Source organism: Apostichopus japonicus, chromosome 15 (genome assembly GCF_037975245.1).
Source record: "Apostichopus japonicus isolate 1M-3 chromosome 15, ASM3797524v1, whole genome shotgun sequence".
NCBI lineage: Eukaryota > Metazoa > Echinodermata > Holothuroidea > Aspidochirotida > Stichopodidae > Apostichopus > Apostichopus japonicus.
In genome coordinates this window covers 2,705,438-2,930,349 of record NC_092575.1, presented here as the reverse complement: position 1 = coordinate 2,930,349, position 224,912 = coordinate 2,705,438, and the positions used below count along the sequence as shown (strand labels likewise).

Below are 224,912 nucleotides of genomic sequence, written 5' to 3'. Positions count from 1 at the left end.
TTTTCATTTTAAAAAATACACTTAAAGATCTGCTTTATTGGCTCAAATTATAGCACGCTAATGCTAGGAAAGTTTTGTGATTACGTAATCGACCTGCCACGGTCGTAAATCGACCTCAGGCTCTATACAAATAGCCTGCATAGCGTATCTTTGTGTAAACACTGTGTGGAAATATGTTAATATCTACAGTGTAGTTAATGAAACACGCGTTCACACAAAGACCCTCATACAAGAAAAAATATGTGGCAGGCGTTGCAGACTAATTGGTAAAAAGAGGTCATCTTACGACCAAGGCAGGTCGATTACGTAATCTCGAGAAACTTTTCCATGATAGCGTGCTATAGTTGGGTCTATAAGGCATAGAGGTGATGATAATTGTCCTCGGGACCCGACCTGCATAGTTATCGACACCAATGGCTGTGAGTCTTTCATGGTCATTCGTGCGGTCACCAAAACCGGTGTCCATGATGTCCCTGGCTCTCGTTAGGGTATACGGTATTGAGTACCTTGTTGCAATATATTGTACTATATCGTGTGTGTAAACGGGAAACTCCAGTGACGTATAAGGATTTAAAAGGTTGGAGGGGGGGGGGTGGGTGACAAGTTCCAAATGTTCCCGGCACGATGTTGTAGGCGAATCAAAATTCTTTCGATGAGGGGTGGGGTTGTAGAATGCGGTTCTCTTGTAGGGGTGGGGGTGGGGGACGATATACAGGGGATATATTTAGAACTATATGTTAGGTTATATATTAAGGTCTAACGCAAGGTGTGCTAATAAATACTTTGAATTCTGAAAGAGGAATTCCTCCGACTTACAATGGAGGTGGAGGGTCATGGCCCATTCCCCCTATCGCACGCCACTAAACAACATCATGCTTGAATTCCGTACAACCGAAGTTTACATATATAAGCTTTAATGAGGCCATCTGCATCTTGTACAAGTTTGTCATCAACTTAAGGAGAAGTCTTTTCTTGTTAACGATAATTCATCATTTTGAATCTGCTGGTAGTATCTGCACTACAGCGGAGTAAGTGGCGTAGCCACGGAGATGGGCTAATCCCAGAAATATTTGTCTCTCCCTCCGCCCCTCCCAAAAAATTGGGAGGAAAATTGTTTTTGTTTTTAAAAAATTGTGTTCTGCCTTCCCACACTGGAAAAGCGTTGGGCCATAAAACAAAACACCGATGTACTTACTTAGTTCCAATATAATTTCAACTCTTATTCACGCTCCCAGGTTGTCCTATTCTCACGCTTCCCCCTCACCCCGCTCCCCCTTCACAAGACCATCCCACCACCCAGCCTCTCCCCACTTAGTCGTCAGCTTTAAAGATCCACACAAGTCCTTCGGTACATCGGAAATAAAACAACAAACCCCGCCAAGAGGAGAGGCAGTCAAATACTTCGTCAAAATAAAGTTCGTTCACCCTATAGTGTGACGATTTAGACGTACACTTGCATTTGTCCAAATTGTTGCTACATATATATATTTACCGGAAGTGTTTGCCCTTGCTGTATTTTAGTAAATCTGTGATAATAATCACCATCATGCTGATGTCATTCTTTGAGTCGCATTCTGCTTGACTCATTATCTCTCTCTCTCTTTCAATCTCTCTCTTTATATATCTATGTCCTTCCTCCTTGCTTTTCCACCCCCCTCCCCCTCTCCCCGCCCTGTCATCTCTTTTTTTTGTCTTTAAATTTAAGGGAGAAAAGTTCTTTTTTTCAATTTCACCTCAGGCAAACGATCTTATCTCTGTATAGACCTCCCCGAACTTGACGTGGGAGTCTCCACAACTCCTCAAAAACCGTTGTTATAAACGCGATGATGCAGATTTCCGTCACAGAATGCTGGAGGTATATGCATTACGTCATAATTGTATACATCTTTGATAAGAAAAAATCGAGGGGAATTTAACCTAATTTAAATTTTGTTTAAAAAAAATAGAAACTGTAGTCATATTTTTGGTTCTAATCAGACTGCTTTTCTGAGCCTCGGTTTATTATAGTCATGAGGGAGCCTTGGTACCGAGTGCCTTTGATACAACTTGCATGCTAACTTCAACTATATCAACGCATTGATATCACAGGAAGAACTATAGTTTGAGTGCATGTACTTAGTGTGTCTGTGAGTTATTCGGATACATTACAGAATATTTCGTAATCGGATTTATGTCTTCAATCATTTTAAATTGTTGATATACCGTACCGTATACAGTGTCGTACCGTTCAATGAAAAAAAACCCGGTTCTGCGGACGAGTGGATAAAGGCGGTGGCATTTGGAGCAATGGGGCTTAGCAATCGGGAGGTTCCGGGTTCCATACCCGGCCGGGTCATTTTTTCATCCAAGTTATATATATATATATATATATATATATATATATATATATATATATATATATATATATATATATACATATATATATACATATATATATATATATATATATATATATATATATATATATGTGTGTGTGTGTGTATTTATGAATCTACATATTTTATTCCGTAGTGCGGGAGTTTTTTTTTTGTATAGTATAATGATATGTAAACAAACACACCGAGTGTGGTCTAAGTGACTTGATGCTTGTAAGACACCATGCTGTCAGAATTACCATAACATGGAATGCCATTAAAGTAAATATCTTAGAAGTGGTCACAGTTTTCATTCACTACTTCTATCGGTAAAACATTTAACTAAACGGAAATATTGCTTTGCTGGAGGTAAAGGGATTTTCTACTGTGTGACGTCATTGTTTATCATGAAAGCACACTGTAGGTCTTCTAATTTCCGGTAAATATTTTGTAAAATCTGTGAAACATCTTGCGGCAGCTTGTTTTTGTTTTGTGTTTGGCTGTTTTGGGGTTGCATTTATCCAAACTTGAAACTACAAACACGGTACTCCAGTCGTTTCAAGCCTTACAACACTGGATATAACTTTTTACACTGAGCATGGTTTTTTCTTCATATCCCGCCGGTGTACTCTGGATGTAGTCTTGACTGAAAAACGTCGTGCTAAAAGTGTACCGTTGTCCAAGTCACTTTATTTCTTTGTCTTGATTTGTAAATATCGGTTTTGATATAGTATTAACGACTGTATGTAGGATTTCTTCAGTCTAGTCAAAATGTATTAGTTATGCTCTTTACAATCTTCATTAACATCACTAATCGTTTAGTGTGGGTAGGTATTATGTCCGTCTGGGTGTGCGAATGTGAGTGTATTTGTTTTGTGTGGTGAATAACATGAGTCATTGATTATAAGGTGCCGCGAATTGCTATACTACGCCTACTTACTTGGCTACAAAAAAAAATCATATATCATACAAACTATGTATGTATATATAAATAAGATGAAATTACTTAACATCGTGGATGAATTGATGCGGCTTCATTTATCAATTCATCCGCAGAGACACACCGACACCGGCAGGGCGTAACCATGATGGCAGACAGAATATCACAAAAAAAGTCTTAAAGTACGGTTCATAAATATGTAACATTTACAAGCTAAACAGTCGAAAATTCTTCAGCATTGTTTCAAACGTTGCATTTATTTTTGCACTTAGGCACTCTCGATTTTACCTACATTTTTCAATGGGGGGGACACCCCTCCTCTTACATCCCTCCCCTGAACGGCTTTATTTCTAAGCTCCCCGCCCCTACCCCAGTGCAAATAGAGCAAAGAGGTGCGTGCCCCCTGGCCACCAGTAAACATCTAAAGACACTAGAAATCTTACAGTTCGCGTTGAACTCAACGTGTGTCTCCAGTATTCCTGTTTAGCATCAGTGGGCGGGTGGAACGCGAAACATGAAAAAAAAATACATGAAAAATAACATGAAACTAATACATACACATGCTTCATGTGAACACAGGCTTATGTTTCAGGTTTAGATTTGTACATCTATCGACCCAGCTTCTCGGCACTATTACGAAACAATGTACGATGAGTTAATATATGCCACAGTGGCGTTCCATAGAATACTGGGCTACCAAGGCATTATCAAAAACATCGTCCAAAAAATATTACGGGCCAAGAACAAAGTCAAGTTTGCTCGTTGATATCATCATTTTAACTGTTATTATCATTTTAACTTAAGTGATGTCTTCTGCTTCCACACGAAGTTTTAATTTTAAAGTACAGAAGGTGGCAAGCCAAATAATGTTCGTACTCTAAAAACAGTGATAACCGTACATTCGTTTTTGTGTGTCAAACTCATTTGGACGCTATAATTTAATTCATCTCCATGATTGTCGCTAGGTAGGCATGACGTCAACGCAACCAGAATGGCCGTGTCTATGTACCGTGGTCTATACAAGCCATGTACGCACACGCTTGATTTGCAGTCGGGCACAAACAAAAACGGGGTTTCCCTTTGGTTACTACTAACCTTAGCTGATATTTCTTTAAAAATGGTTACGTTAAATGTATGGCTTTGATTTAAGTTGTAAGGCAGGTGGTTATAAGTATGGCCAGCAAATATCATGTTTTCATAGGAGATGCATTACTGTATTAAGGCAATATGCTGGTGGCAGTGACGATATGAGCTGACAATTTTAATGGGAAAGAAAATATAATTTGGCACTGTTAGTTGAAAACCCTTGCTCTGGCTACCTGAAGATTAGTTGCTTGATTGTAATTTATTTCGACCCGCTAAAGTCTCGAATCATCCCTGGGCTGGATCACAATAGGTGGTCTGTGATGTCATATGTCATATGTGATGTCATAATGTTCTTCAAAGCTTTACCTTTCTATTATAATCTTCTTCTTGATTTGTAATTTAAACTTGATACATTTGGAATGTTTGCTTAGCTGTTCCATTTATTTATTTCATCACAATCCAAATTTTGGGTTAAAATAGTATTTGTGGAAAAAAAAGAGTTAAATATGACAAAAAAATAAAAACATTTTTAGCTGAATTGTCGTCATGACGTCATTTCACTCTGTTGTTGTCAAATGCATTGACATCAAAGCCTATACCGCCAATTTGTTTTTTCCATAAAAATGATCAATAATAATGATGCGATAACCGGTTGCCGATTTCAATCATATTTTATTTTGCACTTAACTTAAGCTACTGGAATATCCCGTTAAATGGGTTAACTTACTTCATACTTAGTTGTGGCTGCAAAACAGACTAACACGTTCGTGACAATGGGGTAAATTTTGAGATCCAAAATCCTATAACATGGGAACATGCAAATTAATACCATATAAGTTATTCTGCAGTTAGATATTATGAAAAAGACAAGAGGTTACCCCCCCCCCCACTCCCATCCCACTGTGGACGGACTTGGCAATCTTGAATACCCTGAGGAACGTGACGGGGGAAATCATTAAGGTGTGTAATGTCAACTTTATGGAATAAACTCAAGACTTATGGCCTATACACATACTTAATGTGTGCATGTACATCTATACCATAGCCACTATATCTGTGTTCGGTAACGTCGTATTAACGACCCGACCCACTTTTAGCTAGCCTATATCAGAAAGGGTTTGCTTATATGCCAACTCTGAACACAGACCTGTTTTATTCTTGTACTGATCTCCGATCTTACCTCCTTGAAACCAGTTCCCTATGTAATAAATATACTAATAGGAAACAGACCGATTTGGAGCTGCAAGATTCTAATGCACTAACAAATCAAAACCAATTAGTTCACAATAGTTGTAAAGGGGGGAGATTTCAGACATAACATTGAGAAAGACTTAGCATGCAGTCGAGTTTTATAATACCATTTCGGTCATGCGCAGGATGTTAGCCACATATGTGGTCGATACTGAATGTTCCTCTCCTACGTCATTCATGCAGCGGTAATGTCATATGATCATGATGTGTCTACAGTTTGGTTACATTGACTCCATGTGCATTAGCATGACTGTAGATTGAATCGACTACTATGCAATGACTCACACATTGCTAGATATGCTATTAATAGTCACAAAGTTTCAAAGAGAGATTTACTCCGTTTGAGGTTTCCAATTGTACATAAACATGGTGATAATGTCTTGTGATCACATGTTTCCATGGTGACATGGCAGGCTGAGCGTAAAGGCGTTATACGGACACATGATACCATTGGGATATGACGTACCATGCATACTTTCACTACATTATTTTGTGCAACGTATCTGATTTGGCACGCACAACAATCACATTTCCCAGGCTATTTATTGTAACAATATATGAACATATACAATAGTGTGTGACGATATGATATCACAAGGAAATCATATGACATCATATGAAAGGATATGACGTCATGTGAGGCAACGATACCTGGCACCAAACCTTTGTTTCGTGGTTCGATTCAGACAGCAATGTCAATAAAGCATTGCTTGGGGTAGCTTGCGCATAAACTGTGTGATGTCTACAAACAAGGTTAAGTCCACAATTACAAAATTCTAATGACGCAGAAATTCAGATAGAGTTGAGGTAATTGAAGCCTCTTGAGCAACTATGTTTTTTTTATTGTATTTTCATTCATTCTATACTTGCTAACTGTAGATATATTTCACTTTTCAAACAACACCGTGCGCCTATTTTTTTTCCCCAGGACGAACGTGGGTTTCAGGTTTTTCTGGAATTTACAAATTCGTTTGAAATCAGGGTTAGGGTTTAATAAGTGGGTTAGGGATCCAGTTTCTATGAAAATGAAGGATTGTCGTTCATAATCTGGGATCAAAACTAGGACAAAAGATTCACAACATGTTTTTTGAAAAAGCGTCACATGTTTGGAATCCAGGGATTTGATTGGCCGATGCCCACGTTCGTCCTGGAAAAAAAAATACGCACACCGTGCTGTACCATCATGCAAATGCAACCAGATCACAATGTGTATAATTCAGAAGCCGAAATTTACGATAACTTTCCACGTGAAAGTGGCCATAAATTTTTATGATTAACCGCAAATATTTCTACAATACGTAAGTATATCATCATAGCTCCATGTGACAATGATGCTTAATTGTTATAGACAACTTTTAGAAAGTAGCTTTAAGAAAACAATATATTATATCCTATAGGGAGCTATCGCAGTTTTGATGTTCCTTCAGAAAAAAATTCAATCTTCAGCAAGTCTAAAACATCATCGAACCATATATGTTTGAATATTTTTCTTTCTTTACCTATTACAATATTTACTTTCTGTCAGAGAGATGGGTTTGTAAGTGCTGAATCTAAATACTGAAATTTGTTTTACAAACTTGAACAAAATTTGCATTCTTTTAAAATGTCAACACGGTCATCTTGGACAACAAGAGGAAAAGTATATCTCACCACATAGTGGCACTATGACATCACGCAATAACAAAGTGGTATCTACACCTGCCCCCCCCCTCTTCCCCCTCTTGCCCCACTTCAACACTACTTTCAAAGCCTAATATATCTCCCAAACGGTGACACCAATCCTTTGTGCATCACATCAAGGGATTTTGGTCTTTTAAGTAAAGAATAAATCCCAAAACCAAACACGAACAGAACAACCCCCATTGTGACGGCTAAGAAACAGTTTGTTCTCTCCTGGAGATATCATAGTTTAGAGAAACAAACAGTAATGTCATAGAGCTGCCATTTTGTTCACGTATGACGTCATGATGTCACAATTAGATGAAATCCTTTGATCTCATCTACATATTTTAATGTTAAAATGTAAGCAGTATTGCTTATATATGAAAACGACGACAGCTTTAGGTATGTTAAAATCGCTTAACAACAACATATTTTCAAAATACCACAAGATATAATAGAAGGCAAACATTGCGGCCATTACACTATGTTTGAGTCTCCATATAATGTCATATTTAAACTGGCTCAATTCCTCAATCTAGGGTATAAAGGAGCGATACAAAACATACGTTTTACCGAGAACGAGATGCCTAGTTGTTTCGAGCAGGTATTAGATTAATAAATTGTGGTTTTCGTAACCTTATCTTTACATGCAGCAGCAGTTTGTGTACCACCTTCAAAAACAATATACATCGGTGGCGGTATTCCACTACAAACTATACATCTACAGTCCTATAGTTACTACTAGCATTACCCCCATGCTACTAGTAAATGTTCAGATATTGTTATTTTCTTCTATAGCTAAAATAATGTGGTAATAAATACCTACGACAACAGGCTAGGCTGCCCGATTCTTATCTAGAACTTACATATTAGGATAGGTATTCTAAAAACTGGACTGGGAGTTGAGACGAGGCGTTACAAGGACAACTATAGATGCCTTCATGCGGACAGAATCATAATAGGAACATGGCTGAATTTACTACCTGGTCAGATTTTTCCGTGCCCAGGGCCCCGGATGTGGGCCCGAAAAAATTGGATGAAAATAAAAGGAAAGATAGAAATGTGGAACGAGTAACCTACTAGAGAAAAATTCACCGAATTGCTTCACAAATGACAAGCTTACTGGTAAAGCAAATGATAAATCAATTGAAGTATGATTAACACATATAAAGAGCATCACACTGAAGATACACACATCAACTGCACACCTGGATATAAATACAAGTGCTAACGTGGCTGCCTTAGTGCCAACGTGGGAAGCCCCAAATGTTACGCCTGAGTCAGGGTCCCCAAAAGGTAAATTGGCTCTGTATAGGCGTCACAGTCCTTGGCAGGCTTGATCCGTGGGCATACCAAGTGAATTTAATCATTTTATAAAATATACACTATAGTAGAAACACTTTTGAGACTGATGGCAGTGATTATCTGATTTTAAATATAAGTTACGTAACTTAAACATTTTAAGCATCCCGTCTTTTGATATGTACAAAGTCTGAATAATTACGTAACTTAAATATAAAAAAATAACTCTACCTGTTTCATAATGCATAATTACATCATCATATACAAAGCATACCATATACGTGCGCAATAACATATGGTATAGACTGAAATAATATAAACGTAATTTTCATCGTCTCAGACGCGAAGTCGATTTCCTACAGTGTTAACAGTGAAAATGATGGCGCGCTTCAACTTTAGGATCCACGGTCATGTAGAAAAACATGCTGAACAATCCTAGTCGATCCTAAAATCGATCCACGAAAGTTAGCAATTGTTTGATTCCCAGTGGCGCAAGCACATATACTTCAAAAATACAGAATATAACAAATATTCCTTAAATACAGTAACCAAGTACGGTAACTTAAAATGTTCGGTAGGCCTACAACCTGAGCATAGTTTCAGAACTTGCAAAATCGTCTAGGCACTGTGCAATGTAGCAACAATTACCCCCCACCCCACCCCACCGCCTGAACCCCTCCCAACGACTTAACTCTTTTGCTGCCAAGACTTCATGGTATTCTATAACGCCGCTCTTCCCGGGCCCCTCTCTTTTATACTCTCTAGCCCTGTTATGATGAGCTCAGCTATATATTCGAATGAATTTTTGAGATATACTAAGTCAATCAACAATGACAAAACCTTTAAAAAGAGCAAAGAAAAATCTGATTAGCCACAATCTCTGCTCTGTTTCATATTTGTATTTTTAGTAGTGATGTTTCTTTTTTTTTCTTGTCTAGAGCATGTATTATGTTTGGGGTGATTGGTGTCATTGTACCACTCGGAAATCCTACACTAAGGTACACGGGGAGAAAACATAATACTGAAAAGTTGCATTTGTCTCAATCCTAATATATGACCGCCACTGACGGAGTAAGTTACGGTTTCCAACATTTCCAAGAAAATCATGATAATTTACCTGTTTCAAGTTTTCCTTAGCATTCTAAATGGTAGATCTCTTAAGACTGGTTCTTCCCAGTAAGGCTTCATGATGTCATTTCAGTAATCAGAAGTATATAAACGTTGGAAAAATAATTAAACGAAATTACTGTGGATGGATACATACATGCTGCCAAAAGATACTCGGTGTCCAAATTTCAGGGTGCTCGACCATTTCTGTTTCTTTCAGGCATGTCACACTTCCCATGAATTAAGCAGGGAAAACTATTCCTGCACACCATTCTTTTACAACTAATACATGTCATGGTTACAAGACGTAGTATTCGGGTGCTGTCTGGTTTCGTCATGAAAAACCCCAAAAGTTCGTGTCGAAGTTACACGCGAGAATTGGTTTCTAACTCCGACGTGCAATAAATGTATTCAGAGAGGTAACCTAACTTCAACCTCGCCTCTCGCTACTGTGCCATGTACAGACTAGGCCTTACGGTGTAGATGTTACATATAAACTGTACATGCACATAAAACTTAGGCTGTCACTCGAGAGCTACCATAAGGTCCTGCTACTCAGTAAACTTACTTTCGTATACGAACGAATTGGTTGCAGAATTAAAATGACTGACGTCGAGGAATCCTCCCCGAAAGTAGCTGAAGAAGAAGTTGTTGAAGACGAGGATGGTGACTCAAAGCCTGAAAGAAAGCAAATTCAGTGTCCTGTCGAAGTTCTGTATTGTGGAGGTAAGCTGGGCTACTCGCACAATAAAATAAAAGTAGGCTAGTATGGAACTTCAGTTCAGGGTCACAAATTTGTATCCTTTAGCAGTTCGATGTAAGAAAGATAATACTTGGATCGTAAAATATCACGTTTTACCCATAAAATTATAATGAACTGTCGGTAAATTGTTTCATACCGAAGAATTGTATGACTAAAGAACATGTACCTCAATAATTTAATTCTGATTTGCATCTTTTTCTGGCAAATGATCTCAATTGTGTGCACCATGTGAGCCATATTCGTTTTGAGATTATAACGTGAACGAACTGACCTCAGAGACTAGCTGAAAATCCTCCCATGGGCCCCACAAAGGGGAGTAATTAACTGCTTTATGCTACACCACATTTCCTCATATGGAAGGTTTATACTAGTCTTACAAAATACTTGACGCTTACATGACTTGTAGCACATTCTCAGTGTGTGCATGTGCATGTGCATGTTTTGAATAGTATGCTTGGTATTTGATGTCGTGTGATTATACAAGACGAACAAAACTGGGACCACTTACCATATATATTGAATATTTGTGAATTGGTTTTCAGCTTCTGTTAATTTCATTTTTGAAATACAATTTCTCTCTCTCTCCTAAGAGTGTTCGTTACCTGTGGAGTACTGTGAATATCATCCCAATTATGACAAATGCAAAGCTTGGCTTGAAAAGAACTTTCCAGCTTTATTTAAAAATTTGTCCATTTCTGGTGGAAAAGGTGCAGAGCAAGAAGAAGACACTAAAAAGAGACAGAAAAGAGGTGAGGTCCAATCATTTCAGGCTTGTAAAGGAGACACAAACCCAACCATCATTAAAGGCCTCTGAGCTGAGATAGAGATAATTACAGTAATGAACAACTTTGCCAAACAGCTACGGAATCTCTTATTCCATAAAAGTAAATATCACAAGATTAAAAATCCTTCACAAAAATTCTTAAGACCTTATCAAGTATAAGTTATATTACAAAATCTTACCACATGTTTTTCCATTACATATGCTTGTCATTATATAAATACAATGTTTATTTCTGTAATGGAGATGGGCTTTACAAATGCTGAATCTACAATCGTGAAGCTCTTAAGTCTTAACATGAGCTTATGACCTGTATTATGGCAGTGGTTTCAATGTCAACACTGTTAGCAATTAATCTTGAAAAAAGAAAACAAAGTAAAACTAAAAGATTCCCAGATCCTAGTGGCAATATTATAGCAAAGATTTACATAATGACAGCTCCCAGTCATAACTAATTATACAAGGATATCTCCCAAACGAAGTAAGATTTTACTTGGCTATTTGGGGGAGTGGGGGGGGGGGTGGGGGAAGGGTCACCACAAACAGCAAAGGGAGGGGCAGGGTGGGATAGCATCTGAGTATTTTGCTAGAAATAGAAAAACAAAAGATTACATATGCCTCTTTTATCAAAAGGTTGGCAATCAAGGGTTTGCTTACAAAGCAACTAAGAAAAGTTTCACTATATATTGCCATATATGGTATAACCACTAAAGGAGGGTCATTCTATTCTTTGAACAAGTCCCAGTCATCATATGAGCACTTGACCTCTCCTTTTTACAGGTGGAAAAGGTGTTGTGAAGACTAAGAAAAAAACTGAACCACAAATGGTCGCTGTTTCCAGAGTCACAAGAAACAAAAAGAAATTTGTCACTGTGATACGAGGATTAGCAACACATGGTGAGTAGTACCGAATACTTTTTCTTTACTCTACAGAACAATAGTGTATGATAAGCAGACAAAATTCAGTCTTCAAAAACTGCTACACAAAATTTGGAGTTGAACTTATTACGTTTGATTGTTTTGAGTGAATTTTGACAGGCTGTAAAAATGTGGTTATGATTGTTGTATTAGAGAAACAGCCGATTTCTTAAAGGCCTTGAAGACTCGCCCCAAACCGCCTGCCACGCTCTGAAAAGGTTAACTTTCCCTTGCTTGCAAGTGAAGTTTTCTTCTTGTCGCTACAAAATGCAGACAGTAATGAAACGTGATACCTTGTTATCTTTTATATAGACCTGAGATGTCCACGCTGCTATGTACATGGTGTTGTGGGTATTGACCGTAGCTGTATGTATTGACTGTACACTAGTGTTTAATTACCGACGGTAGCAAGCTGTGTGTGTATTTTCTGGGATCGATGGTGGTGTCTAACACTTGTTACACCTCATTCGAAACTAGGTCAGATTACCGGCATGAGACGTTTCTTTGTGCACGAGTCTTCACACCCTTTAAGCAATGAATACTAATCTGCTCAGTGTGTTTCTGACTTTCTGTGCATATGTCCTCAGTACTCACAACTTTCTTGTGTATGTTTCCTGTCCTCGCAGATATCGATCTAAAGAAAGCCTCCAAACAGTTTGCCAACCATTTCTCGTGTGGATCGGCAGTGACAGGTGAAGACGAAATCGTCATCCAAGGCGATGTCACTGACGAGGTCATAGAATTGATTCAAAAGAAATTTCCACAGGTACGATGATTTAACAGAACTGCATTTAAACTCATTCCACTATTTTGTTCAAGAACTTTTGCATGTCCAGCCATGAACAACTGGTAAAGGCTCTTCTGTGATATTTAATCTCTGCCACACTATTACCCCTAAACCGGTTGTGTGAGATGATTAAATTTCTTGTCAGAGAGAGGGAGTGAGTGAGAATCGAAAACTATCTTTGGCATTTTTCTCAGTAAAAGTAAACCTTTCAAAATACATTAATCTTGTTGAACAGCAAACCATTAACTTACTTTGACAGACCACCCCGGAACAAAGTTCTATGTCATATTTTGAGTGAATAATTTAGTAGTCCTTTCTGTTGGTATTTTTTTCAATTTTTATTCCATCTAGATCGATGAAGATTCTATAGATGACGTTGGAGAGCAAAAGAGATGAACAAATCTGTTGAACATGTGGAACAGAGGTCTGCTTTGGACCCTTCGCTGGGAATCTTCAGAACTCCCCAAAAATGAGTGTCTTCTCGGAATTACAAGACTCGATGGAAAAAATGCACACTCTGATCGCGTTCCATCCAAGCTGGATTACGTAAATTGTAATCACTATATTTACATCTGTCTTTTCTTTGTGTCTCTTGGCAAAACAAATTGGAGATGTAGCCAGGTTAAATTAAATAAGTCAGAACACTATTTGTGGCCTGTCAGTCTCTTTTGCTGAGGGGGGGGGGGAGGGGGTGGGAAGGAGGAACAGCTAATGGTATAAGATATATTTGAAGGCCTTTGCAAATGGAAGGGGAGTGGCCAAAGACCTGAGCTTACATCTGATGTTTTTTGTGCCATCAAATTAAACATATTGGCCTGGAAGTACAACTCTATCATTATACAACTTTCTGGGCTGTTATTGAAGTGTGTACTATGTTCCTGGCAGTAATGTTATGTCATTCCAATTTCCAATTCTCTGTTTCTAACATTTCAAATAGCTCAGAGAAAGTTGTGGAAGATCATATAACATCATTTCTTGAGTATTAACAAAAAAAATTAAGACCATTAGTCAGTCTTCTCAGAGAGGATAAATACTCCCGGTGAGGTGATATAAATTGGTTTTAATAACCCATCAAAGTTTATTGCTACTCATGTTTCTAGCATATCATAGAAGTCTTTATTTTTCATTTAATGTTAATTTAAAAAATAACTTTTGTTTACTAAGATAACATTATTGACTAAATAGAAATTGGTCATTTACTTAATACCTGGCTGCTAAGTTATCAAGCAATCCAGTCAGCTGGTCCAGTTTGAAAGGAACCACTCAGAAGGTCCAATGTCCAAACCTTTCCTCTTTTGAGGTTCGAACAATCCTGTGAAATTTGCGACTATTTAATATGTTGCTTAATCATTGAATTATTTCATAGCTGTGCATAAAATGCACTATAATATTTGGGGGTGTGGGGGGGGGGGGAGCTCAGCTTATAGATGTAATAAAGTTTCATTCACATCAAAAGATTCCATGTCCTTATGTTTGCATAGTTTGTTAACTGTTTTTATTTTATTTCCCCAGTCATGGTTTAACATGATCCATCACCTACATGTGCCATTAACTTCTCACTTGATATATACATGCACATGTTCAATTCTCAATTTCCGCACTGGTGGAATCTCTCATGAACCATGTTGTTAAAGCACAAGATGAAGTTTGATATGTGGTAAACGGTTGAAGAAACAAAACCCCACTGCAATTAGTCCAGGTTGTATGTCTTTCCCTCTTTCAAACCGTGTGAAGTGGCTGAAGTACTCGGTCTAAACACACAGACAATCTGGTCAGTTTCTCAGATGCAACATAAGACTTCACAGGAACATATAGGACAATTAAAGCCTCAAATAACATATTTAAAATACATTACAAAGTTTTCAAGGACAAATGACATTGAATGGTATCCAATAGCGTTCATGTAAAGGAAATTGTTTTGGTTTACTTATTAGCATGTACATGTACAGATTAACATCAACATTTAGGTCTGCCCATAGGAGCTAATATCATCAATTTAACCTTAAATTAGAGATTTTAGCGTATCTTTAAACTGAATATCTTGAAACAATGGAATAGCTGTAGAAACATGAATGATGAACCATGCCATATCGAGACTAAAATTCTGCCTAAAGTCATGCCTTAACAAAATGGAACAGAGGGATGTCTGTTTCCATGGGAACAATGAAATTATGAAGATACAAAGCAAGATCTCATTGCATTCAAATTATCATCAAATACAATATATTTACATCATAACTCTTGTACTAACATCAAACACCCAGTGATGGGGGAAAGCAATTACTTAAAAGTCCATATTAAAGAGAAATGAATAAGTTCATTTCTGCTCTCTCTCTCTGGGTGCATTCCTGATTCACAGGATAACAACCAAGTATATTTTAGTTGACGAAGTGAAAATGTGAAAAGAGTCACCCATCTTAAAAAACTTAAAATTTATTACTCCAGCGATAAAATAACCATAGTCGGCAGCATGCAGAGGTTCACGACTAAAGCGGCCAAGTTTTAATAAATGGAACAAATCACAAGGTGATAAATATGCATGTGACCTCAAAAAGCTCTGGTCGTCGACAGCCAGCAGTTTTGTGCGCTACTCAGTCATTCGGTGTGCGGGGGGGGGGGGGGTCACTTGTAAGACCATGGGTCTTCACGACAATCTTAAGAACTTGGCCACGACAGTTGAGTCGAGTCCACCGAAGGTTGATAGAACAAATCAGTCTCAACAATGCACTGGCTTTATATGTTGCTTTTGTTATAAAGTTTTCCTGTAAATAAGAAAACAACATCACACTTTCAAGGTACTGTCGACAATAATGACCCGGCAAGCTTTAACGAGTACATCTTAGTAACAGAACTGCTGGGTGAGATAAGCACTCTGCTTCTCCTGACTAAATCACTACCTGAAGGTCACTTCCTGTCTGTTGCATGAATATGCATTAGCTGTGATCCTCCACCAATGAGAATAGACTGCCGTCCTCCATTTTGTCCGTCGTCTTTTGAAGATGAGCGGTCTACAGTCATCTTGACATGTACTACAGATCATCGAGAGCTTCCTCTAATCCTGAAAGAAACGAACAAATGACGACTTTGGATTTTGGAACAGAAACTATTTTATTTTGCTTGATTTTCATTTCTGACTGCAAATCGTCAATCATACATGTGACATCCTCGTCGTGGCAACGAGCTCCTCTGATATTTTATGAATTTGATAGGATTTAGGCGACATTATCAGAATGAAGATATTTGGCAACTTCCAAGTTCTTTGTGAGTGTTCCAATCAATCATACATTTAGGAGAGAAAGATAATATCGACAGAGGCTTTCAAAGGTTGAGAAGGGGGGGGGGGGGGGGGGTGATGGGCAAATTATAAATTCTGCAACTGATTTAAGTAGGAGATGAACCTTAATGGAAGGGCCAGAGGTGAATGATAGTTTTAATGAAGAGGAATATGGTCATATTCCTATGTCAGACGATGCAACAATTACCGTGAAGACTAGAACTGTTAGTTTAAAAACCCCTCGCAATATCTTGTCCCTTACTCAAGATATAGTTGATTGAATGTAGGAAACTGTTTTGTCCGGCTTAACCCTCCCATACTCCAAGTACAAATGGATCACAGTAGGTGGTAGGTGCTGTTATCATCGAATGTTCTACAAAACTTTTCTACATTCTAATAATCATGTTTACTTCTTGTACGTGTCCTTTAAATTATGCTATATTTGGAATGCTTTCTTAGCTATTAAAGTTCCCCGCACTTAAGAATTCCACCAAAATACAACTTTGGTTCAAAATATTTTTTTCTCTGGTGAAATAAATGATATGAATATTATAAAGAAAACTTCTCAGTTCAATTGCCATGATGACATCACTCAATCTGTGTTGCCGGATGCATTCACCAAACTATCACCAGATTTTAACAAAATTGTAAGCGTTGCCAAACAAAATGTTTTGAGGGCTTGGTTTCCACAAAAGATGCAGAAAATTTCCAGCAACTTTGTTATGCAATCAACTTCAGCCACTTGCAAAAAATCCCCCTTTAAATTATGGAGCCCCTAAGTTAATACCATGGTTACTGCTAAGATGGTTCTCTCTCGTTGCGATGATCCCAGTGTGAGGGCTACCAGGCGCTGAAGTCAGACAAGGCCATCGAAGACTTAACCTTCTTCCTCGGAACAGATGTCTTCTGGGTAACTGCTGTCTCCGCTGGTCTTTTGCTGGTAATTAAGAATAAGAGTGAAACCAAATAGACCTAACTGTTTAGCTATGATATACCTTGGTTGGACAGTAGATTTGTCAGAAATACAAATGCAACATCTTTTATCCATCTGGAAGTCAGTTACTGTTAGTGTACCATCGTTAGTGTAGCATTCCGATTTTGAGTACTGATTTGAATGCTGGATTTGCTTACATTAGAGAGAACTTGAAATATTACCACAAGCAAACTAGGTTAAGTGTATGGCATCAGAATAATCCTTTCAAAACCAAAAATTGACACTCATCCAGGACCTATCACACTGTCATAGTAGATGTATCTAGCCTAGCCTAGCCTACTTTGCATATATATATATATATTTATATGAATCACGGTTGTTGTTAAGAATGTCATTACCTCTTGAGGCTAACTGTGCAATGTTTGGATGAAAAGAGACCACACGTGCCATTGTGGGCCAATAGGAATACAACTCAAACCCTGTTAAAAAACATTGCTCACTTAACCTGAGGGAGGGAGGGAGAGGTGCAACATGGTTATGAAAGGATACCCTGCTAATTTTAAACTTTTGTCTCTATACCTGGAAGACTCTGTGGACTTCTTTCCTGAGATATATTTGCCTATTCCGGACCTGAAGACTGCCGGTGTCTCCTCCATGTTGGCCGACACCAGGGATGAGGATGGACCGGCCCGAGACGTCGAAGGACCGGCTCTGGCCAGCTCTTCCTCTACCTTCAGTTTCTCTCTCTCTTCGGCTAGCTGATGAAGCAATGACAACATGTCAAAGGTCAAAATTGTGAACACTTATTGGTATGTATGAAAGCACAACACAAGTCTAGACACCCAGTATAGCATGGTAACAATTAGGACACACTTTTGTAAATTTCCTGATTTTGCTTTCCAAAGAGGTTAAGCACAACTTGAAGTGTGTTGACAAGTCCCACAATATTATTTTCACAAAGTGACATCAAGCAGTGACATAAACTTGCATAGTTAGGTTCAAATCATTTCTACCCAGTAACTTTCTGTTGTTTTGGCTTCACTTATCAGCTCAAGTGGGCCCAGTGACCCTTCTCATTCAACGTGGTATATTTTGCATTTGAACAAAGAAAAGTGATTACAGATTAATGGAGGTAATCCAAGTGAATTCCTCAACAAAAAGGCGTTTAACCCCTGATTGACCTCGCGAGAGATCCTACGGGGGATAATACATAATAGTATTGTTTTTATAGAGTAGACACTTTTTGTTTTATTTTTTCTTGGGAAAGTTGTCTATTGTTCAGACAGGGTGTTGATGGTAAGTGAAGTCTTATGCAATAACATTGTATAGAAGCCATAAATAAACACAAGGTCGGAACTAAAGAGTCAATTAGGTAGGGATCTCTAAAGGGGAGGAATTTCTTAGTAAATAGGATTTTGGAGACGGAGTAGTTAATTCCAGATGTATTCACCTCTTTTTAAGTAGACTGCACCATCGATATCAAAACTTATACAAACAGCTGCCCAGAGCTGCAATTTCTTTTGTCAAAATTCATGTAATAAAGATTTCAGCAAACAAAGCTAGATATATAGAAATTAGAGATATTTATTCCACACCGAGTGAACTTTAATAGTTCAGTCCTTTTAAGTGCCGTAACGAGACAACCTGGAGAGATGATATCTCAGTAGTGGGATTGAGTAAAGACAACTGCATCTTTATGTCAGCTATGGTTTTACCTTGAGCGCTCAACTGACTCCCCCACACTGTCAGACTCATCAGCCCAGACAAAGACTGTTTGTTGTTAAATGAACGGAACTTGCTTAGGTCACATGCAAACTGATTAACCAGTGATTGTTTTACATTTGTTAGAAATATGAGGAAATCTCCATTTCTGTAGCTTTTCTTATCTTTTACATGATACATATACAAACCAAAAGCTTTCACAAAACTAACCAAAGAATTAAAATAGAAAAGCAACAAATTTCTGAATGGTCTTTATTCCTGTTACCCCTAGGATATGCTTAATATGATCCACTATGAACACCAATTCAGCTATATAGATAGTCAGACTGTATGGCATCATTTCACACCAGGTTTATTGGCAAATTTTACTGAGAGAGAATGAGGCATTTGGGTGAGAGAAAAACGCTTGGATGTTTCGTTGAAGTAGATTCATTCCCATATATAGAACAGATGAGTGAATATACACAAGTGTTTATGTTTCAATTACAGTCTCAACACTTGACTGTGTTTTTTCAATTACAGTCTCAACACTTGACTGTGTTTTTTCAATTACAGTCTCAACACTTGACTGTGTTTTAGATGCAGGTTGACGATTATATACAACAGCTCATTGCCTCAATACTGTACGTTACTGAGTTATGCAACTTTCACTTCCAATAACATAACATAACACAGCACATAACATAACATTCAGTCCACCAGACATTTCGATAAAAAAAAAAATCAGATTTTTTTGGCAGGAGTATGTTTAATTTCCTCCATCACCTTGGCACTGCAGGATCAAACAGCTGGAAATTTTGAATCAGCAAAAGCATTTCAGGCGAAGGAATGATCCCTTTTCAGCTTCAAGTGCCTTTAAATATCCTTGAAATATCTTGTTGAGAATGTAAACACAAACGATACACACGAAATAGACTGACTAGAAATGTCACAAGCTTGCTAAACTTGCCTCCTTAACTCATCTATTGGGCACATTGCGAAAATAAGCTTCTTCAGGGGAAGGGTCCACAACCCAACACCATGCACCCTCAACCTACTTCTTGGAAGTTTTCCTACCCCTCTGATTTGAGAAGACAAATTCTGCATCTAATCCAACTGAAATTTGGCTTTATGTCATTCACCATTTTGACATATTTTGCTTGATTTTAATTACTGTACTGGCAACACAAGCATGCTGTATACATAGGGTTTACGTTACAGTGTATTAGTTCACATGGAACACACACACTGTATACATAGGGTTTACGTTAGTGTATTAGTTCATATGGAACACACACACACATTGCATACAAAGGGTTTATGTGACAGTGTAATAGTTCACATGGAACACACACACTGTATACATAGGGTTTACGTTAGTGTATTAGTTCACATGGTACACACACTGTATACACAAGGTTTACGTGACAGTGTATTACTTAACATGGAACACACACGCTGTATACAAAGGGTTTACGTTACAGTGTATTAGTTCACATGGAACACACACACTGTATACATAAGGTTTACGTGACAGTGTATTACTTAACATGGAACACACACGCTGTTCGTTAGTGTATTAGTTCACATGGAACACGCACACTGTATACATAGGGTTTATGTTACAGTGTATTAGTTCACATGGCACACACACTGTATACATAAGGTTTACGTGACAGTGTATTACTTAACATGGAACACACACACACTGCATACATAGGGTTTAGGTTACAGTGCATTAGCTCACATGGAGCACGCACACGCTGTACACATATGGTTTACGTAACAGTGTATTACTTAACATGGAATCATTTTTCATTTCTCTACGTAAGCTCACCTCTTCATCTACCTCCTCGAAGGGATTCACAAACACCATACAATCTTTGATCTGAATCTCCTCCTTTGGTCGGTCCTTCTTGTCGGTCTCAACTTTCTCCATGGCTGAGAGGGTATCGATACCTCCGACCACTCTGAAATGACAAGAAAAAGGGGCGGGGGAGGGGGGCGGATAAATACTCATTAAATACTAAATACAAGTTAGTATACCATAAAGCTGCATTCTGCATCGGGTTGTATTATTGTGCAGGTTTGGCCAAGTTACGTAATATCTGTTCATTATTATAATAACAATAATAATCAGCAGTTATTTCACAGAGCTTAGGTGACCTCAAATGTGGGAGAAACCTACAAGGGCTTATGGATTACAACTTACACGTCGGGTGGCTTCCAATTCAACATCTGTAACTCAAATTTAGGATCTATTCAATGTAGAAAGTCATTTCAGATGGGAAAACCGTAGATTGCTCTTGGGATGAAAAACCCACCTAACTATGACCCGGCCGGATATGGAACCCGGAACCACCCGATTGCTAAGCCTCATTTGCTTCAAATGCCACCGCCTTTATCCACTCGGCAGCCACAGCACCGGTTCATTCATATATCACTCAATATCACATATCACTCAATGACAGGAAGGGAAGTAGTTAACTGTCAGATTCCAACAGAAAAATTGTTGAATGAACGAGTTTTTTTCCCTTTTATACTTTTCCGTCCACCCAGATGGGAACCCATTGTAAAAGCTTTTACAAACACTATCTTGGGTTAGGGATCCATATTTCAGGATTCCTGGTTACAACAAAGAGACAGATTTACCTGCCAAATACTGTGTGCTTGCCATCCAAATGTGTACAGGACCTGTAGGTTATGAAGCTGTTGAGATCAAAAAAAAAAAAGAAAGATGGAAAATTGATTTCTAAAAATGACTAAATTCAACAAAATACTCAAAAAATCTTCTGAATTCAGATTTCCGTATTTTTATCCACGTTTGATATACAACAAATCAAATGCATTATAAACAAACAAAGGAATCATCAGTAGTAACAAGTGTATTCCATTAAAGGTCAAGGTTTATTCTTTACCAGTAATTGTTTGAGTCGGGAACAAGAGTCACTGTCTATAAATTTTCTCTCGGAGAAAAACTCTGTGAACTTACTTTGGAAACGTTCACTTTATAAATTTAGTGATTAGAGTCAAAACTCATTACATCACCCCAGATGACTAGAAGCAATGCTGAAACTTTCCTATATTGTGGAACTATTGCATAATCTACCGAGAAAAAACCAAAAAAAACACATTAAAAGTAAGCTCAACTATCTTCATGATCTTTTATGAGAGGTCATCGTGATGGCCAATTTCCTCTTGATTGAGTACCAATCGCCCCAAGTGTTTTCCCCTCAGGGAAAAAATGCCGACAAGCGACAGGAAGTACATCCTTTTTGGTATCTTATCAGACGGGATCTGGTCAACTGTGGCTTGGATGTTAGGGTACACATGTTGCAGTACATATGATGCAACTATTGGGTCAATTTGAGACCAATCTAGGCCTCTGTGTGATGACATGGTGCCTTCAGGAGGTAAAATCTCCTAATAAATTTTTTTTTTTTACTTTTGATAATATCATGGTCATTATTCATTTGGAAAGAAGGGTTGTTTCTGAATAAACTATTCCAGTCTTGATAGTGCTAACTTTCTTTTCGGCAACAACTTTCACAAATACCACCTCGATCGAAGAAGACACGCAACCAAGTAATAGATAAGGACAGATGTTTAAAACTTAAAAGTTCTGATGGAAGTGTGATGTCGTTAAATAGGCTTGGTCAAGTCTTCAGCTGAGTATATGGAATGGAGGGAGTATTTTAAATCATTCAAAATCTTCAAAATATAATCATTTCGGTCGTTGCTCAATTTTTAGGGCAGACCGAAAAGTTACATTTCTGTTACATATTTAAGTTGTGTAAGAATAAGTTGGCCTGACGTTTCGATCCTAACAGGATCTTCTTCAGAGGCTAAATGACAAAGAGGCTAAATGACTAAATGACAAATTCAGAGGAGAAATGACATATTTAATTTAACGATGATAGTAAGAGTTACTTATTTCCCCTTACGATAACTTACAATTGTGATTTATTAGTGTCAGGCCCTGAATTAGCCATGCTCAGTATTCCCCGTCCAGAATGCGTCAAATTCGGTTTGAATTCGTCTTGGAAGGTACCTCCCCAAGAAGAATCGCCTCCTATAGTATTATAAAAAAAGAAAAAAGAAGAAAAAAGAAGAAAAAAGAAGAAAAAAGAAGAAAAAAGAAGAAAAAAGAAGAAAAAAGAAGAAAAAAGAAGAAAAAAGAAGAAAGATGCATTGTTGTTTTTCTCGCCATTTCTCGCCATTTGGTCTATCCTCGTTTTGAGCATTCACTAGGCTCTGTCAAATATGGCAGGCTTGGAAATTTCACAATTTATACCCCCCCAAAAAAAAAATTAAATTGCATTAACTTAATTATGCATATTCATGAATACTTTGTTTAAGAACCGAACAGCTTCTTTGTTTATAGCAGTGTTTCAGGAATGATTCCCAATGTAATAGCAATATATATGTATTAATACATATAACCTGATATGGTAAACGAAACCATTGTCTTTTGTTTGCTAGATATCTTACAAAGTAAACGAACGTTTTGCTAATAAACAAAATTAGAAATAGGGACCGTAACGGCTATCGATTGCCGCTCAATCTTGCAAAACATGTTTGATCACTAGCATGTTAAATACGTCCTTCGTTGACACAGTAAATGTCGTGCAAACCTCTTATTCTGATATGAGAAGCTAGATGGAACCGGGCAGAGTGAAAACAGTCTAATATCTCATTGTGGGCATTCACTGTTATTAGAGTATAGAGACTACATGTTTACTTCTGTAGTGAAACAGAAATATGGAGCTGACTTTTCAAGCACATAAATTTCTCCCGACATATCTCCCCCCGCCCCATACCTCTCTCCCCTCCCAGAAAGAATAGAGAGTAAAGAAGAAGGTACTGCATTTACCTTTGCCAGTTGCGGTGGGATCCCCTCCCTGAATCTGTTTACAAAATGTGTAAAAATGACAACGTTAAAAAGTTTACAAACTAGAAGACCCCAGTCGGTTGCCTTGGTGACTCCTCGCCACATTTTTGTACGAAAAACTTTAAGCAGTAACACACTACACACAAGAATCTTACGTGTTGACCTTTACCGTGCTGCAAAGAGTCTTGCACAAACGCAGACCTATATATCAAGTTAGAAATTCATATCCAAGCCTTCACTTTTGCTGTTGTCATGGCTACACGGTTTTCAGACTTATATTAAACGTAGTATGAACATGAGTAAGATGCACCATTAGAGTTATTGGGTCCTAACTTGCTGTAAGCTATTTAAACAATGCATAATTTGAACATACATAAAACATATATATTGCATTCTCGGTGGACTCCAAATTTGTACCCGAGTAGAGAATTTTAGATTTGAATGTATGATTTAAAAAAATTTGAAATGTAAATTCCCCAACCCCTTTTCCTTCTGCAATTGGGAAATGTACGGATAAAAGGGAACAAAGAATATAGGAGTTTACATGACCCCTGCACGGTTCAGACAGAGCAAGAGAAAAGACTCACCATGAAGTTTTTGATGGATCTGTGAAATTTTGTTCCTTTGTAGTAACCACTGATACAAAGTTTGATAAAATTCTCACAAGTCTTCGCCACCTTGAATGAAACAAGAGAAATGAGACTTCAACCGGTTGCTTCTCCCAGACATTATGTTCACTTAAATAATTAGCACGATAACTGTCTGTCATTGCCAGGATTATTGTAAGGGTGGGGTGGGAGGGGGAAAGATGGGTGGTGGTGGAGAGGGGTGTGTTTGTCAAGAACAGACGTACTAATGTCCCATGCACACTTTCTTAGATATTGTATAATGGAGTGTTGACTATAAAACAGAAGGTTATATATAGAAGAATTGAAAGGACCTTTCCGCTACTACAACTCTGCTCCTCATCCCTCATCTTTGGTATCTCTCTAACTCCCTCCCTCCCTCCCTCCTTTCCTACCCCACCTCCCCCCCTGCCCAGGAAATTAATATTACAACAAGGCAGGGTGTCTGCATAGATGGCCCACAGGCCAAACACAGCAAGCAAATGGTCAGAATCTGGCCCGTGAAAAACCAGCCCACTTATTGGCGAAGCTGATAATTAAGGCCTCGGGCCTAAAGTACAGGCAATCTAGGGTACATATTGACACTCTGATTCTTTAACCCAACGTTTTTCTCTGGCCCCGGTAGATGACCCCTTGCTATCAGAGGTCATCTACCATCTCAAAATACCAAGACAAGACCAGCAGTTTCCAACCTTCTCCAGTTAGTCTACAAAAGTCACTCGTACCTTGTCACAGTGTAGTTCCATGTTTAATATCCCTTTACTGGTCACCAGTCTTACGTAACCCTTTTTCTTGATCCTCTTATACCTGATGATATCCTCATCAACAATAGCTGAAAGAAACAATAGCTAAAACGATTGCAAATCAATCAAAGCTCTTCAGGAATACAACACTATAAATCGGGGAGGAGGAGGAGGGAGTTTGGAATTTTGACAAAATGGTACAAACAGAAAGCAAAAGGGTGGTGGGGAGGGGTGGGGTTAAGTGTGAGGTGCTGGCCTCTTCAGGGTGTCAAAAAAAGAAAGGAAACTCCATCAAACATAAAAACAGAGAGCAGTGTTGTCATTTACATTAACTTCATCAGGTGAAAATATGGCATGATATGGTACCCCACGGTGTGGTACGGTAAAGTATGGTGGTAATGTATGGCAACATATGACACCGTATGGTATGGTGAGGGTATGGCATCACCTTGTTCGTGTTCCGTTGTTGGGTCCATGGCAGTCGAAGTGAAGCTAGCAGATACACGACCGGTACTATAATGAGCCTGGAGAATAAAACAAGGAATAAAAATCAAACACAACCATAGCAAAATCAAAATTTAATTTTGAGAATACTTCAAAGAACCATTTTAAGAAGATTTCAGGCTGGACCGGAATTCATTGCCTTCCTCCATCAGATAATACCTCTAGCGGGACGCATATATACTTCCAGCTTTTCTTAATTTTAATTCTTCTAAGGAGTTGAAACAAACCTAAACATAGACGTTAGATATGTGCAGAATAGCACAGCTATAAACTTTGAAAAAACTCCCTCATACATGTACTGTGCTGGATTCTGCAAACCAATGTATGTAATGGGATCATGAGTATTCGCCACCATGGAAATATGGTGGGGGGGGGGGGGCTCTAGGAAATATGGGATAAATGTAGGGTAATCTTGTTTTCACACATTACTTAAGAAAAGTCGAAAAAGTATGAAAAACGGGGGTCTAGTGATGCTGTCCTCCGACCCTTACCTGAATCTCTATTGTCCTCGGGTGTGCCCTCCATTTTGATGTCATATTAGTGCCCACCCTAAGATCAACAAACCTTTACTTATGTACGTATTAGTTATCATATTCATAAAGTTTTCCACAGACTTTGACATGTGTTGACCTCAACTGACCTCCACAGAAAAGTGGCAGATTTTAAACTTATTGATTCCATTATTTTAGGAGAGAAACCAGCGTACCGTGGCCTTATTCTACCAAAGGCTTCGGGGCTTAGTTTAATTCTGTTGTCGCCAAAGATAATTTCACCCCAGCCCACCCCCCCCATCCCCACCCCTTGAAAGGAAAATAAAGTCCTGATAGTTGAGCGATATAAATCTTCTTTCATCTCCAAGCAGATTCACAAATTTTTAACAGTCATTGTGTTGTAAAGTGCCTAAGAGCGATTTTATATTGGATATTAGATGCGCTATATATATACTGTAAAACTAAATGACCATAAATAAATTTTAATCATTAGTCTTTGAATGGTTTTGACCTGTCTTCATCTTATATGGTCTTCATATTTCTATTGTATATATACTTACCGCTCTTCACTTTTATTGCCAGCTTTTCAGGGATATATTGAAGTATGAAAGATCAAACAATAAATCAATTAAAAGGCAATCAGTCATGAATAAAATATTGCAAAATCAAATAACAAAGGAAAAACTCACAGCATTGATTTTGTCTGCTTTCTTACGGTTGTCTTCCTTCTTTGGCTGTTAAAGACAAAAAAGGTCTCGGGGAGGTGACAATCATGATGAAGGTTTTGTTTGATTAAATTCGAGGAAAGTTATACCAAAGATGATTATTCTGTTACTAAGCAACCAAAAAGACTCTTAAAAAAAAAAAAAAAAAAAAAAAAAGACTCTTAGAAAGTTGTCATATAGAGAGAGGGACTCTAACACAACATTCGACATTGGTTTGTATGACAGAGATATCAGTTATGAAGAACTTTCAGCAGCAGCTTCGAAAAGATCAGATTCCATTTGAATGATATCACAGGTTTACTCTCGCACCACAAACACAAGCACATACAAGTTCGAAGACTTGGGCAAGTCTAAAGATCCCGTCATCATGTGCTTAATCTTTTTAAATTATTATTATTTTTTTTTTTATGTTTTTATTCCAACGTATATTTTCTGTAAAGGATTTTACAAATAAGGAAACTAAAATCTTGCTTACTCTTAACATGCCCTAACTGATGGCATTGTTTTTTCCAGTGTTTTTTATGATTATTTTAACATTTCTACCTTGTAAAATATGAAAACAACAACGACAACAGAGAGATAAGTGAAACGTTTCGGATCCAGGTGGCAAACTATGACATCACAGAATTACGACATGGCTTAGCACAAATTTTAAAGTAGGATGTCTCCAAAACACAGAGCAATTTTTTTCTTAGTTGTGTCGATGGTATTGTTTATCACAAGGATCCCTGTCATATGCGGTAAAGATGGTTGTTTAATCTTTAAGCATTTGAGAGGGGGAGGAAGGGGGGGGGGGATTACCTCTGGTTTGTATTCTTTGTAAAGGGTGCTTAGGATGTCATCTGTAACCGAGTTTGTCGTGTTCAAGGTGTACTTGGGGTCTTTCCTGGCCCTCTTATCAGCTGCGATTAAAAGTTTAGAAAATATACGTCTAAATATGAAGCATGCTTCTTTTTTTATGATATAATCGAATGTGTGCCCAAAGGAAGGTGATGGGATTGGGAAGAGGGAGGAGGGGGATAGAAGGAAGGGGAGGGGGCTTGATAACTCTTGCACTTCTTTCATTATATTGAAAGATCCATTTGTAATGTGACACTCATGAAACTTCTCCTTTTTTTCCCTTGGTCAACACATTCAGCGATTATTTTATTGCTAAGACCACTCTAATACTGTCCTCCCCATATATCATGCTTCAAAACACTCATACTGACAGTATGAACAGTTTCTAATCTTTAGCTAATTTTGATGCTAATATCACTCTATACTGTCCTCCCATGTCATGCTTCGAAGCACTCGTACTGACAGTGTGAACAGTTCCTAATCATCTAATTCTAATGCAAGTACCACTCTATACTGTCCTCCCATGTCATGCTTGAAAGCACTTGTACTGACAGTGTGAACAGTTCCTAATCATGTTCTAATTCTAATGCTAATACCACTCTATACTGTCTTCCCATGTCATGCTTCAAAGCACTCATACCGACAGTATGAACAGTTCCTAACCTTTATGAGACTAGACTGCAGATCATAACGGTGCCATGAGTTGATCACTAGTAGTACGTACAATTGTCGTTCATAATTACTTAAGAAGAGATCTTTGTTCTGAAACTGAACAAGTAGAACCATGAAATTAGTCAATCACCCAGCGGATGTGTGTCAAGTTCGTCCAGTGTGTTCACACCTGGGCACATGCGAGCACTTTCAAGGATCATGGCTTCGCTTTAATGCAGATATCTGTTAACTGTAAAGATCACGCACATTAGGACCGATGGACAGCACCCTCTGTTGAAACGCTGCAGAACCCCATTATGTAATTATGTAATAATTGTAATGCAAAATGAACAAGTTTCTAGCTCATTGCAAAAAAATGTGGACGATGAATAAACTGAAACGTACCTTCGGTGGTCACTTTGACATTTTTCTGAATGTGATAAAAGTTACTGATGTTGAACTTGTCCAACTTGGCCGGATCTTGTAACACGATGATATCTTTTCTCACAAAGGGCTTGCCGGTGGTAAGATCTGTCCAGTTTTTAGCCTTGATGTTCAGTTCTTCAACTGCCTGTTGAAAAGAGAGGGGAAAAAATATAGATCATATATATAGTATATAACATATCACATATGTGAATATAGTCATGTATGTGAATATATACATACATGATATATAACACATGTGAATATATGCATGTATGTGAATATACACATACATGATATATAACACATGTGAATATATGCATGTATGTGAATATAAACATACATAAAATATAACACATAACACATGAATATCCATGTATGTGGATACATATACTGTATGATGTATACCAAATAACATATGAGAATATAGCCATGTATGTGAATATATACATATATAATATATAACACATAACACATTTAAATATATCCATGAATGTGAATATATATACATATATATGATATATTTAACAGGTAACATATGTGAATATAACTGTGTATGTGCATATATAAATATATGGTACATAACATATAACACATGTGAAAATAGTGATGTATGTGAATATATATACATATATGTATAACACATGTGAATATTGTCATGTATGTGAATATAAACATATATGATATATGACACATAACACATGCGAATACATCCATGCATGTGAATATATACATATATGTGAATATATACATATATGATATATTTGACAGGTAACATATGTGAATATAACCGTGTATGTGAAATATATACATATATGATACATAACATATAACACATGTGGATATATCCATATATGTGAATGAAGACATATATGATATATAACATTGTAAACATTTGAGATTTATGCCTAATTCCATATGCTTCCTTCTAATGTTGAGCATGGTACCACCATATTGGAGACACGTCCCTCCATATTAGGTTGGTTGGATCCATTAACAGTGAGTCGAGTCTAAGATTCCAGCCACTCTACCCTCTCTATGGGGGGGGGGGGGAACAACTGGACAAATTTGTTCCATTTGTGAACCTCACTATTTGAAATCTAGTGAATCATGACTGGTTTACAACACACTGGGTATCACTTGACCGATAAAAATCAAGAAATGTTAACTTTGAGGTAATGAATAAAGCGATGATGAAATAATGATATACTTACGTCATAAGCATACACATTCCCTGATTGTCTGACAGTCACAAGGTGGCTGTTATTAGTAAAGACCTTGAATGTTACTGGACAGTGATATTTCCCTAGAAATGAAATCAGATAAAAACCAAAACGTATAGTGGTTTCGATGCCCAAACATATTCTTAGTGTGGGTATAAGCCATACCTGTTAATATTCATGAATTTGGGCAAAGCAAAAATGAACAGGGATTATGTACTGACTAAAGGAAGGTACCAGGAATCAGTTATCATGTTGACAATGTCTATTTAGTGACATAGTATGAAAACAGATACATGCATGAATATTAATGAGGTCAAATATTATGATCTCATAAGCATGTAGTGTATCTATATAGATATAAGTACAATTGTATGAATGTAGTGTGACAAACCTAATATTCCAAGGATGAAAATCAAGGAACATTTGGTTCTTGTCTTGTGTTTTAAAGCCGTTTCTTGCAATTTGATGAATATTAATGACATCATGTTGGAGACATCATGAATATGTGCTTATTATGTACCAACATCACCATACCAGCATGAACCAAATTTTACATTAAGGCTGGAACATTTATTAATATTCATGTTGGGAATCTTAAACAATCTTCTCATCACGGGGCATGTACCTACTAAGTATGACATTGTTTCATCTTGTGGTTGTTGTGGTAGTAACATCACCATATCAAGTATGAATTAACGTAGGAATTACGATTTATGAAATAGATATTGACATTTTTAAGAATTTTTAAGTAAGCCCGCAAACTCATTAATATTTATGAGGTGGGAACCAAAACCAATAGGGCACATCTACACATCACTGGGCATCTAACTACCAAGTATAACATTGATTCAGCTAGTGGTTGTTGAGATATTGTGTTTACAAGCTGTTTTTGATGATTTTCCAATAAGCCCCACATATGAATGTGACACACTAGGCTGTAGGTTATAGCCAGGATGAACAGCATACTTCTATGTATGAAGTACAGCAAATAGCATTGAGATATGACAAACAATATTGGCAGGTGATGACCGAGAAGGAAATTTTTTCTTGTATTCAGCATACTGTATAGATTGATCTCTAGCAAAGACAACAGGTTTCTTCTACTCACTGTGGTACCCCTACAAGCCATACATTAAGCAGGCACTGGGCGATTTTTACCCCCTGGTCCCAAAGATTCTGCATCTGGTTTGCCTCTAGAACATCAAACTAGGCGACAATTAACTTTTGTAAATGGTGCCTGGTCATTTCCCCCAAACACTTGACTACATCCAAACCTGAAGTTTTTCTTGGCACTGAATCTCGACAATTGCGAAATACGACGGAAAACTTCAATAACGTAGCAAAGATATAATACCTATAGTCCATCAGGGCAGGCTTCAAAAAGTGCTTAAAAAATAAGTTTTGTTGCACATATTAAATACCAAGGTTTGTTGGTTGGAAGTTGTAGAGGGATGTCATGGGAACATTTTTCGCGATGTTGGATGATGGAGAGGTGTTATATTTCGAGTAAACAACAAACAAATGACGTCACTCTTATACGGTGTACGACAATTACAACAAAGCAGTTCTTTATCACAGCAACATTAAAAATGGCATTTAAATGTTCTTGCACTTATTAGAACCTAGATGCTTCTGTTGACAGTTATAGAGGGATGTCCAGAGATTATCTTATGAGTTGTTGGATGCTTGGCGAGATGTTATCTTACGTGTAAACAACAAATTACCTCACTATGAAGTGTGGGCTGAATTGAAAATCGGCAACGACTATTCACAGCAGCATAATAATAGTTTTTAAATGTTACTAAACCTATTTAGAACCAAGGTTTGTTGGTTGGATGTTGTTAAGAAATGTCCAAAGAATACTTGAAGACTTGTTGGATGCTAAAAGAGGTAATACTTTACGAATTACGAGTAAGCAATAAATATATGACGTGACTGTTGTAGGTTGGACAATTAAAACTCAGTCACACAATTAAAACTCAATTAAAACAAAATCCCTTGTACTTTTTTCAACAAGGAAACGACAAATGTTCTTTCACTTATTAAGAAACAGGATGTGTTGGTTGGATGTAATCGAGGGATATCAACATAATATTTAAAGAGTTGCTAGAAGAGATTATTTTACGAGTAAACAATATACATATCTTATACGTTGTACGATAATGAAAATAGAGCAGTTTCTTGTTACAGCACTTGCACTAACAGTATTTAGGACCAGGGTAATGTTGGTTGAAAGCTATATAGGAACGTCTGAAGAATATTTTAACAGCTGTAGGGTGCTAAGAGAGGTGTTATGTAAAGAGTAAACAATAAACAAATAACGTCTTTCTGATACGTTGTACTGTACGACAATTAAAACAGCAGTTCCTTGTCACAGCAAGATGATAAAATAATAAAACACAGTATTAAGAACCAGGATGTGTTGGCTGAAGTAATAGAGGAATGTCTGAAGAATATTCTAAGAGTTTTTGGATTCTTATAGAGGTGATATTTTTTGAATAAAACAACAAATCTATGTTTGTGATAAACATAATTTGAATAAATGCATTTTTAAACACTGTCCATCTCCTGAAGTCTGCCTCGAGACTCACCTTAAACGCAAATGTAGCTGGTCGAAAACGCAGTGACCAGGCAAAAATATATTTCATGACTGGAAATTTAGTTTCACAGACAAAATAAATCTCTGTTAATTGATGCACAAGTTATGTAATCTAAACAGAGGACATCTTTCTTACCGTTTGCATTTTTGTGGAATGTCAATTTGACCAAAGATTTGGTGTCCATAGGCTGAAAGAGATAAAAGTAAAAGTAAACTTCAAATGGTTACATGATTAAATGATTAATCCCACTGACAAATCCTGCTAGGGAGAGGGGGGGGATGGGGAGAGGAGAGGAGAGGAGGAAGAAGGGTTAAGGGGATACAGCCCCAAGGAGATATGAGATAAAAAATAAAGTATTCTCATATTCATGAAACAAACTGGCTCTCAACACCCTCCAGCCAATGGGTTCCAAGTTGCATGCTGTCCTCGTGGCAATAGTACCGTGACTGAAATCAGGCAAGACACCCCAAAATGATCTGACTTTCATGTTAACCACACATCAGAGTGACTTCTGAAAACTTGCTCTAATTGCAAATGAAAATGCTTTCCAGGTAATCAGTTCTCTTTCTCTTGTCATCTAATTTGTTCGATAGTTTATAAACCGATTCTACGAGTGATGGGAACAACGCGCCCGGGTTACCCGTTACAATTATTGAAAAAACCTGGATCTATCTTCATCTGAACCTTTGGTCCACCTTTTTTGGAGACTGGAAAATATCGATGCATCATCAAATGCAAATTTTCCCCAGAGACTTACCTCTCCTGTCGCTGGATTGACACCATACCTCTTGAGAAACGGGATAATGCTCGTCAGCTCAAAGATGACACCGTCTCTACTGCAATATGGATGCTCAAAAGGTTGCAACGATAAACTGTCGATAAAAAAAGGAGCAAACATGGAAAGAAAAAAACAGACAAACAAATAACTGCTAAAACATTCATTTACTTACAGTACTACAAGCACTTTTAATTTAAATGACATATGATGCACTTTTGTGCAAAGACCAAATACTAAATTTCTTCCCCTTCCCTCACCCTAGGCTGACTAAGATCGGGTCCTCCCCCCACTGACTAAAATGACAAAAAAAATATGCCACTACCCCTATCATCAACCCCATCCACCCTCTTCCCCCTCCCAAAATTTTGCACAAGCCACCAACATGATGAAAAATAAAAATATTGATACTTTTGTACATAATAACTGTAGCAATAACTGTAACATGATACTAGTACCTAATAACTATCTCAGAAAACTCTGTCTTCTTTTTATGGCACTCTGAATGTATCATACTTCCTGAATAGTATTGACAAAATTTTGTGTGCGCCAACATACTAATTGATCAAAATATGACTGTTTCTCACTAAGATTTAGACAACCTCTCACTAAGATTCAGACACCTGTTTGCTACTTGATGCTCAAAATAATCACTAATTTAGCAGTGATCAATCATTGTAACTAAAGTGTAAATAGCAATTGCTGTGAATACTCGAATGTTGAAGACCAACTCCATGGTACATGAAAGAAGCTTATCTTTTTACGTTGGCTACCTGCAGTGGTCAAAGGGCAATCTCTTAAACTGTATCTTGTTTCTGTCATCTGTAGGTACAAGGACAAGCAAACAATATATCAGAATCTTTTAATACATCATTATGTAATATGACATGTTTTTGTTTGTTTTTACTACCTCAACTGCTGAAGTTACAAGTATACTTAAAGGCATTGAAGACTCGCCCCAAACCGCGTGCTGCGCTCAGAAAAAGTAAACTTTCCGTTGCTTGCAAGTGAAGTTTTCTCTGGTCGCTACAAAATGCAGACAGTAATGAAACGTGATACCTTGTTATCATTTATCTAGACCTGAGATGTCCATCGCTGCTATTTACACTGTGTTGTGGGCATTGACTGTAGCTGTATGTACTGACTGTACACTAGTGTCTTATTACCGACGGTAGCAAGCTGTGTGTGTGTATTTTTGGGATCGATGGTGGTCTCAACACTTCTGTTACACCTCATTCGAAACTAGGTCAGATTACCGGCATGAGCCGTTTCTTTGTGCACGAGTCTTCACAACCTTTAAATGCCTTCAAAATCTCATCCTGGAAAGAATAATTTTACACACTGAAACAAATCTTAACAATAACCACTCTTTTTTTTGGGGGGGGGAACAAAGGGGGGAGGGGTGTGCTTATTGATGTCAACTACAATTATAAATGATGCCACCTTTAAACCCAACCAGACTTTTTAATAGCAATATTCACGATCTTGAAAATTCTTGAAATTCTTGTTAAAAAAATCGACCACGAAAATCTTTATGTCGTCTCTTTCTACAGGCCTCACCAAGACCAGGTAGGACCAATCTTAAAAGAATAATCCAGGTCAAAATTTCTTTTTGATATTTTAAAGGAGAACATAATTTAAGCATTCTGGTGAAAATTGCATTCAATTCCTACTGTATCTACCGTTTTTGAGATATTGACAGTTGTAGTTGCCACCTTTCATACCAAAGGTGAACTTGGAGCAAACAGGTGTGACATCGTTGTTGCACACTGATAAATAATGTTTTGTTTTCCTTTAAGATTTATGTCTAATTTGATAATATGAATGCACCATAGGTATTGGTATTTTATAAACTTCACATCCCCTTTAGACAAACTAGTAACTCTATCCAACCCAAGGTCAAATCAATAGACTGAAAAATAAACTATGACATCACACCTGTTTGCTTCAGTTCACTTTTGGTAGAATAAAGATAACTTCAACAACTGTCAATATCTCAAAAACGTTACATAGGAATTGAATGCAAATTTCACCAGAGTGCTTAGATTATGTTCCTCTGTAACATATCAAAGAGTAATTTTGACCTGGACTATCCTTTTTTTTATATAAAGATTTTCAAATAAAACCACTCTCCTATATAATACGACTGCAATAAATCACAAGGAAATCTTTGGCTGGTAATAAAAGTATCCCAAAGGGAGGAAAGTCCTCCTCAACAATATCTGCTAGACAAAAGTCTTGTGATTCTATGGTTAAATACTAAAATCGGGAGAAACCTACTAGGTAGGGATGCACCGGATATCCGGCCGGATAGTGAGCAATTATCCGGTTCCGGTCGGATATTTTTCAAAATCCGGCCGGATCTTTTTCAAAATCTGGCCGGATCTTTTTCAAAATCTGGCCTGAATTATTCCTTAAAAAGGTGTTGGTATTAACTTAAATCAATGTAAACTATTTCTAAAAATTAATAAAAACATTCAAAGTAAGGAAAAATTAGGTTTAACATGTTTAACTTAATTTTCTCAATGGTCTGATGGTTTGCGTATACTGTATAATACCTCACCTAAGATTTGCTCCTTGTTTCATACTTCTACTTCTTATTAATGATTTTCTTTTGTGTAATGAAAAAAATCTGGTTCCGGCCGGATTTTATCTGGCCGGATTTCATGTACTATCCGGCAAAATCCGGTCCCGACCGGATCCAAAAATTTGGATCCGGTGCATCCCTAAACAACACTGAAGAACTCCTTCAATATGTCAACTATTCCAGAATTCCATACACATGAAGGATCCCCCTCCTCTCCTTGGCACATGAATTCACATATGATGAACACAAGAATGATTCTGGATACGACTTGTCACAAAACAGGCCTCAAAATTCAGGCTATTTACTGGCGAACTACTAGTAGTACATTTTGCCAAATTGCCATGAGACATATTTCCTTCCAGTAGAAGTTAAGAATTTAATGGAGAAATAAAGCCTAGCCTTTTCTGCAAGGCTACCATTTTGCTCTTTTAGACAGGAGCGGCATGAATGCTTGAAAACATTTCTTTGAACCTTAAAAATTGATTTAACCTGTCACCCATGGCATTCGCCAGTTTCGTTTGAATTTCCGACTTTTCGTGACATAAGCAAGCCACATATCGCATTTCAACAGAAAAAGTGTTGCCAATTCCAATTATAATGAAAATTGCAAAAGCGAAAAGAAAATATCTTGTGTCAGGCTGTAATAACACAACATTGAAATATATCTAAACATATCCAATGCACGTTCACGATATCTAAGGCAATATCTAGTCAAATTTTTCGTCCGAAATACTTTTCGGACTCTGGATTAAAAAGAAAGAAAAAAAAAGAGAAAACATGGACGCATTTGGACTTAAGTGCTATCGAATCGAGCCTGAATACACAGTGGAGGAACTGAGACAGCGAGACCTAGAGCTTGCTAAACAGACCATATCCTTGGCCCACACTTCCAACACTAGTAACTGTTCTGCGACAGAGGGGCAAGCCTGATGCTTTTCTTTCCTCTGGAGACCTTTGCACGTCAGGAATAACATAATATTGTTCTCCCTTCCATGCTCCTTCCTCCCCTTCTCCTGTTTACACTACTGTACCAAATGCTTGACACTCCAGCGTTCTGCATCAACTTCCAAACAATTTCAGAGAGCAAGTGTCAATTCATATGCAGAGAGGGGAATTATTTATCTTACGATGTGGCTGGCTGACGACATGTTTTAAGCGCTCTCGATATTTAAAATTAAACATAATGGCCGCCAACACAGTAGGTGTGAAAAAATAATTGGTAAAATTCTTGGAAATTCAGGGAAAGGTAGTTTTGACTAGTTATTTTTACAGAGGGTGTAAGAATATTAGTCTCTACTTTGAGGTTACTGCAAAAACCCCAGAATTGATTTCTCCCTTAAATAAGATTCCACCAGTCAAATAATCAGCATGATTTATGAACATTCATGCCTAACATAAGCCCTGTATGACTGCTTATTATCAGCAAATATTATTGGGCTGCTCTCAAAAGTCTGTACGTTGTCACGAGTATGCTTGACGCAAGTCTAACGACTATCGTGCAGCTGGATAAATTTACTGATGAATATTCATTTGTTATCTGTTTTGCTCACGAAGTTCAAATTAGTAACATACGACATTCTAGTATATGCTTTGTTTAATTCACTGATTGCTCGACGGGCATCAATGGAATTTGTGCAAGTCTTTGTTTAGATTAATTTGCATAAAATGCAGGGAAAGGGTTGGTATGAATAGGCCGGGTAAGCAGGTCAGGGCGTGGTATTCGTGTTTGGTATAATATACTTGGTGCAAGGGTGCTGGGTGTACCACAGCAGTTACTTGTTGCAGTTGGACACGATGTCCGTTGGGCGACGTTAGCCCGCAGTACTTTGCTATTCTAATATAGTATATGTAGGGGCAACTTCAGTTCCCCGCTGAATTCGTGGCAATATATCTTGTCATATATCGTAAAGGACGTACCGATACGTGTAAAAAGCCGGAAACTGACCGAATTCCGTAAGTGTCTCATTTTCTTATGTATACTAAGTCAAACCTTACTTTGCAGTAGAGGGAACGCAACTAGTTAGTCGTATTCTTGTTTCTTATTTGAGTGTAGGGAGGCCGGAATATGTTAGAGATTGGAAAGCACATATAAAATATATTTATGAGAAGTTTGTTAGTATCGAATGTCTGTATAGGGAGGGCATATTGTAAATAGGTGATAAGTGTTAATAAGGTGTAAAATCATGTGATCATACAGCGAGATCAATGCATGTTTGATATGTTTCATATTGCCGATGTAACGTCTTATTTGTGTGAAATATTTGTTTATACAATGCGTACATTTTACGTTGTGTTTCAGAGTTTTTGCCCCTGGTTACGAGGACTAAATAAAACTCATAGAAAAGAAACAAGCCATCCGAGTATTTACGTTGTCCAGCAAATAGTTTTACCTTACCCGTGACAACGTACAGTAACTGATGTGCTGTGAATTCAAGAAAATGCCAGTGAAAACTTTAGTTTAGCCAGTGAAATCTTTTAAGCGGTGGCATATCTTAGCATGCGGCACTCTAGGCCTGCAATAATATGGGCAATGAATGCAAACCTACTGTACCCACCTGACTTTTTGCCTCCAAAAAACTGTGACCACTCTTTGGAAGTCAGGTACCTATGGTAAGATGATGAATTAAAATTAGTCAATATACATTAAACTGCGAGTTTCATTTCTCAAGTTTTTGTTGCACACATACAGTACAATCAAGTTTGTTTCCACATAGCAATAGATCGAGTCAACTGAGTTGACCGCATAAGTATAATTGCTATTAGGCTAGTACTTACTCTGTTAAGTCCTGTACAGCAACCCTGCATTAAAAATCTGAAAGTTTGTTTTATTTATCAGTTACACATATATACTTTAAGATAATTTAAGAAATCCTATTCTGTAATTAATGTAACATTTCTAGACATTGAAATGATAAAAAACAGTTGTGCTTTCCTTGATGATGCACCTTCAGGGGGAGCTAAATATGTAAAGTTCTCCCGTTCACTTGCAATTGGCTCTTTGGAACAACTCAATAATGGTACTGTTCCATTGGGTGTGCTTTTGTTGAAGTCAGCCAACAGTGACATTGTAAACAGCTTCCGATGTTACATTAAATTGTGATTCTAAGTGACCTGAGATTAAATCAACTCACCTTTTTAATTGCCATTTGTTTTGGTATGCTTGAGGAAGCTAATCCTCCTTCTTCCCCCCCCCCCCATCGCCCGACCTGGACGAGATTTCTATCCTGTACCCTCTAATGATTTCATTCCGATAACTCATTGCAGTACTGGTGCCCCACAGGGTACAGTTCTAGCACCATTTCTGTTTACTGTCTACACATCTATTCCTTAGTGAAATTTGCTGATGACACTGCCCTTATTGGTTTGGTTTCTGATGGCAACCATAACATGTACCTTGAACAGATTAGCAGATTCGTAGATTATTGTGATGGAAACTATTTGGAATTAAATGTAACTAAAACCACAGAAATGGTTATTGATTTTAGAACTAGACATAAGGTATTAGCAAATGATGTGATAATTAAAGGTAGTACTATTGAAAGGGTTAGTAGTTACAAATATTTAGGGGTTATAATTGATGATATAAATTAAATTGGGGTGAACACATAGATTATGTTGAAAAACAGCTAAAACCAAGATTATACTGCTTACGTAAGCTGAATTCTTTTGATATAAGTCCAGATATTCTTGCCATCTTCTATAACTCCATTATCTGTAGTGTTTGGACATATTGTATTACTTGCGCTGGGAGGTTATGCCGGAAGAACCAGCATAAAGGTTCTGGATGTTGTTATTAAACGTGCTGTTAAAATTATTAGGAACGAGACAAGCCGCTGTCCGTGTGGAAAGAATATTATGAATTTTATGTTAAGATAGCATCAAAATGGGAATGGGAAGTAGCGGTGACAAAAAGTATTTCTCACAACTATGTTTTTGTCTCCCTGTGTTTTTATTAGGATTTGAAAGAGTTTCATTCCACTGCCCAGTTTAAACTTGATACCAATACTACGAAGTCATGGAATTAGGTATATTAGTTATCCAGCAACTTTCCAGTGACTAACCCAAATGGAGTCTTTAAGTTTAACTAAGTGAATAAGGCCTAGGCTTAAACCTATTTATTTATTTGGCCCAAGTACTAAGAAGTAAGATCTACCTTTGACCAACTTAGGCACCTAACCTAGCCTAAGTTACATTTTACTTGACAAATACATCCTAGATTCAGGTGCTAAAGCTACAAGAACAAATAAGCCTTCTGCAAGATACTGCAGGCCTTATGAAATGTTTCTTTTGTAGAGGTCCATGCTGCAGATAAATGCAAAATTAAACCAGCAAAGGTATTACACTAGGCCTCATAGACTGCTTATTTTACGTTGGTACTAGATCCACGACGTATTTCGGAATCTTTCCCCCAAAACAGTCATAAAGAAGGCAAATAACAAGAAAAAATATGTTTCTCACATTTTGTCTGACTGATGTTGTCGTTTTCCCATCTTGATGTTTCGTTGCGGCGGCAAAAAAGTAACTAATAACTTATCTTTTCGGTAACACTTCCTGTGCAATCACATTAGTTTGCTGTAATGGTAAAAGTGACGTCGTTGTACATTCAACCATAGAAATTGAACTACTTCAATAGAAATTGAGCTACTTCACATGTTCAATTGCGCCATTCACAACACGCATAGTATAATGCGACCATAGAAATTGAAATAAAATAAAACTGTTAGCAAACTGCTTATCCACTAGAGAGCCTGTGTAATAGAATGTGTAAAAGTAAGTTGGCCTGACGTTTCGATCCTAGCAGGATCTTCTTCAGAGGCTAAATGCCCATAGAAAATTAGAAAACCATAGAAATTGATTAGAATACATAGGAGGTGGCATACTCCTATTAGAGTCTATATCAGGAAAGTGCCAAAAAGCAGCAGGAGAACATCTTTTGTGACCTGTTATCAATCATAATCTAGTTTTTTAAGCTTGCATGGCAGTACATGTGGTGAGAAAATTGGGTCAATTGAGGCAATTTTAGACCCCTTTAGGCCTCCCAGGAGCAGCGTCGGAAATTTGTTTACCACTGAGTGAAGAGGTTTGTTTACAAGTGACGAAAACTTCCGGCTCGGATAGCAAAATATGTACATGGTCATGATGCAAAAAATTGGTGGTGCCATGAAAGGCCAACTTGCCAGCTATCCGTTGATGGGTAACGTTTAGCTAGTGAAAACTTCTATCTAGACTTAGAGACCATATTACTTTTGTGATTTAGTGTGTAAGTCAATGGGGCTTTTTAATGGGCGTATGCTACCATGAATGCGACCGATCCAGTCTATTCCGCGGCGGTAGTATGGCAAGCCGTTTAAACATTGACCTCCTTATGCATTGAAGACTCGTGAACAAAGAAACGTATAATGCCGGTAATCTAAAACGCGATACCATGTTATCTTTTATCTAGACCTGAGATGTCCATCGTTGCTATATACAATGTGTTGTGGGTATTGACCGTAGCTGTATGTTTTGACTGTATACTAGTGCCTAATTACAGACGGTAGCAAGCTGTGTGTGTGTATTATCTGGGATCGATGGTGGTGTCTAACACTTCTGTTACATCTCATTCGAGACTAGGTCAGCTTACCGGCATGAGACGTTTCTTTGTACGCGAGTCTTCACACCCTTTAAGCCAAATTGAATTTTCTGAATATCTAAATATAGACAAAAACCGTTTGAAGTTGAGATTATATGAATTCCCTTAAGTGGATTACAGTGAAGCTTAAGTAAAATACAATTCTACTTAAGTGCAATTTAGTTTACTTAGTTTACTTAAGCTTAATTATATTCTACTTAAGTGGAATTAATTCTACTTGAGTAGAATAGTGAGGTAAATGTTAAAACGGCTTGCCACACGGTAGCAGTATATTTCGTCCCATGTGCAAAGTGTCCGACCAGATAATTTTTACCAGGACTTTCTGTTCGGCCGGACAGAATATCCAAAATTTCATGCCCCCCTCAGTATAAAGTGTCCGACCGGACGAAATAATATCGGAAATCTTGTCCGCATCAATATCATAGGATATTTGGTATCCTTCAAAGAATCTTGTAAATGTGTCTTGTTAGAAGAATAGTATATCTTAGTATCTTAGCATAGTTTATGTAAAGATGTTCAGGGCAGCTTGTTACCAGCGTAGGGACTCGAAAAATAAGTAAACTAACGCGAGGGTTAATTGCTTGTTACAATTGAAGAACTCGCAAGAATGATACAAATATCCTCCACTATAACAATCAAGAGTAGACCTATACAAAATGAAAGTATTGTGATAAAGTGGAATTTTGCCCTTTTGGCATTCCAAGGTTTCAGCACTCTGCACAGGTACAGGAAGTTCTCTGCTCTTCCCTGATACCCTTTGCATATTCATTAGGAGAGCACTGCTGCCAAGGAGTTGTTCCATCTTCCTGTTGCTACCCATCATGTTACACAGGTCTTCATTGTTCTCTGCTCCATAGTACCTAACCACATACTCTCTACAAAGAAATAGGGCTTATAGTTTTAGTGATTGTGGAAAGGTTATTCCCAATGGAGTCTTTATTTCTGTTGTATGTTGTTAAACTAAGATGACATGTTCATGTGTATAAGTTAACCAACATGTTAGTTGCTTGTGTAATAATTTTAAGTTGGTATCCTTTCACTTTGTCAGGAGGTTGGCTACTGAACTACTTTACTGTCAGAGCCATGTGCTTCATTCCTCCACTTATCCTTTGTTAGAGAGACATGGTATTGATTGTTTTGTGAGAGGAAATTCAACCATTCATGTGAAGAAAAAGAGCCTATTTCAGTGTATCTTGGTTCTTTTGAGCTGAGTCGTGATCTGGTGATGTGAGGTTTACTGATCATTGTTGTTAGATGACTGGCCTGAGGCTGTTTTGTTTGTCTGTTTGTTTTGTTTGAATAAATTGGATAAACCAAGTGCAGTACTGCTCTTCATCATTGTCGTTTGCGTGGCATGACTCACCGCTAGCTCCCCATTCAACTAGATTCCCAAATCGCTTCAGTATGATGGGTATAACTATAAATAGTGTCATTAGTTGGGAACAGTGACGCTGATATTTGACTAGCATCAGACTCAAAGCATAACGTTATAGCTAAGTACCCCATTGTTTTTATTCAAGAAGAGTAAATGTGTGATGGGTTCCTTGTAAACCCCGCCCGGCATATTTTGTCCCTTGCTGCACTCTAAACACAACCTAGTGAATGTTCACCAGGAACTGGTGAAATTTCACCAGGAGCTGCGCGTATATGCCACCCTCCATATCCTGGTTGTTTTCACCCGGTTTCTAGGTGAATGAGACTTTAACAAAATCCTGGTAGAAATAACCAGGATATCCTGGTTAAATTTCCTAGTTAGATTTTATCACTATTCTGGTTAATATCAATGGGTATTTCACTTCATTCCTGGTTAAATTAACCAATATTTCCTGGTGATGTGACTACTATCCTGGTTAATATCAAACGTATTCCACCTCTTTCCTGGTTACATTAAACATTTCCTGATTGATGTTACTACTACCCTGGTTAATATCAAAGAATTTGCCACCTCATTCCTGGTTAAATCACCACTTTCCTTGTTAATACTATTGGGTATACCACCATATCCTCGATTAAAGTTGCAATGCATCAAATTATGGAAAGGCACAACACATATTATAAAACAACATAATTAATGTTACTGAAAGTTTATTTGTGTCTCCTTTCTTTTGAATTTTGAGTAAATGAAGATTCGCAAAATAGTTATATTAATTCCTCAAATATTTATACCATGAATTTCTATAAGAATTGCAGTACTGAAGTCAAAGTTTTGAGGACATATGTTTCACATCACCATTGTCACATGCGGAAGCTCTGATTGCTTGACTTCAACTGTAGTTATAACAGGGAACACCAAGACCTTGTTCAGCACTTTTGCACAAGGAAACAAAATCGCATGAACAATTTTTACTACGGAACAAAATTGAACAAAAGTTAACTTAATTATGGGTCACGTGCTATGATTTTACTAAGGCAAATGGACCCTTTACCTGTCTCCTAAAAAACTTGATCAAAGCCTCTCTCGCAATAACCTTTATGTTACGACAAAAGCCAGCCCTGTAGCAGAAGCTACATTTCTTTGAACTAGATATGAAGGTCTTAAAAGATCTATGTTCACATTGTTGTTGATAAGGATAATCTATTACCAAATTTATTTTTTAGTTTAATTATTTAATTTATTGGTAATTAATTTATATTCTGAATTTAATTACCAATATGTTTTACCACTTCGCATTTGCAAACCGAACATCTTTAACCATTAAATCCAAGCAAGGCTCTGCAGGACAATAATGAGGTTACCAACGATACCATTAATGGTATATTCATTAGCTCCTCCTTTGACATCACATTCTTGTGCAAACTATTTTAACTCAAATACAAATTGGTAATTGTGGCTTATAATAATCTCAAGAAAGATAAATTTGAAAAGATTTTGAACTAACAGTTAAAGAATAGACCGAAGTGTAGTTTAACATGAAACTTCTGAAACTCCGACCCCGAATGACCATCTTCATACTTGACAATAATTATGATCACGTTTGCATACGTGCACATGTCTGTCCGTGGGCGAAGAAGCATTTCCAAAGAATCAACTAAACTGACCCCTAAATGACCTTGCACATAGAATTCCTGAACACCTCTATATGTCTCTTCATCACAGGTCATCTTTGTCCAAGTTTCATTGAAGTTGTACAAGCAGGGTTTTTTCAATTGTGGACAGAGAAATGGATTGAAATGAATCTTTTTTTCATAAACAGCTACAATCACATTCCTGATGTGCATTGTCCAAGCCAGAGATATGCTTCTACTACTGCAAAGCTGCATTACTTAGCAGCCTCTCTCAATTTTTCACCTTCCAGGTATTTTGGCATGTTTTTACCAATCTAGGAAAGGAATGAAACAATTAAAGTATTAAATGGTGTGTTAACGATTTAGGATGAAAAAGAGGATTAATCGTTTGGGACTCACAGCCTGTGTTCATGAACTTTCATAAAAGGCGAAGGTCAAATGTGTAAAAGTGCAGTAAACGATAGAGGCTTGGAGCAAAACGAGTCAATAGTGATTGTTAATTAAACCACTTCAAAACCAACGAGTATGGTATCGGTTCAAGATTGTTTTTGTTCTTGTCATTTTACAGTACATGAAGGTTGGAGCACTGAAAGATCTCTGTCAAAGCGGTTTCCTTTCATTTTAGACAAGTTTGTTTTTGCTTTGAAAGTCTTGTCACTTCTGGCGGACACCCCAGTAAATTAATTGTTCAATTTCCTAACATATCCAAACTGGTCCCACTTTACCAATAATCAGTGGGCTATCAGCTAATGCAATTCCATATGAATTAAACATTAAGCTAAACAATAAAACTTACTTGATTTACATATATAAATGATTGCAAGGAGGTTGCAATAGTGCATGCAGTGTTATGCACCCTTTGATGTTGAACTTCCCCAAAACAACAGAGTGACAAGAGAAAATGCCAAGTACTTCATTTCATCTGCAAGAAAAGGTTTGTGAAATTAGTGTAAATTTGATACAGGAAAATAACATTCACTGAAGTTTCTTCCCCAACCCCCAACCCCCACCCCCCCTCTTCTTAGATCACCAATGTATCTCACTGCTCTATGACTACAATTTTAACAAAGACTTGGTTTAGGTTTAGTTTTTGTTGTTGTAACAAGCAATATTTTGGATATTGTATCAGAAGGTAAAAACAATGAGTGAAGAGTTATAGACATTTTATGTGTATGACACTGTTCATGATTAATCATATAGGGTTGCGGGAATTCTCTGGTATTGAAAAATGATTTATGAAATTGTTTCCGAACCTTTCCAGAAACAGAGGGTCAGCCCAGGGTATACAGCATGAACATTGCAGCAATATAAACGGACATGTGTTTTTTTTTTTATGAAAATGGTATGTAAATTTGAATGGCAAATCTTCTGTAGTAAAGCATGTCAGAATTTTGGTATGGAAATATTTTACTTCTGCTTGACAGTATTCAGTTGCATTACATTGAACAGTGCTTACCATCCCAGGGTTAAGTAAACTGCAGCCAGAAGTTTTCTTCATGTAGTTTGCGATGGTATGGAAGGCTCAGGGTCAGGGGCGTAGCGAGCGGGGGGGGGGGGTGTGGGGGGTGTCAAACCCCCCAACAATTTGGTCGCTGTCGGCAAATTTTGGGTCTGTCGGCAAAAGGAGAAAAGGTGAAGAGAGCGGAAGGGGAAGAAAGAAGGAAAGCTGAATAGAGAAAAGGAGAACGGGAGCTTCTTCCGTGCCAAATTTGACTTAAAATATGCACCAGATTGCATCTAAGGACGTTTCAAAACTAAACATTTTCCAAAGGGGAGGGGTAGACCCCCTACCCTTAGACCCCTCCCCCATTTCAGTCACCACTTCCAGATCCGTCGGCAAATCAAATTTGACTTAAAATATGCACCAGATTGCATCTAAGGACGTTTCAAAACTAAAAATTTTCCAAAAGGGACACCCACTCCCCTTAGACCCCTCCCCCATTTCAGTCACCACTTCCAGATCCGTCGGCAAATCAAATTTGACTGAAAATATGCACCAGATTGCATCTAAGGACGTTTCAAAACTAAAAGTTTTCCAAAAGGGTAGGGGACATCCACTCCCCTTAGACCCCTCCCCCATTTCAGTCACCACTTCCAGATCCGTCGGCAAATCAAATTCTCCACACCCTCCCCAACAAAAACCCCTTCGCTACGTCCCTGCTCAGGGTTGTGTTTCATGTACTGTACTCTGTCATGGCTGTTAGCTCCTCTTGGGACAAATCTTCTATTTCTGCCAAAACAAAATGACACATAACAGTAGAAAAGACTTATTTATTTCTGCACCTAACAGAAGCTGGTCACATTTGTTAGAAAATATTTTAAAAGTATAACAAAATTAATTCCAAAGGTTTTTATTTGAGTTTTGTACCATGTATGTATAAGTACTTACCAGTTTATATCTGGGTCAATCCATGCCAAATCAACAGAGGCCTCCACGTCGACCCTCTCAGAATCGCCTGAAATTGACATAGTGTCTTGCCATATGTCTTAAAGGATGAAATTGGGCAAAAAATATGTTGAAACGTTTTGGTTGCTAGGATATGGCCACGCCTAGCAACCAAATCCAGATTTGCATTTCAAGAGCCCTAAATTTGTGTCAAAGTTTGGAGGCATCTTTTGCATAAATATAAAGTATTTTATGTCTGATATTGCAGATATTGCGGAAGACATGTGACCAGTCTTCGAATTTAGCTAATTTTGAGGAAAATTTACGTCTCAATTTGGTAACAATAATTAAAATGGCAGAAAATGAGATAGTGGCCTTTTCTTGCCCTACTTTGAGTGTGCTCCATATTCACAAGCAAAGACATGTTTGAGATTTAATGTGCATAGGATCCTTGTCCAGTGGTAGTTGTACAGGAAAAGTGCCAAAAAAAATCAAGCGGGTCGTATGTTTTACGAACAGCACCCTATAAAACTTAAGAAATCTAACTTCTGGCCCTAATTGGGGGTGCAATTTGAGCCTGTGGGTAAATTTCAAATTGTCTTTAAGCACTAATTTTTAGGAGTGTATTAACCCTCTCTTTTTAAAACTAAAGTCTCAGCTTGAGGCTTTGATAAGCCAATGATGGCTTCTTCGCAAGTTCCTGCTTGGCAGGAGGATCTAAAATACATACATACATGTATATTAAGTAGATTAGCAGGTTAAGATTAGATTACGTACACAACCAATATTGACCTGACTAATTTACAAATAGAGAACTTTTGAACACTGCAGCTTGAAATGTTGATACTACTGATATTGTAAACGCATATCTACCATCATCAATTAATGTTAGATAAGTTTGATATTTTATATAATTCTCGTCAAAAGGAGCCTCTCTGCTTGTTGTGATATAGTTCACGGGTTACATAGATAGTTATATAATCCCTGCGAGATGTTAATCAGTCTGTTCAGAGATGCGCTCGTCTGGCTTTATTTACTTCCTGGCGTTAATTACTTCCCGGGTCCTCTCTGACTGTTATGTAATCAATAGGCAGAGATGGCCTAATGTTTACCTCTGGTCAATATGTTCTTTGTAGAAGCAAGGAGTCCTTATGGAACAACTCCCTGGTTGAAGCAGGGCAGTTTACTTCTATTGGGAGATACACTGAGGTTTCACTCCAATATCCCTGTACCATATATATGGACATTGGTCAATAGATAGAAAAGTATCTAATATCAGTATTCATTTTAATTATTACTGTACGTAAGTATTGGAGGATGTTAATATGTAGTATCAATTGGAATTTTAATATTGTCTGTTTGAAATTTTGATTGCACTTTACCGACAAGTACTGTTACATTTCTAGCCAAGTATAACTTGGCTTCCAGTTAGTAGTTGTATTTATGTGTTGTCAATTACTACTGTTGACTTCAGCATCCTGATAACACTGACAGAAACAGCAGAATCATTATACTGTAATCATTCTTTATCTCTGTCAGTTTTCAGTACAGTCATCATGTGAAATGGATTTACACCAGGTCAACGTATACATTTCATATCAATAAATTTCTTATCGATATATTCCATATCAAATCGTCAGATTTAGGAGTATTCGTTGAAGTTCCACCTCTTCTAAAACTTACCAAATTCAGTCGTATGTTTTGTAACACAGTGCATGCACGATACAAGCATGTTCTGAAAATATCAGTTGAATTCCTTCAAAATTGGCTGATTAAATTCCGCAGTTTGTCGACGACCGTGACATTTTCTTGATTTTTTGAGGTCTGATTTCTCAGCAACTAAACATGCTATTAAAGAATCCTATAGTTTATATCCCATTGAAATGGAAACAAAGGATATGCAAAAATTGTCTTCTGGCGGTACTGATACAGTTTACAAAATGTAGAAATTTGGAAATATATATAATAGTCGACATGCTTAATGAATAAAACTGACTACACTTATAATAGGTTACGATTATCATCGAATACCATAAATGGCAACCCTGATTTGGGTGGTTGATATTCTGTTATGTAAGAATTAGACACTGATGTTGATACATATTTCTTTGATATATCACATTCGCTATCAATCTGTACATTTATGAAACAGATTGATCTCCGTATGAAAAGTGTTAATTTTATATTGCCACCAGGTAAATATATATATATATATATAAATATAAATATATATATAAATATAAATATATAAATATATATATATATATATATATATATATATATATATATATATATATATATATTTATTTATATATATATATATATATATATATATATACAATGAAAACTCCTTTCCTGCCTAAATTGCTAATTCCAACAGGAAAACGTTACACCATATACTTAGCACAACACAGCATGTTGTTCATGGGCCGGAACGATATTCATGTTTTCATAGACAACAAATTAGTTATCTTTGATAAAATTAATATATGACTGTGCAGACTTGATGAGGAGGAAGCTCTAGAAATGCGGCACAGTAACTAGATATAGGCTATGGACGCAGTGCCTATAGTGGAATTGCGACCAATAACTCAACTATAACTCGTTAGTTAATAGTTAATAAATGAACTATAACTCGTTCATTTGTAACGATAAATCAAATTGAATTTTATTACTTCGTTACGGAAAGAGATGCGGGTGTACATTTTATCCATAATTATATATATATATATATATATATATATGTATATATATGTATGTATATATACATATACGTATATACATATTCATACATACATATATTCTTTGCCTTTGTCGTTTACCGCCATTTCATTAACATAAAGTCTGTTCAAAGTATCTCTTTCGAGATCCGGCTTTAGGAATCACATATGACTTTCGAGTTGGTTAGCATCATCTTTGATCTCTAGAGTAAGGCAAAATATTTCACCAAAAACAGAACTAGTATTGTTCGATACAGGTGTCAAACCCCTACAGTGAAATTACGACCTTCCTTACCGGTTTCGAACGCCTGGACATACAATCAGCGTCCATGTATATATTTGTGTGATTCAGTAGTTCACTTCCTGCTGCAAAAGTGCTCAATACATAGTCGTACATATACCTAAACGGTAACTTACAGCATGTTGTGACCTAAACGGTAACTTACCTAAACGGTAACTTACAGCATGTTGTGACCTAAACGGTAACTTACCTAAACGGTAACTTACAGCATGTTGTGACGATCATCGCCGCAGTTTCCGTTTCAATTTCAATTGTACAACTGATTTCAAACTTATATTTTAGGATCAACTTCAAACTTGATTGTTACAAGTGCTGTTGTAAAAACATAATGAACAAGTTAGGACATGGTGCATCTTGCATGTGATGATATACAAGCACACACTGGCAAGATGGTTTTTGATGATAAATTGTCACAAATCTCACGTGGTATTCACCACAGCTGTATTTTCACTGACTGTTCGTTTGAAACCTATATAGCCGTATACTCCCACCAGGCATATTGACTACGAATTACTCCTGCATGATAGCAAAATGCCAGGTCCCATTATTGATGAGCTGGCAGGTAGCCCTGCATCGAAGGAAGGTGTGAATTAATTTTTGGAGTGTCACCAGGTAATGCATAGGTTAACCAGACACTTTATAATGAAAGAAACTATGGTGTTGTGTGTAGCCTAATCACTCTTAACATTGTTCTCGTGGAACTGCTCAAACCTGACCAAAATGGATGTCTTCCTTGCAGTTTTTGATCTGCCATGAGCAAAGAGGTAGGAACATTGCTGCTTCTTTAGTTGCAAAATTTACAAAAAGTTAACGCACACAAGTACTCAAACCCAAATGTCATTTGTCAGTCCACAAGAGAAGACCCACACACACACACGTCGCACACACACACACACACACAATCATAAGAAAAAAGGCACTGTGCTAATCAGTTATATTGGGTAGTTATCTCCTCATAGATCAAGAATGATGTTTGCGTTTCGCGTCTCCTTTCATCTATTTTCTATTTTGTGTAATCCGGTTCTGTTTCTATAGTGTTTGTCTCATGTGTATACTGTTGTGTACATACTGTATACCTGTACAACATCCAACTACTGTCAGGTTGCAATCATGATCAACAAGATATTTTTCGAGTTTACAATTTTCTTTAAGAATTGTAAAACCAAAGACAAGTCGTAAAACATAAGCATAATCTTCCTTAAGTAAGTATATGACACAGTTTGATACAATGTGTGTTGACTGGTCCCGTTTGAATAACTTATATTTTCACTCGCATTATATGCAAGTAACAGTTACATATTTACCATAGTCTTAACAAAAATATGTACAAATGGGCTTTACAAAGACCTCACAATGTTGGAAAAAAACAAGAAAAAAGGGTACTTGAAATGTTGACCATGAATAATTAAAAAAAATTAATTATACAGTGAAAGATAAGAAATAACATAATGGAGATAGGCTACAGTAAATATATCCTATATACCCAATTCCACTTAAAATAACTCACATATATTAGCTGTGTTAAACCTTGCTACCATGAACTGAAATAGATAAATAAAAACAAACCTTGTTCCCCCGTTCAATAACTGATAGTCGAAATAGGTTAGCGGTATTTTATGTTATTCGCAGGTTTTGCTGCTAAGCGAATGATAAAACATCAATATTTTGATATTAAACGTTGTTTTATCTCAATATGTTGACGTTTTAATCCATTGCCCAGTAACATTTTATTAATGTTATTTTCGTTTTAACTATAGTGCCACCCGAATGAGCCAACGACTAACATCTACCAAAAGTACATTTTGTTGGGAGTTCCTAAACCCCGACGGTTTTCTATCTCTGCCACTCCCCCCCCCCCCCCCTCCCACTCTTTGGCAGCTTCCAACTCCAACTCCAGGACTGGATAAGACTTGATAAAAGAGGTTAAAACAATGTTAAGCTGGCAACTGTGATTTCACATAGCAGACAGTTTAAGGGATGTTTAGATTTTAATTAATACATTAACAGATAAACCAAATTTCCAGTTTTCATTTTCAAAGTGGCACTGCAAGATACAGTGCTACCACAGGATTATCAATGTAATTAAATGTTTTCCCTTATCAGCATGGGTGACCTCGAAACTTTTTACTCAGCAGTAAACAATTTTCGTACGCTGCTCATGGGGGGCCTTAAGGGTCTAAAATTGCCTCAATTGACACAATTTTTGCACCACATATACCTCCATTCATGCAAGCCACAACAAAACTGAATCCTGATGGATAACATATGAAAATTCCGATATTTTGTCTAAAACAGTCATATCCAACTCACTACGATCTCAATAATATATATATATATATATATATATATATGTATATGTATATATATATATATATATATATAAATATATCTATATATATATATATATATATATATAAACAGATAAACCAAATTTCCAGTTTTCATTTTCAAAGTGGCACTGCAAAATACACCACAGGATTATCAATGTTAATATATATATATATATATATATATATATATATATATATATATATATATATATATATGTATATATATATATATATATATATATATATATATAAATATATATATATATATATATATATATATATATATATATATATATATATATATATATATATATATATAAACAGATAAACCAAATTTCCAGTTTTCATTTTCAAAGTGGCACTGCAAGATACAGTGCTACCAAAGGATTATCAATGTAATTAAATGTTTTCCCCTCCATTGCATTAACATAAAGTCTGTTCAAAGTATCGCGGACACCCTAACCACTAGGCTATGGACATACAATCAACGTCCATAGCCTAGTGGTTAGGGTGTTCGCGTACAGAGCGGAAGGCCCGTGGTTCGAATCCCGGTGGAGGCTGAAAGTTTTTTTTCACTGTTTCTTGATTTTCCAACTCATTACGATTTTCATTTATATATATATATATATATATATATATGTATATATATATGTATGTATATATATATATGTATGTATGTATATGTATATATATATATGTATGTATATATATATATGTATATATATATATATGTATATATATATATATATATATATATATTAATATTAATATTTATATATATATATATATATTTATCTATATATTAATATTTATATATATATATATATATATATATTTATGTTTTTATATATTTATATACATGGACGCTGATTGTATGTCCAGGCGTTCGAAACCGGTAAGGAAGGTCGTAATTTCACTGAAGGCGTTTGACACCTGTGTCGAACAATACTAGTTCTGTTTTTGGTGACATATTTTGCCTTACTCTAGAGATCAAAGATGATGCTAACCAACTCGAAAATCATTTGTGATTCCTAAAGCCGGATCTCGAAAGATATTCTTGGAACAGACTTTATGTTAATGAAACGGAGGTAAACGACAAAGGCATATGTATGATCCAATTGTTCACTTCCTGCTGCAAAAGTGCTCAATACATAGTCGTACATATACATATACGGTAACTTACAGCATGTTGTGACGATTATCGCCGCAGTTTCCGTTTCAATCTCTCTCCTCGTCTCCTTTCATCTATTTTCTACTTTGTGTAATCCGGTTCTGTTTCTATAGTGTTTGTCTCATGTGTATACTGTTGTGTACATACTGTATACCTGTACAACATCCAACTACTGTCAGGTTGCAATAATGATCAACACGATATTTTTCGAGTTTACAATTTTCTTTAAGAATTTTAAAACCAAGACAAGTCGTAAAACATAAGCATAATCTTCCTTAAGTAAGTATATGACACAGTTTGATACAATGTGTGTTGACTGGTCCCGTTTGAATAACTTATATTTTCACTCGCATTATATGCAAGTAACAGATACGTATTTACCATAGTCTTAACAAAAATATGTACAAATGGGCTTTACAAAGACCTCACAATGTTGGAAAAAACAAGAAAAAAGGGTACTTAAAATGTTGACCATGAATAATTAAAAAAATTGATTATACAGTGAAAGATGAAAAATAACATAATGGAGATAGACTACAGTAAATATATCCTATATCTCCAATTCCACTTAAAATAACTCACATATTAGCTGTGTTAAACCTTGCTACCATGAACTGAAATAGATAAATAAAAACAAACCTTGTTCCCCCGTTCAATAACTGATAGTCGAAATACGTTAGCGGTATTTTATGTTATTCGCAGTTTTTGCTGCTAAGCAAATGATGAAACATCAACATTTTGATATTAAACGTTGTTTTATCTCAATATGTTGACGTTTTAATCCATTGCCCAGTAACATTTTATTAATGTTATTTTCGTTTAACTATAGTGCCACCCGAATGAGCCAACGACTAACATCTACAAAAAGTACATTTTGTTGGGACTTCCTAAACCCCGACGGTTTTCTATCTCTGCCACTCCCCCCCCCCCTCCCACTCTTTGGCAGCTTCCAACTCCAACTCCAGGACTGGATAAGACTTGATAAAAGAGGTTAAAACAATGTTAAGCTGGCAACTGTGATTTCACATAGCAGACAGTTTAAGGGATGTTTAGATTTTAATTAATACATTAACAGATAAACCAAATTTCCAGTTTTCATTTTCAAAGTGGCACTGCAAGATACAGTGCTACCACAGGATTATCAATGTAATTAAATGTTTTCCCTTATCAGCATGGGTGACCTCGAAACTTTTTACTCAGCAGTAAACAATTTTCTTACGCTGCTCATGGGGGGCCTTAAGGGTCTAAAATTGCCTCAATTGACACAATTTTTGCACCACATATACCTCCATTCATGCAAGCCACAACAAAACTGAATCCTGATGGATAACATATGAAAATTCCGATATTTTGTCTAAAACAGTCATATCCAACTCACTACGATCTCAATAATATATATATATATATATATATATATATATATATATATATATATATATATATGTATATATATGTATATATATATATATATATATATATATATATATATATATATATATATATATATATATATATATATATATATAAACAGATAAACCAAATTTCCAGTTTTCATTTTCAAAGTGGCACTGCAAAATACACCACAGGATTATCAATGTTAATATATATATATATATATATATATATATATATATATATATATATATATATATATATATATATGGATATGTATATATATATATATATGGATATGTATATATATATATATATATATATATATATATATTTATAAACAGATAAACCAAATTTCCAGTTTTCATTTTCAAAGTGGCACTGCAAGATACAGTGCTACCACAGGATTATCAATGTAATTAAATGTTTTCCCCTCCATTGCATTAACATAAAGTCTGTTCAAAGTATCGCGGACACCCTAACCACTAGGCTATGGACATACAATCAGCGTCCATAGCCTAGTGGTTAGGGTGTCCGCGTACAGAGCGGAAGGCCCGTGGTTCGAATCCCGGTGGAGGCTGAAATTTTTTTTTCACTGTTTCTTGATTTTCCAACTCATTACGATTTTCATTTATATATATTATATATATATATATATATATATATATATATATATATATATATATATATATATATATATATATATATATATATATATATATTAATATTTATCTATATATTAATATTTATATATATATATATATATTTATGTTTTTATATATTTATATACATGGACGCTGATTGTATGTCCAGGCGTTCGAAACCGGTAAGGAAGGTCGTAATTTCACTAAAGGCGTTTGACACCTGTGTCGAACAATACTAGTTCTGTTTTTGGTGACATATTTTGCCTTACTCTAGAGATCAAAGATGATGCTAACCAACTTGAAAATCATTTGTGATTCTTAAAGCCGGATCTCGAAAGATATTCTTGGAACAGACTTTATGTTAATGAAATGGAGGTAAACGACAAAGGCATATGTATGATCCAATTGTTCACTTCCTGCTGCAAAAGTGCTCAACACATAGTCGTACATATATACCTATACGGTAACTTACCTAAACGGTAACTTACAGCATGTTGTTACGATCATCGCCGCAGTTTCCGTTTCAATTTCAATTGTGCAACTGATTTCAAACTTATATTTTAGGATCAACTTAAAACTTGAATGATACAAGTGTTGTTGTAAAAACATATTGAACAAGTTAGGACATGATGCAACTTGCATATGATGATATACAAGCACACACTGGCAAGGTGGTTTTTGATGATAAATCGTCACAAATCTCATGTGGTATTCACCACAGCTGTATTTTCACTGAGTGTTTGTTTGAAACCTATAGCCGTATAAACCCACCAGGCATATTGTCTACGAATTATTCCTGATAGCAAAATGTCAGGTCCCATTATTGATGAGCTGGCAGGTAGCCCTGCATCTAAGGAAGGTGTGAATTAATTTTTGGAGTGTCACCAGGTAATGCATAGGTTAACCAGACACTTTATAATGAAAGAAACTATGGTGTTGTGTGTAGCCTAATCACTCTTAACATTGTTCTCGTGGAACTGCTCAAACCTGACCAAAATGGATGTCTTCCTTTGCAGTTTTTGATCTGCCATGAGCAAAGAGGTAGGAACATTGCTGCTTCTTTAGTTGCAAAATTTACAAAAAGTTAACGCACACAAGTACTCAAACCCAAATGTCATTTGTCAGTCCACACGAGAAGACCCACACACACACACGTCGCGCACACACATACACAAAATCGTAAGAGGCACTGTGTTAATCTGTTATTGGGTAGTTATCTCCTCATAGATCAAGAATGATGTTTGCGTTTCTCGTCTCCTTTCATCTATTTTCTACTTTGTGTAATCCGGTTCTGTTTCTATAGTGTTTGTCTCATGTGTATACTGTTGTGTACATACTGTATACCTGTACAACATCCAACTACTGTCAGGTTGCAATAATGATCAACACGATATTTTTCGAGTTTACAATTTTCTTTAAGAATTTTAAAACCAAGACAAGTCGTAAAACATAAGCATAATCTTCCTTAAGTAAGTATATGACACAGTTTAATACAATGTGTGTTGACTGGTCCCGTTTGAATAACTTATATTTTCACTCGCATTATATGCAAGTAACAGATACATATTTACCATAGTCTTAACAAAAATATGTACAAATGGGCTTTACAAAGACCTCACAATGTTGGAAAAAAAACAAGAAAAAAGGGTACTTAAAATGTTGACCATGAAAAATTAAAAAAATTAATTATACAGTGAAAGATGAAAAATAACATAATGGAGATAGGCTACAGTAAATATATCCTATATCCCCAATATCACTTAAAATAACTCACATATTAGCTGTGTTAAACCTTGCTACCATGAACTGAAATAGATAAATAAAAACAAACCTTGTTCCCCCGTTCAATAACTGATAGTCGAAATAGGTTAGCGGTATTTTATGTTATTCGCAGGTTTTGCTGCTAAGCAAATGATAAAACATCAATATTTTGATATTAAACGTTGTTTTATCTCAATATGTTGACGTTTCAATCCATTGCCCAGTAACATTTTATTAATGTTATTTTCGTTTTAACTATAGTGCCACCCGAATGAGCCAACGACTAACATCTACCAAAAGTACATTTTGTTAGTTCCTAAACCCCGAGTTCCCCCCCCCCCCGAGTTCCCCCCCCCGAAAAAGTTCCTAAACCCCGAGTTCCTAAACCCCGACGGTTTTCTATCTCTGCTCCTCCCCCTCCCCCCTCCCACTCTTTGGCAGCTTCCAACTCCAACTCCAAGATTGGATAAGACTTGATAAAAGAGGCTAAAACAAGGTTAAGCTGCATGGCAACTGTGATTTCACATAGAAGACAGTTTAGGTGGTGTTTAGATTTAATGCATTGACAGATAGACCACTTGAAATATCCAGTTTAAATTTTCAAAGAGGCACTGCAAGATACAGTGCTACTACACTCCACAGGAATATCTATGTAATTAAATGTATTTCCTTATCAGCATGGGTGACCTCGAACCTTTTACTCAGTAGTAAAACATTTCGTACGATGTTCATGGGAGGCCTAAAGGGGTCTAAAATTGCCTCTATTGACACAATTTTTGCACCACGTATACCTCCATTCATGCAAGCCACAACAAAACTAAACCCTGATGGATAACATATGAAAATTCCAATATTTTGTCTAAAACAGTCACACACACACACCTGCACACACGCATATATATATATAAATATATATATGTATATATATATATATATATATATATATATATACATATATACATATATATGTATATATATATATATATATATATATATATATATATATATGTATATATATATATATATATATATATATATATATATATATATATATATATATCAGACTCAACCAAACCAGTTTTCCAGTGGCTGAACATCATTTTAATCTTCCACTTCACAATATCGACTGTCTTAAGTTTGCCATAATCCTGGGTAATTTGTCTGACCATAATAAAAGAAACTTGAAGGAAGTCGAATTGATCCTTAAAATACGTTCAAACTGTCATGGTCTCAATAGGGATATGGCTTTTCTTTCCGGGTTCAAGCACTTTGAGCAGTCTGAGGCTTGCGATAGACTATCGTGATTTCAATCACTCTTTTTACGCCTGACGAAAGAACAGGGTGTCCGAAAATTTGTGTAGCGTGTAGTTATTTCTTTTCTATTCTAAATATTATGTTGGATTTAAAGGCATTACATGTTGTCCTCATCTTTTCTACTATATATATATATATATATATATATATATATATATATATATATATATATATATATATATATATATATATATATATATATATATATATATATTATATATAAATTAAATTAGGTAAGTGATTGGAAGTAAAACAGCCAATGTTTGGTTTTTGCAGAGCTTTTGAGCAAAACTAGCTCTTCTTCAGTGCATGGTCACATACGAAAGTGACAAGGAATAGCAGGAATTGAAACTGTTTACTGTTTCAAAAACTTTTTTTTCTTCCAATCACTTACCTAATTTAATAAAAAATAAATATATATATATATATATATATATATATATATGTGAATATATATATATATATGTGAATATATATATATATATATATATATATATATATATAATATATATATGTGTGTGTGTGTGTGTGTGTGTGTGTGTGTGAATAGTGGAACATTGTAGTTGTTACTGTTTCAATTCATTTATTTTTGCAGTTTTCCTTTCTGGTTATATATTGCTGGTATACGTTTGCTGGTATACGTTTTGTGTGCTTTGTTTTCTATAACGTAAGCAGACAGAATACCACAGTTCCTATACAGAGTGGAACAACATACATACATATATGAAACACAAACACACACACACATACACGCACACATATATATATATAAAGGAAATATGGCTGAAAGGCTGAAATTTTTTCACTGCTCTTGATTTTCCAACTCATTACGATTTTCATTTATATATATATATATATATATATATATATATATATATATATATATATATATATATATATATATATATATATATATATATATACATATATATATATATATATATATATATATATATATATATATTAAAAAACCACTATGTTATGCCCACAAGCTGCTCGATTTTCGCATGTGGTCCGGTGAATATTCGTAGTCCTTAAGCCAACGATGGCGTCCGCAAGAAACACAAGTGTCTTCCCATGAGGATGAATACACGTTAAATGGAGTACTAGGAATACCCTTTTTCGATGACATTGAGTCTTCTTGTAGCCTCGTTATTAGCTGACATATAGTTCCATCGCTCACTGCACGTTTGTAATGGTCCGGCGTTGTGTCTTGTTGTATTTGACCTTTTCTTTTCCATGTGAAATACTCCTTGTAAGCTGTGTCATTTCCATCGAGGTATAACAGATACTCCGCCATCTCATCCATTGATTCGAACTGATCAGCATGGACGAAAGAGTTCGGTGGCGCTAATTTCACCAAGTCCTCCAAAGGTGGACCAATTACCACAGGAACTGTTCCGAGTGTTAACATATTCCAGAACTTCTCGGTGATATATTCATTACAACAACTGTTTTCTAACGCTAAACCAAATTTATAAGTTTTCATGAGATTATCAAATTCCAAAGAACAATCTGCTTTCCAAGTGGCTGAACAGATTGATAATTTCCCACATTTTCCATAGGTATCTACTGATAAGAAACTTTCCAGATCATTAACAAATCTTTTCCTGTTCCATTGTAAAGTTTCACAATGACTTGCTGTCCACGATATAAGTCTCTTCTTACCTGCGAGATGGTCTGTACCATTCCAAAATCCCTTTGGTTTTCCTATCTGGAATGGTTGATAACTTCCATAAACAGTCGTTACATCGGTATGACTCAGGAAGGTATCCGCAAAGTCATAAGTTTCATTTCGTAAATTCCAAGGAGGCAGTAAACCCCGAACATAGATGGCACTCTCAATGGTACTGAATACCCAACGTTGATTTTCATGTTTGTATCGTAATAAATCCCTCCAGAGATTCAGTGACATGTAACCACCAATATGTGTAAAGACTACAAGATCGGCCGATGCGATAGCCATTGGAAAATCGACGTGATCAACTACCACAGTACATGTATTTACATTAGATTTAGCTGGCCTCTCCTTGACCTTCATTAGATTTGGACATTTAACGATGAACGGAAACTTTCGAAGGATAGTCGCAAATTTACCACCGAGTCCAACAAACATGACTCTCTTACAACACTGAGGAGACGCTTTGCTTACGTTAGAAACGACGGTATTATTGCAAGTTTGTATTATCTTTGGATCATGTTTGGAGGAAGACTTGGAAAGTGTAGCAGCTCCGGGGAAGACATCAAATTTTGGAACAGAAAAGCCTCGTTTATGCGCTACGAAAAGGTCATCTTTCGATAAATTGTGACCATATCGAGTGTCCAGTAGTTCGTCCAGGAAATACTCGTGCAAAGTATCCTCTGGATCCGATACGTTGAAGCTACTCCAAACTGAATCATATGTTCGAAAAGACTGATCATTATCGTAGCAAGTATAGAGCATCCCACTGTAGTATTGGTTGCCGACATGAAGACCAAAAATGACTACAACACATACAGTAAAACAAACGAAGAAAGTACGACTACTTTGACCCATATTTTGAGAACTTCTAATTATACTAACGAATGTATAATGATCCTTTCTCATATAGGACACAATCAGGACAAGGCAAAATAAAGTCAAAGCCTATGAAACACCAGCAACAGAAAGCACTGTGGTTCGGCCACATTCCCGTTTGCAATTCACAAGGAAACATCCAATTATTGTCTTTCTCTACTTAAAGAGACACCTCCAAAACTCTGTTACTGGTTAAAATGTTGTTCATAGCTCTCGATGACCCTCACCGAAACGAAGTTTGCACGGAATAGAAATGAACAGCCTGCAGACTGTTGTCCATGGTTGTTGCTGTTATGTAACTGTGCAGATCGATAACGCTTTTTTTGTCCAACCGTATATAGTGTGTAGCCCAATGCACATACAGGAATAAAAAGATTAGTCGATGCACTGAGGCAATTCTATTGTACACGCAATTCTGTTGTAGACGCTGAACAAAAAATTTGTAAAGATCGGATAAGTACGGCTTTGTAATAATATCTGCAAGGCCTGAAGCAGGCTACACCGGCAGTTGTTACGTCAGCTGAATGAGGGTATAGCAATCGTGCGACGCAGACATTGAAGTTTGGAACGTCGAGAGGGAAATGTATTATGTTGCTTAACTTTTATGCTGTCTGTTATCATGTAATTGTCTCTTTTGATTATGTTGTCTCCTTTAATGTTGTTATCTCCTTCAATGTTGTTGTCTCCTTCGATGTTGTTGTCTCCTTTGATGAAGTTGTGTGCTTCAACGTTGTTGTATACTTTGATGCTGTTGTCTTCAGTGGCGGAGAGTCCATACAGTCAGGGGGGCGGATGCCCCCCCCCACCGACGGACTCAAATGGACTGCTAGCGCCCTTTTCAGCTTTGTACCAGTTACTTATTCGCGATTATTGACTTTTTTTATTGCGCTCTCATCTACCTATTGACATTTGTCACATTTTGTTGGTGTAATTTTCTGACAAAATGCTCTAACGGCGGTCTTTATGGTAATTTATCAAAGTTTTTATCAAATTAGCAAGGCCCGGAAAGGCTCATTTCCGGCGATCTTGACTAAAAAAAAAATCTGTACGCTCCGCGCCAACCTGTGGTGGCGCTCCGCTTAGATAGTGTCGAAAGCGCCCCTACAGACCATTCTTGCCCCCCCCCCCCTCTGACCAAGACCCCTAGCTCCGCCACTGGTTGTCTCATTTGATGTTGTCGTCTCCTTTGGTTTGGGGGCGCTGTTCACTTTATGGCGTCGGAATACGTGTACAAATTCAAAGAATTTAGTGCTTCAGAAGTCGGAACTAGCCAAAATGTCCGAGAGAGACCGACTAACCCATCCTGTAGGGCTAGGTTATACGAATAAAATGAAAGCAGAAATGATGGAAATCTCTGTAAAGTCGGTGCAGAACATACGAAAGTCTTTCAATCTAAGAAAAAGAGATATATGAGGTTCTGAAGCACTAATTTTGAAGGTGTTTGATTGACTGCCATTTCGTCATTTTGCATTCGATTTGTCTGAAGTGGTTAGTGGAGTTATGAAGGTCGTTTGAGTTCACGAGAGGTCATTTTCTGAAAACGTTAAACATGCTAGACCTAGAGTGTTTCTCCAAATTTGCTGAAATGTTGTGGAAATAACGTTTGAATGGTGGTGAACCAAAGTTGTTCGAGGAAAACTATTTTTGTCGTCAAGTGCATGAGGGCATGGGCTGCGATCATGCATAGGGGGACGGGGTGGGGACATCTCCCCCAAATATTTTAGGTGGGGGGATATAGTATCTAATATCCCACCCAATATTTGATGGCATAGTTTTTTGTGGCTATAAATATAAATAATGCGTGAGATTATTTATCCAAATCATATTTGGCGGTGGCTAAAACTTCATCCAATACATGCCGCATGAGGTAAATGACTCTTCGTGGTCGTTTCTGTGACCTGTGACCGTATAGCAGGTTGTCACTCCTGATAATTATCATAATATATGTACATCTCTTGTGAATGAGTGTAAGCTCGTCGATCATGTGTGATCCACATGCATCGATATGGGTCAACTGGGTTTCCATTTGGCCTGTTTTCTACCAGATTTCTAACTGCAGGCGCGAAGCCAAGGGGGGGGGGGGGGGAGAGACCACCCCCTTTTGCATATTTTTTTTTATGATATCGCTAGTAATTTCAAAATAGAAAAGCTTAGATGCAATTTATAAACAAGGCCTCGGAAGTGCCATTTCCAGCGATCTGGGAGGTACTTTCGGCCAAAATATGGTTTACGCTTCGCGCCAACTCATTGTGGCGGCACGCTTAGTTAGTTTGCCTACAAGCTTTGCCCCTCCCTTGGCAAATTACTCGCAACGCGCATATCTAACCGTGACACATTTTGTTACTAAATATCACCAAAAAACGACACAGGCTTTCACCGAGAGAAGTTTTTACTTTTTTTTCCGAAATGAATTAGCTAGACGGACCATGGGCGCAGATCCTGGTGGGGACAGCGGGACGCGTCCCCACCAACTTTTTCAGCTCTGGGGACATGATATACCGTGTCTCCACCAATTTGTCTTGACCAATCGCTGCATTGCAAATTTCCCTGTATTTTGGCGCAGTTTGATCCAACATTGTGAAAATGACATGCAGCAGTTCTCATATCATTACATTTATCCACAGTTGTGAAATATTGAAAGGAAATCGCATTTGCGGCAGTCTATAATCGTGTTCTAGGAGAGGAGCCAAGACCCATTGTATATAAAAGTCTACTTGGATTATTTGTCCCCTGGTTTTTTTTCTTCTGCAGACGCCCATGTATTTCCCCAAACTAAATTTCTTAGCCATAAGATCTCAAATTTAAAGAGGTTTGGGAGCATCATTGGGTCTGAGAATTGTTAGTTCCGGCGATCTGGGAGGTACGTTTGCCAAAAAAAATTCTTCTACGCTACGTGCGAACCAATGGTCGCGCTCCGCTTAGATAGTATCAGAGAACAGATACGCGTCCCCATCATTATCCAAGACTGATCTGGGACAAACTAAAACGAATGACAGCGAATGACCGAATGACAATTGACTTTGTGCAGGGTTAATTATCATTTGCGAATGACAGCGAATGACAGCGAATGACAGCGAATGACAGCGAATGACAACGAATGACAACTACACACAGTGTTGAGTGTGGAGCCTGAGGTGGAGAGAGAGGTGGGTGGAGAGGGAGGCGTGGAGATAGAATGATTCAGGGCCGTCTTAAGAGATCACCGGGCCCTGGGCCCGGCAATAGAGCGGGGCCCCTCAATCAAGTGAGTTCGAAAAAGTTGTGTGAAAAATTGACATCCTTGACAATCGCTCAAGCATAGACATGCCTGCATTTACCACCCCTCCCTATGTCGCGCAGAAAGCATAAAACTTTAGCTGAATAACATACGTGATATATCTAAAAAAAGAAGAAATACATTATAGAAGAGTAATCTTCCAGTTGCCCTCCATCCCTTCCCTACCAATACTGGACTCACCATTTGTAACACCCTTGTGTTGAGTCTTTCAACTGAAAGGGGGTGTAGGCGGCTTTACACTATCTAACGCAACGTAGTCGCCAAGAACATGAAGTATTTTCTAGGGAGGGCCCGAGGAACATGGACTTATAGCATGCTCCTCATGGTGAAACATAATTGCACCTATTAGGTGAATTGATTGTACTGTTAAAAGTAGGAGAGACTAGCGTAGGTTCTTATGACCAACTAGACCGGTTTCTGCTCTCAAACTTTATAGGAGGAGCTTCATCAGTAGTAGCCTTTGAATATTTTACATTCGGCCTGGGCGTCTCGTTCTCAAAATGCATATATTTTCTGTGCACGAGTTTCTATGGACTCATAGTGCAGATATAAGAGCATCTAAAAGAGCTTCGTGTGAACCTTGAGAGTCAGCTTTTTCTTCGTTAGTACGAAACCTTAAGTTAACAAAGTAAATCTTTGAGATTTTTGGCCCTTTTGTAGGCTAGAATCGGTTCTTTTGGAAACAGTTTGGATAATTCCGCGTGTTGCGAGATTAAGTGCCAATGTTTCAAAAGTGTTTTTTTTTTTCAAATGCGTGGTTTTGACATGGGGTGTATAGGTGAGCTTGGACACAAGTGGTGGCTCCTTTTGTTTAGGTTTGGTAGTGAGGTATTGCCCACGGTTTTCAAATTTTATGCCTTACGTGGCCTTATGCCTTACGTGGCCTTTATGCCTTACGTGGCTGAGGCAATTTTCTCTTTCTTATAGTTACGGAGTAACAGTTTCTCTGTGCCAAGCCTTCTGTGTAAGCCCCATTGTATATTCCAGGGTTGCCAACTCAAATTCGAATATTTAATGTCAAACTCTCAAGTGTTTGACCAACTCTCGTCACAAGTTGTCAAGTATCGAATTCAATCAGGCATAATGGCCTATTCAATAAGTTTTCCTCCCAGATTAAGACATGGGGTTATTACGATTGCGGGGCCCCTGACATCGCGGGGCCCTGGGCCAGGGCCCAGTGGGCCCATGCGTTAAGACGGCCCTGGAATGATTAACGGAGTGGAGTAAATGCGGTTATTGGTTTTTTGCGCAAAATTAATTTGAGGAAAATCGCATGTTACGTGGTTGCAGGGTTTTGGTGTAATTTACGGATAGAAATCACAGGGAAAGTTTTTGTGTGAGATTGCGCTTGAGTGCTGTGCTTTTTACCTCTGTAGATTTATATAGAAAGATAACTGAAGCCTTTTCAAGATTATATAGTATTGTTAGTTTCTAACAATTAATATCGGAAAAATGACGTTAAATTTACTTTTAAAATCAGACTTACAATTTCGCTTACTATAAGGTGCGTTTTTATCTTGTCCGTACTTTACTAGATCTAGATACCTACTGTCATTCGTTTTAGTCAACGCATTTTTTTAGTGTGTACAACATATTGTCATTCGTTATGTGTAACGCAATTGTCATTCGTTTTAGTAACACCCGACTGATCTGCGCCCATGATACGGACCGCATCCGTAATGATACTCATGTTTAGTATGTAGTTGTGACACATTCAGTACAACTAGGCTACTAGCCTACTCTCCCACCGGAATTGAATAATCTCAGACCGGTGAGTAACCTCCAATTTATCTCCAAGCTTGTGGAGACAGTTGTAGCGAATCAAGTTTTGCAACATTGTAATCGTCATTGCCCTTTACCTGCATTTCAGTCCGCATATAGACAGCACTATTCCACTGAGACTGCCTTGCTCAAGATTCATTCAGAAATCATGCAGTCTATTGATAAACAAAACGTTGTGCTTATGATACTTCTAGACCTCAGTTCCGCCGTTGATACGGTAGATCATTCTGTTTTGGTGAACATTTTGGAACATGAGTTTGGTATTAAGAACACTGCTCTCAACTGGTTCATCAATTACCTTGGGACCAGGTCACAGTTTGTCTCGCTAGATGGTGTATATTCCGAGGAAATCCCTGCCGAGCATGGAGTTCCACAAGGCTCGTGTCTAGGTCCGCTGTGTTTCACGCTGTACACTGCATCTCAGTTCCGAGTCATTTCTACACATCTGGACACAGGTTTTGCTTATGCTGATGATACTCAGTTGATTCACAGCTTTAAACCGCTGCATAACACCACAGAAATCGATGCTTTCAATCTTATGCAAAATTGTATCTCTGATATTAGGGATTGGATGGCTGCTCATAAATTGAAGCTGAACGATAGTAAAACTGAGTTCATTATTCTCGGCACTCCAGTCCAGCTCACAAAGGTCGTCAATAAGTCTATCAAAGTTCGTGGTGCTTCCATTGCTTCTTGTGATCAGGTCCGCAACCTCGGGGTTATTTTCGACAGACACATGAAAATGGATAAACATATCAGTAAAGTTTGCAAGACTGGTTTCTATTATATTTTTAATCTAAAGAAGATTAGGAAACATATGTCTTCTAGAACTATGAGCACCTTGGTTCATTCATTTATTCATAGCCATTTGGATTATTGCAATAGTTTGCTCCAGGGTATTCCAGGGTATCTGATTCAGAGACTGCAAACGTCTGCAGAACAGCGCAGCCAGGCTTGTTGTAGACTGCTATGACTTCAACACACCATCGTTGAGTATCCTCCATTCTTTGCACTGGTTGCCTGTTGAATTCAGAATTAAGTTCAAAGTAGCCTACTGCTCCTGGTGTATAAGTGCATTCATGGAATGGCACCCGCCTATTTGTCAAGAAGATCTGTCCTTCCAGGTCAATACTCTTTATACCTTGCGTTCTAGCAATACAATCACTCTCACTGTTCCCAGAACTAAACTGAAAACCTATGGCGACCGTGCCTTTCCATCAGCCGGGCCCAAGCTCTGCCCATATCTGTGCGGAGTTCTCCCACTCTCAGTCAGTTCAAGTCTTGTTTGAAGACTCATTTTTTCAAGTTGGCGTTCTATTAGGGTTGTACAGCGCTATTGAATACTTCGTAGATTTTAGCGCTTTATAAGTTCATTTATTATTATTATTATTAACTAGTCCTAGTCCGACTGTTTGCTGTTAACGACAGGAGCTCGTTAAGGTCACATACAAATGTATAAATACGCGATTGTTATATCTTAAAACTGTAGTTTCAATCGTGAACATCCTGTACGACTGCCAGTCGGGATTTTACCGAGTAAAGCCGACGCAAAATCATGATGAAACACACGCACACTACCCGACTACTCACGATTTTCCCCAAAACGACAGTCGAGTTGAGTCGGGGGTCGTGATCAGTGGAATAGTGTGCGGTGGGCTTTGGATACCTCTCATTGCTTGGAAAATGTAGTGTGTAAACACTCGCGCAAAAAGAAACGTCTAATGCCGGTAATCTGACCTAGTTTCGAATGAGGTGTAACAGAAGTGTTAGACACAACCATCGATCCCAGAAAATACACACACAGCTTGCTACCGTCGGTAATTAGACACTAGTGTACAGTGCGTATATACAGCTGCGGTCAATACCCACAGCAGTGTATAAACGATACAGCGATGAACATCTAGGGTCTAGCTAAAGATAACAAGGTAACAAGGTATCACATTTCATTACTGTCTGCATTTTGTAGCGACACGAACAAAACGTCACTTGCAAGCAACAGAAAGTTAATTTTTTTCAGATGGCCGCACGCGGTTTGGGGCGAGTCTTCAATGCCTTTAAGTCGATTGGGGAAATTATATGGAGTATGTTATGCGAAACTCCCAAGAACAAAACAAAGACGAAATATCCTTTAAATGTACATAAAAGTGTATTTGAGTAGTATGTACATCATATACAAAGATACAAAAAAATAGAAAGGGGCAAAAAAGAAAATGGAGAAGGAAGAATCAAGATAAATCCTCCCTTCCTGAAGAAGTAAGCCTCTTTAGAAAAGACTGGTGAGGATTCGTAGCATTCAGCAAGTCATTTTACGTAAACGGTAAGTACAAGCTTACTGGCACCACACGAGGATTGAATCACTGTATTTACGTTTCAATATTGTAGACAACACGTCATAAATTTTTCACTTCCAAAGTAACTTGGACAATTCAAATTGCGATAACTGTATAGTACGGAAGCGTATTGGTGCCACACGAAAAAATAAATAAAATAAAAATAAAAGATAAAAAGTTTCGGAAATAAGGATAAAACTTTTCGAAATTTCGATTTTGTGTGTGTGTGTGTCAGTGTACGGCAGGATAACGCTTCCGTAGTTAAAGGAAAAATTTGTATCATATTTTGAGGCAGAGCCAACTTGTTTCAAGACTAAGTTCAAACTACCTTCTTTAACCTCCATCGGCTTCTTTATAAGAAGTATCCCATCATCACAAAATCTGGCAGCATGTATATACAGGTCATACAATCTTTGAGGGAGTAGAAAGGACTAGGGGTTGGGGGGGGGATTATAAAGGGGGAAGGGCTGATAGGTACAGAGAGCTGTAGGCAAGAAAGATCAAAATGCTAAAGATTACGCTCATTTCAATTTTACCTTCTGGAAGTGGAAATGAGGAAATGTTGCGCGCACGAATCAAACTTACAACCCCTACACACCCCCCCTCCAAATTTATACCACAACATGAGTTGCACGACTCATCACTACAATATGGTTTCCATCGTTAGCTCTAACGAGGACAAAAATGCACATGAAAGAAATTGGAGCAAAAAGTAAAACAATATTTACACAAGAAAAATAAATAATGCCCACTGATATCAGATGGTGGTTTCTAGCGACATATTGGATATAAAGCACCAATAAATAAACAGATATAAAAATTCTTCTCTCATCACCTACTCGATTCCTCTACCTCCAACCCTTGTCTCACCCCCTAGCCCCCTCCCCCTGATATCTTCCCTTCTTTCATTCACTCCTAAACCTGTCCAGTTATATACCTCGTTTTTCTTTCAAGAGACACCCTCATACATAAAGGAAACTCCAAGCAGCCATCAAATTTTAATTAATTTACATTAAACTAGGCTTTTTCTTCTTCCTCTATTTTGTTGTGAAGAATAAATTATGGCCATCTTACCCCCTCTAAATTTACATTCCAAATCGCGCAGTTTTGTGGAATACAGTTTAATATCTGGCAGACTAAAAAAAGTTACCTCCTAGACTCATTTACCTCTATAGCTCCCACATTCACATAAAATCGACTAATCTCTGACTCAAAGAAGGAATTTTATGTCAATTATGAAATGAATATATCTGCATACAATGATATGTAGCTTTTGACCCTGTTATCACCAATTTTCTTCAAAAGTCCCAAATGTTTACTCCTGCTGATTTTTTTCTTTTTTATATCATTTTTTTAATTTGCCTGTTGCTCTCATTAGAAACAGCATATAATCCTAATAGCACTAATCCAATTTTAATCCCAACTAACCCATTTATTATTCTCGTGGAGCCAGGATTAACGGTTCGGTTTTCTGGTTTCATTTTTTTTCTTTTCTGCGTTTAATATAGGATGTCTATACCTTACATCTGGTTTACTTCAATGAGATGAGAAAATATTTAGAAATAACTCATTTGTCGAGGCTTCACTTGTTGTTGCCAAATTTCTGTCATAAGAATACAAAATGCCTTCCCTTTTTTATTTTCGCCGACCAATCTTCTTCGACCGAATTAGGAATATCCAAGACGGATGGTATGATTACCCCCAACTGCTGAAGGAGAAGGGGAGCCATTCCACATGCAACTGCCTCAGACGTGTTATGAGTCACTTTGTCCAACAGTGATAGTTTTAAGAAAACAAAATCAGAACTGGACACAAGTAGCATGCAATTTACATCGTAGAGCTAGTTAGGCTAACAGAGACAGTGCAAAGGCTCGGTGACACTTCTGTAACACACACAACGTCGCAATTTGATCAGAACATGAAAAAATAGTTGCGTACGAACTTGCTTATTGATGAGGCAAATGAGACATTTCTTAAAAATTCTTTAAAACCACCCAAAAGACCAAAATATGATGCAGGGAGAAAGGAGAGGACATGATCCGCGAGCTCCCTATATATGGTTTAGATGCCCATCTTGTCCGTTTTATGAACTGGAATTTTGGTCTCACTGTGAGCTTTGGGTCGCTTCTTTCAGACAAACGGCAAGAATTTCATCCACTTCGTCTCCTTCCTGGTTCTCTGGCAAGAGATCGTCCTGAAAGAAAGAACACAAGACAAATTGAAGGCTTCCCACACAAAATTAAAACTTTCACCTTTCCATAAATTCCAACGACGTGGAATCCTGAAACTAGAAAGCCTTTCACAGACTATTTTGTTAGGCCTGGAGGACCGGGGGGGGTGGCTCTTATTGGGGATAGGGTTGTCAGATTAATCCAATGACTGCAATCCACATCTGGTTCCTATATCAATATAGGTACACTGTCATGCTCCTACCTCACTCTCCCCACCCCCCCTCCTCCTCATGCCCACTCTTTCTCTCAAGTTTAAGAATGGGTACCATAGATGTAGCCAACCTCTCAAATATGGATGGAAAGAGGACATAAATGCAGTTCCCCTCCCCCCTCCTCCTCCACCCCTCCTCCTCCCCCCTCCTCCACCCTTCAACATAGCATCTGCCCGACATTATTTGAGTGTCAGTCATCGTCCTTAGGAGTTGAGCTACTATCCGTCTGACGTTTTTGATCAGGTCAATGGTGGAGCTAGGCGTGAATTTATCAGACTAAGCAGGAATATTCAAAGAGAAGAAAATCACCCGCTTCATGCAGAACTGAAATCACTGTGTCGACACACTAGCTATAATCTCAGGAATCGTGCATTGACACCAACATATAGAGTGCAAGTTTTCAGAAACTCGTTTTTTTACAGAGCATCTATTTTTATTCAACATGACACTTTAAATGACTTGATTTGATGTAATTTGTATAGTTTCCACAATTTTTATTCCCTAATTGGGTTACTGTTTCCTAACTTTTATACATTTTATGAATGCACATAACATTTTATTTATTATACTCACCATTTTCCTATTTATGAACTGTATTTTATGCAATTTATACTGGAATAAACGAAACGAAACGTTGTGCAGTTTCTCTTCCATCTCCTTGGCCTCCTCCTCCCCCCCTCCTCCAACCCCTTCCTTCTCCACCCCTCCTCCTCCACCCTTCAACATAGCATCTGCCTGACAATACCTGAGTGTCAGTCATCGTCCTCAGGAGTTGGGCTACCATCCGTCTGACATTGTGCAGTTTTTCTTCCATCTCCTTGGCCTCCTCCTCCTCCCCATCCTCCTACCCCCCCTCCTCCAACCCCTTCCTTCTCCACCCCTCCTCCTCCACCCTTCAACATAGCATCTGCCTGACATTACCTGAGTGTCAGTCATCGTCCTTAGGAGTTGAGCTACCATCCGTCTGACATTGTGCAGTTTCTCTTCCATCTCCTTGGCCTCCTCCTCCTCCTCCCCCTCCTCCCCCCTCCTACCCCCCACTCCTCGACCCTTCAACATAGCATCTCCCTGACATTACCTGAGTGTCAGTCATGGTCCTCAGGAGTTGGGCTACCATCCGTCTGACGTTGTGCAGTTTCTCTTCCATTTCTTTGGCCTCCTGTTCTTTATTCTCCGCTCTGGTATGATAACCACCGACGAGCTAGCAAAACGAGAATTCAAATTTCAAACCTGATCGTTCACTGTATCACTCAACTGCTCAGACAGCATAAAAATAGATACAATCATTTTTTGGCAATCCTGTGCCCGACCCCTCGGTTCATAACCATGAAAAATGATTGTAACTTTGCACAAAGACATGGTATTAATCTAAACAACATCAGTTCTGTTTGCACAGAGACTTCTTGAGCACAAAGGTTTATCATACAGTTCAATGCACCAATATGAATTTGGTTTCTGACCCCTGAATAGCAACTCTTTGCATATGGACACAAAGGCTATCTGTTCACAATAGACAAAGTAAACTCATAACTGCCGACACTGAAAGGCCGGCACATGACTACTGTGGTTGCACTACTACTTCTTAACTGGTATAGGAATTATTACAGTCTGGCAATAGCATTACGTACACACTGAAGAAAGCCTTAAACTGAAGAGAGAACTTGTGGGTAGTATTGGACTGACGCGTGCTACGCAATCTCGATACAACCACCATGCTGGTATACTTTCATCATGCACCAGCGTACCAGTCAAAATGTACTGTGAGCTTGTCAAGGTTTCCCAGCTCCCGTTGCCATCACTACATGATAAGGTCACTTGATTAAATCCAGAATAAAGCTGCCTCTTCACCCGGTAAAACAGATGTGCTGAATTCCAGCTTTCAAGTCTCTGATTATTTACATAAACAAAAAACAACATTTTCTGATAGATTTGATAATTTTTTTTTAAGTGCTACAGAAATGACAGACAGTATGAAAAGGAAAAAAAATCCCTCACCTCTCTCAAATTTTTCTCGTAATGTTCAAAGACTCCGTTCAGGTCAAAGGTCACTAGCTCTTCAGGGGTTAACTTCCCAACTTGCGTCTTGGTCATATGCCAAGATGGAGGGAGGAAGTACCTCAGACATTTCCTGAAGAGAAAATGAAAAAAGTTAAGTGGTTACGAAGTTACGATGCCTTAAACATATTCATAGTGTGCAGGGAACAAGAAATTCCGTGAACTCTCAATGCATGCCTTATCCTTCTTCTCTATCCCTCTCAGTAATGCCGTCGTGGAACATCTATTCAGCACCTCTCTTTCTCGAAATAGATTGAGTCTGAACACATCAGAGACTATAAAAAGAATCAGAACCACACTTAACTTCCAGTTTAAAAGGCTGCAAAGTCTTTTGTTGTAGTGGAAAAGCTGTTTAACACCATGAAAATGTATCAGACACAGGTAGTGTTATGAACTCAAAGAGAATAATTAAAAGCACTGCTGCCTATTTATTTGCCTTTCATGCAGTGGCTAAAGTTTTTAGCCACCTGACAGGTCTGTTCTTTGTACTTAATTTGACAAACCACTCTTATCTGTAATAGACAGAGGAGCTCAGTAATGTATTTCTGTAAGTTGTTTACGGTAACTTTCCGTAGAGATAATTGGAGACACCTTTAGCAGTTCTCAATGCAAGTAGCTTTTTATGTATCATTTATATACCCTCTACACCAGGGGTGGGCAATTTACGGCCCGCGGGCCACTTGCGGCCCGTCAGTAATTTTTTGTTGCGGCCCTTGCGATGTCTCAAGAAAAAGAACAAAAATCTATCTATTTTACATCATCACACAAAACGAGCTTGCTGCTTAGAATTTATCGGCACTAATGATGCTCTCAGGTAGGCCTATTATCCCCATTAATTATCAACTGTACTGTGTTGACATTATGTTTTTGTGAATACAGATTAAGTATTGCTTGAAAGTCCTCGGAATCAAAGGTTTGAAATCAACAGCAGGTCGTTGGTTAGGTGCGGCCCAGTCAATTTTTCTCCCCTTATATCTGGCCCATTCATTCAAAAAGTTTGCTCACCCCTGCTCTACACTATAGGCTATACACAACTCGCATGCATTACGACTATGGTGTAGCCTGTGGAAAATGGTAGATCCATACTGTGAGATTACAGGGCAGGCATTACCTGGTGCAGACAGGAATTAGTTAGATGGTTTGATCCATTGAAATAGAGGGTGACCAAAGTTTGCTATTGGTGTGGATATAGGGAGAGACCACTAGAGAATTTTGGCTGCACATGATTGGTTGTTTCATGTAGGTTGTCATAGTAACTTGTACCAGACAGACTTGTTATTATTAGTGGTGCATACTTTCACTTTGCTCGTGAGTTTTGTCCAATTCTACCCCTCCGGTGCCTTTTCTAAGCCCACGACGGACGAGATCATCACATGAGCTCTATACATTGAATTGATTGATTGAATTGAATTTATTGATCTCAATCGGAAATTCGGCTTACACAGGTCATAAACGACAAAAGACAAAAACAGTAGTATTAGTATCAATAGACTGCAATACACATACAGTAATACAAATATATGTACAGCAAGTCCTACAAATAAGAAACTTATCTTCCCCACATGATATATATATCTATATTTGTTTCATTACCGTATCCAACTCTTACCTGTATCCGTCGCAGAGGCTGTTTAAGGTCAGCTTCTTTTTCTCATCCTCCTTCTTACTCTTCTCCAACGTCTCCTTGTTTCTTCCTTGCTCTTCCAGCAGATCCTTGTTCTCCTTTTCTAATGCCTCTATCCTGGCTTTCATCTCCTTCTGTTCCTCCCGCAATCTCTCCTCATCCTTGCTGTCCTTCGATTGATCCGTCTCTGCTTTCTTCTGCTCCTCCTCCTCCTCCTTGTTCTCCTGTTTCGGTGCTTCGTCGATCGCAAGGCTCGATTCACCATCTCCATCTTTGGTTGGTATCGTGGCCGGAGTCTCCCTCTGCATGGGCTTGATACTCTCTGTAGGCTTGGCTTTGTTGGTCTTAGGCTCGGAGGTATTCGTCGGGAGAGAAGCTAATGCCCCATCAGTGGATGCCGAGGATGGAGCATCAATGTTTGATGTCTCCTGCGGTATCAATGCTTCTTTAGTTGCTTTAATCTTTCGAACACCGTCTTCTAAGATATCAATCGGTAGACCCTCCACCTCTGGATCCTAAAGTACATCATAAAATAACCATAAAACGTTTAGTGGTTTTCAGTGCCCGATCATATTCATAGTCTGGGTAAGCAATACATGTTAATATCCATGAACATTTGCACACCAAAATGAAAGCCATTTCTTGCAATTTGATGAATATTAATGACATCAAGTTGGAGACGTCATGCAAATGTGGTTATTATTGTAAGGCTTTCCTACCAATGGATAAAACAGTCTGTTGAATAAAACTGGTCACGTCATAGGTGATGCAACTGCTAACCATTGCTGGAGTTCTTTGTCACCAAATACAAAACGTATATATAATTTGATTCTGATGCTTTAATAAAACAAAACGTAAGAGCTACTATGATCAAATCATTTAGCAATGACTCACCTTAGGTGGTAACCTAAGCTCTTTGCTATCGTTGTCGTACCTGTTGATATTGAGAAATGCAAAATAAATATTTTTCATTTTGCCAAATGACATATTAAAATGATGATCAATCAACTAAAAGTACTGATATATATAATTTTCATTAGGTCAAAATCAATGGTTCTCTTCATTTAATGTTGTTATCTGAAGTTATTTAAAACAAATTTGACAATGTAATGTAATACACAGACAATATAATGAAATGTATGCATGACAGTGTAATACAGGACAATATGACAATGTAATGCAACACAATGACAAGACAAGGTAATGTCTGCATGACAGTGCAATACAGGACAATATGACAATCCAATGCAACACAATGACAGGACAAGGTAATGACACTGCAATACAGGACAATATGACAATTTAATGCAACACAATGACAAGACAAGGTAATGTCTGCATGACAGTGCAATACAGGACAATATGACAATCCAATGCAACACAATGACAGGACAAGGTAATGACACTGCAATACAGGACAATATGACAATTTAATGCAACACAATGACAAGACAAGGTAATGTCTGTATGACAGTGCAATACAGGACAATATGACAATCCAATGCAACACAATGACAGGACAAGGTAATGACACTGCAATACAGGACAATATGACAATTTAATGCAACACAATGACAAGACAAGGTAATGTCTGCATGACAGTGCAATACAGGACAATATGACAATCCAATGCAACACAATGACAGGACAAGGTAATGACACTGTAATACAGGACAATATGACAATTTAATGCAACACAATGACAAGACAAGGTAATGTCTGTATGACAGTGCAATACAGGACAATATGACAATCCAATGCAACACAATGACAGGACAAGGTAATGACACTGCAATACAGGACAATATGACAATTTAATGCAACACAATGACAAGACAAGGTAATGTCATGACAGTGCAATACAGGACAATATGACAATCCAATGCAACACAATGACAGGACAAGGTAATGTCTGTATGACAGTGCATACAGGACAATATGACAATCCAATGCAACACAATGACAAGACAAGGTAATGTCTGTATGACAGTGCAATACAGGACTATATAACAATCCAATGCAACACAATGAAAAGACAAGGTAATGTCTGTATGAGAGTGTAATACAGGACAATGTGACAATGTAATGCAACACAATGACAAGACAAGGTCTGTATGACAGTGTAATACAGGACAATGTGACAACGTAATGCAACACAATGGCAATAGAAAGCTGATATGACAATATAAGTTAACACAATGACAATGTGATAATCCAAAGCCAATGCAATATCCGTCTGCTAGCTCAACACAAGCTTACCATTTATCAAACCTGTCTTGTCTATTTCTGTCAAATTTCACCCTCCACCTCTCTCCTGAAGACATAGTCTTCTTCTTCACTTTGACTACTACTCCCGGATTCCACCTTCCGTTGATGTAAGCCTCCACTTTTTCACCAAACACTGCAAAGAAACATCAAAACGAGATCAAATAGTTATCAACAAACACCTCCATTTGAGCCCCCCTTCCCTCCCCCTCCACATCTTCTCAGAGTTAGTAATATCAATTCCCTCAACACTTATTCAATTTTTTTTACTGACACAACCAGCATATCAATGTGTAAGTGAGAAAGCTCAGAAGAATTGATAGACAGTTTTTAAGGTAAATTAGACTATACCTTATACAACTATTATACATTAAGTATTTTCCTTCTTAAAATCAATTCACAGGGATCAAATCGAATTTGGCAGTGTTTGTAACAAGAAGCAGCAAAAGAAGAAGAAAAAGAAGAATGAGGAGGAAGAGAAGGAGGAGGAGGAGAAGAAGGAAAAGAAGATGAAGGAGAAGACCAAGACCATCTCCTACACAAATTACTATGCTACCAAAATTAATTAAGTAAGTTAATTTTAATGGTATTCTTCCTCGACAAAATCTTTTCATGTTGCTCTTTTTTCCCCTTCTGTCACCAATAATTTCACACCGACAATTTCCGGTCAGCTGTCCCTAAGTTGACACTTACTATCAATGCCGACTTCCGGCGGCTGGTCGGACTGTTCCATCTCCGAGGTCGAATCTCCCGCCTCTGCTGCAGTGGTTTTATCATCCAATGAGGAATCAACATCTTTGGACACTGCCCCTTCTGGTTCAACATCTTTTTCGGCATCTAGAGTTGTCCTTTTCTTCTTCTCTTCTCCAAATGGTTTCTCTGTCTCCGTCTGTCAAAAGAGGCACGGAAGAAGCGGCCAATATAAATGCGAAACAGACCCACCCCGTGGGTAGGTTCCAACCTCAGGCCTAGAAATTTCACAAACTTTGCTAGAAAATGACACTGCCTAAAGTAATATCTACTTGCTAAAGTAAACTTACCCCACTGGCATATTTTCTTTGAATACAATTCGGCAACATCTCTAGATTAGCAGAAAAATGCCACTGCCTTTTTTATATTTTCATTTGTCCTTTTGGCAAACAGTGACAGCCAATGGCATTTAGCCTGAATTGTGAGACCAGAATGTGTGTGTATATACACAGACAAACATAATGCAGTGGAAATATGGTTATCCCCACCCCCTCCCCCTCCCCTCCTACCTTTCACTGATATGACTCTGGTCCCTCTTTTCACATTCTGTCTTAAAATTTACCCAAATATTCCACACTTCACCATCGATCAACAGTTATGATTTCTTTCCTTATTGTGACAGTACACAAAAGTGTGATTTTGATATTTAAGCTACTGAAAGCACAAAATATCATGTGCCACTATTGTTTGTTTATCTTGCAATTTCCACCCCTCCCCCTTCCCCCCTCCTCCCACGGAGCCTGCAGAATCCCCACAATACCTGACAGGAGGTTATGGTGATTACTCACCTCACTGATTTCTTCGGTTTCCATGGAAGCGGACAATTTCTGTTTCTTTGCAGCCTTCGATACTTGGGCTGTGGCTCGAACAGCAGCAGCTCTCTGTAAAAGAAGGAAAGGGCCAAAAAACAAATACAAAATCCAGAAGAAAACACAATACGCTACTCCTTGTATACCATTCTAATAATGGAGACACCTTAATATATTATCAACTTCCCTGACAGATAAGGGCTGTGGAACCTTGCCTTAGAAGGAACTGAAATGGGATATCTGCTGCATACTTGGTAGTTTGAATACTGATATTAACACTTACTGGAACGGGACCCCCCCGATCAAATGTTTCAAAGAAGGAAATGGACTTGTGGCTGATTGATACTATGCAATACTGCAGACAAATTCAAAGTGTATGGTAAAGATAACAAAATTTATCCAGTACTGATAATATTGTACTGCACAAGTATGCACAGTATGGCAATATGTGATACTGAGTTCGATGGCTCTCCACAAAAATTGAGAAATTCATCAAAGAAAGCTACATCATTATGAAAACAACCAGGCTGCTATTGCTTCTAATCAAACTTCACAGGAGTGAAGATAGTATTATTCTCATACCCATCCAAACTTTTGTACTTTCATACCTCTGTATGTCTATTACCAGTTTTTACAGCAATTTTGTTAGCATAATTTGTCGCCGAAACAAAGATAGAAACCTTTGCAGATGTGGTTATTGCTTGTACCATCTATCCATTTTAAACCTGTATCGGCAGAGCAGAAGGGGGGGGGGGGAGGGGGGGTGAATGAAAGGAGTTTCTCTCACCTTCATTGGTGGCGATGGAGCAGCTGGTCTCTTGGGAGCAGGTGATGGTGGTACAGCCTTCTGGACGACGGGAGACGCTTTACCCACTGGCTTGGACTGTTGGTGAACCCAAAGTTAACAAGATTACAATATATTCAAGACCATATGAGTCTTGATCTCCACAGCAGTTAGGGACCAGCGATTAGTTAAGTACAGAAATTATATCAAAACAAAACAAGAAATTAAGAATACAGTATGTTGTTTCCAACCCTCCCTCCGCCCAACCACAAATTCGATGAATGTGATGGTCAGCACTATCTTGGCCTTCTCCTTCAAATGTCCAACTTGAGCAACTACAGACTTGACAAAACAGAATCAGTCAATTTTCATACTTTCACCAACTTTCATACTTTGGGGTCATGAAGGTAGTATTGGGGGGGGGGGGGGGGGGTAGTCCTCCAGAAAAAATTCTGATGTCAATTGCTGCATTCTGAGGCCTATTGGAGGCTATAGATTAGATCTTTAATTAGGTATACATAAATGATTGTGCTGATAACTACTTTTAAGTTTAAGTGTGTGTAAAGGGAGGGTGGTTTCACCCTCTATCCCTCCCTCCCTATCAATCTATCATTTCTTTACTAAATCTTACTTCTAACAAATATTCTCAGAGTTTTACTCCCCCCCCCCTCCCCCCCAAAAAACAATTCAAGAAATAAATCTTTTTACTTACAGCTTTCACCACTGGTTTGGCCTTTCCGACTGGTTTTGTCTTTGCAATAGGTTTTGGTGGAGGTGACCTCTGAACCTATCAACAGAGAATCATAGACAACCATTGTGCAATTTGTTTTAGACTGCGGAACAATTTCCATATAATTCCTCAGTGGGAAAAATTCATACTGAAGTTTGCCACTACATGACAGAATCGATCTACCTATAACCTTAAAAATTGTCTCCTTCAAACTTTATTTTATAAGCTTTTATAAAATTTATTTTATAATCTTTTATAGATCAGTCTAGTTTCTCTATAGCTTCAGCCAGGACTGACCCAGAGATCCAAATTTGCAGTTGTTTTGATCATTTTTCATTCATTTTTGTTCATTCATCAGTGGAAATGAAACTTTGAAAAATGAACTCATGCTGATACGGAAGGGGGAGCAATCCTGATGGTACCTTGTTTATCCTTGTCACCATGACAACATTCTGAACCATAGCCAAGAATACCACAAAAAAAATATATCATATTCAAAAGCTGTCAGAGACTACTTGAAGATACAAAAACAAACAGTTCCCCTATTAAAGTCTTCTCACAGGCACCCACCTCCCACTATCCCCCATCTGCTCATGGTACTCAATAGGGACCATAGGGTACTCACCTTGGCTGGAGCGCTCTTCACATGTTTCCTGACCTTTGATGACCTCCTCGGTGGTTCTGGGGAAGATGGCGGTGATGGACTTGGAGAACGTCTCTTTTTGTGTTTCTTATCTCTCCTAGACTGAATATTTTAAGCAGTAAGGGGAAAAAAATATATATAAATATAAATAAATGTTGCTTGAGAAAGCTTTAACAATCGTTCCTTACGGTCATTAAAGTTAATGAGTCTATTAGGCTAGGAATACAAGTAAACAGAAACCTAGTGTTTACAGTGAATATTGTTTAATATCGTATTTACTAATCACTTGTAACCTCTCAATGATCCTGTGGTATACCTGCTGTTTGGAATGGAAAGCACTAAATCTATCCACTTTTTTGGAGCATCTTAACTTATTTATTATTAATTATAAATGCATCATCATTTGAAACAATTTATACTCACAGATTCTGGCTGCATCTTACTCAACATTTCTTGCTTTCTTCGTATCTCCTGTTAATGAAAAAAAGGAGAAGGAAAAAAGAGATAAATAAAGAAAGATGAAAATTGTATTCACTTAGGGCACCATGTCAAATACAGGACACCCGGGGGGGGGGGGGAGGTGTTGCAGCACCCTACAGCCAGGCTTTGTGGGACAAAATTGGTTGTGTTTCTACAGTTCACACAATATGTACTGCAGGATTTGCAGCAGCTTCTTATTTTCTTTATCATGCAGTGTCTTATAGGAGTGTGTTAGGTAGCATATTTGTATTAAAGGCATTGAAGACCCGCCCCAAACAGCGTGCCGAAAAAGTTAAGTTTTCTTCTTGTCGCTACAAAATGCAGACAGTAATGAAACGTGATACCTTGTTATCTATTATCTAGACCTGAGATGTCCATCGCTGCTATGTACACTGTGTTGTGGGTATTGACAGTAGCTGTAGGTATTGACTGTACACTAGTGTCTAATTACCAACGGTAGCAAGCTGTGTGTGTATTTTCTGGGATCGATGGTGGTGTCTGACACTTCTGTTACACCTCATTCGAAACTAGTTCAGATTACCGGCATGAGATGTTTCTTTGTGCGCAAGTCTTCACACCCTTTAAAGTGACCCAGCTTTGTAAAACAGTAATACATAGTTGGCTGCATCTAAGTGTAAGAAATCAATCAATGTGGTTTTACAACAAATTGTCTGTTCCTAAGAGGCATCCCTATCAACAGTTTATCCAACACTGGAAGGTTTCTGTCCCAAAACCTTTGATGTGAAAACTTCCTGTGTCAGTCGAGTTCAGGGTCCTTTAATACCAAATTTCAAAGTTTTCCTGGACTCAATTTGGTGAGGTGAAGATTTGTGCATGCTGGAATGGGTACTGTCCAGTAATAAAAGATCCCTACTAATTCTTTGATAAAATACCGGGGACATATATTAATACCAATGATTCATGGAGGGAGAGATTGGTGCTTGATTGGGATATGCACTCTCCCCAAAAAACTGATTTTTTTCGTTCTGCACTCTGATAGATACCAGGAATGGTATAACATCGGCGGTTTATTGAAGGAATGATGGCGGAACTTACAGCTTCCAACTTCTGTTTCTTCAGCTCGTCAGACTTGGTTTCTTTCTTAAGTACTTTGCATGGAATGTTCATCTTCTGCTCTGGGACATTACAACTGTCGATACAAAGGACACATTAAGATGAAGCTCGGAGAAACACATTCGATAGAGGCAACAAAAACTGATGATATCATCCACGTGGGGATTCTTTTCAAACGTTTAGCCCACTGCCTTCTAACCTTCACCTACTACCCCCCCCCCTTCTCCTCATCCCCTCCCACCAATGACCTGGGAGTTTCAATTCAGCTCATATCAACAGTAACCGGAAAGGTATATTGTCCGATCCCCTTTTGACAAATAATAACGCATCTGACCTATTGTTTATCCTTCATGAAATCACAGGCTTTGGTCGTCCGACATTGGCATTGGGTCATCTCAGACCATCGCACAGTGTTTGCAAAGAGGTCCCCGCTTTAACAGTAACGTCCCAGTTGATAACTTGATATATATAGACAAGGTTTAAATGCATCAACAAAGAGAGGAATGGATCTATCAGGAAGGTTACTATTCTTGTGAAATGTTAGCAATACAATGCACACAGCTTCTTCAAACCATGATTCGGGACTCATGATTCAAACCACAGCTTTCTGGATTTCTCATGAAAGACGATCATTCGTGTCTATCTTTCTAATCCAGGTAGCTTTTTTTCTTATTCATGATTTTTTTTATTGTGGTTCTACAAATTTAACTCTATGGTAACATAATGCAATGTCTTCAACTCAACAATCTTTACTCTGTTCTCCTGTCAGTTGCAAACAACTCTGACATCGAAAAGACAAAAGATACTAATTTCTTTGATACTGTCACTATCGTGTATGCTTCTTGCGAAGCCCCCATTCCCTCGGGAAATGTATGTAAAATAGTTATTTAACCTTTTGTGACTTGCAACGGTGTTCATACTGCACTCCCAATAATCAAAGTGATGCCCAACATGGCTGTTTGAGAACGGAAGAATCCGCCACTTCAGGCAGTTATCTAAGAGAGAAGAGAGAAAAATATCTTGCTAGATTTTGTTTCCAAACAAAACATATATTAATCAGATATTTTATACATAATCTAAATATATGTATGATCTTCACTTTTGTAAGACAAATTTTATTGATCGATCAAAGGATCTCCACAGGGACCAATCAATGAATTGTGTCATGACTCAAGCTTTTAACGCAGTGACCCGTGACCTCTCCTCTAGCCATATACAGCCGCCACTTACACAATCTATCATAATTGTTTGCTGGATCTGTCTCACGGCATATGTTGAGTTGCGATTCAATGCATCGTTTCATTTCACAGACTGTTTAACAATGGTTAGCCTGCGTCTATGATGCAGCATTCATAGCTGATTTTCCATTGTCTTGTTTTAGTATACTCTGCGTATAAAACTCTGACCAGCAGATGTCATTGTTATCGAGTACTACCACTCATTAGGCCAATGACTAGATGTTAGCAGACTTTGTGACTCTAATGGACCTGACTGTTGAAGTATTATCTTTTATCTTCTTACAAAAGATGTTTAATACAGTGTGTAATTCTGCTTTCTATCTCGTGTTATTGTTATGTCAATATAATATGGTAGAAGTTAGCAGTCACTAGCAGCACACCCAAACAAACATACTGTTCTTAAGGATAGAGGGCAGCAATCCTAAATAACAACTACTTAATAATCAAAGGTAATATGTCATAATACAACAACTGTCAGAACACTTCAGCTGTGTTTATTTCTGGTAACACGAAACGCGAAACGTTTTGACTGAAACAACCGAGGGACAGACACAATTTGTTATTCTCTCATTAAACCATGTCGCAAATGGTTAGGTGTTATGATATAAGAGATGATGAGAAACTTGATTTCTTTTAAAGCTAGGTTGCACAAATGAGAACCTACCACACTGTACCACAATGGGAACATCCATGATCCTTTTCCGAATGTACTTAGCATCTGTTGATGGATGGTAGTGGAAGTGAGGGCTTATGTAGCCGTAACTTTCCCAAAACTTCTTAACGCCTTGTTTCTCTGAAGGAGAGAAAAGATGAACTCCTCTTAAATTTTAATCTTAATGTAATAATGTGGATGAGAGAGCATCATGGATGGTGGCATCCGTGCTCTAAATTTTAAAATGAGAGCTTACATGAAGGATGAATTATTTGAATCAGTGATATCACAATTATAACCCGCGGGGGGTGGGCAAAGGTGGATTTACTCAAAACCAAACTATCAGACACATACGGCAGATATTTCAAAATAACAAGAAATCACAAATTTACAGAGTCCATTTCGGAGGAGGGGAGGCCAACTTGCATTGCCCGACATTTCTACGGTACATTCTGATAAAGAATGCGGAAGTCATTCTCCATCATGATTTGAAAGAACAAGGCTTTTTTTTAAAACGTGAACAGAGATCCAATTATATTTACATATTATCTAGTACTGATGCAAAGAAGTACATTCTGCAAAATCTCTCTCAATGAAAAGAGAACAAAGCATTAAATCTTAATTGCTGGGGTTGAGGGTCAATTCATACTACAAAATACTTGACCATTCTGTTTCATGCCTCGATTTTCTTTTTTTTTAAATGTAAAACTGCAAGCAACAGAGGAATATGAAAATCTCACCGATGTTGATGTCTTTCCAGTACTGCATCATGTGATCTTTCATGATCTTTCGTAGGAACCGGTACTCCATTCGGTCGGCAAAATCTTGCTTGTTGCTGGTCGGCTCCAGAACGATTGAGGGAACCTCAACCATACCGACGATACCACGATACAGTCTGCAGTGAAGAGAATATAGCGGATATAGAGAATATAGCAGTGAATATAGAGAATATAGCAGTGAATATAGAGAATATAGCAGTGAAGAGAATTGCGGAGTATATAGCCTAGTGGTTAACGCCGGCGTCTCCCAGTCATGAGATCCCCGGTTCGATTCCCCGCCGACAGCAATGTGTGTCGTCTGGCAAGGGTGTTGTTCAATAACAACTTCCCGACATCGACGTTAAATGGATGTGTGCCGAGAGATTGGCTTCGGTCAGCTTGCGAGTCTATAAGCCTCCATGGCTTCTTTCGCGAGTTCCTGCTTGCGGGAAGATCACATATACATACATACATACATACAATATGGAGGGAACACGTTGAAACGTGAAAGCCTGATTGACGTTCGTCTGAATGTGGGCTAATTCTTTTTTCTTCCCTTAAAATAAGAGTCTTCTCCCATGCAAAGCCAACACAGTAAAATGTATACAATATACAACATTAAAAGCAAAGCTTAAAGGTATAAGTGGTAAGGTGGGGGGGGGGAAGGGGGGTAGGGAATAAGTTAGCATTGAAATTGTGTGTAGCGGTTTTGAAGGCAGTTACATTGTCTCTTACAAAATGCTATGTTTCCTGTGTATATAAACTGCTAAACAACTTTGTACCTGTATAGCATCTTGCCAGTTTTGCGTTATAGCATTTTGCATGCCATACTGGATAAATTATTCCCTGGGTGGGGGGGGGGTTCGGTTGAAGGAAGAGCAAACAGTGTGACAACAATTGAAGAACACTAACATAAGTTTGTTGTTTGTACTCCCATACTTTTAATAGTGAATGTCTACAATTCCCATAAAATTATCCCAAGATTGTGTGCTTGATGGAACATTACCGGCACTGGCGGAGAATGTGTTAATTTTGTTCTTTCGTTTCATACTTAAAAGTAAACCAACAACACTCACAGACTATCTTCCCTCTGTAGGTCCAGTGCCTCATACATTTTAATCAATCTACTCCTATTGAAGATAAAAACTCCCTCTTGGCTTCTGTTCTCCAGGTTCATGCCAAAGTAGAATTGTACCGTCTTGGGGCCTTTCAGAGCCTTCTTTTTTCCTTCTGCAAGTTCTTTCTTCATGTTTGCCTCTGCCTGGAGATGCTCAGCCTTTATCTGTGCTTGGCGAACAGCAACCTACCGGAAAAAACAAAAACGAACCAGTGATGTCGACAAGCCCCTTGATCTACAGTTACCACAGTGGGGTTCAAATAAAGTGTTTCATGATACCAGCAGAACTTGCCTATAGTAAAATCACAGGTGAGACTGGCGACAAAACTTACATTTAGTACCCTCTAAATGTCAGGATGTGGACACAGTTTCTCCCATTTTATGGGAGCCAGCAATTTGGAAGTTAATATGATGCACATTGGAGATTAATTCCAGCAAACCACTCACAGAAATCTAGTAAAAGTGCAAATGTTCCATGTTATTGACCACTTAAGTACCCAACATGGCAGGTACACATGTCTTGTGTTAATATCATTTAGTTTAGTTTAGTAGAAAACAAGGATAAGGAGGGTCACTCAAGTCCCCATCAAGGACCCTATAAGAGAGAAAAAAACTGAAGACACAGACGCTCAGGCACGATTACAATGCTTATAGTGCTTGTCCAAAGCATTCTTAAACCCCAGTCACACTAATAGCAAGTACAATAATCCCTGGCAAACTGTTCCACTCATTCACTACCCTATTTGGAAAAAGTTATGCTGAATATTAATCCTACTTTGTGACTTTGAAGGTTTAGACAATGACCTCTGGTACAACTACTATTAGCAAACATGAAAAAGTCAGTGCAGGATAAATTGTCAAAACCATACACAATCTTGAAAATCTGAATCAAGTCACCACGTAACCTCCTAAGCTCCAGTGTGGTGAGATTAACAGTTGTAACCGCCTATAATAAGGAACACCCTTTAAGGAACTAATCATCCTAGTAGCCGTCCTCTGGACCTTTTCGAGTACTTCCTTATCCTTAGCAAAATATGGGTTCCTAGTCTGACCCTGACCTTTGACACAGATACAATGAATTGTGCAATGAGTTATATAGTGTAAGAATCAACAATCACAGAAGACTAGAAGCTCACCCTTGCTTCCTTTGATTTAGCATCCTTTCTCTTAATTTCAAGCTCTCTGGCAGTGCTTTGTGCTTCTCTGGCAATGTTCTCAGCTGTAGAAACAGAACAAAAACGCAGTTTATGATTTGATTCACTTCATAAAAAATGCACAAAACTTCACAGAATGGTATGATATTCCATTGTAAGCCAGGATTGTTCCACGGCAAGCTGCTGATGCATTACGCTTCACGTCAAAACAGACGAGGGCTACAGTTCCCCCCTGAGATGGATGTGAGATAGAAAGAGGATAGGAGGGGAGAGGATGAAAGGAGAGATGGGATTGTAGGGGTAGGGAATGTAGGTGGAGGTAATGCATGAGGAGGGTAGTGTAGGGGAGAGGAGAGAATAGGGGAGACAAGGGCAGCATAGGGGAGAGGAGGGGAGAGGAGGGGATAGCAGGGGAGTGCAAGGGTGATGGGAGAGTGCAGGGGAGTGCAAGGGAGAGGAGGGGACTGCAGGGGGACGAAGGAAGTGTAGTGGAGAGGAGGGGATTGATAGGGAGAGGAGGGGAGTGCAAGGGTGAGAGGGGAGTGCAGGGGAGAGGAGAGGCGAGGAGAGGGTATCCATGCATGGCAGAGCATGCTTCCCTGGGTTATTTTCTTGTCTAGGGTCAGAAGATCAAGAGACTATTACCTTTCTTTGCATCTTCTATGGCTTTGGCGGCAGCTTCTTCAGACCTCTTCTTAAAGCGATACGACGTAAACTCGTACATTCTACACAAAAGAGAAGATCCACATTCGGGTTGATACGCCGACTAGAAATAAACCTCCCCCACACCCCCTTTCCTCACCCATTTTGTCCTTGTGTTCGTTTGTAGCATGAATGTGGAGTATTCACAGAGGTATTCCTACATTGCAGGCCCAGGTTTGGAGTCATGTGCTAGGAGTATGGTTCAAAATTACATCTTCTATCTCTTAAAACATGGATTCATCCAGTTTTCGCTATTCTGGTTTTCCTTTCTATGTGATACATGACACCATTACTTACTTTGGTTTATACATCAAGTGTGTGAGTATCCTGGACTGCACCCTCTGACCCTGTATAAAGACTTTCATCCTCGGTTCAGAGTACAAGATGGATGCATAGCTGCATAACGATTTCCTCTCCGGTGCAACACTAAATGAAATAGAAACAGACATCGATGAACTGAATTAAAACAAAGAAATAAAAGGTGGTACATTGTTCAAGAGAGTACCTCAAACTGGATATATGACGGAACTACTTCTGGCTCTATGGCATCAGCCTCTGACGGAGGGGGAGGGAGGGGCGGGAGGTGGGCAGGAGTAGAGGTAGGCCCTCGTAGGTAAGCATCATTCATATATCATAACTAGACCACTCAGACCTGTCTACGTGAATTCTTATTTAGCTTTGAAATGGTGTGTTATATTTGTCCCAATTTTTAAATTTTTACTTTGCTAAAATTTTCTGTCAATAATATATTCCTGTCTGCTTCTGTGGTCGTCATGGGTGCTGCGTAGCACGATTCTCAAACCTAAATCAAACCCCATTATGGTTTAAAGAGGGAAAGTTAAGTTTCAGTTTGTAGATCCCTTTAGTGATGTTGCCATGACACCCTTTAAACCTATTTTATTTGACCTTTTTTAAATCTGATCCCATTCTTGAAGTTTCTTCGGCTCTCACAACTTACTAATCGTCTGCATCTTCAGACACCGGAGTACCGGCCGTGAGGATGTCATTCTGGTTCGAGACGATGTCCAATTCCGGTTGACCGTTGTCGCGGAGTTTGACGTGATAAATGATGACCAAAGTCCCTGGAGGAAATAGATTGGAAGAAGATATTACAAAATGTGAGGCAGAGGTCAGTGAGGCAGAGGTCAGATGTCACCTGGTCTCAGCTAACGGCTTAGAATTATCTTTAACATAATGGTACAAGTCAAGTAACCTTTGAGGTGACAAGACTATCATGCAAACGTTGACATTCATGTCCAATTCAACGACTAGTATGACTGACAAATTGTGATAAGTGAAATAATGTGAATCCAAACAACCATAACCTCTGCGATTTTGAAGGAAAATTTCTTTTATGCACAGACTGAATGCTGATATGTTACAAAAAACATCAAGAATAATATCTTAAAGAGAAACTTTCTGCACCATTGTTAGTTTACCAGAAAATCCTCTTATATTCAAGTGAATGCTCACCACTCCAATTGGCAGACCTACCAATTCTAGCCAATATACATGTATTATATCAGCTCCTCAAAAGATACTTTCACATCAAAACGAAAAAGAATTAGGTCTTGTTTCGTTAAAAAAAAAAAAAAAGTTCACATCTATGCATTCAAATTTTGTCATGAACAGATAACCCTGGATTTTTATCCTTTGGTGTTCTGTTGCTAATATAAATGTCAAAGAACAATTTTGATAGAATGATTCTGAATTTCGTACAGTAATTCATAAAGTTTTTAGCAATTAGACTATTATTTAAATGCGCTTAGTAAAAAAAAAACACCCAGTGAATGAAATGCAGTTATCGTATTTGAAACACTGTGTTCCCTCCCTTTAGACTAAGCACTAGAACTGTGTGAAAGTTTGTTGTGTTTCCATAGCAACTCTATTGTATGATGACTGTTGGCTTTTCAATCTTCTTTACCATGCAAACATCAAGACTTTAATGAACTTAGGAACTCACCCGAATTGGTCCTTATTCTTTGAAACTGCTCGAAAAAGTCGTCGTCGTTATTGAAAGGTGAATACCTGTATATGACTTCCATCTCCACTTGGTGCTGCAATAACAACAAAGGAAAGGAGAAAAGGACACTTATTTAACAAGAATGAGTTATAAAAACCATTCTACTTTCTCTTTCATTGAAGCAATTTTATTTCATGTAATTGCCAGCATGTAATTACCTTGATTAAAATGGAAATTAAAGAACAACCGACAGGGAAGTGAAAACTCTTATTAAGTACACAGAAATGGTACACTAGCAGCTTTACCAGTGACTGTTTTGGGTACACAGAAATGGTACACTAGCAGCTACACCAGTGACTGCTTTGAGTTCACAGAAATGGTACACTAGCAGCTATACCAGTGACTGTTTTGAGTTCACAGAAATGGTACCCTAGCAGCTATACCAGTGACTGTTTTGAGTTTGGGTAGGGGAGTAGGTAAATGAAAGTGCAGCTTGAGATAACCACAAGTTAGGCATGGAGAATACTCTTGTACTCCTCTATCAACCCCTTTAATTATCGTTCAAGACATTCACTTTCTCCTCTCAGCAGTTTGGTTGGTATTGGTTTCATGAGAAATGATGGCATACTGTGACTTCTGCGATTGACCCATTTTGCGTTGCACTGTAACTACACAGAATTATATTTACCCCTCTCATGGTCTCTGGCTAGGGCACAGTATGCAGTAATTTCATTAAGGCAGAAACCATTCACACACACACCCACCCTCCCCTCCCCCCCCCACCAACCACCACACATCCATCCCCAAACCATATTCTTTTGTTACACCATGTACTACACACCCTTGCTTTCTCCTCTGCTGTCTTGGCTAATGGTCTCTGATTTCTGGAATCAAAGGATGGCATGGGTACGATGACCTCTTTGATCTGTTCTTCCTCCAGGAAGGTTCTTGACATCATGATACAAGTCATCGTCTGGCCTTGTTTGGTGAAGAGGATGAAATCACGACCGACTCTCATAGCACCGCTGGAAAGTTAACATTGACATAAAAAAAAATTAAAAAAATTTAGGAGATAAAAGTTGCATCTCAATCTATAAACTCATTTAGCTCTCACATGAGAGAATTACCCACTAAAAATTTAATTATTAATTAATTGCATAGCATAACATGAAGGTGCCTAAAGTGCTCAAGAAGGTATGTATACCTCAAATGATATTTTATAAACCTTCTCATTTCTCAAAACCGAAAAGTGCCCCCCCCCCGACACCCCCAAAAATATCCTCCCCAATAGAGAAACACAAATCAGTACAGGGAAAGTGGTACCCACCTAAAATAGCATTCTGGAGTTGAAAATGGTCACACCCCTTCTCAACCCCCTGCCTCGCCCTACCCCCTCCAACCCCTCAATATATAGAACAATGCAATATGTGAATGAGTACTTACGATTTTAGGCCATTTCCATACTGCCCTATGTATTGGCCCTCTGTGCCTCTTTTTGAAGATTCACCGAACAGAATGACAGAGCTAGCTTTTCCTGTTAATAGAGTGCAAGAAGAATACGTATCAAGCTGCTTGCATTGCTGTGTCATGTGATACAAGGATTGTCTGATTAAGGAATATATATATATTGATTATAAATTTGTTATTTTGTCCCCATCTCCACCACCTCTCCCCCCCCCCCAAAAAAAAATTGATTTGAAATCCTTTGAGCATTACTTGAGCGAATCACCTCAGAACAGAACTGCCCCATGTGTGGATTTTACTCACAAACGAAAAACACTGTAGTACTCTGTGCAGAATAGTGATACTCTTCACAAAGATAAAAAAGGGGGGGGGGGGGAAAGTAAGCCGCCTCCATTATTGAAAATAATTCAGACAAGAAACCTGTTTTCATTTTTTTATAAGTTGGCTTTTACCTCTCACGGTTCACCTTTGTTGTCATATGACTGTGAATTTATCCCATCCAATAACGTTAGGATACTGAACACATCTTACTGATGGCAAATGGAAAGTGTTCCTTTTTAAACTAAAATCATGCACAAAGTTTATCAACATGGAATGAAATAATTTGTACTGTCAAGTCATTTTGAAGTATTGATGATACAGGGTCAAGTTTCTACATCTCTAACTCTATACCGAAACATTGAACAACTCCATTAGGACTTACCGGGGCTCATTCCTTCCCCGTTATCGAGGAAGCATAGTTGAAATCCACCTCTGACATTCTCATCCTTAACTGTACAGGGGGAAAAAAGAAAGCCAAAAAAAACAACTCAATTTTTTGCTAAATTTTAGTTTGAAAATTAACCTTCATACCAGTTGGGATTTTCACTCTCACTTACAGGATATGAACGGTTAGATCATAATCTAATAATATATTTTAATAATCACAAAAAGTAAAAGAAATGAGCTTCTGACATAAATCTCACCAACTAACACTACCTTAAAGGCTTAAAAGAGTCGCCCGAAACCACGTGCCGCGCTCTAGAAAAGTTAACTTTCCGTCGCTTGCAAGTGAAGTTTTTTTCTTGTCGCTACAAAATGCAGACAGTAATGAAACGTGATACCTTGTTATCTTTTATCTAGACCTGAGATGTCCATCTCTGGTATGTACACTGTGTTGTGGGTATTGACCTTAGCTGTATGTATTGACTGTACACTAGTGTCTAATTACTGACAGTAGCAAGCTGTGTGTGTATTTTCTGAGATCGATGGTGGTGTTTAACACTTCTGTTACACCTTGTTCGAAACTAGGTCAGAATACCTGCATTAGATGTTTCTTTGTGCGCGAGTCTTCACACCCTTTAACGTGTCTGAAATGTTGGGCTAGAACTTGCTTTGAACCATTCACCGCAACTTTGTGAGGTTTATTTGTATACTTTGTAAGCTATTTGCCCTGACCAGGGATCCAACACCAATATTCGTTTGATATGACCCAGAAAGTGGATGGGCTTTGATAGGACATTATGACTTTTATTCGTATATGTAAACAAATGAACAATTGGATTGTAAACACACTTGAAAAGAGCAAAGAATTTTTCTGCTCTTTTCAGACCTGTTTATAATTTCCCAATTAGTTCTCCGTCATTAATAAGCTTACATGTTATCTCAATGAGATGAAATCTGAGGTCTCATAGCAGCCGCTGATAGCGATGTTGTTTAAATGTTAAAACCATTTTGGATGAGCTAAAGAAGAGATGGAAAGTTAATGGCCCATAAAAAAAATGTGTTTCATTAGCTTGACTAGCCATAGAGAGTTAAAAAGTTCTGAGAATTTCTGATCTGTGCTATTCATCTGATTAGTTACAGTACAGTATATAGAAGTATAGGTAATCAAAAAATTTACTATCAAAAGGTGTCCTAATTAAAGAACAGTTTGATGTTAGGTTTGTAATAAAAAAACCTTGATTTATTTACTTCATCTTGGGTTTGATGAAAGCAGTTGTATGCCGTGCTGTAATGGGTTTTTGACTGGAGTCACAGAGTTCAAAGGTCAAGTGACTCCAGGTGTGTAAACAACAGGTGTGTATACTTTTCCGCTGTTGAAATGAACAGTTACTAGAGTCAATGACTCAGGGATATGCAACAGCCAGCTCCACTTAACTTTTAAATGTAGTGAGTGGTTATACAACTGGCTGTATGTCACTGATAACAGTAGAAGTCAGTGCAGAGGTATTAGTAAATGGGACTGAGGTGATATTCTGTGGAAATAACCAGTTACTAGAGTCAATGACTCAGGGATCTCACTTAAAACAGCCAGCTCCACTTAACTTTCCAATGTAGTGAGTGGTTATACAACTGGCTGTATGTCACTGATAACAGTAGAAGTCAGTGCAGAGGTATTAGTAAATGGGACTGAGGTGATATCCCCCCCCCCCCTCCCTCCATTTGCAAGAAATGATAAGTTTTAGGGCATTCATAATACCATGTCAAAGGTCTCATATGTGAGAAATCTTGAGAATCTTCACAAAGTCAATGTGTTACTTTCTTGCCATCACTAAAACTAAATTACTTATATTCTCTCTGAAATCTCATCCCAGCTGCTTTCAGTATTGTATTAGATGAAACTGCATATTATGCAAGGTACATTTTATTGTAATGTGTCTGGCACTCCCAGTAAAGAGTTGTTTAATAGAAGTTTTCACCAACTTAGGGCTGTTGGTAGAGCACAAGACATGAATTCCAAAGGTTGCTGGTTTGAATCCTGTTCCAGTCAATGCTGTTTTTGCTCATTTCATCTTGTAAGATGTGATAGAGTATCGTGAATAAGGTACCATGTCAATTGCAGGAAGCTGAGGGGGCTGCAGCCTCTTATAGCCAGCTCACAAAATCCTGTGCTGTGTATAGTTTTACACAAAAAGGCACAGTAGGATCTGAGGAGATAATCTCTATCATTTCATCTTGTAAGATGTGATAGCGTATCGTGAATAAGGTACCATGTCAAATGTAGGAAGCTGAGGGGGCTACAGCCTCTTATAGCCAGCTCACATAATCCTCTGCGCTGTGCATAGTTTTACACAAAAGGCACAGTAGGGTCTGAGGAGATAATACCTATCATTTCATCTTGTAAGATGTGAGTATCGTGAATCTTGTAGGATCTGTAGGATCCGAGGAGATAATCCCTATCATTTGATATTGATTCATTCTAACTGAGCAGACTTTTGTAGCATGTCTGTTTGACACAAAGCCCTAAAGGATACATACGGTGTAAGAAGCAGTGAATATTGCAAGCCACTCTTATTCCCACATCGTATAAATGATTGCTTAGTGTCATTTAACAAGCTAAGCATCTTTCGGGACGCTTGTGTTGATCCAGTGTGTTATTATAAAACTGCATATTACAAACCCCAGAGAGTATTAGCGATAGCGATAACAATCTATGCTATATACTTCCTGGGTAACGTATCTTTCCTTCGTAGAAGGAAATGAAAAGCAGTATTGTACAGGAATATTTAGCCTTCCATACCTTAGCAATGTCACTGTGAGCCTGAGGAAATACAGGTTTCCTGCATTTACTGACTGATATATTACTCTGCAGATAACATGATGTCTGCAGATAACATGAATTCAAACTTGATAACAATCTATGTACTTTCTGTGCAATGAATGTAGCTGCTTGTACGATTAACATTGAAGGAAGTCAAATGCAGACAGAGCACTTCGATTCAGGGAATGACTTAGTGATAACATTCTGGGTAGCAGTTTGGAATGATCTGAACTTCATCTATTATAAAACTCTATGGTTTCTGTGTACAGCAACAACTACATCTTTGCACTGCTATGTAGCAGTGTGCCCATTTTGCATAGCAAGTTTGTCATGCAATACAGGATTGATTAATCCATGCTAGGATATATAACTTATCATGCTTTTACAAAGTAATTGAATTGTATTCTGAATCATAGTTGCATGCTTTTCTAGCCATACTGTATTTTGTCTTGGAACCATTTGAAATTTACAGTTGGCGTGAATCAATTCAAATGTTCCAAAGCTGTTCTTATCGTGGTCGATAAACATTTCTCCCTTCAACAAGACAAAAAATAGTGATGCAATACAGAAAAGTGAAAAACATTTATTTTACCTTGAACTTTCAAACATATCAAACAAAAGAAGGATATTTATTTGCAAAAGTACAATTATAAGACAAGACATCACAGCAAGGCTTTTTCAACACGGGTAACATACGCCTTGCATGTAAGACATGCATTTCTCTGTACTTTGTTAATTGCTTGTATTAATCACCTGTCTATCTACTTTACATACATCTATATACACAAGAAATGGACATTTACTTCAACTCTGAAAAAGTACCTCAACTTTGACTAATGAGATATACAGCAAGATACAGTTCATGTATTATATGAATACACACAATTTTATTTGTTTCATGTATCATTTTATACAAAATTCTATACCAGTGCTTCATATCTCAAGAGTCCAGGCTCATTTCCAATAATGAAGGGAAGTAATTTGTTATTTAATATATAAAGTATGCTAATAAAAAATAAAAAAATCTGATACAGTTATAACCCAATCCCACACATACTGTATATATGTTAAATATGTAAAAATGACACAGTTCTCTAAGGAACTCATTTTATTAAGAATGCATTTTATCCTTGAAGTACAATGGTACAAATACCATCATAGTTTGTACGAACATAGTAATTAATAACAAAGTGAGGGGAAAACATATACTATTAGCAAAGATTACTGCAGTTTCCATAATGGTACTAATACTTCATCTGTATTTGAAAATAAATAATTTCCTTATTAGCTAGAACACTAATGAAACTAGCTGTTTGCTTCAGGAAGAGTCATAGGATCTTCTCCAAATGATGTGCTTTCCGTTATCCAGCATTATATTACATGCATGTGATGAAACATGATTATAAGAGGTCAGCAGTAGATTCCTAATGACGAAATTTACATATGATGCAAACAGCCTCACAACAATAGCCACAACTAATTCAAAAACAATTAGAGAGTGATTTCCTATTCTTAGTTTCCATATCACAGTAAGTGCTCTGTAGTAACTGGGACCATCGACACACAAACATGATAGATTTGATGTGAAAGTACGTATAGTAAGATAAGCTAGTAAATGCTATCTTCATCTGACGACATCTCTGCACAGGGGAGACATTTTAACGGTGTGGAATGCAAATTGCAAAAGGAAAGCTGTCGTGGACTGGCTTAAGGGTGCTTATTTGTTACTAAACATTCTTAACTGAACTATACAAAACATGCTGGACATCACATGAAATTCAAAGCACACTATACATATTCTCTCCTGAGAAATAAATTGAACCTGCATTGCAAAGCACAATGAACATATAGATAGACAAGTTGAAACGCATGATACAGCAAAAGAGAACTTCAGCAGCTCCATTATATTTCTGACAAACTATTCAAAAACCAAAATCGCTGCTACATAAAATGTGAACACCAAATTACACCTGTCCCATAAAGATGAAAACTCAACCAAATGGCTGTTCACGCTACAGAATGATTACTCAAATCACTACTGTTTGTTAAAATGTTTTTTTTGGACAGTTACTTGACTACTTACCAGTGAAAATATCCATTCTTGTTGCTCGTGCATCCCTGCAATCAAATAAAATTGAACGCTCTTCACTATCAATATCAGTCAATTTTTTTATGTTAATCTTGTGGTAAAATATTTATTATTTCAATTTTTCATTTCCTCATTTATTTATATCAGTATGTTAATTTTGTAACAGAAATATAACGGTTACATATCTTTTATATCACAAGGCGTAATTCTATCTACTTTCAATTGTTCATGTATTTAAATGTAAGACTTCATTACCTCTGCATGATTCATTTCAATAAATTATGAAATTGATGAAGAACTAATCTGTAATGTCTTTCAAAAGGGAACATGAAAAGTTGTGGAACAAACCTTGAATTATCCAGTAACTCTGCCATAGCACCAAACAGAAAGTCATGGGATGTTCTGCAACAAACAACACATTTATGCATATAGTGGAAAACTTATGTCAATGTTATTAAATACATACTTAGTCCACCTCTGTGGCATTGGAAAGTTCAAGAAAAGATTTACCCTACATGATACAAGAGAAATCTTTACATCTGCTGGTTGGATTCTGGATCAGGTATGGAACAGTGTGGAGGAAAGACATTTAGTATTTGACACGCTGTGATACTATGACTACATGTGATCTGTATATGTTGCAACGCTTCATTATCTGTTAAGCATTCTTTTGAGATGTTATTCATTATCAGAATGTAACCATTGTTATGATTGTATGAACTGGAACAGGCTATGGAAGGATAAACTGCCCATCTACTGAGGGTCCAAAGGAGTCACTGCTCAAGTTCTGTCTCTTGTCCACTGTTTGTTTAAGATTTTGATATTATGAGTAAATTATTATCAAGGAGGCAAAGCTATAGTTAATTGAATGTTATGAAACCCCTACATCCTGATGTTATTCTGCCGCAGAATGCTTCCATTGTAGCCAGTATGCACTGTTGTACAGACTGGAAATGAGTATGGAATGATAAACTTGTTGGTCTACTGTGGGCCTGTAGCAGTCAGTGTTAAAGTTCTCTATCTCTGGTCCATTGTTTGTTTATAATTTGGATATTATGAACAAAGCGTCATTGTAATACAAAGCCGTTGCTGGCCTAATCAGTTATTTGCCGAAATATGTTGAGTGTCAACAGTTTCATTGATGGATGTTCAATGTTGGTATAAAGATATCATTGGTTTATTCATGTGAAAGGGGCATTAATTTTTGGGTCCGGGATGAAGGCCGTGAAATTTTGAATTCAAGAAAAGTCAACATCTGAGAAACACCACAATACATCAGGTGCTTGACACCTTAAGATGGTGATTCAAATGTTTATACTAAGCATCATATCGAAACTGACCATTGAATACCATTTTACACAAACCCATGCAAGTATGCAACAAACACTAGAGTGTGCAATCCTAAGCAAATTTCCTTCTAAGCCTGTACGTATCTCATTTGTCAAAGTAACTAATATCAATATCTAGATGCAAATAATTCACAGCATCATAGGCATGATGTTTCCCTCTCCATGAAGTATTTGTAACTTATCAAAATCTGCAATGGTTATAATGAAAATGTATAGTCTATGCCTAATGATAATGCTACACACATGCATGCTACACATTGCGTCAGTGACACAAGGAAACTCGTCACCATGTCAGAGAATCCATTTGCACCATTCCGAGATGCGTTTACTCATGTGGAGAGTTTATGGCGGTAATGGTATAAAATGGCGGCGCCTTGTCACTCACGAGGTAGAATGGAGAAAGTCGAACGTTAGCCCAGCTCGACTAAGGCCTTGATAACCACCGAGTGCCATAATGGGCGAACTTCTGAATCGAACTTCGGATACCAGTTGTTCAATTCAATAAGTTGGCATGGGCCTAGATCGTTGACAGTTGACCAACAGCGACTGGTAGTATTTCATAGGCCTCGTCAACATCAGTTTTTAGACCCGACCAGCAAACATCTTTCTTTTTGCATTGGCATTTCGTTGATCTGGTTGCAAAGAAGGAGTCAGAACTGCCAGTATACTTGGGTATATATGATGAGCGTACCAGCTGCGTTGTAGCTTAGGCCTCTTATATAGCCAAGGCACATTGATTTAGGTTAACACGTTGGGTGGGTCGTTTGGAGCTGCAAGCTTGGGTTAGTCGTTGCTCGCCAGACGCACATGAGACGGATCCCAGCTTCACCGATTTACTTCGAAAAGATATTCAGCCGTAAACTTATTAAACTTCGCTGTTAGTTTGCAGAGATGGTGAAACTTTTTTTACTGCCACGACCATTACTCAATAATTACATACACTATTGAGATGATCAGAGATGTTCCTTTCGAAACTGGTAATCACAAATCTGCGTTTTGCACACTTACTTAGCGTGCATATATATGGTAAATAATATAAGCGCATGTATAATCCGCCTCATGCTCGAGCTCTTGTCTGTCTCTCCACACCAATATTCTTGCGCACTTAGTCTTAGCTAAAATAGGGCGTAACAAATCATTCCTATTTCATGCCGAAAAGATTACGTCCGGCTCAACCCTTCACACATAATTGACTTCGAATTCCGATATCATTTTCTTGCAAAAGCAAATTTCAAATCTGACGACCCTCTAAAGTCAGGCAAAGGTACAATCTCGACGGTGCCTCTTTCTTGTAGCTTTGCATGCATTACACATATAGTAAACAAGATTCCAGTTCGTTCTTTGTTTCTTTATCGTGTAAAATACTCTCATCGAACACAGTACAACCATCCGCGAGTACTCGTGGTCGGCCACGTACATGCGTACCTAATAAGCCCCTATGTAATTGTACACGCCCAATTAGAAATACCTAGCACGCACTCAGCTCGCCATACTCCGTGTGAGACCTTCAACGAGAACGTCCACATTTCTTTCATATCATTATAGCAACGACTTCTGCATTCTCATTGGCATGCATCGTTCTGCGGTCTGTATTAGGCGAATTAAGGCAACCTTATAATTGTCATGTCAAATCCCATAAATTGACCTGACATACCATCGTGAAGAGACGTCGCCAACATACAGTATTCATAGTCTACTGCCTACCAACGTACAACATCGTCATTACTGCTTCAATTTGACTTGGCCAGCGTTACCAAAGAGAAAACAGGTACAACCGTTGTTGCTGATTCCGCATTTCACATTCAATTTCCATTTTGATTCGGGTCGGGTGCCGCAGTACGAGTTATAACTGTCAGACTGCCAGTGAGCGGGATTTGCTTTGGTTGGAACACGGTTATAATTTCGTTCTAAAGGCTGTGGAGAACTGGATTTCTTTGTCCAGTAAAATAAAATGCTTTGTCACGCCATTGCCAGTGTTGTTTCCATATCGATGTAAGACAGTCAACTACGTACGTACACAACGAAAATACAGCCGTGTGTATTGTGGGAGCTTTCAACAACTGTTTACATTGGATAGCATCTATCTCTAGTTTTAATTCTAGTTTTCGTCTAGTTTAAAACCAGTGTTGACAGTTATGTGACGCAGCATAAGCAATGCTGTTCTACAATACATAACGTTTGTGTCCTTTCTATGCTCAGACTGAATCCAGTATGTCTTGTGTTACGTTAGCTATCCCTGTGTACATCATAAAGATATGCGGGTTGCACAAGACTATTGGTTTCAGCATCGTTTTGCTGTACATGTTTGTATTGTAATATTCCCCAATATTGTTAATATACGTATATGTATATCTTGAATTCGTTTGTTTGTATAATCGTTCCCATATATTGGCAGTGTCGATAAGTAAATGTCGATTGTCCGCTGCTACTTAGAAAACGGTTTCAATAGTTATACTCGAATAGCCAGTATAAATCTCTCGCCGTTTAGTGTGACCATTCATGTCGATACTGTAACGTTACCATTTTAACCCTCACAATACACACAGAGGCGTCTAAATCGCATACTTGTCTTATTCGTTCGCATGGCTGTTACAGCGCGGTTGCTAATGTATCATGATTAATATTGCACTATCATACGGAAGTTTGTTGGCGGAATACAAAAAAGAAAATGCCGGCGACCTTGAGTGGCGCTATTGCGATTTATATTGTATTGTAGCAAGTGACACGGATTTAGCTCGTTTCTCAAAGTTCAAGTAGTACTTTGCGTTTCGAAGTCAAGAATTGTTTAAAGTGTAGTTTGAATGTTTGCATGGGAAGTTGTTTATTTTGAGATAAAATATCACAAATTCATGGGAGAGATCATTAATAAGCTCCATCTATGAGATAGGAATATGGATAGGTGTTGATCAGTTTCAATTTCGATCATTCAATACTGAATACGCTTGCTAATGTGTTGCCACAGGAACTAATATTGGTACTGTGTATATTACAAACAGTCAAAACAAAGATAATATATGAACACACCAAAATTGTTTAGTACTCCACAAATTTATTTAATATTTACAGAATTGTTTATGACACAAAAACTTTGTCCACCAAGAGAAACATCATTGTTCACCCATTATTTAAAACACATGTGATTGTAACAGAACAAACTCTTACTTTCTGCTACATATGATGAAACAGAACAGTACCACCAAGCTGTCAATAGCAATTCCTTTGTGACTGAACAGAGGACCCATTACACCATTCTTTTCAAAGTAGGCCTATACAGGTAACCTCAACCATTCATAAGAAACAAATCATTTAGTGAAACATACACTTATAAAGGTCTTTTGTATAAAATTTACTCATACACAAAACAAATGTGAAGATTTTAGAATATTAATCACTAATACCCAATGTAGGGATAATCATGAAGTAATTATACAGGATTTTTCCTGATACCACACACAATCAATATATCCTAGCCTATAACAGAGGGAGACATTCCTCAACTTCACAATCCCCCCACACCACCTTCTAACTCTTCCCCAAGTTTCAATCAAGTTTTATACAAACAAATATATCTTGAATACCTAGTTTTTAGTAATAATAAACCAGGAGGAATTTAATGACATGTTCCTATTTAACATTTAAGAAAGAAAACCTGTTCTTTCAGCAAAACATAAACAAAACTGCCCTTAGCAAATTTCCACCAATTTGGATAGCCTTTGCTACGGTCACACCTCCCAGGTAGTCTCTTGGAAACAATCTGGCACAGATTCAAATCTTGGGCTTTTTCAATACTATAGCATAATGTGTACGAGACACTATGTGTGGCAAGGACTAAACATTCCATGAACCATGTTGCGTAAATTACTAAAATTCCACACATGTTTCTCATACACACTCACTTACAATTGCAACATATTTACACTTGTGACATAATTTTGCAAAATAGTTTTTACCTCCAATGGATCTACAAGCTGGTTCAGCTATCTGGAGAAGTTGCTTATTTTAGGCACTTCTACGATATAAGATAAAGATGATTATTTTGCTTCTTTTTTTACATTTAATGAGCACATGCATTCTTATACACTCAGTTTATCCAATCTACGACAATAATAGAACAAAAAGTAAGATGGAATGATTTTCTTGACATGAACAGAAGAAATGTCATTCTTTTTGGCTCAGAGAGAAATAAATCTTCAATATAAGATTAAGAAGGGAAAAAACGCAATATGTGAGTAAACCAGTAAAAAAAGTCTTTTTGATGGTTGCTTTTTCTACTTCACTATAAATCAAATTTGAATACAACTTAAAGGTTCAGATGCCAGACGGCCAGAAGAAAGCATTTCTGAAGGACACTGAACATCTTTTTACCATAAAATATTGAACTTCTGAGCAGGATTCCTGACGAGACTAAAATGATTTAGTATTGTTTATCATATTTATTTTCTGCAAACCACATCTATGTTTATGTTAGTATCTAATGTGAGTACCTTTTCTGATGATCCTTAAATGCTATTAACATCTACCGAGCAGATGTTGACACTCCAAACTAAACTTGACCTTTACAAATATTCTTGGTTTCCTCATCCTTTGATGTAAAAATGTCCATTTATTATTTTTATATGTCTTTTTATACAGAACTGTTAAAAGCCTCAATTTAATCGTGCCAACCCCATATCAAAAACAAGTGACTTGTCTGCATACTTCGCAGGCATTCTTGACAAATTTACAAGCCAAAAGTGTGTGCCCAGAAATCCGAGAAGTAATTTCTTTTTCTGTTTTGTTGTTTTCATTCCGATGAAGGGAGAGTGTGAGCTGACACTTAGTCAAAACTTCAACAGGCACAGAATAATCAGACGGGCAGCAGTTGCTGTAAGAGAAATTGAAGAGTTTTGTTATATCACGCCTCTCCTGCCTACACTCATAAATAAGAATGAATGTGTTGTTGCATCAGTGTGACAACGACATGTCTCAAGGCTGCAATTCTCATTGAATTGAAGGGGAAATAGAAAAAATTATACCAGAGGAAAATGAATGTTACATTTAGTGCTACCAAAACTGCACTCAGGAGTGACAAAATAATCTTGTAAAGCGAGTTGGAGAGATACAAGAACGTGACGACCTTGTTTTTCATCGTCGTGAAGACCGATAGTCTTACAGATGACCCTTGTACACTGAAGGACTGATCATCGCACAACATGACTTTTTTTCTGTTAATGGCCAGTTGTCGTTTATGTCACATGATCTAAACTTCTTGTCCTGTGGTTGTCCTTTTTGATTTGTCCAGACTGGGCAGATGTACATGAAGCACAGCACACTGCTGACTGCCCTTAGGGAAAACACTACTCGCTCAGTTCTTCCGACTGAAGCCGCTTCTATGTGACACTTGCATTATCTTGATCAATAGCAGTCTCAAGAACACGCACACACACACTGCTCGACTAACTCTAGAATTCCACGTAATGATCGTAAGTCGGGCTTAAAGGTTTGTAAATGCAGCACAACACACTACTATAAACTTGTGACACAAGACTTGAATTAAATGATGAACATCTCGCTTATAAAGAACAGAAGAATCAGTGGTAACCACACGGACCTCAGATCGTTGATTATCCACAGGGGATTCCAAACCAAAAGTCATTGAGAAAATTTGCAATTGCAGTAATATTACACATGTGATAACATGGACTGTAATCTGAAGACCCAGGGACCAGATGACTTCATTCCATCCTACAAATGTTCCTCTTTAAACTATGCAAGAGAGAATCGATTAAACTGGGACAGGGTCCAGGGAAAACGATCCTCAAACAATGATCATAGGGATAATTAGTAAAAGAAGACATCATACTGGTTATGAATTTAAACTGCTGTTCTTACCTTTTTGTGTGCACCATTTTCATGTATGACTCTTGACTTTAAGGGAGGTCCTTTGATTAGGGCATAGAAGACACACGTAATGAGCATAATAAACAGGAAATAGCTAGTGTACATCAAATGAAGATTTATAATTGACCTCTCCTCCTGTCAAGACGGAAATTTTAAAAGACAAAAAAAAAAAAAATCATTGGAAGATAAAGTATTTAAACAAGCTGCAGAAAGCCATGGGGTTAAACAGTTACACTTACCCAACACCAACCCTCAATTCTGTAATTATTTTTCGCTAAATATGTATAAACACTGATTGTCATAAGACAACCCCCATTTTTCAGTAAGTTTTCCTTTCAAATACATTGCAGGATTTTATTTCTCAATAATATCAAAAGAATCATAGAATGAAAGAAAAGGGAGGAGATGGGGCAGGGGGCGGGGGTAGGTGAATCTAAAAAGATGAGTTGGGGGGGGAGAGGTGAAGCTATAAAGATGACTTATACAACTTTTTTTTAACTTGCATAATAATATAACAGATACTATTTCTGAAGGATACTTCTGCAATGATATATCAATGGTATTTCATATGAAAATAGTTTATTCAGGAAAGCATTGGATCTACACACCTCGGTATGAGTGACATTAATAAAGATACATTGACACTTGTGATAATTCTTGAGATAAACATTTCTCACAAGCCAAACACTGAGAGGTTTGTTTGACTACAATGACTTGTTCGAAACAAGACCGCTGAGAATCGGTTTCCACAGGAGCTCATTGCATGTACTGCACTGAAGGGGGGTATCAGTATAATGCTAAAAAATTACAAATAATCGTCCTTCATTTTCAAACACCACCAAACATATTTACTGCAGTGCTCAAAGCATCCTATGTCGTTTATACATCTTGTGGTTTAACATTCCACAATATCTGATGATAATTTGGAAGGTGGAAACATCCAGGAACGGATGTTTTAGCATGGTTATGTTGGGGCCTTTACAGACCCTTAACAGTCACCGCTATTGACCTGACATTTTTCATGGCCGAAATGCCCATTTCAAAAAAACTTTTCAGCAGACTCTGACGCTCTAAATTATTTACAAATTTTCAGGAGGGTTCAAATCTTGGTGATGAAGTAAGGAATGAAAGTTTCAAGAAAGGGAGAATGAGTTGAGGGTGGCTGGAAGATCCCTTGTAGAAGTTTGACAAAGAAGTGCCCATTATTTGACTTTATAGCATATTCCAGGGCAATACTGAACGACCTTCAAGACACAAGTTTAAAAACTTAACGAGTAAATCAACGACAGAAAACTTCACTGACATAACTGATTTTTTATATTTCAAATGCATTCATCCTTCACTGACACATTTGTAACTGAAGAATGCTTGAGCCTATTACTAGTAGTAAATTATGTTAAAATGGACTCACCTCACTGAGATAAAATGTATACTTTGGATCATAGAGATATTCTGTGTTTACTTTGAGGCCATCTGTACAATAGGTATCTTCATCTGTCTGGTTTTTGGGGAGCATAGTCAAAGGGTTTGATAAACTATGCAGGAGACTTTTATTACATACTTGAGGATGCCTGATTAAAAAATAAAACAAAAGCAGAGGAAAATTAATAGTAGAACAGTGGTATTTTCTTATCTGAAGATTTATCAAAGTTTCAAGCTATATATTAATGGAAAATGGAAAAAATAAGAAAGGATGACTTTAGACAACGAATTCATTTTGATACGTTGTAGAGCAGAAATTAATTATTATTATGGGTAATTAATAATACAGAACTACAGTGATATTTTCTCACCTTAAAACTAATCAAACTCTCAACTAATCTGAGATATTAAGATCTGTTGAAATGGTACATACGAATGACTTTAGACCCAAAATTTAATTTTGGTAAGTTGTAGAGCAGAAATTTTTTTGGAAGATAATTCACAGCCTGGACCGATCGGGACAAGGTCAAAACAAGCTTCATAGGAATACACTGCATCATATCTGGATTCTCAACATGGCCAAAATCATTGAACTGAAAACAAGTACCAGCAACAGGTTCAACAAATGGCCTTGAATAGACCGGGATGAAAATTTCAGAAAATTAGTAATTGATATCAGTGCCAGGTTGAACCTGTTGTCTAATCTTTTTTATCATCTGATGGCATTTGTTCTAGAGCTCAAGGCACTTCAAGGCACAGTACGCTACCAGCAATAGTTGCGACGACTTTCCTTCAAGTACTACAGATCAAAATATCTGAAATTGATATGCTAATGAGCCATCTGACTTCTCGAGACCAGTCTATGTTGTCGTCTATTATCAACAGATGCCATAACTGTATCAGTGCTTTGAGTGCTACACAGTAACTGAACGGACACCAACAACATTGGTCAATCACCGTCAGGTTTTAAACCAAACCTAGCCTTGGCCCTACCAAAGGTTCACAACAAGGGTCAACAACTCTTCTTCTTTACACTTCTTTACACTTTGGGTTGTAGGAATTGTAGCTACATGTTGTTTTTTGCACTCCTTTAGATAAATACTGCTGGTGAAAAAATGGAACATGGATATGAAAGGCAGCCAGCTACATAAAAAACATTTGGCACAGAACTGTAAAAAAAAAATTGTATATGAATTTGACATCAAAGACAACTATGAAATATAGTTGTCCGGATACTTGGTTTAAACTGCAACATTTTATATCTTAACAACGAAACATTCTATGACTGTAGGCAGTGTTGGACCACTGTGGTTCATTTCACAAGTTCTATAATAGATATATTTTTCGGAGGTTTCGATATCCCTTTTCATAAGGTCACCAATGGACTAGAAGGATAAAGCACAAGCCATTCTGCATGTTCCCAGATTGTATACACTCTTGCTTAGCCTCATATTAAAATTTCTGTCGTCCAGGCTGACTAATTTTTTTTCATAAACTGTACTAATGTTATCATGCATAAGATTTGGCTACATTTTAATTTGGCTTTGACAAGAAAGAAAGAGAACAACTTGATTGGTTCTTACACAGCGTGAGTGATGGGCGGTAGTGCCTTTTGTGTGACTCCCAAAGTCACGCAAGCAGCCACTTTGGAGGGACTGCATGTTTTCCCTTCACAGCTTGGGAGTTCAATGGGTTGAGTCAAATGAAATGTCATATCGACTTCATCGTATTCTGAAAAATCGGAGAGAGAAATGGATAATCTCAAGGACCCAGCTTTGCAGTTGCCCAAGGAGATACATGTGGATACGTAACTGCAGATTTACATGTAAATATTCATTGAAGATGTACATAGCTTTTAGGGACTCACTATTACTATGAAACTCACTTGCCAACTTACTGGATATAAAGCAATGATCACATCCTTTGTGAGAAATGCTAGTATGAGTATTGTAAACAAGTGTTTACCAAACTTAACAACATGGATTGTTCTTTCTTTTTTATGGAGGCATCGGAGATGGGAAAGTGGGGGGGGGGGGGTTTGGGTGAGAGGTGGCGGTATCAATAGAAAATAATGATGTGACTTCATGTAAACTGGACGTGACATGCCTGGGAAAGTTTCTTCTCATAGGATCGATAACAGCAGCATCCCCTTCTGATTGGACAGTTATCTTTATGAACATTCCAAGGCAGTTTGGCCGACAGACCTTTTGACTTAAATTATCCAAACTCAGAACCATCACAAGTGAATGTTCATCTTAACACATCATGTGGTGATGGGAATGATAAGAAGAAGGAGGAGTCCCTTGGTCCCCAATGATTAATATTTTAGTTAAGTTCTAAGTCCCTGATACATGTCTGTGCCATCTCGCTCAATTGTTTAATTTTCAAATGTCAGTGATGCAGATCACTCACTTTTATTCAGCTTAATCTGGATAGCTGGAACAGTACTGCTGAGACTGGTCAGACCGACTAATTGCTGCAACATTGAGCTGTCAGCCAGATGTAACTCCAAGTTGACGGAGAACGATACGTTGCTGTTGAGATTGAAGGAGTCGGTTATTGATTCCTGGGTTGTAGAACCCAGAGCGTTTAATGGGGCCTCCCTCCGCTGAATTCCATCTTTCAGCGGGATGCAGAACTGCTGTTGTGAAAAATCCTCAAAGAAATCATTCCAATCCTGTAGGTGAAAGGTCAAAGTTCACATGGAATAAGAATTTAATGTTAAAATCATGTCTTTCATTGTAAAATACCATGTACAATATTAGATAGATGGCTTATGGTCAGAAGGTAGGAAAGGATAGAGGGCAAAGGGGGGGGGTGGGGGGAGAAGCAGTAAGTGTGAGGTATAGTGCAATGCCAAATGCAGTAATTCGAAATTACCAATGTCTTTAGTTTTATTAGACATGTCCTAAAGTATATTTTTGCTTTCCTACACATTAAGTCCAATAACAATATTAAACTTCACTTCTCAAGTTTTCATATGAAATGATGTAGAAAATAAAAAATAAATTACACACATTTTGTACAATGTATACATTTTACATGAGAACTACTAACGTGAGAATATCCTTTGCAATGAAAAATTTATGCAAGTTTTCAATCCGATAAAATCACTGAGAGTGATTCATTGAAAACGTCAATGTGAGATAAAATCCGGCTTCAAGTCGTTTACTTTGAGATTTAAACAAGAAGAAGATGCACCCCTGTGGAAAACCGTCTAGTAAGAGGGGCAAGAAAAAGATGGGAAACGCAAATTTACCTTATCTTCATAGTTTCTGACATCGTGGTTTTGTATGTAGATGCCCAGCGATATCAGGGCAACAGCAAACAGAAGAATACACACCAAGAAAATAATAAATGGAGGTCGATGGTAGGCAAAACTTTTAAGGTTCTCGGCAGGTTTCATGGCCATTCTGACATATCTAACAAACAAAGGAAAAGAACTATTAATTAAAACAGTAGCATGATAGTCTTAAAGTTAGGCCATCCTGCTTCCTCCTTTTCCCATGTGCCAAAACTGTTCAAAAGATGTGTGATCATGTGTCGAAAGCTAACAAAACTTTATGACCCTTTTAGCACATCTAGCTGTTTTGTGTCACGATATGATGCTTTATCATCTCAGTCTCAGAAGAATTCCAAGTCCTTCACATTCCTTGTGCTTCGTTTTGCTCAAGTCACTTTGTGTCATCATTTCTGAAGAGAATTCATTGTACAGACTAAGTTAGCCAATTCTTCAGCCCCAATTTCACAGATATCAGTAACATAGAAGATTATACTCTTTCAGTAAGTCAGCATTACCCAAATATATACAATAGAATCATCGTAACTGGTCAACTGTGAAGATGTTACAAGGTCCCATTAATTTTCTAAGATGACACTCCCCAATATCTGGAAATAATTGACAAGGTAAGAGTCTAACACGAAGGATTTGTGGCAACTTTAACTAATATTTGCATGCTTTGGGACAATGCTATTGACCACTAACATTGGTAACAACAGTTTTTAACCCTGCCCTAAACTAAAGGAGACTGTGACCTATAAACCATGTGCCTGTTGTACATTGCTTTTCATTATTAAATGATAACATGTCATGTTTCTAGAGAGAACCATTCAAAGTGAGCTGCAAAAATGTCAATTTACTCAGCACATAAAAAAAAACTTAAGACTAGTTAACCCTGCACCATTTACTACTGTAGGCTAGGCCTATATTTGCATCAATGCATTTATGACTAGGCTAAACCAATCTTCCATTCCACACTGTTGTTCATTGGTATACTCTGAGCATCTGAGAGACGGTGCTGGTCTACATGCTCAATAACACTGTCAGGCCTAAATAGGCTAATACAGTAGCCTATATTAGTTATTACTATGTAAGTTGTAACTTAGTAAAGTCATTCTGATCAGTCAATTTTGCAATTTCAGTGCCTAATGTTAGTCTAAACTATGTGGCCAAGTATCACCTTAACAAGTTTAGGCCTTCTCTCTGTTTAACCTTAGACGGTTGCTTCAGATATGAGGCCTAACCTTGCTGACGTTGTGACTAATTTCGGCTAGCCTATGGATGCCTAACGTTATCCTAACATGCCTATACTGTAGCTAAGTTAGGCATAACGGTTATATTACAACCAAGGAGTAGCCTTCGGTTAGGTATCTCAGTTCGGTGTTGTAATCCGTGTACTGTAATTGTAAGGATGAGAAACAAAACGCCTTGCGTCACGACGATGTAATAAACATGTTACTGTTTGAGAGAGATTTATGCAAGATACCCATATTTCATCAACTCTCACAAATCGACTTCTATGTATTCGGTGTCGAAGGTTATATTATTGATGATTTGGCCAACATCGGCTTTGCTAACGTATGGTACTAGTACACATCTACAGTATGTTTCTTCATCTTGTCATGCGTCATGCACCAACCAATAATCAAAAGGGTTGTGCGTGTATCAGTAAAGTGACCAATTGCAAGCTCATAAAAAATGCCATCATGTGTATACGCGAACGCGCACCAATTGACAGGCTATTGCCTGTCCTTCAGCTTAGAATGTTGAACTAATTGTGAGATCGAGGGGCGTCACTATGAGGGGGGGGGGGGGTGGGGAGGTATATCCTTTCTCTAAAAAGTCAAAAGAAGTATGCCAGGGTGAGGGGATTCAAAAAGGGACCTTCACTCACTTGATATGATACAATATCAGGAGAAAGTCCATGTGTTTGTCATTTGTCGACATTTCGACTTGCCGGTCCCTCTAGTTCGACCTCTTACATAGGAAAACTTCAAAAATGCAAATTTTGATATAATAGTCGAATTCAGAATATATAAGTCGAAAGTATGAGGCAAAGTCGAAATTTCTATATAGCCCTAAAAAAGCCAAAGTCCGCCGGAGAAGACATTTTGAGGTAAATGGTTGAAAAATCGATAGAACAAGTACGAAACCAACACAGAAGGGGACCGTATTTTGAGATGCAAAGTTGAAATTTGCAACGTTTCATTAGCACTACTAAATTACATAGTGCAGTGGTGTGCACATTATTTCAATAGTGGGGGGGGGGTGCTGAATCCTTATGGAAGGGCCAGGTGATGTGGATCCAGAATTGTATAAAGGAAGGGGGTTTAGCGGAGGTGTCGATGAAGGCCACTCCTACATAGGGGTGACTGTCTGTGGATCGTCCCAGGAATAAAAATAGGTGTAAAATTCACCGAATTATCATCAATTCACACTATTTGTAAATAAGGGTCCTATACTCATCAGAGATAACGTGTAGTTTTTTAGCCCTGTTCAATCAAAAATGTCTCAACTGTATTCATTTGTTTGCTAATGTATAGATTACTAGTGATTACACTCTACTATAAATGCATTAATCACTGTTACTATTTTCCTTCTGTCTTTCAAGTTATCTTTCCTGGCCATCTTATTGGTTGATTGATCAAATTCGCAAAAGCGTATAGCCATGCCCAGTCAGGAATTCTAAGTGGGGTGGTAGAAGGAGTGCATGGGGAGGGGGGGGGGGTGGAACATGGGACTTTAGGAGAGGCACAATACCCGTGTCCAGTATCTTGACAAACTCACATTAGTCCTTGGGGTGGGGTGAGAGAGGACGGTCCCCATTCTCCAGCCTGGTTACGGGCCTTACCGTGGCAGAAGTAGGGGCGGCGGGTGTGGTGAGCTGATGGGAGAAATGATAAGTATACGTTTACCCCCCCCCCTTGCCCTACGACCATCTATGCCTCTCACTGTAGCAATGGAAGGAGGGGAGTGAGGGGGTATAGGGACTTGGTTGTTGTAACATGTGACCGGAGAGCTCCTATATCAACAGGAACTACGTCCATATGTACTTTTCTGACAGTCTCAGGGAGACAAAGGTATTGCGCCCATATCTAAAATGGTATTATGTTCGGAAAATAATTCGGAGCACGTCACTACCTTTCTCATGTATACTTTATTTTTACTTTACATGACTTTCATTGATTTAGAACTTAGCAATCTGAGAGGAATGCCTCCACGTGTACACGTGAGTAACTGTCTTTGCTTATCCATCAAGCACGTGAAAACCATTCCTCAACTTGGGCGAGAACATTGAACTTGCAGCAGAAGACACGCTAAAATAAATACCGCCAGATTACAATGGTTGCCATAGCAATCGCGCAATGGCATGCGTGTCATTTAAAAATATCAGTTATGATTTATCGACCTCCCCCTAAAGATCACACAGGGAGCCAATTAAAATCGAGTTTAGATTCCAACTTGAGGTGAATTTTGTAATAAAACCTCATGCTACTAGTGGATAAGTGTTTGAGAAACTCATGCCGATAAAAATGTACAGACGAACCGGTATCCTAACAAATAGTTATGAATATTCATAAACCAATATAGGCGAGCATGATAGGAAAAGTTTCATTCATGAGACCGATCGAAGGACAAATAAACAGTAAAGAGGAACTAACAGACTAAAATCGTGAGGGATATCCCTGTATTCTTTCCTGCTCGAATTCCTTAAAAATCCGGTACTACAAGATTTGAAATGTCTTTGCTACCTGTTACTGATAGCGGTCCTACCGATTTTCAGCGGTCCTGTTGCAATCTGTTAATGCCGGAGCTGGCAACGAACGAAAGTGTCTTCAAATTAACCAAGAATACAAGGTAAATGACATTTTGCTTTTATTTCTTATAGTATTAACAAAAATTATTCTGATTATTAGCCATAATTTATTTTCATGTTGTTTTGCAGGTGGTGTATAAGAAAATATAGAAATATACATGTAATGAAAGTTAAACGCCTGCAGATTAATTTTCTGCAATAGAAACATGTGGTATTGTGTCTATATACACAATGTTGATTTATTTTCATTCCGATTTTCTAGACTTTTATCTCCGTTAAAACTGACCGAAATACTGTTAGGCCGTATGCTTTACGGATGGATATTTACTTTTAAATTGTTACTTAGAAGCTTTTTAGAAGCCTTTCATGAAGTATTATTCAATACGACGGTTAAGAATCCCATTCAATTTCTACAGTTAATTGTTGATAACCTATATGTACCCATGATGAGAAAGTTTATTAGATTATATATTGGTGTTAATTATGCATAACTGTATCGGCCCCAAATATGCTATATATTGAAATATGGTCACCTTTGGTCAAAATTCTTGAACTATTTTCATTCAAACCTTCGAGGAAATTTTCCTCAATTAGACATTCAGCCATCTTGCCTGTTCCATAAAAATGTCTGAGAACAATTTGGAGAGCAAATACCTCCAGGAAAGTACTTTTTGAAAACATCTAGCAAATTATAGCGTGCTATAATTTGGGGCCTATACTGACTACCTTTAAAGGGGTATTCCGATTGAGTTTCTGTTTTGTAGCCTATATGTGATATACAATTGAAATGCTTGCTTATTTCTCTAGCAATTTACTTTGGAAAAAAAAACAGTGCCCGATTCGCGTTCTCTATTTGCTTTTTAGAGGGGCGGAGGGTGGTGGTGGGGATGGGATCGAAGTTGGTGGTGGGGTGGAGTTCAACAAAATAATAAACTTTCTCGTTGGATATTCCACGTTCACATACTGACACATACGTATACAGGTGACATTTGCGCTGGTGATGACATCACTCATTATGTCCGAGGTATACATTTCAAGTGTTGGTCTAAACTTTCAAAATGTCGTATTTCCAAGTTAAAACATGTTATCACGGAGGTGGTAGTCATCCATATATCCATGCTAAGCAGATTCTCCCGATAGTTACAGTGCAGGTTTCGACACAAGGTTCCATCTGGTCGCGATTTATGGCATGATAACATGAGTATAAAGTAACCAAATTGGCCAGGTTTGCTAGAGGAAAACGAATAAATATCATATATTTGCTTTTCCCGGTTAGAGTAATCTCATAAAGGATTAATGCAGCATAAACCACTAACTGATAAGATAGTTAATGCTATACTAAGTAAAGTACATAATTTTAGTTGTTAAATATCGATCAAGTTATCTGAGTCAGTGGCGTAGGAAGGTACTATTGAGTGGGGGGGGGGGCTTAAGTTTGATGGCCGGCCTGGGGGAGGGGTCTAAGGGGAAATTTTTGCATTTCCAGGTTGCCTCAGATGATATTTGGTGCAATATAGCACACTTCATCACCCACTCCATTTTGTAAATAATTTTGCATTTTCACCTGGCCTTAGATGCAATTTGATGCTCCAAATGAGATTTTTTTCTCATTTGGAAATGAAAAAGGGGTTTTCTGACTTGCGAAGCGGGGGGTGGAATGATACTTCCGCGCCCCCCATATTTTTCACTGGGGGGCTGGCGCCCCAGCCCCCCGGTTCCTACGCCCTTGATCTGAGTTATCTAGTGGGACGCATATAATATTCAAAGGGGGGGGGGGAGGGAGTTGGAGGTGCCTATGGCCGCAGCACGCCCGCGTGAATCCGCCATTACTGTGAACATTGGTAGGTGTCATGATTCCCACGGCCACCACCGCCCTTTCCAAAGAAAACAAAAGGAAACAAAAAAAAAGAGCAGGAAGACAAGAAAATGTAGATGAGTTCCTGTAATAATTTAATTTAAATGTCAAAGTTTCTATGTAAGAATAGATTGCGGATACCGGAACACTAGTACATCCAAAACTGAACTCTTTTTGACTTCTGATTGAGAACACCACTTTATCCAAACTGAATTGTGGTAAAAAAAGGGAAAAACATATTAATCACTATAATGCACCGGTAAATGCAGGCCAATTTACAACATTTGGGTGTGGTTGTGGGGGGGGGGGGGGTGGGGTGAGAGAGGGAGGGTAACTAAAATGTGTGCTTGAAGAGATTCAATATTAGTGAATGTTAGTAAATGCGCGTGCGTGGTGGAGCTACGTGGAGTGGAGGCTTTGGACATTCAGCTCCCTCAATACAATTTTTAAATCAGATACGCCACAGATTTATATATACGTCCATTCACATGAATGCATGCAAGTCGTCAACATTACTGAGAGGTAACTGTTGTACGACCTCTGGAGTAGTGCTTGTTGAAAATAACGTCGTCTTTTAAGATGAATATGGCTTTCATTCAATGTAAATGGATGCAGAAAAAGTATTTTAGAAGTAGCCAGAATTTATCAAGATTAAATTGCGTAATCCGTATTCTGCTATTTGCTTACCATCCTTATATTCTCGATCGAAAAATTTGTTTCTGTGTTTTTATTTTGCCGCCACTCGTGACAAAAAAATGCTATACATGTATGTTTTACCAAAACTACTGCATGTAGCCCTAAATTATATGTATTTCATTGAATGATAAATGTATCGCTAAACAATTTTAAACTAAATTTAAAGTACCAAATGATTAAATTAAGAGGGTAGTTTTTGTAATGTTTCCTTGTAAATCATTACCTGCCTATACAGTGATAACTATCTTACGGTGATAACACTTAAACATGTTAATTAAAATTATCGACCCCTTGATAAGGACATGACGTCATACCCTATAAATAGAATGAAAATTAAAAAACAGGAAGAACTTCCGAGAAAGAAACTATGTTTTTCTTTTTCTTTTTCAACCTTCTTATAAACACCTTATCATTTTGTTACCTTGAACACTACCACTTACATTTACATTTGGTATCAAATAATGAGGCAGTACGGAAATAGATCTCTAAGGACCTAGGAAGTCATTGAAGCACTGCCATTGGACACATCTGAATGGATATACCGTATAGCTAAACGATGGTCTACAAGGTCGGTCTTGAAAGTCATCTAAAAGACATGAAATGAAGTTATTTATAAATTGACCAAGTATATGTGAGTAGCACATGTTCAATGTATCCAAAGTTGTGTCTGAGATATCGGTGATAATATACTGATACACTAGGATCGCTGCTATGTAAGAAATGTCGTTCGCCGTCACGTATAGGATAACTAACTGTTTGCTACATATTTGAAGTCGATGGCATCCCTTAGGCACTGGCAGTTCGTTACAGTTAAAGATTAAGATAGAGGGAATCCATTATAATCAGTCTCAACATCCCACCTTGACCACAACGTTTGTAATCAATGTGTGATGGAATCATTTGAAAATTTAACTTGTTAACAACATCTCGCAAAGATTAAGAGGTTTCTATATATTTGTTAAATAATTCTTCAACTTTCAAGTTTGTCACTTTTATAACAGCCCTATAACCCAAGCCACTTAAATAAGTGAAGGATGTCATATCCTTCTATTTGCTTTGTTCAAAATCGTTCTCAAAAATTTACATTTCCTGCCTAATAAACCCTTTATCTAATTATCGGAGAAAAGTGCAAGGTTAAAACATAAATGATTAAAAGTGCAACCATTTCCTTGTCCATAAACGATACATGTGAGGATTTGCGGTTATTGCGGTGTTTCAGGCAAACCTTCAGCACATCCGATATCCTGAAAAAGGTTATCCGGTGTACGGTTCATGACATTGGCCAACCTGTGAACTATTATTTTCGTAACAAGGCAGTCATACAATCAATCTGTTATTTCGAACAGTCACGTGTTATATATATATATATATATATATATATATATATACATACATACATATATACATATCTGTTTCTAATAAATTTACTGGAATCTGTATCCCTGTCCGGTATGAAAATATGGCGGGAAATATTTCATATTCACTATACCCTCGTGTAATCTCCCCTTTAATGTTTTTGATACTTAAAACAACAGAGGCCGTTAAGACCACGGAAAATTTTTCGTCCCATGTGACATAACCATAACTCGGTATTATATATCCTATTAGTCAATTATAATAATAATAGCGGCATTGTTACGATTCTGGTAACACGTGACCACGGGAGTACCATGTGCGTAGCACGCCGAGCGATTGATATACCGTAAAACCAGGGAGTTGTTATGGAACAACTCCCTGGTAAAACCGATCTCTTGTGGCCGCTGTTCAAATACTATAGTAATCTTTAAAATATAGACGTATATATAACTCCAGACAATCACTTTTATTATTTACACAGTGCACTATATATTTTATGATTACAAGGCTTTCTTTTTCGGTTAACTCAGAATTTTAGAAGCAAACCTGTACAAATGTTGCAGAAAGCACCTGCAGTTCTTTACGAAAAGTACGTTCCAATAACTGGGATGCAACTTTAACGTCATCTCTTGATTTGAGTATTCTCCCCATCTATTTATATTAGGTGTTGCCTTAATTATTTGATTTACATATATAATTAATATATTAATATATATATATATATATATATATATATATATATATATATATATATATATATATATATAGGAGCTTTACGAAAGTCACGAAAAGAAAACTGAATATTTGCGTGACTGATAACCATAATCGATGCCTTGGTAGGTAGTCAAATCAATGAGAGTTAGAAGAATGACTTGAAATATTGTTATCTACACAATCACAAAGTTCATTTCTTCCAATATTGAGGTACAACATTGAGTAACTAATAATTTGAACAGCTATATATTTCCCACATATTTGTGGGTCAATATTTCATAAGAACCTCAAGAGTTTAGTTCAATTGGTTCGTCAGTATCCTATCCACATTCAAACATTCCACCATACCACAAACCATTGGTAATTTTTATTTCCCCAAATTACCTGTAATGATTTAATTTAGAGGAAATTTGTAAAAAAAAAACCAACAAAACCAAACCAACAAAAAACCAAAAATCAAGTCATTTTGTTATTTATCGATCACAAGTATGTATATATCTACATAGACGTAGATGGTATGTGGGCATATCATACAAATTAATCCTTACGCTTTTGGTTTCTCTCACAGCGTGCAGTCGTCACATGCTTCACCATGTTATTATACGTCTCTATTCTGATCTTGGTCGTCTTGACTCTATGTCTTTTCGCTGCTCTTTACGTCAAATTGTACAACCCGCACCTGATCTCCGATGTGGCCTACCTCACAGACATGACACGACTGGCTCTGAAGTTATCCCGTTGTGAAGCTGTAAAACCTGTACCGTATACAATCGTAGACGAAATCGAGAAACATGCTCTGAAAACACCAGATAAAATATTTCTGATTCACGAAGAGCGCCGATATACTTACAAAGATGTAAACGTCATTGCTAACAAGATTGCCAACACTGCACGTCGTTGTGGTTTCAAATATGGAGATAAGGTAGGTCATTAAAACGACTTGTGGCAAGTTTTCCCTCTTTTATGATAATCGGTAATACTAGATGAATCTTACCCCATTCGGTTTTTTTTTCCATGCGAGTTGAAGGTGCTGCGGGTCTTGTATTACTGAAGGGTGGGCGTGCAAAGGGGTCAAATTTGGTGGAAAAGCAGTCCAATGACAAAGAGCAAAATGTTTTCAGTTTGGAAGCCGTTTTCTATCCTATATGGATCAGCATTATCGCAAGCAATTATCGTGCAGATATTCTTGCTAACCCTCCTCTAACCACTCCTCCTTTTCAAGAGGGGAGAGTGGGATTGGGAGACCATATAGGTAAGAAGGGGAGACAATGTAAAAGCCTGGTGTAAACCATGTGGATCAAAACCTATAGAACAAGCCGTCTTTTTCTTAGAATACCGTTAAACTGACAACTTAAGTGATTGAAACTATTTAATTTCAATTTAGGTGTCGTGAAGAACCCTCACCCCTCCCCTCCCCCACCTCTCGTCCGTCTCGCCTATACATCGATAGCGCATTGAATCAATATAACTCCACGCGCGACGCATGCAATATTGTTCATAAAAAGGCCTTCGCATACCACACCGCACGATCAGACCAGTGAGTTGTTATGGATTCCATAACAACTCCCTGATCAGACAATGCCGCCCAGGCCAGACAGATAACGTTCGTTATCACAAGGAGACTATTGGCCATACGAACCGAGTAGGCCTATATCACATATCAGATAACATGCATGGCTGATGCGTGGACATGTACGTGACTAGTTTCTCTCATGATTTCGAAATGATCTTATAAAAGGTATGACATGAACCAGAACCATGCAAAAGTGTCCTCCACACTAACTACCTTGTACAAGATAACATTAGGTAGTATATGCAACATGATTGAAGGTAAATGTCCCCGTTATCTCCGCTAACATTGTGCTGCAGAACGTCTAGACATTTTTATTGAAGGTTTCCTACAGTACATAACAGTTCAGCCTTGAAAGTACATACGACGTCTCGAAAAGAGAACATCAAAACATGTGACAAGGTTTAAGAACCTTGCCGATCGAATGAATACCTTTTTCATTCATAAATAACTGGTTACATATTTCTGGATTTCCTTTGTTACTCCATCATTTGACAAAACACAATGAGTTGACCCCCCTCCCATGTATTTTATTTTACCCCACCCCTCCCCCACCCCTCCTCCTATCTTAGTGTACACCCTTGCACTGTTCTCCATCAGTGTTTTAACACAATTACGTTTAACTGATCATTAAAACCGGTTATGACGTCATAAACGTAATACAGTGTACGGTTCAAAGTATTATGTTACCTTTACATGTCATCAGTGGCGCCCTCAGATTTGTTAAGAAAGAAAGAAACAAACTGTGCAATTCGCTGTTAGTACATTTGATGGGGGGAAAAAAACTTCAGGGCATGGAAAAAAAATAGGGTCACATGTTTTTGAGTTGACACGAATAGGATCTTCTGCATATTTTACACACCTTTTGTCGGACACTCTAACGCAACACTCCGTTGTGATCTCGTCACTGTGAACGCAATATTTAGCTGTGGAGAATTAATACGTAGCTGTTCTTTCTAAATACCATAGGTTGCCCTACTCTTCGGAAATGAGCCTGCCCTCATTTGGACCATGATTGGGTTTGCAAAACTTGGTGTCACGTGCGCTCTTTTGAACTTCAACCTCCGGTCGAAAAGCCTTCTACATTGTTTGGATGTCAGCGAAGCAAATGTCCTCGTTGTAGGATCAGGTATTGTAAACGTTCTTTTAATCTGTGAACATCATACCTCATATTGCATACATTAAACGTAATTAGATAATTAAATACAATCTACTTATATTGATCTATACAAACATTTTACGTATATCAAAATCATTACCTATATTGATTTGTAGGCGAACCCTTAAATTGATCTATCGACGAAATCTTTACATATATTGATTTCTATATATATATATATAGGCCTATATATATATATATATATATATATATATAGGCCTATATATATATAGGCCTATATATATATATAGGCCTATATATATAAATAGTGATCTTTTGAAATCTTACGAAACAGGAACAAACCAAGCAGCTTCTTTAAAGGAGATACTACCAGATTTAGCGACACGCAAGATAACAATTTGGCAGCAGGACGCAGCCGGTAGTTTCCCCGATATTGTACGGGCACTGAGTAAGGTCGATATTCCCATGGACGAGGCCGAAGATGAGTTAAACCTACCCAGACAAGTTCGTATAGGGCTCAAGTTCAGGGATCCTTTCGTTTACGTATATACATCTGGAACAACAGGTGCGTTTACTTCCCCGGTCAAAGGTCATCTGAAATTGTGCTTGAAAGAGTTAAAGGCATGCTGCTTTCGTGGGATCAGCGAGACAGTATTGAAGGCCTGTAATTATGTTTCCAAACAAGTGAAAAAAGAGGGGGAACGGGGAAGGGATTCGCATGATTTAGATTGCAGGTGGGGGAGGGGGACAGTTGACAGAAGCCTCATGCATTGTCTATGTTATAGTGTGCATGGAGTAACTCGATGCATGTATATGTTCGAACATATAAAGAGCCTTAAACAACTGTATTACATGTGGCAAACACTATTTACCCCTACTATAACCTTTTACTATTAACCATACACACTATAATATAGTATTAATTCATTACTTTTTTAAAGTGTGTACAAGTTTAAGACTAAGACTCGTCATGATATTGCCGACTGCTGCGGGGGGGGGGGGGCTGGGGGTGGGGTGCACCCGGCAATTGACTCTTAAGACAGACATTTGTTGGTAAGCGATGTCAATCATGACTTGTATTTTTTTGGTTGACTGTATAGGAATGCCAAAGGCAAGCCGACTTTCACACAAGAAGATGATGGGTGGAGGTCACATGCTTCGTAAATGCGGGGTGACCAATCAGGACGTATTTTACATCACTCTACCACTGTATCATGTATCCGCTCTTTTCATTGGCTTGAGCAACGCCACCACAGCAGGTAAACGATTAAACCACATTATATTTCTATTTATTTTGTTATACACTGTTCTTTTCTTTTCCTTTTTGCTTTTTTTCGGATTTCGACTTAGGAATTGATCCATGCAGAACTTAAGCTCTCTTGTATTCAACTTCCAGTGAAAGTTGCACCCGATTGATGGGTTACTTTCTCTGAAGACGCTAGAAACATCTATTTCAAAAATGCAAATAACCGTTATTATTGACCAAGACTTGTAATATATATGAATATGTCATTTCGTGATGAAAACGTTGTTGTCAAGTGGTTAAATGGACTTGTGATCTAAGGTTTGCAGGTTCGAGTCTTGGCCAGACCATAACGTTGTGTTTTTGGGCAAGGCACTTTATCTCCATTGCCTCTCTTCACCTAGGTGAATAAAGGGGGACCTGTGAGATAACATGTCAGATGCTGCCATGTGAAGGGAATGTCTCTATGTTTGACAGGTTATCACTGACCAGGGTAATATTGTGATGCGCCTTGATTGAGCACCGTTATCGGTGGATATGTCTGTGCTTTATAAACCCTCAATATTACACAAGAGTGATCGCCTAACAGCCATGTGTCTAATGTATGAGTGTTTACTGAGGCTCAGGTTTGGACCAGTTCTAATTAATCATATTAGGACCGCATTTTATGATAAGAAACCTACCGGGATGCCATACTCTATGCTATATATCATAATTGACCCACTGTTTTTATTTTTCCCTGTACAGGTGCCACTGTTCTTCTGAGGTCTAAATTTTCGACATCCGCATTTTGGGAGGATTGCGTAAAAAATGACGTAACAGTTATTTTTTATATCGGAGAGCTCTTTCGATACCTATTGGGTAGACCAGAAGTGAGTGTCCTTTCTCATACATTTTTCATTGTTCTTTCTCATACGCCGTGGTTACGTAATTGTGCGGTTGCGCAGTCGCGCAGTCCGGTTCTTTCCTTCGTGAAGTGTTAATTCCGAATATGGTGGCGTCGATTCTAAAGATAATTTTGATGTGATCCTATGTTATTATAACCTTCATCTTAAAAAGATCAATTAAAATATTAAAAAAATATATAGTAATTCAAATTATATTTTTGATTTCATATTTTAACATATAATTATAATAATAATAATTATCCTTTTGTTTTGCTCTTAGTCTCCTAAAGAGTCGGATAACCGTGTCCGGTTAGCGGTCGGTAACGGTCTAGGTCCGGACATCTGGGAGGAGGTACAGAATCGGTTCAAGATTAATCGTATAGTTGAAATGTACGGAGCCACTGAAGCGAACTTTGGGATTATGAACACAGATAACAAAATTGGATCCGTCGGTAGATGGTCTCCACTTCTCGCTGTGAGTAATGATTTCACCTTTGACCTAAGAATAATGGTGACGTCATCTAATAGAAACACACACTGCTGCCTTGCTAAAGATGTTAAGGTCAATACGACTCAATTTGTCAAAATCTTACTTCAGCTAAATCCCCATTCCCCTTCCCGCCAAAATTTAATTTTTTTTTAACATCAGCACCGCACAAAAGAATACTATTTTTTTGCGACAATGTTCTCAATGGCGTATAGCTGTATAGTGTAACAGTTGCCCGTCCGATCTCATACAAAAACTGAAGTGTCACCAATTCCTCTCAAGTTTCTGAAGACCCCCACCCTTTCTTCCCTCGCTCCCCCACCCATCACTTTCCCACTCCATCGACTTGATATACGTTACGTAATTAATTCATTTCTCAATATCAAATGAAGTTTTGAGAACCTTTAAATAACCAATTTTATAAATCTTTCTATTTTTTTCCAGAAACTCTGTCCGATAGAACTTATAAAATATGATTATGAAACAGCTCAGCCATACAGAGATGAGAGAGGGCGCTGTCTTCGAGTGAAACCAGGTATGAGTACACCATATGCAAATATTCTGGTTCAGGTTATACCGCGAAGGCGTTTGAGTTTGAAAACTTATTCAAATGCCTAATAATCACGTTGTGCATGATAACCTTATAAATGAATTAGCTAGAAGAGGGGATGGGGGAAAGGAGTGGAGAGGAAGGGTGATGGGGGAGGGGGAAGGGGGGCGGGGTGAGGGGCTCTAGCAGTCAATGCATACTTAACCATAATTGCACTCATTATTTCTCATTATAAATATAAGAGCTGAAATCGTACTTATGTATATAATTTAACATTTTTTTGGTACAGGTGAGGTTGGCTTACTCGTGTGCCCAGTCAGCAAGCTATTTCCTATGGAAGGCTATGTCGGCAAAAAAGATCTCACCGAAAAGAAAATGTTGAGAAATGCATTTCAAGAGGGAGACGTTTACTTTAACAGTGGCGACTTATTAGTTCAAGACACAGAATACTATCTTTATTTTAAAGATAGGCTAGGTGATACATTTAGGTGAGTTAACGTTAACGCGCATTGACTTGAAAATTTCAATATGGTGTACGACACCTCATTGCAAAATACACCTTTATGAATATAATTAACGTTATAAGAAAAGAAAAATGAAATTCAAACATAAACTTGAAAAGAATAATCTCTTATATATGCTATAGAAACAGCAGTTTCGTTTAATTACTTATATGTTGGATATATATATATATATATATATATATATATATATATATATATAAAGGTACTATATATAAATGTAATATATTATAATAATAAATATATAAAATAATAAATATTATATAATAATTTGCAATATGCACGAATATGTATACCACTATCAAGCATGTCATATCATATTTTTTGGCAGCATTAAGTTATTTGTAATTTCATAATCTATCAACACATTTTTTCCGTAATTCTTTTTGACAGATGGAAGGGTGAGAATGTTGCCACGACAGAAGTTTCTCAGACACTTTGCGAGATGATGTCGATTCTGGAATCCAATGTATATGGGGTTCCAGTACCAGGTAAGTTTGTAAACCAATAGCGGGAAGTAATATCGAACACGTGATTAATACTCGTCCAATCAGAAACGACATTAAGTTTCCGACCAAAGGTTTTTTTTTATCAAGACACTTGACATAGATTACAAAATAAAGTTTTCAATAGTAAGGGATAATAATCGAAAATGTAGTGAAGATTTGAAAATGATTGTACTCAATAGCAACTTTGACTGTGCATCTTAAAACATGTTATGATTTGGACTTGACTACCGTTGACAAGATATTATATATATTTTCCCCCTCATCAGGTAATTACGGCAAAGCAGGGATGGTATCCATCATTTCAAAACCTGATTGTACATTTGACCCGAAAGCTTTCTACAAACATGTAAGCGAGAAGTTACCGAATTACGCATGGCCCAGGTTTCTACGGTTTCCCGACACATTGGAACATACCAGTACTTTCAAGCAAACCAAACTTACTCTGGTCCAGGAGGGATTCGATCCTACCTTAGTGAAGGACCCACTCTTTGTTCTGGACCAAAAGGCTGAAAATTACATCCAATTGGACTCAGAACTTTACGCAAAAATACAGAGAGAGGAATTGCGCTTATAGTCAAACCTTAAGTGAATTCCGTACCCGAGAGGATGGAAGTCACTTTAAATCGCAGTGAAGGGAACTGTATTGATGAAACGTTTTCTTCATGCTAGGGGCAGAGGAGGGAACAGGGGGAAATGTATAGGGAAGAGGGACGGCGTAGATGTTGAGACAGTTTTTACAACTGTATAGTAATGAACTTTTGTAAATATCTGAGACTAATTTATTCCTTAGAACTTTCAATTTGCTTTGTTACTTTTTATAATGTTCAGTTAAGCTTTAAAAGCTAAATGAAATATGAATATCTGTTGCAGGTGGTAAAACAATGTACCAAGTCCAACTTGAATTTACCTTTGCTCTACATAATTTATAAACTTGTTTACTGCTTCTGGTAGAAAAATTACTTATCATGTATTAGACGATTTCAATGCACCAATATTCCTGATATTACCTTTATATTATCACGTTCGTTTGTATCACTTTCGGATTTTTTTCTACATCGTTATCGACACCTGTGATCCTTTTGGCAACCTAGTTAGGTACCAATTTGAAAGAAAAAGAAAAGAAAAAGAAATGTCTCTTCTCATTTTTGGCCAGTTTTTAACCATGTCTACCACCCATTTTATTCCTTGCTTGGGAGCGCATGGAGGAGGGAGAAGATTGCTCGTTATAGCAGCCAAATTTGTATTTTAAAAAAAAGGAAAAAAGAAAAGGTGAACAATATTTAGAGAATGCTTCGAAGGAAAAAAATACAAGAAACAGACTGCAAGATTTTGGTTTCGATGGGTCTATTGGTTTACATCAGCTTTAACAAAAGTATAAATAATGACCATGATAATACAGAGCACTGACACCATCTTCCTGTGATAAATGAAATACAACTCTACCATAACTACATATGAAACAAAAACACAATCATCTATTGATACTAGGCCAAAGATATCAAAAGAATTAATACATACATGAAAAAAAAACGATGAGTTTTTAAGAAATTTTATAACATTTTCTTGAGACAAATGATAATTAGTTGGAAAATATTTTTGACATACGCAAATCGACTACTGAATTTTGGTAAAAAAAAATTTCTTTCCCAAATACTTCAACATTTAAGAGGCCAAAAAAAGGAGAGGCAAAAATTTCATATTTACTGACAAAGAGAGACTTTTTATTGCCAAAACCAAAATGGTTCCTTTATGATTAAGACCAACTTGATGTTTGCACCAACTTTATAGCAAAACTCCCAATGTTGGAATAATGTCCACAATTTAAAGCATTTTCGTTTTTTTACAGTTAAGAATCCAGTGGAGGGTGCACATGATTTCAAAGATGAGATGGGCACAAATATCCAAAATTCCCCCTCCCTGATACAGGCAGGGGGTTAGATTTTTTGTGGAAGTGCCAGTGTTATATGAAGGATTTCATAAAAGAAGTGATGTGGCCCTTGGGTGGTTGAAGGCGAGTTGATCCTAGTTATGGGGGGGGGGGGGGGGGTGTGCGGGTCGCCCTCTCCAAGAAATAATTGAAAATGGTGCATTTTGAGGCATATTTAAAACTATAATTTAGGTCTATAATAAGCTCTAACTGCAAGGTTGTGCTAATAAATACTCTCAATTGTTTGTGTGAGGTTGAAAAGGGTATGAATCCCGTAACAACGGTCTAATTCTTCCCTGGCTGAACGTAAAGAATCCCGACTGTACCATTACCCCAACTGACCGTTGAATGTGGGGGGATGGGGGAAGGGGATTGGCATGGCACACCCTGCAGCCCCTTTTTACACGCCACTGTAACGATCAAATAACGTACAGCATATCTCAACGTATTAAACTCCTTTAAAAATTAGAAGTTTTAACCCTTCACTATATCAATTTCTGTAAAGATGCTTTTCTATACCCTCATGATTATCTCAGCAGCTCAAATGATTGCGGCCCATCTTTCATCAGAGGGTTCAATGTGTAATGTTACAGTGCACGTATTCTGAGAGTCTGTCAGACTAATGGATTATTTGCAAAAGTCAAAATACATTACATTCTGCAAATACAAAACAACTTTGAACTTTTGAAATTGGAGAAAGCCCTTTGATCGAAGGGAAGTCGATTAAAATTCTTCTCTTGCAAGTTACAGCTACCCAGACAATATTAGCAGGTATGGTATTACAAAGAGTGAGAGAAAAAAAATGATACTCTTTTATCAATCAATCAGTGCCTATACAACAAATGAAGAAAAAAATAAATTACAATAAGCAATGGAACGTGACGTATACCAGTTACTTAATGACTGGCTAAATACTGGTACGTTGTCTTGGGAGATGAAAACTATGTTGCAACTCATTCGACTCATGTACCATTGGCCACACGTTGGAACTATCCATTGGTTATAAAGAGTCGGGTCACAGGTCAAAAGGTTCTTAAATATACAGGGTCAAAACTACTTTAAAAGCACACTCTCATCAAGAATCAAGTCTAAAAGTGTTTGGGCTTAGTAGATGAACAACTATCGTTTTAAGCGAACCTGCCATAAAAATAGATTACAAAATGCCATGGTTACGATAAGAAACTGTAAATTATTTAGAAAATGGGTTTCACACATTCCCTCAAGGACTTTTGTTTCCCCTGCTCAAGTGATGTAAGATCACGAGGACAATTTTCCTCTTGGTAGCTCTTTTGTTTAAACACTGTTGTACGGTCCTCCCATTGATGACTTCCTTCTCTACCTTATGGAAGATCTTTCACTTAAAATGCCCAATGCGATGGATTATTTGCCAAATATGTAAATTAAAATTTTGCTCACAACAAACCAATTTTTTAAAATAGGCTGTGTATGAGATGAAGATTGCCAGTTATTTTACTAACACCCAAAGCAGTGTGAGAACAAACCATGCAGTCAACTTCTCCCGAATTTTGCAAAATAGCGGTAAAATTTACAGGCATATTATTGGGCATTTCCTTGAGCTATTTCAAACTGGTCATTTCTTCATGACACTGGTACAGTTCATGTCAGAAAATCCAACGGTAAACACCATTTAATTGACAGTTTTGGACATGGTGTTGGTCTTCATGTCTGCAACTGATATTAAATCCTTATCCGGATATGTTGTATAGGCCTAAGCTGTAGCCTATTCTATGCAATACTGTGCAGTGTCAACTTATTCACTGCTACTCTCATTTTAAAGTTGCCAAGGTGACTGTCTGAAAACTATGACTGATGTAAGGCTATTTTTTTTGGAAGAAGTATTTGTTTCTAGCTTTTATTGACAAGAGGAGAAGAGAGTTTGGTATGTTTTTATAACGATTTATTGACAGACCGGAGTGGAGATTCTTCTATGAAAAAGTGGATTCTACCTGTACTTTTCTATGCTATTTGATACAGCACAAAGAGGCAGTTTATGTTCTTACCAAATAGTTAATCAACCTCTTTGTACGATAAAAAATGAAATAATAAAATAATGATGATACTAATAGAAGGAAAGAAAGAGATGATATGTCCTCTATACTACGATACAATTTCCCAAGAGCGTGTTTGTAATTTACTAGCAATGGCAGAAAGTAATGATAATGGTGGATGTTACAGTGTGGCTTCTTGCCTTGATCTGACGCTACACTAAAACCAGACTGAAAGCACCTAAAACAGGGAATCTTCTATCCTTGGTCAACGTTTGGTCCGTCCACAGAGAGGACTATATCCAGAGAGTACAGGATGGTTTGGTGGGTGGGGTAGGTAAGTCTCCTGCCAAAAAATAATAATAATAGTAATAAGAATCATAAAAAAAATATAATAAAAAAATAATAGTAATAACAATAATAATAATAAAAAATAATAATAGTAATAACAATAATAAAATAAATAAAAATAAATAATAATAGTTATAACAATAATAAACAAAATAATAATAATAACAATAACAAAAATTAAACAAGGGAACTTTTTACCCGTAATATCTTGAAATATACATTCTATTTGATTCTTCTTGGGAACATTCTTGCCAACAAAGAACACAGAGTGTTCGAACTATGGTCTTTCATCATTCCAAAGTAAATTTTCCTTTGGGCCATCCTTCTGAGAACATAAATGCATTTATCGAGATTCTATTTGGGGTTGCTTTACCCAGCGAGTGCTTCCGCCAGAAATTTGGTTAGGCTTGTGATTCCTGGTATATACACTCGGAAATCAAAATTTCTCTGAGACTTGATTCAGAAAAGAGAATTTGCAAACTTGCAAGGAATTTGATTTGTAGCTCATATTTCTATGTTGAATCCAAAATGCAGGGTTAAACAGGCTCTTAAAGGGTGTGAAGACTCGCGCAAAAAGAAACGTCTAATGCCGGTAATCTGACCTAGATTCGAATGAGGTGGAACAGAAGTGTTAGACACCACCATCGATGCCAGAAAATACACACACACACATCTTGCTACCATCGGTAATTAGACACTAGTGTACAGTCAGTACATACAAATGCGGTCAATACCCACAGCACAGTGTACAAACAATACAGCGATGGACATCTCAGGTCCAGCTACAGATAACACGGTATCACGTTTCATTACTGTACTGTCTGCATTTTGTAGCGACACGAACAAAACGTCACTTGCAAGCAACGGAAAGTTAACTTTCTCAGATGGCCGCACAAGGTTTGGGGCGAGTCTTCAATGCCTTTAACTTTTTTCCTTCTAACCTTGATTTAAACCTCCTCCGAGTTGAGGTTTCCCTGGCTCCCGGAGTTAGAGGCCTTCATCTGCCTCTGCATCTGGAGTACCATCTCTTGCATACGCCGAAGCTGCTCAGAAAAAACAAAAGTGCAAAATTTCATAAATTTAGCCCGCAAATTTCATCATTCTCGGTACCTGCGAGGGTTGTGTAAAAGTCTGGCCCACCCATGGCAGGGCCTCTATGTCTCTGAGGGGGGGGGGGGGAACGATTCTGTGGATGGAACAAAGGCCCTAAATGCATTTTAAGTTGGTCAAGGGTTTATCCCCACTCTACCCCTCAGATTACTCAGCTATGGTCTGAGACGACGGTGTACAATACCAAACATATGTGTGCGTGGTATGTATTAAAAACAGTTGAATGGACTTTTTCAAATCTTTCCACGACTGCAACTTTGGAGATGCTTTACATACCTCATATATATAGAAAATTAATTTTTTCAACACGGACAAGGAGCCAACTGTTCCAAAAATCAATTTTCCGCAAAATAACAATAAAATGCAAAGGGAATTGGACTAATTGCTACATGATTTGATTATACCCTGAGTTATGATTATTTTATCTATATTTCATTAAATTCCTCAATTCTGTGTTCATATTCTGTGTCCTACTGGATTTGTGTGATTCCAAGACAGTGGTCCCCACGTGATGTATTATGAGGGAATTCGAGACACAGCCACTTTAAAGTCATGTTTTCGATATCACTGAGTATCCATTTTCAAAATAGTGTCAGCAAGTTTGACCTCAGACCTCAACGCAACCTAATCATAACCTATTTAAAAGTTGACAAGTTTACCCAGACTAAGGGTGAGCAGGCTAAATAACACCTGTAGTCAGTAATCACAGCTATGCAGGCAGCTTAACTTTCCAATAACCAGTTCTCCTTTTCAACCATACACACTAATTATTTACAAACCAAAGCAGGCTAGCTTTATTATGTACATTAAACATTTTAAAGACAAAATGAAACTATGAAACTATGACTTGAAAATATTATTTAATATTCTTCCTCTTCAGGGATAAACTAAAAATTTGTGAAATTTCAATTTACAGAATTTACAGAATGTTAACTATGTAGATTTTCTTTTTTTACTTTAAAAAAAAATGCAAAAAAAACTTCTCAAGGATGGATGTTTTAATCAATCCTCAATGACTACCTTTGTTAAGATATAATCGAAAATACCTTGAAATCAGATTGATTATATCGTCACGTACCACGGATGAAAGCCAAGAGCAACACATGGATGAGAGTTACTCTTGTTTTCTCGTGACAAAACTGAAACTTTTTTATTTGTAGTTATGGAATTATATTGATAAGAAGGAATGTTCAAAACAAGGATTTTTTCCTCTTACTTTCCAAGACTAAACATGCAGGACTGGCATGATACCCCCCCCCACACTCAACAAAAAGATGGTTCTTTAATTTCCCTCCTTTTTCCATTCTTCCAGACTGTTTGAGAGGCGCGATGCCAAAAGTACCCTTGTAACAAGATAATCCATAACCTTAGATACGGGTTGTATTTATCGTCACGTTCCACGAATGAAATCTAATCCAGCCAAAAGTGAGGATCGGTGACACCTGGAAACTTCATGTTTATCAATTTGACTTTTGAATGCCCTGCCAGGTAAATGTTGACAATCAAGGTCGATACTTCTGAGTGACGAATAAACTAATGGAGGACTATTCCGAGGGTGAGGGAGATGGGAGGGGGTAGAGGTGGGGGGTGGGGGGATAACATTTGACTTTTTTGCAGACGATACTTACCTCAGCCTCCTTCTGCTGTAGCAGAGAATCTTTCTCGTCACCGCCGCCCTCCGGAGCTCTTTGGGGTGAGAAAAATTCAACAAAGGAAGAGATTAGACAAAGATAAAAGAAAAGAAAAGAAGAGATAACAACCTCTAGAAAAGGTAAGAGGTGAGGGAGAAGGGATTGTGGATTGCTCTATCTACAAAATTTAATGACAGACAATCTAACCTTTGACCTCTAGCGCCTCCTGAAGCCGGTGCTCGTCTTGCAAAAGAAAAAGAAACAAATCATAGGTTAGACCCCCAAAACAAAACGCGGTTAATTAAAAAAACAGAAACGAGAAAAATGAAATAGCAAATCAAATGTTTTTGTGTTAATTGCTGGTGTGCAGGAATGTGAACAGGTTATTGCCGATACATTTTTTTCTCTCTTCCTTCATATTTTTGGAATTTGTCGAATATGAACAAGATTTCCTGATCGGTATTCTCTTTAGAAATTTAAACACAAACCGCTCTCGATTTTTTTTCACTACTAGCTTGAACTGCTGATTAAACGGACTTTGCGAGAAGTAAAGTCTAAACTTTGAGATGCTCGTAACTGTTCAGAGGGATATTCTGGCGACAATTATTGAAAAAGTCCAAAATAATCTCCTCTCTTTGACGAAGAACCTTATCGGTAAATCTAGTTTCTTACTGGTCCATAAGGTCATTTTGACATCAAATTTTTTAAAGGATTGTTTCTTTTGCTGTCAAGATCAGCTTGGGTTTTACTTTATCAAAATGAAGACTTTCTGGTCAGAATAACAGTTTCTACCTTGAAAGAGAAATTGATGTTGCTCAACGTCGCCTTACTATCCTCTTACATTGGATATCTATTAATTGCATCGACATTTAAAAGTTCAGATATGTTTGGAGAAAAACAATTCTCTTTATTGCCTGTTTTTCATTTCCATTATGAAGAGAGCTTTTTGAAGAGAGTCTCTGCATGAGGCATATCTATATCCCTTTTTTTTTTAAATGTGCTGAAAAAAGAATCGCGAACTGACTTTTTTTTTTTTTTTTTAAATGCAATTCTCACATTCCTGCATGGGCGTGTTGCTTTTAGTGTTTAATATGATAATTTAATACATTTCAGTTACTAGAACAAAAGTTAGTAAACTGATAAGTCTCCAGCAAATATGTAATATGGTATATTATCTAGCCTAAAAAAAAAGAACGAAAAAAGAGACCACTAGTGATATGCCACAGACGAATGCCAACTTATAATTACTGAAAACAGATTTTATAGATCTGTACCAATTTCAAATTAAAAACAAAAACTAATCATTTACAAAACTATGTCTCATCTGAGATTTATCATACTTGACTCAGAGCCAGCAATGTTTCTCGATCTGGGCTCTGTGAAAATTTTTTGGACGAAGAAAAAAAAAAGGTTGGCAGGCTCTGTATAAGCTAAATGGCTCCTTATCATATAAATGACATCCACGGAGACAAAATTTGTTGAAGGCAACAAGCGTGTTTGGAATTTCATGCTATTTGCTCTGATGTAGTTTCTAACAGCTAATCGAATAAACTATGAAACATTCAATGTCAGTTATTAAAATAAATAAATAGTACTTTTAACAATACATTAATATCCAAAATGAAACACTTAATTCTATCAACCCAACAGTGACATCTCCCCTGATGACCTTGAAAAAGTACAACAGACACCCTTAAAGGTAACCATGACAACCAACCAAGAATTGATTTTCAAGCTATTGTACTGCACGAGTCAGGAGAGATTTTACAAAACTGACTAACTTTCACAAAATAAACACAAATATAGAACTAACAAATCATGACAAAACAGACACAAACAGACAAATAAACAAATTAAAGACCAAGAAACAGCTCAAAGGTGTATAACAAGCTGTCACAACTGTTAAACTCAATCATTTTGAAAAAAGGTGAAAACTACTGAAAAAAAAACAAAAAAAAAAAACACTGATATCACAAAATTGGAAAGGGGAAGGTTATGCTCGGTGATATATTGCTGCTATAGGAGTGATTGTTATCAAAAGTAAAAGCAAAGATAAAGAAATAGAGTAACATGCAGTTAGAAACGAAGCAAAAGGCAGAGTTAAAAATGAAAGAAGAATTAAGAGGAAAAAACTGGCCAAAAATTAAGCCCTGTGAGGAACTTTACAGGAAGATTTCTATGGTTTTGATAGGAATTTTAGAGCAAAAAGAAACCAAATTGGCAAAGATGTCTGTAAAGAAAAGCATTTTTATCCTATGCTGTATTTAAGTCAAAGGTAAAAAGGATATGTGAATTGGTTTACAATGATTGATTGGAAATTTGACTTTTTTGTAGCAGGTTGAATTTCTTAACTAGATGTAAACAGCAAGAGGGCAAAATAAGCTGTCAAAATGTTTTATGAAACAGTTCAGATTCTTATACTCTTAAAAAAAAGAAGAGAAGTCTAGGCCATCAAAGGCTTCTATATGAAAGTGTGATAGGCTTAATTTTGATGTCGAACTGATTCGTAAAAGTAACCACCCGATTACTACTATTATTTTCCTAGTTTTAATAGTCTGCTGTGACATCCATACCAAAAAATAAATAACTTCATATTTCAAAGGTTCTAGCATATTTCATAGCAACAGTTGGTAATTGCACGATGGTCATAACAGTTGTATCGTGGACACACGATTTGTCCTCTTTCTGATCAGTATTCAAACGTTTTATCTTTCAATGAAATTTGCATGATGACATTGCAAAACTTGAGAGAATCGGAGAGCAATTTATTGAAAGAAATTTGCGAGAATATTTCCTTTTCTATTGATACCATCATGGTTGAGAGTAATAATAAGTGTTTCACTTTTGATACCCATCACTGAGAAAGTCCCTGTCAGTTCCTAACAGGCTTATGAAGCAGAACAGAAGCAGTGCAAATAAGTTGATTTATGCAATAAGATTGCGCAACTACGACTATGTGGGAGGAAGACAGGATGCTGTGCAAACAGTCCAAACCTACACAGAGTACTTACCGTTAACATGAAAGTCACTTACTTACCAACAAGTCTGAAAGTTTTCTAACAAACTTTATAAATGTGAGGTTCTTTTTACACACCATCACATAATTGTTTCTCTTATTACTTCTGCTACCTGCCCTCACCCTCCCACCCTCCCCAATCATACAAGTTACAATTCGCCTAGAAGAAAGTCAAACGACTTTCTGATTCCTTGTCCAAAGCTTGTATTCATTCAAAATTTCGGGTTTTGCTAAAGTATATTTTGTTTGCTGTGTTGTTCTTTTGAGGTTCTTTTCTTTTACAAAGAATATCTTTTTGACACAAATTGTTGAAGCATTTTCACCCATTGCCATCTTGGTTAACTTAATTACATCCTTTGTCAAGGTTCTGTGATTAGACTAGTCTAAAACAACAGACTAGATTGATGATGTAGCAACACTGACACTCACATAAGAATCCTCGAAGAGGAAATTTCGCTTATATGGAATGTTCATGGGGACCATCATCGACAACTACAGTTAGGTCAACGATGATTGAGTGGTCAGAGAGTACACAGGGACAAGACATGTGGACTGGACGGTGAGGCAAGGGTGTTCCCAGTCGAGGGTATATAAAATACTTAATAGCCTAGCTGTTTATTTGAGAAATATTTTTAATCCCTCCTACCCGCTTCGAATTAGGGTTCAGGTGTGTACTCTAATTTAAATTTCTAATAAAACCTTTGACAAATTTATGAATATGGATAAACGCTAAAGACAGGTGAACCCTTTTGAGACAGCACAGTATGAAGACAGAGGAATGGTTAGGGAGGCAGGTGAAGGGGAAGGATGGGAAGGGATGGGAAGGGGTGAGAAGGGATGGGATGAGAAGGGATGGGGAGGGATGAGGAGGGAAGGGGAGGGAAGGGATGGGAAGGGATGAGATGGGAAGGGATGAGAAGAGAAGGGATGGGAAGGGTGAGAAGGGAAAGGAAGGGATGGGATGAGAAGGGATGGGAAGAGAAGGGAAGGGATGAGAAGGGATGAGAAGGGATGAGAAGGGATTGGGAGGGATGAGGAGGGAAGGGATGAGAAGGGCAGGGATGAGAAGGGATGGGAAGGGAAGAGATGGGAAGGGATGAGAAGGGAAGGGATGGGAAGAGAAGGGATGGGAAGGGTGAGAAGGGAAAGGAAGGGATGGGATGAGAAGGGATGGGAAGAGAAGGGAAGGGATGAGAAGGGATGAGAAAGGATGGGAAGGGATGAGATGAGAAGGGATGAGAAGGGAAAGGATGGGAAGAGAAGGGATGGAGAGGGAAGGGATGAGAAGGGAATTGTGGGGACGGGGAAGGGATGAGATTGATTTGGTATGAGGGGAGGGAATATTCTATATGTGAAACTGCAAGATACTTCATGCAAAACTACACCCCAGCCACACCATCTGCATGCATCCTCCACGACGACATGTGACTGGTTCTTGATCAGAAAGGATCACTCTACGACACACCTCTGACCTTACCTCTCGCTTTTACCCGATTTGGTGAAGTTCTGTGAGCGGAAGTTTTCGTAGTGGACCTCGTGTGTGACCTCCTGGAGATCTTGCATGTGTGTGCTGATCAAAGATGGAGAATAAAAAAATATTATCAAGATAAAAAATTTAGGAGGATTTCTCTTGACTTTTGACTATTTGTAATCTTATCTTAAATGATATTTATGGTAAAAACTGTTAAAAAAAAACTTTCACAAATCTAGTTTTTAGAAAGAAACATTTCATTTTTATATTTAAAGAAATTAAGAATCTGCTGTGTCCCGATCAGGATATGGTTTGGACAAAGATGAAAGAGGGATGGCAAGGGGGTAATTCTGGACCTTCAAACTTACATGAGCATGCTCCTTAGTTTAATGAAATCACAATGGTCAGGATTCTCAACTGAAAGGAAAATCAAGAAAAGAAGACAGAAAGAGTGATAAAGTTGATCGATGTAATAGATAAGAAAAAAGATCTTTCAGTTTAAAATCTAAACCCACGTATAATTCAAACGCTTTACACAAACAAAATTCCAGAATTTTTCAAGACCAAAACACTTCTGATTACTAAAGAGCCTACACAACAATGATGACCTAGTGTTAGGCAATTATAGTAAGCCTAACAGGAACAGATGTCCCTGCTTGTAAAACGCCACCAACTGTCGCAACCAACCGTTACCATCCAGAATAGATTCGGCTACTCACATAGTGTCATTCACAGCACCTTAAGCGATCAGAACCATTTTGAGAGTCAAGCAAACATGGCAAAGTTGTGTTTTTCATATGTCACTAACCTTCTACGACACCCCACGGATATAATCTTCCTCGGACTTTACGACCTTTGACCTCGATCAGCTGACTGGATCCACATACAGCGAATGGTACACTATCCTATGGTGCAGAAGCAAATCGAGATGGCTAGATGTGTGTTATATCTACTGTTGTAGTTAAGGGTGGGTGGGGAGGATGTGAGGGGGGGGGAGGTTGAGTTTGGTACCAGCATTAATCTTCAGTTCGACTGTAAAGGCATTGACCTTTGTCCTTGGGTTCCGCTTTTAACCCACAGAGACATACAGGCGAAAATCGGACAGTTGAATGTTTTGAGTGGCCCTAGATAACACTGAAAGTCACATTTCCCACCGCCCATCAAAGTCAGTGCCCCGCCGAACCCCCCCCCCCCACCAATGAGAACCCCCTCCACCAATGAGAAGCCCCTCCCATCGCTCCTGGTGTCATACCGTGATAACCTTTCTCTCTCCACCTACCTTGAGTTTTTGGTTTTGCTCCTTGAAGTCCTCATCTTCGTCGGAGTCCGAGTCTGGCATGTGGTAGATCTTTATACTGTTCTCGTCAATTTCATCCATGATCTGTTCAGGAGAGAGAAAAGCCGGATAACTATCACGACAGCAGTCATCAAATCTCATTCAAAGGGTTCTGTGAGGTTTAATATATATGTTGGTGCGCACTCATTGTACCAGATTGGTACCTCAAGTTAAAAACCTGGGAGTGCGTAACACTGGTTTATATAAACTGCATATAGCATGAAAAAGTTTCACATGGCAACCCCCCCCCCCCAAAAAAACAAACCTTACTGGATAAATGTAGTAGTAGGTGAGATCCATAGTAAAATTACGCAGTACGAGTAAACGACAGAATTCTTTAGATCAACTGTCCGGAGACAGTAGTCGTGCGAGGTCTGCGTTCGTCGAATCCGAACTACGAATAAATTATTCGGATGGTACTCATCCATACTGTCACAACAGAGCCATGGAAAATCTTATATAGATATTTTAGAAGGACGTAGCCAATCCCTTGATGATGGCATGGTGAACTAAGGAATTATACCGTATGTAGTATTGTGAATCTGACAATTTGAAATATTCTGGTACTAGTACAATCTGTGAATATATTTTAGTCTCCAAGAAGCTTTCAGTGGAGAGAAAGCATTCAAAGTTAACCCTTCCCCCAAAAAAACCTTTTGTCTAATTTGTTCCCCACATCCATCCCCAAGCACATAATCCTCCCACCCTCCCATTTGTGGATGAACTGTATACCGCACATTTGAGAGCATATATATATATATCAAAATATTGGGTGTTTGGCTTTACGGACGTACCCTCCTCTTCAAGTTCACAATCTCTTTCTTGGTCAGCGTGTCTGACTTGGCGATGACTGGAACAATGTTGACCTTATTGTGAAGAGCTTTCATGAATTCAATGTCCAGAGGTTTCAACCTATTTAGAATGGGTAGCACAAAAGAGAGACAGTTAAAAATTAGCTTAAATTATGAGCATAAAAAAAAGAAAAAAAAAAGTGGCTGGCAATAAAAATAACTGCACAATGTTACTTCAATTTTTTTTAAGGTGTTTGTTGTATATCTGTATACGGTTTCAAATCTTACATATTTTTTCTTTATTGCACTGCTGTTGTCCATAGCCTTTCATTTCCCTGTAGTTACATGGCAGGAACGTTTGTTTTAATCATGCACAAATCCATTTTCAGTAAGCTTTTAGGCAGCTAGATATGAGGCAAACCCATGCCCTTGTCTAATGTCCAATGCAGCTAAAAGACATGGGTCGTCTTTGCAGTGAAAGGGTTTGTGTTTGCAGTGTAAATGTCTCTCAACAAGCTAACAGAAGGGTAGGTGTTATATAATCTTGCGAGAGTCTGTCTGGTCAGAACAGACCCGAAAGACTGTCGAGACCTACAAACTCTCTCACTGCAGCGGTTCCCTCGTTATGCAGCCTAGCCTTAACTTTTATAAACAATTCTGGACGGTAGATGTTACTGTGATCGACAGGCTTGTTACGAACCGAACTGCGAATCTTTTGGAAGAGTAGCGACCCTTTGCAGAGTTTTGCATGGTGCATTGCAACATTTACTGGAGTGAGAGACCATCGGGTCGTCTGGTGGAGAGGACGGGAGAAGTTATAGAAGCTCTAAGTGAAGAAATGCAATGCTAGGCTTTTGGAAGAAAATACTTTACCCATGGCCAGTTGGAGATATAAAATAGAAACAGCAATGAACTCTGTTGTCGACGATGTTTCGCCTGTTGAGACCACTCTCGTCGTTCAGGTAACGTTCGTATTGGTCGTCGATGTACTTCAAGATAGGATCAAAACTGTTGGAATGAAAAAAGGGGAAGACTTCTGTTCTGAGTTGCATGGTGGAGTCCTCCCCTCAATAAAAACCCCCCTCCCCCCCAAAAAAAAATATATTTTAGTGTTTACGTTTCAGGTAGCAACTGTGAGGTTTTTCTGAGAGGGGTTTTTACAAAACCAGTTTAAACATCACTGCATTTGCATTTTACAAGGTGACCATCCTTTTGCATACCATGTGTTTTTCCTATCTATAAACACTGAATGTTCAGCAAATGAATCTTCTTCCTATGTGAGGCTTGAAGTAAAGAAGCTTGAAATTTACACACACACATAAACACATAATGAATACATAAACACATGCTATTATGACTGCATTGGCAGAGGTATCATGAGCCAGGTTGGACCCAGGGACAAAACAGGGATGTAGCCCCACCCTTCACCCCTTTTATCCTTCATTTATTATTCTTTATCCCAGATTTCCCGGGCACCTACTGTAATCTCCCCCCCCCCACCCTTCACACCTTGTATCATATGTTAGTTACAGCATGCAAACATGAAGAGAAAAATTGTTTACATTCCAGGTCAGCAAAAAAGCGATCGAAGATAAAACGCTTAATCTACGAGTGGATCAAAATACTGAGATGTAGTGACGTCGGAGGAACGAGATGAGGTAGGGCGCCCTCACCCCTGAAGTAAATCACTGAACGTTACTCTCCCCCCTTTACCGACTCAACAAGGTACTTCCATGGAATGAGATCCATGGTAGGCTTGTCAAAGGGGGTTGTCAAAGTTGCCAAAAAATATGTTATTTCCATCAATGTTCTTACAGTGGTGATGGTTATTAAATGGAAAACAAAACGAAATTACTGCACAACAGGTAGGTACGAGTGGAAGGCAGATAAGAGGTGAACAGGTATAAGGCTGGAGAAAGGGAGGTGGTGGTGGGGGGGGGTGTGGGTGGAGGGTGGGAGGAGGTCAAGGAGTGTAGTGTGGTTACCTCCAGGCCTTGGCATTAAACCTAGAAGGGCATGACAACAATGGCAACTGACACACTTGCAATGCAATGGGGATCAATTTTTTCTTTGGGTTGGGATCCAGAGCATATTGTTTTACACCAACTAAAAAGTTATTATCTCTAGCCAAATGATGGTCTGTAGGTCCATTTGGTTAGTTTGCTTGAAGAGTACAAGTCCCTAGCAGAGGCATCGAGGACTTCAAGGTCTCTTCGATGCTCCACAATCATTTCAGATACAAAATTTAAATGTTTTCACTTTTGGTTTACCATCTATAGTGTTGAGAGGCACTAAATTTAAGCGTACAAGATCAAAACACTGAAGGAAAAAAAAAAAAATATGTTACTGATTGAGGAAGAAAGTGAAGTTTACCGGCATTGACAATATCTCGCGGATGATAAATCATAATAATCATAAATCATGATATCTTGCCAACTTAGGATTAAAAAAACCCCAACCCAACCCTCCCCTACTCTTCCCTCCTCACTTCAATTATTCATTCCTTTGTCATCTCACTCCTTTGTCATCTTCATCTCACTCTATTGCATCCGACAATTTGTTCTCCTATACCCATTGTTCCCATTCACCCACCACCTGATCAGTCGCCTCTTTCATTCTCTCACCATCCTCCTGTTCCCTTACCAGTCATTGTTGTTGATAGCATCCCCGTATCCAGGGGTGTCGACCACCGTCAGCCTCAGTTTGACTCCCCTCTCCTCAATTTCCACTGTTGAGGCATCGATGCTTACTGTCTTATCCAATTTTTCTGTGAAAGAAATTCAGAATTAAGAAAGAAAATAAAAGAAGGAAAAACACATTTTACCTCCAAACATGGCTATCAACAGAGCACGCAAAATGTGGGTTAACGGGGAATAATCTTTATACGTTATCCCATTGCAAAATGCAATAATGTAAAAATGGTAAAATTGCTACACAAGTCCAAAGGCGTATCACAGTTTTTTTCCTTCTTTTTTTTTTGACACAGGAACACGATAGTAGTTTTCAAGAGACCAAATCCATAGCTTTGAAATCTGCTACACAAAATTTAAATGCTCACCTTGTTTGCTGGTTGCAATCTGTACCCCATAACCCCTCCCCCTCCCTGAGACTTTGCTAATAAATTTCCTACAATTGTTACTTTTAAAGTAGCAGTCTATTTCTGAATATGTTACTTAAACATACCAGTGTTAAATTACTACAAATAAAGTAATAACCAAACAAACTATACAGACACCATTTCTATACGAAAATTAAATAATACGATAAAAGTTATAAAATTCCATTTGGGTAAATTTCATCATCCAAACCATTTTCTTCAATGTGAGTAACATTAATTAATCAATTACTAACACAGATCCAAATTAAGTGCCAAGAATGAACAGAATCAGAGCTGAGAGTTTTGATGCTTTTTAATGCTCTTCCGAAATGAGTGAATAACGACCTACTTCCTGCAACAAAGTTCCAATTCCGCTTACAGTCTACGACAGAGGCCAGCAAATTGGCTAAATATTCTGCAGCTAACGAGGATACTCAAACCATCACTTATACATTCTGGGGAGCATTGCAGCATGGGGAGACACAGGAAATAGGTCAACATTGAGGAGGTCATGGTCCAGACGTGAAACGATATTCACCGGACCAAACAGAAGTAGGTACAATTCAGGAGTGCTGCAGCTAGACCCTTTGGGCACAAGTTTCACTGTGACATGTATACAAGATCAATTTCCCATCCCCCACCCCACCCCCCCCCACCCCACTTGTATAGGTCTTGGCTCTTGACATGTCAGTCTACCATTGAAGTTGAAATAAAGACAGATGCACATCGGTATTTTTTTGGAATTTCCGCTTACCTGCAGCATTTGGAATGTGCCTCTCAGGGTACAAGTCTGTGAGGAAGAGACTGTTGATCAGCGTGGACTTGCCCAACCCTGATTCACCTGATCAGACAAAGAAAGAAAAGAAAAGAAAATAAGAAATTATATAAACAGTAAACTGCACAGTAAATGGCCAGTTCTTTTACGTTTGACAATGAACAAAATGGAGGCCAGAATACTTTATCCACTTCCTTTAGCTCCTTCCTCGTCATAGCTCTCTTGCCATGGACAGAAAGACAGCTTAAATGTGTGCCCATAAAAATTTTCCAGATCCCCTCCCTCCCTCCATACCTACCTCCCTCCGCCCCCCATTTTTCATTCAACTCCAAGATACTATGTGCAACAGTACTTTCTTTTATTCCACCAACCATCCCAAAAGTTAGTTTACAAAAGTTTCACAAGAAAAAGGACACACGGTACCGTAGATCAAATTTGAAATGTAGTGACGTCGGAGGAACGAGGTGAGGTAGAGTACCCTCACCCCTGAAGTAAATCACTAAAGCTTACTTTACCCCTTTACCGACTCAACAAGTTACCTCAATGGAACCAGTCCATGGAAGGCTTGTTAAAAGGGGTTAAAAAACTAACTGAGATGTCTTTGAGAAAAACATCACTTCTTGTTGGCACAAAGAGTACTGTACATGAAGGGTGGGGGTGGGGGCAGAATGCCTTGGAGGGGGTATAAGGAATGGGTAAGTAAATGTTCACGGTACTAGAGCAACTTGTAATATATCTTGCAGTTGTACTGCAATATTGTTGCATTTTGCATCCATGAATATTATGTAATTATTGTAAATGCAGAGGAAGTTGCTTTGTAACTGTTCTGTTCGATTCCGAATGTGTTAGGTTTTATCGTTTACATTGTCACTCAGTTGCCTTGAGTTTCATTACATATATTTATATTATATACTGCTCGTTAGACAGACATGTTTTTCCTTCCACTCTCTCTCTCTCTACATCTACTATTCATTAGGGCTACTTAAACATAAAAGAAACACAGATGACAATATAAAGAATAAAATGTTCACATCTATTTTTGGCCTCCAATTCATACACCACCATTAATGAATAAGCCATAAAAGAGAGAAAGAGAAACTTCTGGTTTGTTTCTTTAATCCCGATTGAGCAAGTACTCCAAATCACAATGTACTGTACCAAGTAGTACTTAATGTATGTATCTGAGCAAATATTGCACACAACAATCCATTTAGTGCTTTGAAGTAAAGTGAAACTACTTACTCAGCTAGACAGAAAGGACTTTCCATAGCAACGAAGGCATATGAAACACGCCACCAATGAGATCAGCATTCTTTTCTCAAGGTTACATACATTGAAATACATGTAATCAGTAGAAAAGGGGCTTTGAACGAGCTAATGTGTAAAATAGTTGAATATTGCTGAATAGGAATGCCAGGTTGAGGGGGGGGGGGGGGGGAGGTTGTGAGTGCATGCATTCATACCCCAACTGTAATGATCATACATATTCATATATAAATTAATGCTTCATTATTTATATGACCAATGAGTACTCCAAATTACAATGTACCAACTACTAAAATGTATGTATACAGAGAAATGTACATACTGCAGCACACAACTAGCCACCATATATGGTAGTAGTAGTCTTGCAGTAAAGTGAAACTAATATAATTTCATTAGCTAGACAGACTTCTTCGGACAGAAAGTATTTCCCACAGCAATGAAAGGTATACAGATAGGAAATGGCCCTCCTTGGAATGAAATAATTTGTATTGCAGCTGGTTATTTCTGAAAAGGAAGGCTTGGGGGTGGGGGAGGGGTGGGGCTTATGGTGGGAATGGGGGAAGGGAGTTTGGCCGTGTATACGCCAAACATTTTTTTTTGTGGTTTTGATATTGCCCTGTTTACACATTTAAAGTGAATATCTGTATTTTCATCTTGTATTCAGTTATGAAAATATGTTAACTTCATTAAGTTACTCACATGTATGCTACATTAAGTTACACACATGCTACATGGATTATCTTGATTTACTGTGCCCAACGACTGTTCTTTAACACATACAGCACACTTTGCAGAACTTACTCCTGCAGCCATTAATTCAACAGGTTTCACACAGCAAAAAACGTTCATTCCAAAAAAGGACAAATTGTTATTACACAAATGCGACTAAATGTATGGCAGCTTATGTAGAAAGCTCCATTTTGCTTAAATTCAGTATTTGAAGCCTGGGAGACACATAATCTACACACCTCTCTACACAGACTGCTTTCTGCATAAGTCGCTATATTTCTGAACACTTAACCTGTAGTATACATTAAGGCACAACATGTGAAGGAACAAACAAACACAATATTGCAGGGCAAGTCCAAGCTTTTGTATCCCTAGAAGCCAAATTTCAAACTTTACTGAAGCACCCTAAATGTGGTGTCATGTTAAAGCTGAATTATTGAAGTTTCAGATTTTTATAAATATTTTGAATATTTTTGCCTATTCAAATGATTACAGCCGGCTAATTTGCATAAATTCATACTGCAGTGTGACGTAAGGGACATTTGGAATCCTATTTCCCTGCCAGCAATATGAACTAATTGAATATAAGTTATGTGGGACATGATACACCCTTCCATCCACACGCAACCACTTGTGATGTGTCTCTTCTCACATGAGTCGCAAAGTCCCGTAAGCATTGAATGTTCTTCAAAGCTTAAAACTTTTCCTTGATCCCTATGTGGTAACATTTGACATTGTACTGGAGCAAGTATAGTATGGTTGGTTGGGGAGGGGGTGGCGGAAAAGGGGGAAAGATAAATCTAAGCACTGACTTTGTTTAACCGGTTATGCATGGGGTTTATGTATACTGTTCTTTGACATATATCACAGACCTTGCACATCCCCCTCCCTCACTTTTCGTTTTTGTACTTACCCACCACCATCAGGGTGAACTCGAACCCCTTCTTCACCGACTTCCGATGGACTTGGTTTGGTAGATTTGCAAAACCCACATAGCCGGGGGTTTCTGGATTCGTGAACTGAGAACCAAAAGGAAAGAGAAACTATGTCAAATGGAAAAAAAAAAAAATGGAAATACCGGAAATGACAGTGAAAGTGTATGTTTTTTTTGGTTTCCTTCTAAAAATAAGACTGACATGTCAACATTGGCCCCAGTCGCTAATATGTACACTTGTCAGTTAATAATAAAAATAATAGAATCAATTGTCTGCCTGAGTTCCCATGTCAAACCAGCAACAGCACCCAGGTACAGTAAATTGACCGAAATTATTCAAATTATTTGCTTTCATTTTTATGATTATTTGGACAATTGCAGAATTTCCTGTATGATGAAACATCTGTTGTGGGACAGACTTCATGTTATGGCCTTAGAATTCACTTCACTGCGCTAGGTTGCAAATCTGTTTTCAAACACATGTTCCTTAAAAGCCATGTTTTGCAAAAAGGTTCACCGATTACTCACGTCGTCTTCCGACTCGTCCATCTCTCCACTTTGCATTCTTCCTTCCTGGTAATAAACTCAACGGTTTCCTAATTAATCCTGTTACAATGGCACCTGTGCTGTCTTAATGACCCACACGCTACACACTAAATATGAATATGCTCATAGAGTACACAAATGGCAGGAAGTTTAGACAGCTCATTTAGACTACAACTATGATGCGTATAAACTAGTACAGTAGGTTTCCTCTCTATACTAATAGTTCTATACACGTACATGCATAGTCCTGCACAATAACAGACCACAGACCTCAGCACAGCATACCAGTTACACAGTATCATATAACATGCCACGATGAAACTTCAGATTAAAGAATTATATTACTTTGCAGGTAAATAAATGAGAACACACCACACATGCGCACACAATACCACTAACACTACTATCACTGACAAAGCACAGAGCGGTCGTATCTGCAAACCCCACCATGCCTTATATATCTGTTCTCGGACCATAGGAGAGGCACGTCTTACGAGCATTTACAAGAATCGGTGTTGTGCGAAAAAGGTTCCAATGCTAAAACCCGCGGGAGGTTAGGCGTCTGGCGATCTTGACTCGTTGGCCAATGATAGACACGGTAACTATGATGTAAAGAGTTACTGTGTGAGTACTGAACCTCCTCCTTGTCAGATAGTACTAGCTCAAGATATATATATATATCTTCTTTCAGGCAGTAGCTTAAAATGAGGCTCAAAATTTTTTAAAAATGATTCATTTTGCATAAATCTTTACTTTGCTAATCAGCAATGTCATCAAAAGGTGATGGGTAACTTGCTGTTATGTGGTAAAAAAGTAAATTCAATAACATTTGAAGCATTGTAAATTACTGTGAAAGTTAAATGTTGCTTCAAATGGTCAATTTCCCCCCAAGAAAGTGCTGTTAATGCAGAAAATGGATGATTCTGCATTTTGCAAAGCAAGCGAAACTATACCGCAGAGTCAAAACAAACCAAGCATAATCATCGTAACGGGATATTCCTATGGGAGAAAATTGATTACTGAACAAAACTGCTGGATTTTTTTGGGCATGTTTACAGGACAAAACAACATCCTCATAGAGTTTTGTATCCCAAAGATATGACTTCGTTTCCCAAAATTGGTGATATTTTATTTGTGAATGCATCTAGCAACAGAATCTTGAATTATGTCTTTGTTTTCCTTCAAAATATTTCAAGAGAAAAGTTGCAGTTTGGTCAAAAATTCCAAATCCAGGGAGCCCTGTCAATTTTTGATCAACAATTGCTTCATTATTTGAAATATATATGCCTAAATTTGCCGATGTATATATTATAAAAACATGTTCAAATAGGACCTCAAAATACTCAAAATAGATTTTCTCCAATTCCTTTTGATATCAACTTTTCAAACTCATAATATTTTGATCCACTCTTTACACTCAAAGTTGACTTTTTCACAGACTAATAGTAAATAACTTTCGGAAGTTAGGTTGAATGAGCTTCTCAATCATGAACACTGTACTGCTTCACATATAGTTGATTATCATAACTTCATTGTTCTTTCACTCTTCAGATAATTTATGATTGATTTGAAAAATCTCTGTAAAAGTAACGAAAATCCACAACATTATTATGTTCCTTTCCTTTAACGGACAGAAATACCTCAAATTCCTATACAGGGAAACGCTGTAGTGCTAAAGTAGCATTGCTATTAATCACATGCCAATAAGTAAACCATTAACGGCATACCTAGTTACACGATCCTGACTATAAAGGTATTAAGAGCTGATTACCATGTTACACATGCAGCAGTTGATTTTTAAAAGACAATACTAAAACATTCTAATTTCTACAGTACGTCGTATGCTGGACTTGGGGATCCACTTTTACTTTCCATGACCCATTAACAACCCAATTCCAATGTAAAACTATTAGGGTGCTTGTCAAGTTTGTTACTGTTTAAATTCTGACATGGGAACTGTACTTATAGTGATAGAGAGAGAGATAAAGAGCCAATTAGTGAAGTGAAATTTAAAATTTCTTTTTAATACATATGGTAATGCTCGACCCTTAATTATTGTTAGATTTCATTTTTCCTTTGGAAAATTATAAGCACTCACATGTTCATAACCATGTCGTAAGGCAGATCAATTAGAATGCATGTATACGTGTCTTTTTGGTAATATAGTTCTGCTCAATTCAAGAACAGAACTGTTATTGGTTTTAATGTGTGCGACAATTACAAATCCACATTTAAAAGTGACAACGGCTATTTGCAGTGGTCTCCCTTCCAGGGACAAAGTATGTATTTCACCATACCAATGATCAGGGAGAATCACTTCTTTTGCTGTTTTGGGGAGCTTCCATTTTTTTTTTTTGGTGGGAGAGGGCTCCTAGTACTGTACATTATTTCACAAGAAATCAAAGATTTAGTACAGCTTCAATTTAAGTCTTTCTTTGTTTCTAAAGGAGGATGGGGATGAGGAGAAAGTATTTATGGCAGATGGGCCAAATACACTAGCTCTGTATCACTTGTGACTATGACCGTGCACAAGATATATATATAATGTAATTGTGTATGATCTCCTCTTGCTACCAAAATTACCCTTGCAGTTTTGCCTCGCAACTAAAGATGCACTAGGCCTTCCATTTGCCCCTCCTAGCAACATTCCATGAACATCTACAGTACAACAAGCCAACCTGTTGCACTCATGTAGTCATCTTGGAATGCCAGCTCCCACATTGATGTCCACATTATCCTCATGTATAATATTATTCTTTTGTCTCTCACTTCTGATGGAGACCATTAATTTAAAAAAAAAAAAAATTTCAAGTCGAAATTAGCTTGAAAGCATTCTGAATATCGATTTTGGGGCAGAATGAAGAACGCTCATTTACAGGGAGCTTTCGTTACCTATACATGACGGTTGACGATTAGTGAACAACATACTCTATGTCTGCAATATTAGCAGCATAAAGTACAGAACACATCTAAAGCAAATTATGCAAATATGTCTATTCCATAATGGAAGTCGTTCCTATCTTCTAGAACATTGACAATGCACTGGATTAAGCAATTAGACGTTGTCGAGTCTTGATATTATGGAAACAGATGCAACCGATATTTAGATTGGGAATATGGTTCGAATTGGCCCAGAATTGTACTGTACTCACAGAAACTGATTTTGGCCAATAAGCTGCTGTTCCCAGTCAGTTTAACATTCTTCATTTTACTAAATACAGCATGTTTAAAAGATATTATAAACCAGTTCTACATGTATGCTTTACACAACAGCAATGCAATATTGCAGCACTCAATGATCGCTGAGGTATTCCTATTGGGGAGATTGTTTCTAAATAGTCAATTGATATTTTCTGATGACTTCATCAGGTGGCCTACAATAATCTGTATCAGAATATCTTTTATAGCAACTTTTTTCTGACTGATTGTACAGAAATAAATAAAATAAATTAGGGTTAAAACCCATTGATAAAGCTCCTAACCCAACTGCGTAGCATCAGGAGCAACATTGCCGGCATAAAGTTCTCTTGATTGATGTCATAACCTGACAGCAATAATACATGAGGCTTTGAGGGCTTTCCATAATCTCTATTGGGGTTAAAATTGCTAGTATAAGGTCTTAACATGAATTTGTTTAAAAATGTATAAATAGTATTAAATAGGTATCCCTCAATTTGGAAAAAAAAACAAAACAAGGGTTGTTGGCATTGCCCGGCTTGCAAAGTCTACTTGACCTATGATAATTCTTAAATTTAAACATGACATTCCTACAATTTGGATAAAAATCCTAGGTACTGAAAGTCTGGAAACGCTTAGTATAGGCTAGTACTTAGTAGGCCTATGTAGTTTTCATTCCTTGTCAAAGAAAGTAGATATGGTTGACTGTCATGAACCATAGCAAGTTTCAGATTATGGAAACAAGCCAGTGTGAATACGAATTTACCTTGTTTGGGAGCACAGGTCCGACCTAATGTTGGCCTAGCTCTAATCATACTATTATTAGTGTAACGGGTACTGGATGTGTCGTAAGTTTGAAATACTTTGTACGGCTAAAACGTGTAAACTAAGAAAGAGTGGTTTTCCAGCTTTGCCTGCCCTTCAAGTTCAACTTGTAACTAAGTGTGAATGTGATATGTAGAGTTAGGCCTACTGTATGCCTAGGCTACGTTACACTGGTACCACACTAACCGACCTAGAGCATGGGATGGGCTCTGATAAATTCAGCTACTCACCGTATTTCTTCCGTCTGAAGGATAAAACATGGAAAGAAAAGAAACAAATAATCATTCAATATTGTTAACATCACAAATTTGCTAAATTGAACTACATGTTATCACAGAATTCAACATATCAAATGTCACAGTCGGTTTCTCACCTGCAGCCATTTTCTTGAATTGAACGATAAACAGCACCTTTTTGTACCTATACTTAAAATGTGGGAGCCAAATTTGAGAAAAACAAGCTATTTTAGTTCGCTAAAATCTAATCAAAAGTTAAAAATTACCACGTATAAATATATTTAAATTTTGCTTGGTTTTTAATTTCACATTTGATATGGCAAATTGCTCATTCTTAAATAAGACTAAAATTTGAGAACATGCCATTTTTTATTTAGGGAACCTGTTTGAGAGTCTCGGTGACCTGCTACGTTCACTTCCCGCATTCCTAACATCGTTTTCGTTTTGTTCATCTTCATCCAAACAGTGAAGATTCATTGTTGCAGACCAACAAGCTTAGAAGGCGTTCCCTCAGATGACTGGACCATTACGTCCCGTGGCCTACTAAATCGGTCATCGTCATGGCGTTGCATTGTGGTAGGAGCAGTGGCGTGAACAGGATTATAAAGGTGGAGGAGAGGGGGGGGGGTTGGGTTGGGTTGGGAATAGGGGGTGCAGAATTCAAATTTTCTGTTTAGTTAGGGGATGAATATTCAAGAAAGCGCCAGATCCATGATTATATAAATGAGGTGGGTCCTGGGGTCGTTGCAGTCGGAACGGAAGTCGGAAGGGGCCGGATCAGGGACTCAAGGAAAGTTTTGCCCCTGTTCGAATGTAACCCCCCCCACCCCCAACTGATGAAAGAGGCGGGGCATGGTCCATCACAGACCCTTCCTCGCTTCAGCGCATATGCCATTGAATGTGGTATTAGTGTTTCTAGGGTGAGCCTGTAGGGCAGAAAGGCAGGGTGAGGGAATCTTGTCATTGATACAGAAAGTTGATGCTCATGCCTAGCTATATGTTTCTCAATAATGCCCCAGTTTTTGACAATCTACCACCCATAACTAAAAGCCTTATTTGGAGTAACAAACATATATCTGAGAAACAAATGTTACTTGGAAATATTGAGATGGTGTTTTCAACAGGTAGAGTGGAATATTTTCCCCATATGGTTTACTTCCTCTTTTTAGTAAGAAAACCAGAGGCAAACTCCCAGCAGTTACTTGCCTATGAAGTTGAAGAGTAGTTTGCAAGCTAACCCTAACTGAACTTCACACTGCAGGTACCCAATTAAGTCGATCTTTGACCTCTACCTAAACAGCAAGGGTGTTGTACTACATATGAGGAAGTCAAATCAGTTTAAGTTTTACATCTTCATTGAGAACTGACCTTTAGAAATCCTGTAGGGTTTGCAATTGAACCTTAACTGAGTTTTCACTTATACCGAATTGTGGATCATTTTACTTATCGCAGTAGTAATCTACCTTGCATATTATATAATCTCTTTGAAGGTTTGTATGTCTCAAGATTAAGTACTTTTGATATTTTGACCTCTGCTGACCACACATGACCGTGACCACTCCCCAAACTTATAATAGGGTTCTTGTACTCACTGTAAGAAAGACACATGCCAAGTTTGAGCTATGTGATGTAACCTATCTTTGGATGTTGTTAACAAGGTTTGTTTATAACTGGCTTTACAGAGGGTGACCTTTGATGACCTTTGACCTCCACCAAAACATTAGGTTTATTTTATTCATTATAGGTAAGCCCCATGAACATATGAGAGCCAATAAAGTTTCCTGTCTGGAGATATCATGTTTACAAGGAGTTCAAGTTTTGACCCCTGGTGACCTTAAATCATTTCTGACCTACACCAAATTATTTAAAATGTTGACACTACATAACGCTACCATGCATATATGAGCTCCAATGATGTTCAGGCTCTGGAGATGTTTTTGAGATTTTCACATTTTGCCCTCTGCAGACCCCAAATAACCTTTGACCTCCACTTAAACAATGAGGTTCTTGCAATCATCATGGGCAAGCGACATGGCAAATATGAGAACTGTAGAGATTACCTAACTTGAGATATCCTGTTTACAGGATAGGGCATCACATACACACACCAACTTAACTGCGAAGGTTACTTGGGCTGCCTATTAAAGGCAAATAACCAAAGAGGTAAAGGACACAAAATAATTTGAAAACAATTCTTGGTTTTTTGTGTATTACATCATGATATCAATCCATACTTTTGTCCTCTTTTAAAATAAGGAAGCATTTTAAGTGTCTGAGTTGGTATTCGGTTTTGACTTAAAAGTAAAAATCAATATTCCGATCACACTGCGTAAAAACACTTCACCCTCATGAAGGGAGCATATGCCAGATATGCTACAGAGAAAGTTTCAAACTTAAAAACAGCATCTCTTTGACAGAATGATATCTGTAAGTTTGTGACAATTTTCTACGTTCGCGAGTTTCCATAGTGACATAGACTGAGCAATGCAGTTTACATGAAATTTGGAACCAGCAAGGAATGCTTGTGTTTTCTTTCACTTATAGTCACCTTTACATAATCAAAATTCTGTGAAAAAAACAAATGAAAAACAACAAACAACAGATAAACAAAACAGAAATACAGTGCTCAAGTGTACACATACAAAGTGGCATTGCATAAGAGATAAGTGTCTGTGAATGTATTTTACACTATTGATTACACCATAAACCATGACATATATTGCCTAGATCAGGGGTTCTACATATAGTTCTACATAGTGGGGGTTTGGGGGGGGGTGCCCACTATGCACATGACCAAATGCAACCTTCACCCTATTGAAAAAATTTACTGGCAACCTCCACCTTAGGCAATCATCATATGTTTCTTGTTTGATGACATAGAAAGAACATTGAGTTTAAAATGTAATTTTTCTTTCTTTTGTTGGTATTAATGATAACTGTCTGGGTGTCTACTTTCATATGACATTTGACATTGCATAATTAATAATATCTCACTGCTAGGCTTCATTGAACAGATATTATTAGTTTTTTTTTTGTAATAATCAAACATATGAATATTCATTTCCATTTGATAAATTCCAAGTTTCTTGTTGTCTCCAGATTGATCGCAGGATACAGAGAGAACTGTGATGAACTACTCGATTGCAATTCATGCATTTGAACATGATTCCTATTAGACTCACATAGTTTTTAAAAATTTATTCTTATTTAATTATTGAGATGACATGTGGAGAGATAAGTTACACAATACACTCAGTTATATTCCTTTCTAATTATTGATATATTTAATTATTTACCAATCCTACAGGTGACAAACACAACTCATTAGAAGCGTTTTTTTTTTTTTTTCTGTGTCAGCTTCTGCATGTTATTAGGTAAATAATAACACAGTTTTTCTCTCCACAAATGGTCTCATTTTATGTGAGGTTGTGTTTCACTGCTTGGACTTTCCGAGGAGGAATTTGTTGAAAAGAACTTCTGGGTCCTTGAGCAACTCTTCAACATTTTCAACTTTTTTCTTGCTTTTCTGCCCATTTTTCTGGAGTTAAAGTCTTCATGGAGAAAGCATGTATAGACTGCAGTTCCTCAGCGAGACAGGTATTTACCATCCTGAGAGAGAAAAAGTACCAAAAAAAAGGGTGACTTTCGAAACAAAGAAAATGTGACATACCATCGAGAAAACTATTTTTCATAGCAAAAATACATTTCAATAGCAATGAAGTTTTGGAAGAATTACTCTTAAATACAGAGGTCTTGTCAGAGTGGTTGGAAAACCTATTACCGGATGCAGATCACACATGGGCTTCTCAGACTCAATATAATAATCAACTGACAAATTAAAAAACAATTGGGTTTTTCAACTTGTCAATGTCTACCATGCATCCCAAGTTTGTAAAGGACAAAGTGTTCTTACATCTCATTCATGCCCTGCTATTTTATGTCAAGTTGAAAAGAAACAATCTGACAAGCAGTGGACAAACATTAATACAAATCAGGCCTTTAATTACAGAGTATCTGATGTCATCATCAAACTTGTTTTAAAGGAGGAATATTTTTACAATAACTTTAATACATTTAAATACATTATCTTGAAGAAGAAGAAATATCAGCCATTGTACTAAAGATGACATGCATCCTAGCTTTAACTTCTTCTACACTAACAATAGAAGGAAAAGTCATCAAGTGCTGAAGAATTTACACAGAGGATGCAATTTAATGGTATCACAAAAAGAATGCCACCCAAGTTCTGACTTAAAGGCATTGAAGTCTTGCCCCAAACCGCATACCGCGCTCTGAAAAAGTTAACTTTCCGTTGCCTGCAAATGACATTTTCTTCTTGTCGCTACAAAATGCAGACAGTAATGAAACATGATACCGTGTTATCTAGACCTGAGATGTCCACGCTGCTATGTACACTGTGATGTGGATATTGACCGTAGCTATGTACTGACTGTACACTAGTGTCTAATTACCGACAGTAGCAAGCTGAGTGTATTTTCTGGGATCGATGGTGGTGTCTAATATTCTGTTACACCTCATTCAAAACTAGGTCAGATTACCGGCATGAGACCTTCTTTGTGCGCAAGTCTTCACACCCTTTAATGTGGGAGACTGTACTAAGCATCAGCATGTAATGAATTGCATTTTACCTGTGTCTTTGTAGAAGAGGTTTCCCTTCAAATTTACTGGATACAATTGTTGCATTGAATTTAGCTCCACATCCTCCTGATTCATCCACCAGTTTCTAAACAGAATATGCAACAATTTTAATGCACAAAATTGTTTGAAAAGAGGAGAATGATTTGTCGGGAAATTGCAAGAAATAATCCCATTCTTCTTTAAAAACCAACGAAAGTTGTTCTGAAATTCTACAATTTAAAGGTAAAGAGAATGACTGGGGAAAATATTGCAGGCAGCTTGTCTTTGTTTATTTCTTTATTCTTTTTCTTCATAAACATTAAAAATATATGACAATATAATTTTGTTCAACATTCATGCAAACCATGAGAAATTTACAGACAGTACAACTGTAAAGCTACAACTGGTTTAGTCTCCAGCTGATAAATTGGCTGATGGATCTGCTTCTGCACTAATCAATCACAGGTAATTACTATGCTGCAATAAAGAGGAACAATAATTATGGCATTTTCCATGTTCAACTTCTAACATGAAGGTCAATTGCAACTAAGCATTATACAATGTTTATGCAACTGATCTGTGCAATGAGAAAAAAGATTTAATGCTGATCTCTCTTTGTTACGAAAGGACAAAAGGAACATTTAGCTTAACTGTCTTCTCTACATACTTACCACATATGAACATTCAAGCTCAGCTTTCAGTTTGTTCTCTAAGCTCTCACTAGTTATTGCCATTATATTTAAGACCTTGCATTGGTGGATTAAGGGTTGTAAAGTTCAGGACTCTGAGAAAGAAAAACAATATGAAAAGACAAAAAATGAAATTAGCCAATAGTTTTACAATACCTCAAGTAGCCCCTTTTGTCCCTCTCCCACCTACAGTATGTAGTATTTTAAAGAAAATAAGTAGTTCTATAAACACTATTAAAGACTATTTACTGAGAGAATGATCATAGCCTTATATAGTACGTAGTATAGTTGTAAATTTGATGTGCAAATGAGACAGTTATATGGGCCTATGTAAGCAATTAAAAGTTCAAAAATGGACAAAAATAATTTGTTTGGAAACTATAGTAATGCATGAATAGTACGGTGCATTTGTGTACTTTTAACAGTGAAAATATTTTTTTTTTACTAAGCATAGAACAAGATTGTTCTGAACAAGTTAACTTAAATTCAGAAAATAATTGACACTTTTTGTCAAAGTGGTGTGCTGACAAACTTGATAAAAACACACCTCCATTTGGGTCACTGAGATAAATGAGAAACCTGCATTTACCTTAACACATGTACTTGACACTTGTAAATGTTTGATAGCTGTGATGGGCCATAGCCACTGGGAGCATGGGAATACTGGGTCTTCCACATTTTCCTGAAAATGGCTTACGCTTTATATTATAAGATACAATTTATGGATAGTAATGACTTACCCAAGTTACAGCACACCCATGAGTACAACACACAGGCATAGCCTAAGCCTAACTTAGGCCTATCTTTTGTCAGGAACCTATGAATACAAGTGATACTGTGTTTATTCGTGCAAAACGAAGTAGCCTAAGTTAATACTAAGAACACCATGCCATTTGGATTGCAATTTAGGAAGAAAACTACAACCATCGAAAGCTCCGTAGTTTTGGTAGACCCTTTCTGGTTCCTTGATAGGATTACACAATGGCAGTGGTGAGCGCCACGGTAGCAAGTGAGTATAAGTCTTTGGTGAGTACGTGTTCCACGAAATCACGCTTGGTTGATGGTTGTTCATAACTAGGACACAACATCACGTTGACAAGTGCCATGTATCACAACATAATACAACTTGTCTTTCAGCCTCCGGAGAAGATCCTGCTAGGATCGTAATGTCCGACCTACTTCCTTTTACACAATATAATATGACGACTGAGAGTGAATTATCAAAGCTGTAAACTGAGTAAGTTTGTCAGAATATGTTCATACATGTACCACGAACAGTGACCTTCCAAAAAAATAACAATAAACACTAGCAAATAAAGAAGAAAAAATACCAATCAATAATTCCATCAATCAAAATCGAAATTTCGAGATACAACAGGTCAAAAATCAGCGTCGAAAACAACAGACGAAAGTTTTGAGGAACAAATCTAAATTTCAAGGGCGTAGGAACGGGGGGGGGGGCTGGGGGGCGCCAGCCCCCCAGTGAAAATTATGGAGGGGCGGAAGTATCATTCCGCCTCCCCCCCCCCCCCGCTTCGCAAGTCAGAAAACCAATTTTTCATTTCCAAATGAGAAAAAAAATCTCATTTGGAGCACCAAATTGCATCTAAGGCCAGGTGAAAATGCAAAATTATATACAAAATGGAAAGTGTGAGTTGAGGTTTGCTATATTGCACCAAATTGCATCTGAGGCCACCTGGAAATGAAAAAAAATCCAAAAGGGAGGGGGCACCCCTTCCCCTTAGACCCCTCCCCCAGGCCGGCCATCGGTCTTCAGCCTCCCCCCCCCACTCAAAATTACCTTCCTACGCCACTGCTAAATTTCGTAATAAAATCGTAACTCCGAGAATGCAATGGCATCTGTTAGTAAAATAGTCAAAACTGTCAGCCAGACCACTCGAATTTCGATTTCTCATATCGAGAATTAGAGTCGAACAAGAAGTAAATATTTCAAAGTACTGCTATATCGAACTTCCTTACATAAAGCATTCATTAATCATGTACGTTTTATTTCGTTGTATAGCGATCAACATATAAGACCGGAAAAGAACTTGTTCCTTATCGACCACCGGCCAGTTTACTGAACCTTCAAGTTGATGTTACCAGTGAGTTGCCATCTCTTTTATCCTTGATTGTTGAGGTATGCCTCGAGGCATATGCGTAGGAGGCGGGGGGCTGGGGGGGGGGGGGCTGCAGCCCCCAACCAAAATTTTTGGTGAAAATTCGGGCAATATGCTGATAATTTTTCGGGCACCTATATTATACTGAAAGAAGAAAAATTTGTAATGTGTTTTTCAATGGTTAAACTGATATTATATTATTGTTATTATTGTAACGACTTCCCCAATAATTATAACCAATATGGAAGGGTAATAACACCGAAAATATAACTATTTTTTTACCATATAGGCATATATCGGTTATTTGCATGTGATGTAATAACCGATGATATAGAGCTGGGGGCTGCAGCCCCCCAACCAAAATTTTTGGTGAAAATTCGGGCAATATGCTGAGAATTTTTCGGGCACCTATATTATGCTGAAAGAAGAATAATTTGCAATGTGTTTTTCAATGGTTAAACTGATATTATATTATTGTTATTATTGTAACGACTTCCCCAATAATTATAACCAATATGGAAGGGTAATAACACGGAAAATATAACCAATTTTTTATCATATAGGCATTTATCGGTTATTTTCATGTGATGTAATAACCGATGAATGCCTATATGATATGCACATTAAGATGTTGAGCGCGCGAAAAATTTTGGTTATATTTTTCGGGCAAGTCGTTACAGCCCCCCCCCCCCCCAAATCAAATTAGGCTCCTACGCCTATGGTGGGAGTCAATTACTTTAGGACCGGAAGTGATTCTTTATCCCCCGCACACTCCGTTTGTGACAGGTGAACTTGGTCAGCATCTTTGAGAAGACAACATCTGATTCCTCTGTTCTCTATTCTGCAGAAATAAATACATTATAAAATTATTATTTTTTATTTATTTTAAAACCTGAACACGCCTTTCTAATATCTGTTTGTGATCTTGCTCGCGTGTTTCAAACTATGTTTGCTGCCCTCTATCCATCACAAATCACCACTCAGAAGCACAGGCAGGATTTTACACCTGCCGGAATGGAAGTTAATTGTGGTTCATAGACCTCGCCTCGTCTTCCATCGATTGACCCTTGACCTAACAGGTGAGCTTATATCAGTCAAGTTGAATAAAGTTAGCATAACGTCACCCAATATTTCTCGATTATGACGTCATCAGGGGAAGAGGAAGAGGACGAGGAGGAAGAGGACGTGGACGAGGACGTACGAGGATAAGGAGGAGGAGAACGAGAACGTCAATCATGATTTACTTTTTTTTGTGGTTTGCATGTTGAAGAGCATGAATGGGAAGTACATGTGGTTAGAATGTACAGCTAGGTGGTTAATTCCATTCGACTGTCTACCTGAACTTTTCTTATGGCACCATGGCAAAATTAGGAACATGAGCGGGCTCCAGCATCCTGCGGACCTGCGCCCTGGGAGAAGTTTAAAGTGTCCGAAAACTATTTAGGCCTACCGCTTACCCATAAAAGTTCATGGTTTTTCTCTCAAACAGTGAAATTTGCCTCACTACGTCTCTTATGTTGAAGCCTTCCGTAAGTTCAATAAATACGTTTCGTATACAAAAATTCCTGTATTAATTCGTTTCACGTTTTACGCAAACTTTCTTGCCCTAACTGAATAATATTTTTTCTTCATTTAAGTTTACTATGGGCGGCATGGCAACTATTGCTGTAGTCTCCAATGACAAACCGCTTACAATCTCATTTGTCTCCGTAAATGAAATGACGTGCATGACACATAAACAGGAATATCACTGGAAAAAAGAACAATCGGATATAACTGATAACTATTATTATTATTTATTGAATTTCATATAGCGCAACCCCAACAAAGTTTTCGGTTGCGCTTTACAACAAAATACACAGAAAGAATAAACCATTCATACGAAAATAAGATATCAAATGGCGTAGAAAAATATACTAGATGAATGTATAAAAATATACAGTTGTTATGAAAATAAAAAATAAAAATACAAAATACAAATGCTATATAAAATCTAAAAGAAAATTCAAAACTATGAAATATAATGAATACAAATATAGAATAATTCATTCTACAATTATTACTTAGCATAGAGGTAATCAGTTAACTTGTAACTCAATGTTAGTTAACTTGTGCCGGAAAGTGGGTGGGATTGTGAGGAGGCAACCGAACTAAAATACTTCAGTGGCGAAGGCATGTTATAGAAATTATGTGCGGCTCAAACTTCACAAACTGCGGCGGAACGAAACTTCGGCTGAATGATATGTGCTGCTGCGACCAGCTTCAGATTGGTAACGTTGGCTTACCCGTGAAAAACACATTTCTTCAGGTAGCCTAGTCAATATTATCAGACTCGAAGACAAGAGTTCAAACTGCGCACCACACCAGACATATCATATGTCTGAACATTTCAAAGTAAACAATCAAAGTTTAGGATTTGAAATTCAACTGCATGATCGTTCCAACTTACATACCTTGTTGGCCGTGGGAATAGGCTAGCGTATGCCGTGTGGTTTGCTTTAGTTATACTAGGCTATTCTAGTTATACACTTAGTTATACACATAGTACTACAGTGACAAAAAGTCAAAATGTGGCGAGTAACATCAACATTTGCTCTGGGAGAGAGGTTGGCTCTACCTACGGCAACATGTCTGACATTTCGTTACAAATCCAGTGCCTTCCAGGAGCCAAAGAAAAGCAGGCAACAACCATACCCACAGCCGTCAGTACCGTTCAGAGGAGCAGAACGTGGTAGTTTCTTTCAAGAACAACCAAATGTTGGAAACGTTTATCAGGAAGATGTTGTTTTGCAATCATTTCTGAGACGAATGTTACCAGACAGTGTGAGGTTTAACATATTTAATAACACTTAACAGCAACAGGTGGGAGGTAACCTGCAGGCCTATATGGGTCTAGACAAGGTGTATAGTAAAGGCTTCATAATTGACACACCTTCGTAATTGACGCACCTTCAATAATTACTAGGCCTAGCAACGATACAGCAGGCAACCAAAACTTTTTGCGGCAAGCAGAGTAACATATTTCATGAGTTTGTTTCCATTTCAGGGATATGCTGATCAAATTATTGGGTTTTTTAAAGCTTTCAACACCCTCCCCCTGTTTGCATGTTTTTTTTGCATTTGGAAATCTCTCCTAAAAATAACCCAAATTACCTTAAATATATAATACCACTACCCTCTGGGACCTGACCTGTCTGAGCTTAGAGGCTCAGAGCATAGAAAACAGCATCCAAAGTCAATGGATGTATACCTATACCAATACTAGGGGGAGCTAACTTAGCTTACCACAAATGTGTCAAGTTAGGGGTATGAAAGAACTTGACACAGCAGACATTTTGTGGTCAAATTCTGCTGCATTGTACGTTGCGTAGGCACAGAACGATATATATTTTGAGATCATTAAATTTCTGAGAAACTACACCTGAAAATTGCATACAATTGAGTGATTTGGATTTTTCGTTGATAAACATCGTTAATCAAATGCATCAATTATGAGCCCACCATGCTATTGTCTGTATCCCAGCAATAGGTTCGATCACTGTCACATGTCAGATATTAAAACTTACATTTAGCCTAGCAATGTTTAGCTAACATTTTGGGGTCATTATTGATTATTTTAAACAAATTAATTGATCTCAGTTAACGTTTATGTGGCAATTTTGGTTTATCTACAGACATATAGGAACCTACATGTACTTAATCCATGTGTGCAGTGACCACATTTATAACGTGTCTTACCATTCTTTCGCTTTGTTTGCACCATGGTTTAGGTTTTTCAAGAAATATCACCAGATTTAGAGAGCTTTGGAGCAAGAGTTGGTGCTGAGATCCATGAGGTTGGTCTAGAATGTGAAAGAAACCTACCCGAGCATAAACCGTTTGATGCCTGGGGTAACAGAGTAGATCAGCTGTTGACATCAGAAGCCTGGAAGAAGCAGAAAAATATCGCTGCGGAGGAAGGAATCGTTGCTATACCATATGAAAACAAGCATGGTCCATGGAGGTGAGTGAATATGCATAAATTGTCGCATGTCCAAATTGTAATGTTTACCCGAGAAGTCTTGCAATGTATGATAATGAATCGGAGCATGGGAGTGACCGGACAGTAATATTTGATCACAGTAGAACAAACATTATTTTTGATTTTCTATTCCATGGCTCATGGTTGTGTGTACATGAGTACTGTAAGCAAAATAAGGGGTGGGGTAGGGGAGGGGGGCTAGGGGGATGTGCTGAGGTAGGTGGACAAGTGGACAAGACATAGTTGCATATTGGGCTTTACTTGTGCTAGCATACATGTTCAAGTAATGAACAAGAGAGCAATGCAAGATTTTCGAATGAGTGGGCATGTAAATTGCAGCGTTCCATCCCTTATGTTATAAGCATCACATTTAGAACATTGAGAACTCCACCCCCCCCCACACCTCCTCCAGTCTGAAATTAATATTTGGGCATTTTTTATTCTGTACTGATATTAATTTCCAAATAGCTCTTTGGAAGCGATTCCACACAGGTAGGTTTCACACAAAACCAAAAAAGTGATTAACACTCAAAAAGAGAATCAGCTTAAACCATCTCCATGATACCCTCAAAACAACTGCTTCAAGAAGCTTTTAGTCAAATCTTGTGCTCGTTGGCAGCTATTTGAGGACAGTTGTTCATCACAAGTTCCCAAAGTTCTGTCTCATTATACGCCAAAGATGATGGTCGGGTATGCTTTTGATTTTTAAAATTATTGCTCAAAATGGACAATGTGTGAATCATTTGTTAAAAATTATTTGCAATTGTTTTGTGTTGATATGATTTGCTCTTTGTAGTATTTAATTGCATGAAGTGCTTTATCAATGTCAAAATCTGACCGAGCGACCTTACTAAAGGCAAAAGCATTTTTTTATCCTGAGCTAGAGGTAATAGTAGAGATCAATGCAAACAAAAATGATCAGCACAAAAGGTTCAAACTGATAACAATTTGGGTTAGATGTTTAATGCAACTGTTTCAGTTTGTTTTGACTCTAAATAGGTTTGACAGTACCTCCAAAGATAAAAGGAGAGATTCATAAGCCTTATAAATGTGACATTGTTGCAGTAACTTTGGATAATTTTGGTGAGAATAAGAATGTTGTTAATGAAATGAAACCAGCGAAGTTTAAGAGATAGATATATTAAACATGTAGTATTTAGTAAATACTCTGACTGGCCAGTACCTCGAATAATCTCAGTTTGTGTTTGTTCATTTGGTTGATAGCATGACCTTTCAGTTGGTTTTCTGATAAGAGGGTATTTGTTTATCTTTCTACCGAAGGGTGATAATTTATGGTGAAGTTACAGATTTTATTTTCATTATTTTTTTCATACTACTTACTGTAGTTTTAAAGTGACCCTTTGATTTTGCAGAAATTGTTGCCATATTTCTTGAATCTTTAGTTAGTGCAGGACTTTGTATTGTCAAAGGCTTGTTAGAAGTACCAAAGTGGAAACACCTCCAACCTAATGTAACAGAGATCTTTATGAAGAACAACTTTGCCAATCAAACTGTTATGAAAATGCATGCTCTGATATCCTACAGTAGTTTTAAAGTACTGTGTCTGGGAGAGCAGTCAGTTTGTGAATTAACTGTGATATCATAGTGCCACTAGGATCCCCAAACACATTTTTTTCTCTTTGCATTTTCCGTTTGTATTTTCAATATAGAAATTTAACAGTGTCGACGCCAGACACCAATGCCATCATTTAGGTCTTGTCAAGAGCTATAAACATTTTAGATTCAGCATAATTGCAAAGCTCATCTCCATTCACAGGAAATGATATTGTTCATTAACAAAAATACAAACAACTATACAAACAACAAAATACAAATACACGCAAAATACAAACACATAGAAGCACATCTATGTGACCGAATGATATGTAATTTTAGACTTGATCAAGTCTTTGGGCTTATGTGTGAAGCAATGTTATATCTATGATATCCTCCCACATGGTATAAGATTTTGGTGTAGCTTTCTGGGTTAGTTGCATAGCAGTTATCTCTATCACATAAATCATTAAAGATGGTTGGGTTTTGTGTCTCCTTTAAAGATGTGGATGGAAGTTTCATTAGTTTCATTACCTGTCAGGAGTGGTCGGGGAAGAGGAAGTCAGAGACTCAACCAGCCGATTTAAAAGATGTTGTAATTTATTTAGGGGGTCATGGGAGACAATATTCTAGGATAATTTGTGTCTCAATCATATGGATTAAATCTTTTTTTGTTGTTGAAAATACTTGTTTTATTCCCCCTCTGTGCATGATATACATATTTGGAGGATTACAAAAATTATCAAAGAAATCCAGTACTATAGTGAATTTTTTTTTTCCGTTTTCTTCAAACGTTCAGCCGTGTCCATCAAGTCGCCAAGCATATGCTTTACAGCTCATCATCTGGTCTGTATTCGTGTCCCTTGGCGATGACAGATGGCGCTATGCAGTTCTTCAGAGTAAGTAATTTGTGTATTTGCATTCCTCTCTTTACTGTTATGTATTAAAAGCTATATACTGTATATAATGCGACTGCACCATATGATGCAAAAGTAGAATTGAAACAGGTATAAAGTATCATAAATACCCTTATCAGGTTTAAGTTATCTCATGGCTTTGTGATTGTCCATTCAGCTCTCTCTCTCTCCCCTTCCTCAGTGGAAGTTGTCTCTTTCCCCCTCCCCCATCCCTTCCCTTCTCATCTCTCTTTCTGTCTCTACATTTGCTGAAGGTATCAGTTTTCACGTAAGCCATTTACAGCAAAGCTGAACATTGCTTTGCAAAATGTAAACCGTAAATTAACCACACAAGGATATTTAATATTAAGCACAGTGAAATTTACCAAAAATGTTCAGAAGGACAGAAATTAACATCTCAATGCATAATGTAGCATATACTGTAATGCAGTACTAATAGAAGACTACTCATATATATATGTGTACTTATGTACAGGTTACCATAGTATAGTATTATTTTGTTAGCCTATAGCTTTATTAAAGTGTATAAAAGAGAAGTTACTGTTGCCTGTTGAAGATTCCTGTATATTAATTATGATTCATCTACCTTTTTAGTCTGTACAACTTGTAGGCCCAGCCTGTGTGCACAGTTTTGTTAACATGTGGTCTTGTGTGCCTGAGTGTCTGTAGTGTATACCACGCTCATCCCTTATCTGTCTCCACTCTACTATTGCACTTTCACATCTACCTAGCCTATAAACTGGTAACATTTTAACACTGTGCCCCACCCAAACCCCACCCCCACCCCACAACTGACCCGCCTCTGAGTCAACACCCATCCCCTCTATGTTCGTCATCTATCATTCGCAAAGCAAAAAAATTGCCTGAATACACATTTTCACAGTACGTACCATTTGTTGCAACAAAATGCCATGACCGTTAAGTTACCATCAAAAATACCGTCTTTTAGCCATTATTGCCATACTTGCGGAGAAATTTGTACAAGATAGAGGATGTTCTTGACCTCCAAGACCATCATCCATTTAAGCCGTTGCCATGAAGGCTAGGCTGCCAAAAGAATAAGGAAATTAAAATCATTGTACTTTCGTTATTTCTCTTGATCATTAGGGATCTCCAAAGACCGCCTCAAACCCCATATTTGCGAATGCCTTCTCTCGTCTCATGTCGAGAGATCCGTCAAAGTTTTGGACATCTGGACAATGGATGACCGAAAGGAGAGGTGGATCAGATGTTGGTAAGATTCTTTATAATTTTAGGAGTGTTTTTTCCTTTCTTGCTACAAAAAAAAGAAAAAGAAAAAGAAAAAAAAAGGGCCCCAAAATCATTTATTTTTGACATGCCGAATTCAAGTGCTCTATTGGCATTGTGTATGATACTTGATCATTTGATAATTCATAAAACTATTTGCCTTGAAACTTCCTAATTGGAGGGTTTTGTGTGTAAACTTTCTACCGTGAAAGTGTTGTACAAAACACTTAATGATTTGTCATATGATCTACTTTACTCTAGATAGTACTTGTATGTGTGCATTATCTAGTCAAACATTTTGGAGGAATTTTGGGTGATATTATTTAACCCCAAATTTTGGTGTTATCAACTGGTTAAAGAACAACAACAAAAAATTGATGGGAACATTGATTAGTAAACTTTGCCAGTTGTTTTGTATGAGAGCAGTTAGTCATAACCGTGTGCTAATGTTGTGTGCTCAGTGCTGATATTGGTGGCTTAGATAAGCGACAAACTACTTAAGGTACTGTTGCCGAGTGGATAAAGGCAGAGGCATTTGAAGCAATGAGGCTTAGCAATGAGGCGGTTTGGGATTCGATTCCTGGCGGGTTATTGTAAGGTGGGTTTTCATCCAAGAGCAATCTACGGTTTTCCCATCTGAAATGACTTTCTGAATGGAAAAGATTCCAAATTTGAGTTAAAAATGTTGAATTTAGAAGCCACCCAACCTGTTATTTGTAATTACATATGCCCTTGCGTGTTTCTCCCACATTTGCGGTCGCGTAAGCATCCTAAAAAGTAAGATTATTATATGCTTATTAATCACTTGTCCAATATAGTATTTAAACACAGACTAATGTACATGTACATTTGCGTTTTAATACTGTACATGTATGTCTCGTATTTAAATTTGGGTACATGTTGTGATACATACAAAATATCCACCAGCATCTTCTATTTACAAGTAATTTGATACCAGAGCATTGAGTAAACAGTTATTAACTGTAGAAAGACCCTAGAGCTTGTTTACGTTATGTAGACTTCAGCCACCGTAATATTAGTACATAGTAGTCGTTGCAGATATGACTTTCCATCTTTCAATATTTGACAATATTGGACAGATAATGTCAACACTGCCTCACCGTTTATGTGAACAGTGCTCTTTTTATTTGACATAATTAAACGTCTGTGAGGGACCTTGTGTATTAGTCATTTTCATGCAAACTTAAATGGGCAGGTGCTGAGTGAACCTGTATTATTTGAGAGAGTGGGGCTGGGGGGGGGGAATGTTTGGATGGTGTAAGTAGTTATGAGAAAGCGACTCTCCCTTTAGAGCAGGGTTGTCCAACCTTTTGCAGAGGAGGGCCACATGGAATGATTATGATGGAGGAGGGGGCCGCATGAACCCTATGCTCGATTTTTCGATTTTTTGCCCCAAGCCCAAGGCAACAAAATGTGAGCACTGCGCGCGGAGCGCACTTATTTATTTTCCTTCCTGATAAAACATGAATAAAGTCCAGCCGCCCCCCCCCCCTCCGCTGAGAGAGTGTCACGCAAACTGCCCTGTATGTAGTTTTTTGGACCCAGAAGGTTCGAATGATTGATTATATAGCTTAAACTTGTTATCAATAGATCTGCTCACTAAAATTTCGCACCGTAGAGCATCTCTGGCAGGCGGGACGCAACCCTGCGGCGGGCGGGAGTGTGGCTCGCGGGCCGTAGGTTGGACAACCCTGCTTTAGAGTATGATTTCATAGTTTCATCAAAAATAAATTAGAGTGAAGGTAATTTTTTTTTTGCTATTTCTTCTGAACTTAAAGTGTCCAATGTAGTATGTATCCTACCTCAAATCAAGTAATCATGATTCCAGAGCACTCTAGGCATGAGCTCTAATGTATGTTTGTCTATTCATTAGTATATGGAAAACTGTACCCAGGAATGATGTGTTTAACTTCATAGTAAAACCACACAGTAGTCAGTAATAAAATCAATACCATTTTCCCTGACTTATATATTTAAACACTGTAAATGTATATGTAGCCACAAAAGTTGTATCTCTTACTTTAGAATGGGGTGATGCTTGGTGTGATGCTGTGTGTGGTGTGGTGCGATGGTGTGATGCTAAGATACAGACATCTCTCTGGTTTGCCAGTAGGTGAAGTCAATACAAAAAGTTGTCAGGTGAACTAGGCAATAGTAATTACTTGTTAAGCCTGCTGAATACTAATTATTTAGGAATATTATTCCACTGATCATGATTTTGCCAGTTGTCAGTTGCGTTGGCTTCATTCGCGAGAAATTGGGTATTTTTCTGTGTCGTTTTCTTGTTTGGCAGTCATGCAGTGTGAACAACTCTAACCAATCAAATGTTCATTATCGATATCAGGCCTCGACAATAATGGTCGCCAACTCGCCATTGGCGAGTAGAATATTAGCTTTGGCGAATAGCTAATGAGCCACTCTTGACATTTTGGCGGGTGACTTGTTGACTAGTCAAACCTACGGAAGCAAAGAAGGGACTTGTCAATTTGACGTTTTGATGTGATGCATCATCTCATTAAAATGGCAAAAATCTGAAATTTTATGTTCTGACTACATCACAGGAACTCATCAGAGTGACAAAACTTGGAAAATTGACGTTTGTCGAGAGGTGCAAACTCGTCAAAATGACAAAGATTCGGAAAGTTGACGTTTTAGCGAGATGCAATTCAACAAAACATAAATTTTCAAGTTTTGGAAATTTTGACGATTTGGCATTCATCTCGTCAAAGTGTGAAATTACAACCTGAGATTGTCACTGCATAAAAGTCTAAAATATCACTTTGATTTAAATTAGGCAATGTAATGGAGTAACAGTGACATTCTTGTGCACCTTGTGCTTTCATTTTCAGTAGTACGGCTTTATAGCTAGAAGAATTAAATAAGAGTCTGCAGTGGTGCAGTGTGAGGGGGTTCTCAAGTTCTTGACTGAAACTGTACAATTTTAACCACTGTGACCAATCACAGGCCCATACTGATATTTACATGCTTAATTACATAAGATCATATAACGTGATAAAGCTGTGTAACCCTCTTACAATTATCACTGCTCTTTAAACACCCCTCTGTCTATTTGTTTAAATCAGTTTACAATGAGTTTTTAGACCTCCGTCTATCTACTGCGATCATAAATCATTATCGTTGGTGATATTTCTTTGCTTTAACGTCCGACATGGCGCCCTTTCATATTTATCAACACATGTTACAAATGGATTGACTAATTGGGAATTTCCATGTGCGTATAATTGTACATAGCTTCCATGTCAGTAGTACAGCTGCTTTATTGCGAGAATAATATAAATAGAATGATGATAACACAGCTTTGCAAACAATAGCACTGAGCCGTCTGTGTGCAACAAGCTCACATTCCCGCCAAACTCTGGACAAAGTAACTCAATACATATATTGCTCGTCATAATGGCCGCTGCGTCTGATCCAAATAAAGTCATCCGTATACTTGAAGAGATCTATAGTCCCCTGAAAGGAAGAAGTTTCACAGGTCAATATGTCGGAGAATTTGTGTTCAGGGAGACGACAGAAGGTATCCGGAAAGTGATCAACTACAGTGGGGACGATGATCTTCGGGAAATTGCAAATCAAATTGACCGTGAAGTCCACCAATTGAGTGAAGCAGCCAGGCTACGCATATGGAAAGGAATCCACAGGGGTAACATCTACATGAACCCTGGATGCAGTTTGGATAAAAGTTATCTGGAAGAAGAAGAAGATGTGATATTCCGAATATACCACATTCAGGTTGTGGCGGTAAATCCTATAAGGTGGGACATTGTCTGCAACCTGTTTTTGAAAAGAGCTTGACATGTTGTGTTCTACACTTCCTGAAGGGAAAAAGTTTTCAAAAGTGAATCCTTAGATTCTTCGTATATAACTCAAACTTATTGATTAAGTGGTATTCAGACTCTGTAGATTAGTGTAATGAAACTGATCCTACTTATATAGCTCTGTGCAACCTCTTTGAAATTTGATCAACGCTTCGAGATCATCACAGTCCAGCAGAAATTCCCCCAAATTTTGTGTTCGTTTGGGATGTTCTGGCCATTCAGTCGACCTGTGTCAGCAGAAAACGAAACAAAATAATAATAAAGAAATCTTGAGCTCTATACCAACGGTCATCTGCTTTTTGATGCAATGCTCTAAAAGTTAACTCACTTACAGTACCTGGAAAGCAATCAAGATACAATATGAAGATGACCATCCTTAATGTTGCTGTTTAAGTCGCCAATTACACAGATCCTGGGCAAGAGAAATCAACATGAACCCACCACGTAAACCCAAGTCTTCTCTCATTGAGACTGTATTAGCCATGTCATCATGACCAGGAACCAGGAACTGAACTACTCGTACTGGAAGGTATCCACAGCAGGACAAATGTCTGATTGCCCGAGACAACCACATTTTCTGTTCTGACATCCAAGATGCGCTTTGGTGGTGGTCCTACGGACGACTAGTTGTTGTCACAAAATTCCGATTGCATTTTAACTAAAATTATCTCCAAAATCGTTAAGGGATAAATCGGTATGGCTTTCTGTCACTTTGGCAATACAGAAACAAAACGAAAAAGAGTCGTAGTCCTATGATCCACCTGAATGGGAGTTTTACTTTGTACCCTAAAGCTGGTCGTCTATCCACCAAACTTGCACAACTCTCCCACAGTATGCCGTATACACAACTCTCCCCCAAAGTACGATATGCACAACTCTACCACAGTTTACGTACATAACGGTCACCATTCTTTATTATTTTGCTACATCTCGGACAACCGAATTTGCTGTTTGGATAACCCCAAAGTGTCCGAGGGACAGTCAGAAGAACTTTTTTGCCCCCTGTATAGGGATGAATCGAGATGGAATAGGAGCAGCAGCAGGGTCCAAGGTGACCGAGAGTGAGAAGATGTACCGTTTCGGTGACACTGTCGTGAGAGTGGGATTAGACTGGATGCATGTAATGCACTGTAGGGTATCCCCATCGCCGTGGTTGCGGCTGAGCAGAAGGAAAAATTGTGATGGGAACATCCCTGGAGGACAGGAGATTGTCCTTCCAGGCTTTGGGACATGATTATTAACTTCCTTAATGTGGCAAAAGTTTTGTTTTTAATTTTTTGTTACCACTCCTCTTAACTGTCTCCTATACATAGTGCACTCGTAGCTACCTACAGTATTCTATAAATGCAGCCAAATAGTTGATAAACTAGATTCCTTACCGATTCGAAGGCCAAAATTGCTGCTGTCTGATTGTGAATAGCTTGACAGTTTGTTGATACTTCAAGTACTTAAGCTTATATGCAAAGGCCTCTCCCATTCTTGCTAGTACATTGGTCTGAAACCTTCATGAACAGTGAGTTGCTCATTTGACATTCTTTGGTATTGATTTTTAGTTTAATGTAATATTTGCTTTGTTTTTGTCACTTTTGAACATTGCATAAGGCATCTATTGCTCGGTAGTTGCATGTCATAAACAATTGAAAGATTGTGTGAAGTCAACTGTATGGTACCATCACCATTCAGTTGCTCCTTGACCTCCACAACTGCCCCCCACTTTCTCCATCCCTTTCTTCCTCCACCTCTCCATCCTCTCCACCAGGGTTAGTTCCAACTATAAAGAGAATTCCCCTCTTGCTCAACCTTTATTGGGGTGGGGGTTTGAGGATATTTTTTGGGGGAGGGGGGACTTTTTAACGTGGAGTATAAGAAGAATATAATACTGCCAGGCTCCAAAAGCTCCAGTTTGAAATCTTCATATCAGCAGGAAGGGTTTGGAAGGGAGGGACTAGGTGAAACTCGTACAGGCCCAATGATCTCCCATTGTAGACATGTACTACCCTACGGGATACTGTGGACTATCTCTACAGGAGTTAAAAATCTAACATGGAAGCCACATCATTATTGGGACCAAATGATAGTACTGGTCTGAGTTTGTCTTGGAGATATATTGTCTAAATTTTTTTGTTTCTGTTATATTATGTATTTTCTTAATCCTTTTTATTAATATTGTGTTGATCTGGAAATGAATAAACTTAGCACAAACACAAGAAAGAAGAAAATTCCCATTTAATTTTTGTTAAATAACATCAACAACTTACTGTATTTTATAACTTTCTAAAGTGCATCCCATCCATCACCACCACTACGTCCCCTTTCCCACTCCATCCCCTGCCATACATCATTCCCTTGTCCCACTCCATCTTTCTCCATCACTCCATCCCTTCCATTGCCTGCCCCATTACATTGCTGGCCCAACTCCATCCCTGCCCCACTCCATGCCCTGCTCCATGCCATCTCCCTCCCCCACTTCATCTCCCTCCCCCAGGCCATCTCGCTCCCCCAGGCCATCTCCCTCTCCACCCCATCTCCCTCCACCACTTCATCTCCCTCACTCAGTCCATCTCCCTCCACCACTTCATCTCCCTCAACCACTTCATCTCCCTCTCCCACCCCATCTACCTACCTACCTACCTCATCCCATCTCCCTCTCCCACCCCATCTCCCTCCCCCACCCCATCTACCTACCCCACCCCACCTCCCTCCCCCACCCCATCTACCTACCCCACCCCATCTCCATCTCCACCCCATCTCCCTTCACCACTTCATCTCCCTCAACCACTTCATTTCCCTCCCCCACCCAATCTTCCTCACAGAATCGTTTATTTCCCTCTCCTTCCCTTCCCCTCCTTCCCTCTCTCCCCCTTCCCCCCTCTACCCTTTCCCTCTCCCCCTCTACCCTTTTCCTTCTACCCCTTCTCCCCCTCTACTCCTTTTCTCCTCTGTTCCCCCTCTATCCTTCTCTCTCCCCCTTCTACCCTCTACTCCTTCCCTCCCCTTCTGCCCCTCTATATATCCTTTCCCTCTCCCCCTCCCAAGTCAAAGAAAGGAAGTCAGTCATTGCCACTGCAATATTTAAGGCCGGGTCAAACTGGACGCTGATGGTATTTAGCGTCACTCCAGTCGGACAGCAATTTATTTGCAATGTCCCTCATCGTCCGAGCTCTCTATTCCTTTCCCCTTACCCTTTCCCCTCCCCCTCTTCTCCCACTACCCCTCTTCTCCTCTCCCAAGTCAAAGAAAAGAAGTCATTGTTGTTAACTTGTGTACTTTTTGAAATTGATATATCCAAAAAGAACCAAAGAGATGGCAAACAAAAACAATATATGTTGCTACTATAGACTCTGTATATTGAATGATAATATGATCTCTGCAGTGACTCTGCCATGTAGCTCAGTGCACACATAATTTTTACAGCATTACCATATGTATGTACATGTTATCAAGCTGGGGGGGGGGGGGGTCAAATGGGTCAAGGTATATCTATAACTGAGGAATGTGATAGTTGAAAAATGCAGGTAAGTGCAATATGTTACAATTGTCACTGGAATATTTTCATTATTATTGGCCAGTGTTAAAGGTAGGCCTCTGAGGGCAATCCCGGCATCATGCAGCCAAGTTGCACCGAATATAATCTGCAGTTTCACACATTTATAGGCCTGCACTGTAGTTTTAGTCTCATGTACTGTACGTGTGCCACAGTCATCTTCATTATTTTGATAATGAATCAGCTTTGCCTGAAGGGGTTTGCTGCTGCTGTAACAATGTCTGGTTTGGACCCAGTTACCTAATTCAGTCTGTGAATTTGTTGTCGCAGTATATCGGATAAAATTTCTCATCTTGCTGTTGGATCCACAGACTACCAAACTACCAATAATAACCTGTTCCACTCCATCTCCAATCGTTAGTACTTAATAATATATGCAACTTCCCCGGTTACCTAACCTACTGCATTAGCATAGTCTTACCAGTTCCTCCCCTTCCCCCCCTCCTCATCCCTACTTTCACATCCTGACCTTCACCCACTTTCTCCTCCTCTCGTCTCCCCAAAGCCCAAGTTTGTAAAATGGAGAGAGAATGGAGGGAAATGGCAATTTAAGTTTACACCGAATTAACACTGATCCCTTTGTTTTGCTTCCAGCCAATGGAACGGAGACCCTGGCTTTCCCACAACCGGACGGATCGTACAAACTCCACGGCTATAAATGGTTCTCGTCAGCCACAGACTCCGACATGACGCTAACATTGGCCAGAATCGTTGATCCAATTGGTCACTATGTCCAGGTAAGACTTGGCACACAGATGAGAAGAATCCATGAGTTTGATATGTTGAATGAAGTACAAAATGGGGGCAGAGGATGTATCTCTAACTCCTCTCTCCCTCTCTCTCTCTCTCTCTTTTCACGATCAGGGAACCAAAGGAATATCAATGTTTTTTGTGGAGGTGAGAAAACCGGACGGTTCTCTGAACGGGATTGAGGTGCAGAAGCTGAAGGACAAGTTGGGAACTCGACAGGTTCCGACAGCCGAGTTACTCCTGGATGGTGCTGATGCTATATTGGTAAAATAAAAACATTACTCTGGTTGTAATGGGAGAGTCGTTCATATGCCACTGATATTTAAGCTGGATGTTGGTAAAACAATGATACTAAATACTATAGTCAAATTACTTCCCACAAAGAGCTGAAGCCAGATACATCCAGCCACAAACCTAAAACATTCAAACAGCGCATTTGTGATTCCAAAACCTAGCTCCATCCGGTAGAAAGTGCAACACGATTCGTTTTAGGGTGTCAAAGGTGGCATTAAAAGCAGATGAAAGAATGGGTGTTCAGGAGGTGCAAGATTTCAATCAAGCTTTAAGGAAAGGATTTCTGTGTTCTTGTGATTCATCATAGCTACAGTGCTATGTACAGTAATGTAAATGGAACATAACTTACTGTACTTCCGCTATGCTAAATGTACAAATGCAACTACATTTGTGCAGTTTTGCAGAAAAAAATAAGAAGCATGCTCGTGATTTCATGACAATCAAATTCTACCAGTTGAGACAATTTATTCCAATGCTAATATCACCACTCTTTTCATCAACTCTCATATGATGCTTTGAGCCACTCGTACTGACAGTACGAACAGTTCCCAATGTTTATCTATTTAGAAACAGGATATTTGTACTGTTTATACTCTCAGTACAAGTGCTTTGAAGCAAGACATAATTGTACAGTTTATATAAAAAAAAATCCTAGCTCCGATATCAAATTTGGCTTTATATTAAATTCAAATGTGTGATGCATTATGTTTCTATAGTGTTATCTTAACCAATTTCCTTCGCAGCAGCATTTATATTGATTATTCAGAATGTGTGCATAACACGACGAGTATTATTATCGTGTCATGTAGGCTTCAGAGGAGGGAAGGGGAGTCCGGGCCATTACCCCTATGCTCACCATTACACGGTTGCACAATTCTCTGAGTGCTGCAAGTGCCATGAGAAAGTAAGTTTTATTTTAACTGTGCATATTGGGAGAGGGGTTTGTGAGAAAGTGATTGGGCGGGGAAGGAGGGGGGGGTGGGTGGGTGTGTTTGTTTGTGATATTATTTATATATATTTTTATATATATTTTTATATATAATTTTTATATATTTTTTATATTAATATTTAAGCTGTGTCAATTTTATTCTTCATATTCATATTTTAAGGGTTTTGTCATTTTGTTGTCATTGTAAGGCGCTCTTGAACATGCTTTAGCATGAAAAGAGCGCTATATAAATTTGGTAAATAATAATAATAATAACAAAATAATAATAATAATAAAGACTGGTTGGATATGTTATCAGGATAATCTAGGATTAGGATAATAATGAATCTCAGAAGATATTTCATTTTTTGTCAACAACTGGTCATATTTTTAGTGCAATTGGAGCTTTTGACTTTCAGAATGGAAACCTACTGTAACAACCGTAGAGTAACAGAACCTACATTGCTCACCTGGATTTTTGAGAGTTTACACATTTATCCTTTTTTAATCTCCATTATACTATCTTCAGTATTAAGTTGCTGGGCATTTAGGACAAAAGTTCATAGATAATGGAAACCACTGTTCAGTCTTAATATTTATCTTTCCTCAAATACTATATCCTTTTAAAAAATTTCAGAAGATATTACATGCACTTGTTGTTCTTTATATGGGCAAGTTTCTCTCGATTTGTCAACCCGTTCTCTGTAAATAATATCGCTCGTGTGTGTAGACCACATAGTCCATCGGGGCAGGCTTCAAAAAGTGCATAAAAAACGACTTTCGTTGCACATATTTAGTACCAAGGTTTGTTGGTTGGAAGTTGTAGAGGGATGTCCTGGGAACATTTTTTGCGATGTTGGATGATTGGAGAGGTGTTATTTTTCGAGTAAACAACAAACAAATGACGTCACTCTTTTACGGTGTACGACAATTACAACAAAGCAGTTCCTTGTCACAGCAACATGAAAGTGGCATTTAAATGCATTTGAACTTATTAGAACCAAGATGCTTTTGTTGACAGGTATAGAGGGATGTCCTGAGATTATCTTAGGAGTTGTTGGATACTTGGAGAGATGTTATCTTGCGGGTAAACAACAAATTATCTCACTATGAAGTGTGGGCTAAATTAAAAATCAGCAACGACTATTCACAGCAACATGATAATAGTTTTTAAATGTCACTAAACTTATTTAGAACCAAGGTCTGTTGGTTGGATGATGTGAAGAAATGTCCTAAGAATACTTGAAGAGTTGTTGGATGCTAAAAGAGGTAATACTTTACGAGTAAACAATAAACATGACGTCATAACATGACAGTCTACTATCGTGTCTTTCGTCCAATAGGATTCTCCAGATGGCTAGAGACTACAGCCTGAGGAGGAAAGCTTTCGGCAAAGCCATCATCGATCACCCCCTGCACGTGCAAACCCTTCACCGGATGGAGGTAAGACCCAGCTGGCATTCATCTAAGGTCTTCTTTAGCAAATTAAAGATTGGTTTATTAACATCACATTTCCAACATATTGAGTTTATCCCCTCCTTTTGAAATCTTCCTGATATATAGATATATATGTTAAAGGATTGGTGTTGGGTAGGATGTGGGGTGTGTGAAAGGGTAATGGTGAACTTTCGGAATGAAGGGTGCATATATATATATATATATATATATATATATATATATGTAGATTTCATATCTTTCTCCTAATTCCTGTCCTAGACAAGTTTCTAATTATCAATGAGGGTGAAGGGTAGATGTCCAATTTCATGGTTCCATATGGACTCTTTGGTTTTTGGTAACAAAATGAGTGTCGACTGTTTAACATACAAATATTTCTTTATCTTTTGTTGGGCTATGACACTCCAACACTAAAGTTCAGCCTAAATTCATCTTTTACAGAGCTGTGTTTCTCATTGGATCTAATTTTGCATAGTTCTGTACTACACACACATCATTGTCAACCATTTTCTCTAATTGTGTTAATTTCATGGTCAGGTTGATACTAGAGGAGCCCAGCTGTTTGTTCTGGATACTGCCAGGCTACTAGGTCTGGAAGAAACTAACCAAGCTACAGAGGAGGAATCTCTCCTCCTGAGAATTGTCACACCCCTCTTGAAACTGTACACGGCTAAAATGGTAATTACCAGTCTTCTCGGTGGGTTATGGTCTTAGTGCTTCTAGTTATGTGATGTGTCACTTCAAGGAAGGACCACCAGTCATATGGGGGTGTGAGGGGGAAGGCGGGAGATTTCTGGTTATGTGATGTGTCACTTCAAGGAAGGGTAAATGATAAGGGGACATCTGACAAGACCACAAGTCATAAAGTGGGTGTGAGGGGGGAGGCGGGAGATTTCTGGTTACGTGATGTGTCACTCCAAGGTAGGGTAAATGATAAGGGGACATCTGACAAGACCACAAGTCATAAAGTGGGTGTGAGGGGGGAGGCGGAAGATTTCTGGTTACGTGATGTGTCACTTCAAGGAAGGTCAAATGATTAAGGGACATCTGACAAGACCACAAGTCATATGTGGGTGTGTATCAGTTTTTCTGGGTCTCACCATTTTCACCCAGAATAACTGATACACAGAAGAAACATCTGTTAATGTTAACATTATCATCAGACCTGGGGAGAGTAGGGTGGTAAGGTTGGGGGAGGTGGTGATGTTGGGGGGGTCAGGCGTGCTACCAACTTGGGGCAATAAGAGGGGCCCCGGGTGAAATATTTGGATAACGAAGAATGTAGTCTGGTTTTTATAACATACTTAAGGAGAACTGAAGACTGCAGAATAGCGCTGTCTGGCGGCATAATTGTCCGCTGGGGTCCGACCTGGCTCTCAGCGCCACTGCCTAGAAGAATACTGATGTGCAGCCACAATAAAGCCAGTTGCATGGGCTTTAACTTCAGTTATTTAGAACGGTTTAATGTGTTAGTGTTGATTCGGTTTGGAAGAGGACTGACAAACAAATGGACATTTATTTGTAGACATAAAGTTACCAAGAGCAGACAAAAATTGTGGTCAGCATCAATAATCCCTTCACTATTTGATTCATTTTGCCAATGGCAGAAGGATTTAGTGATGGTGATGGCATGTGTGTGGGTGTACTTGGCTTGTAAAAATCTAAAACGTATGTGGCAAGGATATCAGGTTGAACTAAAGACAGCCAAAAAAATGGTCAGTAAAGGATTATCAGACACTGCATCACTCAGATAGCCTTTAATGTTACAGAATAGCGAATATATATACAATAGGGTAAATGTGTTACTGTGTGATTTCAGTATGGTGTCTAACCGGCAATCATATGACAACTGCTTAAAGGGTATAAGAGGGTGTGAAGTCTCGCGCAAAAAGAAACGTCTTATGCCGGTAATCTGACCTAGTTTCAATTGAGGTGTAACAGAAGTGTTAGACACCACCATCGATCCCAGAAAATACACACACAGCTTGCTACCGTCAATAATTAGACACTAGTGTACATGTACAGCTGCGGTCAATACCCACAACACAGTGTACATAGCAGCGATGGACATCTCAGATCCAGCTAAAGATAACAAGGTATCGCGTTTCATTACTGTCTACATTTTGTAGCAACACAAACAAAACGTCACTTGCAAGCAACAGAAAGTTAACTTTTTCAGATGGCCGCACACGATTTGGGGCGAGTCTTCAATGCCATTAAAATACCATAGAGTAAAGCATCAGGTGAAAAAAGTTATAATAATCGTTCCATTTTGTGAAACGCTAGACCGTGGTAAAAAGTCGTCGATAACTCCTAGAAAGGACAACTTATTTAAACAAATCTGAAGAGGTCAAAAGACGGTTTTTGGTTGCTGCTGTAAATGATTCGATTTGACCCGGTGACCTCAGGATGCTGATTCTTGCACTCTGCTCATCTGAGGGTTGGATGAGTCATTGGTATTTAATGCACTGGACTTGGTATATCCGGAGGTCACCTGGTTCTAATCCTGCTCTTTGCCTTATTGGGTCCTGGCTTTATACAAAACTCTTATTGTTTACTCCTCTTGTCTGTGAAATGTCTTGCCCAAGAGGGAAAACATATCTTTTTTCTCCAAAGATACTGTCTTTTCTATAGACTATATTTGATATATATATATATATTTTATATTTTAAGTTTGAAGAGATGAAGAAGCTCATTCTTTTTTTTTCTCTGTTGGTTTCCATTTCAGGCCATAGCGACAATCTCTGAGGGTTTGGAGTGCTTTGGTGGTCAAGGCTATATTGAAGACACCGGTCTTCCAGGAATGCTCCGAGATGCACAGGTATGAATCCCACCCCATGGAAACCCCCCCACCGCCCTTTCCTGTCACCCTTTAGTGTGCATGATAATGATTATTAGCTCTTACAAGACATTGGTTGAAAAATATAGTTTCGGTCAATTTTTTAGAAAGGCGAACAAACATTCCCAATGGTGAAGGGTGTACTCTATTGTTTTCTTGAAAAAGTCCACCAACACTTTCCTCCCCCGCCCCCCCCCCCCCCATAAAAATAAAAATATTTTGCTTTGAGCATATGTACTGTAGTTCAAATCATGTAGTAACCTCTTGTGAAGGCCGAAAAATTTGAACATACCAATTGTGCATGCTAATACGTAAAGCAGGTCACCATGGGAAAGTGACTAGGAGATTATAAAATCAAGTTTGAAAGGGGGTAATTCAAAGAAAGGAAGAAATAATATTGGCTTGAATCAAAAGTTGATATTAGTCATTAAAAGGCCAAATGCTGTTTCTTGATATATTTCCTTTGAAATGATTGATATTTATCTCTGCATATGTCCTGGGCATCCAGGGAGGCACTACTAACAATGGTTTAAAATCTTAAGTAGAAGTTTTCCGCATGCCCCAGTTGAAGCATGTCAAACCGGAAACTTAGGCTTGGGAGCTTTTATGTTTTAATAGAGTCAGAAGATTACTGGAATCGGAATACATCTTTGTGGCTCTAACTTAGCTAGCAGAACTTTGCAATTATTCTACAATACCTTCAAAACCAGGAAAAAGTTCACAAAATGCCTGGATTACTTTCTTCCAAAATGGTGGAATTTATTTCTGCAGGTCCTGAGCATCTGGGAAGGCACTACTAACATTCTTTCTCTGGATGTTCTTCGCTCCGTCGTCAAGACTAACGGCCAAACTCTTCAGGTTTTCTTCAACTCTTTGGAGTCGAAACTCGAAGCAGCTTCTCAGTCGAACTTTGTGGAATTGAAGGAAGCCTCTAAGAGACTGCAGGGATCCAGCAACAACCTAAAGGAACTTTTAAAGGATGCCTTGAATGAGGGTCCGACGTTCATGGAGTTAGCAGGGAGAGATTTAGCATACAGTTTGTCAAGACTCTATATTGGATCCCTTCTGGTGGAACATGCATCCTGGACGGAAGCAACTCAGGGAGATGCTTTTGTAGCTCAAAGGTAGAATTGAAACTTTATAGACTGTTTTATTTGATTTATGTTACATAAATTGAATGAGAAATTGTAGGTAGCTGTAACTAAGTGAGATGCTATGTTTGTCTCAGTGGTAAAACTCATTTGAAATGACTGTTTTAAGTTTGTTACATTATATTGGATACCCTCTGGTAGAGCAGTGTTGTAAAAAGTCAAGTCCTTAAATCAGAGACAATTTCCATTTTCTGGTGACTTGACTTGAATCTGAGTTTGAACCTGAATCTGACTCGAATCCAAAATAACTTGAGTCAATGACTCAAATGACTTCATTTGACTCGAGTCAGAGCAGAGGACTCGAGTCAGAGCAGAGGACCCAAGTCGATGGACGAAGGGAGTCAAAATAATTAGGTTATTCAGTACCATGACATGCAGTACTTGAAACTAAAGTTTGAATAATTACATGAGTGTTCCAAACAAGAGTAAAACACAATCAAAGCAATAGATGCAAGTTTATTCGTATTCTCTTACTGTTCTAAATGGAGGGAGGTGATGATACTATTGGTAATGGCACAGGGTTGGATTTAGTAAACATTATGCCTGTCAATATGGCAAGCTAGTGTGTGAAATGTAATTACTGCTAACTCATGCACACATCAACATAAATATTGAACTTGAAGAAATTTATCAAATTAGAAATTCAGTTCTGGCACTCCATAAAAGGTGGTGTAATGGTGATGGTGGTTGGGGGGGGGGGGGGGTGATTTGGCGACATTGTACTACAATATCAGTATTAAGTTGATAGCATGTATCCTTGTTAACTTGTTTGATTCAAACTACTGGACAGTACTGGACAGAACTGGGATACGCTTCTCTTTTTTTGTACTTAGCTAGGTTCTTGTGTTGACTTGAAAATCTTTGTGACTTTAATTTGCACTTGGCTAGGTTTGTTTGTTGACTTGAATTGAAAATGTTGCGACTTTTAAGTTGCCTTAACTTGGTGTTATTAATATGACTTAATTAATGACTTATATCAACTTGTAACTTTGGCCACAGTTGGCGTAACCTGAGACTAGACCAATCGGGGATGTATTTCAAGATGCTGCTATTAATTATTACGTATACTCTGGAAGGAAGCAAGGAGATGCTGTACTAAAATGAAATAAAAATGTATCTATAGAGATGAAAACATGTCCAATTATTACTTTTTCCACACATTTTGGCCACGATGCTGATAACGTTTTATCCATTCACCATTTTAATACGAATGAGAAATAAGCTAAAACTGTTCCCTTTCTAAACCTAGGATATTTTCTTTTTCTTCCCGTTTTGGTTTTTTTGCATCAGATGGTGTGAGCAGGATCTGTGTCCTGTGGTGACCAACTTCAACAACGGTCATTACAGCCAAACTGGACAGTTACAGAACAGGACCACGGTAATGGAAGGATACCCACAATAAATGCTGCCCTCTCTTCTGAAGATGTATTCTTAACTAAAGTAAACTTTGCAATGGTTTTTACGTCAGCTGAATTTAATAGCTTTATATTTGAGATTATTGTTTAATTTATGATTTATGACAATTAGGAAGGATAATATATGTGCTTGGATTTCTACAGGTAGTCAACTAAAATTTAAGGTGACTGTATGTTTATATATTATATAAAGCAGCTGTGAACACCATCAATGCACATTTTAACAAAAGAAATCCAAAGATGGTGTAATGATGATATATATATATATATACATGGATTTCTACATGAAGTCAACTTAAATTTAAGATGACTGTATATTTATATATTATTAAAAGCAGTTGTGAACATCATCAATGCACATTTAATGAATGAAATCCAGTGATGGTGTATTGATAATATATGTACCTGGATTTCTACATGAAGTCAACTGAAATTTAAGGTGACTGTGTATTTATATATTATAAAAAGCAGCTGTGAACACCATCAATGCACATTTTAACGAATGAAAATCCAGTGATGGTGTCGTCCATTTTAGACGTATCATATATCAAATCTTCTTCAAAATACAACTACTGATAATAATAATAATCAGCAGTTACTTTTACGACGCTTAAGGACCACAAATGTGGGTGAAACCCGCAAGGGCTTATGGATTACAACTTACACGTCGGGTGGCTTCCAATTCAACATTTTAACTCAAATTCAGAATCTTTTCAAATTTGTGTCTGATGCATGTAAAGGTTTAACATTCATTGCTGTCAGAATCAAATTCTTTAATAAGCTGAAAGGAAGATAACTTGTCATTATTGAGAGGTGACAATCGACACCTAATAAAACCTTAGTATGGTCAACAGTTTCAATAAAAAATGATCAGTTCTCATTTTTGCCCTTTCAACGTTTTAAAAACAAGTAATTGGGACTGCGGTCATTGTATGCAGTAAGTGTCTGCCATTCTTTAGATGTTATTAAACAAGGGCACCAGAAAATAAATTTGTTTTCTTTCGATTGCGACAGCCTTTTCTCTGTTAAACACACCTGGTCAGCGTGCATTAAGAATAAGGAACATTGAATCTACTTTGGAAGTTTGTTTTCCAAAATTCAACAACAAATAGGTATTTAGACTTTTAAAGTGACACATGACAATGAAGTTGTAAATGAAAGCTACTTGTCAAGAATATGTTCATTTTTTCATATGTTGTCAGAATAAAGGACACACAATCTAGGGTTACACCGAAGTCAAATAGTTTGTAAAGTTGATTGCAAACAATTCCTTGGAGTTCTTGTGAGGTTTGAACTTCAGATCATTTCTCAGCTTATCAATGTATGTAAAATATATGTAAATATATATTATATGAAATAGAATTGAATTTAAAACAGGGTTATTGTTAATATTTTTGATGTTTTGCAAAAGGAACAGTATCACCTTTTGTTTTGCACTTTTTCTTCTTATCTAATTCTCAATATTCATTTGTCACCTTGTTCAAGTTATGAGAGGATATAATAAACATTATACTTCAATCAATCAATCAATCAGAAGACATTTATATAGCGCCAAGGTCAACAGAAATTGTTCAAAGGCGCTATTAGCCTTGGTCATGTGGTAACTTGTCACACCTACACACCAAAGTGTGCGCAATTCAATCAATCTCTCCTGGGGCACCACAGTGTACCACAACCACGTGTCCCTCGGTGGACTTCCCATAGGTTGCAGCCAGAAACCGGCGCACGCAACTATATTTACAAGTCACCTCTCAAGTCCCCATTTATGCACCTGAGTGAAGAGAGGCAATGGAGATAAAGTGCCTTGCCCAAGGACACAACGCAATGATCTGGCCAGGGCTCGAACCTGTAATCCTTAGATCACCAGTCCACTGCCTTAACCACTTGACCGCAACGCACCCCCCCCCCCCCCCCCCGGAATAATAATTGATCTGGTATCACATTGGGAAGGTTGCTATACAAGTGCAAAAATGTATAGCAGTGTTTGTACACAGGAACCATAGTATTTTATAGAAGACTAAAGTTCAGAGACTTCAATAATGCTATGCAAACTTTGAACACTAAATTAATCCCTGGGCAAGTGCAAATGATATCTGAAGGTAAGTGGAGTTCTGTAATGAAAATCTTACTTTACAAAAATGTGTGGAAAGATTTCATTTTATTCCATTATTAAAATTTCATGAACGACTACACCAGTTGTGACAAATATTTTGATGTAGGTCAATCATTTGCTTCATGCCAACCTTAGTAGACGGAAGTCTCAAGCATTAAAATATTTCTCCACAGAAAATGCAGCTAGTTGGGACAATTTTTTGCTATTCTGTACTATCATGTCCTGCTTCACATTGACAGTATGAATATCCACTGTCAGTACGAGTGCTTTGAAGCATGACATGGGAGGACAGTATAGAGAGGTATTAGCATCAGAATCAGATAAAGATTAGGAACTGTTCATACTGTCAGTAGAGTGCTTTGAAGAATGATACGTGAGGAGAGACCCCAGTGGTATTAGCAGAATTAAATTGTCCAAACTGGTTGGAAAATGCATTTTTTTTTTGATAATTACTTATTATAATTACTATACCCCTCATGCACTTGTGAAAGTCAAAATATTGTGTCTTGTGCAATGGCATTGTAATGAACCATGAATTTGAGTCACCAAAGTTGATTTGTGAGGTTTTTTATCAAAGATGAGACTGACCATTGACTTGGTTAATTTTTTGTGGTCTGGAGTGTTGAATGGTTAACAGACTGGAGTTATCACGCTCAAGTAATCTAAATAGATTTTCTGTTATTGGACAAGTTAACAAGATTTAGTATCACTTTGTTATTACAATCACAAACAATATTAAAAACATTACACAAATACAACAAATGTCTGTTTCTCATTTATTTTCAAAGATTTTATATAAAATATTTGTAATCTGAAATTATCGTTTCCATAGTAATAAATTATGAATAATAATTTCAGTTTGAGAATTTAAACATCTACACGCACAATAAACTTGCTGGCAATTACTGACCGACCTTTTCATATGATGAGTAATATATAAACTTCTGACCAGACTTCTATATACATAATAGGCTAGCAATTTGGCCTGACGTTTCGATCCTAGCAGGATCTTCTCCAAAGACTGAATGACACTTGTCATTTAGTCATTGAAGAAGATCCTGCTAGGATCGTAACGTCAGGCTAACTAACTTTTACACATTTTCCTACACAGGCTCTCTAGTGGATCAGCAGTTTGCTAACAGTTTTATTTGATTTGATTTAGGCTAGCAACTTGGTAGATAATTTGCTACACAAGTGCCACAAGTCAAGGTAAAGGTATATGGTTATGTTTTATTTGGTAACAAATCTTCTCTTCATTAAAGAAATGTGATGACAGTATTACAACAAATCTGCTGTACATTTAAGTATAAACAGCAACACAGGAGTCAGTGAAGCTTCAAACACCATCAACTATCCAAAAACAGGCCTTCAAAGAGTTCATCTTCTGCTTTTAGTACACACAGAGGTACAAAGCAATTCTTTAAATGGCTGAGAATCAGCTTTAAGTTTGAGCTTTTAACTTTGACTGGCAATGACTTTCAACAGACCACTTCTTTTCACATTTTCCTCACAAAATGCGATAAAAATTTTGAAGTCAAATCTTTGTATTCTGTCTCTTTTTGGACTAAGGCTAAATTCTTAATATCCGAATTTTTTTTTTCTTGTCAAACATGAATTTATTCTCTTGTTGGCACGGAATTGTTAATAATTATAAATCGTAATAAGCTTACCATTAATTCAAAACAAAGACAGACTCACCTTTAGATTTCATCATCACATAACCATCAATAAGTTTACTTATGATTTAATAATCAATAATGAAATTTGTTTCCAGATATTTATGTTTCCTAACCCCCTCCCCCCCCCCCCCCTATTTATCTGAGTATTATTTTTGGAGGAAATCAGAGTAATATACAGACTTTGGACCTTTCCCCCTTTACTTAAAATAAAGCTATACTTTTCAATCTTATGACCCTCAAAGGGTGACTGAAGCCATTAAAAATGGCTGCTTAGACCTTTAACAGAAAATTTCTTTGCTTCATAATTTTTAATGGCAGTGGAATCATAACGCAAACGTCCAGACTTACTATTGCACTTAAGGCTTCAATTAAACAAACTTGCGTCCAGCAAAATTAACAATTCTTCAGAGACGAATCACACCCTTCTGATGCCTGTTGGTTGGCAGAGAGTGTTAAATACTGGGATCTAAATACATCATATTCCCTCTTCAATTTCATATCGACACGCACTTTAGTCATAATGGAAGATTCCCTTTCAAATTAGTTGTAGAATCTGGTTCAAATGAGACCACAACTTGAAAATCATTGCCGTATTACTTCAGGCTGACGGCAATAACAGGTCAATTTTTGTTAAGACAACACATATTTCTTTTACATTTATAGATGCAATTCCCAATTCCTATTTTAGCATTTAATAGTGCGACGAGCGTATGTGCTTAGAACACAAGGTGACTCACTCCAAGGCTGGGGATATACGTCCCTACTTTCAATTTGAAGAGCTTCAAATCCTGCCCCTATTTATTCGGGGTATCCTTCCATCACCGGGGTCCTGTTCTATAAAAGTCCACTCTGGCTGTAATGTCCATTATGAAAGTTTCTCACTACGGGACAAAGATCCTGCTTGCACAACCTGGTAAAAGAAAGACGAAATGGCCCTTTTCAAGTGAAACATGGATGAGATAGGCCTATCCTAATCTGATCAGCAAAATGAATTAGATAGCTTTGATGAATTAGATAGCAAATGAATTAGATAGATGAATGAATTAGATAGATGATGAATTAGATAGCAAAATGAATTAGATAGATCAAAATGAATTAGATAGCAAAATGAATTAGGTCGCTTCTCGGCCTTTTGGCTAAGATCATGTGTAGTATCTGTTCCCTTAGGGAATGGTGATACACACCTGACGATGATCACACAGTCACAGCCCCGATGCAAGGGGACTGGGGCTGAGAGCGGATCAGTCGTTTGGTAGTTTGGTTTTCGTGCCCAGGTTCTTTCCTGGGTGACTTTTTCTTAAAAAGTAAAATGAATTAGATATATTCCGATGTCCGCTGTGGAAATATTTTCAGATTTCTTGACATTATGAAGGCAGGATCATAAAGGAAGGCATTCGTGACTACCAACAAACAAAAAGCAGATATCAATGTCTGTGGGGTGGGACAGTGCCATTATCACTCTATACTGTCCTCTGATATTCTGCTTCAAAACACTCGTACTAACAGTACAAACAGTTCCTGACTTACAGTACTATTTGATTCATACTGCTCAAACTGTCAATACTTTGAAGCTGGACATGAAAGTACAAAACGGGGAATAAACTACCCCAACAAATAATGAGTATGCATGATATGCAAATAATGTTCCAATTCAGTCTTTTAACAAAGTGAGTGTGTCTTTACATAGAGTGAGGGGATTGGAATGGGGAGGATCCAACAGAACCTAAAATACAGTGGCGTAGGAAGGTACTTTTGAGTGTAGGGGGGGGGGCTGAAGACTGATGGCCGGCCCGGGGGAGGGGTCTAAGGGGAGGGGGTGTCCCCCTCCCCTTTGGAATTTTTTGACATTTCCAGGTGGCCTCAGATGCAATTCGGTGCAATGTAGCACACTTCAACACCCACTCCATTTTGTAAATAATTTTGCATTTTCACCTGGCCTTAGATGCAATTTGGTGCTCCAAATGAGATTTTTTACTCATTTGGAAATGAAAAAGGGGTTTTCTGACTTGCGAAGCGGGGGGGGGGGGGGGGGCGGAATGATACTTCCGCCCCTCCATATTTTTCACTGGGGGGCTGGCGCCCCCAGCCCCCCGGTTCCTACGCCCTTGCTAAAATATAAAATATTTGAAAAAGAAAAAGGAAAGTTTAGTTTTGCCTTTCAGTTATAGAGCATATCTCGTCAGTTGCATTTCCAAGGATATACCTTCTACCATAAGGAATCCGATGTAACAAGACTTGGTTCAAATTACGACAGTAATTTAAGTTCTACCTGTAGTGATCCACTGTAGAAACTCACAGCTATCCATGAAGGATCTGATATAGCGCTAATACTAAACGAGAACCGAATGTTCAAGTTCGACACATATCATCCGAACAGAATGATGATGTAAGACACTGAATCCATGAATTGTGCAATCTCATGAAAGCATCTTGGGAATTTCTATGGTGAAGTAGAATGTAAAATTCAAACAGAATATCAGTTACCTATAAATATCTCATACAATTTATGTCACATAAATAAAGTAAAACAGTCTACAAAGTTTCAAGTCTACCTTTGAGCCACAAAAGCATCTCCCTGAGTTGCTTCCGTCCAGGATGCATGTTCCACCAGAAGGGATCCAATATAGAGTATTGACAAACTGTATGCTAAATCTCTCCCTGCTAACTCCATGAACGTCGGACCCTCATTCAAGGCATCCTTTAAAAGTTTCTTTAGGTTGTTGCTGGATACCTGCAGTCTCTTAGAGGCTTTCTTCAATTCCACAAAGTTCGACTGAGAAGCCGCTTCAAGCCTCGACTCCAAAGAGTTGAAGAAAACCCGAAGAGTTCGGTCGTTATTCTTGGCGACGGAGCGAAGAACACCCAGAGAAAGAATGTTAGTAGTGCCTTCCCAGATGCTCAGGACCTGCAGAAATAAATTCCACCATTTTTTCAGAAAATAATCGGATACTTGAGCTTTTTTTTCGGATTTTGAAGGTAGTGTAGACAATTGCAAATTTCTGTTCCCAAAGCTTAAACCACTAATATGTATTCCATTCCATTAACCTTCAAACTTTAGTGAAAGATAAAGCACCTGTGTAAGTTTCTGGGACACTTAAGATTTTATACCAACCACCCGGACTTGCATCTGGATCTGTGAGCAAAATATTTGGTGTATTTACTGTAGAATATATTTTAGCTAATTTGGTACTGTCACATAAAGAAATGAGCATGCACATTTCTAGGGCAATGCCAAGATCACAAATTTTGTACACAAAGCTGTAAAAATAAGGCGGTTTCCGTGTGTGTGCAAAACCCCTGTACTACTGTATTATCGTAGCAATTTCGTCTTTTGAATAGTATTTTACTGCGAGATACCAGACAAGGTATTCCCTGACAACTGACTATACTAAACATAGCTTTTATCATTGTGACCATGTACCTGTTAGTCTCTCAGCTGTCCTAGAAGGCCGGTGTCTTCAATATAACCTTGGCCGCCAAAACACTCTTAACCCTCGGAGATGGTTGCTATGGCCTGAAATGACGATACAGGAGGACACAAAATAATGGAAACTGAATTGTTTGATATTTTCTTTTGCCAGCCAAGTTTAATAAACACTTTGTTCAATTAATGCTGCTAGTTGCATGTTATAATGTTCATATTACATAACCTTTATGTCCCACTTCCTGCCTGTATTACTCAAGTAACTGTTGGAATGTTATCTACAATTGAAATGAAATCCCCTCCAACCCCCCCCCCCCTGGTCGATGTTTTTCTTAATGCTGCCCCTGTACGGCTGATGCAGACGTGTAGCCAGGGGGCGAAGGAGGCAACCGCCCCCCCCCCCCCCTTAAGCATATTTTTTGTACATTTTTATGATATCACTTGCAATTTCAAATAGAAAATGCTAAGAAGCAACTTGCAAGGCCTGGGAAATGCCATTTCCAGCGATCTGGGAGGTATTTTCGGCCAAAATGTTCTTGTACGCTTTAAGCGAACTTATGGTGGCGCTACGCTTATATAGTTTCCAATGCCGAATCTACGACTGATAATTTGCCTACAGGTTCGCCCCTCCCTTGGCAAATTCCTCGCTACGCGCCTTGGCGGATGGTAGAAACTGGGTCCGGAGTTTCAATCCTCACTCAGTGATGAGACTTTTAATACGTTCTTTCCAAAAGAGGCCCTAGTGAAACCTCCGAGAGGACAGAGGCTATCTTCTCTTACGCAACATGTCATTTGAGCTTCTTGGCTGTTCAAAGCTATGGTGTACTACAAAGACAAATCTTCCTTAGAAACGTTTTATGTGGTGACCAAAGGCACAAATGTCCTCGGTCGTGATCTGATTAAGGCACTACCAATTGATATCACAGGGAGTACTCGTACAAAAAAACAACCACTAAATCAAACATATCTTATGCCTCTATGGCATCATACAAGCAACACTTTGAGATAAGTTAGTCAATCAATCCTGTGCATGGTTTTGTGCATAAGGTGAAGAAAAATGGTTCACCTGTGCAACAAAAAATAACGACGCCTTCCTTTCGCTGTACATGATAAGGTGTCAAATGAATTACGTAATAAGAGAGTCAATGAATCATTGCAAAAATCGACTCCTCCGTGATTGGATCTCACCAGTTGTTGTTTCTTGGAAGAAAAATGGTAATTTAAAGATTATGTGTCCATTAGCGTGAATTAGTCAATAACACCAGATAGATTTCCACTTCCGCAAAATGATGAATTGTTTAGTGAATTTAAAATATAAGGGGTTTCATTTAATTTATTCCAGCTAACAAATAGATATACCTGTTCTGTGGGTTTATGGATATAAAGTTTGTAGGCCTGCATATGAAGACATTTTTGAACTTTGATTCTTTTTTTTTGATTCTGTGCAATAATTTGTCATGTCACACCTGATACGGAAGTACATCAAACTATGCTCAAGTTTGATGACGTCACTTGATCACATATGCCTACTCAAGGACCAGTGGCGTCGCCAGACATTTCAATCTTTGGGGCACATTGGGGGGGGGGGGGACAGCACTTAATTAGGGGGAAAAATGTTTATGTGTGAATGCAGTCCTGAGGAGGGGTCTAAGGGGAGGGGGTGAATAATTAAGGGCAATTAGATGCAATCTGGTGCTATATTTTGCAACTTAAAGTAAATTTATGTGCAAAAAGTAGTAGTTTTTAATTGAGGTGAATGAAAAAATTATACAAAAAATGGAAATTAACTCTTTTGCATTGATAATGTTCTTAAATGCGAGTGTTGAAATTGAAATTCATGCATGGTAGTAGTTTAAGAACTAGCTGTTCACGCCGGGGCCTCTGTGACCTTGTCAGTGAGAAAACAACTGGTTATTGTGATGTTCGGTGGAAGGAAGTTTTACTGAAGAACATAATACGTTTCTGTCCTTTGTAAGAAAAGTTTTTGTTTGAGTATCGTTTTTAACACTACAAATCACATATGGGGGTCACCTGGGGTGGGGGGGGGGTGGGGCGGGGCACAGGCCACCCCTTGGCGACGGCACTGTCCAGGACAACATCTCGTCACACAAGTAGTTATGTAATTTGCATATTTTGATATTATAGCGTCGGCTCCTTCCGTTGTTAAATCTCTTGATCCCAAGCTTATCTGAAGCTTAGCTTATCCGAGCCCTATCCTGATTCTCCACAGGATGGACCTATTCTCTTCACATATTTATTCCAGTTTCTTATCGATCGTATATTGTTAACGCTGTTTGACGGCAGTTTAAAGAGAGCGTTGTTTTTCTGTATTCCGCTGCCACTATCGGAATTTGTTAGAACTGAGTTAATTAAAAGTTTATCCGCTTTTGTCGTCAATTTTACAGCCGTTGAATAAGGTTGTCTGTATGCTTTAATAATATACTCATTTACCATTAAGTAAAAGTAGAGGAAGACTTTTGACCAGAACTCTCACATAAACAAACTAAATTGTGTATTGTTGAAGTATGGTTCAAATAGCTACAACCTTAACAATGAACCCTCATATCAACGTGAATGGTTAGATACTCTAGCATTCTTTCTAACCCTGTGAAATTCCTTTCCTTTCTTTATATATCAGGCGCGTATCGAGGATTTTCTAACCCGGGGGCGAATTTTTTTTCCCAAACAGGTTCTCAATTGTGTATAAATAGTCGCTCATGATTGGTCGGAAAAGTTACGTCATAACAATAAAACCCTTAACTTCGAGGTTATCAAAATGTCTGCATCCATTCGTTGCAACGAAGATATACCCGTTCAAAATTACCCGCAGCTTTTCGTAAATATATGTAGATGTGTTTGGAATTGGTTTAGACATAATGAGCACACTAGTATTGTATGATCTACTTTGATCGAAGATTTCTGTGAAGGCATTTATCGATAACATCGCACAGTGAAAGTTTCGTACAAGGGTACATAACACATGCGATATAGGCCTATATGTATTATAACTGTGTACACAGTGCAGTGACGGAAATACATCATACTGTAGCATGGTGGGCTCATAATTGACGCACTTAAGGATTTGATCAACGATTTCTATCAAGGAAAAATCAAAATCACTCAACTGTATGTGTTTTTCATATGTGTGGTTCCTCAGAAATGTAATGATCTCAATATATTTATTGTTCTGTGCATATGCAACGTACAATTGAGCAGAACTTGACCACAAAATGTCTGCCGTGTCAAGTTCTTTCATACCCCTAAATTGACACATTCGTCGATAAGCTAACTGTAGTGAAGGCTTTAGTATACATCCATTGACTTTAGATGCTGTTTGCTATACTTTGAGCCTCTAAGCTTAGACAGATCAGGTCCCAGAGAGTAGTGTTGTCCATGATATTGAGGAAATGTTGGTTATATTTAGGTTGCAAGATTTCCAAATGCCCCAAAACTGAACGTACAAAACCGGGGGAAGGGTGTTAAAAGCTTAAAAATTCCACAATTTGGTCATCAAATAGCTGAAATGGATTCAAACTCATGAAATATGTAATTCTGCTTGACTGCAAAAAGTTTAGGTGGCCTGCTCTATCGTTGCTAGTTATACTTGAAGGTGCGTCAATTACGGGGTGCGTCAATTATGAAGCCTTGACTATACACTAAACTGTTTTGCGTATATTCATTCAAGGCTGAACTCGCGTCGTGAAGCTGATTTTGGTGTAGGCCTACCCATTCCACGAAACGAATTCCGATTTCAATAGAACGGCTGACGAATCTTGGATGGCGTAAACACGAAACCGATAGAATGTAGCGTATGTATCATAAGTAAGGTCAACATGTTATCCAAGCATTAAAAGTAAAAGTTAGGGCGTTTGCAGGGAAACCGCGTAACAAGACTTTATTAAGTGTCAGTGTGTAACTCAGTGTATGTCTTCGAACTATCAAGCGTTTGATGCTGACGTCACGAGCAATCTGATTGGCTGAAAACTCCGTAATTGAGAACCTGTTTGGGAAAAAAAAATTCGCAACCCGGGGGGCGCGAATTACTATCTAAGCGGAGCGCCACCATCGGTTGGCGCGCAGCGTACAAGAAAATTTCTGGTTTTGATACCCTCCCAGATCACCGGAAACGGCACTTCTTGGGCTTGAAATGACCAACCAGATGTACACTTTGGCCTGAGAACCAAGTATTTCCTAATAGTTTGTTTTTTCCATCCATAACCTTTTTAAAGATTGTCAACCCGGCACACATCATGTTCGACCTGATCGCATCTCCTGTGGGTCTTTGCTTTTGTAGGTGATTCTACGTCGCGGCCCACAATACCCGTCAGCCCCACTTTTCAAGGTTTTAAGCCCCAAATTTGTTCAGAATTTGGAAATTCACATTTCTCGTGAATAAACTCACTTCAAAACATACCCATAATGTTGTACAAAATTTCATCTATGGACAACCAATATAGAAAAACTACCTTCAACCCCTAACAGACCGGTCAAAATTGCACGAGTAGAGGGAAGTGTGATGCAGAATGTTGGTCAGAAATTTTCGAAAATTCAGACACAGTTAATTTATTGGTGTAGAAATATTAAACCTCTTATAACGGCTAGTATAAAACTTGGTTGAAGGAAATGAAAAAATAGCAGATATTTCCGAAACCGAACACTACACACATAGGCGTAGGAGGCGCGGCGGCAGTGGCGGAGCTAGGGGTATTGGTCAGGAGGGGCGAGAATGGTCTGTAGGGGCGCTTTCGACACTATCTAAGCGGAGCGCCACCACTGGTTGGCGCGTAGCGCACAGACAAATTTTGAGTAAAGATACTCCCTAGATCGCCGGAAATGACCCTTTCATGGCCTGGCTAATTTGCAGATAAACGAAGAATAGGGTGTCATCGCCAAATTACACCAAAAAAATGTGACAAATGTCAATAAGTAGATGAGAGCGTAATTAAAAAGTCAATAATCTAGAATAAGTAAATAGTGGTAAAGAGCTGAAAAAGGCGCCAGCAGTCCATTTGAGTCCGTCATGGGCGCATCCGCCCCCTGACCGTATGGACGCTCCGCCACTGCGCGGCGGGGTCGGCCCCTAATTCGCCATTACTAATGTAAAAGAGAGTTTTGACATAATTGGACCTCCATGCTTTTTATACATCTACATGAGACATGTCGTTGTTTACATTAGCATCCCGCGATATACTGCGCAATTTGAACGGACCGTACGGTACATGATGGCATGCGATGTAATAACCGATGCTTGCTTATATGATATTGACATTGCCACGTTGAACGCGCGCGACTTGCGCGAAAATTTTTGGTTATTTTTTCAGGCAAGTCGGACAGTTTTGAGGCTTTTCAGCCTGGAACGCCATTTTCATGCTCACTGATATGATGTGATATCTGCTGTTTGCGTTACAAATTCGAATAGGCGCGTAGCGAGGAATTTGCCAAGGGAGGGGCGAAGCCTGTAGGTAAATTATCTAAGCGTAGCGCCACCATAGGTTGGCGCGAAGCGTACAAGAAAATTTTGGCCGAAAATGCCTCCCAGATCGCTGGAAATGGCACTACCCAGGACCATTTGTTAGCGCGAAGCGTACAAGCAAATTTTGGCCGAAAATGTCTCCCAGATCGCTGGAAATGACACTTCCCAGGCCTTGTAAGTTGCATCTAAGCACTTTGTATTTTGAAATTACTTAGCGATATCATTTAAAAAAATGCTGAATGGGGGGGGGGGGGCGGGCGGTCGCCCCCATCCCAAAATGCGTCATGTTCCCCGACGACACGGTCGAGTTCGAGACCAGCCACAGTTGGTTTCATAGCACAATTCTACACACGCGTTATGATAGACCATATATAGTATATATATAGATCATTAGTGAGAGAGGAAAATGGAAACGTCAAAAAAATGCAGTTGTCGGTGTAAGGGGTAGGGTGAGGCACACTTTTACGCAATCATTGATCCGTCACTGGCTACCCTTCAGCGCTGTAATGATGTCACTGTTCCTCTTTCTCTTCCCGGTGTCTTCGCGTTTTTCTTTTACTCCCTCCTTTTCTCCTTCTTCTCTCTTTCTTCTTTTTCTTTTCCCTTCCTTCCTCTCCTCCTCCTCTTTTCCCCCTCTTTTTTCCTTTTTTCTTCTCTTTTTTTCTCTCCTCTTTTTCTTACCCGGGGGGCGCGCCCCCAACGCCCCCCCCTGGATACGCACCTGTATATAGATTGTATAACACAACATGAATGTTGTTCAGGGTCAAATAAAGCCAAGTTTGGAATCCTTGTGACTGGAAGGGAGAGGGGAAGGGGAAGGGGTGCATGGGACCATGTCTATCATCAGGTAGAAAGATATGTATTACTACTACAGTATAGTGGTGTTTGCCTCTGTAGATCATTCGTTCAGTAAAATAGACTACGATGGTTTCCTATATTTAATTCAGAGGAATGTGGTACATGGAATCTAGTGTATAGGGATAAAGTTGACATCCATCTGACTATTGTCATTATCAGCCTTGGGAGGGGGGGTCATTAAATGTATCCTTCATGCAAATTGAATGGTCTTAATGTTAGAGTTATATATGTAGTAGTTATCTTAAGTGTATATGAGTTTCATTTGGACCCCATCTTATCCTTTCTTCCACACAGCTCCAAGACTGTATCAGTTTGTTCAAAGTCTGGTAGATTTTTGTTTTATCCTTTCTTCATTCACGGCAGTATACATTCGTTGATCATCCGGAGAGCTTTTCGGGAGCTTTTATGTCCGTTGCATTCGCTTTTCTGACAAATAAAAGGGATATTCCGGGCGAAGTATTACTTGGTGTTTGCCGATCAAATGGAACAGATTCTAAGACCATGGAGGAATGTAGGCTACATTCAGTAAAGAAAATTGAAAGTTCTGATAGATTTTACTATTTTAGTCATAAAATGGACCTTTAATCACATGACCTTTGACATTGGTTCCCACGGCAACCACTTATTTTGATAGTACTGGACATTCCCATTATAACTTAAGAGAACTAACCTTGACCTTTGGTTCCGAGGGCCTTTACCCACACATGGAGGTACCCTACCATGGGTGACCCCCCACCGAAAGTAGCTACTCAGGAAAATTAACCATTACCGTGGCAACTGTTGCTATGGTAACTGTCACAGCTTATATGGCCTAACTGGCAACTGGCATGGGAACGATGAAATAATTATGGCAAGTCTTCAGTACTTTAAAAATAGAAAACAGATTTTACCTTTTTCGTTCTCACCAGTTTATTGTTTGAAGAAGAAGAAGAAAGCATTACATTATTTGTAAGCTTTCATACAGAGGAAGAAATTACCAGCAAAGTTGTATTCAAACTTATGGCGAAGCTTAAAGGCATTGAAGACTCGCCCCAAACCGCGTGCGGCCATCTGAAAAAGTTAACTTTCTGCTGCTTGCAAGTGACGTTTTGTTCGTGTCGCTACAAAATGCAGACAGTAATGAAACCTTAATTGTTATCTTAAGCTGGACCTGAGATGTCCATCGCTGTATCGTTTGTATACTGTGCTGTAGGTATTGACCGCAGCATGTACTGTCTGTACACTAGTGTCTGATTACCGACGGTAGCAAGCTGTGTGCGCGAGTCTTCACACCCTTTAAAAAATAAAAATAGAAAACGAATTTTACCGTATAAGAAAACAACCGGAATTTGATGTTTTAGAAAAGGGGAAAAATGAAACATGCATTTTCTTTGGGACAAAACAAAGATTTCATTGTTTAGAAAGTCGAAATAATTGTCCCAAATAAGAGTACTTTGTTTTCCCTTTAAAAGTATAGATACATCATAATATGAGAACACTTAATATTGGTATTACATAAGCTTCACAATCTCAGTTGGTAACAGTAATCCCACGTGGAGACAATAGACAGAGTACCACTAAAGGAATATACACAAACACCAGTTTTGGTAAACTACACCCCAAAAATAACTCGGAGTTACCAGGAAATGGTTAACTACAAGCCTTAGATTCTAGTTCCTCTTTTATAGCAAAATGGATTTCGATCTGAACTAACCCCCCCCCCCCCCCTCAAAAAAAAAAAAGCCCCAGCTACTTCTACAAAAGCGGAAAATCTAATAGCGTCAAAGATTGAAAATAATGAACTGGGGCAAGTATAATATGTTTGTGATGCATTTTTCTTAAACGACAAGCTTTTAATTTGATTATATTTGATATGGCAGCCCAGTGGACTTTTTTAATCCCAGGGTAAATTTAAGATTGTATATGGAACCAATCTGCAGGACAATATTTTACATTTTTTTGCGATTGACGTAAAGATTATTTGAGAAGGAATTTGTGACCCACTACTTCAAGCCAGGGGTGGACTGGGTCTTAAAACCGGCCCGGGCATTTTCCACCTAGACCGGCCCATTATTCATTGAATTGCTACTTACATAGCGATCGCCGTCTTGGGAGAGGGGTCTAAGGGGAGGGGTGTCCCCCTCGCCATTGAGATTTTATTGAAGTTAAGGAATGCCTATATGCAAAATGGCGCTATATTTCTCAATTTTGTAGGTTACAATAATCCTTTAGAAATGACCCCCAAAAAGAATTTTCCAGAAGCAACACTTGATTAAACTGAGGAAAGTTAAAAACGTAAACAAAAATAGACAAAAATATATGTTTAAGATTGGATTTTATATACAACATGCTTGCAAAAGATGGGGGAAAAAAACCCTCAAGAAAATCCATAAGCAAGGACGGGTTGCCAATAGCACGTTCTTTTGTTACGAACTAACCGACTAACTAACATGTGATTTCATGAGCTGATTCCCACAGTTAAAAATTTATTTCTACACAGCCCGTCTGTATTCTATTAACTAATTTGAAAATGGGCTGTAATTTTTACCAGGCTCCCCAGCCCAACCGGCCCACCGGGCATTGCCAAATGCCCGTGTGGCCAGTATGCCACTGCTTCAAGATAAAATGATACGTTTGGTAAGTTTGATAAAAAATGACTCTTTTATAAAAATAAAACAGAAATGAAGAACAAACGTATATATGAATAAAAAATGTGAAACGTGAATGCATATTCAATGTCTTCAAATATCTCACCCCCCCCTCCCCTTCTCCCTCCCCTCCCTCCCTCCCTCCACCTCATAGGCCAGTAAGAAAAAGGAAATAACCCTCTTACGAAAGCGCAAAATATTCTGTACCCTTAACCATAACACCCAATTCATGGTAACATGATAAGGCATCTATCAGTATGATTTATTGTCTCCATCTTCAGAAATATCTAATGAGTCGACTCTCGTCAGTAGGGTGGGTGACTCTCGTCAGTGGGGTGGGTGAGAGGGAAACCTTTGTCCGTGGTCCGGTATGGTGGATCCAATTGGTTTGATCCCACAACTGCATGTGAAGAAAGTAGACAGTATTTTGGGTGTATAATGTTCTTAGTCTGGGTGAATTCATACGTGAAATAACGTCTATTCTTGTAGAAATACAGATATTGAACTTGACATTTCCGTCTATAACTTCTAGACTACAATAATCATATTCCTCATTTTATTTTACCACAAAAGCAACCATAATCATCCAACGGTAAACTGCATGTATGGTGCATCTCAAAATTGTTACTTCTTTTCACGTAGCCTATGGTTAATTTTCGCTCTTCCTTGGTATACCGTACATATTGGACAGAGGTGAGACTAATTATGATGGTATAAGGGTACATAGGGTAACTTCGTAATATAGTAACAGAATATATCTTCCATTAGAGGACAATGGTAATGAAATTAACAATTTAAGTTAAACATACCTATGTTTCCATTGTAGTCAACATTCTTGTCGGTAGGGTGGGTGACAGGAAATCCCTTCTCAGTTTTCCACTTGTGTGGATCCACCACGGGGCCTGATATGTAATCTGTGATTATGAATGGGTGATAAAATGTCTGCAAATATTTCACTTTGAAGGCAATTTTACTTTTGTTAAGTACACAAGAAAGTTCAACTTATCCCGTTCTTTGTTATTGTTTTGGTTGCAGATGAAAGCATGCATCTGATTAATGTTTTCATCTAGAACAAAACAAAAACAAAGAATGAGACACCTTTGTTTTGTTTTGTTTTGAACTGTTTCATTCGCTCGATCCCTGCAAATAGGCCAACATTTTGGAAGGTATTGCCCTGTGATTAGATTTATAATTCAACGGTGTGATGACATCGCTAACGGTTGATCAGTTTTCGCCAGAATAAGATTGATGTACATATTCGCAAAGGTCCCGAGTCAAGACAGTATTAATTTTTAGTATAATACTCATTTCTTAATTTTTCGGCAAGTTTGATACTGAAATGCACACTTTAAGTTAAACATACTTATGTCTCCATTGTAGTCAACATTCTTGTCGGTAGGGTGGGTGACAGGAAATCCCTTCTCAGTTTTCCACTTGTGTGGAACCACCACGGGGCCTGATGTGTAATCTGTGATTATGAATGGTCATAAAATGTCTGCAAATACTTCACTTTGAAAGCAATTTTACTTCTATTTTAAAGTACACGAGGGAAATGATGATTCACACCCGACGATGATCACACAGTTACAGTCCCGATGCAAGGGGACTGGGTTGAGAGCGGACCAGTCGTTCGGCAGTTTTCGTGCCCAGGTCCTTTCCTGGCGACTTTTTCTTAAATAGTAGTAATTGAAATCTTTAACCTATCCCGTTCTTTGTTATTGTTTTGGTTGAGATGAAAGCATTCGTCCAATTTATGTTTTCATCTCGACCAAAACAAAAGCAAAGAACGAGACACCTGTGTCTTTTAATACACACACATACATACATACATACATACATACATACATACATACATACATACATACATACATACATACATACATACATACATACATACATACATACATACATACATACATACATACATACATACATACATACATACATACATACATACATACATACATACATACATACATACATACATACATACATACATACATACATACATACATACATACATACATACATACATACATACATACATACATACATACTCATGTTGTGGGCCTAATGGAGACTTTCCCTGTGGAGACAACTTGTGAGAGTCCCATCATCCTTATCAAACATACCCTTTGGAGACTTGATTACACAAGTTGGTATTGGACTGCAGTTCAGTACCATCCTTATGAATCACCATTCCTTCTGGAGACTAGTTTACATAAGTTGGTATTGGACTGCAGTTCAGTACCATCCTAATGAATCACCATTCCTTCTGGAGACTAGTTTACATAAGTTGGTATTGGACTGCAGTTCAGTACCATCCTTATGAATCACCATTCCTTCTGGAGACTAGTTTACATAAGTTGGTATTGGACTGCAGTTCAGTACCATCCTAATGAATCATCCTTCCTTCTGGAGACTAGTTTACATAAGTTGGTATTGGACTGCAGTTCAGTACCATCCTTATGAATCATCCTTCCTTCTGGAGACAAGTTTACATAAGTTGGTATTGGACTGCAGATCAGTACCATCCTAATGAATCATCCTTCCTTCTGGAGACAAGTTTACATAAGTTGGTATTGGACTGCAGTTCAGTACCATCCTAATGAATCATCCTTCCTTCTGGAGACTAGTTTACATAAGTTGGTATTGGACTGCAGTTCAGTACCATCTTTATGAATCATCCTTCCTTCTGGAGACTAGTTTACATAAGTTGGTATTGGACTGCAGTTCAGTACCATCCTAATGAATCATCCTTCCTTCTGGAGACTAGTTTACATAAGTTGGTATTGGACTGCAGTTCAGTACCATCCTTATGAATCATCCTTCCTTCTGGAGACAAGTTTACATAAGTTGGTATTGGACTGCAGATCAGTACCATCCTAATGAATCATCCTTCCTTCTGGAGACAAGTTTACATAAGTTGGTATTGGACTGCAGTTCAGTACCATCCTAATGAATCATCCTTCCTTCTGGAGACTAGTTTACATAAGTTGGTATTGGACTGCAGTTCAGTACCATCTTTATGAATCATCCTTCCTTCTGGAGACTAGTTTACATAAGTTGGTATTGGACTGCAGTTCAGTACCATCTTTATGAATCATCCCTCTGGAGACCACTTTATACATTCTCAAAAACCAAACCTTCCAAATGCTGTAATACCCAACCTGCTTGGTTTAAGTCCAGTACTGTTCTTATTATTTCATCTTGCCCCTTGTAAGCTTGTAATGACTGCATTTTAAATTTCACAAGGGAATTATCAAGAAAAATACAGTTGGCCATGCTTAAATTTTTAGAAAAGTTATTACTTTTCATTACTTTTTTTACATGTATTCATTCCCACTTCTCCAGTAGACAAGCCAAGTGAAGCTTTCATAGAAGTTTTAGTTTATCTCAAACAACAAAGTTCAGTTTTTAACTACAGTTTATTGCCCTGATCATCCGGCATATTCTCTCAGGTCCTTCAACAGAAATGCATACAAATATGAAAAGGGACAGACATTATATGAACACCATTTACTTAAAACAAGTAAACATTACAACATGTTAAATTAATGTTAACAAATGTTCAAAATATTTCTAAAAATTTTAAGTAAGTTTGAACTTACAACTAGTAACATAATAACAGTAATACTGACAACACAACATGGGCTGAATCAATGTACAGAAGTAAAATGACAGTGGACACCATTTTCTTTTTTACTCTATTAGAGATAAGAAAATAGAATGCAAATATGTACTTTGGTCTTGATAATGGAACATGATTTCCATCATGTTTGCATTGGTGTATTAGTTGCATCAAAACTAAAATATCTTCACTGTTGCTAACCTTTCACTGAATATAACAAGAAGGAGCACATGCACTAGTACAGCAAATATGAACCAACATAATTTCCGATGTCCGAAATTATCAGGTACTTGGCATCTGGAATATTTTCTTCTTCAGATTTTTTTTACACGTGGTTAACATCTCAAATCTTTTTCACCCACCCTCTGACTCTCAAAGATCAGCAGCTGTACGAATTGGAACATAAATGAATTCTGTTATTTATTCTCCTTGATGAAACTAAGCCTTGTAATACTGTCAACAGTAACATTAAAAGGGAAAGCCATTTGTTTAACTTGATAACACAATCAAAATACAAAGTATGATTTGAAAATTACCCAGAAATGAAGCTTTTTAGCTGAGTTTATTGAGTTTATGAGTAAATGAGTTTAAACCTTGGTCCTTTTTGATGATCTCACTATCTACTTAGTAGTCTCAACAAACACCTGCTTTAAAACATAAAAATATTGAACACAAAAAGGTAATTTAAATAAGATCATGTCTCTTTTTTGATAACTGATATTGCCTGTCCTTTACTCTCAAAATAACTTTGTTCTTGTCAACATATACTGTTAAATAGCCTCTCAAATAAGTTTTTAAATTTTCTTATAAATGAAGCACTTTTGCTAAACTGATTTTAAAGTTTGGTTTCTGACTAAAATCTCATTTCCTAAAAAGAACTAACAGACATTTGCTATCGGAAGTAAAGAACTGTTTAACACAAAAAATTCATGAAAATAAAACCCTTTAACTTTTCTTTTGCATAACTCACACTGTTCTTTGCTTGTACAAAAACATCTGACTGACCTGATGCAGTAGGCCTATTCACCAGGAAATCTCCTCACTTATATGTTCTTCCCAAAATACTGTAAAAGCTCTCCTCAATCTAAAGAAATCCTTAAAAATTATGATACAGATTTGTATCTCTTTTGATCTCATTTCCTAATAACCACACTAAACAAACATTTCTATCAGAAACACATTTACATTTAACACAAACAGGTCATTTGGATAAAATCATTCCTTTTTTTTTGCATTTTGTTTACAATACTACTGACACCTAGCCAATTTATCTCTCGCCAGCCAGTAAAGACTTCCAGAATAACTATGTGCCACCACTCTCGTCCTGCGCACAACACAATACAACGGCAATAGAATAAAGTACACCGTATATATATATATATATATATATATATATATATATATATATATATATAGCTGTTTATCGTTAGAGAAATTTGGACTTGAACAGTGTATATACGACACACAGTTAAGTATATATCTCAACACAAAATGTACCTACTAACGCTGCCCGTGTTGATGGGTTTGCAATGTGGAGTATACGCCTGTATCTTTCATTAAGTCTCAAAATGGAAGAGAATTTCCTGATGTCAATGTCAGCTGAAAAATAACCCAAAACTTCTGCAATTAGTAAAATGATAAGAAACATTTTTTTCTTCATCTCATCGCTCCAATAGCGAGGATGAGATATTGCAGTTCATTTGTCAGATGGGCCATTTACAGCTATGCTGAAGCTCTGATGAAGATTGCCCCGATTTAGTCTCATCAGATACAACAACTGCTGCTCGCAAAATTCCAGTCACAATCATTACTGGATATTTAGGTGCTGGTAAAACAACTTTGTTAAAGTACATATTGACTGAACATCCAAACAAGAATTTAGCAGAAATATTAAATGAATTTGGCTCGGATCTTTCCTCGTTTTACTGATGAAGTTCCCTGTTGAGGTTAATTAAACACCAACAAAATATTTGTTATTTGTAAAATACTTTTAAGAACTATTTCCAGTTGATATCCATTTACCTAACCACTGTGGTTTGTAGTCAGGTCAGCCCCAGCTGCTATTGGTAACATGTATCCAATACTACCTGTTCATGGTCGATTTTTCGGCGACTAAACCGCCTCCCCCACTTCAGTCCCCGGACTGCTGTGGGGAGGGTGTGTGGACACCCAGCAGGATTAAAAATAAGACCGGACAAAGGGTGGATGAGCTTCACCAGGAGCCAACGGCCATCCATATCTGGAGAGGATTTTCTTGCCTATTGAAACACAATGATGAGTACACACAAAACCTACACCATACCGGATCGGTCGAGGCCCGGGTCACCAACGACCACGTCTTCCATTGGCATTCAACAGGATGGGAGCTTCGAACAATGGACTACTGGAGAGAACCCAAAAATGAAACTGAAATTTGCAAAACAAGAAGTTTCCATTGGCACGTGGAACGTAAGAACTCTGTCTGCTGAAGGTTAGCTGAACGAATTAGAATATGAGATGCAAAAGTATAAAGGAACATATTGATCATTGATGAAATGAGATGGTTGACTACCGGATAAGTGGTAGTAGATGAAGGACATAAAGTTTGGTGTAGTGAAACTGAGAAGAGACATGAAGGAGGAGAAGGGTGACCGCACACATATGGAAGAAATGTGATAAAAGGAAAGAGTTGAAAGCCACAAATAAAATGTGGAAGAGTGTGGTAAAAAATTACAAAATTGCCAACAATGATGTACGAAAATAAATTAAATATGCGAAAGAAAACTTTTGCTGAAAAGATGTGAGGAAATTGAAAGGTGTTTCGAGAACAACAATTCAAAGCTTGTAGGCCAGGTTATAGGACAACTGACCAGAGAAAAGTCTGCTAAAGTTCCTGTGATTAAAGATGCTCGGGGAAACATTCAAACAGAGACTGATAAAATCCAGGACACATGGACTGAGTACATAAAGGACCTTTACAACTACCCTATCTCAACTAATGGAGAAATTCCTATCACATTGGCTCAGGGAGGACCAGGTCCTGAAGAGGAGAAGGAACCAGAGACCTTGAGAAGTGAAATAGAGGAAGCTGTGAAGGAACTGAAGAATGGAATAGCTGCAGGTTTTGATAACATACCATCGGAACTTATCAAAAGTGGGAGACACAGTAGCATTGAAATTGCACAAGAACTGCACTTGAACTCTGTATGGAATTAGGGAGAATGGCCGTCACAATGGAAAAAATCGCTGATTGTAACACTCCCAAAGAAAGGAGACTTGAAGAATTGTAACAACTGTAGAACCATTAGTCTCATCAGTCTCCATAATAATTTTTTGCTATGAGTTATCAATAACAGAATAAAATAAAAATAAAAGGCTGAAAATATTTTAGCAGAAGAACAAGCTGGATTTGAAAGTGGTCTTAGCACGGTAGAACAGATAGCAAATGTGAGAATTTTGGGAGAGAAATACAGGAACCATCAAATGGAACTACACCACAACTTTATTGACTTCAAGAAGGCATTTGACAGAGTTTGAAGAAGTGCACACTGGCTAGTAATGAAGAAGCACAACATGGGCTCTGGGCTAATCAAAGTGATCGAAGCACAATACAGCAACAACAGTAATGTGGTGTTAACTACTAACAGCAGCACTTTAGATTGGTTCCAAACGACGGTTGGAGTCCGCAAAGGTTGCATCTTGTCCCCATGCCCTTTTAACATCATTTTGGAACAGATTATGTCAGATGCATTTGAAGACTTAACATGGACTGTTAAAGTTGGTGGTCGATATTGATCTCATTGCAGACTCGAGGGCAGAACTGGAAATTCTCACCAATGGGCTGGATACAACGGCTAGAAGTTATGGTATGGAGATTAGTGTATACAATAATACAAGAGTAAAGTAATGGTCACCTCACGTTTGATTGATACCAATGATACAACGATTAAAGTGGATGGAAAACACTAGAAGAAGGAAAGACCTTTCAGTACATTGGCTTAACATTGAAGGAAGATGTCACATCAGATTCCGAGATAAAGAAATGACTAGCCATAGCAACGAGTCAACTTGCGAAACTAAATAAGTTGTGGAACTCCGAAAGGATGTCCACTTCAACAAAGGTTAAACTTCTGAGATCACTGATTATTTACATGGCTGTGGAAGTATGTGAGACCTGGACATACAATAAGAGGATGGAAAAGAGAATAATGGCATTCGAGCTCCGCTGTTTTAGAAAAATCCTCGGGAACACGTGGAAACAGAAAATAACAAATGTTGAAGTGAAAAACAAAATAAAAAGACTTATCGGCGAATGTGATTAGAAGTCGCGCGCAAAAGAAAGCTACAATGGTTTGGGCACATAGCCAGGAGATCGGGGACGTTGGCTCATACGGTTATGCACGGGATGGTTGAAGGAACCAGGGGAAGAGGTCGGGCTAAGACCACATGGCTGAAAGACATTGCGGATTGGACTGGGAAAGGTGCGATGTTTTGTTTGAGAGAGACAGAGGATCGGAAGAAGTGGAGGAGGAGGGTGTCTTCATCAAAGTGCACCAACGGTTTTCTGACTATGGGAGTGACCTAACCTTACCATTGCCATAACAACAGTTACCATGCTAATAATTAACTTTCCTGAGTATGTACCTCTCGGGGGGGGGGGGGGTCACACGTGGTGGGTACCCCATGGTGACCGGAATTAATAACTGAGGGAGGGGTCAAAACGTATATATGTGTCTATGCGTGTGTAGGACGGCGGGTGTGTGCGTGGGTTCCTCCTAAATCATTGTGACTCGCATGCTCCCGGAACCAAAGGTCAGATGTCAAATTGAATGAAAATCGTGTTTTATATAACTCAGAGGGGAAAGAATAACTTGACATGGAACCTCCACATGTATAATGGAATGTCAAGTAATATCAAATATGTGGTTGTTGTGGGAGCCGAGGTCAAAGGTCACGTGATCTAAGTTCTACTGTATAGTTTTAGTGACGTTTTGCTGCCGATGAGATCAGCAACTCCGTGGTTTGGCCTCTTGTTCTAGTTTGTGTTGATGCAATTAATGTATAATGTTTTGTTGAAATAATTCATCTGTAGCATTACCTTACACTACTGCCATTGATTGTACTTTCCTCATTTGTAAGGAATAGCAAAGCAAACGAAAACTGTAAGATTTCATTCTAACATAGTCAGGATACAAAAGGAATCTATGCAATAGTGATGACGTATGTATATGTGTTTGCGTGTGTGACACCTTCTTGTAAACAAAAGTGACCAAATGGCGTAATTTTCCCATTAGTTAAGCAATTTCATATATGTATCATCCAATATTTTTTGTGCCTTCTCCAAGATACGTCAGGGATGATGTGATATATGATGGTAGAAAATGATAATTTGATTGCCTGGCACTCATTTTGCTAAATCATGATCCAAGCTGAATGATAAAAAAATAGGCCACAAAAGCACAATTTAGGAAGCCCAAGAAATGTGTTATAACAAGTGAAGGACTAAGTGAACTCGCTGAGCTCATGCATTGCCAAGCCACTGACTCTCTGTTCCACGAACACACTACTTAATTATTGTTATAGTATAACAATACACGTACATGTCTTATTTAGGCATGAGTGTAGAGTCACCATACAGGAGACTATTTTCATGATAGACACTGCAACATTAAGCTTAGGTCTGGCATAAGGTAATGGTAGTTTACAGTTCTAAGTATAATGAAGTATGTTGAAAATCTCCAACTTGGAATTCAACTGTTCCCAGAGCACCTTTTTGTGGTTTTCTAAGTTCTTCCTAACTATTTATGCCTGTGTTTCTGCTGCAAAAAAGGTACCCAGAAATGCCCAATATTCAGGGCCCGGCAACAGTTAACCATGCTTCTGTAATTAGTATAGGGCTAATGTATACATATTTAGATGACGTACATTAGTTTGTACCACGACTATACTAAATTTCTGCCAAAAACATAAAATAAGAAATACCAATGTTAGTAACTACATCATGAAACAAGTCTCCAACACAAGAAAAGTCATGTTATTTGGAACATGTTCTGGTGCACACAGTCATCTCAGGAGGACGCCTTTTTTCAACGTTCGACATCAGTCTACGCATGTTAAGAACAAGCTCTCATCTCGTTAAATTTGATCGATCGATAATACATAGCGTAATCTTGCCAATATTACTTTATGCAGGCTGTCTCCATAAGAAATTGTACTGTTGTAATGATCTAGGCCTACGACGAACATCATATAATCTGAGATCGTGAAAATGGTACCGTTGTCTTACTGTCCATATGGATTGCCAGTTAAAACAAACCCAGTTGGCTATAACAGGGAGTTTTGTATATGCCCTAACAACTCAATGGCTATACTGACAATTACGAAAGGTCATGTAGGGCTGCCACGTAATTCAAAAACGTGTCATCCTATCAGAGCACGAGAAACTTTAATGTCAATTTAATTCGACGTATGTCTATTTCAGGACTTATGGCATACTAGGCCCACCATAGACGTAATATGTCAACGGTAATAGCCAATACAACCTTACGGAAATGTAATTATTGAAGCGAACGACACAATATGTGGACAACAACATGAGCTATCAGACCATATAAAGTTCAAGTCGTGTACACGTAAGCCTAATTTAATGTAGTAGGTAATGCATGTATGGCACGTGTATATGTATGTATGTATTTTAGATCCTCCTGCAAGCAGGAACTCGCGAAGAAGCCTCATTGGCTTATGAAAGCCGCAAGCTGACCGAAGTCAGTCTCTTACATTCATATTTAACTTTCATGATTCTTTATGCGGAAGCTAGGCTTTAAACGGTGATGGGGAATATGATACATATAGTGTTTGTAGAACTAGTGTTCAACCGATTATGCATAACAGAAAATACCGATTACCGATTATTTTTTTCATAATCGTACCGATTCCGATTATTTGAAAATGACGAAATATCCCATATATACGAAATCGGCAATAAAGTTTGACAGAAACAATTATTGTTGTGATTTTCCCTAAGGCTCTAAGGTATCATTTTGTATGTATCAAATTACCTCTGGAGTTTCTCGGAAAGAAAGAAAAAGTTTTTTTTTTTAATTTCCAAAATACGGAATATGACATCCTATAGTCAGTACTGTGCTAAGCGAATGGCCTAACCACCTCGACGTGAATGACACCTGTTAATGGCTTGAAATGGGCTTAGAATAGTTACTCAAAATATCCATCTCAAAAAGTATCTCAGACAAACTATCCATCTTCAATCTTTACCAAAGTGTAAATTTTAATGACATATTGCCTTCATTCCGATATTATTTTGTACTTATTTTCAGTATTATACCGTTCATGAACAAATAGAAATGCTACGAACTTGAAGTTAAACATACCTTTTCGTTACCTATTTAACTCCATTCAGGTTCTATAAGAAAATGTAAGCTTAGGCCAATCAAACTGAAAAGCAAATTGTACCATCGTAACTTGTTTAAAATTACTCTAAAATGTAATACCAGATTGATGTAAAGAAATAATAACAACCAGAAACTACTCCAATATAAAATATAACATTCCCTCTATTAGACATAACACTTACAGTACCTCCCAAACAAATGCCGATTTCCAGCAAATTGAAAGCTGTTATTAAAGTAATCTACGCATTTTTTTTTTGCAAACCGATGGTTAGGCTACATTTCCCATTGACTTGGTGTGGTTGTTAGGCTAACATGTGGTCGAAGATTGCAGTTTCCGTGGATATTTTTATTTTTTATTTGCGACACAACTAGAGCGAATAAACAGATGGCAAGGTTAGAATTACATGCAGTTGACTTAGTGTGAAATAAGGCTACTACGTGGTCGGAGATTTGTGAGGATTTTAGGTTATTTTCGCTGGTACTGAAATTGCTTCGTGCAGGCCGTCATTTGCCACGGGAACTTCCCGGTGATTGTGCGCGACCTTCCCGCACTGCTTCAAATTTATGCGGGATGTGAAAACTGTTTGCGCGATTCGCGCTGCAACTGCAATTCCTAGCTAAAGGCTAAAGCAAACGCATGTCACAATTAATTTTACACAGACACCTGATATAACGAGGGCGATTTTCTTATATTTCTTTTTCGCACTCGTAATTGTGCTTTAGGAGGGCTTTTTAGCACTTGCGAGGGCGAATCGACCACCGCCCAGCCTATTTCCGACCCATTCGTTAATTCGCGAAATTGGTATTGCTGCTATGCTTACTGTGCCAAGAAATTTGAAGTCACTAACCACGAGGGAAGCAAAATCGGCGACCCTGGCAGCGTAAATTGATGAAAGTATTCACTGTGAAAGACGTATAGAGGGTGTCTTATTTCAATATATCGTAGTAAAAGAATAAACCTAATACATCAGTTGATATTTTCAACTTCCATGTTTTTGAATAATGATATTTTCACCTTCCATATGTTTTTGAATAATCGGTATGACATAACTGGTATTCCACGTAGTTTTTACCGATTCCGATTATGTTCCGATTATGCAATTTTCGTACCGATTCCGATTCCGATTCCGATTAGGTTAATCGTTTGAACACTATGTAGAACCCCTGACTTATGATTCCCGTTGTAACATACAAACGTCATGAAAACTACTGAATAGTACTGATATCACTCGTTAGACTTAGGAACACGTGGCTTAAATACAGTTGTGACAGCGTGATGCTAGATGTAGTTCTTAATATATAACGTCCTACTCAATTAAAGGGCCTATACACATAGCGCGACAATCCGATGCACGTGTTTAACAAACCCCATGACTATACTGAAGTAAATTACGAAGTACTTCCAATGAGTCAGATTTAAATCACTTGGACTCATATCCCTTTTTCTCGTTTTTTCTTGCCCCTCCTAAGTGGTCTGCCGACAGTCTGCCAAACCGGGCTGGCAGTCTGTCCCTTGAAATGTATAACATACTCATTTCGTTATAGTCACCACATAGAAAATGTAAGTCTGCGGTGCCAAGAATGATACATTCTTTAATAGCAACTGCCAGTAGAAGCCCGAAGTATTTTTAACGGTAACTTATACGTGAACCTCACGGAAATATAAATACTGACCAGTACCTCTAGGCCTAGAGGCTAGGCCTACTATATATCATTTGTTAGGCTTACGTGTACGTGGCTTGATAGTAGTTGTGACAACCGATGCTGTTTTCCCAGCGGAGCCTAGTCTTGAAAGAGTGAATTATAAGTAGTGTATTTCAATAAATGAATCAAGTTTAAGTGTCATCGGGCTATGTTACGGAAGCGTATAAGAACGACTTCAACATTGACACACATTGCAAAAGTCACATGTGTCACGTGTCATTGCAACACATATTGCACACTATAGTATTCCCGTCACAAAAATTTGAAAATCCCCGTTTTGTACATTAGTTCAATGAACCAAGAAGGCAATTTAACAATTTCCAGAGTTTTACTATTTTCGTGTTTCCCGGCGAAATCTCGTCCAAATAGTTGAATTTTTCATTTTTTTGACGTTTTGCAATAGGCCTATACATATAAATTCCAATATATCATATGGTTTCCAAATTGATGTATTCAGACACCGATATATACTTGGTAGGCTCTTCTCGGTCACCAAAAAGCAGTAACTGGACATTAATTCCTCATTAGTCGGAAACACTTGCTACTCGTACAAAAGGAGGAGCCTATACTCTAGTACACAACTGTGGATTGTGGTCAGTTTTGAAACAAATGTATTTAACAGTCAACACTAACCAACCAACCAGAAAGAAATATTACGTAATAGGTGTGTTAAAACTGCTATGTCAGTGTGAGAGTGTGATGGTCCACAGCCAGATGACAACTGAGTAGTTTCATGGAAGGCCAAACTTACGTTAATTATGATTAGCTAAATGAGAACTATCAAAAATCAATTATCTGGAATTGTATTAAATGTAATAGGCATGTGTTTTGAAGTCGTGAGATACATATATGAAAGGATGACTTATGATAAACAATGCTACCAATAGCTAGGAGACATCTGCATGGCACCTATTCAAGTACTGATATGTCATTGTAGTTGGCTTCACCGTTTCCTGGTTCATCTACATGGTCATTGGATGCATGTTCATATACGATTGCAGTTTCTTTCATTAACATATATTGTTCAATCTATTTGAGTAACCTGAGAGGGCAGAGCTACATTTTGCCTGTCTGCTGCATCAGTCCAGATAACACACCCATTTTGAAATATTCACTGTTGTCCTTGAAAAAAAACTTGCCGTATTGTGATGAGAGGTGTTGCTTCACGTCCCATGTATTAAATGAAACCGTTTTAAAATATTTCATCTTTGATTATTTTATTACATTATTTCACTGTTAAAACTTGCGCATGATATAGGGATCGAATTTTGATGAAAATCCGTCCGATATTCAGCAATCTAAAGACAGTTTTTAAAACATATGAATATATGGTTTTGTAATTAAACGTCTGCGTATGACATCAAATTTCTGGAGCACATAGTTTTGTCCGGTTTCTGTCCAGGATTAAAAGGGAACTAAGTACTCAACTATAACTTTATAAAGCTTTTGTAACGAACAATACTCTTAGTTAGAATGAATCAGTTATGTGTGAATATATATAAATTGCGCCGTTAAAGTGACGAAAAGTTACAAATCAACTCACAATGCTGCATCAAGATAACTATATGTGGCCTTCATAAACTACATGAAGGAGAGTGCATATCAGAGCTAGTCCATTGAAAATTAGACTCGAATTTGATAATACTAAAACACTAATAGTAATATGATAATAACCAACAGTTATTTTTACGACGCTTAAGCGACCACAAATGTGGGAGAAACCCGCAAGGGCTTATTGGATTACAACTTACACGTCGGATGGCTTCTAATTCAACATTTTAAATTCAATTTGGAATATTTACTCAGAAAGTCATTTCAGATGGGAAACCGTAGATTGCTCTTGGATGAAAAACCCACCTTACACTAGGACCGGGCCGGATTTCGAACCCGGAACCTCCCGTCTGCTAAGCCTCATTGCTTCAAATGCCAACGCCTTTATCCACTCGGCCACAGCACTGGTATATTTTGAGTCCAGACAGGAGTGTTCTCCTTGTTCTAGTCCTTAAACGCGGGTCACTGGTATTGATTGGAAACGTAAACGCTTGAAGAAGTAGATTAAAGACGCAAGAACAAGTGTTATTAGGACTGAACAGTATACGATTAACCAGTCATAAATCGGATTTCTAACTCCAGGATCCTTCGGCTCCATCTGATCAGTTTTAACTGTATTACCAACGTAAGCAATCGTTTTGCTCTCAGTTGATACCTCTCCAGTAAATTGCGACTCAGTTCTCTTTGAAGGATCCATTAAGTTTGGTGATAATGCTGTGGTGACGTCATTTATCACTTCACCATCTTCAGGGCAAGCAAATGGCAACGGCTCATCTACTTCAAAGTTGACATCTTGCCACATGCAAGTTACAGGACTTGAACGTATATACATTACTTGTTCTAGGAATAAATTATTCTTGAACAGTGATTGTAGTGTGATGAACGCACAGTCACAAATATAGGGATTCCCACCGCACAGAAACCTTTCAGTCACATGGAAATACGGCAGGAGACTTGTTAATTGCGTAATATCATTGTTTCGCACATCCATCAACTCTAAAGGAGAAATGAGTCCCAGATAAATTGGTAACGGGATGGTTGTTATTCTGTTATCGGACAGAATACTCGCCTCAAAAAAAGCAAACTTTAAAACAGACCACGAGGAAGAGTTATCAATTGATTTTGATGGAGATCTAATGTTTCCAGACGACACATTTCTGAATATTTCTGCGTCGAGTTCAGAAATTTGGTTATTGCTCAACAAAGCCATCGTAGTCGCAACAGTCCATTAAAGCTACATTTCTCCAGAAAGCGAAGTTGATTATTATCAAAATAAATGGTCATTGCTTTTGTTAGGTTACTGAAGACATGTTCACGGATCGCTTCTAATTTGTTATGTTCTAGAAATAGTCTTTCTATGAATTTCGTTTCTGTAAAAGAACCCACTTGTATTTCTTTCAAGTTGTTGTGAGAAAGCAGAAGGTTTCGAAGATGCGGTGTGTTATCAAACGTTCCAACTTCAACGACCGATACACTATTACAGGCGAGAACTAAAGTTAGGGAGACCAAAAATGACATTCAAGTCAATTCTCTTTTTTATTTTAAAGTTATGTTTTTACCAATTTTCATACAAATTTTGAATCTCATTTCATTTTTTTTTTCATTTCTTAACCATCATTTATTGTTCATCTTTTGCAACAACAACATTCATTACATATTTTTACTTAAAATAAATAAACGCAAACATTCTGCATTAAAACCTTTATGCATATAAACATAACAGTAATTCTTTTTCTAGCTGAGCTTCTTGTTGATCTCTTTTTAAGATATTTTTCTATCCAGGAAACCGGACAAAATTGTTGAAAATGGAAAAGCTTAAAAATGCAGAGGCAGCATTGAACAATGATCCATGAGAGTTTGAAAACCTGAGTCAGTGATGATGTTAATATCAAATACATTGTTGTCTTGCGGATGCTAATGATGAAGCATTGCCAATAATAGGCCTCATTGTAACACAAGAGTGGTTTGGGCAATTAATCTAATTAAACCAAATTTTCGACAGTTATTTACTAAAGATAACGAATTGATTTTCAGACGTGAATCTATTTCTCTCGACTGCAAAAACTTCCATATTAGATAGAAGATTTTAATGGAAGGAGTATCTGTCCCACATATTCTCGTTTTCAGAAAAGAGCATAATTATACACACACATATGCGATAAAAGAAACATTAAGAGGGGGGGGGGGGGTTGTAAGCATTGTTTATTACGACAGCATATTGCTTTCTCAAGTTAGAAAAAGGGTGCCATTTTCTTTCACTTCTTTTCATATTTACTTATCTTTAGTACTACAGAGTTCTGACTCATTAATTTGTTTATGCCAGAATTAAACAGAAGAGAGCCTTCTGTAAATTGCTGCCCTTTAGTAGCTTTTGTGTTGTCAGCATTTAATCTTTTCCAGTACTTTGACAAAACAGTCAATTGAATGCAACAAGAAAGTTGCACCCTTTTCTCAGTTTTGAGACACTCTTATAGGCTGCTGACTTGTTAGCTTCAAAATAACCATTTAAGCTCTGTTACAAAACGTCCGCATAAAGTGACGTGTGAGATGTGGGAAAGAAAAGAAAAAATGTTTAAAATAGAAGGAATTCGTAAATAAATATGTTAGGGAGAGATATAAATGCAGAGAAAATATACGAAACAATGTCAGAATAATGACATTAATTATTTCTTAATTAAGTACTTAGCCTTGGGTTTTGCAATTTTTTTGCAAATGGACGCGACCAATCTTATCTGTATTTGAATGAGGACAGCACACAACTGGCGTCAATCTATCTCCGATTCCTGCACAGAGTCTTCGGAATCACTTTCAACCACGGCTCCCTAAGATATGAGAATGAACCAAAATATTGGTGTGTATATTTGTCTGCTTTCAGTCTGAGTAAGTTTTTACTGAGTGTGACAAAAACGATACGAGCAACAAACAAATGTAATGTTAAAAGTTAAAGGCAATTTTTTTAATGCTTACTCAAACTGGGAAACACGTAATTAATCGACACAAGATAGTTATTTCTTGACCATAACTACTGGAAGGTCATCCCTATTTCCCCAATGAAATACGTCAGATTATGGTAACCGATGCAAAAAATTTGAAAACAATTTTATCGTCACGAGTATTTTCCCTCACTGCGACATTTACTAGTCTGTAAAACAAGAACAGTTCTCAATGACCTGGTAGTAATTCGGAGAGTTAAACTTTCATGTGTAGTAAATCTATAATTGTTCCTCCATTTTTCTTCTATCAGTAGGTGCCAATAATGTTAGTCTAATCAATTTCATGTTCCACCTGAATTAATATTTTAACAATTGTGAAATTGTTCTCCATAAATTTTTTTAAGAAAAATTATTTCTTTTGAAGATGGACCATGAGATTAACGGCTGCGAAGACTTACCGAACCACCCTGGCTGCCGAAGGCTTTGGCTAACTTGCAGGCCAGTTTGGTTAAATGGAACACTAACGCTAACTGAGATATTTCCTCCATGCCAGAGTTTCTGTTGATGAGCGATTGCACGGCTTCTTGGAATGTAACATAAGCACGATCGTATATTACCTTTCTTATCACATACGTCGGTATGGGCTGGTTCCGACCCTGAAGGTGTAACGTAAAGTTTTTAAATTAGCATTTTTTTTTTAAATCTTTAAAGTTAGCAACCAAGACTTAATTTTTAGCCAAACTCTAACATCGACGTGTCGTGATTGTTCGACGAGGCTTGAAATGTTTTGAGTGGATGTCAGCTTCCAGTATCAATTTTGGTTTTCAAGAAATTGGCCGTTGGAATATGCAATAAAGTACCTGAAACGCTCCAGCAATTCCTGCTTTGAACCTTTCTTTCTCAACTCCACTATTATTCGAAACGAAAACGATTGCAAACATAGGGTGTAGTAAGTCAATGTAATTGTGCAGTTATATATACATCACAATGCAATTCCTACTTTGTTTTCTTCTGGGCCAGAAAGCAAGCCGAAAGGCCGAGTTGATTACTGGTCAGAGTTTCATACTTGGCAATTGTTGAGAGTTTTGTGTTGCACCGAAGGAACTGACTTGATCGCTTGTGTATAAGACTATATAGTTCAATTACATTAATCGATGAACCTCAACTGTTTAAAGAAATTCCCCCGAGAAAATCATCTTACAAGTTATCAGGTAATTGTTTTTCTTATTTTTTATATTTTTTTTTATGTTATTCAATTTTTATTTTGGAGTTTTGTTCCTTTGACCAAATTCTATCCAGTTTATGTGTATATTTATTACATTCAAATGAGGAAAACATTCGATAAGCATTGCACTTGTTTGCTTTTTTGCATTTGTATAGCTTAAATATTGTATATCAATTAACATGATGAATGTTTTTTCTGTTTTTGTACCTGTCTCTCTAGATTGTTTTGTATATCAAAATAACGTTTATACTTTGCTAAACATTCATGTACTGTACAAAATTGCTCGAAATAAATTGTTGTCATTGTCATTGTTAAGAGTGATGGGCTGACCTGTCCCCCAAGAACTTACCCCCACAAGGAAAATGATACTTTATATGCCCACAAGTACTATTATGAGACACAAAATGGAAGGTGAACATCAAACCATTCATCCAGATGGGAAAAACCTTGTGGACGACTAAATCCACGATTAAGAAAACACCTTGAGGAAATGACTAGTTTCTATTAACGTTGTGCAGCACTAAGAGCCGGTTTCCAGTTCAATAAAGAAATGGTAGAGCGATAACGGCTAAGAGTTTTGCGAGGAAAGAGATAAGGGTGGACCCAAAGATAAAAGAAGTAACATTTGAATCTGGATTCCCCTCCTCTGTGAGTCTTACCCTGGAAACCCCATCTACCGTCCTTCTGTTGCGTCTCCCTATGGCATCATTCAAGTCTGAAGCTGCAGGGTTGAAGGAGAGGAAACAATGGTCTTGAAACTTCATAAATCTCCAAAAACAAGTAAATTTTGCTTTTTCAGAACATTCTATGATCTTCAGAACTCTTCTTCAGTGTCAATTTGCCACGACGATCCCATTCATTGTTTTTTTTCTGTTTAACACTCATTCCAAAAAATCACACATGACCAATTTCAACGGATACAATATTTTTCATTCTGTTACTTTTAATTGTTGTATGAAAACCAGGAATCTAAAGTCAAACGATTTCAACTTGAAGAAGTGGGTTACCGTCTCTTTTCATGCCTTTCCCTAAACTACCTACTTCAGGTACTCCATATCCAATTACAAGCTACACCTATCTATAAAATGCAATGAAACTGATGCTTATATAACTGGTGCCCCCACACAACTTCTGTACCCATATGTATTAAAAATAACTGCATATTCCATCACCGCAAGCAGGGTACCCCAAAACCACCATCGTATAACTAATACCAAATCTCCATCTGACTGAAGGCACCATCCATCAATGACCGACCGGGTTGCGTCATATCGTAAAGCATAGCCCGAATCCGGCACAAGGTACTTACGTGACCAAGAGACTCCTCCGGACGAAGCACCATTGCCAAGGAGGGACCGGGACTCTTCCGCTAACAGACTGGCATTGGCCTGGCTCGGTCCCGCTTCCTCCCCTCGTCCACCGGTATCAGATTCAAAATAGTACTTCTGTACCACCTTATCCCCGATCTGAGCCAGTCTGTTGCCTATCCTCTTTGAGAGCTCCTCCTGCTTGTCGACAGATATCTGCTCAAACGGAACGTCGCTACCAGATGCTGTAGACGACACAGAAGAGTAGTATTAAACATATGGAGGGATGAAATATTTCTAAAGTTGATATATTCCAAAACCTACTGGTTGGATATTTACGAGTGAGGAGCTTTGCCGAGACGACTCCATTCATTGTTTTTTTCTTCTGTTTTACACTTATTCCAAAAAATCACACATGACCAATTTCAACGAATACATTATTTTTCATTCTGTTACTTTTAATTGTTGTATGAAAACCAGGAATCTAAAGCCAAAAGATTTCAACTTGAAAAAGTTGGTTACCTTCTCTTTTCATGACCTTCCCTAAACTACCTACTTCAGGTACTCCATATATAATTACAAGCTACACATATCTATAAAATACAATTGCGTCATATCATAAAGCATAGCCCGAATCCGGCACATGGTACTTACGTGACCAAGAGACTCCTCCGGACGAAGCACCATTGCCAAGGAGGGACCGGGACTCTTCCGCTAACAGACTGGCATTGGCCTGGCTCGGTCCCGCTTCCTCCCCTCGTCCACTGGTATCAGATTCAAAATAGTACTTCTGTACCACCTTATCCCCGATCTGAGCCAGTCTGTTGCCTATCCTCTTTGGGAGCTCATCCTGCTCGTCGACAGATCTCTGCTCAAACGGAACGTCGCTACCAGATGCTGTAGACGACAAAGAAGAGTAGTATTAAACATATGGAGGGATGAAATATTTCTAAAATTGATATATTCCAAAACCTACTGGTTGGATATTTACGAGTGAGGAGCTTTGCCGAGACGACTCCATTCATTGTTTTTTCTTCTGTTTTACACTTATTCCAAAAAATCACACATGACCAATTTCAACGAATACATTATTTTTCATTCTGTTACTTTTAATTGTTGTATGAAAACCAGGAATCTAAAGCCAAAAGATTTCAACTTGAAAAAGTTGGTTACCTTCTCTTTTCATGACCTTCCCTAAACTACCTACTTCAGGTACTCCATATATAATTACAAGCTACACATATCTATAAAATACAATTGCGTCATATCATACTGGTGTGTTAAAGGGTATAAATTGGCTTTTAAAAACTGTCATTAGGGGCGTATTACCCAAGTATTTATATTGTACAGAGTGCGCCCCTGGCGCTTTGAATCTGACAATCTTTACACAATTTTACACCGAATAACCACAGTGGTTATTCTTTAACACACCAGTAGAATCACTGTGGTCGAGTGGTACGGGCTTAGGTTCGTGACACGAAGATCCGGGGTTCGATTCCTACCTTCGCCTGATGAGTCCCAAAAGGACGAAACCGGTCGTGAAGTGGAATTTTCCTGGTGTATTATTCTTTAATGATTTACTATATATATATATATATATATATATATATATATATATATATATATATATATATATATATACATACATACATACATACATATATATATATATATATATATATATATATATATATATATATATATATATATATATATATATATATATATAAACAATGCCGGGAAAGAGAAGGTGGGGCGAGCTGCTTTTAAAGAAAAGTCACCCAGAACCTGGGCACGAAATACCTAACCACGAACCGACTGATCCGTCATCCATCCCAGTTCCCTTGCATCGAGACTATGACTGTGTGATCATTGTCAGGTGTGTTGCATGGATTCCAAGAAGGAGAACATAATGCTTCACATGATCTTAGTCAAAAGGCCGATGGAGACGAAAACAGTGAAGATTTGTAGCTAGTTTTAAAATAATCAATAGTATGCAGACACTTTACGTGGTTGCTTCAAGGGTTCTAAACCAATGTTATAAAACATGAACAATGATGACTCTTATGAAACGATTTGTCAATTTCTCGCATCGCATTACATGTTTACGTCATTTATTTTTCGTTCAGTTTTCGTTTCCTTATCACCGCAATCATTACATTGATATCTTTCTCCTTCAAGTGTATAAAGTAAACAGAGTAGACATGAACACATACGGCTGTGGAATATACACACATCCCAACGCATGCGCCCGCAATCGTTATATGAGTATTCACATTCAGGAGTTAAAGGCCCAGTCACATCTCACCGGATTGCACGAACGGACAAGAGTACGCACGAAAAACAGTCATCCGGTTATTTCCGTTGGCAAAAGTTGTCGCGCATGCATCTGGGGGTTGCAACGTACCGGACGTTCAACGGCGGAAACGGATTACAAACGTACAAGGGACGGACAGCAACGGACGAACAACGGATGAACAACGGAGCAACAACGAACGAACTAACGAACACCAACGGATAGTAACGAATTTACAACGGAAAATTAACGGATAAAGAACATACAAAACGTAGGAGTACCGGAAAAGTAACGGACATACCGGACTAGCAACGGAGAAGAAACGGCCTAAAACCTGGGCCTCCGGAGTGCCTTGAAATCAGGGGGTATCCTCATGAAGTTGATGAAAGATTTTGGTCTTCCATTCGCAGCTACTGCACTAGTTGGTCATAAAGACCACACTGCCGTCTTCTCTGTGAACCTAGCAAGGCTCTAGACCAGCATTTCAGCCGAGCACGTCTTTTCCTTCACTTCTTGACTTGTTCATTGGTCTTGATGTTGGCTTCAATGATAAGCATCTGTGCTTGTAAAGCTGACACTGTGGTCTAAAGCTTGAATCTTTCTGAAGGGTCCATGATGTATGTGTTGACGGTAGAGGTTATAGGAGCAGAATGAGGCGTGGGACGCTTGGAGTGGACAAGGTGGAGGTGACGCTGCATCTCCGTTCTATGTCCGTCTGTTATACTTTCCTGGCCTGAGTTCTTCCGTTTCTTCCGTGTAACGTCCGTTACCTATCTGTTCATTGTCAGTTCTGTTCCTTTGCACTTCCGTTATTTCTACGTTAGCGTCCGTCGAATATACGGTATATGTACTGCACTTCTACGTTTCATCCGTTCTTTGTCCGTTAATGATCCGGTGAGCAATAGCAATAACCAGAGACGAACGGAGAAATACAGTATGCCAAACGCATACAGAACGAACAAAACGCATGAGAAACTGATAAAACGGAAGCTTAACGGATTAGTAACGAATGAATAACGGAGACATTTTCCGGTGGATGTCCGTTCCAAGTTTTATGCATGTTCAAAATCGACACCGGACAAACCGGACCCTTCCGGTAATGAAACGTAGATGGACGGAGGAGAACCGCATACTAAACGGATACTAACGTACATCAACGGAGTGCCATTTTTTGTCTTCGTTCCCTCTCCGTTATTGCAATCCGGTGAGATGTGACTGGGCTTTAACGCGCGAACTGTATTCACTACGATACAAAGTTGGACAATACAATATGAATAGTGGTAAAATGGGGATTGCCAATATTCCCTATACAGCGATCCGTATGCACCTCAGCCATTTGGCTAAGATCACGTGTAGTATTTGTACGAGGGGAATGGTGATGCACATACGATACGAGGGGAATGGTGATGCACACCCGATACGAGGTGAATGGTGATGCACACCCGATACGAGGGGAATGGTGATGCACACCCGATACGAGGGGAATGGTGATGCACACCCGACCCGACGATGATCACATAGTCACAGTCCCGATGCAAGGGGACTGGGGCTGAGAGCGGATCAGTCGTTTGGTAGGTTGGTTTTCGTGCCCAGGTTCTTTCCTGGGTGACTTTTTCTTAAAAAGTATTCTTCTGTACTATGTATGCATTCGTATAGCCGGTAAGGCTATTAACGACTAGATAACAAGTCAATGCACATACATATATCACGAAATTCCTTACTATTTTGTTAAACCTATACTGTCTAGCAAACCCGTTTGCAGTCTTCATATAGGTCAAGCGATCGCCATTTTAGTTTGGACTGATAATAAATCGGTACGAAACAGATACATTTTTCAGCGTTGAAGTAACTTTCTTACACTTGAGAGTGTAGGCCCTACTATGTATGGTACTGACTTTGTTAACGAATATAGGATGACACAAGAAGGTGGGTGTAATAGAAAATGTATAAGGCCCGGGCTACGCTAATGATTTTATAAAAAGTTTACAAAATTGACTAACTTGAAATAACAATTTTAAAATCCAAACTTTTTGATAACAGATTGTGACTGACGATTTGTGACCGTACCAATTCTCGAGTTATATCTTTATTGTATTGCAACAATATGTACTTTTATGAATTAATATTAACTAATTAATTAATTACAAATATTAAAATGAATTACTATAGTACAAACGACGTTCTGTTGCAGTCTATAGGCAGATAACCTACTTGATATGCAACACACGAAAACTATAGGCTTAAGTAAATCTGAAATTGTGTGAAACCGACATTGGAAGACCTTCGACTTTAGCCTAAATATATATTTTTACTTTTATTTAGCTCATAATTACTGTACACATATGAACGAAAAAAGAAGAATCATACCTTGTAACGACATCTTTCTACAGAATATATGACAATCTTAAGTTGCAGACTTTTACGAAACTGTAATGTATACTATAGTGTAAAAGTTAGACGAGACCTGCAGGTTGAAGTTGGATATTGGTTCTACTCATTTCAGCGCGGCACAACAAACTTTAATCATTCAATGTCATGGTTCAATGGGCTATTCCATTTACTATAATAGGGTTTTTTATCAGTATAATCGCTTATTTTATTTACTTTAGAAGGCCATGATATTTTCAGCACGTTGAAGCCGGCACAGAAATGTAACATTGCATGTGTGCAGCGCTTCTGTTCTACCACAGAACTGCAAGTAATTTCTGTGGATTGTACAATAATAGTCTTTTTATTTGTACAACTTAAACATATATAGGCCTATAGTACAATTATAGTCAGTACTTAAATTGCGTTTACTTTGATGGAACATGGTGTTATGATGAGCATTTTCATCACCAAAAACTCACCGTTTTACATAGGATTTTTGCTCTGCCTGGTGTTTCATATCCATTCATCGCGTCGTTTCGTAAAGAACTATTAGAAAGATGTGACCTAAAGTGAGCATATCTGCTAACAAATACAGACAACAATCTCAAGCTTTGAGATGTATTCGCCTTTTCACTTTTTTTTTCATGAAAAATACATTCGCGGTGTGGTGAGTTCATCCATGCTACGTATGCCACAAGACATGATATGTGTTCAATCACAATATTTTGCCCAGAATCCATGTGTTCTTCTGTTCCACATAGAGAAAAGTTAGTTGTATTATAAATAAGTTGTATGTATAATCCACTATAATATGATCTTACAATGCAAAGAGAGCCGTCTTCGATGTTATCCTTTTTTATATCGATCAACTGGACACTGCAAGAGCGATTGATTAATACATTTATTTGTTAATCCGAAAAAATCCCTTCAACAGAGGCAGCCATTGTCAGATTAATTGTCCATTGAAAAAGGCCTCGTGTAGGATTTAAAGTCGAAGTGTGTGACAGGAAGGTGGTTAGAGGACTTAAAAACACCAACAAATCTTCCGGCGGTCTGAAAACACTTTTTAACGAAGGACACATAATTACTCTGGAATTCAGTTTTGTTCAGTTAAGTCAAGTCAAGTTTCTGAGATAGATAGCCTAACAGTCTACTGTCATGGAGGATCAAAAATTTTGGGGATCCGATATGATGAACAGACATTCGATTTCTGTCGTGTCAGCGGTGAGCCTGAAAGACTTGAACAATCTGAGAGTATAAACATCTCACAGTTTGTCCAGCTATAATATTCCAACTTGACTTTGTTGTTGACCTAACATATTGTTTTCAATCCCATTTACGTAAGCTATACAGTTAAAGTATAATTTGTGTTTTCGACTCCGGTGAATCCCTCTGGATCGATGTCCTCAAATTTTCAAATGTCACCACGAAGTCTAAAGATCACAATCGTTATGCCTACAATATCTTCTTTTTCTAATTAACTTTAGCCTTAATCGCGACAGACCAATGCACCGATCCTGAAGATACAAAACAAAGTGTAATAAATCCACTTGATAATGTACAAATATGAAGAAAAATCGTCAAATAACGACTTAGTACTAGAAATGATTGTACTCCGTTAGTAGGACACCTATACTATAGTGGCTATGTATAGGCAAGAGCCGTTATATATTTGAATCTGTATACAGAAACTAATACATGCCCGCCGCACTATAACAGTGCGGTAATGTACTATATTGATATAGATCATACACAGAAATGAATACTGCGTCATCATATCGTATCAAGCGGCCATTTTCCAGGCCTCGAATATATAATATATGCGTCACTGATTCAAAGAACTTCATGGCAAGCCGTTTTGAAGATAAATTAAAATAATTTCATAATTACATGAGTGTGGTTAAGTAAAGATAAATAAGAAATAATTTTGAAACAAATATAGAGACATTCCCAAAGTTGTATGGCTGAATAGTAAAACAAATACAGGCGCGTATACAGGGGGCGTTGGGGCGCGCGCCCCCCGGGTATGAAAAAGAGGAGAGAAAAAAAAAAGAGAAGAAAAAAGGGAAAAAAGAGGGGGGGGGGGAGGGGAGGAGGAGAGGAAGAAAGGGAAAGAAAAAGAAGAAATAGAGAAAAAGGAGAAATGGAGGGAGTAAAAGAAAAACGCCAAGACACCGGGAACAGAACGAGGAACAGTGACATCATTATAGCGCTGATCCCTGTTATATACACAGGGTAGCCAGTGACGGATCGAGGATTTCGGAAGGGGCGTGCGCCTCATCCTACCCCTTACACCGACAACTCCATTTTTGACGTTTCCATTTTCCCTCTCTCCCTAATGTATTTATATATATACTATATATGGTCTATCATCACGCGTGTGTGTGTATGGACGCCTTGAACAATTGTTCAATTGTGCTATGAAACCAACTGTGGCTGGTCTCGAACTCGACCGAGTCGTCGGGGAACATGACGCATTTCGGGAAGGGGCGACCACATGAGCATATTTTTTTATGATATCGCTAGTAATTTCAAAATAGCAAATGCTAAGATACAACTAAAAAGGCCTGGGAAGTGTCATTTCCAGCGATCTGGGCGGCCTTCTCGGCCAAAATTTTCTTGTACGCTTCGCGCCAACTCATGGTGGCGCTACGCTTAGATAGTTTGCCTACAGACTTCGCCCCTCCCTTGGCAAATTCCTCGCTACGCGCCTGCTCAAATTTGTCAAGCAAACAGCAGATATCATATCATATCAGTGAGCATGAAAATGGCGTTCCAGGGTGAACAGCTTCAAAACTGTCAGTGTGTATAGTCAAAGGCGAAACAGCCCAATTTGATTTGGGAAGCTGTAACGCCTTGCCCGAAAAATATAACCAGCATTTTTCGCGGCGCGCGTTCAACATATTAATGTCAATATCATATAAGCAAGCATCGGTTATTACATCACATGCCATCGTGTACCGTACGGTCCGTGAAAGTTGCGCAGTACACCGCGGGATGCTAATTTAAACAATAAAATGTCTTATGTAGATGAAGAAAAAGCATGGAGGTCCAATTATGTCAAAACTCTCTCTTACATTAGTAATGGCTAATTAGTCGGCCAAGCTTAGAACTTTATTTTAATTACCAAGGAGATGATTTTTAATTAATTTCCTTTAGATGTAGCAATGTATTGCAATTTATTTTTCTTTCAGTAGGTGCCCGAAAAATTCTCAGCATATTGCCCGAATTTTCAGAAAAAAATATTGGGGGGTTGCAGTCCCCCGCCTCCTACGCCTATGTGTGTAGTGTTCGGTTTCGGAAATATCTGGCATTTGTTTCATTTCTTCAACGAAGTTTTATAATAGCCGTTACAAGAGATTTTAGTATTTGTAATTGTAACACAAAATGATTTATACGGGTCGGCGAAGAGTTTATTTCAATTCTCTACAGTATTTCCGTCGACAAAAGGATTGCTATTTGCAAGAAAATATTACATTACCATTATATTCAAGAACCCCAACAACGCTATATTATTAATAACTGAGTAAGAAAGAAAACAAAACAAGGGATATTCAATGATTGCTACGTT

The 224,912-nt window shown here is 38.0% G+C and overlaps 10 protein-coding genes, 2 long non-coding RNA genes and 1 pseudogene across 23 annotated transcripts; 5 read left to right on the top strand and 8 right to left on the bottom strand.

The window, feature by feature from the left end:
- The first annotated feature begins 10,056 nt into the window (after positions 1-10,056).
- Positions 10,057-14,990, top strand: LOC139980761 (density-regulated protein-like). Its single transcript, XM_071992664.1, has 5 exons — positions 10,057-10,428; positions 11,056-11,214; positions 12,027-12,143; positions 12,791-12,930; positions 13,303-14,990. Exons 1-5 carry the CDS (start codon positions 10,206-10,208, stop codon positions 13,345-13,347), a joined length of 684 nt encoding a protein of 227 aa, XP_071848765.1. The 5' UTR covers positions 10,057-10,205; the 3' UTR covers positions 13,348-14,990.
- On the bottom strand, positions 14,419-40,630 carry LOC139980760 (RING-type E3 ubiquitin-protein ligase PPIL2-like). The gene is made up of 19 exons (XM_071992663.1): positions 40,398-40,630; positions 38,495-38,544; positions 34,126-34,174; positions 33,335-33,449; positions 32,713-32,764; positions 29,969-30,060; positions 28,737-28,902; positions 27,642-27,742; positions 26,805-26,849; positions 25,569-25,644; positions 25,103-25,209; positions 24,339-24,428; positions 23,734-23,767; positions 22,815-22,932; positions 21,513-21,569; positions 20,698-20,830; positions 17,739-17,917; positions 17,013-17,162; positions 14,419-16,009 (listed from the first exon to the last, which is right to left on the bottom strand). The coding sequence occupies exons 1-18, from the start codon at positions 40,427-40,429 to the stop codon at positions 17,066-17,068; spliced, it is 1,593 nt and encodes a 530-aa protein (XP_071848764.1). The 5' UTR covers positions 40,430-40,630; the 3' UTR covers positions 14,419-16,009; positions 17,013-17,065.
- A 6,130-nt stretch (positions 40,631-46,760) lies between these two features.
- On the bottom strand, positions 46,761-61,923 carry LOC139980866 (uncharacterized). Its single transcript, XM_071992859.1, has 3 exons — positions 59,569-61,923; positions 46,967-47,063; positions 46,761-46,807 (listed from the first exon to the last, which is right to left on the bottom strand). Exon 1 carries the CDS (start codon positions 61,181-61,183, stop codon positions 59,576-59,578), a length of 1,608 nt encoding a protein of 535 aa, XP_071848960.1. The 5' UTR covers positions 61,184-61,923; the 3' UTR covers positions 46,761-46,807; positions 46,967-47,063; positions 59,569-59,575.
- A 4,156-nt stretch (positions 61,924-66,079) lies between these two features.
- On the top strand, positions 66,080-69,350 carry LOC139980572 (uncharacterized). Its single transcript, XR_011797594.1, has 2 exons — positions 66,080-66,589; positions 66,644-69,350. It is a non-coding gene; the product is annotated as an uncharacterized lncRNA (long non-coding RNA).
- LOC139980558 (ATPase MORC2A-like) lies at positions 68,340-101,089 on the bottom strand. The gene is made up of 28 exons (XM_071992284.1): positions 98,594-101,089; positions 97,208-97,261; positions 96,854-96,888; positions 91,951-92,019; positions 91,227-91,317; positions 90,625-90,808; positions 89,784-89,877; positions 88,779-88,902; positions 88,118-88,246; positions 87,764-87,843; positions 87,101-87,183; positions 85,924-86,150; positions 84,830-84,984; positions 84,102-84,230; positions 83,092-83,194; positions 82,182-82,275; positions 81,069-81,116; positions 80,628-80,747; positions 79,985-80,059; positions 79,276-79,371; positions 78,468-78,560; positions 77,623-77,818; positions 76,924-77,065; positions 75,559-75,598; positions 74,650-75,179; positions 72,981-73,113; positions 72,064-72,186; positions 68,340-70,736 (listed from the first exon to the last, which is right to left on the bottom strand). Exons 1-28 carry the CDS (start codon positions 98,659-98,661, stop codon positions 70,647-70,649), a joined length of 3,405 nt encoding a protein of 1,134 aa, XP_071848385.1. The 5' UTR covers positions 98,662-101,089; the 3' UTR covers positions 68,340-70,646.
- A 148-nt stretch (positions 101,090-101,237) lies between these two features.
- LOC139980565 (transmembrane protein 248-like) lies at positions 101,238-110,437 on the bottom strand. Its single transcript, XM_071992298.1, has 7 exons — positions 110,277-110,437; positions 108,770-108,932; positions 107,923-108,187; positions 107,094-107,241; positions 105,500-105,659; positions 104,080-104,223; positions 101,238-103,072 (listed from the first exon to the last, which is right to left on the bottom strand). The coding sequence occupies exons 1-7, from the start codon at positions 110,285-110,287 to the stop codon at positions 103,055-103,057; spliced, it is 909 nt and encodes a 302-aa protein (XP_071848399.1). The 5' UTR covers positions 110,288-110,437; the 3' UTR covers positions 101,238-103,054.
- Positions 110,438-112,315: 1,878 nt separating this feature from the next.
- Positions 112,316-126,690, top strand: LOC139980563 (long-chain fatty acid transport protein 2-like). The gene is made up of 11 exons (XM_071992292.1): positions 112,316-112,648; positions 117,797-118,150; positions 119,768-119,927; positions 120,253-120,483; positions 121,019-121,177; positions 121,909-122,033; positions 122,329-122,523; positions 122,980-123,070; positions 123,375-123,573; positions 124,000-124,097; positions 124,382-126,690. Exons 2-11 carry the CDS (start codon positions 117,821-117,823, stop codon positions 124,687-124,689), a joined length of 1,896 nt encoding a protein of 631 aa, XP_071848393.1. The 5' UTR covers positions 112,316-112,648; positions 117,797-117,820; the 3' UTR covers positions 124,690-126,690.
- On the bottom strand, positions 125,440-149,831 carry LOC139980564 (septin-2B-like). 4 transcript variants are annotated; one of them, XM_071992294.1, is made up of 16 exons: positions 149,722-149,831; positions 149,477-149,523; positions 149,334-149,347; positions 144,535-144,640; positions 141,606-141,692; positions 140,398-140,521; positions 138,628-138,762; positions 137,758-137,875; positions 136,907-137,008; positions 136,436-136,532; positions 135,996-136,044; positions 135,634-135,726; positions 131,348-131,383; positions 131,138-131,195; positions 129,341-129,442; positions 125,440-128,394 (listed from the first exon to the last, which is right to left on the bottom strand). In XM_071992294.1, the coding sequence occupies exons 1-15, from the start codon at positions 149,814-149,816 to the stop codon at positions 129,347-129,349; spliced, it is 1,257 nt and encodes a 418-aa protein (XP_071848395.1). In that variant the 5' UTR covers positions 149,817-149,831; the 3' UTR covers positions 125,440-128,394; positions 129,341-129,346. The 4 variants fall into 4 exon arrangements, with proteins under 4 accessions (XP_071848395.1, XP_071848396.1, XP_071848398.1 ...); XM_071992295.1 differs by lacking the exon at positions 131,348-131,383; XM_071992297.1 differs by lacking the exons at positions 149,334-149,347; positions 149,477-149,523; positions 149,722-149,831 and adding an exon at positions 145,596-145,618.
- Positions 149,832-151,520: 1,689 nt separating this feature from the next.
- Positions 151,521-155,948, bottom strand: LOC139980569 (bolA-like protein 2). 4 transcript variants are annotated; one of them, XM_071992307.1, is made up of 4 exons: positions 155,557-155,948; positions 154,649-154,761; positions 153,989-154,083; positions 151,521-152,948 (listed from the first exon to the last, which is right to left on the bottom strand). In XM_071992307.1, the coding sequence occupies exons 2-4, from the start codon at positions 154,709-154,711 to the stop codon at positions 152,846-152,848; spliced, it is 261 nt and encodes an 86-aa protein (XP_071848408.1). In that variant the 5' UTR covers positions 154,712-154,761; positions 155,557-155,948; the 3' UTR covers positions 151,521-152,845. The 4 variants fall into 4 exon arrangements, with proteins under 4 accessions (XP_071848408.1, XP_071848407.1, XP_071848406.1 ...); XM_071992306.1 differs by having other exon boundaries at positions 155,588-155,948; XM_071992305.1 differs by having other exon boundaries at positions 155,591-155,941.
- A 2,997-nt stretch (positions 155,949-158,945) lies between these two features.
- LOC139980561 (acyl-CoA dehydrogenase family member 11-like) lies at positions 158,946-182,288 on the top strand. 4 transcript variants are annotated; one of them, XM_071992289.1, is made up of 12 exons: positions 158,946-159,094; positions 160,557-160,789; positions 163,161-163,260; positions 164,386-164,512; positions 172,525-172,667; positions 172,795-172,944; positions 173,784-173,878; positions 175,246-175,345; positions 175,895-176,035; positions 178,086-178,178; positions 178,968-179,320; positions 180,638-182,288. In XM_071992289.1, the coding sequence occupies exons 1-12, from the start codon at positions 158,975-158,977 to the stop codon at positions 180,747-180,749; spliced, it is 1,767 nt and encodes a 588-aa protein (XP_071848390.1). In that variant the 5' UTR covers positions 158,946-158,974; the 3' UTR covers positions 180,750-182,288. The 4 variants fall into 4 exon arrangements, with proteins under 4 accessions (XP_071848390.1, XP_071848392.1, XP_071848391.1 ...); XM_071992291.1 differs by having other exon boundaries at positions 159,007-159,180; XM_071992290.1 differs by having other exon boundaries at positions 159,009-159,056.
- Positions 182,289-184,679: 2,391 nt separating this feature from the next.
- On the bottom strand, positions 184,680-188,279 carry LOC139980571 (uncharacterized). Its single transcript, XR_011797593.1, has 3 exons — positions 187,976-188,279; positions 187,107-187,459; positions 184,680-185,464 (listed from the first exon to the last, which is right to left on the bottom strand). It is a non-coding gene; the product is annotated as an uncharacterized lncRNA (long non-coding RNA).
- On the top strand, positions 185,671-185,743 carry LOC139981715 (U2 spliceosomal RNA; annotated as a pseudogene).
- Positions 188,280-197,068: 8,789 nt separating the features above from the next.
- LOC139980566 (uncharacterized) lies at positions 197,069-212,589 on the bottom strand. 3 transcript variants are annotated; one of them, XM_071992300.1, is made up of 6 exons: positions 211,517-212,589; positions 202,065-202,166; positions 200,769-200,953; positions 198,300-198,404; positions 197,746-197,850; positions 197,069-197,336 (listed from the first exon to the last, which is right to left on the bottom strand). In XM_071992300.1, the coding sequence occupies exons 3-6, from the start codon at positions 200,797-200,799 to the stop codon at positions 197,242-197,244; spliced, it is 336 nt and encodes a 111-aa protein (XP_071848401.1). In that variant the 5' UTR covers positions 200,800-200,953; positions 202,065-202,166; positions 211,517-212,589; the 3' UTR covers positions 197,069-197,241. The 3 variants fall into 3 exon arrangements, 2 of the variants coding, with proteins under 2 accessions (XP_071848401.1, XP_071848400.1); XM_071992299.1 differs by lacking the exons at positions 200,769-200,953; positions 211,517-212,589 and adding exons at positions 204,192-204,400; positions 209,684-210,283; XR_011797591.1 differs by lacking the exons at positions 200,769-200,953; positions 211,517-212,589 and adding an exon at positions 209,684-209,702 and having other exon boundaries at positions 197,248-197,336.
- Positions 212,590-224,912: the final 12,323 nt, after the last annotated feature.

Excerpts from the sequence above, each read along its gene's own strand:
- LOC139980760 (XM_071992663.1), bottom strand. The coding sequence starts at position 40,429 with ATGGGAAAACGACAACATCAGTCAGACAAAAT. Across the intron at positions 33,450-34,125 it reads TTGCCCTTTGACCACTGCAG|TTTATCGTTGCAACCTTTTG; the intron begins GTAGCCAACGTA and ends TTTTATCGACAG. Across the intron at positions 20,831-21,512 it reads AAGCACACAGTATTTGGCAG|AGTGGTCGGAGGTATCGATA; the intron begins GTAAATCTGTCT and ends TTGTCATTTCAG.
- LOC139980761 (XM_071992664.1), top strand. The coding sequence starts at position 10,206 with ATGCACATAAAACTTAGGCTGTCACTCGAGAGCTACCATAAGGTCCTG. Across the intron at positions 10,429-11,055 it reads CGAAGTTCTGTATTGTGGAG|AGTGTTCGTTACCTGTGGAG; the intron begins GTAAGCTGGGCT and ends CTCTCTCCTAAG. Across the intron at positions 11,215-12,026 it reads TAAAAAGAGACAGAAAAGAG|GTGGAAAAGGTGTTGTGAAG; the intron begins GTGAGGTCCAAT and ends TCCTTTTTACAG.
- LOC139980563 (XM_071992292.1), top strand. The coding sequence starts at position 117,821 with ATGTTATTATACGTCTCTATTCTGATCTTGGTCGTCTTGACTCTATGT. Across the intron at positions 118,151-119,767 it reads GTTTCAAATATGGAGATAAG|GTTGCCCTACTCTTCGGAAA; the intron begins GTAGGTCATTAA and ends TAAATACCATAG. Across the intron at positions 124,098-124,381 it reads ATATGGGGTTCCAGTACCAG|GTAATTACGGCAAAGCAGGG; the intron begins GTAAGTTTGTAA and ends CCCCCTCATCAG.
- LOC139980566 (XM_071992299.1), bottom strand. The coding sequence starts at position 204,255 with ATGGGGACAAGATGCAACCTTTGCGGACTCCAACCGTCGTTTGGAACC. Across the intron at positions 202,167-204,191 it reads AACCAATCTAAAGTGCTGCT|CTGACATTGACATCAGGAAA; the intron begins GTTAGTAGTTAA and ends GTTATTTTTCAG. Across the intron at positions 197,337-197,745 it reads TGACTACAATGGAAACATAG|TTGTGGGATCAAACCAATTG; the intron begins GTATGTTTAACT and ends CTTCACATGCAG.
- LOC139980558 (XM_071992284.1), bottom strand. The coding sequence starts at position 98,661 with ATGGCACTCGGTGGTTATCAAGGCCTTAGTCGAGCTGGGCTAACGTTC. Across the intron at positions 80,060-80,627 it reads TGAAGAGCGCTCCAGCCAAG|GTTCAGAGGTCACCTCCACC; the intron begins GTGAGTACCCTA and ends CTCTGTTGATAG. Across the intron at positions 73,114-74,649 it reads AGCCTCTGCGACGGATACAG|GAAATGTCTGAGGTACTTCC; the intron begins GTAAGAGTTGGA and ends TTTTCTCTTCAG.
- LOC139980569 (XM_071992307.1), bottom strand. The coding sequence starts at position 154,711 with ATGGCAATAACTAGTGAGAGCTTAGAGAACAAACTGAAAGCTGAGCTT. Across the intron at positions 154,084-154,648 it reads AGCTTGAATGTTCATATGTG|AAACTGGTGGATGAATCAGG; the intron begins GTAAGTATGTAG and ends TATTCTGTTTAG. Across the intron at positions 152,949-153,988 it reads CCTCTTCTACAAAGACACAG|GATGGTAAATACCTGTCTCG; the intron begins GTAAAATGCAAT and ends TTTCTCTCTCAG.
- LOC139980561 (XM_071992288.1), top strand. The coding sequence starts at position 159,355 with ATGTGGCGAGTAACATCAACATTTGCTCTGGGAGAGAGGTTGGCTCTA. Across the intron at positions 172,668-172,794 it reads CAATTGGTCACTATGTCCAG|GGAACCAAAGGAATATCAAT; the intron begins GTAAGACTTGGC and ends TTTCACGATCAG. Across the intron at positions 179,321-180,637 it reads GATGCTTTTGTAGCTCAAAG|ATGGTGTGAGCAGGATCTGT; the intron begins GTAGAATTGAAA and ends TTTTTGCATCAG.
- LOC139980866 (XM_071992859.1), bottom strand. The coding sequence starts at position 61,183 with ATGAGAAAGGATCATTATACATTCGTTAGTATAATTAGAAGTTCTCAA.
- LOC139980565 (XM_071992298.1), bottom strand. Across the intron at positions 107,242-107,922 it reads CCAGATTAAGCTGAATAAAA|AATACGATGAAGTCGATATG; the intron begins GTGAGTGATCTG and ends CCGATTTTTCAG. Across the intron at positions 105,660-107,093 it reads CCGCCCATCACTCACGCTGT|GCATCCTCAAGTATGTAATA; the intron begins GTAAGAACCAAT and ends TTTTTTAATCAG.
- LOC139980564 (XM_071992294.1), bottom strand. The coding sequence starts at position 149,816 with ATGAATCTTCACTGTTTGGATGAAGATGAACAAAACGAAAACGATGTT. Across the intron at positions 137,876-138,627 it reads ATATCTCCAACTGGCCATGG|GTTGAAACCTCTGGACATTG; the intron begins GTAAAGTATTTT and ends CATTCTAAATAG. Across the intron at positions 129,443-131,137 it reads TACAGCAGAAGGAGGCTGAG|CTTCGGCGTATGCAAGAGAT; the intron begins GTAAGTATCGTC and ends TTTTCTGAGCAG.